This window comes from Marmota monax, unplaced genomic scaffold, assembly GCF_021218885.2.
Source record: "Marmota monax isolate L192 unplaced genomic scaffold, Marmota_monax_Labrador192_F-V1.1 WCK01_AAM20220418_F8-fsc00020, whole genome shotgun sequence".
NCBI classification, from domain to species: Eukaryota; Metazoa; Chordata; class Mammalia; order Rodentia; family Sciuridae; genus Marmota; species Marmota monax.
This window is the reverse complement of record NW_026692912.1, coordinates 12,645,341-12,933,698: the sequence shown is the minus strand read 5'-3', so window position 1 is coordinate 12,933,698 and position 288,358 is coordinate 12,645,341. Positions and strand designations below refer to the sequence as shown.

Sequence of the window (288,358 nt, the reverse complement as noted above, 5' to 3'; positions counted from 1 at the left end):
ATGTGCTTGCTACTTCTTTTAATCGTTTTTTTAGATTCCCACCATTTTTCTTTGATAAGAATCTTTCCATTTTTTTTTTCATGCAGGTAAATTCACCTCTTTCTTTCTTATTTTTATGCCATTTACATTGTTTTCCTGTTATTGCAAATAATTAGGATGTCCAGAACCATGTTGTATAGAAATGATCAGAGTGTCACTCCTGGCCTTGCCCTGGTTCTCAGGACAGCAGTGTACAATGTGACACCCCACAGATTTGCCCGTAAGCCTTCTAGATGTCCTTATTTGAACAAGTTTCTTTGTATTCCTCATTTGTTTTATCATAATTTGATGCTAAATTTTGTGTAAATCCTTTTTCTGCTTTTATACTTCATTCTGTCAATATGGTGAATTATATGCATTTTTAATTATTACTGAGATAAAATAAGCAAAGAATAAAATTAACCATTTTAAAGTGGACGATTCAGAGAGGATAAAATCAATCTTGCATTTCTGGGATAAGCCTTTCATGGTCATGACAAATTATCCCTTTTAGATAATATACTTGATTTGCTAACACTTTTTACAGTGTTTTTGTGTTGTGTGCATGAAGAAGACTGTTGTATAATTTTCTTTTCTATTTCTCGTAATATCTCTGTGAGTTTTGGCATAAGGTTTAAATTTATGTTTTTTTTTTTTTTTACCAAATTGGGGGATGTGTCTGATCATTATTTAATCAAATAGTTCTTTCTATCCATTCTTTCTCTTCCCCTTCTGGAATTACAGTGACTCCTATGCTGGATATTTTGTTATTGTTTCACAGGTCTCTGGATTTTTTTGTCATTGTTTTAATTTTGTTCTCACTTCCTCAACTTAATGGGTTATTTTCTTCTGGCTCCATATTTATTGACTCCTTCTTGTGTCATTCCTGTTTTGGGGGAGTGGGGGGATACTAGGGATTGAACTCAGGAGCACTCGATCACTGAGCCACATCCCCAGCCCTATTTTTGCATTTTATTTGGAGATGGGGTCTCACTGAGTTGCTTAGTGCCTCACTTTTGCTGAGGCTGGCTTTGAACTCGATCCTCCTGCCTCAGCCTCCGAGCTGCTGGGATTACAGGCGTGGGCCACCATGCCAGACTCTTTATCATTCTTATACTGGTTTTAAACTCATTGAGTCAGTTTTTAAAAGTATTGAATATTGTCATTTCTGGTTCTAGGTTTTTCATTTGCTTATTTATAGTTTCTTAATTTTCTTTCAATGCAAGCATATTAAGTTTTACCTCATTAAACATAGGAATTTGTTTCTTTAAAGTAGTTGTCAGCTAATTCCAACATCCGGGTCGTCGAAGGGCGGCCTCTCATTATCTTCCTCTTGAGAATGGGTGATATTTTCTGGGTTCTTTGAATGACAAATTATCTGTGTTTCCTGAACACTGTGGATATTATAGTGTGGAATTTGGAGATTCTGTTATATTCCTCTGTGCAGTGTTGATGATTATTTGAAGCAGGAAGTTACGTGGGATAGTCTCAAATTGCAAAATCTGTTAGGTAGCCACTCCCCTCTTGGCTCTGATTCCCTGCCCTTAACCTGGCCACTTGTCATCTGCACTACACGCTGGCAGTTGACAGGTCAGGAGGGATTTGGTTAGTTTTCAGGAAGAGAATTCGGGCTCTTCTCGGGGGGCTTCTCCCTCACTCTTCTGTGCCTGTAGTTGACTCCCCGTCAGTCCTGGGCATTAGGCCAGACAGAGGCCCCAGGGCTGGAAACTGCCCTCACATTGACAGCCCCCAAAGGGAAAAATTGTCCAGTGCCTGCTTCTTCCTCTACATTTTAGCTTCTCTCTAGAATCTTCCCATTTTTTTTTCATTATCCAGGGCCCCCCTGCCCTTTTGTGACAAAGAAGTATCACAACGTTAGTCTAAGACTTAATTGAAACATTAAGAAAAGGACCAGAATCATAAAGATCATTTGAAAGAGATGAAAAATGAAGGAAGCTGTGTCCTTCTAAACAGCAAGACATAATCCCATGCTAAATTAAACAATGTAGTATCTGCGCAATAAGAGAGTGCATCCAAGTGATATCAAGAAAGTATCGCAACCATATTGAAGATGCAGTGTGTTATAGAAATGACACTGGAGCGAATGTGCAGATGATGAATTGTTCAATAAACAGCATTCGTAAAAGTTTTCCATGTGAGGAGAAAAGTTAGAATCCTATTTCACAAAATGTTCAAGAGCAAGTTTCACATGTATAAAGAGCAAAATATAGGGCTAAGTTAAGTAATGGTAGAATACAATTGATAAAAATAAATCTAACTTGGGAAATCCTTTTTATTGAAGTCACAATACCCAGTAGACACAGAGAAGAAAAAATACTGATTTATTATGTGTATGTGTGTGAAACACACACAAAGATTGTGCAAACATATGTGCAACATATAGGTAAGAATATATATATATATATATATATATATATATATACACACTTTTTATTATACATATATAAAAATTTGAAGGACTTGGAAACATTTAGAGATGATAAAACAGGTAAAAGATTTATACACAAAATATACAAAAAGTTTTTACAACTTATTATCATATATACAAATTATGATACAAATTTTTATCAAATTATATCATGTTATCAAAGCAAATGACATATTTGATTAATTCATCAAAGCTTTAGGCCACTGATTGTAAAGTGGCTAATTAATATTTTTTAAAATTGTTGAACATCCTTCGTAATTAAATAAATGACAATTGAGTCAATTGAGATATTATTTTTTCATTCAGTCAAACAGGTCTTAATGCTGCATCTGTACCTGGCAGGTGATACCTAAAAAATAATATGTAAATTAACCTTCAGTTAATACTTACAGCAACTATGGGTACATCCTCTGTGACTTTTGGCAGTTCCTTGTACCTAGTAGGTAGATTGAAGGATAGCCCATGTCTCAGTAAAAAAACCAAAAACGGATAAGTATGGACCCCTGCCCCAACACATAAGTAATGAGAGTGGTTGTATTAGTCTTCTATTTCTAGAGTTAAAATTATCTCAACATCAAAAAGGCTATCTATGCTAAGTTCTAGGCCAACATCATTCTAAATGGAGAAAAATTGTAGGCATTCCTTCCAAAAACTGGAACAAGACAGGGATGCCCTCTTTCACCACTTCTATTTAACATAGTTCTTGAAACACTGGCCAGAGCAATTAGATGAAAGAAATTAAATGGATACACATAAGAAAAGAAGAATTCAAATTGGCACTATTTGCTGATGATATGATTCTATACCTAGAATACCCTAAAAGTTCCACCAGAAAACTTCTAGATCTAGTAAATGAATTCATCAAAGTATCAGGATATCAAGAAAAATATCAGGATATCAATACCCATAAATCAAAGGCATTTCTATGTATCAGTGACAAATCTTCAGAAAGGGAAATGAGGAAAACTACCCCATTCTCAATAGCCTCAAAAAAAAAAAAAAAAAAAAAAAACTTGGGAATCAACTTAATGAAAGAGGTGAAAGATCTGTATAATGAAAATTACAGAACCCTAAAGAAACAAAACAAAGAAGACCTTAGAAGATGGAAATATCTATCTTGCTCTTGGATAGGCAGAATTAATATTATCAAAATGACCATACTACCAAAAGCACTATAAAGATTTAATGCAATTCTGATCAAAATTCCAATGACATTCCTCATGAAAATAGAAAAAAAAAGTAATAATGAAATTCATCTGGAAAAATAAGAGACCCAGAATAGCTAAAGCAATCCTTAGCAGGAAGAGTGAAGCAGGTGACATTACTATATCAGACTTTAAACTATACTACAGAGCAATAGTAACAAAAAACAGCATGGTATTGACACCAAAACAGACTGGTAGACCAATGGTATGGAATAGAGGACACAGAGATTAACCCACAAAACTACAATTATCTTATATTAGACAAAGGTGCCAAAAACATGCATTGGAGAAAAAATAGCCTCTTTAACAAATGGTGCTGAGAAAACTGGAAATCCATATGCAAGAAAATGAGATTAAACCCTATCTCTCAGCATACACAAAACTCAACTCAAAATGGATCAAGGACTTAAGAATATAACCAGAGAACCTGCGTCTAATAGAAGAAAATGTAGGCCCTAATCTCTATAATGTGGGATTAGGCCCCACCTTCCTTAATAAGACTCCTGTGGTGTGAGGATTAAAATCAAGAATCAATAAATGGGATGGACTCAAACTAAAAAATTTCTTCTCGGCAAAAGAAACAATCTGTGAATACAGAGCCTGCATCTTGGGAGCAAATCTTTTCCCCTCACACATCAGATACAGCACTAATTTCTAGGGTATACAAAGAATCAAAAAGCTAAATACCAAAAAATAATAATAATAATCCAGTCAGTAAATGGGCCAAGGACATGAACAGACACTTCTCAGAAGATGATGTACAATCAATCAACAAATACATGAAAAAAATGTTCATCATCACTAGCAATTAGAGAAATACAAATCAAAACCACTCCAAGATTTCATCTCATTTCAGTCAGAATGGCAGCTATTATGCATACAAACAACAATAAGTGTTGGTGAGGATATGGGGACAAGGCACACTCATACATTGCTGGTAGGACTGCAAATTGGTGCAGCCAATATGGAAAGCAGTATGGAGATTTCTTAGAAAATTGGGAATGGAACCACCATTTGACCCAGCTATCCCTCCCTTCAGTCTATACCCAAAGGACTTAAAAACAGCATACTACAGGGAAACAGACACATCCCAATGTTTATAGCAGCACAAGTCACAATAACTAAAATGTGGAACCAACCTAGATGCCCTTCAATAGATGAATGGATAAAAAAATTGCATATATATATATACAATGGAATTTTACTCAGCAATAAAAGAGAATAAAATCATGGCATTTGCAGGTAAATGGATAGAGTTAGAGAAGATAATGCTAAGTGAAGTTAGCCAATCCCAATAAAACAAATGATGAATGTTTTCTTTGATATAAGGAGGCAGATTCATGGTGGGATAGGGAGCAGGAGCATGAGAGGAATAGACAAACTCTAAATAGGGCAGAGGGGTGGGAGGGCAAGGGAGGGGGCATGGGGTTATTAATGATGGTGGACTGTGATGATCATTATTATCCAAAGTACAGGTATGAAGACACGAATTGGTGTGAATAGACTGTGTATACAACCAGAGATATGAAAAATTATGTTCTATATGTGTAATAAGAATTGTAATGCAATCTACTGACATATATAAATAAAAATAAATTAAAAAATAAAATTATAGTGACATTTATAACACAAATTTGTTATCTTACAGTTCTGCAGTTGAGGCTTAGCTTAGATCTTTCTGGGCATTGAAGCTTTACATCCATCCTGAAGGCTCCAGGCCAGCACCCAGGACCTTGCACATTCCTTGGCTCTTGTTGTCCTGCCCCCAGCTTCAGAGTCAGCATTGCATAACTCCCCCCAAGACTTCTATACTCCCAGCTTCTTCAGATTATGTTGGAAAGGTTCTTTGTTTTATGAATTCATATGATTTGTTTGGGTTTGGGTGGATAATGCAGAATAATCTCAAGATTAGAGCCATAATCACACCAGCATTTTCCTGTACACTTTAAAAAGTGACATACTCACAGGTTGAAGAGAATAGGACATGAAGAATAGGACATGTGACCAACATTCTGTTTACCAAAATCTAGAGGGTTTTTGCATTATTTTTATTGTTGTTGTTGTTATTATTATTATTAACAGTACTGAGGATTGAACCCAGGGCACTCTAACACTAAGCTACAGTCCTTTCTTTATTTTCCTTTCAGACAAGGTCTCACCAAGTTGTCCAGGCTGATCTTAGACTTGCAATCCTCCTGCCACCTCCTATTGAGTAACTGGGGTTGTAGGTGTGTGCCACACAAAGTAGCTTCTGCAGGTTTGGTAGTATTTTTTCTGTGAAAGGTATCATCTGCAAAAGGATCCCTTTGTGCAGGCTTAAAGTTCAACAAAATATGCCCTTCCAGTAAAGAGAACACTGTAAGTCTTCCTACAATCGAGTTTTGTATTCTTCACTAATATTAAAGGAACTTGTGTCTTTCTCCTTTGTCTAGTGACATCCATTCATCATCATAGCCCTCGCAGCAACCAGACATCTCATAAAATGACCAAAAAGAAAAAAAAATCTTAAAAAGTGATGATGTGGTGTGTTGGTGAAGATTTGAAGAAATAGTACTTCTGTGTAATGTTAGTGAGTTTTTAATTTGGAGAAGTCATTTTTATTTTGAGAGGCATTATAGCAGTTATATATTAAAATCTCAGAAACTGCAAATATTTTTCAGTATAACCACTTCTTCAGAGTCTATCCCACAGGAAGCATTCTAATCTCACAAAGGCAGGCGCAGAGATGTTCTGTTCACCACTGGGTTGGTTAAGGCATATCTGGAAGAATTTCAGTGATCATTAATAGATCATTAAATATATTGAAGTAGATTCACACTTGGGCATATTATATTGTTAAGGAATAAAATAGATGTACACAGACTGAAATGGAAAGATGACCAAGACGTATAGCAAAGTAAAAGAGTAGGCTACAATATGAAAGAATATAATCGTATATGTACGTGCAGTACATGTATGTATTAAGTCATGAAAAGATCTGTGAAAATACAAGCAAAAATTTAACAATGATCTTCACTGGGAAGCACACTGAATATTGGATTGGGCATAAACGCTTAAAGGCAGTTCTTCATTGTTACTTATAATTTTAAAATTGTCTTAAATACATTTTCAAATAAAATGATTTTTTAAAAAAAATGAATACAAGAAAAACAAGATACTCTTTATTTCAAAATTTGATCAACTCATGATTCTTTATCCCTTAATCAAATGATCACTGAAAGATCTAATTCCAGTGATCTTACTCCAGAGATAAGCATTATTATCCCCTTTTCCAGGCAGACTTATAAGTTGACTCTCCAGCCACCTACAGCCACTTAGCAGCAGGACTGGAAGAGCCACCTCTCTGTTCACTCACAGCCATGTGTATGGCACAGCTGGTAAATGGTGGAAGCGAGTTTCGAGGCACTGATCTGAACCACTGTCTTTTCTTTGTGGACTCAGTTCTTCCCTCTATAGCCACCACATCCCCTCACAAAAGGTGAGTGTACTTCTCTCCCTCATGTTTCAGAGCTTGGCCATGAGATGTGCTTTGGCCAAGGTGGTGTTAGTAAATATGATATAATCAGGGAGTTGAAATGTGCCTACTCGGTGGAGCTTGTCCTCTTGGACTTCTGTCATTTCCAGCAGCATGGCTTCTACTCTGAGCTCCAGAACAAACCTGAGAGGACTAGAGTCACTTCAGGTAACCAACAGTCATGCTGTGGGTAGAAGAAAAGAATCCCTCCACTGACCTGCAGATCTATGTGCTAAATTGATTATTAATCTTTTATGTTCCTGAGTTTTGGGATGTTTTGAAAATTCATATGTGACTTTTTATTGGTAAGTATTCAACCAGAGAAGAACTGCTGGGCATATATATGCATGAACATATACACACACAGAGGCTCATTGCACCCACTCATAGGTACATACGTATAAAGCCCCTGTTATGAGGTTTTGGGCTTATGTAATTGTGAGAGCTGGCTAAGCATCTCAGCAGAGCTGTTGTCTTTGCATGCCGGAACCCAAAGCTCAACAGGCTCAGTCAGGAAGAGAGAAGGTGAAGGTCAATTGGGGAAATGAAAGACAGGTTCAACTCACAAGTATAAGCTGGAACACCATGATGCAGGACTGAAACTCCTGTTAGTTTTTGTTATCTCTGCCCTTAATAATGGATGAATTCTGTAGAAGCCATGAATATTCTTTGTCGCAGACCTAAACACTTAAACACACACACACTTGGCCCAGGGTGGGTAGAAGCTGAAAGAAGACATGGTACCTAGAATAGTTGCAGGCAGAGCTGCTGCATGAAGCCACAGGTGAGCTGGCTGATCAATAATAACTTGTGTGAGCTATTATCAATAATAACACATGGGTTCTACCCTCTGAAGTTTCCAAGGATCTCCCTTTTGGTGCGACCTAATGGAAATATTCAAGAAGGGGAATTCTGAGAATTCTGGTTCAGCCTAGACATGCAGATCTATTATAAAGTGGTCATAGGCTCTGATAGTTCCCTTTAATAGACAATGAGAGTCCCCAGCGTGTATATGGGACAGGAATCATCTCATAACTGATAATTGGTAGAATTGATATTTATATTAAGTTTTCTGATTTCTGGCCCTATTTCTTTTTCTACATACAATGGATGAATCCTTCATGTCATTTTTATCTGTGATTTTTTGTGAGCCTGGAGGAAGCCATCATGAGTGGCAGCACCTGGAGACCTTCCCAGGGAAAGTGCGAGAAAGGAGGAGCAAGAGGGAACAAGACAGGGCGAGAAAGACACCTGGTGCAGTAGAGCCCTTGGACAATCTATCTCAGGCCTGCACTTTGCCCCACTAAGGGCCTGTGCAGGGACAGTATATGATAATTAACCAAGAGTCAAAGAGATGGACAGGGCAAGAACAAGAAAGTGACTACACCCTGAACATGGGGTGCAGGTACAGATACGGAAATCCCATGGCCAAGCTGAGGAGGAGAAATAACTTGCACCAATGCCTCTGATGTGTCCAAGGGGTGAGGACAACTTCAGGGCAGACCATATGCTCTAGGAGTGTGGGGCTCTAGGTTTTCTGATCAGCGTGGCACACTGCACGGCACATGATAATCACTCAATAAGCACCTGTGAATCGGTGCATATTTATCTCAGACTTTGGTATAAAGTAGGTTCAGGTTTAAAATTGCTACTTGATCACGGAGTGCTAAAAAGCTGGGCACATTGTGTTATCTCTCTTGGTCTCAGTCTCTTTATCAGTAATTGGAGAATAACTGCATTATCCAACTTGCATGTAAAATGGCAGAAGATACATACAGTATCTGGTTCATAAAAAACAAGAGTGTCAGAAGTGTTATTGCCTGCTATGCTGACTAGAACCTCAAGTCTGAGACATGAATATAATAATATAATCAAAGAATAGTTATCAAAATTTGGGTGTCAAACAAGGATATGGGCACATTGAAAACAACCAGGGCAGAGGCAAAAAAAGAACCAGAAGGCAAGTTGAGTGGCTCATGGGGTTCCTTAGAGTTAATCAAGGACTTGTGTAAACTCCCCATCAATTCCCGCCCCCCTACAGCCTGGCCCTGGGAGTCTGGAGGGGGCTGGGGAGCAGGCAGGCCTGTGCAGGTTGAACTCAGCTGTCTGTCTCTGTGAGCCAAGGCCCAAGGGGAGGCGGGGGCAGGCTGAGCGCAGGATGATACAGTGGAGCTCCTAGCAGAGAGCAGCTAGAAGACTGCCAAGTGATTTACAGCCTTTAAATGGCTCTCCCTTTCTGCAAAACTCTTAATTTAATAGACAAACATCTTGGGATAAGGGCTCACTAGAGACAGAGCTGATGGGATAAATGTTGGAAGATTAAAGACCTACAGAGGGGAGTACATAATTCTATTATGAAAATGGGAAAGAACTCTTCCAGCAGAAAGATTCCCCACCCCCTCAACAAATGGAGAACTTGAGAAAATCCTCTAACAAGGGATGTGAGGTACTGAATGTTTCAGAAAACCAGACTCAGAATCGGCATGCTCGGAAAGGGCCTTAGTCACTAAATTGCCAAGCATCTCTTCAAACTGGGATGCAGGTGAGAAGCTGAGTGATGGGAAGGTGAGGCATCTCATCAAGGTGTCTTATTAGCTAAGTTGGTTCCCAGAGTTTGGTGTCTAGGCTCCCAGTCTAGCCTCTTTATGGCACAGTGGAGTGTAAACTCTTGCTTCTGTCTTACACCGTGTGATTAGTTAGCTAGGTTCTGTATTCCAAGTAATAACAAAGTCTAGCAAAGTGCCAGACTCATAGTAGGTCCTCTGTAAGTACTTGATGAAGTGTCTGGAGAGCCTCAGGAATATCTTCCTAGAAATTCAACCCTTTTCTTGGCAGGATGCATGAGGCTGGTGCCTGGAGTTCACTGGGTCCTTATCTCTTCAGCCTCTGCTTTCCACTCTATATCCCCCACTTCCAACCAGCTCATTTGCTAGTCTCAGTGATATTCTTCCAGATTTAGCAAGATTTCTGTAACACAGTCGTCAGTCGCTGGCCTGAACACTGCTGTAAGAGAGCCTTAGGGAGAGGCAGCTGGCTCAGGCAAGGCAGCAAGGTGGGGACGAGGCTGAAGGTGGGGAAGGGGCTGGGTTGATATTTATAGGTGGATCACTTAAGTAAACGTACATTAGATTAGAGTTGCTCCATGAACTTGATGTTGACTAAAGTTTTCAATCTAAAAATTAGTAAGTGTGTTGACTATAGATAAAAGAGTAGAATTGGCAGATATGTTAGAGAAAACAAGCCTAGGGAACTAGAAACATTAAACACCTGGAAAACCCAGGCCAGGCTCTTTGGAGAGCTGTCTGATCTAGACGTAGCCCACCCAGGGGTTCCAGTGAAGACTGATCTTTCAGGTATGGTGCTTTAAGTCTTGATGGGCAACATTTTCCTCTTGTAAGTAATTATGCCTTAACTGGAGCCAGGGCACTGAAATGTGTAAAAACTACTAGAGGATGCCTCTGTAAGTGTAGATACAAACATTTGCGAACACTGATAGCAGTGGATATGCCAAAGTTCAGGTCCTTGGTCCACTAAATTGCATGTGCATGATTTAGAATGATTTGTGTCATCTCTATAAGTTTCAGTTTTCTCTTTTGTATTATGGGTATGACCAGACAACTAATTTAGGTGGGTTTGGGGGACACTTTAATGAGACCTAGCATAATGCCAGGCCTAAGTGGGTATATGTTGTTGGGGATCAGCTCAGCTTAGCCTGTGTTTGTGTGTGTGTGTGTGTGTGTGTGCGCGCGCGCACTGAGATGTTTTACTTTTGTATACTGATTGCTCATGCCTATGAAAGTATTCTCAGATAGCCATAAATGCTAGCTATCTGCTGGTAGCTTCCTTCAGAGAAAGTGCTTTATGTAGCTTCTCAGTTTTAGAGTGCTTAACCTCATTTTTGAATACTGCTATAATTTCTGGTTTATGACATCCATTCAGAATTTAATTTATACTTATAATTGTTTTCCTCTCATGAACCATTGGATGAAAGTTTCTCATTATTTTTCTGTGTATTTTCATTCATTGTTTTAAAAAAATCAGGCTTGACAAGACATTCTTTAGTTTTATTCACTTGAATGGTACTTACTGAATACTTATTTTGTGCTAAGTGTGGCGTTCTTTTTATATTTTATAGTGCCTTATCTTCATATTCTGTAGTGATTTTGGAAGATTTTTTAAAAAAAAAAATATAAGAAAAAAAACACTAGGAATAGTTATGCTATGTATAAATTTTATTCTCAACTACAATTTCCAATGTTAACAAATAGTTACAGTGTATACAGATTTATTGATTAGACTATTTCATGGTGTGAAGTTCAGAGGAACAAGCAATATACTGAGTAATTATCAGAATTCAATAACTGCTTGGCTAGAACCCTGGGTCAAATATAAAAAGATAAAGTTGAAAATGGACCATTATCCAGTGACCACTTGGGTCCAAATCCCCAAAATCTATAAATACAGGATAAGGGAGATAACAGTTTATGAGAAGATTGATTAAAAGTTTAAGGGTGGGGCTGGGGTTGTGGCTCAGTAGCAAAGTGTTTGCCTAGCACGTGTGAGTTACTGGGTTCCACCCTTAGCCCTCCATTAAAAAAAAATAAACAAATATAATAAAGCACGCTGTCCACCTACAACTACAAAACAAAAAAAGTCTAAGGGTGCACTTCCATTTACGTGCAGCAGTGTTACAACTCAACAATGAACTTTGAGTGGAACAAAATATGCTGCTGATGCTGTTACAGGCTGAACAAAGAATGATTTCCTGCTCAAGGGAGGAGAAGTGATAACTTCCGGGTAGTTACCCAAGGTCCAACTACATCTGCAAACCTGAGTTCAATCTCAACAGAGGCTTCATGACAACAACCAGGGTGAGGCCAGAGAAGGAAGAGCAACGCAGATACATGGGATTGCTGGAGGGACTTCTGAGTCTCAGCTTGAAGAAGGAAAATGTTGGCCAAAGTGGCTCGTAGGTATTTAAAAACATTTGAACACTTGAGAAGAAAACACTGAATGTTAGAATAGCATGATAGAGGGAAATTGCAGGAAGACACAGATTATCCCAACATGAAGAATTACTTCCTAAAAATTAAAGCTGCTTCCTTAAGAAATTAGCTGCCTTGGAGATTCACTGGGCAATGGTCAGAACCATCAGGTGGCTATTGCTGTAGACAGCCCTGGAGCTGCACTGTATGAAGTCAAGGGTCACAGCTTAGACATGTATGTGCATGTTAAGTACTCGTTGAATGAAAAATTATCAGCTACCCAGAATTCTCGAATAATGAATATGATTCATAAGCAACCACACATATACACAGAAGACCCCAAGATGTTCACTACATGGAGAAAGAGATTTTAAGCTTGATTAAAATTTTAAACTGGAAAAAGGATAGCGAATAAAGGAAGTTGCTCACTAGAGTTGAAGATACAAAACATACCATGAAGTATGAAAGAAATAATACTGATTATATGCTCACATGGAGGATCTCAGCGTTTGCATATAAACACTGGGTCCCATGATTTCAGAACTAAACCTAACCAGAAGAAATGATCTAGAAGGAGCTATTACTCTCCCTGTCCCTATTTAATATATGAAGTCACTGAGCCTCAGACAAACCAATGCATTGGCCAGGATGTGGAGCGGTTTTTAATTACACAGCCTAAGTTTTATTTTTGAACTGTATAACACTAATTTGGGGTAAGTAAAGTGAATAATATAGAGGGATGGAGATAGGGTGTCTTTAAATATTTGAATTTCAAAACTTGTCTTTAATTTAAAAAATGAAAATGAAAAAGGATCATTTTAGGAAAGAAGATCTGAGAAACCATGAACAGGAAAAATGAAGGAATTTAATAAAGACATTGAAAAGGCAGCTGCTCAGGGCAGGCAGTGGAGCTGTGAGGCAGGCTGGATGCTGGCATGTTTGTTCTCTCCAACATAATGAGGTTGGAAGGAAGGGGAGGAGAGAGAGAATGATGTTTCCTTTGGGAGCTGGGCATTACTGCTTTGCCGTGGTGAACAGGTAGTTTTGCAAATTGTATGCTATAGTGGCAGGTAATTTATTTTTTTATGAATTGTAAGTCCTGAGTCAAGATGGAGAGGGGGGAAAAAAGTATCTGAAATAATTAGGAAGGTGTTCCGTGGGCTTGCCTCTATGCGGTCAGAGTGATTAGCACCAAGTATTCCCTGGAGGGAGCCATGTTGATCCTGTTCTGCTGAACCAAATGTGACCTTGGCCAAGAGCTTATCTAGAGATGATTTATGCCTGAATACCCAGATGTGGTGTGGTCCTGCCTGTTTCCTTAGCATTTTCTAATCTCATTATTGTAGGACACATCACAATGTGGTATAGTTACACCCTGCTATGGCTGGCATATGGGTTAGATATCCCATGAGGGTCCATATACTGGAGGTTTGGTTCCCAAGGAAATGGTATTGGGAGGTGATGTAGAACTTCCAGAGGAAAGGCCTAGTGAGAGGCTTGTAGGTCACTGAGGAGAGTTCCCTGAAAAGGGATTAATGTATTTTTTTGTGGGGTCCATGATAATTCTTATGAGAGGGTTGTAACAAAAAAAAAATTCTACCCCTTCTCTGTGGCTTCGTGTATCAAGATCACTTATCATGCACATGCACCTACCATTGCAGTCACCATAACATGAGATATCCAAGGGGGAGCCTTTGCCAGAGCTGCACCATGCTCTTTTGGCTTCCAAAATTGTGAACTAAACAACTTCTTTATAATTTATCACACCTCAGGTATTTTGTTATGGGGGCAAAGAGCTAACGACTGCAACTTGTCTTTGATCACTTGCTCTGCTTGAAAGAAAGAAACAGCACTCAGGATCAGTAGGCTTTGGGAACATAATGGTGATAAAGACTTACACCGTATCAAAATTCTGTTTTTTAAAAATGAATAGTAAGAAATAAATGGCCAACTTATAGAAGGAGACACTGAAGTCCAGTGGAGAGAACTGATGGTCTGAGGGAAATCAAAGGAAAACACTTTGATGTTCACTGTTTCACTGTATAATAGTGAGCAACATAGGCTCCAGCCTCTTGGATCTTACCACGTAAGACAGACATAACATCAGTAATGCAAATCACAATCCCAAAGGTACAAAGCACTGCAGAGAGAGTTTGAGGTGATGTGAGAGGGTTTCACATGGGCCTGGATGTTCAGGTAGTTCTTCCTTAGGCCACACAATCTGTTAGAGGAAAATCAAGGCTAATTTCTAAACCCACATTCAGTCATTTCTTTCATATATATATATATATATATATATATATATATATATATATATTTGCTATTATTAAATTAAATTTTTCTTTTTACTCTAAACTTTATCCACACATACTTATCTCTTCCTTCTCTCCTATTTTAAGATTTTGTGCATCTAATATTTTCCTTTTTGCTCCATGTCTTTGAACTTCTTTCTGGGTGGCCTATTGATAGTCTCACCAAAACTGTGAATTTTCTTAAACAATGTACACATGTACCCAATTTATAAAATTTAGATATAACTTGAAGAACCTGCATGGACCCTTGGGTTTTGAATTGTGGCCCTGAGCCTTTTGTTAGGTGACTGCATCTGCTCCCAGTTTTCCTTTCTCTTGGACCATGTCCATTTTGGAATCTACAGCTTGGCTCTCTCCTGGCCAGGTAGAACACTCAGAAGTTGGCTAAATAGCTCTCCAGTTGTCCCAGCAGGCTGTACCTTGATCAGGAGATGGTGAGGGCTGTGCTGGGGGTGAGGTCAGCAGCAGCAGCAGCATTGAGGGCCTCAGGAGAAGAGAGAAAACCTTTATATGTATATGAAGGTTAATAGGCAATCACAAAAATATGCCTATTGCTCAGGAGAAGGCTAAGAAGGAGATGTCAATTTTAGAAATGAGAGACTATGAACGGTGGATTAAGTACTGAGTTTGGGTGATATTGCCACCAGAGAGAGAGTTTAGAATAGAAAGAGAAGCAAGGAGAGAGAAAAGGTAGGAAAGAAAAGAAAAAAGGGGGGGGGGGCATAAGAAAAGTAAATTGAAGGAAAAAGAATATAGTAAAAGAAGATTCTCAGGTGCATTTATATCTACAAAGTCCAAAGAAAAGGAAGAATCTTTGTAGAAACCTTAGAATCCTAGAAAGAAGTTCATTTCAGGAAAGAAATAGCCAAAACCAAATTTGTACTTACGTTAAATAAGAATCTAAAAAAAAAAAAAAAAAATGTCCAAGGGGTCTTGAAATTAGGAGATCCTTAGTGACTCTGGAAAGAGGATTTTGAATGAAGTTTTGGGGAAGGAGATCCTTGGGTCAGAGGATGAATGGAAGGTAAAGGTGGTGGAAGAGTCAGGGGAGAGAAATCCTTCAAAACGCCCACCTTTCAAGGACTGAAGGAGGAAAAGTAAGGCATCTAGGCGGGGGGGGGGGGGGGGCGACGGTGGGAGACAGATGATTGTTGAAAGAAGTAAAGGAAGGAGAGGAGAGTTACAGATCTCAGATATGGAGGCCCCTCCCAAGGGAATAAAGTCTTAGAGGAGATGCAGTGAGAGGGTCCAAGCAGAAGGAAAGATATTTGGTTGCAAAAAATCTTGAAGTAGAATAGAAGGAAGGGAACAGGGCAGATGAGGTCCAGGTTGTCCGTAGGACCAGGAGGCAGTTTGTCCAGGGGTTGGGCTAAGTGCTTGGAGGCCTTCTCTCTCCCTCCCAATGTTCTCTTCACTGCAGCCGGTTTCCTCCTGAGCCTACCACTCCCTTTTGTGGTAGAAGCACTAAAAGTCACAGAGCTGGTTTTAAATAGCCCTTCAGTCTGTCTCTGAGTCACTGCCTGTCTGTGAACTCAACCTTTTTAGAATACAACCTTTAAAGAAAGTTTAAGCATTGGGTAATCAGAAAACAAGGGAAAATGTTTCTCCCTAATGCTACATGCAAATGTCATTTAAGGACTGAGGCGTCTGACTTGGAAACTGTGAATCGGGTTTCACTTTCTGTGATCTACTCCAGAGTTTGAGGAAGAATGTGCAACCTTCTAGAACCTTCTTTCAGTTCTTGGTGGAACTGAAGGAGCCGTGATTTTTGTGATGTTGTTGCTGTCACATCCTTTTCTGGGTCTTCGTGTCCTCATTTGAGCAAAGCAGTGCTGAGCATGGTGATCTGGACAGTCTCTTTCAATCCTGAGAAAGATTAAAATTACTTTGGAATCCCAAGTTTCCATTAAGTGGCACATTCAGTTATGAATCACATCTCAATGGATGAATGAAGGAAAGAGAAGGAAAGGATAGAACCCTGATCAACAAAAAAATGAGAAAAAGCAGATGTTCCAGCCTAACGTCATTTTTCCTTTGTTCAAAAGACCTCAGCATGGAGATATCCTGCTGGGTGCCCCTCACTCACAGGAGCAGCCCAAAGCTGGGCTCGCATCTCTTCCTTCCACCCACCCTGAGCAAAGAGGAAAACCAAAGGCTAATGTATAAACACCCAAGAGATTAGGCAATGATATTAGGACACGTGCAGTAGAGAAGGCCCAGAGGTAATTGTAGATAGTTTTTACAGGTGTCACCATTGGAGGGGGCTTGATTCAGGAACGCTGTACCTCGCCACCCCTCACAGAGTTGTCTGCCATGGTTCTTTCTTTCCCTACAGGAGAAATTGTGAGCCTGTTCATCAAGCTGTGAATTACTTGTCTGGGTATTTATTAGAACCCTTGTTTTCAATGTAACAAGCTGAGTGCCCCTGAGCCACGTAAATTCTTGAAATTTCCATTTTGTTCATCTGTCAAGGAGGAGGAGTATATGTTTACCTAGCAGGATGGTTTTAAAATCATCTGGTTCATGGGGAATGTGTTAGTCAACTCTCCATGGCTGTGACCAACTATCTGAGAAAATCAGCTTGAAGGAAGAAAGATTTATCTGAGCTCATGGTCTTAGAGGTTTCAGCCCATGGTCAGCTGGGTCCATTATTTCTGGGTCCACGGTGATGCAGAACATCATGGCAAGAGGCATGTGGTGGGGCGAAGCTGCTTATTTCATGGGGTTGGGGAAGCAGAGAGAGGAAGGGGCTGGGAACAAGATATATGCTTCTAGGGCACTTCTGCAGAGACTGCTTCCTCCAACCAGGCCCCAGGCTTATAGTTATCACCATCATCCTATAGTCCTTTCAATTCTGAATCTGTCAATGGAGTAATCCACTGATAGAATCAGAGCCCTTATGATCCAATCACTTCCTGAAAGTTCCACCTCTGAACAAGTTGCACACATGAGCTTCTGGGGACATTCCGGATCTAAACCCCAACAAGGAGTTTGCTGATGTTGGAGCCTAATAATAAACCTTACTTTTCCTCCTGCCACTATAAATTAATTGCTCAAATTAATTGGTTCAAATTCTTCCACATTCAGTACTCCATTCACCATGATCATTATTTCTTTCTCTTAAAAATATTTAAGTGGTAGTTGGACACAATACCTTTATTTTAATCATTTATTTTTATGTGGTGCTGAGGATTGAACCCAGGGCCTCGTGTGAGCTAGGCAAGCACTCTGCCCCTGAACCACAACCCCAGCCCGTCACCATGGCCATTATTTCATTTTATTTTTCTCCTGTGTCCATTCACACCTCCCCTGCTTCTCACTCTTTCCCAGACTTTGCTGCCTATTTCACCAGAAAATCAATGAGAGTCTCTACAAAACCATCACCACTCTGAGCCTTCTGGGATTTGGACCCATATGCCTTACTTCCCCTCCTACCACCATAAATTAATTGCTCATACCTTTATCTAGATCCACGTGTCCACTTCTGCTTCTAGATATTTTTTCCCTTTCCAGCCCAACCTCTATTCAAGGTCACTACTCTGGCAACCTAGAAATGATCTTGACTTTCTGGATTACAGTCATCTTTTTTCCACTCTGGAATATCTTTGCAATTAGCATAAAAAATAATTCAATGTCTCTCAGGTCTAAAAACGTTCCCCCAATACCAGGCCCACGGAGATGTCCTCAGTTGCAGTAAATAGCAATTCTCTTCTTCTAGTTCCTCAGACCAGAACTTTGGCTCGTTCTTGACTCTTTCTTTTTTTTTCTCTCACACCCTGCTTCCAATACATCAGAAGATCCTACTGAATCTGCTTCAAAATACACCAAGATGTGAGTACTTCTCACGACTTCTGCTGTTAACTACCACATCTCCAGGAAAACAGCAACAGCCTCCTCGCTGCTCACTCGTGCCACCACCAGCCTTTCTCCCTCAACCAAGATTTTTTTTTTTTTTAATTTAGAATATGAACTATACTTGTCCTTTCTCTACTCAAGGCTTTCTTCTGATTGACAGCTTCCAAACTGTTCAGTATTTCGAGGACTGACTTGACAAGCACTTGCTGTGCACTGTGACATCTACACCCTCTGGACCCTATCAGGTAAGGCATTCTCCCTTCCCATGCTCTGCTTTGAGCCTGATTTACTTTCTTGTATTTCTGTGATCCCACCCAGTTCACTCTCCCTAGAACCCCAGCATGTGGCATTACCTCTGCCTGAAGGTTCCTTCCCAGATGGCTTCGTGCATATGGGTCTCTCACTTGTTCCATGTCTCTGCTCAACCATGACGTTCAAAGAGGCCTTTGTTAACAATCCTATATAAAAACAGCACATTCCACACAAACACACTCTATCCTTAGACTCACTCGTTTTTCTTCGTGATATTCATCCCCTTTCATGTGATCAATTCTTCTATTTACTGATTTGATTTTGATCTATCTTTTCATATATGGATGAAAGTCCACTACTCTGCTGTATTTCCAGCCCCTAGAACAATGTCTGTCATGGTAGAAGCTTGAAAATTATTGAGTGATTGAATAAATAACCAAGTAGATTTGGGTAACTTATTTAGATTTGTTAAGTCTTGGTTTCCCCAATTTAGGAATTGAGATAATATTGTCTATTTTGTAAGATTCCATAAGGAACAGAGATACCATGCACAAAATGCATGGAAATTGTAGAAGTGTAATAAGCAGCATCTATTATGATTATTGTTGTGCAGATTGACTAGATAATTTCTACAAAGGCTCTGGCATACTTCTTGACACACAGGAGATGCTCAGGAATTTGTAGCTCTCCGTGTTCAGAGACAACACATTTTCTGACTTCACAGATTGATGAGTAGCAGCAAGATAGATAGCAACAGCCCGGTTTTTCTAGTCTCACAACAAATTTCAAATTATAATTTTACACTTGGAAAGAGATGGACTTGGCAAGTTACTTAACCTTTTCTTAGTTAAGGATTTTCATCTGTAAAACTTGAATAATACCAACCTACTTGCTCAGGCAATGAAATCTCCCCAATATATTACAGGTGCTTGATAAATAAATCCCCCATATCCCTCACTTCATGTGAGTAAGTGGAAATATAATACTATGAGGCTCAAGTAGGTTCTGCCTTTTAAAGTGTCTGGCACAGAGAGTGAAATTGATAAGACCAAGAAAATATATTCTTGTCCCACAGGTACTTGAAAGTACCAGCCACCCTTATGTCACCATGGCAGGAAAAGCAGTCCCCAGAGATGACACTATCCTTATCCTGAGGACCTGTAAGTGGCTGGATTCTATGGCAAAGAGGAACTTAAGCTGCTGTTCAAATGACCCTACAATAGAAAGATTTCCCTGGATTACTGGGCAAGGTCACTGTCACCACAAATGTCCTGAAAAGTGAAAAGGGGAGGCAAAAGGGAACTGGAGACACGAGACGAGACAAGGGCTCACCTGGAACTTTCCTGGCTTTAAAGAGACAGGAAGAGGCCATGAGCCAAGGAGTGTGGCCACCCCCCAGAAACTAGAAAGATCAAGATCCTGAGTTCTTCTCTAGAATATTTACAAAGAAATGCAGCCCTGCTGAGCCCAGTGAAGCCCATTGTGGACTTCTGACTTCTAGGACTTAAAGATAAGAATTTACATTGAACCACTGAATTTGTGGAAAATTGCTAAAAAAGCAAAATAGTAGCTAAAAGCAATGTAACGACTAATTAACCACAAAGTAGAGGTGAAAATCAGGCCTCCTCCTCACATTTGTGGGGCTCAAAGCAAGACTAGAAATACAGGTTTCTGGCCTAGAGCCCCACCCACCCACCTTCTGCCTTCCCCTTTTTACCCCAGCTCTTCCTCACATCAAGAAGGTCCTCATGTGCCTTTGTGCAGGACCCCAGTCTCACACCCACTCCTTCCATCTAAGATGTGCCCCTCTGGCACTTTTCAGACCCAGGGATGAGCACACTGGTGGGTGCGTCCACTCTCAAGGAAACAGACCTGTGGATGAGGCCCTGCAATTGACTCATAGTATTGGGTTCCTGAATCAAGATCTGGTGGTCATCTTGTGTCTTTGGCTTCTCACTTAATAGCCCTCTCCTCATTCTCAAAAACTAGCCATGGGGAGTCTATAAAGCAGCAGTCTCAGAGGCTCATTCATGGTGATATGAATGCTCTATATCTGAGCTCGCAATTGAGGCCACTGAGCACTTCCAGTGTGGCAAGTGTGACTTCAGAATAAACGTTTAATTTTATTGATTTTAATTAGTAATTAAAATTTAAATAGCCTCATGTGGCTAGTAGCTACTGTGTTAGACAGCTCAACTCTAAAGCATGGGGTCCAGAAAACGATGTCTCATTGACTGGATTTCCAGACAGTAATGATGCTACTATGCCTGAGAGGGCATATACTAATCTGTTCTGTTTTTTTTTTTTATTGCTATCATGGAATTCCCGAGGCAGACTACTTTATAAAGAAAAGAGGTTTGGCCTCATGGTTCTGGAGGCATAGTGTTGAAAGGAGGCATCTAGCAATAGCCTTCTTGCTACAGAATTGGTTTAGGGCATTACATGATGAGAGACAGGGCATGTGTAGCTGCTGGTCTACCTTCCTCTTCTTGTAAAGCCACCAGGATTCAATCACGGGAGCGCCACCCTGATGATTTCATTTAATCCTGGTCATTTCCCAAAGCCCCCCCACTAAACTCTGTAGTCAGGTTAAGTTTCCATTTTCTTAATACTTCACAATGGGGATTAAATTTCAACACCCGAAACATTAGGGGACACTCAAACCATAGCCAAACCATAGCAAGAAGGAAAAGGAAAATAGTTTTGAAAACAAATGTGAACAAGTTCTTCATTCTACAAAAAGTTTCTTGGAGGAAATTATTATCTCAGCCAAAATCGGCTGGGAATGCTGCTTTCTTTTTTCCCTTCAGATATTTCTGCACATGACATCCTCGTCTCTGGATTAACTCCCCCCGGGCCCTGCAGCACTTGGCTCTAGCTATAGTTATCAGCTAGCCTTTGCTGTGTAACAACCCATTCTTAAATGTAGCAGCTTAAAACAGCAGCCAATGATTTTGCTCATGATTCTAGCTAGCTGGCAAGTTGTGATGATTTCAGTTGGAAGGTTTTTGTCCTCTTGGCTGTGACCAGTCATGTGTCTGTGGTTTGCAGCTGGACCAGGTTAAGATGGGCTCAGATGGAACAATTCAACTCTGCCTCCTGGGGGCCCCCATTCTCCAGCACACCTGCTCACTCAACTAGTGGTCACAAACTTCCTGGCTTTAAAGGGACAGGAAGAGGCCACGAGCCAAGGAGTATGGCCACCCCCAGAAACTAGAAAGATCAAAATCCTGAGAAAGAGGAAGCTACCAAGGCCTCTAGAGACTTAGGTAAAAACAATATTCTAAACAACCTTAAAGTCACATACAAAGGTATAATATGGGATAAAGAGAGTAATAAATAATTGTGCATTTTTTTGGTAGTCTTACCATTATAGTTGGGTATACTGTGGTTTTCTATGTATCTATTTTGGGTGGTGCTGGCAGCTATAACAAAATACTATAACTGGGTGTCTTATAAATAACAGAAATTGAGTTATCAAAGTTTCAGAGGCTAGAAGCTTGAGCTAAAAGTGCCAGCCTGGTAGGACCCTCCGCTGGGTTGTATGTGGCTGTCTTTTTACATTATTATGTAGCAGGAAACAAGCTTCTTTCCTAAGGGCATGAATCACATTCACCAGGGCTCCTCCTCACAAGCCTTTAGTCCAGCACAGTCTCAAACATGGGATTTTAAATATTTGTCCTCTCACTTAATTTTTACCAAATTCATAAATAAGGCATTTTAATTAATATATCCCCAATTTAGCAATGTAGAAATCAAGGGCTGGAAACTTTCCATGTTCACACAACACAGGACAGAACCGGGGATCGAGCTTGGTAACGTTCAATGACTGCAAACCATACGTTCTCAACCTTGGCACTGGCATTTCACTAGAGCTGATTCTCTGTTGTGGACAGCTGCCTTGTGCAGTGTAGGCTGCTTAGCAGCAAAACTGGCCTCTACCAGTAACCAATCCTCTAGTCATGACAGCCCAAAATGTCTCTGGACATCGCCAAATATGCGCATGGGGAAGGGACCAAAAATCACCTCTGATTGACAACTGCTATTGCTCTATACCAGGCTTTAACTCCACGTCTCAGCTCTCTCCTATTGAGCAAGAGAGTTGAGTCTTATTCAGAGATGTTTTCCTGCTAAAGATGAGAGGAGAACTGAGACAGAGCTGGGGCAGAGGTGGGAGCTGATATCACCATTCCAGCCGACTCTTCTCCAAACTCGCTGTTTTAGCATTTAGCCTTTGTTCCCTGTAGATGCTCTCAACGTCTCATTATGGACTCAGCATCCTCAAACAGGCTGCAGTCAATGAGCGCCAGTCAGTTCTCCCAGGACGTGAAGAGATGGCCCCAGCCCAGGCTAACGAGAGAGCTCCAAGTTGGAATGGCTTTGCCATCAGTGGTGGGGAGCTAAATATTTTATCTTCATAAAATAAACATAGATTGTCTCATCATGAAATATACATGAAAATGTTTAAACATGTTAATTATTAAACCAATATTGATTCATATTGGATGAGGCATTAAGAGGAAAATTAGCTAATGTATTTAATATCTCCTCCACAGTTGACTAGTATCAGAATTCATCATATCTAACCACCAATAATCATAAAAGTGGCAGGCAATATTTATGACCAGGGGTGAGTGAGTAGCAGGCAGGAAGCGACAGGGATGGAGGAAATATGAGGATCTCAAGGAGAGAGACTTTGAGCTGTCACAGCCCATCCTCAGGATCCCAGATATAAATCACTGGATGCCGTCACATCATCAAAGTTTGATAAACCCTTCACATTGGGACAGTTATTGAATATCATGTGGACCTGGCTTCCTCCTCAAAAATGAAATGGAATGGCAGATGGAAAGTAGAGGGAGGAAAAAAATTAAAACAGAGTTCAAAATCCTGGGTTTGAAGCTCATCTCGCTCTGATTTTCATTGTCTTAGGATCTATTGACTCATCTATGAAGTGGGGTAATACAATTCACAGGTGGTATGTTCCTCTCTTTCTTTTATGATTTAATCTTTTTAAAAATTGTATGTGGTGCTGAGAATCAAACCCAGTGCCTCACACATGCTAGACAAGCACTCTACCACGGAGCCACAACCTCAGCCCCTTATGCATTAATCTTACCTCATTAAATACATTCCAAAATCCTTAAGCATAGAAATATTTTTGACCAATTCCTTTCTTTTTCCCCCATATCTTGAAAATAGACTAATTTAGTCACTGGAGACTGCTCTGGATTCAGAATAATCTGGGTTTGAATTCTGGATCTGGAACAAGTATCTTTCTTTTGATCTCCATTTCCTCCTTCTGAACATACTACCCCTGCCTCATAGATCTGTTGGACTGGGAACCAATGTGATTTTCATAAAGTGTAAGAACATAATACATAGCAAGTATTAGATATTTGGTGGCTGTTACTACTCTATTATCTTAGAACAGCAATAAAGAACTAAATGGCAGATACTGAATGAATTCTCAATACATTGTTTCTATTAGCAAATCATTAATTCTGAGCACTGTTAGTAACTCTAAATATTCACCACGGTGGGTAACTATGGATGCCACCAGCTTCTGATCCAGCCTCAGCCGCTGGGAGGAACAAATCTGCTGTAAGTGTCCTTCTACCTTCTGGCAGGTTCTAATGCTGGGAGGGAGACTTTCCTCTCCTTAATGTGAAGACATACTCAGGAAGAGCTTGTTCAAGCTGTACCTCTGTCACCAAGTCCCTTAACTTCTGAAACTCAGTTTCCTCATCTGCAAAAAAACAGCAACAACAAAACAAACAAAACCCCAAAAAGATCTATTGAAATATCATTGTGAAAATAAATGGAAATTATTTTTAAACCACATAAAAACCCAATTTTTTTGCCAATTTATGTATGTCAGATATCCTATTTTTCTCAACTTCGAGATGTCCTCTCTTTTTTTCACATTCCTGAAACAGGGACTTCTTACAACTGACACATCCATTAATGTGGTACTTCTCTCTTTTTCTCAAGGAACACTTATTAAATCAGTTTTGGGTCTTATATTCAGAAATATCTTCAAGCCAAGGGAAAATAGTATTATTACCCATCTCACCATAAGAGAATAAACTCTCCAAAGAGCTTCCTCATCCTGAAGCAGTAATTTGGGGGTTAGGTAACTGAGACTAATTGAAAAAAAAAAGGGAGACCTCTCCGTGTTTTATGTTTTCTTTTGCAGTGAGGCATATCGAATTTGTATGGGGTTATTCCTCAGCTAGGAGGTGGGGAAAAGGCAGACTCATGGATATTTCCCAAATGCGTTTTTTTATTTTTGTAGATGCAGTTTGGCATCTGGGAGAAGTTGATGAGAAATGGCTTACCATTCTATATCAAGACCCATCAAACCCCAAGACTGAAAAACCCTCCAACAGCATTTCTCAGCTACCAGATGTTACACAGCTGCATTGCAAATCGTTATCTGAGCTCCAAAGAGAAGAAAAGAGAGGGCTGTTGGAGCCATGAAGGCATATGACACAGTAAACAGTGCATTTAATTTCATCTTAATGTGAGAGATAGCATGCATTAGATAAATATAATCTGATCATTAAAAACGTATTTATGGAAGTGTAGCAACTTTGTCAGGGATGTGTGACTAATAATAAAGAGTTGTGAGGCCTCCAAAACATATTTCTCTTAATCGACTAGTGTTTTGTTTGGATTATTGACTGTTAAATCAAAATAAAAGTTTTCACTTGAGATTTTACATTCCATTTGTGATGGATTTGTCTTCATCCAGATACTCATATCAGATACCCAGTTCACCCATAAAAAAAATAAAACCCACTGTAATAGAATCACAGAATTTTCATGTTGGAAAAGTTCTTAGAAGACCATTCTCCTTCCAGCTCTGTTTTTGTGCAAATGGTATCATCTGTTTTGGATTGCAACTTTATTTTTTGAATAGATGTAGTATTACTATATTGGGGAAAATTTGGAAAAGAAAACAGAGAAAAATATCATCTGTAATCCCTTCACGCTACCATTGCTTTCCATTTCATTTTCTGTATATCTGTGTGTTTTGTATACAGTGGTAATTGTAGTATACAGGCAAGTTATTTTTAGTTCTTCTCCATTGTTGCTATATAGTTTCCATGACTGCTGTGTTTAATAACAATACTTTTCTAGAGAATGGCTGTCCTCTGATGTACTGAGCTATATTCATTGTTGAGATATTTAGATTGTGTCTGGTAGAGCCGGACAGCCTAAGTTGGAATCTTGTTTCCATGCACTGATCAACAATACAACCTTGGATAAGTATTTTGATATTACTGTATCTCCTCTTGCTTCTTGGTAAAATGTGGACAATACTATAATCACATCACAGAGTAGTTGTGAGAGATAAGTAAACTAGTCCACGTTACATGTTTGAAACTGGTACACAGTTGCCCCTCCATTAAGTTTTAGATATTATGCTGATAAGAAAGTGAACCATGGATATCATGCATGTTTTTTTTTTAATGTTGAAACATGTCCTTCAGGTGGATTCTCAATCCATTTTCACAAAATCTCACACAAATGACAACCCAGACCCTTTTTGAACATTTCCAAAGTAAAATAATCTATTATTTCCTTAGACAGATTATGTCACTTTGGGATGGCTTTAATTATTGGTTATTTCTCCTTCATGTTTGATATAAATAACTCCCCAACCCAGCAAATTCCATACAGTGATCAGGTTCTATTCCTGTTACCATGCAAGCTATTACAATATTTTTTTGAATATCAAAGCTCATTCTCTGGGACACTAGTCACTGCCAACTCCAAGTCAAGTTGTATTGATTCCACTTACAAAATGCCTCTTGAATCAATCCTCTTGTCTCTATTTTTATCACCACCACAATCATCTCCAGCCCTGGTTACAGCCATAACCTCCTGATTGTCTTCTATGCTTGCACCTATCACATGGCCACCAGACTGGTCTCATAAAATGCTAATTTGATTAATGTGTTTACACAGAGACCTTCAATAGCTTCTTATTTCTTAGACTATTTTAGATTTACTTTAATCTTCAAAGCCTCATTTGAATCTGCATCTACCTGTGTCTCCACTCTCATGTGCCTTCTTTCTCCCCCTTGTTTACCATGCTCTGGCCAAACTAGTCTTCCTTAGGTATCTCAATTTCATTGATGGTGCAGGGTAATTGTAACAGTGTCCTTTTTACTTGGAAACCTACCTCTTCCCCTTACACCAAGACTGCCGGAACCTATCCTAATCAATCACGCTTCCATTTAAATGATCCCCCCACCAAAGAGGCCTTCTTGAATCTTCTTTGTATGATATGCTTTTCTGTTTCACTGCCTCAGAACAGCCTCTCATTTTCCTCAAAGCACTAAGTAAGTTTATGATCAAAGCCTTACTTGTGTGTTTATTTGTACAATCACTCACTGACAAAATGATTTCCCAGGCCAACTGTATTTCCAAACTCATTCTTTTAGTCATCCTGGAAAACAAGCTCAAGCAATTATTGGTCATAGAAAATCTAAGATAATCTCATCTATGTGCCTAGAGCTGGAATGAAATACATCAAGGTGACATTGAACTTGTATTATGTTCCAGGACCTGTTCTAAGCATTTTGCATATTCAATCTTATTACCTCAGAAGTAAGGATGAATATTTTCCCATTTTACATCTGCAAAGAACCACAAGTGTCTAATGTCACAGTCATAGGTGACAGAGCCATCCCTGACAGAGCCATCCCTGACCAATTTCCTCACCTGTACAACTGGAGTTTAATCCTTACCTTTTCAGCATCTCATTTAAAAAAAATAATAAGAAGAAGACAACTTCCATGAGGCACCTGGTCCAGAATGTAGCATAAATGAGATGCTCAGTGCCAGAGCTGTATCTCCTCCCCACCAATCCTGGCCCCTTTCCCCGTCACTTCTGGCTTCTCTCTCCAAACAACTCAACTGAGATGATGTAATGCTTCAATTGCCTGACCCAGCCCTGCTGTGGGATCCTAGCCATGGCCTTGCTTGGTGAAAACACTGTATAAATATGTCTCTTGGAAATGCTGACATGACCCCAGTTACCATCAGGTGACATCTTGGGAGAAAAAGAGATGAATGCCCTGGTCTCAGCCTGTAACTCTAGGGAGAACTGGTGACAGGTGTAGCTTCCTTTCCTGGGCACCTCTGGCCTCTCACACCTTAGTTAAACCAAGACCCTTTGTATCACATCCACAGATAAAAGCCCTGTCTGGGTCTGCCTGTGTGTTCACCTGCGCTTCTTTCCTTCTAACCCCTCTTTGTTTGCTGGAGGTGTTTGAAGACCTGTAGAAAGAGTGGGGTTTGGAATGAAGGTACTCAAGGTCAAGTTCCTGCTTTGAAATTTGATAGCTCAGGGATCATAGGTAATTCCCCCTTTCTACTCTAGGTTTCTCTTTACTTTCCTGGAAGGGAGAATAGTTGCGTATGCCGTGGACTTCTTCAGATCAGACCCAAGCTTTGACTGGAAAGGATGTTGGTTGTTTTGTTTCCTTCCCATGTGATTTTACTGGAGAGGATGCCCAAGTTGACTCTGTGAATGGCCAGGTTCTCAGTCCTATATGGGGAGGAACTGTGAGCACTGTCCTCCAGATCTCCTACCCCCACTGTATCCCTGAACACTTTCAAAGAGAATCTGCAGAGCCTCTGAATTTAGATTCTACGTGTTTGGGCAGGTAAGGAAAACAAGGCCTCCATAAACCACAGCATCTGGTCACATGTTCTATGCTTGAGGAGGGAATTGAGCTGCTAAGACATAGAGGAAACCTGATGGTCTAAGGTACCACCTGACCAGACTCATCATGACTTGAACATGCCAGTAGTGTAGGACTAGACTGACCAGTGCCATCCATCCAGAGTATGGAACAGAGGATGCAGCAGGGGCAGAGTGCCGTGGTCGAGGGCTCTGGATGTACACTCAGGATGATGCAGTTTGACTCTTGGCTCTTTCTTGCTTCTTAGGTAGGTGACCTTGAGCAAATTGTTTCACCAATTTCTTTTCTGTTAAATGGAACTAAAAAAATGCACCTACCTTTTAACTTTAACAAGGTCACATGTTAATACACAGCAACCTTTACAACACATTCACTTAACAATATTACTTGCAATGACTAAGAGGGTGGAGCCTTCTAGATGGGAAATGAGTACAAGTTTCTAAGCTAAGTCCTTTACCTGCATTGTTGCCTTTACTCCTCATAACAATTCCTTGAAGTTGGCTATCATCAGCCCCAACTGACAGATGAAGTGAAGGGTGAGAGAGGCTGCTTTACCTACTCAAGGTCATTCAGAACCACTCCACCTTGGTCTGATTTCTAAATTTTGACCTTGAATGCCCTAAACCATGTGCAATGGGAGCTTACATTTTTATCTATGAAGTGCCAACAGTAAATACTTATTGGCATGTTATGTCCTTTTAATACATTCATTATTTTAATCTTCATAATGTCTTTTTAATGGAGGCAGCATTATCATCCCCACTTCTCATATGAAGAGAAAGGATTAGGAAAGGTAATCTTGATGGCTTCTTCTCTATCTACGATTTATTTAATTAAATTCAAGTGTGTTCAGTTGAACACGAATTTTGTAAGTTTTTCTGTAAAATAAACACTTCTCTGGTAAACATATTTTAAAAATTCTGCCCAGGAAATCCCCTTCTTGGAGAGTCATAGTGCATATTTGCATATCAAAGGGGATGAAGGATCCCCATAGACAGGAAATTTATTAAACTTTGTTTAACCCCATGTTTCCCAAATGAATCTGACAGAGACCTGCCACCCCCTTCCCTCCTGCCTCACACACCTGCACATCTGTCAACATTCTGCAAAGCCTTTTGGCAAAGTTCATTCTAATTCAACTCAAGCTACACTCATTAAAGTTCAGGTCTGTACCCTTCCCCCCATCATGGCTGGATTTAAAGGCATGCAAGAGACGTTCTGCCCCTCTGCAAGTTCATTATCTTCTTGGTAGGGGAGAAATCGTGCACAGTAAATATTTAGAGAATATTCAAAATCATTCATTTAAAATGTTGGATGTCAAACATGCCTTCTGTAGGAGAGAGGAAAGTGATGGAGAAGAATAAGAGTAGCTGGGATGGAGCAAGAATTTAAGCTGAACCATGCAGAATGAGGACCTCAGCCTGATCTGCAAAAACAAGGCAATTAGACTCTTGAGAAAACTCCTTGCAACAAAACAACATGCATTTATCAGTGGTGGGGAAGTTGTGGATTATTTCATACTCATAAAACCCGATGTTTTTGTTGCAAGACTTTCAATAATATGGATTGCTTACTGTTATTATTAGGATTGTTTTTGTTATAAAATTAGCTGACTATATGATTATAAAACAATAATAGTTCTGAGTGAAACCTGTTTGTTTGATTTCCTCCATCTTTTTCTAGTGCCACCTCAAGCTCCAGGACTTCTGCAGGTTTCCTACCCATGTGTATTGTTTTATCGCCCAGTGTGCCATAGACAAAACAAATTTTCTCAAACAAAAAAGCTGTGTGAAACATCCAATCACCACCACCTTACCATCTTCCCCATGTTCTCCTTACTCATTCCTATTGTTTCTGAATTGCTCTCACCTCAGAACCAATGGTGGTTTAGTAGAAGCCATTTTTTTTTTCTTAATTAATCCCTAAGGAAGTGGATTTTCTTTTTGAAAGCTCAGTAAGAAAAATGGCTATTTTTGTCTAGGTGACCTGGAGAGCAGAGTGCACCAAGGAGTGGAACCAAAAGAATCAAATGCTGGGAGCTGGGGAAGAGTATGTACAATGCTTGAACAGGGAGTTGGACTGAAGGGTGGGCATGGCTTGCCTAGGCTGGGACCTCCACTGGGCTTGGAGGAGCTGCTGAGTTTGTAGTGGCACTTCACACCCTTTTCCTGATTGCTTAACAATATTCCCCCTCTCTGCCAACTGGTTCCCAATGCAGTTGCTTCTCTGGATATGCTCAGCCCTCTGGGGATGCTGGTGGGTGCTGGTGTCAGAATCAGGCCTCGAAGTAGAAGTTTCTACTATGGCTTGTTTCACCTTTTCCTTGTCAAGTGTTTCAATTCAAGTACTCTCTAGAACTTTTTGGACACACTTTGGAACCAAGCTACATGGTTTAGAAGACATTATTTACTCAATGACTGTTTTGGTAGGTAGGAAGGTAACTCCTGTTTATGACATGATTCAATACCCATTATGAAAGTCATGTGAATCACATGGAATAGAACAACAGCCAAGGGAAGAATTATATCAGACTCAGTATCAACATTTATGGAGGAGGTTACATTTGATTGTAGAACAGGAGAGTGATTGGCAAGAGAACATACACAGAAAGCCCAAAGCACTTCCTAGTGTAAGGGATAGAGATTGGAGCCTAGGGATTAACAGTCTCTGGGTGAGTGGTGTTGCTCAGTGGTAGTAAAATGGGAATTTTGGAATACAGAACAAGGAGAGATATATTGATTTCAAAGAAGTACCCACAAATCACTGAAATGTAGGAAGTGTCCATGAATAGTTGCATCTCCAAGAAGTAAAGCAGGGTGCTGTGCTTGAGTGCTTTGTTTAGGTTGGTCAGGGTTTGTCTTCCTAAAGAGGTGGCATTGGAATTAGGACTCCAAAGTTGATAAAGACTAGTTACTTGAAGATCTGGACACAGAAGTTTCTAGAAAGAGACACACCACAAGTAAAGTCCTTAGGTGAGATCAATCTTTCTAACAGAAAAAGACAAGGTGGCCAAGATGGTTGAGGTGGAGAGATGGGAGGTGAGGGGTTTATGTTAAGAGATGAGAGTGGAGCTGTAGAATCAGTAGGACACGGTAAGGAAATTGACATTATATTACACAGCTAGTTGCAGAGTTGAATGAGAAATGGGATTGGAATAAGCAGAGGACCTAGTTATTTCTGAGTTTTAAAATTTAACAGACCTGAAGAATGAACACATTGTCCGTATTATTAATTAGGCTACTTTGGACCAGAAAGACTTTTTTCTTCTGTTCTCCAAAACTGTTCCCTTTCATGCATTAAAGTGAGGATATTAGTAACCAGTACTGTGAGCATAATCCTGATTTTATATCCTAGACTGGGAGAAAAATGGAAACTATTGTTGAAACATAAGCACACCCTTCTTTATTCTGGAGCTGAGAATGCTATCCTATGATGCAACTGGTTACAGTGGAGAGGACATATCTGGGGTTGGGTGACATTTCTTTTATCCATCAGTCAGGGTCCTGGCAGGCAACAAGTGTCACACTTAAAGGAGGGATTGAATGTGGTTTAACGAAAGGACTATTGAGGAAGTTGTAGGGAAGGTACTTCCTTGAGATGGTAAACCATCTTGGGGATAATGACAAAAGGAAATTGTCATCCTAAGACAGAGGAAGGGAGTGGTTGCTGGAACCTGGGAAAGCCATAGTCATAGGCAAGAACCGTCTAATAGAGCACTGTCTTCAACACAGTGACTTAGCCTCACAGGAATGCAGCACAAAAAGGAAGGAATAAAATGAATAAATATCTGGATCTCTGCTCTTCCCCTTTTGATGTCCTGCCAGTGTCCTCTTTGGCTGAGTCAGTTCGAAGCTACAAAGAAATAGAGCAAGAGTAGGCAGAATACTAGCTCCTCAAAGATGCCAATATCCTAATCACCAAAATGCATGAATATATTAGGTCATGAGGCAGAAGGACATTTTAGCATGAAACATGAAACATGGGATTAAGGTGGCTAATCAGCTGACCTTAAGATAGGGGTTCTCCCTGTCCTGTTATCTCCATGAACCCAATCCAAATGGCTCATGAAACCAACAGGGAGGCAAAGAAGAAAACTAGGAGATGATAGCCTGAGAAAACCCCACATGACTTTGCAGACTTTGAAGGGGCCCATGGACTAAGGAGAGCAGAAGGCCTGTGGAGGCTGGAAGAAGCAAGGAATCGCATTTCCCTTTGAGTCTTCAGAAAGCATGCAGTCCTTCTGACACTTTGCTTTTAGCCTAGTGATAAGCATTTCAGAATTCATGCCTCCAGAACTACAAGAGGAAACTTTTATTGTTTTAGCCACCAACGTTATGATTCTTTGCTATAGCAGCCACAGAAAACAGAGTTAGGGTGCAGAAGAGCAAAAGAAAAAATGCCTGAAGATGTAATGGAGGATATTTACCTGGGTTCAAGTTCTGGTTCTACCCTTCTTGTATGGCTTTGACCAAGCTACTTCACCTACCTGGCCTCGTTGAGTCACCTATAAAATGACTATTCAGGTATTCCTATGGGTAATGTGGGGATTAAATGGCATAGGCATAATGGAAGTAACGATGCTTTATAAACTAACCTTGCATACCTGTAAGGCATCTGCAATATGGTGATCACAGGATAAATGATTCAATGCAAAAGCCCCACTTTATACATTCCTGAATTCAAAGTCTTTCACCTCTTACCTACAGATTCTCCTCTTATCTTTTTTTTTTTTCAATGTGCAAAATTAGGGCATGCATCTAAAGCATACTTTGCTATGGTGCCTGGAGCCATCCTGGCTGGGCTGTAAATCTTTCCTTTCAATTTTAAGATTTATGGGTCTCGTTGAAGAAGATAGGTTGCAACATGCATACCCAAAATCATGTATGCAGACAAATTGTGTGTTCTGGAAACACGACTGCCTGTGAGAGCTGTAAGTAAGGAATTCATGACTCGTTCACCACCCATGCTCCTAGCAAGGGTAACACCTTTGTGTGCACACAGACACCACACGTCTTCATATTAATTTTTACATTTCTTATGAAGGGCACCCAACTAACTGAACTTTCCATCTTCCTCTTGAAGCAATGGATGATAAGACCAGAAATACACATATACTCTACACCTTGTTTTCTCTATTGAACCCACAATGAGTTTTGAGGCCAAATAAATGCTTAACCCTGGCTGAAATATGTCTCCAGTATGACAATCATGAGGAAAAGTTGAATTACTTTTCATGACTTTCAAAATGGCTTGAGGAAGACAAGTTGGTTTATGTATTAAATTTATCTGGAATTTACATTTTGATTGGCCAATGGTCTGGGCAAATTCCACAGTAACCTATCGATCTCACAGAGACATCTGACAGCTCCCAACCATTGCTGGAATGGCTTTTAAAACCTAGCTGGCCGGCGAGAGCTGGGGAGATTTTCCCGGTGAGCAGCATCATTCATCTTCTAATGGCTCTCCTGCCTCCCCCATAGGCCTTGGGGTGGCTTTCAATAAACCAATGGAGACATATTTCCAAAGATACAAAATGGAAATCCTCCTGGAGTCTCCCTCCATTTCTTCTCCTTCATTGGCTACCCCTTTGCTCCTTTTCACCCTTGATCACACCTGCACCTGTTCTTTTCCTCTTAAATCCACAGTCAGCTCAGGGCCTGCTTGCTGGAGACTGATACAGACAAGAACCATGTGTGTTCAAGCTACCAGCTGGGCATCTTTCTAAAATTTTTCCCCATCATTGTGACCCCAGATACTGAGCCAGGAATCATCTTTATATCTCTTCTCCTGTCTGACACATAATCTGTCTAAGATTTTTTTTTTTATCATTTCCAAACAGCATGGCTTCTTATATCGTGTGTCTACAAAAATAATTTCTCACTTATCATATCAGTCTTGGATTGCTATGTTTTAACTTGGTAAAAATAAGCACTTACTATGTTTGAGTATTGCTAAAAAAGATGAATTTGTAACAGACCCTCTGGGGAATTATTTTGTTAAAAACAAACAAACAAACAAACAGTGGTTTTCAAAGTGTGGTACCTAGGTCAGCAGCATTGGTATTATCTGGGAATTTGCTAGGAACATGATTCTCTAGACCTTCCCCCAAACTGCTGAATCAGAAACTCCGGGTGGGGGGGGGGGTGTGTTTTAACAAAATTCCCAGATAAGTATGATGCAAATTAAAGTTTGAGATCCTTAGTCCTAAAAGTATTTGAGACATATACATAAAAACTTTGGACTCCAGGGATTCAGAAAAGGGCTTGCTGAACTCTATGAAGCAAAGCAAGGAGAATTTGGAAGATAGCTGGAAGGCTTCAGAGACAAGAGGAACCCAAGCTGTGCTTCAAAGGGCATGGTTAGTCAAAGGACCCAGGGAGAGAAAGGAATAATGATACTGTGGTAAATGGTTAGCATTCAACTGTGCTTTTCAGTCCCAACCATGCTAGACATTACGAATGGATCATGGCACTTCTTCCTGTTGCGCATTGTTAAGGGTCTGAGGGTCTCTCAGAATATATTTCCTAGGCAGCCAATAACCAACCCATCAGAGTTGGCAGAGATCAACTTGTTTCCTGTTTTTTAGAATAGAGTCAGAAATGCTCACACACTAGGCTTTCAATTGAAGACTACTTCATGGAAAAAGCTATGACATGGACTGGATTCTATAGGGCCTTGAATGCCAAATAAGAATTTGAACTTCTTTCCACAATAGGGAAGCCCTTAAGGATATGATCCAGGGAAGTGAGGTCATCAGGGATGTTTTTGATTAGACAGTTTGTCCTCTACTCCCCTTAGAGAGTAGCTTTCAGAACTGACTGCCCATTAAAAATACCTGGGGCGTTTAAAAACTGTGGACACTCAGACCAAATAAATAAGGGTCTCTCTGGATGTGATTTGAGTCTCAGTTCTTTTTAAAAGCTCCCCTGGTAAGTACATGATCTGCTAAATTTGAAACTCAGTAGTTTATGTCATTGAGTTACTGAAGTGAGCATTCTCTGTTTTCCATCCATTTCTGTATCCTGCCTCAATCCAGGAAAAGTATCTTGCATAAGAAAGAGGGGTTGTGCTGTAGTGTGCAATTCCTAGTGAATTAAGTTAGCATCTAACTGGGCTGATGGGTTGCTTAGTTACCTTCTGCGGAAAATCACCTTCTCAATGGGGAAGTTTCATAAAAGGCACAAGCCAAACATCTTGAAATCATAGCACAGTTTCACCCTGAAGTTAGTATTTGGAAGCTCTGCTGAGAGAATCAATGATCCCAGTGTTTACCAGAATTGTATGGACTGTGAATCTCTTTTTATCCCTGTTGGAGTGGCTGGTGGAAAGTGAGAACTACAGCGGAATTGGACAAAGGGTCAGGCCAGGGGAGTGCATATTAAAATGTGGGTAAGATCACAGGATGGATAGATGGAAGGCTGCAAAGAGAGCGCTCAACTGGGAGCTTAATGTTATTTCCTCTGAGTCTTGTTTTGCTTTGTTTCTCCCATACCCCATATCTATCTCTAAATCTCATGGCTTACTGTTTAATTACTCATGTCTCCCTTGGCATAAACTAACAGAGATTTTTTTTTTCTTTTGCATGCTTTTTTTTCTCCAACCATATGATAATTTATTTCCATCTTTGCATCTATCACAGTAGAATGTAATTCTCTAAATTTGTATTGCTGTTAGAAAACTTGGCCCTGGCCTGGATATCCTTCCATCTCTTTACCCACAGAACCCACTCCTGTAAGCTTCCATCAAAAGGCTTCCTTCTTGACCCCCCAGGACAGATTTTACACCCAAAGCAGTGCCCTCTTTCAAAGCATTTATTTCATTATAGTGAGGTGATTGCTCTCATTTTTATCTCTTGCTTCAGATTATGAAAGATATATATATATACACACACATATATATGTTATGAAAAATATATGTATAAATATACATATATGGGTGTATATATACACACATATATATTCTTTACACATACATTTAAAAATATAGAAGGGTGTTTTGTGAAATATGAAGATCTTTTGTTAATTCTATCTATCAGACAAAAATCTCTGGCAGTGGTTCAGTGTTTGAGCTATTTCTGGTGCCTGTGTTAACCTAGTTGAGATCATAACTTATATCGAGCGGTTTGTGTATTTTTGAAAATATAATATTGATGCAGACATTTTTTAAATTAAAAATCTTTCAAGATCACATATTGGATAATACCATTGGTATGAAATGTCCAGAAAAGGCAACTCTATTGAGACAAGAAATAGATCAGTGGGTTTCTGGGGTTGGGAGTGCAAGCAGGATTACTGTACAAGGTAACAGGAAAATATTTTCAGTGATGAAAATGTGATTAAACAAGATTGTGTTGGTGATTATACAGCTCTGTAAATTTAGCAACATTCATTGAATTTTACATTTACAGTGAGTGGATTTCATGTTATTAAAATTATACCTCAATAAAGTTATTAAAAATTTTTAAAATCCAACTTAAACCTCATTTACAATGATGGCATCGATTTCTATCACAGGAATGTACCACAATTTTACTCTGTCTTCTCTTTTTGAGTACATTTTTTCTAAGTTTGCTATTGCTAACACATGTACACATACACACACAAATTTCTGTAACCTATATCTTTGTATATTTTTTGAGTTATAAATTATTTTCATTGATTCTTATCAGTGGGAATACTGCTTTAAAAACATGTGAATATAATTGTTTCTAGATACTATTGTTAAATTGCTTTCTCAAAAGATGTAGAAATTTATACTCCCAGTAGCAGAGTGTTTATTTCATAGATCCCAATTTACAGAAGGATTTTTTTCTACCAGTTTTGCTAATTTGAGAGGTGAGGATAATAGTTCTTTGTTTTAATTTGCATTTATTTAAATTGCTATTGAGGTCAACTTTTAAAAACATATGTTTATTTAGCATTTGTATGTTCTCTTTTCTGAATTTCATCTGAGTATGGTCTCTTTTTTGAATTTCATCTGAGTGACATTTTATAGCCAGTTATCATTTAGAATCTGACTGTTTTACATCAGTTTCCTTTGTTATAAAAGCAACTGTTATTCTGCTGTATATATTTGTTTAAATTTTTTTTCTATTCTTTTTTCCTGGTATTTAAATTTTGCCTTTGGTGCTTATGTAAATATACTTTGTATTTTTAAAATAGTAACATCTAATTTTTCTTTGTATGTGATTTCTTCTTCTTATAAATTAAAAATAACATCTTTCCTTTTATCTATTGAATTGATCAATTATCAGTATTGCTTTTAACAATTATATTTAATTATTTAACAAATATGAAGTTCATTAAAGTATACAGCATTGGGGAATGTAACCAAGACCTTTGATGCCTTGATAAAAGGGCTCATGACCTTGTATTAAAAATAATATTTCATTTACACTTTGTGATACCATTGTGTGTCAAAGCTGATTTTTTTTGTCTATTGAACGTGTTGCACCAGAAATACTCTTTTCATTTATTTTCCTGTATAATATGCAAATAAACCTTTCTAATAATTCTTACTTTCCATAAATGACTTAACTATTTTTACCGATCATTTGTGTAGATGAAGTTCAGAGTTGTCTTGTTAAGTTTTCAAAAATCCTGTCAAGATTTTATTGGAAAATATGATAAACCCACAAATTAACTTAGGAAAACTGGATCTCTTTACAATATTGAGCTTTCTTCCCCAAGAACTCTGTTTATCTTCCTATTTAGTCAAATATTTTTTTATACCACACTGTAAAGTGTTCTTATTTTCCTCATAAGCATCTTACATATTTCTTGTTAAAGCTACTCATAGGTATTTTATATTTTCTATCACTATTGTGAATAAGATTTTACAATCATATTTCCCAGCTAGTTATTGCCAGTAAGAAAAATGCTATTATTTTGGTGTATTTATCCCATAACCAGTCTCTTCAGTGAGCTTTCTTATTAATTCTAATAGTTGTTCAGTTGATGTTTTCGAGTATGTTAGGCGTAAAAATACATCCTTTGCAAATAATGATAATTTTATCTCCTCGTTTTTCAGCCATTACTGTTCCAGTAAAGCTACCTTTATGGCAGGGACTAGAAACCTAACGAAAAGTGGATGAGTCTGGTGGGAGTGGCAGAGGGGATTCTACTGGGCCATGACATGGAATCAGGAGCCTGATATAGCCTCAGAGGAAGTGGAGCCAGAGAGCTTCTGGAAACCAGAGCCATCCTCTATGTAGCTTAGATACTACATATTTTGTTTCCATCCATATCTTGAGTATCTCTCCACTTTTCTGTCCTCTTTCTTAGAAAATCTCCTCTGCTGGTGAATGGCAGCAAAAAGTGTACCTGTCCTCTTGGTGCCAACATCCAACACAGACCCACCATGCTCAGCAGACTCTCTCCAGTGGCTGGCCAGGCAAGGGACTGGCTGTCTGTTATTCAGGAACTCGTCCAGGTCTTGGTCCTTTCAGCAATGAGCACTGCCCCAGGATGGGGCAGGATCATACAGTGGTAATGGAAGCTCTAATGTCTGTTTGTCCTCCATCTATGAACACTGTTTTTGCAAGTTTTGCTAGTTTCACACCAGGAATGATAAACCACGAACTATTCAACTTCTTCCCTACTCTTATAAAGTATTAGAATTATCTGTCCTTTGAAAGTTGGAAGGAAATTACCTGGAGAAAGCAAACAGAACAACAACAATGAAAACACAACACAACTATTTGGAGGGAAGCAATTCTTTGATAATTCTTCCAATCTCTCCCATAGTTAATGCTCCAGTCAGGTCATGAGTATTTCTCTGTTTGTTTTGCTATCAGACTATGACCCTCTGGGCTGCTGGAACCATGTTTCATTTATCTGTTTGTACCCAATTTCAAGCCTGGGGCCTGGCCCTGAGCAGGCCCCTGATTTGTGTTGAGCTGGAGTGATTCAAATCACAGAGGACACATGTAATAAAAAAAATTTTTTAAAAAAGGACTGGATTTGGAGACAGAGGAGAGAGTTTAAGTATTTTCTCTGTTCTTTGTTCATTGGTGGGGGGGAGGATTGAGGTAAGCTGCTTCACTCTATCTCTTACTTCTCCAATGTGTACAGTGAGGCAGTTTGGGAGGGCATGTGTATAGAGAAAATTCTTCAAAATGTTTATTTTTCTTTAATGTTCTGGTCTAAACATAAATGTAAAAAACTGAATTTCTACCATGGAAATAAAAAAAAAATACTCTTCAGAATCTTTATTAATCCTTGCAGAACCAGGGTGGTATTAATAAATACATAAATAAAGTAAGTACACGAAATAGGCTTTATTTACCCTCTTACAGTGGGAGATCATCATTTGTTATTGAAGCCCGTAGGCATTGCCTTCTTGACAGCTTGTGAGGCACGTGTGGGAAATTCAAACATTTTTTGTGAAAAATCTGAACATAATATGATTGCATGTGCTTGCAATTTCAATGTGGGCTAACAGCCTTCGCCTAGCAATTTATTGTATTTGAAAATGTAAACTATCCCTAATTCATACCTTGGCTGAAGTTGTAGCCTTGGTGTTGGCATTTCTTGGTGTCCTTGGTTCATATCGATAGGACTATATGGGTAAACATCCCTATTACCTTCTGACTTAAATCAATTGGCAAAGAATCCCTACACACAGTTACTGATGGCTCATGTGCCCTTGTAGAGTATTTTGACTGAATAACTGTAGTCAATCTATGGGAAAGAAAAACTAGGAAAATGACCTTCACAGGATGGGTTAACTGGGTATCTTCCCTGCCTCCTGGCAATGATCAAGGACAACCCCCATCACAAACATCCAAATTCAAAGAAGTCAGCAATTGACAGAATGAAGTCTCAGGATCAGGTCACACCAAGCTCCAGCTTCTAGTGAGTTTCAAATATGAAGCACAAGCACTGATTGCAAATCTGAAGACATTTTCATTTCGCCCCAGGGCAGGATTTTTAATTTAAAAAAAATAAACCTGTCAAGGTCTGCAAGAAAGACTCTTAGATATTCTGGCCAATGGTTTATTTAAAAATCCAATAATGCAATTTCCTCAGCAGCAGGAGGCAAGAGACCTTCTCTAGGTGGAATGTCCCATAAGTGAATGGTAGTCAGATTCCCAGTCCATGAAATAGAAAAGGACTTTATAAAAGGAGTTCTACCTGTGGCTCCAGGTCAGGATATCTATCCTGAATGCCATTTCTGTGTATTGGGAGAAACAAGACCTCACAGTTGTTTCACATATGACCCATGTAAACTTTGTCATTCACAGATAATTTAAATACAACATTTAATGAGAGTGTCTTCTGTTGTCTTGAGTTTCTTGGGGTAAATTTTTATTCCTAGAAACCTACCAACTATAAGAGAATTTCATGACAAAGTATCTGAGCAGAACTTCAGTATTATTCTTATCTTAGGTGTGGTCAAGATAAACCTAAGAGATAGGCAATCTAGTTCTAGTTCCTCTATATTCTATCAAAACTGTATGGGCAATAAATATTCAACTTTCCACATTAAGACACTGGGAAAAAAAAGATATGCTAAATCCCTAAAGTGGCAGAAACAGGATAACAAGATTACAGAGGCAAATTAATTCAATTAACAGTATTTATTGGATATGTTTTATGAACCAGGATCTATGATAAAAGTTAAAAACAAAACAATGAGCCAGACATTCACACAGAGGATGTAGCTCAGTGGTCAAGCACTTGCCTTGCATGCATGAGGCCTTGGGTTCAATACCTATTACTGGAAAAAATAAAAATAAAGACAGGCAAATCATCTGACCTCATGGATCTTAAATGTTTAACAGGAAAATAAAAACCAAAACAAAAATATTAGAAAAAACCCTCATAAATGAATAAATTAACAAGTGTACTTAAAACATAAAAGCCATAATAGAATCTTGAGAACCAGGACAGTGAGAGGGAGCTCTTCTAAGAAGAGTGGTTAGTGAAGCACTGAGAAGAAGTGATATAGAAAATATGCCTCAAAAGCGAGAAGGCACTGACTCTGCAAAGAATCAGAGAACCAAGTTTCAGACAGAATTCATGTTGGTGCATTTAGGAGAAATGGACTGGGATATAATGACTATCAATTTTATGCTCATTCCTCATTCTTTCTTTGTGTGGGCAGAAACAGCACCGATTTTAAGCCAGATAGAACTACATAAAATTCCTGTATCTACTATGTAGCCTTGGGCAACTCAATTTGTTTCTCTGAACCCCAGTTTTCTCATTTGTAAAATGAGAATGAGGATGCCTGTCTTGGTTCTTATGAAGTTTAGCAATAATGTATGCAAATGTCTAACCCAGTAGCTATTTCTATGGTGACAGTTATTATCTCCAAGATTATATTCTATCAAACAATCTCGGGGCAATCAGTAACCCAGTGTTATGGTTTGGATAGGAGGTGTCCCCCTAAAGGTTCTATGTTAATCAGGAATATTCAGAGGTAAAATGATTGGATTAAGAGAAATGTAACCTAATTATTCCACACTGGTTAGAATAGTGTGGATGGTAACTGTGGGCAGATGGGGTGAGTAAAGGAAGAAGGTCCCTGGAAGCGTGTCCCGAAATGATTCATCTTCTGCTCCCCTTCCCCGCTCTCTCTCTGCCTCCTAGGTACCAAGTCCTGAGCTGCTGTCCTCTGCCATGTTCTTTCTCCATGATGCTGTGCCTCACCTGAGGCCTAGGGCAATGCGGTCAGTGACCATGGACTTAACCTATGAAACCATGAACCCAACATAACCTTTTGGACTCTAAGTTGTTGTTGGGGATTTTGGTCACAGAGACAAAAAGCTGACTAACACAAAACTTTCGACATTAAGACACTGAAAAAGAACATCCTAAATCCAAAGTGGCAAAAAAAAGTGGGGGTGGGGATGACAAACATCACGGAGGGAAAATAAATGAAATAAAGAATAAAAAAACGGGAAACGTCAATAAAAGCAAATCTTGGCTCTTTGAAAAGATCAACAGAATCCACAAACCGTTAATTTGACTAACAAAGAAAAGAGTCAACTCAAAATATTAAAATCATAAATAAAAGAAGGGCCATTATGACTGGCCTGCAATCAATAAGGATTATTATAGAATACTTTCAACAATTATATGCCACAAATTGGATAACCAAGAAAAAACACTGAACAAATTCCTAGAAAGACACAATCTATAGAAAATGACTGAACAAGAAACAGAAAATCTAAATAATGAGTAAGGAAGTAGAATTACTATTTTAAAAATTATAAAAATAAATCCCAGGGCCAGATTGACTGATGAATTTTACCCAACAATTAAAGAAACATTAACATCAATTTTTATTTTTTTACTAAGACTTCTGAAAATCCATCTGAAAGAATAACTTTATAACTTATTCTGTATGAACAGTAATTTTAATTCTGGAACCAAAGACACCAAAACAAAAGCAAATTAAACAAATATCTCTGCAAATATGGGGAAAAAATATTTTTTAAAAAGCTAGTAAACTTTATCCAGCAACATATAAAAGTCCTCATGCACAATGATCAAGTGAGAATTATCCCAGAAATGCAAATTTGATTCAATATATGAAAATGAATCAATGTAGTAACTATGTTACTTGGACAAAGAATCAAATTTATGTAATGATTTCAAAAGGTGCAGAAAAACCATTTGACAAAAATCTAACATTCCTTCATGATAAAAACCTAGAAATAATTCTTCAAATTGATAAAGAATACCAACAAAAACACCATTGGCAACATCACACGGAAAAGTTTCTAAGATCGGGAACAAGACAAGAACATCTGCTCTCATCACTGAAAGTCAATAGTGTAGTCAAGGTTCTATCCAAGGCATTCAGGCAAAAACCAATATCAAAATCATCCAGCTGGAAAGGAAGAAGTAACCTATCTATTTGCAGAAAACATGACCCTGTACATAGAAAGTCCTAAGGAACCCATGGAAAACTATCACAGCTGATAAGCAAAAAGTTTCCAAGATACAAGATCAATATATAAAAATCAATTCCTTTTCTAAACACTAGCAATGGAACAATCTGAAAATTAAATGAAGAAAACAATTTAATTTATAATAGCATCAAAAATAAAATATGAGCCCGTTCTAGTGGCTCATGCCTACAATCCCAGCAACTTGAGAGGCTGAGGCAGGAGGATTGTGAGTTTGAGACTAGCCTCAGCAAATGAAGTACAAGGTATCTGTTAGGACTTTGCAAGGCCATAAGCAACTTACCAAGACCCTTTCTCAAAATAAAAATAAAAAAAAAAAAGGTTTGTAATGTGGCTCAGGGTACAGCACCCCTTGGTTCAATCCCCAGTACCAAAATAAACAAATCAATAAGAATAATTCTAGAAAAATAAGTTCAAAAACTTTTATCCTAAAAATTATTAAACATCATCATTGAAAGAAATTAAACACAAATTAAAAGATATAACATGCGTGTGAATCAAAGACTTAATATTGTTAATATCGACAAAAAGATTCAAGGCAGTTTTATCAACATCTTATAGAATTTGATAAGCCAATTGTAAAATTCATATGGAAATGCAAAACCATCTTGGAAGGAAGAAGAAATCTTGGGAACTCAGTTCCTGATTTCAATACTTAACACAAAATGGCAGTTATTATGAGAGTGTGGTTTTAATATTGGAATAGAAATATATAAAAATATGTGAACTAGTATCAAGGGCCTTGATATAAACCCTCATGCTTTAAGTCAATTGATTTTTTTAATAAATATACCAAAACAGTTTAATAGGGGAAATTGTTTTTCAACAAATAATGATGCAATAACTGGTCATCTATACTGAAAGGAGTGAAGCTTGAACCCCTAACACTGTACACAAAAGCCAAAATGAATCATAAATGTAAAAGCTAAAACAACTCCAAAACTATTAGAAGACAACATAGGATTAAATTTTTGTGACCTTGGGTTAGGCCATAGTTTCTCAGTTCAAAACAAGTGACAAAAGAACTAATAGATATCTTGCACTTCCTCAAAACTAAAATATTTTATACATCAAATGACATGATGAATGTATAAAGACATCTTACGACATGGAATATAAACAGTTGTGAATCATCTATTTGAGAAAGGTTTCATATGTTGGATATACAAGGAACTCGTGCAACTTAATTGTAAAAAGACAACCCAATGGGTAAATTATATGAATAAACTTTTCTCCAAAGAAGATACACAAATAGCCAATAAGCACAAGAAAAGATGATCAAGATGAAATGAAGAAATAAATGCAAGTTAAAATCATAGTGAAACATTACTTCACAAACTCTAGCACGGCTATAATAAAAAAACCAGATAATAAAAAATGTTGACAAAGATGAGAAATCAAAATGCTCACAAGCTGCTGTTGCAATATAAAATGGTGTATTTGTTTTGGAAAACAGTCTGACAGTTCATTAGCAAATTGGTGGGGGATAGTGAGGTGTGACTGCTAGTAGACTGGGGGTTTCTCCTGAGGGTAAACAATATATTCTAAAATTGATTATGATAGTGTTGCACAACTCAATGAATATACTAAAACAACCCCTGAATTTTATATTAAATGAATTGTGGAATATGAAGATAATATCTCTATAAAGCTGTTAAGAACAAAATATAGGGGGTAATCTTATTTCCCCTGCAGGCTTATTAGGAAAACTGTGTAACCAGCTTTTGGTTTGAATTCATGTCATTATTGTGGATCACCCTAATTTTAGTTAAACATCAATTCAAGTGTCAGATCTTTGGGGAAGGGGGATATTCCCTATGGAATGGGGTATCCCTACACATGAAACTTCAGAATATAAATATAAGGTGGAATTTTTTTTTGTGTGTGTGTGTTTCTTTATCTACTTTGACCTATTTTTTTTTTTAACTCAGATAAGGCATTTAAGACAAGGATAATAATGATGGTGGTGGTGATGATGAAGATGAAGAACCAAGTCTATGTAAAGTGCTACACAGATTTTAGTTTTCTTAACCTTTCCCCAACAATCTTCAGTGATTTGTTTCATTTTTCCCATTTTTAGATGGTCAATGGAAACTCAGATGGGTAACGTGCCCCAAAGTCACACGATCCATGGCAAATAAGCATATTTTCTATTTAAAATTCAGGCATGTTTGATTCTAAGATCCACACTATAACTGTAATTATGTGACTTTTTAACCAGTATATATGTGTTTTTGTTTTGTTGTCTTCTTTTCACATTTTTTATTTTTAGTTTTACTTGTAGATAAATACAATACCTTTATTTTATTGATCTATTTTTATGTGGTGCTGAGGATGGAACTCAGTGCCTCACACATGCTAGGTAAGCTCTCTACCACTGAGCCACACCCCCAACCCCTTCTTTTCACATTTTTAAGTACACAGTTAATGCATATTTATGTTGAAAATCTGAAAAACAGATGGCATCATAGATGACATTTGGGGAATAACTGGGCCTTTTAAATGAGGAAATAAAATTGCTAACAAAATTATAATGTATTTATATTTAACACTGTTAAAAGATGCTTATGATATATTTTAAGTGAAATATAGCTTATAAAACAAGTTCATCATACCTCTTTACATATGTGTTATATTACTTACAAAATATATTTACGTACACTCTATATGTAAATTATACAATTGAAAATATATGAAAAGCCGGGTATAGTGGCGCACACCTGTAATCCAAACGGCTTGGGAGGCTGAGGCAGGAGGATCGTGAGTTCAAAGCCAGCCTCAGCAAAAGCAAGGCACTAAGCGATTCAGTGAGGCCCTGTCTCTAAATAAAATACAAAACAGGGCTGGGGATGTAACTCAGTGGTCTAGTGCCCCTGAGTTCAATCCCTGGTACCAAAAAAAAAAAAAATGTTGAAAGAGAATGGTTTTGTATGTATACCAAAATGCTAATTGTCTCTGAATGGATTTAGGCAAGTATCTTGCTTTGGGTTCTTCAATAATTTTTAATTGTTTGAGCATGGTCATCTCTGACTTTTGAAGGAATCCACTTCTGGATGCTTTCCATTTTCTTTGGAAATATGACTAAGGTCCACTGTAAACTGGGCCCTCCTAGTCAGTGGCCTGCTCCTGAATGCTCCTGCATGTTTCTGCTTTAACTGACTTTCCATTAGCTTGCAATTATAGACCCAATCTCATCAGATAAGAGGGACTGTATTGCAGATGGGGGCAGGAGGCGCACCCAATGTCAAACAATTAGTAAACCGACTCCAGTCTAGAGCTGAGCTGTTCTTTAGAGGGAAAAGACCTCATACATAAAGCTTCAGAATGACCATTATCTGTGATCTCAGGCACTTACTGTATTCCCACCCCCCAATTTACTGGTCTTTGAGATTCTTTTCTTTCTTTGTCATTTCTCAAATTTTTAACTGACAGTCTTTGCAGGGGAACTACAGCAACAACAACCAACTGATCAATCTCCAGTGGTTAGGTTCAATCCCTTAGCTAAAAAAAGGACTTTAGCTATGTGGAATGCAAACAGAGAACACATGGGAAATATTTGGGTATTTTCATCTCATTATTTGGAATAACTTGGGAAAAGCTAGAAAAAGCCAAGAAATTTGATGACAGATCCATCAGTCTTTTATTAATGATCACAAATTCTACTTAGAAACAACAACAGTATATGCATTCACCCTTCTCCAGGGAGTTTAGAGAAAGTCATTGCTTTTTCAAAGAATGTCTTTAGAATGAATCTTTTTGCTCAAGATACATCTCTGAATGCTAGACAAAAGTGACCTTATATACTCAGTCCAATCCCTTCATTTTATTAAATAGACAGTGAGGCCAAGATGGGAAAGTTGTTGACCTCAAAAAATACAGTCAGTTACTGGTAAAGCCAGAGAGAAAACTGAGTCTCCTGACTTCTGATTTAGGGTTCTTTCCATACTGGATCAGACAGTTAAAGTAAGCGGGTAATATTCACTAGGGTAAAAATATAGGGAATGATGTGGACAAGATATACTGAAAAGAACATGGTCTACCACTGGTCTGAAAAACACATCTACAGATTGGATTTAGCCCCTAGGTCTCAGGATGCATGTCCTATTATATCAAGTCACTCATTTGGAAACTCCAAAGCATTTATACATGGCTTATGTTATTTATATTGAACAGATAATGTTGTAGTTTTAATAATGATCATTTAATTCAGTTTCCAGTTAAAATGTCTTTTGCAACCATCAATATCATCTTGAATCCTTTCATTGTTGGGGAAACTTGCTACCTACCCTACAATTTAGCACATTTGATTTCCATTCAGCCCTAATCAGTAGAGGATTGAAAGCAGGGGTGCTTCACTACTGAGCCATACTCCCCCAGTCCTACTTTAATTTTGAGACAGGGCCTTGTTAATTTGCTGAGACTGGTCTTGAACTTGTAGTCCTGCTGCTGTAATTATAGGCATGAGCCACCATGCCTGTTTTATAATACGTTTTTCTTTTTAATTGAAAGAAAACAAACTTCCTAGTAACTTCCACCTGTTGGCCAAACTTTTACCTTTTAAGGCAAACAGGAATAAGTCTCATCCCTCTTAAAACTGACAGCTTTTGAAATACATGAATATGGCTTATCTGCCCTTCCAAATTTTCCCATCTCCCTTAACCATTCTTCATATGATATATGATACTCAACTGGATGGTGTGTTCAAAAAGGTGAGGGAAAGTCCCTCTAAACCAAAATAGCTTTTCTGATAGTCCATCATAATGCCTAAAATTAATCTAAAGTACTAAAGTATTCTAAGAAATGTCAAAAGAAGTGGAAGAAAGGTTCAGAAAGGAAACATCAGTAGGGTATTTGAAGTTGATATTAATAATAATGGCATCTAACATACATCAAAATCCTGCAGGATGTCAGGAGCTCTACCGAAATCCTTACATATATTATTACATTTGACTCTCACAATTATCCAAAAGCCAGGAATTCCATCCCCATTTTATAGATGAAGAAATCTAGCCTTAGGGAGTTGCAGTAAACAGCCACAGTCACTTACTTAGCTCCAAAGGGGCAGAGCCAGGATGTAAACCAGATCTGTCTCAATATAAAATCGGTGTTCCTGCCTGCCATCGAGGTAGAAAGTATTGGAAAGAACACTGGAATTTGAGTTAAAACACATGAGTAAAAAAACCTACCATTGCCTGTTGTGTCCTGAGCAACTTAGTTAAATTATTTGAGCTTATGCCTTCCTCTACCTAATTCATTTCTCTCTCTCTCTCTCTCTCTCTCTCTCTCTCTCTCTCTCTCTCTCTCTCCCTCCCTCCCTCCCTCCCTCCCTATTAAAAAAGCACAATTTCCACATGAGAACTGGATATTTTTCTATTAAGGATTATTAATGGTTCCCATTGGCCAAGGGATGGAGAAGGCTAATGCATGAGAGTTTCTTTGGAGCAAAGTCCTCTTCTCTAAGCTCCCACCTACCTTCCTGGACTTCCTTGTTACTTCTCCATCGAGCCTTCAACATTTGATTAACTACTTGACTTCCAGCAAAGCTGCATATTCTCTTAGCTTTGTACTTTTTTTCCCTTGCTTTCAATGACATTTTCTATCTGGCGAGATTATATCTCATTTTCAAATCAGAGCTCAAATTACCCCCATGCCTTTCACTCCCTGGCCCACCCAAATTAACCTGTCTTCCCTCTGGACCCTTGAACACTGGTTGTGTGTCTTTCTCACTATGGTCTCCTGGTTACATGCTACTTTTAGAATGTGAATGTCTTGAGAGCAAGGGGCACATTTTGTTCATTAATTTTTATCCAACAACATATTAGCATAGTGCCTGGCATGTTTAAAAATACACATGAAGTTGCACCTACTAAGTGCAAGATGTAATGTATCCTAAAACGTAGTACTGGACCCGTCCTTTGATGAATGAACAAATGTACAAAACCAGAAAGACCAGGCTTCCTTCCTCCACATCAATTAGCATTTTATTAAATGTGATGAATTCCATTTGCTGCAAAACTACAGCTCTTAAATGACTTTCATTTGGATATAAAGATGTACTTTCACGTTCAGAGAGCAGAAGATAAAATCAGGTGCCCTGTCATTATTACAACCGCTGTCATTATGGTTATGATGATGAATATGAGATTATTATTATTTTTATTATCTTTGGCAAATGAGTTTTCTTTCTTTCCTCCAGAGCTTCCAGGAATGCTTCTCATGTGTTTTTAGCCATCCCATATTGTTTTGACATCTCTGCCAGAGAACTAGATAGAGAGGGGAGAGGGAGAGGGGACCCAGAGACTGACCTTGGACTTGAGCTGGCCTGCAGCCGACTGCCCTGAGGCTGGGCTGCCGCCACCGCTTTGCCTCTTCCTCTGCTGAGCTCAAGGCCGCCATTGATCAGCTGGCTGAATGCTTTACGGCTGCAGCCTTGGACAGGCTGCTGGAGAAATTGATTGCAGTCAATTCTCAACAGATTGAGCCACATCGACTTGTCTCTTGGTCCCACCAATGAGTGCCTCTACTTCCCTTTGTAATTACCCCAGTAGTCCTTCTGCATATTGGCCAGAGTATAGGTTAGCAAGAGAGAGAGAGAGAGAATATGTAGGGACTAAAATGAAACAGCCTTCCCCAGGGTGGGGTGCTTTCTTAACTCACACCATGAAACTGGGTCACCTTTGTTCGTTATGAATTTAATATATAGATTATTAGAAATTTTGATTAGAGAATCAAGTTGAGTTTAAGACTCAACCTCGCCAACTAATTTTGTAAATTTTTCAATTTCGTCCATAGAGGTGGGATTTAGTTTCACATTTGTAAATGAGAAATTGTTAAGGAAAACTTAATAACTATAAAATATTTGCAAATATAAATCTTCACCACTACTACTAGTCTGATGAGACAAAGATATGATGTGGGCCAACATTTATTGAGTATTTTAGGCACTAAGTACCACAATAAATGCTTTACAAGGTAATTTCTCTCCTAATAATTTTCAAAATATTTGCTATAATATGATATAAAGAAATTATTTTCCTCTATTTCATATAAGTGGACAGCGAGGCTCAGGAGTTTAATTAGACTATCGTCCAAATTTATCTTAGGAATCAAATTCAAGTTTCTCTGGACCTAAGGTTGCTATGAATGTCTGAAAACTTTCAAGATGCTCACAAGCCATGTTCACATAAGTTTCTTTGGTGTTTTCACTTTTAGCCTCGATGCTCATATGTCGCTCATAGGTGACACACTTAATACAGGCACCTTGGTGTGATATTCATGGGGTTAGATAGGCCTAATTTATTTCTTTTCAGCACAAAGGGAAGCTCCTAGTATTTACATATTTAAATTTTTGCTTTTAAGAGGAACTGAAAATTTGAGTTGCTTCTATCTTGTATATCATTTTGATTAAGGAACCAAAATCATGCAGTGATTGATTCTCATGATGTGAGCAACAGATGACCTGCATCAGAGCCCCCTGGATAACTTGTTCCAAAACCATATTGTGCCCCCTCCTAGCCCTGTGCAATTGGAATTTCCAGGGCAGGGTCCCTAAGACTGAATTTTAACAAAAGCTTCTGGTGATTCCCAGGAATACTAATGTTTGAGAACCATTGTGCTGAAAGACACACGTCACCCAGAGTTCAAATTCTAGGTGGTGCTCAGCCTCCCCTTACCAGCAGGCCGAGCATGCCCTCCTCAGTCATGGTGGTGGTGGTCTGAACTCCTGTTCGTCTACCCATCAGCTGTCTTAACCCCAGACCTTTCTCCCCTCAGTAGTCAAGTTTAATTCAGAGGAATGGATTTAAACCAAAAGGATGAATCATAACTCTTCTAATTCAGTGGGCATCCCCATTCCTCTTTGCTGGTGGTTACTTAGAGGTGAGCATGTGACCTAATTCTGACTGACAGGAGGCAAAATCTTTCCAGAGGATTCCTGGGGAAATTTCTCATTTCTCATTAAAGAGAAAGGAGAGGGAAGGGAGGTCCTTTGCTCCATTTTTCCCTTAATAATTTGGAAACAGACCTGTGAGGATGTGATTCTTAAGGTCCTATACCTATCCTGGAACTATTAGGTGAAATGTGAGAAGCCAAGAAGGTAAGGATGGCATAGTAGAAAGACGTGAAGGTCCTGTGTCCTTGAAAATGGGCTCGGAGCCATTCCACCAATCCTGAGGTCAACTGATGCTGGTCTAATTGTATGAATAATAAGTGGCCTTTGGGTTAAGTCACTGTTAGTCAAGATCTATTATGGCAGCCAAAAACATCTTAACTATCTTCTTATCCAGTCTTGCCCTTAAGCATTTCTTCCCTTCAAAATCAATGCAGAAAAGTAATGTTGAAGCTTTATCAACTCAGCATGCTGCCTATCATGTGAGGGAGTCCGATGAAGAGAAATTAACATGGCCATTCGACTCTGCTGTCAAATATCAGATGTCATAACTAATCTTTGGCAGATTCTAGATTGCACTAAATTGATGGTAGTTTTCTCCAACCCGAATTAGTCCTATTGATCAGGGGTCTGAAAACCAGTGCCCACAGGACATATCTGGCCTCCTGCCTGTTTTTGTAAATTTGATTGGAACACAGCCACACACATTCGTTTACATGTTGTGTATTGTTGTTTTTATGCTACAGTGGCAGAACTGTCACACAAACCAAATGACTTCAAAAGCCTAAAATATCCTCAGTCTGGGCCCTTGGCAAAAATTCTTTTCTGATCTTGATATTGATAATACAGTTGTTGGTCAAGGAGAAAATCCTGTGTTTTAGATTCCAAGTGGGAAGGGGACCACCAAGTTTTTCAACTCAAAACATTTTCAGAATCAGGCTTTCCCCTTATCCAGACAGATGGGCAATCCACTTCACTAAGGGTGTAGACAGAGCAGATGATTGTAAATAGGATCAATATTTCTTATATAAAAGACAATGGAATCTTGGCCAGTTTTTGGAAAGGTAAAAAGGTAGGAACAAGTAAAAAGCTAGGTGCTTACTGGAGAAGGAGAAGAACTCTTGGGAGAGATGGGGACCGTCAAAAGTGAAGCTGGACCCATTACTGAAATGCAAAAGAGTATCTTTTGATTGAGGGCTGAGTGGTGTGGTTTCGGGTTCTAGGATCAGGGAAGGTGGGTGAGTTCGTCCCTAAACCTTGAGGAAGAACAGCTTGTAGATTTGGAGCTGAACTTCAACTTGGTCTTAAAGGGCTTCCTAGGCTCTTCTAGCATGCAGACTGCTTCCGAGAGGTAATAAAAAAGCTGATGGAGAACCCACATTTTTGTGTTTAATTAGAGAGGTACGTGAGCACCCCTCACCTCCCATTTATTTTCTTTAGGGCAAGTATCATGAAATAATCATATTTACGGAAGGCTTATGTAGGCAGTCAAAAAATATCTTAAGCAAAGAAGTGTGAAATAAATATCTTGTTTTAGATTTTTAAAGGACTAAATAGCATGTAATGCCTGGCTTGTAACCTTGGGCAACAACAGAAACTCTGAGCCTGTTATCTGGTCTGTAAAATGCAGCATCGGGAATATTGACAAGAATATACGAGGGTGTGCACATTGCCTTCAGAAACATGTAAAAAGTGTTCCTTAAATTATAAACTGCTCTGCAAATGTGAGGTGTCACTGTTATTATTGAATGAAACCGCATACTGATAGACCTACGGTTGAGTTGGCTGTCAAAGGTCCCCTAAAATAGCTGTCTAAATTGACCTGTTGAATGAGAATAATTCATGACTCTCTTTAAGATGTTGGAGAAAGCCTGCCAAGATGGGCTCTCTCTGCTTAGTAAAACTGACACTGAGGACATTCTTGTGGCAGTAACTAGCCACCAGATTCAACTTCTCCCAGAGACTGTTCCTTGTCAGAGATAATAGAGCAACTTCATCTGCCTGGAAGGGTGTGCCCATTTTTCTGCCTGCTGAAAGGAGAAGGCACATACAGCGTGGTTACCTAACAGCTCTAACACACAGGTCAGGTTGAATCCAGAGATACAGATGGTGTAAGACCAGAAACGCATCCCTGGGTACTAGGATGTGTTCAGAGCAGTGCCATCTGCAGAAATAGAAGCGACCCTCCTAGCCAGTGCATTTGAAGGGATAAACAAAGATTGTTGAACAGGATGTTCTTGACAGAGGCTTCTAGTTGAGGAAGCTCTTTGTAGTGTATCCAGGGAGGTCCGTTCAGATACAGGAAAACAAGCAGTGTCCAGATACTGGAGATGGGAGAGAGAAGAGGGTAGTGAGCAGGGTTGAGGATCTTTGAGTTTGGGGCAGAAACAATTAATTTAGCCCTCATTTGGGATTTATAGCTTTCTAAAGAAATTCTCTGTGATATTTAAAAATTCATAATTGTGTGTGAGTTGGTGGGCTATGAATGAGGCATAGTCTTTAACATAATACACTTACATGGTGTATCTAATTCAAACTCATAGAATCAAACAGTAGAATGATAGCTTCCAGAGACTGGAGGAGTGGGTGTAGATAATTACCAACTGGTGGTTATAAAGTATCAGGTAAGATGATTAAGTTCTAGAAATCTGCAGCAGAACACTGTGCCCATAATCAACAATGATGTATTGTAAACTTAAAAATTTGTTTAAAACATATCTCACATCAAGTATTCTTACTATAATAAACTTTTGAAAAATAATACATGAATCAGGTGTTGAATTTGGAGGTTGTTTAAACCGATCCTTCTTTCTTTTGAGCACATCTGCACCCCTCTTACATTCATGGCACCTATCCTGTCTTTGCCATTGTTAGATCTTGTGATATTTATTCAGATTCATAGACTTTGTTGAACCTTTCTATATGGCCATGTTATCCAGCATTGAGTTTGCAGGTGACTGTAATGGTTTAGATAATGAGGCGTCTCCCAAAAGCTCATGTATGAGACAATTCAAGAAAGCTTAGAGGTGAAATGACTACATTACTAGAACCTTAACCTAGTAATCGCATTAATCCACTGATATGGATAAACCGGGCTGTCACAGTAATCAGGCAGAGTGTGGCAGAAAAGAAATAGATGACTGGTAGTGTGTCTTTGGGATTCATATTTTGTTCCTGGTGAGCAGAGCTGCCACTAGGTTCTGGTTTTCATGTCCTGAGCTACTTTCCTTCTCCATGATGTTCTGCCTCACCTTGGGCCCAATACAGTGGAGCCAGCCATGTATTAACTGAGACCCCTGAAACCATGAGCCACAGTAAACATTCCCTCCTCTACGCTGTGCTTGTCAGGCATTTTGGTCACAGAGATGGTTAATCTGACTAAAACAGAGAACCAATGGGAAGTCCTCTAAAGAGTGAAACTCAATGGTCCACAGCTGAAGACAATGGTAAGGATGAGTTTCACATACCTGAATGGAACTGAAGGATGCAGGCCTAAAAGAATTCCTCATTCACTATTCCATCCATATAAAGTATAAAAATAGCAAAAATAACCCAGGTTAAAGCCCATGCTGGACATCACACTCTTGGTGACTGTCAGGCAAGCAGATGCAGAAGGGATCACACAAAGAGCTTTAGGGGTACTATTGATGTTCTGTTTCTTGATTTCAGTGCACAGATGTACTCAGTTTATAAAGTTTACAGAATTCACAAAGCCACACATTTGCGACATTTCTGGAAGTGTGTTATATTTGCATAACAAGTTTTTAAAAAGGAATCAGGTGTCAGGAATGTAAGACAAGCAAGCTAATGAGCAGCTCCGACAGGAATGTGCTGTAGCACCCTGGGCAAGTCATTTCACCTGACTGAGCCTAGAGGCCTTACTTATAGAGATTAATGATTCTTGCCTGACAGGGTCACTTGAATATCAAATTGGAAGGAAACACTGTATATAAAGTATGTAGCGCAGGGATGGGTGCACAGCAGGCTCTGATTCCTGGTGGCTATTAGGATCATGTGGTCCTTACATTGTCCAGAATGACACCGTCTCAGACAACACACTTCCTGTATGCTGGAGGGCAAGAGACTGAGCGATGAAAGCAGAGATGAACACTAATATAAGAGTAGGTAATAAAGCTCAAAAAGCTCATTGGGGAAGAGACCATGGCATTTCAAAGATGTCCAGAGGCTGGATTTTATTCGGCAGATGGAAGTCACTGAAGACTTTGCATTTGAACAGAGAAATCCATGGAACTTAGATGCAGCCACATTAATTCTCCAGAAAGGTAAAAAAGAATAAAATTAAAGACCTGGAGATGAAACTTACTTTATTGAGAATGTATCAGGGCTGCAGAAGTCAGAATTGAATGATGTTGTTCCCATCATTAGAAGCCATGACAATGACTGCAATTGTTATTATTTGATTGTGCACCTGCTGGGTACCACAGGTTTAAAGACATATCTAATACACACTCAAAGCACAATGGGGACTAACCATCATTTATTGGGTTCTTTCTAAGTGCCAGGCATTCTTCCAAGCCTTTTATACGTATAAATACAGTTAATACCCCTAACAGACCTGTGAGAAAGGCACTGTTGTTATTTCCAGCTTATAAATGAGGAAACTGTAGCAAAGAGGGATTAAATGACAAACGACTTGTGTAAGGTCAAACTGCTCCCAAGTAACAGATCTGGGATTCAAACCCTGGAAGCTGGTCACGCCATGCCCATTCTGACACTCATCGTGCTATATCAACATCTTGGGCATTATCACGCCTGCATTCATATGGATCAACAGTCGAAATCAATGTTCAACAGGCAGCAGGCAACTCCATTCTCACTGTCACAAAGAGGGATGGACCTTTGTTTCCATGATGGTAAGGACTAGGCTTTTCATCACTACTCTATCTGCCACAGGAAGTGGTTTCCAATCTGGGCTGAGGAAAAAGAAAAGATCAGAAAAATATTGAAAGATGAAAGGGAGAGCAGTAACAATAGTGCTCATTCACTGAACAGTGATATGACGGGACATGTACACGTCACACGTGTTTACGAGTGTTGTATGTGTTCATCTGTTGTTTAGTCCTTATCACGATCCTATAGGGAAGTTTCCTTTTTAATCCTTATTTCACTGATAGGGAAGCTAAGTCTCACAGAAGTCACAAAACCAGTGAGAGATTCAAAGTGAAGTCTCACACAGCCCCACGCAGAAACCAGCTCTCCTCACTCCACTCAACCACCTCTTAGCCGTAAGAAAGCTGATTTCAGGATCTGAGCTCTCCTCTCTCCAGTGTCCTCAGTGAATTCTGTACTTACTTGGTGTCCTGGGGCAGTCTGAAAAGCATTCCAAGTCTTAACCCCTGCAAGGAATTCTCCACTAACCTTTCCAATATAAGCTGCCGCAGCAAATTCCTTCCCAGGTTAGTAGAAAGCCTCAGGCCCCAGAAAAGCAGGTGCTTGCCTGACCCAAGTGTCAACTGCATCTGATATATCTCATTAGCCTTGGGGAGAAATGCAGTCTGGTCTGCCTGCCATTCTCTCAGATGCAGTCAGTTGAAGCAGGAGAAGAACCAAGGACCTATTTAAGAAGGAGCCAGTCAGTGTCTCTCCAGGATGAGGGGAAGGGCATGGCTCCCTCTATCCACATGCCTTCTTGAATGCACAGAGCTTCCTTAAGATCTATGGCAGCCACTAGCCCAGCGGTAGGGCCAGGGCCATCCCTAGACTTGGAAGAAATAAGTTTTTCCATGGCAGCCACTGAGAAGAGTTCAAAGGCTCCCTTTCCATAGTGGTCTCCACTTCCAGATCTATCTATGGGTCTGAAATCCTCTCCTGCATAATCTTTGGGTAAAGCTCCTTGTATAGTCAGGTTCAAGCAGAGAAGTAGAAACAGAGTTAGTAGAATACACAAACACACACATACAAACATGCACATAGAATGTGTATACATGTCTATCTGTGTCTATCTGATCATCTATCTATCTGGCAGACCAGCAGATTGGAAGCTCCAGAGTGGGACGTATACTCTGTTGGTGGGATTTCTTCTTCCCCATGAAAACCTCAGTGTTGTTCTTAAGGACTTCCACTGATGGTATGAGGCCCAGATTGTAGAAGATAACCTCCTTTGAAATTATCTGATTTTGTAAGTTAACCACATCTACAAAATACCTTTGTTGAAATACCTGCATTCATGTTTAATTGTGTAATTATGTGATACAGCCTAGCCACATTGGCCATAAAACTTGGCTTATAAAATGTCATAGTCCTCTTAGTATAATAGAAAGGCCACCAGGATAGCGGTCAGAGTCCTAGCTTTCTTTTTTCTTGGTATCAACATTCCTAATATTACAATAATGTGCCTTAGACTGCGTAATTTATAAACAATAGAAATTTATTGCTTACAGTTTTGGAAGCTGGGAAATCCAAATATATATATATATATATATATATATATATATATATATATATATATATATATATATATATATTCCAGCAGATTTAGTGTCTGGTAAGAGACCATTGCTCATAGATGGCACCTTGTAGAATCCTCACACACCAGGAAGGAAAAGGAAACTCATTGCAGCTTCTTTTGTAAGGACATTCATCCCACTCATGAAGATGGTGTCCTCATGACTTAATCACATCACAAAGGCCCTGCCTATTAATACTATCATATTGGGTATTTGGTTCTAATAGCACTTGGGGAAGTCTTTTCTTCTCCCTAAAACTCAATGTGACTTTCTGAAGAATGGATGAAGTAAGGAAAGTGAAAAATAATGAAGACATGACATTTTCTGCAGGGAAAGCAAGCTTGCTTTATGGACGGAAAAACCTGGGTTTGTTCGATGGGATTCCAGAAGGCAGAGCCAAGTCCATTGCACTGAAGAAATGCAAATGTAGATTTGGTTAAGGAAATATATCTCACAATGAGATTCCACTATGAGAGGGGCTGCCTTATGAGATATGCCCTCCTTGTTCCAGAAGAAGTACAACCCCTGAAGGGGAATATACCTTGGGAATAACAATATAGAATTACTTTTTGGACTAAATAAACTCAATAATTTTTTTTCAGCATAATTATTCTTCACTACTGGGAAAGCTTGTTTTCTCTCTTTTTTGCTCCCCCTGTATCCTCCACTGCCCCCAAAGTTTTGTCAACTTAATGTGCCAGGCAACATAAATATAAACAAATTCTGAAAGAAATATTACTCATTTGTACCCATCAGATGCATTTTATAGATTTATTTATGAGATTAACTGTCACCGGTGTAATCTCTTAAATCAATTTAGACACTCTCACCCAGAAAGACACTGAAAGATAAAGCACAGTAGCAGTTTTGGAGTTGGTGTGTTAGGTAAACCTCACACTGATGACTGCTGTATGGGAAACATTGCTTTGCTAAAGATCCAGCATAAGCTAGGTGTGGCTCCTGGCCTCAGGCAGAGTAGTTACAAAGAAAATACCTGGCGGCTTATGCCAGGTGTAATTTTTAATAAGTCTAATGGAATGGGACCATGCTATAGGGAGAAGAGATTAATTATGATGAGGATGAGGAACTACATTTTTATACCTGGAGTAATTTAGCAGAGGATGGTGATGAAAAGACTTGGACAGATGAAAGTTCTAGAGAAAAGCCTTATGTGTGGACAGTACAAGTTGCACTCAGGATAGCTGGAATGTCATTGAGCTAGAGACAATGAGAGAGTAAGATTTTTCAGGGGCCGTGGAAAAATAATGGTGTCATTATTATAGAATTGGAAAGTGAGACTGGGATCCAAAACCAGGGGGTGGTTGGAAAAAAAGTGACAATTTCCACTTTTAAGAAATTGCCAAGGGACAGAGTTTTTACTACAATTTCCTTTGCTATTCTTAAAAGCCTCCTTACTGAAGTTGTCACTGGGAGTTGCCGTATGTCCTAAAGACCTGTGTCCTGGTGGGAAGCAAGTTGCCACCTCTCCTAGTCTTGGTTTCCCCACCCGCAAGATGAGTGTCGGAAGATGCAGCTCATAAGCTGGAAGTGGCCATGTGCACACTTAAATACTTAGGGACAGGTTGTGTTTTCTGGCGGAGTTTATAACAGCTAGAAAGCAAGTCTCTATTCAGCTAAATCTGCCATCAAAATGGAGGTGGCAGAGTTGGCATGGAGACTAGTGACAGAGACATCCACCTTGTAGCCATCAAAGCCTTGTGCCTGTTGTCTGTGGAGCATGTCAGCTCTTTGGATTGTTCAGTGTGAAATTTAATTTGGGCTCCTGGATGAGCAGGGAGGAGGGTGTGAAAGTTACGACCCTGGTTAATTTCATGTTTTACAGGCCCGACAACCCCAAACATACATTTCTCGGAAAAAACTGAGAACCTGCAGGCCACTGTGTGGAATGAGATGCAGTCCAGGGGGATAATGAAGATAGAGGAAAAGAAAAAACATAGGGTATATCATTCCCTGAAATCAAATAAACCCGAAAACTTCCATTTCGATGGGTTAGATTGACAGGCAGAAAGAAAAAGCAAGAGGATTTCATTGAGCTCTTGCCAATACCTTTGCACATAACTGTAAAGACTCCTTCATTTGGCCTTCAAAGCCCCTGGCCTCCACCCTAAATCATCTTTCCATGGTCTCATCTCACTCTTGCTCAAAATCTTATGTGCCTCTCTGTAGGTTACAGCATAAAACCCAAACTCTTAACTGGAGCTCAGGTTCCTTTGCATGATGGGACCTGTCCCCTCTCTCCCACATTGAAGCTTTCGCTATCATCCCCAGCCAACTCCATCACTTGAGCACCATTGACTGAATAATTCCAAAATCTGTTGGCGCTGCCATATGGCTCTGCTTTTGTATGTTACGTTCCTTTACCTAAAATCCCCTCTACTTTGGATCTCTTCTGCATTTCTGATACTGGCTGCTTGATATACTGAATACTGACTTCCCAAATACCACCTGAAGACCTTAACAAGTTACCCAACTTCTATCAATTTCTACTTGCCCCCTCTGCCTGAAGCAGAGAATACTCCCTACCTCTTTGGTTATTATGAACTTAAAGGTACATCAAGTATGGAGCAAAGTGCCTGACCTAATAGAAAGTATTGAATAAATAACTTACTTTCCTTACAAATGTAGCTCAAATATTGATTCTCCATGAAGCCTCCCTAACTCTCCCTAACTCTGAGATGAGACCAGATCTAACTGTAGAATTAGGTGCAGTTTCCATTAATGACGCATTGTACCTTGACTATGTATCAGTTTCTGCTGTTGCTGTGGTGTATGCTGCACCTAACAGTCACTTATATGCCCCCTTTCCCACCATTAGAATTCAGGTGCAGGGATCAAGTTTGATCAGCTTTGTATGTCCAACACTAAGTCAAAAGTCTGACATGAAACTGTCATTTGATACATGGCTGATTTAATGAATGGGAGAATAAATGACTGTTCATGTGTGTGGGTTGTCCTTTAAGACCTAGATCAAATGGCTTAGGATGTCTTCTTTGACCCTATCAGTAGAACAAAAAGTCCCCTCTTGTACGCCATGTCTCTTTGCCAAAGCCCTCATTATATCACAGTCACACAAACTCCATACAGGAGGCTCCATGTATTATTTCTCCCTATGCAGCCATTAGCAGAGAACCTGGAATGGACCTCACTCTATGGACCTCTTCACCCCCTGGTTCTCTTCCTTCTCTTCATTATCACTCTTCCCATGGCACCCAATGTTCATGACATCATCAGGGTCAGGACGGGAGAAGGTCGTGCCAGATGCAAGGGCAGCAAGTCACACATTCAAATGCAGACTGTGGCAATATCCTCTGGAACACTGTTCATAGCTGTCTCAGAAAAATCGATGCTCAGGAGAAGCTGCAAGAAAAATCAGAAAACAAAAAAAGGCCTTTGCTCATGGGCAACAGGGTGTGTGTCAGCTTGTGAGTAATATCTTGGGCCATTTTGGTTCTGCTTAGGAAGCTATCAATTGATTGAGAGTTTGGAACAAAGCAAAGCTTTGAAACCATTCCAGATAAACAAGGAGGGAAGTAAAAATAATTACTGAAATGGTGCATGTGTATTTGAAACTATTTGTAGTGTGTATTTGTATTTGACAGAAAAATAAGCATAATACAAATTTACTGTGCATTTATTATGTGGCAGGCACCGTGGTTAACACTTTAATATGTATTGAGTCACTTAACACACACCACAACCCTATAAGGAGGGTAGTATTATTCCCACTTTTAAAATGACTAACTTGCTCAAGGTCACATTGCTAGGCAACTGACTCTAAAACTGATGTTCTTTGTGAATACAGAAGAGATCTGTGGGAATCAGGAATAACAGAGAGGTGCGTGTATGTGGTGTGATTTTTAAAAACAAACGCGACAGGTGTTTATTGAGCACTCAATATTTTTCAAAACCAAGGAAGTGAAGGCAAACAGCTGAGGACATTCCTAAAGATGGGTAGAGCAAAATGCAAAGACTTGAAATTATAGAACGAGGGTCTTCTGAGACTAGAAGGGATGAGGTCCAAGTGGAGGCAGAAGAGAGCTCATGAAGGAGCTTTGATAGCCCTGTGGAGAGATTGTCTTTTCTCAATCCCTACTGAAGGAGGACTGATTCTGAGCATGAACCAGGCAGACACATTTGGTGATGTGGCGGGAACTGAATCAGGACCAGAAACCTCACAGCAGGGGTCGTGGGAAGCTCCGTGGAACACATGCACGTTCAGGCAGAGAAGACGGACTTAATCAAAGATAAGCCCCGGTGTATTTCTTTTCAGGGGGCAGAGGTACCTGGAGATCAGCCATCCTTGGGTTCCAAACCCCACTCTGTCGCAGCCTGACAGCGCCGCTGCGGGCAGTTCTCCTTACTTCTGTTGGTTCAGAGCAAGTTGAAGAAAGGAGCTTGGAAATAGCAACAGTGAAAGGCCGTGGTGTATTTGATGTTGTCCATGATGTATCGGTTAATTTTAAGCAGGTGACATCGTGTGAGTGAGTGTGGGAAGATGGAGGGAGTCTGTGCGATTCTGTGATTGAGCCTGAGAAGTATCTGGGACCCCAGGTGTGCCTACCAGGTGGAAAAGCTCTCCACCTAAAAGCCAGATTCTCACTCTCCATAAAACTGAAATCACCTGCCCTTATGAAAAGATCTCATAGACTGACTGGGGTGGGCACTCCTGGCCCCAAGTTCTCATCAGCAGGAGCCTCAGGTGTAAGCAGGGTGCACGCCATTCCTTTAGAGATCCAGAGCCTCCCCAGAACTGGAAGGGCTCTCCGAGGGCCACTACCCAAGGCCCACATCCCCTGACTTGCTTTCTGCTGCCAGATTCTGGTGATAAGGAGCATGTCCCCCCTGGAGAGCACATCTTACTCTACAGGCCTCCTGTTCACCCCCCTACAGGGCCCTCCTTGGCTCCTGTTTGGCTTGGCTTTGGCTGATGTGCTCCTTCCTTCCTGAATCGGGGCCCTTCTTCCCTCACTGTCCTCTCTCTCTGGGACCACTGTTCCCCCCTGCTTGGCTCAGCTGAGTGTTTGTTATCTTTCACGCCCCATTTCCTGGTCCCTGCTCCTAGAGTTCTTTCCTAACAGCTCACCCCTGACAGTGTGACTACTTCAGACTAGAGGCCACTCACACAGGTCCCTGCACTTCTGCCTCACACCACAGAGTTGCTGCTTTGATTGATTTGGGATCTTTTTGTCTAGTGTCTATCTTTTCCCCTAGACCTGCAATTGTCAATGTCTAATAATTTTTTTTTTCCCAAGGAGACATTTCCAACTTATCCCTTTTGGGAGAGACACTAGGGACATTGTTAAGTGTTCTACCTTGCACCAGAAAGCCCCCCATTAATAAATAACTGTCTGACCCAAAATGTCCATAGTGCCACATCTGAGGAATCCTGCCATAGACTGCGAGCTTTATATGGGCAAAGACCTGGACTATCTTATTCATAACTTTATATCCTGATTGGCAGGTGATGCTCACAAATATCTATGGACACTCCTCTCTCACTCTCTCCCCTTATCTCCTCCCCACACACATACACAGAGACACAGACAAACACATCTTTGGACCAGTCTTTTACACAAATCCAGCTCATACATGCTGCCTCTCAATGGCCACTGCTAGTTCCCATATATGTGACCTAACATATATGTAACACTCTACTGTGATTCTTAAATAAAGTTATACTAATATATATCTCCTACCACCTAATAAGTAATTCATTCTTTGGCCCATCAAATAAGTCCTCTTAGTTTCAACATATGTCCATGCTCTTTCCATGATCCCCATTGAATATCTGCATCTGTGGGGGACCTGCCCAGAGACCTGGCATACTTACCCCACCTGTATATTGTTTCATCAAACATGTCATCTTAGTAGCAGAGGCTTTGTGTGTTATCTCAGGTAAAACAGCTTGGACTAACAGGCATGCACATGCACATGCGCACGCACACACGCATACCAGTACAGAAGGTGCGGGGGGGAGGCCCAGTGCCTAACAAAACCTCCCCGTGGCCCATCTAAGCCATGGGAGTGTGAAATGTATGCCATTAAAACTGGATCTGAAGCCAGACATCAAGCAGAGGCATCAAATACAACTCCTATTAAAACCTCTCTCCCCCATCCCTCCCCGCCCCTCACACACACACACACAACACCCCTTTACAAATTATCTTTAAAAAAAAACAGAAGTCAAATTACATAAAATAATTTTAATCAACGTCATGCTAGTGTGGGCTGAGGGTGAAATAGGATATTAATGCTTTTATCTCTGCTGGGGACATGGCTGACTTCACCATTGATTCCATTCGAAGTCGCACCCCAGGTGTGTTCCCATAGCATTTCTGCATTAAGCAGCTGCGAGACCAGGTCTAACGTCTTTTATTATCTCAGCAAAGCGGCACACACTGAGTGGTGGGGCCAAAATAGAAAGATCCAATACCCCATTAGCACAGCTAAATATTTGACTTCTAAACTCAAGTGGAAAATGAAACTCAGTGCCTGGAGCGGAGCTGGTAAGGGGTTGTGGTGTCTGCAAACTCTACGGCAGTTCTTTCTTGTGTTACCGCACTTTACAGTTTATGAAACATCTTTTCACTCCATTCTCACAACTCTAAAAAGCTACCTTTGCTTTGGTCAACGTAGCTAGAATTGCATTAAACCACAACAGATAAGAGAAAAAGTCCGGTTGGCAGTCTGTGTGTGATCACTGTCGTGTATGATTACTTATGCCGGAAAGAATGGCCGAAACCCCCCTTATCTCATTTTACACTGGGAGAAACTAAGGAAAATAAACACCAATGTCCCACAGCCAGCTGGGTGGCAGACCTAGGTTCCTGATGTCCAAACCTCCTGACTCCTAAAGCGTCCATGCTGTTCTACGACATCCCTGGGGAGAGAAACGCAGGATAGAAGAGATAAAATGGTAGGGGAAAGGTGAGGTGACAAAGAAATAATGGCCTGTAGGCACTAACCCAGCGTAGGAACTATCATTCCCACCCACAGAGGTGAAGGAACCAAATCTTGGAGAAGGGAGGTGACCAATCCAAATGACCGGTCCTTAAACCCCCATGCCTGACTCCCAGGTAGATGGGGTCCGTAAAATGCATAGCACAGTCACCTTCAATCCGTGCTGGCTCTCCTTTTCTCTCCATGCTTTAGCCCAAAATGTCAGTGTTAAACTGAGAATTGTCTAAACAGAAAATATGATTTCAGTTTGACATTGGGGCACCTACCGTCCTCCTTCCCTCCTGGTGTCCTGCCTTCCTTCTGTCTCCCCTCACCTTCCAACAAAGACATATTGAACCCTCACCACCTGTTATGTGCCAGTCCTGTACCGGGCACTTGGGATGGAGGAGTGACTCACACATACAATGTCCATGTCATCATGATCTTCCCACCCAGCAGGAAGGACAGACTGTTATATTAATATCATAACAGAAGCCAGGTGCAGTGGGGCACGCCTGCAATCCCAGCCACTCTGGAGGCTGAGGCAGGAGGATCACAAGTTCAAAGCCAGCTCACCAGTTCAAAGCGAGGCGCTAAGCAACTCAGTGAGACCATTTCTCTAAATAGAATATAAAATAGGACTGGGGATGTGGCTCAGTGGCTGAGTGCCCCTGAGTTCAATCCCCAGAACCCTGCAAAAAACATCATAACAGAAAAATAGACTGAGAAACAGAAGGGGCTAGAAGAGTAGAGGAGATGGGCAAGAAATTACCCTAAACTTGGGCATGACCCTAAAAAGTGACATCAAAGCTGGAACTTAAGTCAGACTTGGTCATGAGAAGTGGGGAGAGAGAAATCTAGATGGAGAAAACTCCTAGAAGAAAGATACAAATGCTGAGAAACGTTAAGGAGACTGCTGACTTAGTCACTGTGAGCAGTTCATTATGGTCACAGGGCAAACCCATGTGAACTGGCCAATAAGGCAGAATTTGAGGGGCAAAGGGGCTGGGTTTAAAGGATGCTGGTTAATACAAGGGAGAGGTGCCAGTGGCCCTGGGAAAGGAGGACTTTCTCAAGCTCTAATGTGTAAACAAACCACTTGGGGATCTCCTTAAGGTGCAGCTTCTAAGTCCATAGGTCTAGGGTGCAGCCTGAAATTTTGCTTTTCTAACAAGATCTCTAGTGATGCCCAAGACAAAGCCCAGGGTCCACAGTTGAGTAACAAGGCCTGAACCTGTGCTGTCTGATTTAGTAGTCACTAGCCTTGTGTGGCTACTGAGCAAATGAGATGTGACCAGTTCAAATTGCAATGTAATGATAGTTACCTGTTTCTGAAGACCTAGATAGGAAAAAAACAAATGAAAAAAAAAAAGAATTTTTATTTTTAATTTTTAAATTGTTTTCATGTTTTAATAATAATATTTTAGATATATTTCATGAAATAAAATGTCATTAAAATGAAGTTAGCCTATTTTTACTTTTTGAATGTGGCTACAACAATTTGTAAATCACATACTTTGATATATTGGTTTAAATAAATATATTACTATAATTAATTACCGCCTCTTTACTTTTTTTTTTTAAAGAGAGAGAGAGAATTCTAATATTTATTTTTTAGTTTTCGGCGGACACAACATCTTTGTTTGTAGGACCAGGGCCACACGCATGCCAGGAGAGCATGCTACCGCTTGAGCCACATCCCCGGCCCACCTCTTTACTTTTTAAGAAGTAGGTGTCATGGGAGAAGAGATATCTCCAGAATAGGGTCTGAGGATTTCCCAGAGGAGAAGAGGAACTCGACCCAGGACCGTTAGGGTTTTTGACTGTTGGGAGCAAGGCTATTAATAATTACCTGGAGGTGGATTGTCTTTAAATGCAAGCGTATGTAGAATCACACCAATCATCAAATATGAACAACTAATGCAAAAAGTGTTGGGTGTTCTGGGGCACCCCAACTAGCATTTAGTGCACACTAATTAGACACTATAAGTAAATCACACAATCCTAGGGCTACCAGGAGCCCTAAATGCCTCCTATGCCACATGACTTCTCTTAGAGGAAGAGCAGACATTGTCTTTGTCAGGTGTTTCTCTCCAGCGGATGGCTGGACATCAGGGCATAGTGGAGTCAACCCAGGGACAGGCAGCAAGGTGGCCAGTCTCACCGATGTCCTTGGAGCAAAACTCTTCCATGTGGCAGGACAAGTGGTTTAAATCCAGTTCCAAGTTGGTGATGTACGTTGCTGATTACTTACACACAGTGAGAGTCAATGTCCATTGGTTATGTCCAGTGAGATGATGTAATTGCAACTGGACATGTTCTTTGCGCATGTCCATGGCACTGTGCTCTCTATCAGTTGTAACCACTCATGGCTAAGCATGCCTATGGCTAGTGCCCCCTACAGTTCTTTATCAATTGTAAGCAGACATGACTAAGCATGCCTATGGCTGCTGTTCCTTATGGCCAGCAACTTAGTGAGTCTCAGCATATCCCAGCACGTCTATGGTAGATGCTCCTTAAATTGGCATGCATGATAGAAAAGAATTTCAGAATGAACCAGACAAAGGTATACACCGAAGTTTATTTGGAAGGTAAACTTTCAAGCGAGAATGTGGGCTATCTTCAGAGTGAGAAGCAGCCCTGACTTGTATTGGGGTCCAAATTTATCAAAGGGCTGTATCAGGGGACCAGACTGGAGGTGGATCCAGGGTGGAGTTGCACAATGTCATACCAGTGTTCCCTGCTCTTGCATATTTTCCTCATTTTACAAGGCATAGGCCAAGGGTATGGTCCAAGGGCATGACCCAAGGTTTACAACTGTGTTTTCTTCATCTCAATGATTTGAGGGGTTTTCCCTCAAGATTCTATATTTATGTCTCTTTTTCCTTCATCCCTATCTCATATGTATTAGGAACTTTAAAATTACATACATGGTTCTCATTATCTTTCTACCAGACCGCACTGCCCCGGATGTGCTCAGCCACAGTTACTTTGCTCACGGTGGCTTTAGCACTGTGCACTTCTCACCTGGCTTCCCCTCTTAGAATGACCTCCTACTACTAATATGATTTAACCAGTTCATGGGGTTCCCCCACCTTGGAATCACCAGAGGAACTGGATACTTGACCCTAATTGGGTCTGATCTAGATACTTGACCCCAGGTTGTTCTTATGTACATTCAAGTTAGAATACTTGAAAGCGGAATTTAGATTTACTCCAACTCTTATTTTGCAAATGGTCAATCCAGTGAACTGAGAATGAGATCCGTTAAGGTCAGGAAACAATCAAGTTCTCTTATTTCTTCTCTGTCTTCAGTCTTTCCTTTATAGCCTCTTGTGAATGTCATTCAGATTGACCCAACCTTTCTCCTTCTAAGGTATTTGCATCTCAATGCCTTGATTATATCTGAAAGGACACTGTAGGTTGAGTAGCTAGGTGAGGGACCCAAGCTGAGAGTTAGGGAGGGGCCTAGACCAAATACCAAGGGAGTCTTAGTGATACTTTCCATAAATATAAATAAAACTATGTATGTATTCTCTGTATATTAGTGTCCAGTGTTAAAAAAAAAAAGCATGGTGACATATTTAGTTATGTAAATACTGGCTGGCAAAGTTAATGCCTCTCTCTCTCTCTCTCTCTCTCTCACACACACACACACACATACACACACACACAATTTTATATATAACTTTTTTTGTAGACAGTGTCAGCAACCTGAGGCCTTCCATGAACATGAAGCCTCATGATGAATGGCCCACTGGGCCCTAAGATCGTCTCTTCCTGGGACTCATTAGGAGATGCTTTGCAGGTTGCCACCTGATTGCCAACCCCTTGCTTTGATTGCAGTTCATACTTGAAGTTAGTCTTTTGTAGACTGAGCAAGCATTGCCCAGGGCTTCCTTTTATGATTTCTGTGGGATTATCCTAATTATAATCCCCTAAGGAATGTCAACAGAATATCACCAAATAGTGTGGTAGCAGCATAGCAACTCCTGTCCTCACTTGAAGGATGCCTACTCTCCTCTTCTTTGTGGGTTCATATTTTAAGTTTGAACAGTGTATTTAGAGGAATCTCCATTACTCTCGTTTTCCCTAAAATGCCCTTCTGGGCAGGAGGGTGGATTTATAAAAATGTTCTCTAATGACTTTTAATAAATTAGAAAATAGTTCAAAGCTGACATTTGATGGGACAGTTTGGAGGCCCAGTTTCATTCCAGTGTCATATAATTCTAGTTCCAGGAAGGGCCCCAGAAGTCATTGTGTTTAACCCCTTACTGTACAAATGGGAGGACATTGGCCCAGAGGTAGAGTGTGACCTGGTAAAAGTCCATGAAAACAGTGAGTGGATGTTTTAGTCCACTTCTTCACCACTGATACAAAAAGACTTGACAAGAAGAATTTCAGAGGAGGAAAAATTTATTTGGCACTCTCAGGTTCAGAGATCTCAGTCCATGGAGAGCTGTGGGCCCAAGGTGAGATTAAAACATGGTGGAGGAAGGGAGTGGAGGAGAAGGCAGCTCAGGATGTGGATACCTGGAAGCATGAAAGAGCTCTGCTCACCAGGGACAGAGTATATAGCCAAAGGGCCCACCCCTAGTATCCTATCTTCTCCAGCCACATCTTACCTACTATAGTTACCAAGTGGTGAATACATTCAAGAAGATGAATGCGCTGATTACGTTAAGGCTCTCATAATCCAATCATTTCACTTCTAAACTTTCTTGTATTGTCTCACACATGAACTTTTGTTGAACATCACATAGCTAACCATAACAGTTATGGTTATGGTTAGCTATAACATCACATAGCTTTGATGGGGGCTGGGGATGTGGCTCAAGCGGTAGCGAGCTCGCCTGGCATGTGTGCGGCCCGGGTTCGATCCTCAGCACCACGTACAAAAAAGATGTTGTGCCCGCTGAAAACTAAAAAAAAAGAAAATATTAAAAAATTCTCTCTCTCTCTCTTTAAAACAAAACAAAACAAAACAAAAAAACACATAGCTTTGATGGAACATAAAACCAAGTTTCTGGACTCCTACCCCTTTCCATGACCTCAGATGAAATTGAGTTGACATGACACCCAACAAGAGGCAACCTCATAAGTCAATGTTTCTTAACTGAGCAGACATATAGGAAAGAGCAACGTATGACTTCTGCCTTCAGAAGGTTTAACTTCTGCACAGATTCATATGCATTGGGATTGTGACTCTTGGCTCTTTTTTCTCATCTGTTCACATGGGCTTCTATTTTTGAGGGAATTTTTTTTCTTTTTTTTTTTTTAGTACTTATGTCCAATAAAATTTCAGTAAAAGACACATATATAAATTCAAAATTTTCAGTATATACATTAAAAAGGTAAAAAGAAACATCCAAATAATTTTAATAATATATTTCATTTGAACAAATAATTCTAAAGTTTATCATTTCAATATGCAGTTGATAGAAAATAGCACTGAAGTTTTTTTTTTTTTTTTTTTTTGCTCCTTTTTCTCACGTGTATTTTATACTTACAGAACAATTCATTTTAAGATAGCTCCTTTTCAGTGTGCCAAAGCCACATGTGGCTACCATATTGGACCATTCAACCCAAGGCTTCCAGAGGTCAACACAACCCTGAGACATAACACATGCCCAGTGAATGTGTGATGAGAAGGTGGCCTGGCTAATTGGTAAGAGCACGGTAGAAGATCTGGGGCTCTTGCCTCCTGCCCAGGGCTCTTTATACTATACCCTGCTGTCATGAAAATTGATTTATTTCCAGGACCTGGGAGAGTGCATAACAATGGCATGAAGGACATGCTGGTGGGGTGCAGATGCTGAAGCACTGATTACTATTTAAATTTCTTTGTGAGTAGTTGTCCAGTGGGCACAGTTGGAACTCATTGTGTCCAGATCTGAATTCCCCTGCAGTCCAGATGCTGGATACCATTTACATAGCAGAAGACAGGCACCTGCTACCCAGGTTCCTTTTAAACAAACATATGCTTTGGGATGTGCCTGGGGCTCACTGGATTTCAAAACTTCCTCAAAGCCACAGGGCATCAGACCTGAGGAAGCATCCCTCTCAAGTTCTCTCTCCTTTAATCTCACATGTCTACATTCTCCAGATTCTTCAGTCCCACCAAAAGTCACCTTTGGAATGCCTTCCTAGATCTGGGCTGGACACCCAGAATAGCCTCCTTCTTCTCTGGATGGGAGAGAGCATAGTTCCCATCATTCCACCTGTACCTGTTGCTTCCTCCCTGTCTCACAGAAAGACCGATTCTAAGAAAGAATCATCTCTTAAGACTAAATAACTATAAAATATCAGCTCAAACTGACCTTGTATAAGAGTTTTCCAAACTCTGAATAGTTACATGCCACCTCAATCTTTTTTTTTCTCTAGTTATCCATGCATTCATAACAACTTCCTTTTTTTTTACATATTTCTACCTTTTAAAGTGAAATAATTTTATTTTTGAAGAGAGCAATAATATCCTAAAAACATGAAGAAGGTATGTACATTGGGTATTTTTTTTCCACATAAAATAAATATGTAGCTATTTTACTAGAGTCAGAATATATTTAATATTTATATATAGCTATATATAGCTAGCTAGTCTCTGTGTACCTCTGAAAACCAGCTGTGCTTCTGCCAGTGACATACATATCTCACTTCTACAACATTTTTCTAGGGTATCACCTTCATTAGATAGAGCCTAAAACTGAAGCAGGGAGAAGCAGGCTCTGTCTCCAGGGAGCTTTTACAGAGATTTGGTAGCAAAAGTGGCTTGATACTGAGATCTGCTGGTTCTAAAACCTGAATTCACACTCTTCTCCTGTTGCAGCAGCCAGTGGTGAGGGCTCCAAGCAGCCGTTTGATGTCATAAGAAAACAGGGGCTTTAGGTTCAAATTCAAAATAGGTTCGAATCCAAGCTGTTCAGTTGTGGGTGTAAAAGCTAATGCCAAGTTTCTGTTACTCCTCCCCAGCCTGTATCCTTTCAAGAAATGGGGGTGAGGCATTTCCTGGAGTTGAGGGAACATTTGCATCTCTAACCTGGTTAAGGAAAGGCCCTGTCATATCAATTAGCCAAGAGATTTCCAATAGAATTGCAAAGAAAGCCACATAAGTCATTTTAAATTCTATAGAAGCCATAGTAAGAAAGGGGTAAAAGAGATAAAGTTAGTTTTAATAATATATTATGTTCAACTCACTATATCTAAAATATGCCCGTTTTAAAACATAATTAATATAAAATTTATTAATGAAATAATTTCCTTCCTTTCATACTAAATTTTCAAAATCCAGAATGTATTTTGTATTTATAGCATATGTAAATTCAAACTCTAAATTTTCATTGAACAGTTTGATCTGAAGTTAGATTTCACAAAATTTATATAATTGAAAAAGTAAATTCAGATATCCAAGTTTTCCAAACATACTTACAATTGCTTCACTAATTGAATTATTGGCTTTTAATTTTAGATTCAAGTTATTGAAAGTTCAATAAAATTACAAATTCAGTTCTTCATCACATTGACTGTATTTTAAGCTCTCAAAAACCACATGTGGCTCTAATGGCTACCATATTGAACCTTATAGATTCAGCACCTACCTTTGTTTTTATATTTTTTTTTCACTGTAGAATAGTCATTATATGTATGTCAGAAGTAGGCAGCTTTAAAATTCTTGTACCTGTGTGATTCATTGGCTTATCATAACAATCTACCAGACCATCTAGCTAGATAGTAATATCCCACTGCAGTAATAATAATTTAAAAAATCAACACTCAGGAGATTAAGTGACTATTCTAGGGCCACATAGGTAGTAAATAGTAGGATGAAGTCTAGAACTCAGAGTTGCAAATTTCTTGAACAGAGCTTTGCTCAAAATCCTTAATGAAAATTCTAAGTTTACCTACTATTTAGAGAGTAGTGAGATTTGAAGACAAACTTTCCAAATGTATTCCTTTAAAATACTTGCTTTATCACATACTTGGTATTATGTTAATAGCTTGAACTCATCATTTTTTTTTCTTAAACTGAAGTGAAAGAAGATGAGGTTATTGGCAAAATGCTGAACTAATTAGCTCTACTGCAGGTTTACTTAGAAGGCTCATTTTAGCAGATGTATTATTTAAACATCAGATAACTGATTTGTTAATAACTCTTTTTCTTCCTCTAGTGAGTATAATTTTCTTCTCTGGGGTTCAAAAAGGTAAAACTTTCTCCACATAGAGGCCTGATTGTAGTGTTCAGTCTTTGATAAGGTTTATTCTTGCAAGGTTTTCTGGTTCTTTCTCTCTTTTCTTTATTTTCCCCCAGGTTGCCGGATGTGTGGGAGTGCTAATCTATATAGGATCTATTTTTTTTTCCTGCTCTGTTTGTCTTCCTTTGACTATTTTCTCATGTGAAGGCAAATACAATAATAACATCTTACTTTCTAAAGCTCTTTTCATCCTGATCGAGTTCTGAGTGCCACAGAACGCATTGCATTTCAAAACTTATGGAAATGCAGTCTTACAGGTTACAAATTTAGACAACACGAGAAGACAGACACATGGGGCCCTTGAAGCACATTAATTCACTCACAACATGCCGGGTCCTCGGAGCAGCTACAATTAATCGTCTCCTAGTGAAGCCAAGCCTTTTGCTAAAGGTAGCGCAGACCTTGTTAAGAGAAGGGAATGATGTTTATTTATGTGTCTACATTTCCATGTGATTATTGGGAGCCCACACAGATCTGCTGGGCTCAAACCAGCAACATTAGAAGAGGATTCTGTGATTTTGCTGCAGTTTTGCAGACAAACCAAGCATTTGCATCTGGAGTCTGTGTTACTTTAAACACCGTGCAGAGGTTAACTATAACACTTCAGAAGATAAAACCCAATTCCTTGTCATCTTGTATGAGGCCCTACCTAAACCATAGCCCTGCCTCATCTCAGATATCACTCACCCACGTGGCCTAACCTAACCTCTGAGCTCCCTGTGCTGTCTACCCTCAGCCGCATAGGGACTCCTGTTTGGACCAAGCTCCTTCTGACCTCCAGGCTTTCTTCTTAGGGTTTTGCATCAACACAGGCTCTGCTGGCTTTTCAAACCTCTCAAATTGCAGCTTCTTCAATGGGCCTGCTCTGCCCACCTGATGGTTTTTATTATATTTTCCCATGCTACTGTTTTTCTTGCAACACTTCAGATATGTGCCTTTTGTATGAGGTAGGGGAATTTCATTTGTTTAATTATTTCTGTTGGTGTTCCTCATCTGAGTGCAATTTTAGCCATACAATTGAGCATGCAGGGTAGCCCCAAGAATCTATTCTCCTCAAATGCATCACTTAGTTAAAACAACAAACAAACAAGCAAAAATAGTGCAGTTGAGAGTACTCACAGTGATCTTACTTAATACAAGTTTCAGTGCTTAGGAGTGACTTTTTATCCCATCACCCATATTGAAAGAAAGTAACTTAAAGAATAGCAACTTTATCCATGTCTCCCAAGCTCATGGCTGGATGCAATCATTGCTCAGCTGGTTAGATTGACAGGGGAATATGGCCAGGGGGAGTTTGAATCACTACCATTTCCATCCAACTACCTGTCATTTTATACATTGGTGTTATTTGGGGAGCAACTTATTCAACTCCCACTTTCATAGCTAATTTCTTTTAACTACACGTAATGGGAAGGAAACCCTAAAATGAAAAAGAATCAAACTAAATCTCATTATACCTCAGACCTAAATCAAGACTCGAGCTGATTTTCAATAGAAAAAATGAGCTTATTCTACACTATAGCCCCATAAACTCTGGGGGAGACAGAGATGAAAGAAAAGAGAAAAGAAACTCACCATTGTTTAATGTTAGAACGTTCAAAGACCTCTCACTTATATAGTCTCAAGTGAACTCTCAGGATGCTAGAATAGAGGTCACCATCTATATGTTTCCCATGAAGACTATTGGACAGAGGCAAGCAAAGATTTGTTTGGGCAGATTGATGCTTTGCTATATGTGCCATCAAGGATGTGTCTGTTTGTGTGCATGTGCTTCATTTGGATTTCACCTCAAGAGTTTACTCAATAGTCTATTGACAACAACTTTGGGGATAATGTTAGGAAGGAGTTTGAAATTGTGTCAGGATTTTGCCAGGAAATGTGGTGATTGATTAATAATGTCTGTTAGGGCATGGACATATAATTTAAATCTTTGATAATTCCAAGTACCAGCTATCTGTGTAATCTGGATTTTGAGTCATTGTCATACCTGGATTTTATTTCTTACTCATCCTGTAAGAGAAGTATGGTCTTCAAAAGGTCGTCTCCTTCTGAAAGGGTATTGGGAGTCTGTTAAATCAGAATATTGGAGTAGATGATTGATACGCCTTTGTTCTGCTGAGATAGTCTATGATTTTATAGGAAGTTTATAATGACTGTATTATTAGAACAGACATACTCTTAGGTAATGGCACATTCCATTCTGATACACCAGCATATTTTTTTCCTCCTCTTTTTCACTTGAACAGATTAACAAAATGGGATGTTTGCTGATATAAATAATGCAACTCTTTAAAATACCAATATTGACTCATTTGGAGTAAAATTAGAAGTCTGTTACGTGTTTTCTCTAACACATACTGGGAAGCAGTCATTTATCCCAGTGACAGCAGTTGACCTACACATTGTACTCTGTATGCTGAACATAGGCTCGTGATCATGAATGTAGAAGAGCAGGGAGTCACAGAGGCACACTTAGAAGGAAAGAAGATCTAAACACACTGTGATTCATAAATTAGAAGGGAATTTTCTTCTTCCTATGACAAAATACAACATGTGCATTACAGAAAGATTAGGGAGTGTAAAGAAAACAACCTTGAATATAAAGTCTATGGTAGCAGGACTTCTGTCTGTCTTGCTCACCCATCTGTCCCCAGTGATTTGCATTGGCTCGGAGTAGTTAACAAATAGATTCTGGACGCATAAATAAGTGAATGTATGTCAACAAGAGATTAAAAACAACCAACCAACCAACCAAACAAACAAACAAAAAACCCACTTAATTTTGAATCACAAAGACACCAGAGTTAACAAATAATATGCTTCCACCTAGACTTTTCATTAGCAAACATTCTCATATTTAAAAACCATTTTGTTGAGATACAATGTACAGAATAGTCATCAATTTAAACTGTATAGTTCAATGAATTCTGACAAATGTATAGAGGCTGGTGGCCAGCACCATAATCAAGATATTGAAAATTTTCTTCACTCCCATAAATTTCTTGTGACCCTTTTGAAGTGAATTGCCTGTTCCTCTTCCTGACTCTTTCCAACCGCTGATCTGATTTCCCTCAGGATTGTGTTGTGTTTCCTGGGTCTCATATTCATAGAATCAAACTGCATGTTGTCCTGTGTGTCTTGCTTATTTTTACGTAGTGTAAAGCTTTGGAGATTCATCCATATCTACGTTTATCAGTAGTTTGTTCCTGATCTTTTTTGTATTTGTTTTAGAATTTGTTTACCTATTCACCAGTTGATAGGTATTTAAGTCATTTCCAATTTCGGCTATTGTTATGAAGCCGTTACTGACATTCCTGTAGAAGTCTTTATGTGTACATGTATTCAGTTCTATTGAATAAATATCTAGGAATGGAAATGCAAAATTAAAGTTTAACTTCATGGGAAATTGAAAACTGTTTTCCAAAGTGATTCTATCATTTTGTATTCCTACTGGTAATGTGAGAGTTCCACTTGCTCTACATTCTTACTGTTGTCATTCTTTTTAATTTTAGTGATTCTACCTGAATGAGTAGAATATCTCATTGTGGTTTTAATTGTATTTATCTAGTGACTGATGATGTTGGGTGTCTTTTTTCTTGTGCTTATTTGTATTCTGTATATTCTCTGGTGAAGTGTCTGCTCAGATACTTTCTAAAATTTCTTCTTCCTTTTTAAAAAAATTCTAGATGTTTATCTTTCTTACTAGGGAGGTTAATAGACTAAAATATATGTAGATTATATATATTTATATATAAATTGTATATTATATAAATCTAAATTACAAGTACCTTGTTAAATGTATACTTATCATATATTTCCTGGTCTGTAATTTGCCTTTACATTTTCATTAGAATGTCTTCTAACAAGTACAGGATTTTAATGTTGATGAGGTCCTATTTGAAAATTCCTTATGATTTGTGTTTTAGGTATCCTGTAGATGAAAACTTTCCTTAACCCAGTATCACAAGGATTTTTTTCCTATTTTATCTTCTAAATATATTTCTTTATTTATTAGCCTTTATGTTTAATTCTAGAGTATGTTTTAAGTTAATTTTTAGATCTGACATGAGGTAAAAGTTCAGGTTTAATTTTACAGAAGTTCATGTTCAATTGTGATGAGAAGGCACAGTTTGCTCAAAAGGATAAAATCCTTCTGCATTGAGTTACCTTCTCTCCTTTATTAAAAATCAATTGGCCAATTATGTTTGCAGTATTTTCTAATATTCTATTTTAGGGATATATTATTATCCTTATGTTATAGTTTGAATATGAGGTATCCTCCCAAAAGCTCATGTGGTAGTACAAGAAGGTTCACAGGTGGAACGATTACATTATGAAAGTTATATATAACATTATCAGAGGATTAACACATTTGATGGATTAACAATTTGAATGGACTAACTGGGTGGTAACTAGGCAGATGGGGCATGGTTAGGTCACTAGGGGGAGTGCCCTTAGAGATATATCTTGCTCCTGGTTCTCTTCATGATCTCCCTCTCTCTGCTTTCTGACTGCCATGAGCTAAGCTGCTGTCAACCACCACACCTTTCCACATAATGCCCTGTCTCACCTCAGGCCTAGAGCAATGGAGCTGACCCACCATGAACCTCTGAAACCACAAGCCTAAATAAACTGCTTCTCATATATGTTGGTCTTGTCAAGTATTTTGGTACCAGTGACACAAAGCTGACTAATACACCTTATGCCAAAATAATGATGTCTCAAGTTCATAAATTTTTACATCTTGCAATCTGGTTGTTTAAATCCTCCCTTTTGTTCTTTTAAAAAATCGTTTTGGTTACTGTATGTTGTTTGCATTTCCAAATGTATTTTACAACCAACTTCTCAATTTATACAAAGAATTTGCTTGTAAGGATGTTGTTTGGATTTAAATTAAATCTATAGATCCATTTGGGGGAAAGTGCTTAAAAATATTCAGAAAGTCTTCTAATACCCATCCCTATTTATTCATATTTTTTTTTAAAATTTCCCTCCGCAATACTTTCTGGTTTTCAGCATACAGATACTGCCATTTTTATTAAATTTATCTCTCAAGTGCTTCATGCTTTTTAATGCCTTTCTAAATGGTATCTTTTGTATTTTGACTTCTAATTATTCATGATTGATAAATAGAAGAACTACTTTCAAACATTTATCTGGTGTCTCACATACTAGCTCTAGGAGTTTTGTAATAGATTTTTGGGGGGATATAGTGTATATAAATAATCATACTTTCTGCAAATAAAGACAGCTTTAATTTTTATTTCCTGATCTTTGTGTCATTTTTGTTTGCTTGGTTTATTTTATCTTACTGCATACTCTCAACCTCTAGCACACTAATAATGGGAGTGATGAAAACAAACATTCTTGAGTCATTTCTGGAAATGTGGAGTATAAGTCTCTTACCATGAACTAAGAAAACAGCAATAGGTTTTTTTTTTTAATGCCTTTAAAAAGATAGAAATAGAATAGAACTAAAAATAGAGAAATCTATTTTTTCAACCAGTTTTTGAATGTCTTTATCATAAGTAAGAGTTTGAATTTTTCATGTTTGTTTTGCATTGATTGCAGTAATCATATGAGATTTCTTGTTAGTCTGGTAATTGGTGGATTACATTGATAGATTTTTTAATGTTATTGTATAAGGAGTAATTTCTCAACTTTACCCCCCTGGCTCTTGGGATGGATTTTAAAGTACTTGATACATTTCATCTGAGTTTTCCAATTTTATAACACAAAATTGCTTGTGATGAGATATTCTCATTTCATGTCTACAGGGCATGAATGATATCCCCTTTTCCATTCCTGATATTGGTAATCTGTGTCTTTTCCTGTTAAATCTACTAAGCCTTTTGTCAAATTTTATTGATCATTTCCCAAAATTAGATTGTTTCTTAATTTTCTCACATGTTTGCTTGTTTTTGTTTCTTAAGTCTTCATTATTATCATTTGTCCTTTTCTTCTACTTAGATAGATTTTGTTTGCTTTTCTCTTTTCTGGGTTTTAGTCTAGAAATAAGATCACAGATTGAATTTTTTTTTCTTTTCCATTATAAATATGTGATTGCCATAAATTTCTTTCTCAGTACAGATTTTCCTCTATTGCATAATTTTTTTCATGTTTTGTTTTAATCTTCATTTGATTAAAAATATTCACATTTTTTTCTTGAACCTGTCAGTTATTTAGGAATATGGTTTTTAGTTTCAATTTTTTGAGAACCTTAAAAACTGACTTTCTATTTTCTGGTTTCTAGTTCACTTCCATGTTCATCAGAGAACATATTCTTAACCTTCAATCATTTTACCTTTATTTAGTTCTTTTATTATAGGGTGAGTTCTGTAATGTTATCTTATGTGGTAACCACTACACTTTCATGAAAATAATACATACTCTGCTATTATCCTGAGTCTTAGAAATGTCCATCGGGTCAAGTTTGTTGATGATATTGTTCAATACTTCAAAATTATTTTTCTTAATTCTTCATATACATATATAGAGAGATATATATGTTTAAAAAAACTACTGAGGAGAAACGTAAATAAATCCCAATTGAAATTTGAGTTCTTTAATTTTTATCAGTTTTGCTTCATATTCTTCAAAATTCTTTGTTAATTTTAAATCTATTGATAGGGTTTTCCAATAAATTGGTGCCTTTATGATTATAAAATGCCTCTTTTTCCTTGTTAATATTCTATTATGGAAGTGTACTTCATTTAATTATTAATTTTGATACTTTATTTTGTTTTGATTAATGTTAATATGGCATATTTTTCCATTCTTTGACTTTATCTTTGGTTTTATATTTAAGTCGTTGTAGGTAGCAGATAGCTCGGTCTTGCTGTTTCTAGTACAGTTTATTATGCCTGTTTCTTTTTAAAATTTAAACCACTTTATTAAGGTATAACCAGTATATAATAAATATACATATTTTAAATGTACAAGTTGATATGTTTTGATATAAATATATACACTTAAAAATATCTCAGTCAAGAAAATTAACAGATCCATCTTTAACCAAAATATTCCTTGAACTATGCTTTGGTAATACATCCTCTGCCTTTCCTCTTATTATACCTTTTGTTTGGAGTTTGATTATTTATATTTTATTAAACTACTGATATGGATGAATTTATAGCTACTGCTATGCTCTTTTCTATTTGTATCACTTGTTCTTTGTTTACTGTATCTTGTTACTTTCTTGATTCTTTTGTATTAATTCATCATTTTCTGTAGCTATACTTCATCAATTTATTGGCCAAATTCTCTTTAAAAAAATAGTTGGTTGATTTCTCTAAGGTTTGCAATGTTCATCTTTAACTTACCACAGTCTATCTTCAAGTAATATATGAAATTACCTATTGTATCTTAAGACTGTATAGTTCCAATTATCTTATTCTGGTCTTTATGCTATTATTTTCATATATGAAATATATTATTTCATATATTTTTACCTCTATCTGTGTTATAAACTCCATAACATTGTTAGTATGCTTTAATATAAGTAGACAATTATCTTTGAACAATATTTAAAAATTAGATAAAGATTCCTAGGTCTCAGGACAAAAAAACTAGAACAAGATATTTTGCCTCTAAACTTAGTCTCTGGGTAGTCTTTGAATAGATCCAAACTCCATTTGGTATCATGTTCCTGGAATCCTTCAGACTTCTATTGACATTTCTTATGATACATATCAGCTGGCAATAAAGCACCTATTTGCCTTGGTTTGAAAATATTTTTAGGCTTTTCACATTTATTGTCATTGGATATAGAGTTCTTGCGTGATGATAGTTTGCTTTCAGCACTTCAAAAATGTGGTTCCATTGTCTTCAGACTCTCATGGTTTTTGACAAGCAGTTTGCTGTAATTCTTACCTTTGTTTCTTTGAAAGTGTATTTTTCTCAGACTGTTTTTAATATATTCTCTTTATCATTGCTTTTCAACAATTGGATTATGGTCTTAATCCATTGCTTCTGCTTTACATTTATTGATATAAATTTTTAATTGTTTTTATAAATTTTTAATGATTTTTTCTCTAGAGAATTTGTCTCATGCTACCCATCTCACAAGATGACTTGATGATATAGTTTTTTAAATGTATAGTTTTCTACAAATTTGGAGAAAATATTGAACACTATTTTTTCAAACATTTTTTTGCACCATTGCCCTGTCCTTTGTGTTCGAATTATACACATATTTGTCTGCTTGACATGGTCACAGAGCTCACTGAAGTCTAAGTTTTTCTTCCTTATTGTTTTTGTTTTGCCCTATGCTTCATTTTGGAGAGTCCACTGATTTCATTAGGTTTTTTTTTTTTTTATCACTGTGACCAAAACACCTGACAAGAACAACTTAGAAGAGGAAAAGTTCATTTGTAGCACATGATTCCAGAGGCCTCAGTCCATAGGTGGCTGACTCCATTTCTCTGGGCCCTCGGTGCAGCAGAACATCATGGGGAAAGGACTCAGTAGAGGAAATCTTCTCAGTTTATTGGTGGGTTTAGGAAACAGAGAAAATGTGGAAGGGGACACTGGGAAGATGTGCCCTTTCAGAGCACACCCCTCAAGTGACCCACCTTCTCTAACCATGCCTGACCTACCTACTGTTACCACCCATTCCATTAAAACTAGGATGGAGTGGTTCAATTACACCTCTCACAGTCCAAACATTTTACAACAATACATTTCCCCTTTAACAGGAGCTTTAGGTGTGTAGGGGGGCTACCTCATATCCAAACCATAGCACCCCCTTTACCATGTCTCAAGTTTATTGAACTTTTCTTTGGAGTGACTAATACCATTTTTCATTTAGATATTTCATTTTTATATCTGTAATGTTCATTTTTGTTTATTTACATCTTTCATGTTTCTCCTCCCTATATTCATGTTTTTTTTTTTTTACTTTCTTGAACATACTTATGATAGTGGTTTTAACTTCCTTGCATTCAAATTCCATTATCTACATTATAGATCAGGTTCCTTAATTTACTTTTCTTCTGGTTTTTATAGATTTTTTAGCTGATTTGCATGGCTGATAATTTTTCAGTAGCTGTTAGATATTGTGAACTTTTATCATGGAATGCTAAGTATTCTCTATTACTTGTATCAGGTTTATACATATGTTCCTTTGTTCTGGCATCCATTACTGTACATGAAAAAGATTATTTTTAGGGTTGTTTTTTAAAAAAACATTTTATTACAAATGATCCGGAATAGTACTTATTCACAGAATACCTTCCTCAGAAACTGGCACACGGTTCATACATGGACAGTTAAGCTCTAGTTGGTGAAAATGGGCATTATTCCTAGTTCTCTGTGAGTTCCAGGAATGGTGCTGCTGCCCATGCAATCTCTTATTCAGTCTCATTCAATGTCATCTCAGAAATAAACAGGTCATACTCAGTTAAAAACATGAGAGGATGGCACAGAAATCTAGAGATCATTATTTGAGTAGCACCTTTCTCTCTGTATTATGCCCTGAAAATTCCATTTTTCTTGTCCTTCCTGAACTACAATCTCCATCTCTCAATTTGATAGAAGCTCCAGGCACCATTTGTTCCCCTCCTTGTTCCACAACCTATACGGTGCCTCTCCCAGCAACCAGGGCAGTCATGGTGCTGGCCTCTCAATTCTGCACTGCCCTGCCTATTGTTCACAGTCTTGTCTTTGATTATTTTAAAAAAAAATCACTTTGATTCCTAGGTATGTAAGCGAATTCTCATCACTGTCAATCCTTCATAAGTGGATGTAGAAATCCCATAAACACATTTTGAAAGGGCTCATAATATACCTCTTATAGGTTTTTTTTTTAAAATTTCTGCATGCACTATGAACCTTTTCCTAGATCATTAAAATTGTTTTTCAACAACTCAACTTTAAATGCTTTGGAATAATTAAATGGCTTCATTTAATCAATTCTTCATGATTATACATATACGTTATTTAACTACCAAAAATAACACCATTGATATTTATACACTTTAAAATTAAAAATAAACTAAATGATCACTGCCTCCATCAGAGTAGAGAATGAGTGATGAGGAGTCGTGGGATGATTTGCCATAGGCACTCGTTTTCCAGAATGAGATCCTTTAATGGGCCTGACCAAGAAATCTGGAAATAGAGATGTAACCCAGAGTTGCAAAAATGGTGATGCAATTGGAAAGCTATCCATTAGACCTCCTTGAGCCGAATAGTGGGCAGACTGCAAGAGGGAGATATGTGAAAAGTATATAAGTTAATTAAATTTATCTTCTGGGTCATGTCCTTGAATTATAATTTAGTTCAGTTTTCTTCACCTTCTTCATCTTCAACTACCATAATTTAGAAAAGCCTTAAAGGACATTTTAAAAACAGTAGTCTTAGTGGCACTTTCAATAACATTTCTCTAGCAATAAAAGTATCCTAAGTATGTACTCTCTGTATATCTATTTATTCATAGATGGCATACATTATTGCATATATAAAGTATGTTTGCTACTGCTCACATATATAGAAGTCGAATTTCAATATTTTCTTCTCAAACCTCATAATGAATTATATTTTGACTTCTAAGATGTATGTTTATCCACATTGGAGACCACTACTCTCAAATATAGAATAAGTGAAAAACAGGTGAAGTGGCTTATTGAGTTGATACACAGCAATATAAGAATTACAAGGTTATGACTCATATTTCACCTAAAAGGAAACAGAATTAGATAAGAGATACCTGTGATGGCACATGATGTAAGCAGAAGACTCCAATACAAATGCCAGTCTCCTCAGTTTGAACACAAAGAACTTTCCTTTGCACCATTGTGCACTATCTTGGGAAAATAATACTTCCTGTCTAGTTTATATGGACACCATATGCAAGTAGCCTGTCACCTCCAACCACAAAATCCTCATGATACAATGAAAACCTTAGTTTCAAAAACCAATCACATAAGATGGGCTATTAAATTCATGCAATCTAATGATGATAAAAATAGCCACAAGAGATCCTAGAGGAGATGACATTTAATCCAATGATTCTGTATCATTTGCTCTTCATTCTCTCTCTCATTTCAGTCATAGGAGGGAGTGAGGTCAGTGGGAATTAACTTTCCAATTAGTGAGGGGAGGTTTTGGAGAAAAGTAGGCCTGAAAGAATAAAATGAAAATAGGATAGAAGGAGGGAAGGAGAGCACTTGGATAATAGAGGGATCTTTGGGGGAAATTCCAATTCCCTGCTACTATCCACCACATAATCATATAGAACAGACACCAAAAGACTGGACTAGATTCAGTCACTGACCTGGAGATGAAATTCTCCATTTTCCATTATCAACTCAGCCAGAAAGCTACTCCCCCTGGAGCCATACTTAGCCAACTTGCTATCTTCCTCCACCCTGCCTGGTTCATAAACACAGATACAGACGTGGAGGGGCACAAACCCAGCACTGTCTTCCCAAAGGGCAAACTCTTTTTGTACTGCATCAAGCCGAGTGCAGGGGCCAGAAATGGTTGTAGTAAATAAAATAACAATATTAAATCCTGTTTGCAGTCCTGCCAGTGATGGGTAAAGGAGATAAGAAGAGAAGACGAAGAATCAGAACTGAAAATCTTGAGCCCACTGGCTATAGTAAAGTAAATACATTTCAGAGACTTGCACTTCGGTGTCACAGAACAAGCATGGATTCGACAGTGGAGAGACTGTGCTTATACTCCCAGTTCTAGTATTTCTTGTGCCTAGATTCATAGCACACCACCTCAGCTTGAGCGACCTTAGTTAGAAGACATTCAAATGGGAAAGAGATGATCAGTGTCATCATGGAGTTGTTTGTGACATTAAGGTAGAATAAACAGGAATGTGGTTAGTTACTGTTTAGTGGTTAGTTCTCCAGGGTCATGACCCATCCCCCTTCCCTCCCACGCTCTTCTACCTTTCAGCTAATGTGACTGATCCCTTTTCCAAAGTCCTTTGGAACAGCTAGTCATCACTTTAGCAAAGAGTAAAATGAAATGGATGAGATAATGTATAATAGCATTTAATTAAATCTCATACATCAAAAATATCATTTCAACATATACCCAACCTAAAAATTATTATAGACATTTTATATTATAATTCTGTACTGTGTCTATAATATCTGGTATATATTTCAAACAGCTCATCTAATTCAGACAAACTCTAATTCAGTTGTTCAACAGCCACCTGCTGCTCCTTCCACAGTGAGTCCAAGAGAAGACAACTTTCTTTCTGAGGACTGAATGCTTTCCTGTCCACTCTTGGGTAGCAATGATCATTAGGTGGCCTGGGGAATGCTTCATGACACCAGCAAAGTTTTGAAGGTTTGATCAATTTAACTATCTCTCCTGATATTTGAGATTCAAATAGCAGGTTGAAAATGAGATGGAACTTGAGCTCTAAGACCATTTTAGTCCTGATACAGTGTCCCATGGATATTTTAAAAGGCATCTCCTATTATTCAGATAATAAATAAATAAATAAAGCTGAGAAGAGAGTGGGCCAGAACATATTAGAGTCCCTGTGCCCTTCGTTTCCCATCCAACAACGCTCACAAGTTAAAATGCTGTTTGTGTGGCATGAATGCAGATGTGCCCAAGAGTATAAAACCCTTGCTCATTCTACCATAACCTAAATTTGGCTGGCTCACTAAGGCATGGAGGATTATACAGTTTAAATTGGATGAGAAGAGTGATGGTTGTTAAAATACCATCAACAACAACAAAAAATCAAAAACAAAAATAAAATAGAAATCCCATGGTCCATTCATGAAATAACATTTTATCCCAATCTCTCCGCTAAACCAAAGCTCTCCTAGAAGACAATCTTAAGTGACTCTGTTAAAACTGAGATTGTAGCTACTCATGTGTGGAAAGGTGCCCTTGGATTTCTAAAAGCACGGAAGCCCTGGCAAAGGTCTAGATCTATGGGCATCTAATAGACAAGGCAGTGTGGGCCCCTGGATCTTATCTAAGGTAGATGCCAACTTCCCAGGAGACAGATGTTTGTGCAATGGATTCTGGGCACAGTCAAATAAGACCACCACTTAGAGAGGTATTTGTTCACAGAAGAGAAACACAGTCATGTTCCATCAGAGAGTTAGAGAGCAGCAGAATATCAATGCAGCTCTCCAAGAGCCCATTCAGCCGAGTTTGAGCTTATGATGGACAGGTATGACGACTCCAACTCTGAAGATAACGAATGCCACAAGTGCTTGAAAATGGATGGGAAGAAACATCTCCAGCTTCTTCCCAGCACACAAGCTGTGCTTTGTGAAGACAGCCAGAGGAGCAAAGAGCCGGGTCTGAGTCTAGCTCATGGATCAAGGGACTTCACAGCCGTCTCATCTGTAGTATGTCCACGGGAAAGGATAAGTTCCTTGCGTGAGGACCCTGTCTGTCCTCAAAGAAACTTTGGAAAGCAGGCAGGACCTATGCTGGCCCACCCTGGGTGGCCTCCTGGGGTCTTGCAGATCCAGTTAGTGTTAGCCACTTGTAGGCCATTTTCCGGCTCTCAAATGTATTTCAACTTACAGGTAATTTTTTTTTTCTGAACAAAATGAATTTTTAAAAACTATCTCCTCCGTCTCATATCCTTGACCTTCTTCACTGCATGGTCTAAATATGGTAATGTGGTCCATAATATGAGAATAATTTCCATTGTTTGACTAGTTGTCATAGTCCAGGTTAATGCACCAAGAAGGAGATATATTCTGGTTTCTTGCTACGTGGCAAGAATTCCTAATATCTTGGCATGTAGAAAATAAGAGAGACAAGAAGAGGAGACTAAGTGTGGGTGAGCCTAGGTGTGTGGATTTTTTTTCATAGTCTGAATGCCTGCTCCATGCCTGCTGAGCCTTCAGGTTCTGGGTTTTAGTTCTGAATCTGCCACTCATAAACCAAGGCCAGTGCGCTTTCTTAATTTTCTTGACAATGAGGTAACAAACCATCTGATTTAATCACCTACTTCAAAGAGTATGTTAGGCACTACCCCAAGCAACAGTATTTTTAATCCTTACTCAATTAAACAACTTATATGATGATGTGTCAACTTGGCATAGGAGAAAAGTGAGACTCTTAGAAATGAATCAACCTTGGGCCAATTGAACTAGTGGCCGTGGTGGGATTTGAACCCAAGACATCTTGCTGCAATGATTATGCTTTTAACCACCGTGTGCAGACCTTATAGCAGAACTGTCACCCTAAAACGTTTTACAGTGATATACTTAATTTCATGCATTAATCTTAAGTATCTCGATGGTAGCTTAGGAGCTTCAAGACTGCTTTTACCAGCCATCTTTCAGAAGGCTAGCAATGAACTGTGAGGATAGAAAGTGGATCGCTTAGTCCTCCCTGGCCTGGTGCATGAGAGAGCAAGGTTTGAGCCGGGATTCTGTTGCCATGGAGCTGAGACCTAGACTGCACACTTGGTGCTGCTGGTGGTGGGTCAGTAGCTCCTTCGTGGATGTGATACAGCAGCTGGCTGAGCTGCAGTGAGGTCCGAGTACACGCTGCAGCTCTCGCAGTACCACCTGGCTAAGACAGAAGGTGCTTCTGAGGTTTATTCATTTGGTTCTCTTGCAAGGAAAGCCCAAAGGATAAAATAATGTTCTTAGGGTCTGTATTAGTAAGAATTTTCCAGAGATTACAGAAATAACTGGATAGATAAGATAGAGAGATAATTAAAAGGTTTTGGCTTATATGATTATGAAGATGAACATGTTCCCCCCATCCTGCAAGATCCTGCAAGTCCCCAGCTAAGATGTAAACTGACCCAAGAGAGCAGATAGTGTAGTTCCAGTTTAAGTCTCAAGGCTGAGAAGTAGGGGAGCTGATGTTTCAGTTCAAGTCCAAAGGCAGGAAATAGGCAACATCCCTTTTAGAAGACAAACCGGCAGGAAGAATTCTTTTGTATTAGGGAATTGGGGGAAAGTAGTGACAGATACGATCAACCATTCTGTTCTATTCAAAATTTCAACTGGTTGGGCAAGGCTCACCCACAAGAGAGAAGGCAATTATTCATTCTAGGATTTGAACGTCAATCTCATCCCCAATACTCTCCCTAAAAACACTCCAAATAATGTTCGACAAAATATCTGGGCATCCCACTCAGGTCGCCATGTAAAATTAATCCTTGCAGGGCACACTACCAAGTAAACAAAATAAAGTTTACAAATAAAGGGAAAAGCCACAAGAAAAACATGAGCTTCTGAATTCAATGTGTGCATTCTTTCTTTTAAAATACTAATTTCATACATTTATATCAACATATTGATTAGAAATAGCTACCCATGTGCATTAAGTAAACCACTGTATTGAAGTTACTGAGAGAGAGATCAAGGAGAGGGAAATGCCACACACAGGTTATTGGTAAGTGTTTTATTGGCATTTTTCAATGTATAGATACCTGAGTTATGTTCTGTAGTCTACTTGAAAGAAGAGGCAATTAAAATAATATTTTAGGTTCCACTACCTAATCACCTTCACTTTCTCTCATTCTTTCTAATGCTTGTGAGTTTGTGCATGCAAAGTTAAAAGAAAATAGAATCAATTTTTTACCATCCATGGTAATATTTAATGACATCATTAAAATATTTCAATATTAACTGTGACCATTGAATTGTAAAATGTGTAAGGTTCAGCACTATTTAAGAATCTTTCTGAAAATATGTTCTGAGACTCTAATACCAACCTAAGAAAGATGTTAAAAAAATACTCTCTCTATTGAAGATACTCATTCTAAGAAATTTCTGAGAGTCCCTCAACGAGTGAGGAAGTTGACTATCTAAAGGTTTACCCAGTGTCTTTTCAGGTAAAAAATTTTAAATATGTACATAAAATATTTAAAATATTTTAAAATTTAGAATTACTGGCATGTTTCCCTAGAGATGATTAATGGAAAGATTCCATTAGAGCGAGGGGCTGGTGATGTGGACATGGTTGCTTTTGTAGACCTGATCTTTACTGCATATGTTTGGTAATGATCTCCCCAGTCTTTTCAGAGAACCAGGATGGAGGTTCACCAAGGGGAACACAAGCCTTCAGAGCCAACTGGGCTGTGGGTTGGGATGGCTGGAACTAGTTAATATGGCATTTGAGCTATGTGTGGAGTGGTCCTCCTGAGAGCTAAGAGCCCACACAGAGAAAGAGGGGAGAGAGGCAGAATGGATACTGGCAACACGGTCAAAACCCAAACATGGCCAAACTCTGCAGTTTCCAGTTACAGGAGCCAAAACATTTCTCCTCCTCCTTTCTCTTGCTTTCTTCTTTCTCCTCTTCTTCTTCTCCCTCCTCTTTCATCTTCATCTTCTCTTCTTCCTCCTCCTCCATCCAGCATCTCCCCATCCTTCTCTTTTTCTTTCTCCTCTTCCTCCTCCTCCTCTTCTTCCTGTCTCTCCTCCTCCTCCTTCTTCTTCTCCCTCTCCTTCTCCTCCTCTTCCTTCTTCTTCTTCTTCCACTTCACCCCTTCTTCTTTCTCTTTGTTTCAGCTAAGTTTCATAAGTTTCCTGCCATTTGCAGGCAAAGAGTACTCATTGATATAGCGGGTTTGATAAACTACTCCGTCTCAAAATCTGTCTAAAGTTGTGTAGCCCCTGGTGTGTGTAGTGATCCTGCAAGATCATTACTGTGGAAAAGTATATGACTTGGTGGTATCATGATCTGATTATTTAACAGAGTGATTATCAGCAAGATCTAATATAAGCAAATATCTTAGCACAGAAAAACAATGGCCAAATTAACTAACTGTGACTTTGTTTATCATCTTTTTGTTAAATCAGAACTTGATTTGTTTCTAGGGATACCTGTCCCTAGTAAAGTCCGTGATGTCCATATATCAATGAAAGAGCGTTTCCTATCCACAAATATGTCTGAACTTCATAATGTTGTATTTTATACAAGTAGCACCAGGGACTCAGGCTCTGCAAGCAATTTTTTTATGCTGAAATTTGTAATAAAATACAAAGAATGATCTGAGCTATCTAGCACTGGCCCTTTAGAGTAGAAAGGAGAAGATATGCTTAATTCACAACTTGGATAATTCTTTCTATTTGATCTTGCCACTGGCTTTTATCTCTGAAATACAAGGAGGAGCTTCACCAGGGATGGAACCATACAGGTCTGCCATTTGGATTTCCCCTCCTGAGCCAGATCTCATTGATTGGCAGTCATTGCTGAAAGGTTGTGCTAAGAAGTGTTTTGGGTTTTGCAGGAGAGAGTTCCATGATCTATTAGTAATGGCTACCCCAGGTAAGAGATGGGCAAGGGGTGGTGCAGAACAGACACTAAGAGATGCTGAAAATTCAAGAATGTGTGATGGTATGCAGCAAAGATTAACCAGCTGAACTTGAGCTCATTGCAATAGAAGTTCATTATAAAGTGGCAAAAAAGATATGTTAATGTCACAAAATAACAAACCAACCAAACTTCCTGAAAATAGTAAATATGAATCTGTAAAGAAAATATATTCCAGCACGATGTCCCTTGGAACTCAAACAGATGAGACTTACAGTCACTGGTCACATAGTGTGTTTTGGAAAAGAGCAACCCAGCTGAGCACAGAGGGGCACAGCCACTGAAGAGGGCTGGGTTTCCAGCCCAGGTCAGCTCTTCTTGCCAGCTGTGGGTACATAAGCAAATCATTTTACCTCTTAGTTTCTTCATCTGCAATAAAGGGGATAATCTGACTCACTGCTTTTTTGACATTTATTTTAATTCACTTAATTTATTAAATTAAACAATATTCGTGAAGCATTTAGCATTTTCCAGAGCCTTATAAACATGAAATAAATGGCAAATAAAAGCAAAAAAAAAATTACAGAAGTTCTGGTAGTGCCACTTTGTCTACCTCTTCCTGATCAGTGTGGTGACTTGTCAGTTTGTCACATGTGGGGTGCTCATGGTATGGAGGAGGCACGTGTGACCACGTGTGGAGAAATGTTCACTCAACAAACAAACAATAAAACCTCTCTACTCTTTCATCCCATTTATTTTAAAGGCCTCTGGCCAGAGTTGGCAGGACATCAAGGTTAAGTACATGGACTTGAAAGCACAACTATATGAATTTAAATCTTAAATTCTTACTAATTCTGTTCTCATTGGGGACGATAATCATAGCCTCTGCCTCTTGGTATTTTTGTGACAATTATATGAATTAATACAGGGAAAGCACTTAGAGAAATGTTTGACCCAATGCAAGTGCTAAATAAATGTTATTAATAACTATATGATTCCTATTGGGAAGCATGAGTCTTCTCAGGACGACACCCTTTTATTGAGTCCTATGTCATGCTCCACACTAAATGCTCATCTCATTTAACTGTTATAATAACTTGTTGGGATAGGTATTACTATTAAGGAACAGACAGATGAGGATGGTGGGGAATATAAGATTAAGATAATAATTCTATAAAATGGGCCCACTGTGCTGACCCCCACATGCTTTTTTTTTTTCTTCCAAGAAGCAATTTACCTTGCAGCCCTGCCTGGCCCCAGTGGACAGGATATGTCACATTCCTCAGCAAACTACTGGCAACTGCAAGGGAAATATAGGCCCAAGATCATATGGATAGGAGGAACCCAGGAAACTCTGAAAACTAAGGATAGTTCCTCCTGACCATGAAATCTATAAGAACTTATGATCAAGAATTTAATTAAAACTGGTCAGCACAGGCCAGGGTGCCCTAGAGTTACCATGGCAATGGGTACTTGAAAGTCTGATGTCTTCTTGCTTTCAGTCACAAGTCAAGAAGTGGACCTCGGTGGGACTCTCCGGAAACTTCTCTGGTTCCCCCAATAAAACAGGAGAAGCATACTCCCTTGAGAATGTCCCCTTTCCCTTTTCCCACCTCTTCAATAAAGTCATTCCTGTTACACTGAGCGACATTTCTGAAACTTTTCTGACTTGGTCTCAAGAATGGAGGTTTGAAGGACAGGTCTTTACACTGCCTTACTTTCTCAGAAGAGCCCAGCTCTCTAACATTACTTCCTAATGAAACTGTATGTTTCAGGAGGGAGTGGTCTGTTCAGTGCTCTGGACTAAATATTTGGCTCAGAGAAGGCACTAGAAACATAATTCTGGATAAATTATTGGATCCCCATTTGACAAATGACTTTGAGGCTTGACAGGGCTACAGGTATGCATGGAAGGCTTACTATGTGACTTCCTGGGGTGTGATGATGTCAGGTCAGGGCTCCAATCTAGTTGACTCCAAAGTCCATTTCTCACATCCATTTTGCTCAGTGACTTGAAAATAATTAGTGATTATTCACATCTAAGCAAGAGTGATGTCATGAAATTGGAACACTGTTTTACTGGGAGCAAGGTTTATATCTATAAAGCAAACTCATGGCACATACCCTCACCCCAGTAGATATTCATCCAGATGGGATTAGCTTCCAAATTACATATTATCAGGGCAAGGCTTTATATAGAAAAGAAGTCACTACATGGTACAATTTTGTGAGCTAGAGTAGGGTGATAGTTTTGTCCCTCTCTGGCCTGAGAGATATTAACAGGTGGACATGAGGATAGGTTATCAGGGATGGGATATATGAGAGGAAATCTCAGATAGGTTAGTACCACCTGGCCGTGAGATGTCAGGGCTGAGAGAATGACTATAGAGATGACTTGATCCTGCTAATTTATGAGTAGATTGTATTCATTTTCTTTTGCTATGCAGCAAGTTTCTATGCATTGAGTGTCTCAAAACATACACACACACACACACACACACACACACATATATATATATATATATATATATATATTTTTTTTTTTTTTTCTCACGGGTTGTGTTGGTTTAAAGTCCAAGAATGGAGTAACTGGCTTATTATCTAAGGGGCTCATCAGACTGAAGTTAAGAGGTCAGATGGGGCTTTCAAGTTTAACATTGGTTTCTTTGTGGTTGTAGGGGTGAAGTTCCTGTCTTATTGCCGTCCTTACAACACGACCCTCCTAGGCATTTCATTACCTGGCCAACTGCTTTCTTGTAGACTAACTAGGCATGTCTCTGACTTCCTCTTCTGCAACCAGTCAGAGAAATACTGTCTTGAAAATTAACATGATTTAGCTGGCCTGCCCAGTTTTCACCATATAAAATAAAATATTCATGTTATTGTCTCATTATATGCACAGAAACCACTGTTTAAGGCCATCTTAGAATTCTGCCTTGGTGGAGAACACAAGACCCAGAAGGACAGATGGACTTGACGTGTCTGAGGCACAGAGTTGGCTGGAGGTAGAATTGGATTAATAGCTGTGCATTCCTCTTTTGGTTTACTACTGCCAGAACTACTTTTCTTCTCTCTTTCAAATACTTTCAAATTTCTATATCTAAAGCTCAGTCACTCAGATATATAATGTTCTATTAAGATGCATTTGGTATCAGGTGACAAAAACCCCACTCAAACTGGTTTAGATAGAAACCTTTGGATCCATTTCCTCCATGTTGCCTTTGTCCCAGATTCCTTCATGGTGGTGACAAAGGCAACCTCCAGGACTTGGTCATCAGATCCTACCAGCCTAAGTGTATTCATTGTTATTATTTTGCTTTTAGGAGTACTTTTAAATAAGATTCAAGCAATTCCAGCAAATGTCCTGTGGTTGATTTGTGTGGGATTAATCTATATCAATACCATGTCTAAACCAATCACAGGAACCACTGAGATAGAGCAATAAGACTTTCTGACTAGCTGGCCCTGGTCAGAGGTCCTTGAATCAGGGAGTAGTCTCAGCATCTCTTGAATCATTTGGATTGAGAATATTAGAAGGGTGGTTTCCCAAAGGAAAATAAAAGTGCTGTTAGCAGAAGAGGAAAATGGATGTCAAGGCAGGCAGAGGCTAAAAATAGCCTATGTAGGGCTCCCCCTAGTGGCCCACGAGGAGAGTAAGAGCTGGCTGGCCTGTTAGAAAAAGGGAGGGGCTAGGAGGGAATAGGGTCCAGTGAATTGATCATCAAACTACCTACAACTGTGTCTAATGAGAAATGAAGAAAGAACTGGTACACAAGCACTGATGCATTTGTGCCTGGTTCAAGTTGTGGATTCTTCATTACAAAGTATTATCCTCATGCAATTCATTCTATGGCCCTGAGCTGATGATTCCTGTATCGTGGGGCTACCTGCTGGGCCTACCTCATCTTTAAGTCATTGCAAAAAAAAGTAAGGTTGCAGAAAACAGAACAAAACAAGGGGTCAACTATGTGGGAGTTAAAGAAAAACAAACCTTACATGAACTGAATTATTAATTCCAGTAGGATATCAAGGGAGTTTGCAATAAGGAAATTTCTGGAGCCTCAGCCAACAAGATAATATTTTTCCAGACTCCTTTCCTGATACCTGTTTTAGAATCATTGGTCACCAAAGCAAAAATCTGGGCAGACTTAGGATAAGGAAGCTGGAACTTTAGCAATCTAGAAGGAGGAGGGAGGAGAGAGTGAGAAACGGGGAGTGGGGGGGGGGGGCATGCCTACCAGAACCAGTTTGCATGTGTTCTTGTCCAAACACATCCGCTCTCATAGCCCGGGATTCGAGGGGAGACCAGAGCAGGAACAACTCTTAGTCCAGGAGTCAGTGTGTGGGAGCAGGACTCCAGAATATCAGTATGTGTGTTGAAGGACCACAGCCAGTAGCCAGGAATACAAACAAGGCTGCCATATGCAAATATCCATCATTAAAGGCAGAAAGTGAGAGCCCTGCAGACCCAGAAAAGACAGAATATACTTAAGGATTGGAAGGACTGAAAAGAACTTCTGTTTACTGAATAAATATGTGCTAGGCTCCTCCTATGTAAAGTGCTAAGTATCATAGTGGCCATATATGTGGTTTCTTTAGCTGGTTGTCCTGGGTTTGGATCTTGGTTCTGGTATCTGATATGGGACCATTTATTTATCTCTGTTTTATCTGAAAACGGGGGTGATGAGCATAATAACAATAACAAAATCATAGAGGTGTTGGAAGGATCAAATGAATTAATATTTGTGAAGCACTGGGAGTAGCTACTGAGATATAGGAACTAATTAATACATGTTCATTATATCTTTATGTGCCAAGCTGTCATCATAGATATCAATTTTATGCTTTTTGAGTTTTAGTTCTGGCTGAGGAAACATACATTAAACAAAAAAAAATGTTACCAGTAATTATTTAATTACAATAAGGATACATGTTATGAAGGAGATTTTCAGGGTTGTGAAAGAGCTGACAGCCTTGTATGGGGGACAGGAAGGTGACATTTACAATGATACTTGAAGGATGAGAAGAACTTGGCTGGGCGTGGAGACCTAGCATGAGCTTAGAAGCGGAGAGGACTTGGTGAGCTCTAGCAAATGGAAAAAGACCCCGTGAAGGGCAGAGCCAGGCTTGATAGCAGAGAGAGAGTCGGGGCCGGATAGCAAGTGAGCTAAGTAGTCAAGGAGAAGTCAGAGTTCGTCATTTGGGCTCAGAGGACTGCTGGGGAGAGGAACGTAACAGGACAAGGTGAGGGCACCCGGAGAACTAAGAACTAAGAACTAGTGAGCACTGACATTTTTGCAGACGGAGAAGGTACAGGGTGATCACCAGGCACAAATAAGATTGTAAAGCATATAGGGGGCCAGAGGGTAGGGGGCAAGGAATTCTGGGCAAAACAGTTCTGACTTTGGTATGTTGTTAAATCTCCACCAGGCCTTGGATAAAGAGAAGGATGGACGAGAATTTCATTTTTCAGCCCACTGCCCCAGCGGTTTGGATGGGAAGTGAATGGGGATGTTGCGGTGGGGGGGTAGGAAGGAGGTGAAGAGAGACGTGCTGCCTGGTACTTTGACTCAATGAGGAGATGCTCGAATCCACCTCACTGAGAGACATGGAAGGCTTTGATTGCTTCTGACATACAGTGATCACTCAATAAATATTAGCTCCTATTAATTCAACTGCTTTTAAAATGGAATTAAAATAGCTCTTGATAGGTGTGATATATTATACCTTATATAGAAGCAAACTTTTTTTTCCTGTTAGCTCTTCCTAGTACTTCCTAAAGACCCTGAATATGCCAGCTACATTCTACAGTGCACCGTGATTATTTAGGCATAAGTTCAGCTCAGCAATTGACTCCAGATTTCTCCACGGCAGAAACCCAGCAACTTGCTCATCTCGGATTCTTTCATGCCCACTCACATTCAGGAGACACTTAAGAAAGGTAGGTTTCTCTCTGCAGTTGCTGAGCCTCTTCTGAACCCAAAGCACCTCGGATTAAGGGATTTTAACTCTTTTGGGATTTGGCAGGAAGAGTCAATGGAAGCTTTTGAGGCAGTAGCAGGTGGCACAGAGTCCTACACAAACAGGACAAAATCTTATCTTTATTTAAGGAGTGGGAAGTGGAGCCTCCTTTCCACCACTGAATGTTGATCTATATTTCTTATATATATTTTAGGAAATAAAGCCCATTTACCTCCTTATTTATATCCCATTTGACTTCTTCTTTTTAATTTCTTTAGCTCAAATTTAAAAGAAGCAACTTATAAAAATCTAACTTCAGGTGGGAGACCAGAAAAGTCACCTAATCTTGAGGCTTTACAGCTGGGGTTTGAGAATAGACATTCATGAATGGGGTTGGCAAAGAAGAATTCATTAAAATTCTATGCAAAATTTTGTAGGCATGTTTGTGCGCTTTTTTTTTTTGCACAACATGAAGAGTTCAGAGCAATTATGATGCTCTTAAAATGAACTGTGACTTTAAAAATATTGTCTAATTCTTCATAGTATGAATAGGGTGTTGTGAAATATCCCATTTACTTAGTTAATGCTCTTGAAAAGATTCTACACAAGAATCACCCCAAGGTCTACAGACAGGAAGTTCTTTCTTAAGTCTACCCTAATCTGTAGCAACTCCTCCCCATGCAAGCCCTTGGTAAATTCAGTGGAAATAGCAAACAGCTGCTCACCAACACCCACCCCAAAGAAAGAACAAGACATTTCTCACATATCTCAAGCTGCTTTAAATGTTCTTTCTTTGGCAAAGAGGAAAAAAAAAAGAAATATATTTTTGGCCTATAAACCTTTTCCCACCCATGTGTATTTCTGCAGAAATGTTATCCATATGGTTCTGATTGCTTTCTCCGTAAGTCATTAGGAATGCTTTGCACTAGGAACTTTTCTGATGACCAAGGAGTCTTTGGAGACATTTTTAAATGGCCCTCTTAGCCTTTCTTCATAGAAACAGGGAAGCTAAACAGCCAAATGCAAATGAACTAAGGCCTGGAAAGGTTGGAGTTTTATTCAAAACCCAGAAACCATAAGGCTCCGGTGAGTCTTAAACCTGTCCATGCAAAGTCTTCACCCCCTCCTCCAGGGGCAAGAGCTACTAAATTCTCCATTGGACAAATTATGCAATGAACCCAGCCATTTAAGTTTATATTTAGGGTTGGGTGCAGTGACTCCTGTAAATTCTAAGATCTTCTAATCATTCCAGGGCTTCTCTGTTATTTCTTAAGATACATTAAAGATTTTGAACTTGGTCATGGAGGTGGAATTTTTGACTCCATCAATGACTGACTAGTTGTGGTTCAGTATGCTACCCAAGTTTTCTGGGGTCCAATTTCCTATTATGTAAAAATGGGGTAGCATTATCTACAACATACTTCATAACTCTTTGAAAATTATAAGCAGTGATATAGGGGCCATTTCAAATGGAATATCTGGTGCATGATAAAAGTTCTCTCTAACAGTAATTGGAACTAGGATGGGATCCATGTTTCCAGAGGGAAATATTGACTATGTGGGGTGGATGAAAGAAAGGAAAATATTCCACAGTGTTATGTCTTTCCTAATAAGGCAACCAGATCATGATCCACCTTGAGAGACTGATTACTAAGGTAGAGCTGAGGAGAGAAAACAGTCTACATGTTCATCTACACGTGAACCTGCCTGCCAGGTTTTCAGAACTGCATTACCAATAATGTACTGTTGCCTACTATTGCTGAAGGAGACAGTTCTGAGATGGAGGGTGATGGAGAAACAGAAGAAAATGCAGAAAACATGCATTGAATATGTGAAGGAGAAATACCGAAAGAGGAACAGTACAGAAAGAGAGAAAGAAAGGGGAGGGAGAGAAAGGAATAGGCGATAGCAACCCTAGGCTCCGTAATGACATGGATGGAGAAGCAGGTGTATGGTGAAAGTATTTCTTCATAGACTCAAAGTCAAAGTTGCCCCTGGAACCACTGGCCAGGATCCGAATCTGCTCCAGATACCAAGGGAAGGAGAAAGTTGCCCAAGAAAAAAAATCAGACAGAAAGAGAAATCACTGGGCTGGTCAGTGACCTGAGAGCTGTCCGTGGTGCTGACTTCCTCATTTAGAATAGAGTGAATTAGAGGAACCCAGAACTGGTTGCTGCTCCCTCCCCTTCCCTCCCTCTCCTTAGTCCTGCACTCTGGGGACCCAGGGCCATCCTAGACATCTCTGTGTCTTTCCCCTTTTTTTCTTCTTCATTCTTCGTTAATTACATACATTTACTCAAGTCCCCAGAGCATCACTCAAATATTTCTCTTCATTTTATTCCAAGACTCTTCTTCCACCTTATTTCCTTAAAGGCCTTCTTAAAAGTCACATCTCTCTCCTCTCATCCTTTGGATAATAATAAAGTGATTACAATAGGAATCATAATTGCAGAAAACATGCATTGAGCATTCACTAGGTGGGAGGGATCTTTTTATATGCTTTTATATACATTGGCTCATTTAAATTCCACATCAACTCCCTTACATAGGTAGTCACATTATCCTAGTAAACATGAAAAATCGAGGCTTAAGAAGTATGTAATTTGGCCAACATCCTGTAGCTACTGGCTTTGCACCCCCTCTTGAGCCTGTACTTTTGAATCTGGGTTCCTTTAAATTCCCCAACATTTTGTCTTTATGGTTTCCTGCTTCTCCACTCTGTTAGTTTCACGGCTGCTTCCCACCCTGGCTTAATGTTTAAGGGACTAGGAATGTGCATTACTGGTGCGGTTTAAATCACAAGGGAAGCAAAGTAAGCACACGTACAGAATATGCACCGTGAGGGCATTCCGATCGCCTGAGGGCCTTCTTTTCTGCTTCAGAGAGAGGCCCAGTGTCAGCAACCCCAGCCGGCAAGCACCTCGGGCTCTATGCGGAGTCTGGCTGTCTACATTCATGTCTCAGTCCCTGTACCCTCGCCTCTTCCCTGCCTCTGGTGGTCTCCAGAGAACTTTGCGTTCCCCTCAGCTTCTCATTCCTCCATCCTGCCCACGTAGAGAAGCGCTTGCTTAATTCCTGGGGGTTACGTGGGCTCCCGCCGACACAAGGAAACACAGTCTCAAATGCAGAGAGGCACAGACACAAACGGACCCACATGGGTACCTCCCCGGAAAAAAGAAAAAAAAAAAAAACAAACACGCTCCGATGGGTTCACGCAGCCCCACGAGTACCCGCATACTCAGAAACACTCGGGTACTCGCGACGCACGCAGCTACAGACACGCTTAAGAACACCACCATTCGGGATCTGCGCACACACGCAGCATCGGTGGATGCTCAGACCCCGAGACGCACCGCCCTGTCCCCAGACCCAGGAGACTCCCGGGTGGCTCAGCCTCAGCCCACCCAGGCCGCCCCTCCCTCCGGGCGGCCTCCCTTCTCTCGGCTGCCTTCTCTTCCTCCTCCGCCTAAAGACGTACAAAACACTCCTCGGAATAAACCCGGCGCTCGGCTCCTCCCTCCCCGCCCCCCGGCAGCCGCTCCCCCATTCATTTTAGCCCGTCTCCGGCTAAGTCCCGCCCCCTGCCTGGCCCGTCCTCCGCTGCTCCCCGCCCGGAGACCGCGGCGCACTTGGACTTCCCTCTCCATTCGCCAGCCGCCTCGCTCCGGGTCCCCACGGCTGCGAACTGATCTGGCGCGGGGGGAGGAGGAGAGCGCAGGCGAGAGTGGGAGAGAGCTGGCGAGAGAGCAGGAGCCGGGAGGCACAGGGAGTAGTGACCGCCTTCCGGAGCCGGGATTCATGCCTGTCCTCGGGACCAGCGAAGGGGACTTTACGGCTGAGTATGAGCCAGGCTGCTAGGAGCCAGGTACCCCCACGCCTGCAGTCCCCGCGCCGTCCCCGGTATGCGAGCTGGACGCAGGGCTCTCCCAAGTTCCCACCGAGCAGAATAAAAAGCGTCGGCCCGCAGCTCTCCGCCAAAGACGGACATTGACTCCAGGTAAGGCGGCGCCGGTGCAGCGCCCCGGAGCCCCGCTGCCCTTGGAGAGGGCCCCGCGCCGCATTCGGGGCGCCCCGGCCGCCCCACTCCCCGCGGCACCCTCGTCCGCTCTTCCCAGGCCACAGTCCGCCGCCAAGTCCAAACAGGTTCCGGGGAGGGGGGTCCCTGTACGTGGGGCTCCGAGGGTTAAATGCGGCTTTTAGTAAAGTGGCATGTGTGCCCCCGCGCGCTCCCGACGTGTGTACCATGGTGGGAACTTGATGTGGTGCTAGTGTGTGTCTGCGTGTGCGGCGTCGTTTGCGTTTGATGCGTGTTTGTGGTGTGTGTGTGTGTGTGTGTGTGTGTGTGTGTAGGGGAGGGGGTGAAGAGAGGTCCTATAACCTACTTACGGCGCGATATGTGTGTGTGTGTATGTTTGTATGTATGTTTGTATGTGTGCGCTTGTGTGTCTTTTTAATTAGGTCTCTCCAGCTTACACGAAATGGGATCCTTACTATAGGATCACGTAGCCATCGGGAAACCCGCTGTGGACTTCCTCCCTGGGCTCCGGGCTCGGGTTTGGCGGAGATGATAGGGATATGGATGGCATCATATTTAGTCCAGTGTTGGTACCCTTGAAGGAAAATTCCTCCAAAGGATGGACCTTCTACACACTTGGACACACCGTTTAATATGAAAGAGAAATGACCAGACCCTGAGGCAAATGAGATGCTGTCACTTTAAATTCCACACTGGGCAGACTCCAGGATTCTGAAGGGAATTTGGAGGCACTGGGTAGCCTGTGATAGAGGAAGGGGAAAGTCAGCGCGGTGGGCTTCTTATCTGGGGCTGGGCAAGTCTGGGATAGAGATGTGCCCTGTCTCTTGGTTTATAATATCTCAGCATAAGGACATTTCCTGTTTCTGGTGGTTTTGGGGGAGGATCAGGGCAAGTTTATGTGGTTCTCCCTCTGGGAAGGGAGAAAACATCCTCTGGGGACTTGCTTGTCCATCACCATTGCATGGGGTCTCAGAAGAGATTTCATGTAGGGGGCAGCTCTGCAGCTCTGGGTGATAGGAAGGCGATATCTGGGGCACTTCCCTAAGACAGATTTTTCTTTCCTTCCCCATCTCAGGCAGGCTTGAGAAGCCCCCTGACCCCAGCAAATCTTCTAAAACTGTGTCCCTGCTGGAGTTAGAAGGATACAGGGAGAAGGCAGAGGGGTGTGTGTGTGTGTGTGTGTGTGTGTGTGTGTGTGTGAGAGAGAGAGAGAGAGAGAGAGAGAGAGAGAGAGAACCGGTTGGGGAGACTTACAATTTGGGAAGGGACCCTGGGTATTGAGCCCATGATAGAATGTGGCGGTAATTGACTTAAACTGCTGTCTGGTTTGTACCTCACATCTCTTGTTTAGCTCCAAAATACTGCCAAGGGCAGGGTGGGGCATGGGAGAATCTCTTTTAGGAAGACAGTTTGGGTCCAGGCCCTCTTTCCTTTTTCCTCCACCTTTTAGGAGTCTTCCTAGGTAAGTCCCTTGGCCACCTTGGCTAGGTACTCTTGGGCTTGGGCTCTGGGGCCAGCCATTGATTTGATTCCCTGCTGTCTCTAAAAGGCTTGCCCTACTCAGCAAAAATGCTGAGTTTTACTGCTGTTAGCATGGCTTCCAGACTCGGCAGCTGTTACTTTCTCAAGGTAAGAGGCAGCCGTTCTGCTACCAGGCAGCAAAGCCAGGAGAAGACAAGGCTGAGAAGGTGGAGCCCAGCTTCGTGTCTACCTCAGCTTGAAGGGACCACCAAAAAGGGTTTGAGAGAAGAAGAAAAAAAACATAGAAATACACTTGGCTTAAACATTATTTATATATGTATATATTTGTCTTCTGGGGTGAGATAAAAGCAAATGTGTGTTTGCAGGAACCTGCCCCAGTGAGTGGGTGGCTGTTCTACCTGCAGGCACTTGCAGACATACCATTCTCTGGCCAGAGGCAGCTACCTCAGGCTGAAGCCTTCACATTGCCACAGAGAATCTGCTTCAGGAAACTCCAGTTAGAGCAGAGCTGCCTGGTTCATTTTGGGTAGGGGGTGTGAAGGCAGAGGAGGAGACCCCCTGCTGGGAACCACTCTCATTTTCTCTCTTTTCCAATCCATAGATGATCGAAGCTGGAAGGAATATGAAAGAACAGACAGGCAGGACTCTGTGGCCCAAGACAGGATGAGGATCTCCTAACATTCTCTAGGGAATTGGTGGCATGCCCAGAGTTAGAACCCAGGTTGCCTGTCAGTCATATCAATGTCTTTCTCTCAATCACTCTGCCCAGGGATTGTGTATTGTTCTCCACCCTGCCTGGCCACTATGTTCCCACCCAAGGGACAGCTGCTTGTCTTTCCCTCATCAAACTTCTCATTTCAAAGACGTGTTTCAGAACTTCTCCATCTGGAAATGTGACCCTCGAGAGAAGTGACCCAATGTGTCTCAATCACTGTTCCCCATAGGCAGGCATATCCGTGCACGTATCAGACACACACACACACACACACACACAAAACATAGATTCTTTCTCCAGTGTCTTTAGATAATTATACACAAGCAGGGAACCAATACTGACTATGACTGGTAGACAGAACCCATCAAAGCATCTGTACTAAGCCTGAGCTTCTTTATTAAGGAAAACTTTGCTTTCCAGAGTGCTAAGTGTACACCCACCCATTAGTGCAAATACTTCAGGCAAATTAATCTCTTTATATTAATTAGAATCTGAGCCCCATATGTTTATTCATGTTGCAGGCATAGGAGCACAGGCAGGCACGCATGCTTACAGGCACTCACGTGCACATGTGCTCACACAGATCTAGAAACCTTTTCTGCTTGCTGCACTCCCAAAAGACATTTGCGACCTCCACACCAAATTGGGTTCCCCCTTATAAAGGCATCTCTCAAAGTAGTATTGGGACTCTTAGTTCCAGGGAAAGGGAGATACAAACCCCTGTGAGCCAGAGGCCCTTTAGAAGTCAGAGTCAGGCTCACTTACAAGTTTGCTCTCAGTCTTCTAGATGCTCTTTTTTTGGGGTGCAGGCAAGTACTGGGAAGCACAGCGTTTTAGGCCCAACTGCTATAGTCTTTTCCACGCAGGTTTATCCAGGGCTGAATGGCACTTTTGCTCCCAGAAGGGGGAGCTGTGACTCCATTTCAACCAAGGAAAAACAGCAGAGAGATTCCAAATCAGCTGTTGGGCCCCTGTTGAGTTTAGAAGGCCCAGCTCAGGCTGCAATGAGTACATTTGTAGCAGTATAGGTGGAAATGGTAAAAACACCCTTCCCTGTTCTGCTCAAGTAGGACATCGCTTTCTTAGTGTATTAAAGATTTTATGTTATTGACCCAAAAGTCCTCTTTTCTCTGAAAAGGTCTTTGTCCAAAGGTCCTTCAGTTGTATGAGGAGACATTTTATGATTGGCATCCTCTCTCTTTCCCCTCTCAGTTCCTTAGATAAAATGATCAGCATGTATCACCTAGATATCCACGAAGGTTAAACATACCTGGTCCTTCTCTTCCTGCTTCCCCTTTGCTAAAATCCAAAGTTGAACAAATCAATTACCAAACTGCAGGTGACCATACTATCAAGATGGGGTAATTTGAAAAGGACAAGTCTTCAAATGTCATTCTTCAAATAATCTCCCCCATTGTTTTCCATTTTAATCCTTTATCATTAAAAATAATGAATTTCTCTACCAATCTTTCCACCACTTCCTACCTTTAGGGTTTACTTTGTAAAACGCTATCCATATTTTAACATCCAGCTCAAATAACCCTTTCAAGAAGACTTCCCAAGACCTTATTCTGGAATTAATCTCTTTCTTCCTTCCATTGCTACATAATTTTATCTGAGACTGTTAAGCTTGTCTCCATTTTCCTGGATTGCACCGAGGGGATGGGTCTGTCTTGCCCTCGTCAGTGTTCTTCTTGGGAGCCTCTTTGTATCCCCAGGGACTGACACCAGTGGTTGCTCTGTAAACGTTTGCTTTGGCATTTCATGTCCAGGCTCAGCAGCAGCTGTCACCTCTCTTCCTCTCTCTCTCACTCACTCTCTCTGACAGTCGCTTCATATTTACTCAAAGCCATGCTGCTGTGGCTTCCAAGTAACGGCTCTTTTACTAATAATATTGTAGGGATGTTGATCATACAGACAGAAAGTTATGTCCTACTTGGAAGAGAACATTACCCCAACTGTGTTCCCAATCTTTCATTCTGTTCTCTCCTTTCATCTCCCTTCTCACCCAGTAGGGCAAACACCGACCGTGTTTCAGAAGAGAAAGTGAAGCTCATGATGGTGAGGTTCCTTTCCCAAGGTCACATAATGAGCAGAGCATGTGAACCTAAGTCCTCCTCACTAGAGCATCTCTGTGCTTCCCTCTGTGTAATTGAGTTAATGGATGGCACATGAGATGGGTTTATTCAATGGCCAGAAATAACAGATACATATTATTAACTTTTTGAAATTAATGGTATGAAGGTGTCATGGAGTCATTGGATAAAAAAAAAAAAATCTCAGTATTTTCTTTGAGAAGTTTCTCTAAAGAAACCCCTGATGGTTTTTCAATAACTGAACTTTCTTCTTATTCAGGAATCAAAAATCCTTTTGGTAACACAATCCATTTTAGTTTGAGTCCTTTTGGAGCCCATGAGTTCATTACCACACAAAGCAGTCTATGTTGTATTTGCACAGCTTTGTTGGAATATTTTCTTTTTCTTTTAGACTTTGACCCTAAATCTGCCTTCTCTCTATATGTCTCTGAAATCACACAAATACAATTCTCTTTCAGTTTTCTGTTCTTCACATAATATGCAAGCATAATCACATAACTCCCAAGTTTTCTTTTTCCGAGAAAGGCCTGTCTTCACAGTTCTGTCTCCTGTAACATCCTTTTAGGAGGCCTCTGACTATGCTGGATATTGTCCTATGAATATTCTCTTTTTTATCTTATTTTTTAAAGGATTTTGGTTGCTGTTGTTGTTGTAGATGAACACAATATCTTTATTTATTTATTTTTAATATGGTGCTAAGGGTCAAACTCAGTACCTCGTACATGGTAGGCAAACGCCCTACCACTGAGCTACAACCCCATCCCTTATCTCATTTTTAAGGTTTAGAAGGCACAAAAAGGGGGATCAACAACCTGAAATTGAGTGAGGATTAAAAGAAAGCATTAATTTATTAAGGTACTCGACACATGCTTATTGGGTCCCTGATATTTGGAAAACATTGCTCTAGACCAGCACTGTTTAATAGAACCTTCCGGAATAATTAAAATGTTCTCTGTGCTGTCCAATATGGTAGCCATTTACTGCAGGTTATTACTGAGCACTTGAAACATCTCTAGCACTATTGATAAACTGAATTTTTAATTTTATTTAATTCGTATTGATTTTTATTTTAGTTTGCATAGTTATATTTGGATAGTGGTTACTGTATTGAACAGTGCAGGTCTAGACACTAGAAACGGATCATGAACATGGCCCTGTTTTCAATGGAGCTCACACTTAGTAGGCAGAGCTAGATAATAAATGAGTAAGCAAATAGACCAGCACAATAGTGTCACAGAAAAGAATTAGGGGAAATCTGCTAGAAGAGAATGTGGGTGATTTCACCTGAGGAAGGTTAGTCAGGGAAAGCCTTTTCTGGGCAAGTGGCATTAGAGCTGAGATCGGAACGAGGAAGAACCAGCCTTGAGGTTGTATTGGGGAGGAGCATGAGAGGCAGGGAGAAAGATGACAATGTGGTACTCACCCAGAGGGAGGCTGGGGATGGACTGAACTCTACGTGGCTGAGGATTTGAATGAGAAGGAGAATCATGACGAGGCAGGCAGGCGCCAGAACCCACAGGCCTCAGAGAGGGAAAGACGCGGCGGCATCTCTCCTGTGCTATCGCCCTGGCTGGGAAGCAAGTGGTGTGAGACCTGAGGAGAGTTTGGAAGTTGACAGAGGCTCATCATCAGGTTCTCATGATGGGTTTTCATCCTGTTCAGTTTTAAACAGGTGTTTAAACAAGTTCTTCTAATCTGAGTTCCTAGGCCTGCTTTGAGTGTCATACCCTGGCAATGCCAAGTCTGAGGAAAGGGGAGGAGTAGGAGTCAATTGGGAGGGAAAAAAAGGAAGAGAATGAAGACCTGGGGAGAAGGTGATTGCAGTGAAATCTGGAGTGAGTTTCACCTGCCAAATATTAGGGATCTTGTCTGTGAAAGGCCTTGAACAAAGTGACTCAGGGGCTACATCACTGAGTCCAGCCAGGTGCTGGCCATCTAATACGAGAGGTCTGGCAATCCCTACGTAATCATCACGCATAATAGACTAATAGCACCATTTCCCAATTTCTGTGAGAGCGTGGGGAGTGGAAGCCACATCAGTAGAGAAAGTGATGATGAAGATGGTGACAGTGTCAATGATCAGAGACCGTATCCTTTCATTTTAGATCCCCGTAGTTCCAAACCTCATACAATAGGAGCACAGGGACACGGGGCTCTGGCCACTGCATATCTAGACCTCCTGGGGAGCCTGTGTTTCCCTCTGTGGGCTTGTCTTTGTAAGTTGGGAAGGACCTTATGTAGCTTGACCTCACTGAAGAGGTGTTGCCCAGTTCTACAGAAATGCTGCGTGACGCAGTTGTTGTACAACCAGAAAGACACGTGCACGGTGGCCATATGTCACTGTAAAGTCTAGATGACCTCTCAAAAATGAGCAAATCTAAAAGAAGTCATATCTCAGAGCACAGAATGGGATCCAAGACAGGGTGGCCAAGGGGGATAGATAGATGGTTATCTTGTGCTGCTGGTGAAGTTCTTAATATCTGAGTGATTCAATGTTGCCACGAAACCCAATGTCCTCCTGGAACACAGAAGGCTGCCTGGAAATCCGTAGACAATCCTTCCTACTGAGGGGGCAAAGAAGACAATTAAGAAGATAATGAGGCCGAGGAGAAGTGAAATTAGTTTTTTTTTTTTTCATGAGAGTGAAGGGGATCTTTGTCTCCCAAGACAACTAGCTTTTGGATATTGCAGGTGGCCTAAAGGAGAATAGACTGAAGAAGAATGAGTGTGAGAAAGTTAAGAGCAGTAAATGATCAGACCACCCTACCATCCACACACATGAGCAGGGAGCCCAAGGAGGAAACGCCATAGATCATTCTGCATGAATTCTGCTCTCAGCGTGCAGTGGTTTCTCATGGGGTGCAGAGCTGTGTGCAGGATGCTAGGGCCAACTTGGGAACAGCTAAGTGATGGTATGCCCCCAAGGGTGCAAGGTAGATTCATAAGGCAATTAACAAAGGCAAGATGCAGGGCTTTTTTTTTTTTGGTGTAAACTGCAAAGGTCGGAACAGCGGGACTGCAAGTAAATGACCCATCTGAATAGCTAGAACTCTTTGTAAGGGTTAATTCAATACTGGCCCCAAAGGGTTTCTGAGAGATAATTTATCTAGCCTTTTAAAGGTCCTGCAAATGAGCCAGTGGGAACCTCTCGGAGAAAGAATGGATCCTGGGGGTAAGGCGGAGGAGCCCAGTTTCAGATCACAAGTGGATACTGGATACTGACGGAGGAAGGACAGACATCCAGTATATGAGTGAACCTTAGAGGATCCGCCCTATGAAGTGATGAGTTGTCTGGTTTCCGTTCTAAAATTTAGCAGTCTGCAAAAGTAAATGAAACTCTGGTGGGCTGTGGAATTATAAGAGTATCTGGAAGCCCCAAGATCATCCTGGAAGTGCATTCTGAGAACTGTGACAGAGACAACTGGCTTTAGTAAGTCTGCTCTGTTTGCACAGTACGAGGTAAGCTAAAATGCTCATGGAAGTTGATGAGTTCTGAGTTCATTGGCACCTCGTAGGGGAAGGACCGACAAGGAGCCTGCCGCTACTATAAAAACATCTGCACCAGCACAGTAGCCATTAAAAAAAGAAAATCAGCACTTTGGTATGTTTAGGAGTGTAGGGGAAAGATTGAAAAATAGATTACCTGGCAAGGCTTGGTAATACGGTTTTGCTGCTGGGACACATTTTGGAGACACGACTCTTTTAGATGAAGTGGTCCTCGTCAAATGCCATTTCCAGAGATGGCCAAGGATGGGGAGGGCTGCGGGGGGTCATAAAGAATTTTATTCTGAGTGCATATCAACAGAACAGCATCCTTCAAAGTCCAGTGAAGCCTTACAAATGATTTCTGAAAATATTGCCAGGTCAGCCTCAGTTTTGCTTATCCTTTCTCTTTCCTGACAGTGGAAATTATGCATTTATGGAGAACTCGGGATCTTCACCTAGAGACGGCCAGAATGTGACTGTACTAAAATCATTCTTGTAGTGGGAAAGTGTCTGGGCTAAGGGTGTCACGTGTTCTTTGTTCTGTAATAGATGATTGATATAGATTTCTTGTTGAATCTTCTCAACAAGCTCATGGGTAGTATCTCCCATTTTAGAGATGAGGAAACTGAGGCACATAGAAGTGATACTACCTGTCTAAGGCCTGTCAACAGTGTGTTATTGAAGATTTGAGCCTATTTCTATAGGACTTGAAAGGAGAGAGGTTAAAAGCTTCAACATTGGTGTTTAATACCTGCTTTTCCATTTAGTAGTTATCTGATCTTGCTCTTCCATCGAGTAGCTATCTGACCTTGGCCAGATTGCCCAATACTCCCATGTCAGTTTTCTCATCTGTAAAATGAGAATAAGAATGGCAAGTTTGCATAGAGATAATGTGGGAAATTAGTTCATTTACACACTAGGTGCTTCACACAATGCCTGGCAGATCATTGGAGCTATATAAGCATTTACTGCTATTGCTTTGTGTGGTTGCCCTGATACACCCTGTTGTATAAGATTAGCATTGCCTGCACTCCTGGGGTGTGTTTTCATGCTAGAAATACCCCACGTGAAAGAGATTACTATTAGGTTCAAGGAACTGCCTTGCTGTTTTAATCAGCTTTTTTGCTGCTGTGACCAAAAGGCCTAAAAAGAACAATTTTAGAGGAGGAAAAGTTTATTTGGGGGCTTATGGTTTCAGAGGTCTCAGTCCATAGATGGCCAGCTTCATTGCTCTGGGCTAAAGGTGTGGCGGAACATCATGGTGGAAGAGTGTGGTCTACTAAAACAGCTCAGAACACAGCCACCAGGAAGCAGAATGAGCAAGTGCCCCTCATGAAAACAGCATGTATGCCCAAAGGCCTGCCCTCAATGACCCATCACCTCTAGCCACACGCTACCTGCCTACAGTTACCACCCACTTAATCCTCATTGAGGGTTTGATTCACTGATTGGGTTAAGATGCTCATAACCAAATCAGTTCACTCTAAACTTTCTTGCATTGTCTCACAATGAGCTTCTGGGGGACAGTCATATCTAAACTATAACATTGCAAAGGAACTCACTCATCATTTTTGTCAACATCCTCCCTCCCCATCCTCCAGGGTAGCATGTGACACTCAGGAGATACTGAGAAAGCAGGGAAGGCAGAGAAGTATGCAAAATTACTAAGGCAGGTTTTTTAAATTTCAGAAAACAGATACAGACATAAGGTCATCTGTCCCCAGAGCTGAAAATCATCTTCCACACTGTTCAGTTTAATTTTCACTTTTGTTTTTGTTGTTGTTTTGTTTCATTGTATACACAGACTCTTCTTTCTTAAGATCCAACAGTATCTATGTTGGTTTGAGAACCTGAACTCCCGGCAGCCCATCTCACTGTACCTTTTGCTTGGCTTTCTAATCTATTAGTGTGCTTATCAGGTGTGCATGGGAGGGTGGCTGATGGACAGGGTGCTGAATGCCCTGGTGTGATCTGGTCTCCTCTTCCTCATGAGTCAGTCCACTCTTCATCCCTGTCATCACTTACTTTACCAAGAACTCGAATGTCTTGACATGATTTTTATAATCTCATTAATCTTTATATTAACACTTTACAATTGGAACTATTCTTCCATTTTCCTGGTGAGGACATTGAGGTTCAGAAGTGAAAGGACCCACTCTAAGATATTAAACTGGTGGTGGCATCAGATCTCAGCTTGTGTGTGCTATTGGTCATTGGTAATGTTATTACATTAACGTGCCTTCCCTCCTTCCACTAGTCTAAGGCATTGTCCAGCGGTCAGCAGCTTGGTGGCTTGCCAAAATTAAGGTTGATGATTGCTACTTGGTCCCTGTTGTCTTGGGCCAGGTCAGCCATTGCAAATCTCCCCCCTTCTGTTATGCATGTGCCCGGGATTCTGATCTTATACACGCCTAAATGAGAAAGGCATCCATCTCACATGTTCTAGGAGATGTTATAAATGGCGCTGCTGGAGGGAGGCTTCTTAAATCTCCTTAACAATCTGCATTTTACTTTCTCTCCTTCTTTATCTGTCAGCATCATGAATATCTTCCACTCTTCCAGTGCTTTCTGGCTGCCAACTTCATAGCCTCTTAAAATAGTAATTTAACTTCACAATGCCTCAGCAGGAAACCTTAGCTTAGCCTGTTTATTTGTACCCATAAGTTGTAAAAGTTCAAATGCTGCTGAGACCAGGACCAGTAGTCATAGAATATGCTACTGTTTACCACTGAACCAGAGTCAGGTGCCAAGATGTTACTTTTCTTGGGGATAGAACCACCAAAGGCACTTCTGATTACAGTAGTGCTTTTAAAAGCAGTCAAAGAAAGAGGGTGGAGGTGGCAGGAATTGTGGCAGCCAGATGTTGCAAGATAATATATGTACATTTCTCTGTATGTGCATCTGTCTCTCTCTTCTCCTCTCTTACACCCACATATGTATATGTGGAAAGAAAGGAATACTGAACATGGTTGAGTGTGGGAAGGAAAGATAGAGAGAAGCAAGTCCAACGCCAGTTTCTTTTTTCTTAATAATGGGACATGAAGCCAGAGATGGTCTGGAGATCACCTACGATCAGAAGATGGTTTGGAATAGAACTTTCAAGTCACAATGGAATGGGGAACACATGTGGTCAATATATTTATTAAAAAAATATTCTGGTTCCTTAAAAATCAATAGCAGTGGGATGCCAAATACTATTACCAAAGTTTTGTTTTGTTTTGAATGTCACTTCCAATTTGGACATTCATGCAGGGAAAAGGACACTTTGGTGTAGTGTTGGCGGTAATATGTATTAAATGCAGAGTCTTTTTATGAAATGTGACTTTTTTTTTTTTTTTTTTCATTTTAAAACAAATGAAAAAGCAAACCTTGTTTACTGAGCACTTCTTCTGTGCCAGACGCTGTTCTAAGTGGCGTGACAAAACCAAGACCCCCATCCCCATCTTGGAGCTGACACTGTAATTGAGGGAGAAGATAATATATAAATAAACAAGTAAAAATATATTATGTGTCAGATGGTGGTAAGTGTAATAGAGAAAAATAGAACGTGGTTGGAGAGGGAAGATGTGGGGACAGATGGTGAGGTGGGAGAGGGCTTGTTGTTCTGCGTAGGTGGGAGAGGGAAGCTTTCATTGAAAGGCTGACGCAGGAGCAGGGCCACCAGAGGAGACCAAGAGGGCGCCAGGTGGACACAAGAAGGAAGAGCATTCTGGGTGAGGCAGTGAGAATAGAGTCCCTGAGGTGGGACGGTGCACACGAGGGAGAGGGTGTGGAAGGGGCAATGTGCCTGGGCTGAGTGAAGTAGGGGTGAAGGAGGAGCTCCATTAGCAAGAGAACAGGACTTCATCTTGATCTGGAGGACTCTCAGCTCTGTCTCTCTCTATCTTTGTCTTCATCTTTGCCTCATCTCTGAGGAATTCCCCCTTCTAGGAAGTCAGTGAATTAGATGTGCACAAATTTGTGAAGAAGGGATGTTATTAGAACTTTTGTGGAACAACGAAAAAAACAAAAGAAATTGTATAATGGAATACTGAACAGACTTTGAGAATGGTATTAGGGAAGCACATGTATACATTTGAAGGCAGCATCAAAATACAGAGGCTCATCTGTAAGGTGGGCCTTATTATATTATATCCGTAGGCACTCAGCAACGCACCTCATATGCAGTAAGAGTTTCAAAAATGGCACTTACGACATTTATTGATGTCAACCTATTTTTTAGTGAACTGTTAAGTTAAAGAATCATAAGGTCAAAACACCATGGATAGCACCATTGATTGTTTTATAAAATGCACCTATTTAAGCGTGGCTTTATTTTGGTAATGGGTTATGAGTCAATTCCATCTTTTTCTGCTTACCTCTATTTATAATATTCTGTAATGAATGTGCATTACTTGGGTAATCAACATTTTAATTAGTAGGATGTGGGGGATCAGTGAGCAATTCAAGGTAAGAAAAAGAACCAAAGCAGAGGACATGTTTTAATGCAGAGTTTTCTACATTTCTAAGTCATGCATCCTAAATCAAATTCAAATAGTCAGCATATATTTTTTTTCTGATTTGACCTTGGCCCGAGCAATGATAGTCCTAAAAATTGAAGATTTTCTAGGTGATTTATACTTTCTATTGAATATCAAAATAACTCTCACACCCTTTAAAGGAACTGCCCCCACCTCTGTATCACCTGGAATCATTTCCCGTCTGGTGGGACTTTGTGCTTCAGTTCAGTAGCAGGTAGGTGGCGGCTTCCTCTGCATCAGGAGACTTTTCCTCTCACGCTCTCTTCATTTTGAATTTTGGGTAAATCAAATCCGTTCTCTAGACCTCAGTTTCCTCCCTTGTAAATGAAGGTTTGAGATTCAAGAGAGGCTCTGAGGAATGTTCTGCAGCCCACCTCAGGAGGAAGGAGGGGTTGATCAGATGAGACTGGATCTGAGACCCTCCCCAGCTTGCCACCTGCATCAGAGCAGCTCCACTTCATCTGCTTGGCTTTATTACATTTCTGTATTTGAATAAGAGGCTTCAAGGCTTTAAAGAAAGCTCACAATCATTGCCTTAAACTTTAAATTGTCTCTCCAGTGGACTTTTGAGTGACAGAGTCTGTCCTAGATTAAACCTTTGTGCTGAACTCTTTGCAGACCACAGATGACGTAGGCGCATCCCAAGGGTTTCAAGGGAGGAGAAGACATGTGAAAGAAGGCACAGAAGGAGACTTCGTCACCCTTGTCCTCACAATGCCTGGCATATAATTGCCACCAACTGATGAAATTAATTCCAAGAAATATGTGCTCCATTTACAATAGTATCTTATAGAAGTGAAATGTTTGTACAGGAAGCCTCAGGAATACATGCATGTTAGTTCACGTTGCCCAGGGAAGTCTGGGCAGGTGGTGGCATGGGAAGTGGGCCTGGAAGGATCTGGACTCCTGGAAGTGGAGAAAGGGGGCCTTCTGGGTAGATGGAATGGTGGACCCCAAGACATGACCTAGCTGTGTTGTCTTACATCACAGAATCATAGAATGTGAGGGCTGCGCTAGAAGACATGTTAGGATTCATTATATCTGTCCCCTTCTTCTGACAGATAAAGACATTAAGGCCCTGACAAGGGGGACTGTCTTGGCAAAGGTCACATTCTTACTTCACAGGACACTAGACCTAGAACACCAGGTTCCTGCCTCCCCGTGTGCATTTGTTCCCGTGACACAGTGTTTTGACGTCATTGTTCATGGTGCTCTGGTGCTTGGAAAACTCGGAGACTGGAGAGGCTTTGTGATTTACCCTCTTGGAAATCATGATGTATATAAGTGTATTCAAGGCTTGGTCAAGTGTTGTAATAAAGGGAGCTTTCACATCTTGATGTCAACTTTCTGAAAATTGTTTGAGTTTAGAATTTTTACTTGACACACACACACATATCTATATATCTATATATATATATATATATATATATATATATATATATATATACATATACATATATTTAAATTTAATTCTTATTAGTAACCTGCATAACACACTTTGGGAAGTTCTAATACTAGACAAGTCTATCCTCTCTAGAAAAATCAGAATATTATACATGTACAATTTTTTATACAGACAATTTTGGTGATATACATTATTGTAGAAGTGATGATCATATAAGAAAATTGTCAAAGACTAGTAAGAAGCCGGGCGTGGTGGCGCATGCCTGTAATTCCAGTGGCTCAGGAGGCTGAGGCAGGAGGATCACAAGTTCAAAGCCAGCCTCAGCAAAAGCAAGGCACTAAGCAAGTCAGTGAGACCCTGTCTCTAAATAAAATACAAAATAGGGCTGGGATGTGGCTCAGCAGTCGAGTGTCCCTGAGTTCAATCCTCAGTACCAAAAAAAAAAAAAAGGACTAGTAAGAAGGAAAGTTTCCAAGGTTTAGTGTAAGCTTTCTTATGGGGAGTTGCTCCAGAAAGCATTCTAAGTCCTAATTTCAAATCAAAAGAGAGCTTTATTTACCTGGCCAGGGACTATAGAGACACAAGCTCTGTGATAGGACAGCAGCTTCCTGGTCCATCCAAAGAGAATATAAGCAGAAAACCACAACTCAGTGACTTACTTATCGTCATGTAAGCTAGCCAATCCTAGAAATTAAAACATTGATAAGTGGGACCTGTGTTGCAGAATTTTCCAGTCAGCAATCAAATGATAAACAGAAGCTAAAAAAGCATTAGCTTTGCAGTTCAGTTGACCACAGTCCTGGGTTCAAGCAGGTGCCGGATAGTCACATCCTGAATTTGGGCAGGGGTTGGCAGGTCGAGAATCTACTTCAAAGTCATGTAGACCCACAAGGGCATTTAAACCTAGGATGTAGCTCCCCACCACCATTGCTGCATCCTAAGTAGGGTATAATTTGTGGGATACAAAGTACAGAAAGACAATTTTTTTTTTAAAAAATAAGGAAACAGCTTTCATTTCAGTTTCTCAGAAACAGCTCTTGTAACAGTTTTCTTATAAAAGGCAGCAAAATGGAGTCTTAGGTCTGTCTATGACAGTTCTTGCTTTATAATTATCTTATCTCACTTATCAAAATCTTATATCTATAATCTATATCTTTTACTAATCTATAACCTATCACTTACACTCTTATTGATTGTATTTCAGTTCACACGATGACAGCTTCACCTCTTTCCTTCTTTCCCTCCTTCCTGTTTTTAGTTTATTTTATTCCTGATATCTTCTATTCTTTTCTTCAAAAAAAAATATATATATATATATGTGTGTGTGTGTGTGTGTGTGTGTATAAAATCTACTTTGTTCCAGGTTCTAGAAAATCTACCATGAATAGAGTATCTTTCTAATCAGAAGCTTCTGTCATCTCCATAAGGTGACAGATGTGCGGACTGAGATAACGCACTGGAGCTGGTGTCGTGGTTGGGGTACCACAGCTCACTAAGGCTTAGAGAGGTCAGACTGTGTGGGTGCTGAAGGCTGAGGAGCCAGCTGGAGAGGCCCGGAGGCCCTTGCAAATGAAGTGGGAGAGGAAGCAGTCAGTGAGTCTGCAGAGCATGCTAGGGGTGCGGCTCAAAAAATAATCTAGGGTAGAGCACACAAAGCCTCAGAACTCAGATTAAGTCATCTCCATTGAGAAAATTGCTGAGAACTTTTAAGACGGCGCATTGACTTGATCAGAGATGAGATGGAGAAAAATAAGTAGGTGGGAGAGGGCAGAAGGGAAGCCTGTTGCCCTTTAGTAGGTCATGGTAGTGGTCCCCGTGCCAGATACAAGCTGTCCTTCTAGACTGGCACAGTAACCGGGAAGTGGATGGACCCAGGCGACTTTGCGATGGTGGGCCAAGGGAAAGGGAGGGGTTGAGGGCGGCCCTCTCCAAGGCTGTGTCAGATCTAGGCCCGCTCGCTCTAAATAGAGCTTCCAGAAACAGCAGGGTCTCAATTATCTCACCGTGGGCTGTGGAATTCTAAAAAAAAGTTCTCAAAACAAAATTAAGTTTAATTTGCTTTAATTGAAAAATAAACACATGCCATGTACAGCACTCTCAAGAGGAGGAAAAAAAGGGCTAGAAAATGAAATGAACAGTTGGGTGTGGAAGGCCCAATTATTGGATATCCTGAAATGGAAATTGGTATTGATTGAGAAAATGAATTTAGAATTAAATTCAGTTACAGAATGTGTAGGCCTCCTCTCTAGGCTTTGATTTCCTTAATTTTTTTTTTTGGTGATATTGCTATTTTGATTGTTATTGAGGATGATATGAGGCAGCTGTGGAATTAGAAAGAAAAAGAGAGCTATGAACTTGGAGTCAGACTCTTTGACCACTTTTCTATCACTTAAGTGACTTTTGGTAAATCGTGCATTTCTTAGCCTCAGGCTTCTCATCTGTAAAATGGGAGTAATAATGCATACGTCACTGAATTCCCAAAAGGCTTAATAATTAGAATACATGGAAGTTCTACATGGTTAAGAGCTGATGGAGAAGGAGGAAGGTGTGGAGGAGGGTTAGGAGGCATTGCCCAGGATGCAGGGGTAAGAGTGCTTCAGTGAGATTAGGTGATGCATTCTTCCACAGAAGGCTTATTGAGAGGTATGCTTAGGCGGTTCCCTGGAAGTTGGGATACAAGTGGAGAAACCGCTGAGGCTGGCCTCAGGGGCGCTGTCTTCTAGCAACAATCTTTAGGCCACAGAATGGAACCCAGAGTTGGATGGGGTGGAGGGTGGTGGCTGGCAGGCCCTGAGCTTTGCTCTAAGATCTCTCCTTATTCTTTCTTATGACCCTCTGCCTTCCCATTAGACATGCGGCACTTGACCCTGACTTGGGCTCCTCCTCGTAGAGAATGGCATGGCAAACTTATTCACATTTGGGGGATAGCCACTTAGAATTCTAAGCTCTAATTGCCAGATTCTTAATAATATCAACATCTGAGGATCATAACGAGAATTTTTAGAGTCTATCAAACTTTAGAATCAGAGACTCTTTGAATAGTGAGGACTCAAAGTCAGAATCTCATAGACTCTCAGAATGGAATGTGCATGCAAAATAAAAGAATGAACCAAAATATGAACAGGCATCCCATCTGGGGGGGGTGGGGTTTGGAAAAATGGGTGTTTCTCTTTCCTTATATTTTTCTGTACCTCTTACATTTCCTGTCATGAGCCTGATTAACTTTTGCAAGCAGAAAAACAATTCTGAAAAATTAAAAAGAAAATAGTGATTTTTCTAAAAAAAAAAATTCCAAACTTAGTACCAAATCTTAAAAAAAGAATTATGGAATCAGAGTCTTTCAGAAGGGAGTGGTATTTTGTGGTTATCTGGTCGACCTTCTTTCTCAATTCTAGGAAAATACTAATAGAGCATTAAAAAGGTAAGTGATCTTGAGACTGGATATATGTGCAAAAATGTCTAGGAGGAAAACACAAAGCTTAGTAAAAGTCTGGTGAATAAACTGGCCAAACTGGGGCACTAATGGCACAAACAGGTGGAGCTTCTCAATATCGTAAGGTTGCTTGGAGGGATGATTGTTGACTTTATTGACACCTAAGACAAACACTTATCATGAGTAATGGAAAGCTTGAAGCAAAGCAGGATTGATGGCTGTGCTCACCGACCATACCTGCTATAATTCTTATGTTGGCTAAACCTATCCTTGCTGTCATTTTAGAAAATATTCCCTTAAATATCCATCTTCTTTTCTAGGACTGTAAGCTCCAGGAGGGTAAGAGTGATACATGAGTTTCTAGGACTTCTCTGGAGATTCTAGAAAAGTGCTTTGCACAGCGGGGCACTTGAGACATCTGTTCCTAAAATCTCTTCCCTCAGAGCTTCCTCTCTTAGACACATGCTGAGCTATTGTTGATCTGTGCCCTTGGTTAGGTTTGCTCTGAAGCATTGGTTTGTGTAGTGAGGGCTGCTTCTTAAAGAACCTGCATCTGTTTTGTGTGTGTTCCTTGTTTCTTTCACAGTCCACGTTCTCTCCCAGGACCTCAAATCCTAGTGCCGATTTTGACGGGTACAGGAAGAACCTGGATGGGAGGTTTGTAGTCTGAGCAAAGCTCTTTGATACCATGGAAGCTGCTTGGGTGAGTGAGTGTGTGTGTGCATGTGTGTGTGCTACTCACATAAATTGTGAATGTTGATGTTTTGTAGGGGAGTGTGTGATTTCTGTTTGCATGTATTCACAGATTCCTACGTGCGATCACGTGTGAATAAACTTGTGTGGAAATGAACGTGCAATAGGCATGTTACACATCTACCTGTTGACAAGGAGCGTACTTTGTTAATGGGTAAGATGTGAATGCATACCTTACTTCTGACAATGAAGTAGGTGCTTCCATGAATGTTAATATATCTGATTTTCCAATGATGACTTAGGTATTACAGTTTTTATTTTGAAGAGTGTCAACAAAGGCTTTTAAAATTGAAGTGACTAGGGCTGATATTTAAAGTGAAGTTCATATTTTTAAGTGTGCTGGTGTTGAGTACTGGGGTATGTGTGTGGGATATACATTCATGCTCATGTGGAACATGCAGGCATTTTTACATGTACTTCTTAATGCAAGTGTGTATTAAGTGAATATATGTGTGTGTATATCTATGTCTATCTATATGTATATATAGATTATATAGATAATTAAATTACATAATTTAATTTTATATATATATATATATATATATATATATATATATATATATATATATATATATATATATATATATAAAATCAAAACACTATCTTCCACCAAAGAAAATGTGTGTGATTGATTTGAGGATTGTGGGAGCAGGGGAAGATGAACTGAGTCATATGGGAAAAACATCTAATTGACAGAGAATGGTAATTTAGTATAATTTTTTCCACATTGCTGACCCAACTGTGTGCTTTTCAAGGATTCTGTACCATAAGTTATTAATCCCCAAGAACTGTTTTTTTTTTCAAAGCATATTCATCCAGGCTCTGCCAGGCCCATTGAATCAGGGGTTCACATTTAGGGATCGTCTCCAGTATTTTGTGAAATTCCCCTGGCAGCTCTGAAAAGCATCACTGGCTAAGAGCCTCTGGTCTGACAGCCTTCATCCAGAGCAGCAGTTCCCAAATGCTGATGTGCATCCCCAGGACTGTGGCATTGATTGACAGGCAGGATTCCAGCCTCCAAGGTCCTCAGAGGCTTGCTCAGCAAGTCTATGGTCAGGACTCAAAATCATTTGAATAGCACCCAGGTGTGTCCGTTTCAGGTTATCCTGAGACTGCAGTTTGTGAGTCACTCATCTGGATGTTAAAGTAGACTTGAAAGATGGAAGAAAGGCAGCAAAAGAAAGCAAATGCCAGAGGGTGTTCACGAAGCAGAGGCTTTAGAGGAAAAAGAGATTGGGAGAAGAGGAATATGGAGGAAGAGGAAGGTCATAGGACTCTTTGGGATGATTATTTTACCAGTCTTCCAATGATAATAGGACCTGCAGGGAGGGATCTCTGAAATAGGCCATTTTTCTGTTCACAAATGATGAAATTGAAGCTCAGGGTTGATTTTCTTGAAGACACTCAGGTTCAGGGCTGGGATCTGAATCCAGGTTTTCCTACCTTTCCATCCACTTCCCCTTCATGGTTCCCTATGCTGGGGGTTTTCTCTGGCTAAGACCTGAACCCACATAAATCTTCTGCTGTCTCACACCCAGCCAAACCACATAAACATTTTGCATCCACTACGCTGATGCTCGGAGGGGCTGAAATAGAACTTTGAAATTCTCCTTCACTTTTAATTAAAAAAAAGATTTAGGCCAACCCTGGGTTCCCGGTTCTATTTAACTGAGACTGCTTTTAACCGTTGCTGTATTTTTATCGTTGCAAATGTGACGCACAGATCCATCTTCCTTGCAATGCTTCTCGGTTTCTGCTCCATCTGTTGAAGAGAAAACATTTGCAGAAATCCTTCGGCTTCTCTCCAAGGGCTGAAACTTCAGTGCTAGCAAGGAATGCAGTGCAGGAAGTGGGGCTGAGCACTGGTGAAAACCGGAAATGGCTGAAATTGTTTTCCAGGATCTTTTTGATTTTCATTTTCCCAAACTAACAGTGTTCAGTGTATCCAGCCAGGCCCTCATGTTCCCCAGTGTGTGTGTGGAGTGCACCTACAGTGTAGCTTAGTCTAGATCCCATTGTAGGTCTGCACTCTATACGTACTCCCACCCATTCCGAGGTTTTTCCACTTTCTCTTTCAATGGATTCAATGGATTCATCGTTCTGTCTCATTTTTTTTCTGTCCCCTATTCTTGGCAAGCTCCTATGTTGGGGTTCAATAATTATGAGAACTACATTTGGTGTGGGAAAGAGCATTGGAAGACTGGGGTTCATGTCTTTGCTTTTATATATTAACTTTGCTAAGTCTCTCAAAAATCTCCAAGTCCAAATTGCCTGCAAAAGCCCCAGGAGGTGATGAGGATTAAATGGTTTATTGGAAGCACAAATGCATTGCAAATTGTGAGGTGCTACACTCACGCTCTACATATTAGCAAGTCATTCATTTGTTAGCTGATTTTGTTTGCTTGTACATTTATATATTTGTTTATTGATGGATCATTTGCTGGATGAGCACTATACTGCAGGAACAGTCTTGCTATATGAAATTGAGGAGGATCAGGAGAAGTTCATTTCCTCAAAAAGCCCACAGGTATGACACCTTGATGTGTTGATCTGGAGTTATGGAGCCTGCTGTTTCTTCTTCCTGTGGGGTCTAGGGATTCCTCAAAGAGGGAAAGGTCTTGAGTTGCATGTGAAAGAATGAAGGTTCCCACATCCAGAATATTGACAGTCTACATGCTGATGAGAATGTGGAGCATCAGGAACTCTCACTCATTGCTGGTGGAAAGCCAACATGGTACCATCATAACTACAAAAAATAAGCACCCTCTTACTGTAAGACTCAGCAGCCATGCTCCTTGATATTATCCAAAGTCAGTGAAGCCTTGCAACCACATGCAAAACATCACACAGATGTTTATAGCCACTTTATTCATAATTGCCCAAACTTGGAAGCAATCAAGATGTCCTTTAACAGGAATAGGTGAATGAATAAGCAAACTTTGGTACATCTAGATAATGGAATATTTTAAATATATATATATATATATATATATATATATATATATATATATTTAATATATCATATGTAATATTGACATATATATATTTATATGTCAATATTACATATGATAAGTGTACACACACACAAACACACATCAAGCCAGGAAAATATTGAGAAAACTTTAGTGCATATCCCCAAGTGCAAGAAGTCAATTCTAAAAGGTTACATAACACAGAATTCTAAATACATGACATTCAGGAAGAGGCAAAACTGGAGACAGTAAATCTCAGTGGTTCTCAGGGGTTAAGAGGGAAGGGAGGATGAATAGGTCAAATGCAGAGAAATTTTAGGGCTTGAAATTATTCCGTATGATGCTATGTTGTTGGGTATATGTCATTATATAGTTGTCCAAATGCATGGAATGTATGTGGAACAGAAGTGAACCTTAATGTAAAGTTCAGACTCTGGGTGACAAGAATGTGGGTTTATCAGTGCAACAAGACTACCACTTGGATGCAGGATGATGATAAGGGGAAGGTTCTGCAGATGTGCAGGGGGAGGGGACATATGGGATATCATTGTTCCTTTCTTTTAATTTTGCTGTGAATCTAAAGCAATTTTTTACAAAAGTCTTTCAACAAACAAACAAACAAAAAAGGATAAGGTTTTATTAGACTTGAGATGGGGATAAGGTAGGAAGAACATTCTAGAGAAGGAGCAGTTTGGGAAAAAAAATGGCAGAAGGGTCCAAGAGATTTGATCAGCTGAAACTAACTGCAGGGAATCTGGAAAGCAAAGGTAGAGAGGCAGGGAAGCGGGTGGAGAGTGAAATGTGGGGAATAAGGAAGTTAAGTGAAAGCAGACAATGGTTCTCATTTAGAGGTGGGAGGAAGCCATTGATGGAGGTGTCTTCAAGGAAGCAGCCGGCTGACAATGATAGCTGCCTTTTACCAAACACTGTCTATGGCAGACACTGCATTAACTTAGGTTTACATTCATTATTTCATTGTGCACTCACACATTGACCTGTGTACAAGGTACAAATGGACTGATGAGGAAACTGAGGTTAAGAGTTGTCATGACTTGTCCACATGGATAGCTGGCCCCAGGTCGGGAGCCAAAGCCTAGTGTCTGCTTGTGGACTCTGCTTTCAAGCTCCTCACCAGCACATTGGCATTTGAGGACTCTCTGCATAGCTCTGGGAGGGAGCTGGTCATGGGGGGTGATGCTGAGCCAATAAGGGATGGTGGTTAGTCCTGAGGGTAAGAAATCCCTTAGAACTGTATAGAATACATCAGTCTGGCGGTTGAATTCCAGGCATGGCTCTGAATATTTGTATGGGGACATTTTGGGGCGAGAGGAAGAGCTTTCAAGAAGTACACCTTTGTGGGCAAGCTCCTGTGGCACTGGGGGAGGAGAGAAGCTCTGCATCCTGCTGGCTAGTATCCTTCAATAGACTCAATGTGTCTTTTGGGGTTCTGCAGAGACACCTACTATTTCTAAAGAACGTCATGGAAGCTGCCTTCCTTGGACATTCACCAGAGACAGAACTCCAAAGGGAAAAGGCCATAAAAACCCCCCATAACCTTTATTTTTTCCTTCTATAATGAGATTTTTTAAAATAGCATTTTAAGTTCCTTGAAGGAAAAGCCATAGAATCACAGCCTTATGAGGTCTGAAATGTCTTTGAGATTTTGAGCCTCTGTGAATACCAGTGCCGAGATCCCTCAGTACAACCTCTATTTCTACATCCTCTGCCCGTTGGGCTTTTCTTTCATGTGCATGCCTGTCTGTGCCACCACCCTTCTTTGGCCAACATTTGTATGTTCATGGCTCTGAAATGCTGTTCTGAAGTTTGCTGTCAAAATTTGAAGAACAAACTCTCATTTTGAGATTTTTCCCTCTCTATTATTATAATATTGGTGGTTAAAATGTACACTCTCTTACAAAATGCTAATAACGGTAATTGTAATATTGTTTAGTTAAATGCCCTTTCCTGGAACAAGAAAATGTTGGTAATTTCATGTTGGTCCAAAATATTAGTTTTACAAATTGGATTTGGTCATGGAGCTGAGAAGGCTGATGTTGACACTCCAGGACATACAGTCTCTCATTCCACATCTGACTAAAACATACCCTATCTTTGCATATTCTGTTGTCTTCTATAATGTTTTGGTAATGTCTTGCCTGCAATGGATTGTCATTAAATGCATGAAAGTAAGTGAATCTTCAGGAAACCAAAAAAAAAAAATATTATATTGAGTGCCTTTTCTATGTTCTAACCTGCTTCATGTGGCATAGCTTGCACATAAAATTCAGTCTGGTATGAAGTTTATAGTCAAGGCTTTAGAACTGAATGAATTTAGTCATTAAGAATGCAAGATCTAGAACCTGCTTGCCTGAGTCAGGCTTCCCCTTTAACTAGCTGTACATCCTTGATAGGTTTCTTTATAATAAGGTAAAAAAACTTTAGTTTAGCCTGTCTGTAGTGTAACCCTGCTAGCATTCTTCTGAAGATTGCTAAGTTCATTCAGGCAAAGATCTTAGAGCAATGCCTGGCACACAATAAGTTCTCAGCAGATGTTAACTCTTGAAAGGAAGACTTGCACATCAGAGATGCTGGCGTAAGGAGCCCTGGTTGACTTGGATCAAATCTGGTGCAAGTTTCTGCTCTGCCATTTACTATTTGAGTAAATTTGGAAGATTGAGTTAACCTTCTTATATAAAATTCAGTCCAACTGCCAAAAAGACTTGAAAGCTAATACATATAGCATGGAGATGGTGGAAAGGCCTCTCTGAAGAGGGACCTTAAAGGACACATAGGGTATCCCTGTGATTAAGGCAGCAAAAGGGACAGCCAAAGAGGTGAAATCACCTATGTGGAAAAGACTTAGGGAAGACTTGTATCCTGCCGCAGTCCGGCTGCAGCAAAATAACCGGGGGGGGGGGGGTGACCAGCAACTTGTGTACATTGATACAGCAGGAGTGGAAGCCGTTTATTGTAGGACAGGAGGGGTATATATACATTCCACACAGCTTATCTTAATTAACATAAACTAGATACAGCAGTCAACCAATAAAGAATCTCGACACTTAATGGCTCACTGGCATTACTTCACAAACCACTCCCTCTGGCAAAATGCCAGGCGCCATCCTAACTTGTTTACAGACCCTAACAGTATCCACCTGCTTTCTTCTTTCAGGAAAGTTCTTTGAGGAATTAGTAAGAACATTCTTTTATTTTGGGATGAGGGACATTGGAACTATTGTAGTGGATGGGGCATTGTTTTCAGTAGAGATACCTGGAAATAGAGTTTCCCCTGTCCCCAAGAATCCACTCCCTTAATGAAGACCTTACCATAGGGGAGTTGAGGAAAAGATGAAACCAAAGTTGATAAATTGAATTAGGGGACATAATTGTTAGAATGAAGTTGTTCAGAGTCTGCCAAGTATACTTAAGCTAGGATCAATCTGGAAAGGGTTTCTGCATGACGCAAATAGAATCAGATGTGTGCGTGTGAATATTCAATAAGACAGGGGTTGCGGGTGCTTCTGGCTCTCTGGAGTTTGCTTGTTGCCAGAGATTAGGCTGCCACCTGGATCCTACCTGCATTCAAGATGTTGTGTGGATTCTTGCTGATTTTCTGAAGTTTTATTTATCATCATGCAGAGAAGAAATAAGTGCTGGAATGTTAACGTTCTGAGAGGGAGCTGATTGTGGGGTGGGGAAAGAAGTGTGAGGCTCTACTTTTTTTTTTTTTAATATGCCCAGAGAATCTTGATAAGACATTGCAGGGTTTGAGTTTAAAAATAAACCAGGTGTGAGAAGAAGACACTGAATGGATATCCTGTAGCAAAGTATGGATATTTACACAATTTCATGGTGGCTGTGGCATCTGAGGTCAAATGTGTGAAGTCAGAAGCTGAGAGAGGTGGAGGTGGGTTCTGAATCTCAGCTCTGGGTATCAGGCAAGCAATTCCACCACAGCATCTTGGAATACATCCACACTCACATGTTCATCTATTCTTGAGCATGCACGGAAAGAGTTCTCTTTTGCTAAAGGCTGTGGTTAAAATGAGAAAGTGGATGTGCCTTGGATCTGGATGATTTCAATCAGTTGATAAACATGAGTGATGCATTTTGTATGTGATTAAGTGCTGGTTATATATATGTGAACAAGATGGTATAGCCTTTCCTTTTAAGGAATTTACAGTTCAGGAGAAAGATTAAGATCAAGCAAATAGAGTCTAATGTGAGAATGCTGAAACATGTGTGTGAATACATTTGGAGAGAAAGTGGGGGGAGGGGAGATATTCTAGATAATTATATTTTGTTGAGCATTTACTATGTGCAAGACACTGTATCAAAACATGTTGCAATGCACCATCTCAAATAATTCTTCCTGCCATCCTCTTCAGCAGGAAGAATACAGTTATTATCCAAATTTTAAAATTAGAAAATCGATTCAAGTATGTTAAGTAAGTTGCTTAAGGAAACAAGAAGAATCTAGGCAGAGTGGGAATGAATTGAGGTCTTCTGACTGCACCCATGTTTCTTTTAGCTTCTCTCCCTTGTACCATCTCCCCAAGGTGCTATAGGGGCTCTGAAGGAAAAAAGCAACTCACATGGTTGCAATGTGGTAAGAGACGGAGGAGAAAGAAGGCTTCCGCTGAGCACCGCAGCTCTGTAAATGCACCAGGAGGAAAACCTGTGACCCTGAGAACAGTCTATGCCAATACACGCATGTCCAAACGATCAGGCACTGTTGAGGAAGAATATCAGCTCTGAGTAGGTGGGCTGGGAACAGCTAGGGAGCCTGGGACATCTTCATCCCTCAGTGTAGCACAGCCTCAAGCAGAGAATGGCATCTCACTTTCAGATTCCGCCGAGGTTCACTTCTCAGGGACTGAGTGAGGGAAGAGTGATTCACTGACCCGATTAGCAAACACCCTACAGACATGGAGATAAAGAATGAGGAAGCAGGTATTAAATGTAGAAAGATGGGCTTCCAGATTGAAGAACTCCTTTGGGGATCAGCGGTGGCTTTCAAACAGGGTCCCAGCTCTCTGCAGATAGAGCAAGCAAAAAAGGTTAAAGGTAAAAGCAGGGAACCTGGTCAACGTGAGCGGGTGAGTGGGGAGAGGAGCTGCCCAGTGCCAGGCGAAGGACTGGAGCAGTCGTTAAGTTCAGGGTTTATGACTTGGAGAACGTGACCCATATAGCCAGCTTTCTCTTGCTGATGTGTTTTTAATCGGATGTTCTTCTAAAATTCACCCTTCGCCGACTCCATATCTCATTCCCTGGAGGCAGCGCGGAGCAATCTGTTTGCATCTGCACTTTATACAGCTGTGAGTCCCTTTGCCGTCACACCTGGTGGGTCACATCTTGGACACAGCGCAACAGCCAGCATACCAGCGTGCTGGATGACCTGGAGGAAGCTCGCTCAGCACCCGGAGCTCACAGTAGCGGAAGCGTTCAGGGCACACTTCCTAGGCTCTGCGCACGCTGCCAACTGCTTTGCGCGTGTTAATTGATTTGATCCAGGCAACGGCCCAGTGTATTACCACGATCGCTATTTCACAGATACTTATAAACTGAGGCAAAGAAAAATAAGGCCACTTGCCAAGGCCGAGTAGTTAATGACAAATTTAGGATTTTTTGGTGCTGGGGATCCAATCCGGCCCCTCCCATGTTGGACAAGCAGAGTACTACGGAGCTACATCCTCAGTTCCCGAACTGAGATTTGAATTGGTGGCTATCACAGCTCTGGAGCCTTGTGTTTAGCTTCTCGAGTGTGTCGCTGTCTTGATGCTCTTCATGGGCTCTCTAACACAGTCGTAGGGAGTGGAAGCCTGGGCCAGGGGGTTAATAGTACTTCTATCTTAGAAGCAAAAATGCAAGTAATGTCTGGACCTCACCAATACGATTGAGTTAATTTTGTTTCTAAGTCACTGGTGTCCACAGGGGGAGTCTTATGGGTCTTGTATCCAGAGGTCTCCCAGGGGTTGGATATGTTCAGTTTGGTTTCGCTCCAGGCCATGAAGAAAATACATGTAAGTTTTCTATTTCATGGACACATAAATAGAGGCTTGGGCAGACACTGTAATAGTCCTGAGGGAACTGTAGTAGCTGCCAGATTTGGAGGTCAAACTGAGGCTGACCTGATTCCAGAGTCAAGACTTTGTGCACCTTGTGTAAGCCATTCCCTTTCTCTTTGTCTGTTTTATTCCCCTACCACCCTCCAAAACTAAGACATTGGATTATTAGGTCAGTGTTTCAGAAACACCAATCTTTCAGGCACCTCCATAACAATTTCTGCTCTTTTCATTCTGTCCACAATGCTTAATATTTTTCTTTGGATCCATCTACTTCTTATTCAAACACACGTACCTCCATAGGAAACTTCAGATCGTTACTATGAATATAAAAATAAGATAATAATTATATGGATATCCACAGTGGAAACAGAAAGCATACAATGATATTCTAGTATATATATTCTAGCTTACAGATTCTGTTCTATTCTTGTGGACCCAAATCCATGCTGAGTATATGTTTGTGTTAAAAAGTAATATTTATAAATACTGGAGAGATGCTAGATATTTAATAGAAACACAATTGGGCTTCCTCCTCAGGATTGGGAGAGAATCAAAAGGATCTCCCTCTTCATTTTGTCATTAAAGTTATAAAAAAATGGGTCTCCTTTGAGAAGCCGTGTGTCCCCAATCCAGGGTGGCAGTAGCTCTCATTTTGTGTGTTGCTGGTGTGGGGAACATTTGCATCTTCTCAGTGTTTGCATTCTATGTCTCTAAGACTCTTAGGGTCTCTGCGTACTTGGAGATCCAGTTTGGGAGTACTAGTCTTGATTGGATGAGGAGGTGCGAAGTCCGATTCTAGACTAAAGTGAAAGGAGAGCTATTGCTTTGCTCTGGCTATCTTGAAGCAGCTAGAAGGAAGGCAGGCATTGGGTTCTATAAAAGACCCAGGGCTGGAAATCTGTGCTCAGAGCCATACCATCCTATCCAGCAATTCCAGTTTTTTGCCACTTTGCCTTAGATGCCCACTGGCTACCTACCCCGTGGGCCTGTACCTAGTTCTTTCTTGCTGGTACCTCCCTTGTTCACTAGGGTGTGATACCAATTTAAAAACTGTGTCTAAGCTGGGAACAGTGGAATGTACTTGGGAGGCTGAGGCAGGACGATTTCAAGTTCAAGGCCAGCCTCAGCAATTTAGCAAGGCCCTAAGCAACTTAGCAAGACCCTGTCTGAGAATTAAATGAATAAATAAATGGCATTAAAAAGGGGTGTGTGTGTGGCGCTGGGGATGTGGCCGGTACTATGTCCAGTGAGAACGTGCCTTTTGTCCTTTCTGCAGTTCCAAGGAGGAATGAATGTGAAGCCAAGTTTCCTCTGTCCCCATCAGTGCTTGGGAAGTTGGCATGTTATCTCCCTTTGCTCAATAAATCAGTAAAATAGGCAAGGGTTAATTTCTCATTTTATACATCAGAAAATGAGGTTTGGAGAGTGTCAGTAACTCAATGAAGTCCCACAGCTTCTGAGACCCATAGAGTGGGACCCACTCCAAATCCTGGGCTTGTTTTCTGGTGTTGTGATGTGCTGAGATTTGCCTGGTTTGGGGGAATGTAGGTTCTTGGGCTGGTTTCTGGGTCCTCCCTGCACCATGGGGCTGGGACACAGTGTCACACCTCTCAGCTCAGCCTTTCTTTGTTCAGTTGTTGGAGTGTGATGCTAATGAGACCCTACTCATGGATTTTAGCCCCTTGGGGGCCAATTAACTTCTCTTTACTTCAGCTGCCAGGAACCTCAGAACTAAATCCAGATCAATTAGCTCATCCCAGGTGCCTGGTAACATCTATTCCTTCACTCGTTTTAACTATTCTTTGTTCCATTTTTATTTTTAATTGTCCTGATTTATATCTTATTTAACTTTGTAATATCACTTTAACTGTGTCTTGGGGGTAGATAAGGTATGAATTCTAAATAAATAAGTAAAACCGCTTTAGGGTCATCTCTGGAGAGGAAGAGCAGCTCCCGAGTCCTCTTTGGGGTGGAGGCTGAGGTTGCCCCTGGGTGAGCGGCTGGGGGAGGTGAATCCTTCCTGGGACACATGGGCATTGCGGGAGAGGGGCAGGGAGAGGGAGTGAGTGGGAGTAGCTGGGCAGAGAAACCATATCCACGTGGGTAGGTTAGTGAGTACAGCTTAAAAAGTGGAGCAAGACTATTCTTAAGAGCTCATGGGGGATCAGAACTCAACCAGGATTCTGGGGCCATGTGGGATGTAACCCTGGAGAAGGATATTGTCGAGCAAGGTGACACTTGCTGAAATGTGGTGGGACGGCTTTGATTGAATCTTTACCCTATCATGATGAGCTGTGTGACTGTGGGTCAGTTGCCTGACCTTTCTGACCTTGTTTCCATATCTAAAATGGGAGAAATAATTCCTGTAGAAAGTTAAAAAGACTGCACGGTTTAGAAGTAGGCATTTGATCGGTCATTCATTCATTCCAAAGATCCCCTCCCTTCCTTCCTTCCTCCCCTCTCCCTGTTTGTGAGCTGGAAGATTTCTTCTAGGCCAGTCTTCGTTTATGAAGAGGATGCCGAGCCCCAAATCCTGCAGCTGATTGCCAAGATGGGGTGACAGGGGAGTATGAAGGAGCACTCTTCTCCAGTGTCTGTCTCTGCATCCAGCACATGGTGAGGGTATGAAAAGACAAGAGGACGTAAAGACACAGGAAAGGCACTCAGTGGAGTGACTGGTGCATAATAAATGGTCCGTGCAGCTGAGCCGAATTCAGAGAGGCCTGGTGTAGTTGTGGTGGCAAAAACCAACCCCCCTGTAGTTGAACTGCCAGAATCGAGTCAGAGCCTTAGAGGTTGGTGTTTTTCAAGACTGCAGCTGGACTGTTCTGGGGAGGCTTCCCTGCACCCCAACACCCTGCCCTGCATCATGAAACCACTTTGAAAACCACTGACTCAATCCAATACCTTTAATTCAAAAGTGGTGGAAATGGGGTCTTAAAAAGAGGAGGCCACTTGCCCAAGGCCGTGCAGCCAGGTGAGGGAGCTAGGATTAGAATCCTGCATCCTAGGTTCCCCAGTACTCTTTCCACTGTAGGACTCTGTTAAGTACCCATAGGATGCCATGGATGTTTGAAAGGACAAAGAGCAATTACATCCCCTCCAAGCTGTAGGGTCTGAGGAAAAGACCCTCAGTGCAATCAGGAAAAGCTTCCTGGAAGAGGCAGGGCTTAGGTGGGACTCCAACAATGAGCTCAAGATGGGGAAAAGGCAGAGAACCTGTTGTGCATCTCTAAAGACAGCAGGGAGTCTCCCAGTGTGTTGAGATGAGAGTGACTGCAGGATCAGCTTTGTCGAAAAAGCAAAACCGGATGAGGGAAGGTAGGTCAGGTCTAGTTAAAGGAGGGGCTTGGGTTTTAATCATGCCATGAGCTTGTCAGCTTGGGGTCACCAACAGGTGTACCTATAGGCACATGATGAGTTGAATTTGACACTCAGAGCAAATGGATGTAGAAGGCTCATTTGTTAATGCTTAACAATAGAGAGATTTCATACACAAATCTGGACTACTTCCTGGCTACTCACTCCTAAGGGACCCGGTGACCTGGCAGCTTAGAGAACCTCCTTCCTTGTGGAATCTGCTGTCCTTGTGGACCTGGACGTGAATCTGCCATTTGTGGCCAGATGTCCTTTATAAGCCCCACACCTGGACACTTCTTTCCTGTTTACAGCTTGGCCATTGTGGGCTTTCAAGTTTGCATTCTGTGCAGAAGTATCGAGGCCTAAAAATTAGTGGTCATTGACATGATTAAATCAACGTTTGGGGCTGTTTATTTGTTCATCAAACATTTATTGAGCATCTGTTTCCTGCAAGGCTTTAGAAAGGGAAGGATTGGGCTTGGGAGGTGAATTGGGAGGCTGGTCAGGTCCGAGGAGAGAGGATAAAATCTGTTTAGGGACAGAGCCACCACCACTGAGATAGAGGTTATATCCTTCTCTCTTGGTCCCTTTAATTATCCTTTTAAAAGAGAAAGCTGCCTCACCCGTTCCCATAGAATCAGGTACCTGTCATTTGACATTCTTTCACCTTGTTTCTTTTATATTACAGTAAACTGCTGTTATACATTATTATATTCATCTAAGAGGGATACATCCTCTTTCCTTCTCATATTTTGTCTCCCTTTCTTTTTCTTTCTTTCTGGTTCTCTCAAGTGAACACGTCCCATCTGGCCCTCATTCCCCACAATTGCCCCCTGTGTACTGATGGACAGTTCTGAACCTCAGAGGGAGGTTGTGTGTCTTCATGGACCTGCTGAGAGCAGACCGGGAAGAGCCAGGCTGGCTCAGAGAGCTGCCTTCTCCAATCAACACAGTTGCTTTGTCTCTGTGTCTGCATTTGACGACAGCATTCTTGTTTCCATGCTCCCAGTGCAGTTTCCTCTCCCACCCCTGCAGCCTACCCTCTCCATCACTTCTCCAGTGCATTCCCCAGAGCCCCAAATGTCTCTTCATCATTCACATCTACCGTGCAGTATGATTGCTCTCAGAATAACGAGAAGCTGAATCTGGAAAGTGGATTTCACTGGAAATGGTCCTTTTGCTAAAACAAAGCAAAACAAAACCTTATAAAAAAAAATCAATGTCTCTAGGAAGAGGAGAGGATGCTTGGAGTCGTAAAAATAGTTTACAGGAGGAGACACGAAAATGCGGTCTATACTCTTGAGTTTCTGCCATTCACTAGCACTGGGACCCTGAGTAAGCATGGTTTCATTATTTTCATAAGATGAAGCAGATGTATTTGATTCTCTTCAAGGACCACTCCACCTAAAATATTTTCCTCCTTGAGCATGAGGAGGAAACCACACCCTGCCATTTCTGATGGGATTTCTTTTCAATCTATACCTATGCATAGGGGGATGCCCATAAGACATAATGGATGTGCAACCAAAAACTCTTACCCAGACGTGTCAGCTTTAGCTAAAACTATCTCTCTGGAGAGTAAGCAAGCTCAGAGAGACCTGAAGGAAGATCTTCCTGACTGCATGAGATCTGGTGGCCTAGGAAAGCCCTTTCCCTCCCTATGGATCATCAGAAAGAAGATGAACAGCAAACCATAGGGTGTTAAGATTCTGCACTTCCTAAAGATAGAAGGAAACCTGGGTTGGATGAACTTTGGCAGCTCCCCACCTTAGGAGAGTGTCGTTAACCTCATGGAAAGCAGAATTTAGGTCTAAGAAACCAGTTACCGCATCCCTAAGCACATGGCCTGGCACAGTTGTATGAGTATCTGCTGAGTAAGTTGATGTGGGCAAAGTATTCAATAAGTACTGTTGAATGAAAGTCACTGGTATTTGGTGATGGAATGTCATAGAATGCCCAAGAGAGAAGAACCTTAGAGATCATTTCTAGCCTGTTTTCTACCCAGGCAAATTGAGGTCTGTGGTTAGGACAAGACTTGATCCAATTCGCATGATGAATTAGGGCTCGAGTACCCAGGCCTCATGAATTCCAGAATAGGTGTTTTTTTGTTTTTTTTTTTTTTTTGGTGAACTCTTTTTGCCTCCAACAATGTAATTTGGCTCGAGTGGCCTTGGGTTAGGCATTTCCAGAGGCCCCTCTGGCATTTGTGTAAATCTGGAGCAGGCTCAGCTGGTGCCTTCTCTCCTACTCTTGGGCTGGCACTTTCTGTTAGTCTCAGTCAAGAGAACATTATAATCCTTCTCCCTGCTCTCCGGCAGTGCACGGCCACCCCATCACTCACTCTAACAGACCCTGCTGAGCACCCACACTATATCTGGAAGCCATTTTCTGTTTGGAAGTCAGTGGCGGTCAGCCAACATTTCAGTAATATTTGCTTTCCTAAGGCTTAGACAAATCAAATCCATTCACTTCCTCAGACTCCATCTCTCTTGTCTGGCACAATGTCCCCTCATCCAAGGCGAGCCAAGATTGAGCATAGTTTTTTTCTCTCTCTCCTTCTCTTATATAATGTACAAGTTTCTTTTTTTTTCTACCAGTATAGAATCATAGCCGATATAAGATTAAACTTGAAAGAAACATAAAAAAGAAAAAAACAAGCAACCAACCGACCAAACAAAAATACACTTAAGTCAGCCTTTCTGGATAGATGGGTGCAGACACCAAGTTCCAGAGATGTGCGGACATCAGTTGCCGTGAGTCTTGCCTCTACAGAGGTTGTAGGAACAGGGCTGAAATTCGAGTATCCTCACCTAGACACATCACCTTGCCTCTCTGAAACTCAGCTTTCTTAGCTGTGAAGTAAGGGCTCAGTTTCTCATTGTGCTGGCCACACGGTGTTGTTCAGGAGGAAAGCGGTTGAGTCAATGTGTCCCCCTGGGTTCTAAGGTGCTAGATGCACATCCGCCCCTGCCGTGGGGCATTATGAGTCTTGTTCCTTGCGCAGGAGCTTTGAGTATTTCAAAGTTGTGTTTATTCTATAATGAGCATTTGGGACATCCTGGCAAGGAAGCAGGTATGATATTTTGGGGCAAAGGATCTCTTTCAGGAGCCCTTCCATTCATCTAACTGCCTACTGTGTGGCTGTCCCAGCAGGGAAGCCGCCATGTTCTCTGATGCATTTAGAGCGGCCTCTGTCAGGGAGTGTACCGGCTGGAAATAGACCAGGCATTTCCTTTGGAGTTTCACAAAAATGGATCCTTTGGGTCAAAGGCCCCTTAATCTGCAAAACACAAGCTGTTTGCCTGACTTGAGGCCTCCACAGACTTCCTAGACTTGAAGGGGCTTTGGTATGGAAAATGGATTGTGTTTTTGAAGATTAAGGGTCCTTTCATCCATAAGATGCAATATATATATATATATATATATATATATATATATATATATATATATTTTTTTTTTTTTTTTTTTTTTTTCTTTCCATCAAGCTCCCAGTGAAACACCTTGCTCCTTTATGACTTAAAACCTGCAGGCTTCCTTTCTTATGCATAGATGGATTAGGCTGGATGACATAGTCAGAGCCTCTGAGCTGCAGAGAACCTCAGTGAATACTCAGTGCAACCCGCCCCCCCCCCCCCCTTAGCACTATTCCTTCTGCCCTCCAAACGTGGGCCAGTCATCCCCACTAATGCATTAAAATCATGTGCAAGTGATTTAAGACTCCAGATTCTGGAGCTTCATCTCCAGAATTTCTGGTGAAGTCTGGAGGAGCTGGTGCATTTCCCAAGCAGAGACTGCTGGGGCTCCACAAGCTATGTTCCCATAAAGTCCCTGAGGGCCAAAGACCTCAGTCACTAGCTGACAGCATAGTGCAAGTGGACAGTCTAGGCTTTGGATAGACCTGGCATCAGATTTCAACTCTGATTCTTAAGATTCATGGGGTTACTTTGACTAAGTTACTTAACTTTACTGCTCTCAGTTTCCATATCCCACAAAATGGGAATAATAATACTACGTAGTGTGTCTGTGAGCTACACCACAAACTTGCTGTATAGCAACCTTTCCTCCCAGCTCAGGCAAGTCAGTGCCTTTAAGAACCAGTATGCATCATAGGTCATGCATTGGTGAGTCAGCTGGGGACCACCCCATCTAACCCAGTCTCACTTATCTAGGCTTACTGCCCCTGCTCTACAGTTCAGTGTGTGTGTAGGGGGTCTGCTCTATGCTTAGCCTAAGGCATTTTAAATGAACAGTCTGCTCCACATGTCCTTCAGCCTCTTTCAGAAACACTAGACACATCCTTCTTCTGGCAAAGGCAGAAGTACAGAAGTTAAATGGAAGCCCACAGGGTCTCTGGAGGTGCAGAGCTAGCCCACCATCACTCCTGTCTCACCCTAATGACTAGAACACATAATGAGGAAACTCAAGGAAAGGGGAGTGGGCTCTGCCTGCTTAGTAGAAGAGCTATAAAATGACATGACAAAGTGCCTGATTATAAGAAGGGGTGATAATTTGAGGCATTAAATAACCTGCCACCACCATCCCACAGTGGAGATCAATTGAAGTAAAGTTTGTAAATACCTTGACTCAGCTCCTCTCATTCACTAAGTGTTCATAAATTATTTTAATCACTATCATTAGTATAGCAAGGACTCAAAAATGGTGGCAAGAACAATTAAATCCTGAGCTCCTGAATCCAGCAGCACAGATGCTCAGGGAGGTGCTCTCGTGTTCTCAGAATGACACAGATGGGATAGTTGGGCCCTTGGAAAGCAGATGGTGCAATGTTTTTTTTTTTTTTTTTTAATCTTGGATTTGAAGAGCAACAGGAAAAACCCTAGTTCTAGCTCATCACGATCTATGACATGTCACTAGGTGTGGTGGTGCATGCCTGTAATCCTAGTGACTGAGGAGGCTGAGGCAGGAGGATTGTAAGTTTGTGGTCAGCCTTTGCTACTTAGAGAGACTGTTTCTCAGAAAAATAATTAAAAGGGCTGGGGATGTAGCTCCATGATAGAGTGGAATTCAAGCCCCAGTCTTCAGTCCTGCAAAAATTAATTAATTAGTTTATATATATATATATATATATATATATATATATATATATATATATATTTATTTATTTCCAGGTGTGTGTGTGTATGTGTATGTGTATGTGAGTGTGTGCATGTGTGTTTGTGTGTGCATCTCCTTCCGGAGCTGGGATAGTGTAAAATGCATAGCATTCACCTAGAGATTTTACTAAAAGTTCAGGATTCCATTCCATTTTATTAGAAATTGTAATTCAGTCAAGTTTGGTGAAGTATCCCAAAGGATGAACATGTGTTAAGCATCCCTGGTGATCAGGACCAAGATGGTCTGTGACTTATTCTTCAAAACTTGAGTTAATACAAACAGGAAGGAAATAGTGAATTCCTACATTCTCATATTAATAGGACTGGAGACCTAGTGGAAAATGCTAGCTCTGCAATATGTAGGGGATTAGAGAGGCCCTGGAAAAGGACAGTGTCAATATAAGAAGACAGATGTGGTCATGTATCAAGGAACACTCATGGCAGCAGAAACCATAACCAAACCAGAACCATAGGAAGAGTCAATTACATAATATTAGACTGTAGCAGTAGATTTCACACATGTACCACACATGAATGCAGATATGTGTTGAGAAATTCCTATTATCTGTTGGCTTATATTAATAAACATAAACCTAAAGATGCAGGGATGAACTAGAACCCAAGCCCTGCTCTTAGGATGCTTCTTACCATCCAGTGGCAGAAACAGAAATGTCAACCATGGAATTGGTCAGAAGTATAATTAGAGGCACGGGCAAGTTTCAACCAACTCCCAGTGATGGAAGTGTCCACTCCTACTTGTATTTATTCCCATCCAGAAAGGCCTTCAAAGGAGAAGACACTGGAGATGCATTTCCAAGGGAGAGTCAGAACCTGCTCTTTATTTAGATATATGAAGGAATTTTAGGGAATTTGTGAAAACATCACAGTAAGATGTTCAGCATGCTGGAGGGAAGAGCATAAGGAGAGTGGGGCGCAAGTGGCAAGATGATTCTGGGATGTAGGCAGGGTAGAAGTGGAATTCCTGTTAAGGAGTTTGGACTCTATCCTGCAGGCAACAGAGAGGTAAAGACCAGAGTGATCAGGGAAGTGAAATAGCTCTGGTATAGCTAAAGGCAGAGAAGGAATATGGTTAACACTTCTAGTGCTTTTTCATATCCTGAGACTTATAGAAAGGGTAGGAAAAACTAGCACCTTCTTTAATATGTTTACTTCCCACACTGATGGAACCTAGCTGTGTTCCTGTGTTGGAAGTAAGTTGTTCTTCGTCAATATGCAGAATGGATGGGACAGTATGAGACTTAAATACCATCTGGGGCCTACTGTGAGAGGCTAGATCCAAATCTACTTTTCATTATGAAATATGGTCAAAGAATCATTCACTAATGATGGTAATACATGTCCAGGAACAAGACTACCTGCATTTGGATTCTGCTACTGCCTCACATTAGCTGTGAGACCATTTGTGCATTTCTAAGCCTTCCTGATTTTAGTTTCCTTGCCTATTAAACAGGACTGATGATCATCCTGCTTGAGATGCTTGTTTGGAGGGTTAAGTAAGTTGTGCATGTTTTATTAAAACAGTTTACTGAGATGTCATCTCTCTGACTTTATTTTCTCATCTCTGGAGTGAGAGTTATAAATCCCTGCCCTGTGTATGTTAAATGTGATGTTGCGATCAGATGGAAACTCAATTCTGTTGCAGTGTGAAGTTTTGCTGGAATGCAAGGATGGTGTAAGGAGTGCTAGAGGGAGTGGGAGGAGGCAGAGCACTCACAACCTCCAAATTACAAACATTAAAAAAATCTATGATTGCTGATTTAGGCATATCTAGTACCTGCTTCAGATGTGTTCCCTGACTTCTTTCTTGAATTTCATGTTTGTCATGAGCAAGAATCAGCCATAGGTGTCCTTTTAGATCATCATTTAGCAGGGATGCTATAAAAGGATGAAGCCATTGCACAAGAACTAGCAGAACCTATGGCTCTACAGGAACATTTCAGGTTATTCATTAATCACCTGCTGGAAACATCAGAGCAAGGGACAGAACTTTTTGATAGATAAATATTGAAATTATTAATAATTATTAATAAGTACAAGTTTCCAATTATTCAATTGGAAACTTGTACTTATTCCACTTAATATTAGCATTAGATTAACCACAGGGAAAAAATCAGTTGTTAACTCACAAGAGCATTCTTATTTTTTTATTGAGCAATTATTGAGCACCTATATAGAACTAGTTCCTACATTTGACATAACTTTCTGCTTTCAATCTCTTTGGTGTGCCTCTGTGGGGAAAGCACCTTTTCTGACACATCTCTGTATCCCATGAAGCCTCTCTGCCTTACTAATTTTCACATAATAGGTGGGTTCTCATGATCCCGTGCTTTTGCTCACCTTGGTCCTGTGACCTGGAATGCATTCTCTGACATGCTTTTATTAATTTTTTCAACTTGGTAAGTCCCTACTTGAACTAGTAAAGACCAAATCAAATCTCAGCTCTCCTGAGAAGTCTTAAACTCACTCTGAGTTACTTTTTTCTTTATTTTCAACACTTATTCAGGTATCCAATAAAACCCAATCAATTGTTCTGCAATTTGAACTTTACAGGTTTATCTTCCTGTGGCTCCCTATAGCCATAAACAGTTTCTTCTCTTTGCCTACCCAGTAGCTTGTCCAAAATTTGACATTCCACCACAACTCTGTGAAGACCTCACACAGCTCTTTCAATCAGTACTAATTAGCTTTCTGTCCCCATTCTTTATTTTCTTCTTTAACTCTGGGTTGGACCTGTGTGTTTAAAAATTTATTAAAGCCTCTCTATATGGAAAAAAAAATCTTCCACTGATTATTGGTTTCCCTTTCTGGTAGGGAGAAAGGAGAGGTGTTGGCTACCATTCTTGTGTGCTTTCCTTCTTAGCCAGGTGCTGGGCACTCTCTGTCTCCATTCATTCATGTCCCATTCATGCTTCAGTCTCTTCAAAGGAATCTTCAGTCCTTGTCAAGCTGCTGAAAACTGTCCACCCCTATTTTGTCAAGTGCAATAGGCATTTGAGTCTTTCTCTTGTACCACTCTGCAGCTTTTGAAACTTGAGACCCTTCTCTCCTTAAACATCGCTGTTTCTCCTCACTTTCGTAGAGTTATCTTCTCAGTCTATTCATGGGATGATTTGCCTCTTCATGCTGCCTAAATATGAGCATTGCTTATTGTTTGTTCCCATTACTCTGGACTCACCTGTGTCCTTTGAGTGATCTCATCTGCTCTGAGAAATCTAACCACTGTCCGTCCATAGTGTGCTTTACAAATCTCTGTCTCTAGTTCTGGCCTCTTTTTCATTTGACTTAAGGTTCAATCGCCTTCTGGAAATCCTGCCTTGAATATTCTGCAGACACCACAATCTCAACAGATCCAAGAGAATACTTTGTTTTTGTTCACTCTAAATCCATCTCTTTTTCTTTATTGTTTATTACCATGACTGTCATTATGAATCTAGTCACCAAACCAGAGCCAGGAGTCATAGTAGACACCTTTCTTTCCTCACCTAGCCATCAAATCCTACTAATTTTGCCCCTCTACAATTTTTTACCTTCTATCTCTCAAATATAGAATAGCTTGTAGAGACCACATTTAACCTGATCTATTAGTTGGCCCCTTTATTTTCTCCTTTTCCCTCTTTAAATCTCTTCACTCCTCCTTCCAGATGGAGTAACTCATCTATGTACAACTCTAGTGCACAACTTTTCTGTCTCAAGGTCTTCTGTGGCTCCCTATAATCCCATGGGGGTTATCCTAGCTGTTGGTTTGTAGAGTTCATTAATTGAATCAGTATAGATTCAGTATCTACCATATGATTGGTTCCAGATACTGGACATAGATAGAAGGAATCTCTTTGTTCAAGAAATATTATGTAGAGATATGATTATAAAACAAGCAACCCCATTTATCTCTTTATTTTTTGTTAGTCTCTGCTGAAAAATTTTAATTGTCATAACTCTGAAGTGTTTATAGGTCTTATATTCATAGCACCCTCCTTCATTTTTCTCTTGTGTTCCCTAGCCTGGGATTCAGGGTCCATTTTCCTTCCTTCCTTCCTTCCTTCCTTCCTTCCTTCCTTCCTTCCTTCCCCACCCCCTCTCGTTTTTTTCTTCTCAAATACTTCTTTGCCTCCTAAGACCTCACCTGAATGCAATCCCCAAGAAGTATTGCCAGAGACCCTGGTTTGAGGCTTCATGCTTCACAGATCTCTGGATGTACTGTCTTTGCCCTGCAATTACATTATATTGATATCACCTGTTTCTGTGAGAGCCAATTAAAATAGTATAAACACAAGACTGAGAGCCAATTAAAATAGTATAAACACAATAGATAATTGTTAAATTTTACTAAACTGGCCCAGAATAAACACTCCAAAATGTTTATTTCACTCTCCCTTTGAAAGATTTCCTGCAGAGACTGCTGATAATCTGGGGAGAAAACTCAAAAGGAAGAAATTTAGGTCTTCACATTTCTAAAAGTGGCTCAAATGAAATATTTATGAAGAAAAAGATGCTACATATAACTTATGCTTTTAGTGTTAATTTTAAAAGTAATACTTGAGATCATGAAATTAAGTATTCTGTATATATCCATTTTTATTCAGATTTCCATGACTTTCTCTAGATTTGATATATCCAGAAATTTCATACCTCAAGTTGACTTATTGGTCATTCTCTTCATTAGCATCTTTATAGTAGATTTGTGACACTTCATGATTGTCAAGGTAAGAAGACTACAGGCAGGGATGTGTGTTTTTGTTGCTTAGTATTTAAATTCCTGAGTCATAGAATTGGCTTGGGTTGAAGTTAAATTCTGCTAATTTTAGATACTGTGACACTGGAAAAATAACTATATTTTTAAAAAGAGCCTCAGTTTTATCATCTGCAAAAGAGAAATAATGCTATTTATCCCAAAGGATTTTTCTGTGGATTTAATAGCCTGGGGCATGAGGAGAGCCAGGTATGGTATCCAGCAAGTAGTCTATGCTCAGTGGTCTTTCACCCTCACGAAGGCATCTAAAATACAACGTGAGTCCTGACTCATCTAAGATGGGAAATGGGGGTGGACATTTCAAGGACAGGGAATGTAAGCAAATACACTGAAGCATGTTCCATCAGTGAAGTCCCAGAGAGAATCTGGAGAACTGGGTGAGTTGAGAATAGGATGTGGAAGAATGTGAGTAGGAAGTGGATGTCTCTTCTGAATATAAGACCTAGGGATAAGCAATCAGAGCGAATGATTGGGCCTGTTTAGATCGGGCAGTCCTGAAGCACATCTGTATTTAGAAAGATGACTGGCAACAGGTGCTCAGGATAGAAGAGGTAGAGAGGATGCAGGCCCATGCGAAGATGATTGTGATAGCTCAGGTGATAGTCGTTTTGCAAAATAAGGACACATGTCAAGAGAAGATGGACATGATAATTCAGATTTGTCAAAATAAGAAAACTACAGGCAGAGAAGATGTGGTTTTGTTGTTTAGTGTGTTAAAGTCCTGAGTTACAGAACTTAGAATTGGCTTAGGTTGAAGTTTAAAGAGACGTTTCCATTAGAAAAGACACATTTCTGTGGTAAAGTGTGTTTATTGGAAGGAAGGATACATGTAGGATCAGTTTGAGGTTTACAGAGAATATAGGAGAAGGAAATTATTAGCAAAGAAAAAAGATATCTATGAAAACAAAGTAAACTGACGGGTTGGGAAGATGATGATGATGTTGATAGAGCGAAGGAGGAAGTTAGGGTAAATCCCAGCTTCTCACAGGGGCCTGATGTGGGAGATCCTGTGGTTCATTTGGATGAGGAATACTGGGAGAAGACAAAGCAAGAGGGGGTGATGATGGGTTTAGTTTGGGTTATTTTGAGTTCCAGAAGCCTGTGGGATTTCCTAGAGATGTTGATGATGTGGTTAAAATTCATAATACAGAATGTACAAAGTGTAATGAACTCTCATTCCACTGGTCTTAACAATCAGTAAGTTTTTGTCTGTATATCTTTTTAAGTGTGTGTGATATAAGTTATTTACACATATTACCTTCACTAGCTAATATGGCAGTTCCTCAATGCTCAGTGTCCAGTTACAGGAAAGGTCAGCATTAGTAACAGTAAATGTAAATCTGTGTTTTCCTCAGTCGTTTTGATCATCTTGAATCATTCTGACCAACACATGGTAAATCTTATTAGATCTGACTATTTTGATTTAGCATTGCAGTGTGGCTGTCTCTCTGCTATTTTCTTGCTCATGTTGCCTTGAATTAGTATCATTATTGTCAATTCATAGCTCTGTTGGCAGAGATCTTTTTAAATTTAACTTTATTTATTTGGTACTAAAGATTTAGCCCAAGGGTATTCTACCACTGAGCTAGATCACCAGCTCTTTATATTTTGTTTGTTTATTTATTTGTTTTGTTTTGAGACAGAGCCTCACTAAATTCCTGAGGCTGACCTCCAACTTGCCATACTCCTGTCTTAGCCTCCCAGTTTGCTGGGATTACAGGCATGCAACATCATGCCCAACTGACAGGGATCTTTTAGTCACTTGCCTAGTTTGTGACAGCTAGTTTGGTTAAAATCAAATGTGTTACTAAAGTGCATGTCACTGGGCACAGGTAAACATCAAGGTGTCACAATACCCTGGAAGTGAAATAAAGATGGAACCCAGCCTCTCCTTTCTGGGGGCTCCCCTTCTGTACTCTAGTACCATTGATGAGTTGGTACTGATATTTGTGCTGAGTCTTATACCTAGCTAATAAACCAGGAATCCTAATATTTTTTCTTGCCTTATATGCCTTAAAAAGTAAATTGTAATTGAATTTAATTGGGGTTTTACACTGAGTTGTACTCTGAGTGTTTTTGTGAAATCTTTACTTTAGTTAAATAGGATTCATGGGGTAAGATTGGAAAACAAAAATAACAACAAAATCCACTTGAATCTTGTCTCCCACTACTTAAACCTCTTCTTCCAGGTTACTCCTGATATTTGGTTGAAAGTATCATTTTTAAAGAACCCTTTCAAATTATTTCTGTTCACCTCTGTTTCCCATAGAGCTGTCAATGTCCAATTGAGTACATGATGACAAATAAATCATTTGAAGTGGAAACTTCACTCTTTCTCGTGATTCTCCTTTTTCTCCTGTTATGGGGTTACCATTATCTCTTCCATCTTCCTAAATTTTGATTTCCAACTTCAGGGTTTGGCGGAAATGGAGAGGCGGGGAGGTGGGAAGGCTCTTCCTGGATAACCCTTTTTGCAGAGACATTAGTGCCTGGCAGTTCGGCAGGTGTTTAGTGCTGACCTTTTCTTACCTGCAGCATTTTTGAGTTATCTTTGAACACCACTTCTGGAAACCTCTGACTAGTGATTCCTCTGATACAGGAAAATATATCTCTTTTCAGCTGCTTACCTACTCCTCAGCCTTTAGGCCCTTGGGAAACGGCAGGACGACTCCAGTTCCTTTTACGGGGATCTGGGCAGCCTGGCCCAGCTCTCTCCTGCATGTTGCCCGTCTCTGTTCCATGGCAAGGGGAGCCACATTCTCACCCAGGAGTTAGGCAGTGTCTTCCCAAATTGCAGTCCCTTCTCTGCTTCCAGGTTGCAGCCCGTGTCTCTTCAGGTGTCTCTTCTTAGCATTCTTTGTGTGGTTTTCGAGTGTAAGTGAGGCGACCACCTGCCATGCTTTCCTAAGTTCCAGGGAACAGGACCGTGTTGTTTAAGTGGTCTCCTGGAAACGTGAGGCGGGAGACTTCGACCGCTTCCTCACATCCTGAGGAATCTAGGGGTGCTAGGGATGACTCAGCAATGCCACCAGATTCCACTCACACTCCATTTCTGGCACCAAGGCCTTACCTTTTTATGCTGTGATATGAGTGTTAAGAGTCCCCCAAAGTGCACTGAGGCTGTTTGTGTTGTAAGTCTAACATGATGGTCACATAGCTCTCCCTGCAATAGGGTTGTTTTTGTAGTTTTGGACTTCAGCGGAAACCCAGCTAGTACACCCTATGAATCCTTACCTGAACCCCACACAGTGACCGTTGTCCTGTTATTGCCCACATTTTACAGATAAGGAAACTGAGGCATGGGAGGGGGCGGTTATCCACATGCCCAAGCTCTCTTAGCTTGGAATGTCTGCATCTTGGTAAGAAGTGTTTGGGAGTAGAGGCCTCAGAGAGGCCACCTGATTGGCTCAGGTTCTCTAGGCAGGTGCTGCGGGCTGCCCTTAGGTGTAGCATTAGCTCAGTTCCTCAAGGACCCTGGGGAAGTAGAAGGAAAAGCCATTCTCTTCTACCCTCTGGCCCTGAATGGGGGCCATGGCCCAGCAATCCATGCCGAAACCTCCAGAGGATGAGCTTGGTACAGGCTGCTGGAAGGCCATTCTCTCTCATCTCTTTCTCCTGAGTGTGTGCCTCGGATGTAAATATTTTACAATGGCAACAATTAGAAATGTGCTCTGTGTGGGATGAACCGGTTTCCTCAATGACACCGCAGGCTTATATATAGCACAGTTCAGCCGAGTGCCTCACGTGTGCGCCCTGCTACAGCCTGTGACAGCGGCTCTGTGGACCAGAGCATCCAACAGCAGCGGGTTTGTGACTCACCAAAGGTCACAGGGGGTCAAGGGCAGTACTTGGAATAGAACTGGCCATGTGTTCCCGGGCTCTGAACTCGAGCGGCAGGAAATTCCCTTTGTGAATCTTTTGGAAGAACAACAGAGCCAAATGCATGGTGGAAAATATCCAGGGTTGTCTCTACAATGTGCAGGTTAGGAAATTTGGCCCTGGAATGTAAGAGTTTTTATTTATAATATATTTAGTGTTTGGTTATTGATTTCAGAAGCAGAATGCAAGTGACCAGTGTTAAAGACAAATATATATGATTTCCTTTTTTTCCCAATGTTGATAGAAATGTGGAGATAGATGAGTGACCTTCCCAAATGGGGTTGTAGAGCACAAGTGTTCATCACTGTCCTCCAATGCCCAAGATAAATGGAAGAGGAGCCGCATGAGTCATTTTAAAGTTTCTAGCAACCACATGAAAAAAGAGATGGGAATAATTCATTTAAATATCTCTTATCTAATCTGATATATCAAAACTAATATTTCAGCCTGTAATCAAAATAAGCATTAGGAAGACATTTTACTTTGTGCTAGTTCCACTAAGTCTTTGAAATTCTGTGGATGTGTATTTTGTACTTAGAGCCCATCCATTTGAACTGGCTGCAGTTAGCATCCTTGTGAACCATATGTGGCCTGTTGCTCCAAAACTCCAATTCTAGCTGCCATTTGCTATCATTGTGGCATTGAACCAGTTCCTGAACCTCAGTTTCCCCTCTCCTCCAAGTGTAAATTGGGGACAAGAATGACTTCCTCTCATGAAATTGTCATAAGGGAACATTAGCAACTGGTGTGATCCCTGTTGCATAGCAAATACTCATTTAATGCATAATTTCTTCCTTAAAATGACTTTTGTGGCACCTGAACTCCCTGTGGAAGAACGGACTGAAACCTCGCTGCTTCTGACTGTATCTGAACAGGAACCTATTCTGGTCTCTTTTTCCCTTCCTTCCACGGACATTTCTTTGTCCCTGAGGCATCTGTATCACTTATTCCTTCACCTTCTTCATATCTCTGCTCAGAAGTTCCTGTATCAGAGATGCCTTTCTTGAACACTCTGCATAGGAAACCATACTCTCTCTCCCAGCCCCTGTGATCTGCTCCAAATATGTCGAGCATACTCCTTACCACCTGTTTCCCCAGTGGAAAATCGTATCCTCCCAGAGCGCTGGGTTAAAAACAATTTCTCTGACCTCTATCCCTCTATTGGACTTTATTCCTTTCTTGTAGTATTTATGGAGAACATTTTATCTTAGAATCACTCATGAGCGTGGCTTTCCCAAGGACAAGACCTAATTTCACCTGGACATTGGGGTGGGGAATCCAATTACCATGGTACAGAAATTTAATGAGATACACACAGGTTAAAATCCTGCATCTAACACTGAGGAGTTGTGAGCTTGGGAATGTTATTCAGTGCTTATTTGTTACAAGATGGAACAGCTGTACCACCTTGTGAAACACACCTTTCTTAACATCTGCTTCTCTTTGGATTCTTAGGCTATTACTAAGAAAACACACATTTTTAAAGCCAAGCACACAATATATGCAAAACATCAGTCATGTGACTCTTATATGATCCCAAGTCTCCATGACATTTAGTGCTAACATGGTCTTGTTTATAGAACAGGGGCCACATTGCCTATCATCATATCTCATACAAAAACATTTAGGTAACAAACATACTAGTCTTTGTTCTAGTTCAACAAAATATTCCTTTTTATTAAGATGTTCTTTATAGAAAACCTCATTTTTATTTTCAGTGCTCTGTGAATCACCATGACTTTCTAAGTCAATAGAGATATTCTCGACTTCTTCCATGTAATACTCATCTATACCTAATAAAAGGTAGAGGTATCACAGACTCCCAAAATGAATCAGACACAGCCTCACACATCTACTGCACTGCCAACATTAAGTGGCAGAATGAGAGTCCTTAACGAGTAATTAGAAGACAGGTGTCCTGATTCTCCACCCAGGCCATGGTCTGTATAAAGGGACTGGATTTGATCAGAGTTCCTCAACTTTTACATGATCGACATGTTGGTTCCAGAATCCTTTGTTGCAGGGGTCTGTCCTGAGCACTGTAAGACGTCTGGCAGCATCCCTGGCTTATATTCACCAGACGTCAGCAGCATCCCCTTAATGACAATTAAAGATGTCCCCTGGGGGAAAAATGGTCCCCACTTGGAAAGCACTGGGCTGGGGCTTTTAAATCTTAGCTAATTCTAGGACTATGGGTGAAGCTTCACTCCCTTATGTACATACATGTGCGTGAACACACACACACACACACACACACACACACATGCACATCCACACCACATCCACAACCTTGTTCCTGTCCCACTTTTGATAGCTGCGGTGTTCTCCATCCTGTTTCCTCGCCATAAACACTCAGCATTCTCTCCAGGCTCCCACCCTCACCCCTCACAGCAGAAGCTATGGAGAAGGGCTGAAGGGGTGCCGTGCTGCGATTTCAGCGTACTGTAGCTCCTCACCACAGGGAACTCTGAACGGTCGCCTCCACCCCCTGTTTGCCACTCCCGTGGGCTATGGCAGACAGTCTTGGCAGCTGTGGCTGTTACAGTTCTGAGCTCAACATGGAAGCCTTTGTTTTAGGCTCTGAACGAAACTTGAGGCCACAGCTTTTTCCAGCCCACTCCTCTGCACACGTGCTTCTCTCCTCTGCCCTGACAGCTGGGGCTTGCTGCGACAAGTGGATTTTTGTGGCAACTCGTGATAAAATGGTGCATTTGTGCAATACTGGGAAATATTCAGTTGGGCAGGAAATCTCTGTCTCTCTCTTTTTGATTTTTTTTCTTTGTTTAGCTTTATTTTCCTCCCATAGTCAGCTGGAAGAGTAAATAAATAAGGTTTGCTGTTTAATCGTGTGTGGAGATGGTTCTGCAGTTGACAAAATGTTTGTGTCCTCATTATATTTTTACATGGTAGTCATAAACATCCAAGATGGAGAGAGGGGATGTGACTGTTCACAGCAACATGGCTAGTCAAGAGCAGAAACAGTTTTCAAAGGTTCTTGCTAGTTAAAATCTCACAGCCCAATGAACAAGACACAGAGACAACGAAGTATCATATGAGGTGATAAGTGCTGATGCACAGTTACAGGAAAGAGTAGAGCGAGTAGAGCTGAGTTTCAGGAATAACACTTTTAGAAGGAATTGAAAAAAAGTAACGACCACTGAAAATCTGACCTTAAGTGGTTACTAAAGGATTTGGGTCCCCAAACTATGGGACCACTGTGATCAACATTCCCTAGCAGAGAATAGATTAACATTGGGATTAGCATTCGTCATCATCGTTATCCTCCTTACCATTCATGCCATTTTTTGAGCATTTATTATATTCCAGGCTCTTGAAGGGGCACATTACATAAATTATTTCATTTGATTGTTATATTAGTCCTGTATATAGGTGTTATTGTTAGCGACATTTTACAGATGACGAAAATAAGCGAAGTTATCTTGCCTAAAACCATACCACTGATAGTTGGTGCAAGGTAGATGCAAAGCCTTTCAATATGGAGTAGGATGAGCTCTCTTAGAATCAGCAGAATGAGAGGTACCAACAGTACAGCGTTAAGCTAGTGAGGAGATGAAGCTAGTGATGGGAAGATAAAGAGTAAGGCTGGTGAATTTTCCAAAGGCGAGGCATGCCTTTGTGGTCTGTGTGATTTCCACGAGGAACCTTCCCCTAAGCTTTCTGTTGGACTCAAGCATTTCTCCAATGCATTCCCACACTTTGCTCCCATACCACCCAGTAAGACTACTGGTGTGCAAGACCCCACCTAACCCCTCCTCCTTTAGTTTCCCCTCCAAATGCCCTCTGAATGCTGGGAACACTGAGGCTTACAGGCACCATGAGTTCTTTGATTCCAAGTTTCCTTGGAGTCTGGGAGACACTACACTGAGCTGTATAGAAGCTACCCCAACAAGCTCCAGAAACTCATCTCCAAGGTATCCAGCCCAGATAGGCATGAGGATAACCCACCATGAGACTTGGTGCATACATCTGATCATGCAAAAGCAAAGCACTCATCTGTGTGTATACGTCTGTGTGAGAGGAGAGGAGAAAGGAACTCTTGTTTATTGAGTCTCCGTGATAGGCACAGCAGGTTGTGAAGATGGAGGTTGAGACAGAAGCTCAGGTTCTGTGTCTGTGTCTCTTATCGGGAGTAGGAGACTTTGTTCCTGCATTAATTCCTTTCACTCACTCTTTCAGCACATCCTCAGTGTGACACATGAGGACAGTGCATTCCTAAGCGACTAAGGGGTTTACAACATGTGAACGGCCAAACAAAGCAGGGTTGGGAGCCCAGATCTCCATAGAGTGTATGGCTTTAGGCACAAACCATACTGACCTGCGTAAACTTTAATGCATTCTGCTAATGGAAGGGATCATCGTGAAGATGTGTTAACTTTTTTCTTCTCTCTTGTCTTCCCCCGCCTTTCCTCTCCTCCTCCTCCGCTTCTTCCCTCCTTTCTCTCCTTTTGATTTTGTTCTCTACAGGACTCCAGAGAATGGAGCAAGAATGAGAGGAAAAAGGCCGGCAGAAAAGCATGAACTGGAGGTTTGTTGAGCTCCTCTACTTCCTGTTTGTATGGGGCCGTATCTCAGTGCAGCCCTCCCACCAGGAACCAGCTGGGACAGACCAACATGTCTCCAAGGAATTTGATTGGCTTATTTCAGACAGGGGGCCTTTCCACCACTCCAGGAGCTACCTATCCTTTGTGGAAAGACACCGACAAGGATTTACAACCAGATATAAAATATACAGGTATGATGGAGGCTAAAGAGCCTTCGCCTTTCCTTTCTGTTGGGCTTTGTGGGGTCAGGCCCTGCCACACCCTTGCTGCTGGATAAGTGTTCGAGTCAAGAGATCGTGTCCCTTTTACAGGCTGTTTTTCATTTTGAAAAGTAAAAAAGAAAAAAAAAATTGACAATGACAAGGAGACGATCAAAATATCAGATACCTAATATTTATCCAGTACTTGTGTGCTGGGCATGGTGCTTAATGCTTCCTATTTATTATTTCATTTACAATTTCTAATAATTATCTAATACAGATTTTGGTAGTTTTCTCCACTTTTCATCTTCTGTAACTGAACCTCACCAAGGTTAAATAATGTGTCTAAAGTCACAGAGTCAATAGGTGGTAGGACTGGGATTCAAATCCTAGTTCTGTCTGCATCCATAGTTATGGTGATTCTCAACCACAGGAGGCATAGGTAGCCTTATTTTACAAATGCTGCTAGGGAATCTAAGAGCCTACTCTAATATATCCATGAATTTGAGGAAAAAAGTGGACATTCAGTGAACAAACCTTTCCTTCAGCAGGTATGAACTGGATCTTGGCTTATTGGAATCCTACTCAAAGACTTAGCTCTCTACAAGAGAGAGAAATTTTTCTCTACCCTTTGAAGGTTCAGTATGTGAGGAAGCTACATCACCAATTGACAGTAGATAGATTAGGAGGAGGAAATGCGTTTACATTAAGGGCATGCATACCTGGGAGCCCTACAAAATAAGAGCCACAAAGAAGGGCCACATGATTGACATCTGTTTAGCATCCTGAGCTGCAGAAAGAAGTAGGGGACTGGGGTTTCTGAGGGGTGGTAGCAAAGAAAGTTATGAGAGGGTGAGGGGAAGAAATGATGGAGAACATCATTGTCTGGTTGTACAGATAAAGTCTCTCTGGTAATAAAAGTCATCTCTCAGAGCAGCTCATTAGAACAAGAAGCGATAGCTTGTGATAAAATCTGTCTGGGCCTGTGTCTCCTGTCCTATGAGTTCATCTCCCTGGTTGATGAGATTCCTGGGGAAGGGATTCATGAACATTGAATTCTTTGAGGGGAGAATGTATCTGTAGGAGCTTAAGGGAATTCCAGTGAAAGCCCCACCTTGTACTTTGGGGGGAAAAAGAGAGACCAGAACCAGGAGGGCAGGGGAAGAACATAGAGACCTTGGCTCTCAGTCAGTTCGGAACATTCAGCATGAATAACGCCATGCTTTGAGGTACTGTTTCTGAGCCCCGACAGCTAATAGCCCAAAGTCCTTTCTTCTTTGAAACTCTCAGGTTTTCCACATTCTACTTACTCATGGTCTTCTTGATCTATTCACCGCTCTCTCTGCTTACTCCCATTTAACTATATCACCATTTGCAATTAGAGTGCATTCTTGTATTACAAACTATTTGGAATCTCCATGTATTCTTTCATTTTTCACCTAACTGGAAACTTTTTGAAACAAATGTGTGTGTGTGTGTGTGTGTGTGTGTGTAGAATTCATTCACTTCTGTGTCCCCAGGGTGATTTTTACTCTGCCACTGTTATTATAAGCACACAATAAATAGTGTGGACTGGAATTAGTGCAAAAATTCTCTGGAGCTTAGAGTTAATGTCAAGGAAGAAAGGGCAAACCCTCACATTTCTGGGCCTGTTAGAATACAGGAGCGGGAAAGCATGGTGCAAGAGAGAACACTGGCCTACAGCTAACAAGGCCTGGATTGAGGTCTACAGGCTTCTCAGTTGGTATGAAGAGTAGGCCTGTCTTCCTGGCTCATTTTGTGGTATTATGCACTGGGAGTGAGGGATTCATGAAATCTCTACCAGCTGCATATGATACTATGCTGAATATTCAAATCCTCCTCTGACAATGGGCCCACAAGTGACTGGGGTCTCACAATGGTCCTGTTTATGTGAGAGTTCACATGAGCTTTCTGTGTGCCTTCTTGAAGAGTGGTCAGTATAATCAGAGAGTTATGTGGGAGAGAGACTTATCTCTCTGGGCATTATGAAATGGAGGAACAGACAGGAGAATGAATGTTGGACAAGAAAAGGGGGAAAATGTGCAAGGGTGAAAAATAGAGGGGCATTTCTTTCCTCAACAGAGAAGAATGTCACAATTTTAAATATATAATGATGATTCAGTTTCCCTTGGGATAACTCTCCCCAAATCACCCAAGAACAGTAGTCATCTACTTAATTTCCATTTTGGATCCTTAAATAGTCTCTGGCAGAGTGTGGATACTACTGTTTGTGATTAGGCATAAACCAAATATGGGTGCCCATTGCTCAAGAGGACACATCAATCTCAGAAATTCCTGATACTGGAGAGAAGGACGTGGGTTTGAGATGTTGGATTTGGGAGGACCAATGAAGCAGAGATCCCGATATTTCACTCTTTGTGTTTTGTCAAGAAATAACATCTTCTTGGTTTTATGGATGTCCTTCTTCTCTGTTTGAGCCTCTCCAGGACATTTTCAGGTTCAGTTGACTAGAGTTCATATTAGCACTTTAAAGATGATTTGATGAGTGACTTTAGGAAAGTCATGTAGTCAAGAGAAGTTACGGTCTGGGCTGGAAACAGAGAATAAGTCAGTCACTACACTAGTGACCAGACCAGAACTGCTGGGATCCATTTCTTATTTACTAAAGTTTCTGAGAAAATGTGGTCTTCTTGTCCCTTTGCCAGACACTGAGGGTATGAGCGGGTCTGAGGATGCGTAGGCATGATATGACATCGTATTGGTTATAGTGCAGTATAATAAGGACAGATATTGCCTCTGTTAGATGATCAATATAAATTGTTGTTGCTGTTGGACTAACACATTCTTAAATATGTACCTTAAGTGTTGCCATGCACAGAGGCTTGATAGCATCCTTTTATTGATCACTTATAAGGTCCTCACAACATCCTCTACCAGGTGGATAGCGCCTTGTCTTCCTGTCTTCTTCTTTTATTTCTTTTTTTTTTTCTTTTGTGATACTGGGAATTGAACCTGGGCATACTGTACCAGTGAGCTTCAGCCCTAGCTCTTTTTATTTTTTAGTTTTGGGACAGGGTCTTGCTAAGCTACCCAGGCTGACCTCAAACTTCTGTTCCCCTTGCCTCAGCCTTCTGAGTCACTGGGATTATAGTGTGCGCCACCACATGCTGGCATGCCTTATCATTTTATGGATGGAAAGCCAGGACTTGGGGAGGTTGGGTGTATTGCTATATTCATCCATCCAGTAAAGAGTGGAGCTTGGCTATAAATACTTGTCTACCTGACTCCAAAGTCCTTTAAACGCTCTGCTGGATGTTCACTCCCCTCCCAAACACATCTGTATGGCTTCCACATGCAGAGCGTGTCCGAGCTCTGAAAGGGTGACTCCAAATATCCTTTATTACAATGGCTTTGTCAACATTTTGAAGGTAGTTTTGGAGATGTTGAGAGATGAAAGGTGGCTAATGAGGTTGGGAGTCGAGACCTCTGAATGCTAATGCCAGGTCTCCGTGCACTGGTCTTGTGACATTAGGCAAGGCCCTTCCTTTCCTGAATCCTACTTTCCTCATTTATCCAATGACACAGTTGATGTAGATCAGTGCTTTTCAACCTGTGCTATTTGGAATGCTGAGGATTGAATAAAGAAGCCATAGAAACTGCTGCAGTGTGGGGACAGGGGCAAAGGGGCCCTTCAGGCAGAATTGCCAGCTTTTATCTTCCTTTATAAAGAAAAGATTGGCATCTGCTTTTGCTTTTAATTTTTACAAATGCTTTATGTTGGATTCCATGGTTTAAACTAAATTTGCAATCATCCAATGAGCTGGTTTCTAAGATCCTTTTTGGCTCTGAAATTAAGTACAAGATTTAATGAAGGTCACGTGGGTAATTAAATGATGGAGTTCGACCCAGAAGTCAGATCTTTGGTCATCTAGTTATTCTTTCCTTCCTTAATTTAATCCTCAAATAATTATGAAGCACCAGTTCTAGGCCCAGCACTGTATTTAGAGCAGATGATCCAATGATGAGTAAAATAAACATGGCCCCTTCTCTCATAGAAGAGACTGACATTAATCAAGCATGTGTGTGCACGTGCACTCACACATTTACGTACACAGTAAGTGCTATGAAGGAAAATGTGCAAGAAACTGGGAAATCATGAATGCCACAACAAAGATTTGGGCCTTATGATGTTATAGGATTAGGTGGGGCTCTTGTCATATCTGCACAGGGAAACATGCAAATGAGTACCCAGAGACCAATGCCCACCCAGGCGCAGGCCAGAGCAACCCCCAACTAAGATGTGCTCATGGGGACAGTTGTCGAATGATACTTTTTCCTCCCTGGTTGCCGCTTTGTTGAAACACCAAAGCATTCTCCAATGCATCTGTCTTTCTGTATGCTGACATGGATGCAAACATTAGAAAGTTGGCATTGCTTCATTAAAGAAAGGTCTTCTTATCAGGCTGCCATACTGCCAGGTGCCAGAGCCAGCTCTCCCGAGATGCCCTGGACCTCAAGTTTGAGTCAGATCCCTCTGCCCCAGAAGCCAGTCTGGAGCCCAGAGTGGCTTGAAAGCAGGGAAGGATGACTCACTAACGTAGGTGAAGTTCACCCTTTTCCTTCTGGGTGCTCTCTCTGGTTTTAGTTCAGAGTGCTGGTGACCGTGGTGATGAGGGAGCCTTTCCAACTGAATCCCAGCAAAAGCTTCCTCTAACATTGTCTCACAAGCTAGGCAACACCATGAGCACATGCAGTGGATTGGGTACATGGGGTATACACACTGTCACTTGATTATTTTCTCATTTTAGCTTGAGCTAAGAAAGGCTTGAGCTAACAGAGGCTAAGGACAGCATGAGCTGAGAAATGCTCAGGGACGCTAAGAGAGTTGCCCCCCCCCCCCATGAATCTGCCATGGTGCAGTGTCCACACCCTTTGCCCTGAAGTCAGGGAGCCTGGTCACTAGTCCAGCTCACCTGCCTCCTTTCTGCATGATTTTGAAGTAACAGGACTTCTTTGAGCCTGTGTGTCTTCATTGGCAAAGTGGAAGATCTAACTGAGGTAGTCTCCAAGGTCTTTCACATCCCTGAAACTCCATGATTCTGTGAAATGTTGTCATTTTAAAATCGGGCACATCCCAGCAGAATGGGCTGTGGGTTTGGAGTCTGGAGAACCAGGCTTTGTTTGATTTGAAGTTTCCTTTTAGCTTTACCTTTCTGGTCAGTTCATTCAAGCAGCATTAATTTAGTTACACATTCATCACTTTAGAATTTAAGACCAATTGTACGACACTAACTGTGCTATGATTTGGTGATACAGACATGACCCAAAGTAGACAGTAAAGTATACACAGCCACACACACAACACATACCCACTCACACAGCCCATACCCCCTCCTCTACTGAGCTCAGAGTTGGGAGTGAAGGACGGGGAGGGTGGACAAGCAAAGACGTGTCACTCCATCTATAGGAAAGATCCCTCAGATACAGTTTTCCCCTCTGTGGATAGGAATAACAATGTCTGTCATACCTGCCAGGACAGGGGACATACAGTTTGTGTGACAACACTGTAAAATTTACATTTCTTTTTGCTTGGAAAATATTTTCATTTGAGTTCAGCCATTCTGTTAGGAAAATACGATTATTTTCTCATTTTATGAATGAGATTACTAAGGCACTAAGGGACGAAGTACTTTGCTCACCTCACACGGTTGGGAAGTGCCAAAGCTGGATTCAGAAGTAAGCCTTTAGGATGGTTCCCCTCGAGCTTTTATCATTTTCTCATGGCTTTCTGTAATTTTAGTTACTTCATTTATTATCAAATATTTACTTTGACTATGGGCAAGTTGCCTCCTCTCTGAGACTCATTTTTCTCATCTTTAAATTGGTGATGATAATAAATTCTCAGTGAAGATTTGGTGAGAAATAACATATTGAGTATATAAGGCTTGGGATTTTGTAAATGCTTCATACAGATGAGTTCCCACCTCCATTCCAGGAGCAGAGTGCATTTGTAGAAATTGTTTCTCTTTGTATCTTGATAATTTAAAAGTTAGTTTGGTCTGAAAGTGTTTCCTATATTCCTACTGCCCTTTTTTTTTTTTTTTTTTGGTACCAGGGATTGAACTCAGGAGTACACGAGCCACATCCCCAGCCCTATTTTGTATTTTTAAAAATTGTTTTAGAGACAGGGTCTCACTGAGTTGCTTAGCATCTCGCTTTTGCTGAGGCTGGCTTTGAACTTGCGATCCTCCTGCCTCAGCCTCCTGAGCTGCTGGGATTACAGGCGTGTGCCACCACACCTGGCCCCTACTGTCTTTTGTTTGTTTGTTTGATTTTTTGTTAGTGTTTTCCTGGCTTTGAGATCATCAGTAATTGCTGTAAATGTAGTAGCTACTTCAAAGGTAGCTTTAATAGAAGGGCTATGGTTCCATTTGTAGGCTTTGGATTTGGAGAGTCAGGGCAGCGGGGAGACAATGGGGAGACAATGGTAAAGATGGTCAGTTCGCCACAAGAAGTGGTTTCACATTGAGTGGTTTTCTCTGCAGGTTGCAGCACAAGGGATTTGTGGCTTATGTTGCAATCACTTTGAGCTCAAAATATGTATCTGAAAGTCAAGTATAAATCGAATCTTGGTAGACCAAGTCTAATTGCCCAGCTGTCTTGCATATTTATTTCAGAGTTGTGTGAATCACCATTCTAATGTGCTATCTTGATATTCCTTCGTGTATTTAACAAGAACATCTATTGTAGGTTTTGCATTAACACTGTTTGGATAAATGAATGGGCCTGGATGTGTAGAAGGTTCTATTAAGTTAAATGAGATGTGGTTCTCTCAAGATTATACGTGGGACACCTTGCTCTGCCAGATGCTGTTCACTGGGGAGTCCATAACATATTAAACAGGGACAAACCTGCCTTCAAGGAACTCAGAGAGCAGTGGGCTGAGAGAGAAGCCTACTGTTACCCCACTGTGGAGACTTGTGGTTGAACTTGACAGAGATCTCCAGCCTCTTGGTTCCAGATCAAATCTTAACATCATATTGTAGAAAGGCTATATTTCTACCTGTGTGTCTAAAATTAATGTAGATCAGCATTTCATAACATATATTACATGGATATCCAGTTCAAAGTGATATTAAAAGTGTTTTTCTGAAAGTAAAAGGGACCCTCATAGTCAAATAAGTAACAATAATAATAATAATTGATCACATGGAATCTTAAGTGCCTAGCATTGCACTATACCAGGTATAGACATTATTCCAACTGATATTGACAATAATCCTGTGCAGTAGATTTTGCTTTTATCTCCATGGACGTAACTTGTACAAGGTAAAAGGATTAATTCGAGGTACAGGACACCCTCCCAGGCAAGTTTGAATCCAGAGCCTGTATCCTCCACCATTCCCTGCTGCCTTTGAAATGATGTAAAGATACATATGGGAAATGGAAACAATGTTACAGGGGCATCCTTACCACAGGGCTTTTATTCCGGTTAAATTATGTAGCAGCATTTAACCAAACCTCTTTGACCATGCAACCTTCTGCTCAGCAGACCTGAGGGATGGCTGGCCTTGCCAGCTTTGACAGCTTGAGTGTCACCTCTTTGGATTCCAGCCCATGTCAAAGCACTCTGAAAGGGAAGCTCCTTCAGTTTGGGTACCTGGCACCTAGCAGAGGAAACCAATAATCCTGTGGAGCTTTTGTTTGGAGGACTTTGGTTTAAATCTACCTTCTGGTTTATGATTGAAAAACATGGAATCAGTAGCTTCAGTTTTGCTATCACAAATTATATATATATATATAAATTTCCTGCTTTCATTTATATTAATAAATTTGGATTCCACCCTGTGATATAAATATGGAAACTTCAACAGAGGACAGGGTCACAGCTGAGGAGTTAGATAACCCTAGCATGTATGAGGCCCTAGGTTCGATTCTCAGCACCACATAAAGATAAATAAATAAAGGTAAAAAAAAAATAAAAAAAGACATGGTTTTCACCAGCAAACCAGTGGTTGGACATTATAATCATGTGCAGAACTAAAAAAATACCAATGCAGAAATCTTTCCACAGTATTTAGACTGAATTGGTCTAGGAGAGACATGAGCTGGAACAATGATTGTTATCTGAGGCCACACACACACACACACACACACACACATACACACACTTGGCAATGGCTGAGGACATTTTTGGTGTCTAGCTGGTAATAGTGGTCGGTGATGCTACTGGTACCTACGGGTAGTTGCTAGGAATCAGGGGTGTTGTTAAAGATGCTATGGTGAACAGAACAGCTCTCTGCCGCAATGTATTGTAGATATGGGCTCAGATATGGTTGCAGTTGAAATGTCTGAACTCTTATGGAAATTCTGATGGGTTTCTACTCTGATTACACTCTCTTTAGGAAGTAAAACATTGAGGCTGTATCATCAGTTCTTATGTCACTAAAAAACAGCTTAGACCAAGTATATTAACAGACACTTTCTTTCCTTTTAGAGTGTGTCCAGTTGGCTCAAAAGAAGACGAAAATGGGACAATGTTCCATGTTCATATTTGTCAATTTCAACCACTTAGAGGTTGGCAGCAGGCTCCCCTACCTCCACCCCCACCCCATCTCTCACTTAATCCAAATTCCTGATCAAAGGCTCCCTGAATAGATTAGACAAGGATAACAGGCGAACTTCTCCTAGGCCACTTTCAAAGATAATCTTCAGTGTTGACTGCTTAAAACTGATCTTCCAATTCCAGGAATGATAGTTTTATTGCTGCCAAATCAGTATCGTTGCAGAATTTTACCTCTTTGTCCTTTGCCACTGTTCACCTGGCTTCTGAGAGTGGCAAACCATCATTTGCTGCAATCTCCGCACAGCAATTGTCCAGCTATAGTCAGGGGCAGTGTCTAAAAAATGTACCTGCTTGCCCACCCTCTGGCAATGACACACGGTGTCTTTAACCTGACACCAAAGATGGCCACTGCTGTGACTGGGGAGATTCAGAGGAGAGATGGAGACACGCCCCTACGGTTTTAGACTCCAGGCTCCAAACCTTAGGTTAGAAAGAAAGAGGGGATGGAGCCTCCTCTGTACCACCTGCCACTTCCCTCATTTATATTTGAAAAATCTTTGCTGATCTCTAAACTCCTACTGGTCAGGTTCTGCACTGTCTCCTGGGCATGAGGGAGGAGAGCTTTGACTTCTGCCCTCAGGGAGCTCATGGGATGGGGGCTGGGGGACTGATTGACACATATTGGCACCACAGTGCCATATGCTGAGTTCCCTGGTTGAAAGGTGCCAGGGGATGCTATGTTCCTGTAGAGAAGGGGAGCTTCCCTTGCATTGCGGTGGCAAAGTGGGGTGGGGGGGAGGCTAAGTGGGAAAGAGCACTCTGGGAAAGCATCTACAGAAAGAGGTGCTGAATGCAGTCTTCAAGGAGGAGTAGGGTTCCATATGGGAACATCATCTCATGCAGAGGAAGATGCACCTGCCCAGGCAGGAGTGAGGCTGGTTCTGTAGGTCCTCATGCATCATGTGTTTTTTTTTTTTTTTTTTTTTGAGTGGTATTGAGTGATACTGAAGGTAGGACATGAGGAGGAAGAGCAACTTGAAGCTAACAAGGAAATGAATTTGAGATGGCAAGTTGATTTCAAACTCTAGATAATTAGCAGGGTATTGCTAGAGAGTTATTTATAGCAGTGTTTTGTTGCTGTTGTTGCATTTCCTGACCTTAACCCATACAAAGAAATACAGTTTACTTCCAATAAACGTGGCCAGAGAGGTAGATAAAAACATATGATTGAAATGAAAATTTACAGAAACTGAACCTTACCGCAAGTGATGCGTTGTAAATATTTTCTCTTCTGTTCCACACAGATGTAATCTATTCCTTTCTGATACATTTATTTTGAAAATGCTGGTGCCTACCAACGAAATAGATGTCATCCTCTATAATGGGGCTCTGCAGTTTGAAAAGCACAGACACTGTGGCCGTCACATTTTGGCTCAGAGGAACATTGTGCTGCATTTGATGAACAACGTTTGCTCTGAACTTAGAGTAAGCAGGTTGGAACCTGCGCCTTGCTGTGGGTATCCAGAAAACAGTGAAGGGCTTGAAGCAGAAGGCCAATGCGGACTGATGTACTCTTGCTCTGGCTGCAAGTGAGCAGCTGGTGAAAGGGAGGAAGAGAGAAGGGTTAGGAAGACACAGTTAATTCAGAGAGAGAGAGAGAGAGAGAGAGAGAGAGAGAGAGAGAGAGAGAGCTGGAGCAGGCAGGTAGATCAGGGCAATGGAGGAGTTCATTAACTACCAAGGACCACTCAGTGCCACCAAGGCAGGCTATAGACCCACCACGCAGACAGCTCCCTCTTTCTGTGCTGCATGTGCACTTACCTGCCCCAATTCCACACTGGGCACCCTGGGCAGAATGCCTTCTTTTATGTAGAGTTCTTTAGCTGCTGGATACCTTTGTGTCTCCAATGAAAGGAACCCGAATGCCCAAGCTTCTTCCTCCAGGCAATTTCTTTCTCTCTCAAGATCATCCTTTTGGGCAGAAGAATTACTGTGTCTCATTAGTAGATTCTCAGACTCTTGGAGAAATGTTTTGAATTCCACCCTTTATGTCTGCCTTAACTCATCCCTGCTCACCTGAATGGAGACAGGCAGTTACAAGTCTGGATCTTAAGCTTAGGTCAACCCGAGATGCTCACTACAGCTTAACCAACATTTAGATGGAGACCAGCCTTGATTTGAATCCTAGATCTTCCACTTCCCATCCATGAAATCTTAAGCACATGGTTTAAATTCGTTGAGTCTCACTTTTTTCAACAGCAAAATGGGAATACATGCCAAGGTTATTCCAAGGTTAAGAAAAGAATTTATGATAGTATTCCTCACAGAACCAGGGCTTGAGAACTGGTAGATACAATACAATATCTAAAGTATCAACCCCTGGAAATTCAGGAATGGGGAGTCTGAGGAGTCTTGCTGGGACCTTCAAATGGGGGATGGTTGGCCTGTATTTTGTGTAGGACAGGTACCTATGGAATCAGCATTCGCTTCCTTCTTAGACCAAAGGTTACTTCATACCAGGAAGATAGATAAAGAGGACCAGGGAGAGGAAGGGTTCTGATGCCTTGAGGCACATGTGGCAGGAATCCAGAGGCCAGTATTCCAGCAAGCTGTCTTTAAGATAGTGGTATGCATTGATTTATGCATACACTACACGTCCCAGAATTTTCAAGCCTCTAATTTATTAATCAGCCCAGGTGATGGGAGCAGTCTGCGACATCTCATCTTCCAATTCCTGCCACACGGTGTTCACCAGGTTGTCTTTGATGTGCAGTGCTCAGGGGACATTGGTCCCCCAGGGATGGTTTCTCACCCAAGCACCTTCACAGCAATCAGCAGCATTTCAGGGTGGGGTGTGTGCATAAGTGTGTGTGTGTGTGTGTGTGTGTGTGTGTTTTGTAACTTTGCTTTTCTGCAAATTGCAGGTTTGTGATTCAGAGAAGGCCAGCAAGGTGTAGCCTCCATCCCTGAAAGCTTGTGACAGCCTCTCTGTGACTCTAGTGTGACAAACGTTTTATTTCACATTGATGGAGGGGGTGGGTTCTAAGAAGCGAATACAAATGATATCAAAGCCTCTGTGCAGCAGGTTAATTTGGGATTGTCTGACTTTATGGAAAGAAAGATCATCCTTTTGGGCAGAAGAATTACTGTGTCTCATTAGTAGATTCTCAGACTCTAATTATTGTGTCCCTACTATGTGCAGGCTCCTTGTTAGTCTTGGATGACACCAAAGCATTAGTGATCTTTGCCCTACATGAATATAGTGGTGTAGATGAGAAAAGATCAAAAACAGTCCAGTTGACCTTTAGTATGTAACATGCTGGGAAAAAACAAAAGTATAAAATGGAGCTTAATGCAAAGAAGGTATCTAAAGTTGGTCTTGAAAGATTAAAAAAGGATTTCAAGAAGAGATTTTTAAGCAGGAGTGTCTGCATGTGCTTGTGCATAAGCGTGCACATATATGTTTTGATAGACTGTCCAGAGAGGAAAAGACACATTCTAGGACCTGTAAATAATTTAGCATAGGTGACAGAAAAAAACAAATGTTAGCACACAGGCCAGAAAAGTCAGTCGGAGAGTCAGGTCATGAAGCCCTGTGCACATTGTACAAAAGACTTCGAACCTCATCTTAGGGAAGCAGCTCCCACACATATTTATTTCAAGATGTTTTTATTGTTTCAGTGTTTTTATTTTTATGGTTCCTCTAGGCCAAAGAAATACTAATAACTCTCTTTATTAAGTAGTTAGGTCCAACAAATCAGTGAAATGTTTATGTCCTAACAAGCTCACTGACCATTTTAAAAAACAATACATGCAAATTCAAAGAAACATGTTATTTTTATTTTATTCTTAACCTCAGTTACCTGCTACTTCTTCTATTTGGAGTCTGATGTCACCACCCTCATTCCTTGTTCCTTGTTAACTCCAAGTACCACTTGACCTTAGCCAAACCTCTCTTGTATTTCCTACCATCCCCAAACCCTGGCAACCACTATTTGTTCTCCATCTCTATGATTTTTTTTTTCATTTCAACAATGTTATATAAATGAAATCATAACCTGAGACAGAGGGAGAGTGTGACAGTATTTATTAGTGTTTGAAGATGAAAGTTAAGAGAGAAAACTCAAGAAGCCAGGGAAATGGTTTCAGTGGTGCATCGCTGGATCTATGTTAAGTAGGAAAGAGAGAAGGCAAACATGTCAGATGTGGTCAGCTGAGTGGGTCGTGGTGTTCTTTCATCAAGGAAGAGCGTTTTGGAAGGCAGTGGGACTTTTTGAAGTTGAAGATGATAAGTCCACTTTGAAAATGCTGAATGTATATTATATGAACCACCCAAATAGCAGCTTGGTAGGCAGTTGTCTAAATGGTTCTGCCCCTTAAAAAAAAATGGGATAAGAAAGTATGATATTCAGAGTCATCAGGTGGCCAATGTTAGCCCTTGGGGCTGTGCTCCCCTGTTCAGTAAAGGCAGTAAAAAAAAAACAAAAAACAAAGAATTGGAGCAGTGGCCGTTGTTATGGGTGAAGATTCCTGGCTGTTTAGCATCATGAAGGCTACAATGCATGAATGTTCGAGAAGGAAGGTGGAGGTAAGCCAGGATCGTGGTTTCCGACACAGCACACCTGGTAAGAACTGTGAATAGACTTTTATACTTAAAATTTTGATCTTGGCAAGAGTTGTTTAAATAGAAAAGAACCCGAGTGACATTGTAATGGACAAACAAGTGAGAAGAAAGGGAATAGACATTTAATGAACTAATTTATTTATTTAATTTTTTTTAATTGTAAATGGACAAAATAGTTTTATCTTATTTATTAATTTTCATGTGGTGCTGAGGATCTGACCCAGTATCTCACACATGCCAGGAAAGAGCTCTACCACTGAGCCACAACCCCAGCCTCTATTTACTTATTTATTTATTTAAAGCAGCACAGCTATGAAAGGGGACAGAGATATGAAACAAAGAGTTTATTTATTGTCGTCATTGGTGGGTGAGTTTTTAAGAGGAAGGGGGCCATTGAGGGCAGGAGACACTCATGCTGGGGTTCAGGGTGGGGTTATTTTTATGAAGCTGTTCCTGAAGAGGCAGGAAGGGAAAGAGTAAGAGGGAAGGTGGACGTAAAAGGAGAGGTGTCTTTTCCTTAAAAAAAATGAGAAAAAGGGACAAAAAAGAGATGTGGGTGTAGATAAGTCTACAGATGTCACTTGTGAGGATTTAAAGGGACTTCTGGTGGCCTCTGTTCTCTTTGTGAAGTAGAATGTCACCATGGAAGAGCGTGCAGGGGTTGCCCAAAACATTGGTGGTGTTTGGAGATACTTGGAAATGATTTATCTGCAGGATGGTAGGAGGTTCTGATTAAGAAAATATAAAAGGGTTACTGGGAAGCAGGGCTTTGATAAGGTAGGGCCAGCAATTCATAATGGCTATAGTCTGTGCACCTGGGATATTATTCTAAAAAAATGACTGAGGAGTTTGGATAGCAGCACTGAAGACAGAAGAGTTAGGGTCAGCAAGTTGGGGTTTGCCAAGTGGATGGAATGAAGACAATTGTGCAAGAGAGTTAAATTGGCAAAATTAAAAAAAAAAAGAACTCCCATATGATCCAGAAACCCCACTACTAAATTTGCCTGCATATCCCAATGTCATGAAATTAGTATAGCAAAGAAATATCGCATTCCCATATTCATTGCAGTCTATAATAGCCGGCATATGGAATCAACACGTGTCCATCAACAGATAAATGGTTAAAAAATGTGGTTTATACACACAATGGAATACCATTTGACCTTTCAAAAGAAGGATATGTTGTCATTTGTGACAATATTGATGAACCCGGAGGGCATTCTATGAAGCGAAATAAGCCGGACACAGAGAGAGAAAGAATGCACAGTCTCACATATATGCAGAATCTAAAAAAGTCAAAATCTTGGAAGCAGAGAGTAGGATGGTAACTCCCAGAGGTGAGCAGATGGGGCAGTTAGGGAGATGCTGGGCAATATAAAATTTTAGTTATACAGGAAGAATAAATCCAGAGGTCTATGATTCAACATGGTGACTATAGTTATCAACAACATATTATATACTTGAAAATCACTGAGTGGATTTAAAGCATACTCACCACAAAAAAATAAGTATATTAGGAACTCTATTAATTAGTTTGATTTGACCATTCCACAGGGCAAACATATGTCAAAACATTAGACTGTGTACCACAAATATATAAAAATTTTATATATTTTGTCAGTTAAAATTAATAGACTGGCCAAAAAATATTCATCAAAAGTAAGAATATGGATAGGTCATTGAATCTAAGTTGTTTATAAGAAGAAGTGAAGACAGTGGACAGTAGGTAAAGAAAGGGAGTACATCATTGACTTGGAGGTGTTGAAAAGGTGGGAGAAAAGGTTTTAGGATAGGTAAGTTAGAGACTGGAATGTTTTAACGTAATGCTTCAGAGTTAGAAAGGCTTTGGTAGATATACATTCTAAAGTAACTAAGGGAAGAAGTAGGGGGTGAACAATATTTACTGGGAGTAGACGAAGGGGTCGAGATGCTGGGGTAAGTGATGTAAAGCACATGGATCGAAGCAGGACTTAGGATGAAGAAAGTCTGAAAGTCGTTCCTTAAGTGCTCGATTAATTAGAGAATACTCTGAAAGGTGGTTATTGTATTAGTCTGTTTTTTTGTTGCTATCATAAAATACTTGGTGCTGGGTACTTTATATAGAAAAGAGATCTATTTAGCTCAGAGTTGGGGAGGTCCAAGAGCATGGTGCCAGCATCTTTTTTGGCTCTAGTGGGGATTTCTGGGTACACCACAACGTGGTGCATGACATCATGGTGGGAGCATATGCATACAGGGAGAGATTGATTTCACATGGGAAACAGTAAGAGCCAAGAGAGCCAAACTTGCTTTGTAATGCTCTGCACTTTTGATAACTAATCCCCTCCTCCAGACCAGCATTAATGCCTTCAGAGGGCAGACTCCCCATAACCTAATCTTACTTCCCCTGGACCTCTAAAGATTCCACCTTTTCACCACCACTGCATTGGGGACCAAGCCTCCTGCACATGAACCTTTTGGGGGACAAACCATATAAAAACAGTAGCAATGATTGCATACAACAAAAAAGATGTGGAGGAAGAAGATGGGCTAGGGGAATGTTCAATCTGGAAAAGATTAGTATTCGAGTCCTGTTCTATTCTCCTTTAGGTTTTTGAGTAGTGATTTATCCTCTCTAAGCCTTAATTTCCTCCTCTTAGAGAGGAATGAATAATCCTTACCTCCCCTACAGAGCTGTAGTGTGATGCTCAAAAGAGAAAGTGAAAGTGAATGTGCTTAGCAAACCCTGCTCCATCGTGCCCATGTGGGCTGGATTGTTCTGTGCACTGGCGCTGGGGGACAGGCTTTGGATTCTTTCCACTGCTCTGATGGAAGATAGTGCTTTGGTACCTAATAATTGCATTCAAATGGCCTGATTTCAGAATGCCATTTTAGAATAACAAAATGAACGGCAGCTGTATCATCAGAGATGGGCCGTTAGATGTCCTATCTTTTAGATGTCCAGAAAAAATGTGCACGAACAGTTGACCCAGACAAATTGACCGATGAAAGGGTAACTTGTGCTTCCACATAATGAGTTCAATATTCTTTTGATTTACCAAAAGGCACTGGGGCTCCCAGGACTGGGAGACTCGTCAGAAAAGGGAGATGCACGGAGTCCTTCCTCTAATAGCTTCAGCTCAACCAGCTTTTTAATTTTTGTTGCTATTGTTGTTTTTGTTATCGTGGTTATTACTGTTATTATTATAAAGAAGGGCAAGAAAGGGACCACTAAAAGCCAGGGATTTCCCAAGGGAGAGTTTCCAAGAATTGTAATCTCCTTACGTCTCCCACCATTGATGTTGCCAGTGGAACAGAAATTAACAGAGCCATGGGGACAACCCCACAACAGAATCCAGTTGAAATTCATTAACCAAGAACAGAGTTAAAAAAAATAAATAAAACTGATCACAAAAAGATTGTGTCTAAAAAGCCATTTTTATATCAAATATATTAATAGTGAAAGCTTCTATAACCCTTTGAGCCATTTGATGTTCACATCAATGTTTTGTGACAGCTATTGCCTGTAACTCAGTTTTACACATGGGGAAATTGAGGCCCAGAGAAGTAATATGCCCAAAGGTGTACAGTTAGGAGGTGATATGACTGTGATTCTGATCCAGGCAATCTGCTTCCAGAGTCTGAGGGGAGTGTTGGAGAGAAAGCTGGGAATCCAGCAGCCAGGGTCCTGCTCCAACTTTGACATGGCCTCCCTTTGTGGCCTCAGCACATCAATATCCTGAATCTCAGGTCCCTTTTCTGTAGCTCTAGAGATTTAGAAAAAAATGCTTAAGACACTTTCCATTTCTTTTTGCTTGTTTGTTTGTTTTACCACTGTATTGAGGGCTAATTGACAAATTGGAATTGTATATATTTAAGATGTACATCTCCATCTTTTGATGTATGTGCAAATTTTGAAACCATCACCACAATCAAGCTAATCAACATATCCATCATTTCACAAATAACTCCACGCTCCCCTTCCTCTCTCCCCTCCCCTTCTCCCCCCTTCCCAATCTCTCTTAAGGTTCATACTCTTAAATTTCAAGTAGACTGTGCGGTATTGTTAACTGCAGTCACCAGGCTGTGTCTTAGGTCTCCAGAATGTATTCATCTTGGATGGCAGAAAGTTTGTGCCTTTAACCGACATCTCTTCATTTCTACCTCTTCACTCCATATCCGGCAACGTCCATTCTATTCTCTGCCTCGCTGAATTTGAACTTCTATATTCCACATGTGAGACCACACAGCTCTTTGTTTTTTTTTTTTTGTTTCTAGTTTATTTCATTCAACATACTATCCTCCAAGTTCATCCATGTTGCCCCAAGTGTCAGATTTTCCTTCTTTATAAGGCTGAATAATATTTTCTTTGTGTGTATGCATGTGTGTGTGTGTGAGACATTGTTTTTGCTTTCATGGGTTGATAGACATATGCACGTTTAGATTTTTTTCATATGTAGTGTGTAATCCTCAGTGAACATAGGAGTGCAAATAATATTTTCACCATTCTGATTTCATTTCCTTTGGAAATATACCCAGAATTGGGATTGCTGGGTCATATGGTAATTCTAATTTCAATTTGGGGGGAGCCTCCATATTGTTTTCCAAAATGGCTTTATAAATACACATTCCCATGGACACTGCACAAAGATTCCATTTTGTCCACATTTGTTGTCTTTTATCTGTTTTTAATAGCCATTCTAATAAGTGTGTGGTGATGGCTCATTGTGGTTTTCATATGCATTTTTCTGATGATTTGCGTGTGACATTAAACACCTTTTTATGGGGACTTGTTGGCCTTTTGTCTGTCTTCAGGGGGAGGAGTTGGGGGAGGGGAGGGGGCGTGTCTAATCCAGTTTATAGCCCACTTTCTAACAGCTTTTTATTCTTTCTTTTGCTATGGAGGTTCGAATTTCGTAAATATCTTGGATATTAATCCCTTATCAGATGCATGGTTTGTAAATATTTTTCTCCTGTCCCATGAGTTGCCTTTTCACTCTGTTGATTATTTTCTTTGTTGTGAAGATATTTTTTAGTTTGGTGTAATCCCAGTTGTCCATTTTTGCTTTTGTTTCCTACACTTTTAGGAAAAGAGTATTAAAAAAAAATTATTGTCCAGGTCAAAGCAGATAGTATTTTCTCCTGTTTTCTTCTAGTAATAATAGGATTGCAGGTATTATTACTGTATAGAAATGCTAGTGATTTTTGCATCTTTACTTTGTATTCCACCAATTTTACTATATTCAAAGTTATAATAAGCTTTTTTTTTTGGTGGTGGTGATTAGGATTTTCTACATGTGTGATCATATCATCTGTAAACACAGATAATTTGACTTCTCTTCGAATTTAGACACCTTCTGAAAGTTTTCTTGCCTAATTGTTATGGCTATGACTTCCAATACCATGTGACTGGAAATGACAGAAATTGCCTTGGACTGAGTTGGAGAAAAGATTTCATTTTCCATTTCTAATTCTCCACAATTCTTATTTCTGCTCCTTCCCTATTTTCCTCCTTTATTTTTTCTTTTCTCATTCTTATTTCTCTTATTCAAATATACCATATTTTAAAATTTTATGTACCAATTTTTAACTTTATAAGCACCAACTTTAAAGTTTTATGTACAGATGGTATATTTGAGGTGGTCAGTAGCAACTCATTTTACAGATGAGGTAGCTCAGGCTTGGAGCAGCTGCCTGGGTGGCCTAGTATAATCTATCTGGTAAGAGACAGAGCATTGACTTCTCTCCAAGTCTCCAGTCATGGCTTTCAATACTCAGTTTAACTGTTCCACAGGGGCCCTTTTTATTTTTCTTTACCATTGGTACTCAGTTTATATAGATTTTTGTTGCTTCTTGCAATACTTTTCAAAGCAGAACCTTGGAAAAGACTTTTGCAAGCATGCATCAGGGAAAATGAGTCATATTTAGCTTTTGGGAAAAAAAAAAGAAACCTGGAAAATTTTCTCTTTCCTTGCTTCTTGGAGCAGAACATAATCCCAAGAAGATTTATATTTTAGCTCTCTTTTTCCCTGGAGTATTCTTATAACCTGTCACACTCCAGGGGGAAATTTATTTTCAATTTTCTGGTTATTCATACCATAGAGCGAGAACTTTAATAGAAATCCCCATCACGTTTTAGGAAAATTCAATCCAGAATGTAAGCTCAAGCAGGTCATGGATTTCTGTCTGCTTTAATCATTGATATTATCTCCTCAGAGCCAAAAAGTGTGTCTGGTATATGGGGCCATTCAACAGGTCTTCATGGACTCAACAAATAAATCAGTAAATGGTTTCAGTCTCCTTAGAGAAAGTCTTGTTAGCAACCTGGGTTCTGAGCTCCCATTCCTGTGTTCTTGACCTCAGCTAAATTCTGATCTTTCATTTAGTCACTCTCATGAAAGACAAATGCAACAAAAGACAACTCCCTCCACAAACCCCCTCATCATTGAGGGGATCCCCAATTTACAGACCTGTGGTCATAAAACTTCTATTTGCCTCTGATATAGATTAGGACATCTCTTATCAGATGAAGGATACCAGTTCACATGATTTCAAGCTGGAAATTGGATTTTTTGCATGGGCAGAATCTATGAGAGGCTGAACTTGAGTGAGCCATGGACTAAGAACAGTATCATAATTCCTTGTGTTTATCGTCATTTCTATCATTCAAATGTTCTTTCACGATGTCCATATTCAAGCCTTATTTTGTGGCAAGCATTCTGCTGGTTACTATGGATATGGATAATGACATGACCTCCTAGATGAAGGAACAGTGGCAGAAGGTCAATGACAAGTAAGTAAACAGTCATAAAATAATGTTTAAAGCTAGACTAAGAGCATATACAGCTTTGTTTATTTATTTATTTTTCCGGTTCTGACTGTGTCCCTGATGTTTTTCTACTCCACATCTAAGCAGTCATCTGGAGCAGTGGTAGAGGGTTGTAATCCTAGATTTCTGTCTAGTCTTTGTCCAATCCAGGGCCCTTTTCAGTTTTTACCTGTAGGGTCCAATGGGTCACCTCCTGTCTAAAAGTTTTCCGAAAATCAAACTTTCATTGACTGTCGTCCTCTGACTTTGGGAATAAATGCTTTCTTCCCCCTAAGATTCTTGTATTAAAATTAGCAGAGTGATGTTGTATCATTAAGAAGAGCCAACTCACTGTGTTTCAGGGAAGAGATCCTTTTGTCTCCGGCTGATGGAGGATGGTAGAGAGAAGGTCAGGGCTGCGCCTATTATGCCGTTCTATTTCAGCCCACTGTTTTATTCTTTCCTTTTTTTGGATCCCATTGTTTTGCCACCCACCTACTCCTGGGAGTCAAGGCCAGGTGAAAGACATCCTCAGACGTCTCAGCTGCTACCTCATCCACCAGTTACCGGATGCTGGGCTGTCTGCAGTAACGGGGGAGCGTGTTTTTGAAAGATAACTGGAGAAAGTAGCCATTGACATCATCCGGGTATCTGTTATGTGCAGGAAGTTTGTAAATGTAATGTATGAAACCCTGAACTGAGGAACAGGGAGTTCCTAATGGGCTAGCTCCAGGGAGAGGATTGGTCTTTAGTGGCCAGAATATGAGAGTGAACACCTTGATATAACCAAGAGAACAATCACTGTCCTGTCACCAAAGGGATTCTAATTTGCATAGTGTGACCAGAAGAGAACACAAGTACAGGTGGGAAATTGGCTTCAATGGCCCTTGATAGCCTCAACAACCCAAAGATGGATTTTCTGGTATATACCGTTGCATAGTTTGTGAATCTCAAGAGGACTGATGGAGGCTACTTAACTATGCCTGAAAGGGGCACATTGTTGCCATGTATCTATCTAGATGAGCAGCCTTTTCTAATCTCCCTGTGGCCTCTCTTGTATGAATGGAGGCCCTGATGGCCTGATTGGCACTCTGTTTATCAGTGTTTCATCTAAGTCTTCTGTATGAGTCTCTTCTTTCAGATGCCAACCTACTTCTATTCTTTCCTCCAGTCTTCCTGGGCAATCCCTCTCTCCTTTGGGCTTCCAGTATATCTGACATTCCATCAATTCCTCAATTTTCATCTGCAGCTTTCTTCTTTCCTCCAGATTCTAAAATTCTGGTACCAATTACCAGAATTTCCACAGCTTTTCCATGAAATCTCAGAACCCCCATTTCCCTTCCTCACCAATCTGCCTCCTGAATTCTCTGTTTCTAATAAGGGCACCAGTATTGGCAGAGATCCAAGCCAGAAAGTTAGTGACTATTCTCAAGTAGTTCCTCTTCCTCAAATAACAACAATAATAATAGACTTTATAGGAAGCACTAATATTCATTGAGGGCTTGCCCTTCTTGGCCTTGGTTCTCTTCTCCTCTGGAAGGGTGTATATTTTCACCACTGTTTATTTCTTGGGGTTGGGGAACATCTTCAGACCAGAAAGACATAGACATGAAATTTTTACTTTTTCCAGCGGTAATTTTCAAGAGTAAATTGTCCTATGCTTTCTGTCTACTTTCAGAAGCAATCAACAGTTTTTAAATAGTTGTTATTTTTGAAAATAAATCCAGTTTTTAGAATTGTTTTCTGTAAGAGGTATAGCTTGACCACGTCACTCTTGTTTTTACCAGAACTTCTTGATTTACTTAGGTGTGAATCAACCAGAAGGGAGAATCAGAAGGTAAATGGAGACCAATAAAGAGGCTATCAAAATTGCCCAAGCAAGACATAATAATGGCTTCAACAAGGGGTTATAATGGGTCCTGTGAAAAATTATCTAATTCATAGGTTTAAGGTCACATGGATGAACAGAATGGAAAAATGGTAGTCTTCCAACTGGTGTCAGTAGGTTATTGTTCAATGATGGGTTCTTCTATATTTCTCAGTTGATGGAAGCTCAGAACGAGTGAAGGCTGAGACACTCAGTGGTCTTAAGATTTTATCTATTGAATGTGGGGTTCTGTGTTCTTAAGTGATCTATAAGGAAATTTCTAAGACACAACTAATATAAGCATGTTCTCTTTGTCCATTTATCAAACAAGTCATCAAACTATTGTTTCTGACTTCCCCTTTCTACCCTCTTCTTTTAATTTCCTAGCAACATTCATGCCATCAGCTTCTCTTATTCCCATAATGGCCATAGTATCCCAAGCAAATCTTCCTTTACATGAACTATTTGGAGTTAACTGATCTCCTTGAAATAAAGATCAGGTCACACTTTGTTTCTTCTTTACTATTTTCAACAACTTCTAGGGCTTGAAGGTACAAAATCCAACTTATCTAGCTTATTATTCCAGTCATTTGCTTACTGTTTCATTTCTTTCCATAGGCAAGATCACATCCAATCCCTGCCTGTGTGCCTTTTCTCATCTTGTGCTTTAGCTTTAGAAATCTTTTTCCTTATCCTCCGTTCTCTGCCTTTCCAAAGTGTATTCAGACTTTAACAATTGGCTTAAATGACATCTCTGTTTGGGGACATTCACCTCTTTGCATAGGCTTTAGATACGTTTATTAAACACCTAAAATGTGTCAGGCCCTGAGGTATATCCTAAGACCATGACTTTGAGTGGGAAACATTTCTTCCCCCTCATTTAAAAATATCAGTGCTAATCTGGAGATGTGGCTCAGTGGTTAATCACCCTTTGTTCAATCCCCAGGACCTGTTCTTTCTGCAAAGCATCCAGCATTATATTTTGCACATGTTACATCATAAATTTATGTATAAACTGAGGAGAAAGTTTTTTTTTTTTTTTAAAGGGAAAAGAGTACTGGGTGGCAATTGTTGACTTTTATATATTTGGCCTCCAAGAGTCACATAATGACATGACATCATCATTTAGAAAAAAATATTTTCAGAAAGCTGCTGTGAGGTCAGGGTTTTTTTGTCCCCCTAAAAGGAACCTCTTCAGGTGAGGTGAGAAGAAAGGATGATGAGAAGGGGCCCTTGCATGCAAAAGAACAGACATCTAACAGTTCCCATCCGTCGGTTGTCATTCTACAATATAATTTCTAAACCTTGCCTCAAAGACATGTTTTTGCTTGACCCATATGAGTTCTTTTTTTTTTTAAAAGAAAGAGCCTTCAGATGTTGGTAATACTCAGGTTTCATCACTAAGATGGTGTTATTGGTATATTTGAGCATTAATTCAGTGGCCTTGGAAACCCTTCAGATTTTTATTTCCTGGGATCTTTATTTTGCATTATTCATCTGTTTCTTTTCTCTGTTCATCAAAAAAGAGGTCTGGTATAGCAGGCTCAGTGTTCTGATATATCTCACCAATTGAATTATCAACTCTACCACCGAGATGTGATTATTCCATTTCTACCAATAAGATACTTGCAGCTCTGAGAAGCTAATGAACTTGTCCCAGGTAACGAGATGATGTGCAGTGTGAAGATCAAACCTAGAGCTCTCTATTCCCAGAAGAGTATGTGGAATTAAAGTAAAAAATGTGAACGTCTCTGAGCAAGGATAATGAGGAAATTTTATCCTGCAGTGATATATTTAGGATGTTATTCTAGAACTGTTCTTTGGAACCTGGTCTCTCATATGATGGAACACGTTTGAAAAGCAGAGCTTAAAGTATCATGTAAATTATTTAAAACGGAAGTGCATTAGAATGTAAACTGAGCATTTGGAATAACCTAGGATTGGGTCCCTAGAGAGGCAAGATAAGTCAGATGAAATTTGCCAAGTGTTTTATTTTACTCTTCTCCTATCATAAATTTCTCTCTTATTTGGATTCATTCAGGTGAAATCAATCATACTGGTCATTTAGGGGGGAAAAGTAGGCAACCACATGTCTATGTGATTCAAGGGTTCTGAGAATCTTTAGTTCTGGAGAGAGGGTTTCAGTCCTGTCTAGCACTTGCTTCTCCTCTTCCTACTCAGTAACTGAAACCAGAGTGGTTAGATGGCTTGATCAAAATCTTGGATGCATTAGTGACAGACAGAAGGCTAGAATTCTCTATGCAGTGAATCCCCTCTGTGTGTGCTCTGGTGCTTAGTCTGGGACTGTCTCTGAACTTTCAGAATACCCAATGGCATTCTTTCAGCATTTAAATCGGAGTCTTGTGTTGTCAACTATTTTGTCTACCAGAAACATTGAAATTTCACACATATGTGAAGCCTGTACCCTCTACCCCTCATATTTCCATTTCATAGTAGGCATATATTAAATTTTTTAGACTTTAAAAAATATTGATGGTGATAATAGTCTTGATACCCTTAGTGATGTGCAGGAAACATCAGTCTATTGACAATGTCATAACATTGATGCTGACAATGATAAAAAATCAGTGATGACATTTTGGTGGTAATAATGGCAATAATATCTTCAACTGGTGCCAATGCTTATGCTCATATGAATGATGATGGTGATGGTGATTTTGATGGTGTTGATAACTGGAGGAGAATGACTCTGTTTCCACATACTCAGCCTTTTGCCCAGACATCTTTGTGCTTCTACTTCAGCACATCTGGTACTGGTTCTCCTCCCTAGAACTAGCTAGATCTCAGTTCTCCTAAGAAAATAATGAGTTAGCAGGGAACCATCAATGGAATTAGACAAAGCCTCTCTGGAGCCTCTTTTCTACTTGTTCCTACATTCCAAGACACTACTGTTGAGGTCCCAGAAATCTATTGTATATATAAGATTTTTTTTTTTTTTGGACAGTCACAGGAGGAGGAGGAGGATAAAAAGAAAGAGGAAGAGGAGGGGAGTGTGAATGGGTAAATAGGATGAAAGAATGGGGAGGGTAAAGAAACTTAGGGTCTAAAAGCCTAAACTTGAAGTTCCTTTGTGTTTTTAATCCCAAATTTTCACCACCAGAAGAGTAATTAGATTGAGGGCTACAGGGATGGGGCCTATACTAAGAAATATCTAAATTGAAAGGTCACTTATTATATGTGGACCTTCACTAAGTCAGTCAGCTCCTCTTACCTTCAGTGCTTGTCTATTAAATGGGGACGTTCATATCTAATTTTCCCTTCGGTGAGGTTGAATGTGTGTGAAGATTGAGCTTAGATTCCTCAGCACTTTTGGACATTCAGATCTGTTCTGACCAGAACCACAACAACCGTTCTCACTGGTTTGTTCCACCTCAGATTTCAGTGATTCTGTGATTCTCTAGAACTTTTTTTTTCCCCCATGCCTGTAAGAACTTGATTAGTATGCGAAGGAGTGGCCAGTCCAAACTACACTGCAGCAGGAGCCCAGAGGCAAACAGAAGGCCTTGGGAACCTTGTGCAGTATATTTCTCAATGGTAGGAAAATGAACCCGGGACAAGCTAAGCTTTGCTTGTTTCAAAAACTCCATCATAAATTTACGTAAAGATGTTCTTCTTCCTCACCAGCCAGAGGACGGACGCATTTCAGTAGGCAATTAATCTTGGCTGATCTATATTAAATATTTATCTGCTGAAATGAGCCCAGTATTGTAGTGGTATTTTTCATTATAGGACTTTATCATTTCCAAAGAGATTTCCATGTGCTGGCTCCCTTGTATATATTAAACCCAAATTTCCTGTGGAATGACACATCTTTCTTGGCGGCGACCTTTTCTCTCTGTAACAAGCTACTGATATGTTGGGATTTACAGGGTAATAAACATATTTATTGAAAAGGAGGGAGTAGAGTGATCCAGTATTTGCTTCCCTAATAAAAACCCCCGAGACAGACCAGGAAATGTAGAAATTGGTACCCATTTTTCAGCACAAGCAGGAAGGGGGCAAGTGGTTGAGATCAGCTCTGGAAAAAGCCCCGAGGGTAAGATGAGCAAGAGTGGTTTGGATAATAGCCATTATAATTCTTTGCATTTCAATCAGGGCTTTAACATTTATTTCTACTATCTAATTCAAGACCCACAACCATCCAAGGAAGAAAAAAAACTAAGATTTACATTTTAGAAAATAGGCTCTGAAAATTCCGATGTCTTTGTCAAATACAATGATGGGGCAGCATTAGTCCTGGGACTCTGATCTCATGGTGGCTAAATTCAGGCCTCTGGCCTGTACCACACTGCCTCCCACAGGGAGAAGGGAGAAATGCAGCTCCATTGGCTTCTGGCTCTATGAAATCTGATACTCAAGTCTTTGGCAGAGTGTGCAGCTTATTGAATCTGAGTTAGTCTAGGTTTAAGCCATGCCTGTAGGAAACATGAGCATTTCCAAGGATAAGTAAAAGAAAAAGAATGTGATGCAATACGTGACAATAGGAATCAAGAAAGGAATAGGAGAGGTATGATAGGCAGCACAACCTTCTTTAAAGTGTATGAGAATCGGGTCAGGATCTGATGAAAGATGTAGATTATGATTTGCTCAGTCTCAGGTGATACCTGGGCTTTGAGTTTCTCCAAATGTTTCAAAAGCTCACCAGTGGATGCCCATGTGGCCTGCTGAAGGACTGGGATTTAAGCAGTAAGATGGTAAGGAACAGCTTAGAGAGGAAACCGGAGGAAGGACATCGTCAGGTGCTCATGTAACCCTTGGCCTTGGAGAGCTGAGACTTGAAAGTGTTGCTTAACATTGTGTTATTTCACTCTCCCCCACTCCAGCCTTTTTAAATCTCTGGGCAAACCCATGGTTATGTATAGTGGCAAGTGATTTAGTGATCTTTTGATTCAGTGTTTCTCATCCTGCCTCCTAATCACCCAGAGGGCTTGCTGGGACAGATTGCTGAGCCCTCCCGCAGAGCGTCTGAGTCACTGAGTTTGAGGCAGGGCCAGAGATGTTGCATTTCTAGCAAGTTACGAGGTGATGCTGATGCTATTGACGCTGCTCTTCCGGGGTCTTTAAGGACTCCTTCATTAGAAAGAAATACACAAGGAAGCCCACAGAGGGAAAGTGATTGCATTTTCAGCTATAGAACCAGCGTGGAATAGAATTACACTTCAAACTAATTTGAACTCCCAGCCTGGTTTTCTTTCGACCTAGCCATAGCTCTGTATCCTTGCTCAAGTCCTGTTATCAATTTTTGTTCCAAAAATATTTAAGAGAAATCTAAGGAGCAGTGGTCACTGATGATTTTGGCAGCTGTGATTAATATTGCAGTGAAGAGCAAGAGCCCACCTCCCTCCCAGGAGCGTGGAGCCTTGTGTTTGCGGTGTGCACAGAAACACACACCTGCCAGAGGTAATCTATCACCACACTCCTCCCCAATGACCAGCCATTCCTCTCCCTTTGGTTTCGCTCAACATGAAAAAGCATTATTTCTGGGCAAAATTAAATTTGGGGTTTTTGAAAACAAAAGAACAACATTCTCGTTCCCTAGCCCCTTTTCAGAATCCCTTTCTCTTTCTTCCAAAGGTTATAGCTCCTGGCACTGCTGCACATTGAATTTTTAAAAGGCTTTTCTGGAACAATAACTGTGGAGGTGGGCTTATTTTTCATTGCTTCCTCTATTTGATTTCCTCCTTTTTCTTTTGTTCTCTATTTAGCCTCTTCCTCCCCTTTACTTCACTCTGTTATATCCTTACCTTTCTGCCTCTATCCTTCCTCTTCTTCACTCCTCCTTTCATGAGTTTGCTACACCTGAGCCCAAAGAAACCTTCATTCATCAAATTAAATTTCTGGGCTTCTCAGAAGGGACATAACCAGGGTCTTGGCAGTATTCAGTCGTGTGGGGGTGGAGTGGGTGGGGGGTGTAACACAAGTACTTTGGCTCCATCCTCTCATGGATCTCATCTGCTCTCCATCTAAGCACCATCTCAACTTCAGCCCACTCCCCAGCACTGACATCTCTTCTTCGCAGGAAAATTCTCAGACTGGGGACAGGAGTGAGTATGAAACTAGGGGATGAAGATTGTCTCCAAATTATCCAAATAATGGAGGATGTGGAGAAACCAATATTTTCAGACTTTGTTGATGGAAGCATAAATCTGTGCTTTTGAAAATTCAAGATATCTATGAGCTATGACTCTGTAATTCTACTTTAGAAATCATCTCCAATAAATCCTGTGTGTACAAGGGTGCACTTAGCAATAATATTTATTGCAATACTGTACTAAGCCAAGAACAACAACAACAACAACAATAAGATGGAAACAAACTGGATATGTGTCACTAAAAGACTGCTCAAAAAAAATTATGGTGCATCCTTATAATACCATAAAGCAAATGAAAAAGAATAAACTAACCTATATATTCATACTTGGGAAAGATATACATACACACACACCCATTTAGTCAAGGAAGTTGCACACATGCATGCATATATGTGTGTGTATGTGTGTTTATGTATATATGTATTTATATGTATGTATTCATATTTAAAACCTGATCTGGTTTTTACTTAAAAAACTTTATGTGTCTGTATACATAAATGCTAGGTGTATATGGGCATAAGTGAATATATGGAATGTATTATAAGCCAGTGGAATGGTGAACACTTTTCAATACTTTAAAAAAGAGAACACCTTCTCAAGTCTTCATGTTCTCTGACAATTCTGGTTTATTTTCCCTTGCCCTTAGAGAACCTGTATTGCTCTGAAGTACCCGCTGTCTCTCCTTTTGCTCTGTCTCTCTTGTCCTCTCTTCCTTCCTCCTAAGTGACTTTTGAATGCTTACATCAATGCAGAAGGACCCACAGAGGAAGAGAACTAGTTTCCTGGTAGTTCTTCCGCAAAGGCTGGCTGATTGATTGCAGATTGCAACCAGGTCCAACTTTCTGTCCCAAATGACAAATGAAGAGCTCTTAAAAACAGAAGAAAATATTCCATATGCAGAGAAGTATCTCTGCCAGGCCAGGCATGACAGGCAGTGAGCAATGGGAATTGTGTGTAATTCCTGACCCATCCGTAGCCTGTCTCGTTTCTGTACTCGAGGGACCAATGTTAGCAGTGTGGGCTTGGCTGGGCTCCTTGTTCAGCCCTCAGGTTCCCTCCACCAACCATGCCCCAACCACACACATTCCCATCATCTTCCTTTCCTGGCATATCTGCTGGTGTCTCTGAGTGCGCCTGCAGTTCCTAAGTATCTGGGACTCTCCCAAACCTCTGTGGCTTCACTCTCCTTTTCCCTACATCTTTTAAAATCCTGAGCAGTCTTCAAGGCCTGGGTGATGGCCTCCTTCTCTACATAGTCTTCTTTCCTGCTTCCCTGCTCTTTGAGAATTAAACAGGTCTCACATGCTCTATTACTAGAACAATTATGTCATGGTGCATTGAACTGAACCGAGTTGGTGCTGGTTCCTGACATCAGGCTGCTCTTGAGAACAAGGATCATGCCTTTTTCTTTGCATACTACATAGAAGATGTTCAATGAATGAAATGAAGGATGAATAAGGAAACAAAATGGTTAGATGATCAATGGAGTAGTGAGCTTCCTGATTTAGGGAGGCCTACTACATAATTACTACTCAATCTCAAATGGGCTTAATTCAACAGCATTTAAAAATACTAGACATTCTGCCCATGATCTCACTATCTGAAACTGCTGAAGTCTTTCTCTCTTTTTAAAAATTAATTAATTAATCTGTTCTAATTAGTTATCTATGACAGTAGAATGCATTTTGATCCATTGTACACAATTACAGCACAACTTTTCATTTCTCTGGTTTTACGTGATGTAGTATCGCACCATATGTGCAGTCATACATGTACCTAGGGTAATGGTGTCCATCTCATGCCACCATCTTTGCAGCCCCCATTCCCCCTTCCCGATCCTCCTTCCCCTTTGCCCAATCAAAGTTCTTCCATTTTTCCCACCTCTCACCCCATTATGGATCAGCATCCAATTATCAGAAAGAACTTTGGTCTTTGTTTTTTTGGGATTAACTTAGCATGGTATTCTTCACCTCCATCCATTTACCTGAAAATGCCATTCACCTATAGCTCGAGCATTAACAAACTGCATTTTGTTTTGGTGAAACTTACATTTATTAAACACCTGTGTCTGCAAAAGTCCCTTCTGAGATTGTCTACCATTTTTCTAGTTTGGACATTTTACCGTAATGCTACCTTTTCAAAATTATAACCAAGGCTGCTGTGATCTTCTTTGTGCACATAACACTTTTCTTCTTTTGAATTATTTCCTCAGGATAGATTCCCAGCAGAAGGATTATTAGGTCAAAGCATATGAACATTCTTATAAGCCTCATTAATTTTGACCCCGCCAATTCAGAATTTGTGCTGATTTGGGCATGTAGTGAGCTTTCTTTTGCTCTCTCTTCGAAAAGAAAATTGCTAAATAATAAATTGGCGTGAACACAATTTCCAGGGTGCCATTGACAGTACTTCATGTGAACATTTTAAGGGTTTTTGGTAGACTCCCTTTTCTTGCATACAGAATTGATACACTAATTATAATTTATTCTCATCAGTTCATTAGTGCAGACCTTCAATGATCAACACTTGTTTAACTAATTTCCACCTTTTCAAACACAATGGATGTGAATGGGTCTTTGGCTCCCTCTGAAGGGTTTCCTGCTGGTTTCATTTGAGACCCATGTGTTAAGCACCTGTAATTTGCTGGGCGTTATTTTAGGGGCTGAAGATACTGAGGTGCATAAGTCCTGGCCTTTTCTCTCAAGGAGCTCAGTTCTATTGGCAGAGCCTGGTAGGCAAACAGATGCAGCCTGAGGGATCAGGGAAGTGGATGAATGGGCAGGAGAATCTGGCAGCACCTCAGAGGAGAACTGTGCATCGGCAGGCACCAGGGCAGAACCCCCACGGTCAATCACAGAGCTGAGTTGAGTTCCCCAGGAGAGGGAATTAACCAACTAAAGATTTGAGAGGAGAGCACATTTTTCAGTTACTACCTACACTAGATGATATTTGTTTGTTTTCAAACATTAAATTGCTAAGCCCTTCCATTAATTCAGCCTCAACTTCCACCAGATAGGCCGACAGCATATTGCTTTATTTCTCTTCTCTGCAAAGGAACTGGACTGTATTCGAGGAGGTTGGGGTTCTCTGCCTGGCTCTGTTACACTGGCAAATCAGTGTGTATCTCTGAACCTCAGTTTTCTCATCCATAAAATGGACAAAAATATTCTCTCTGCTCCCTAATTTGGAGTGTTATGAGTATTAAAAAACCAATTGACAGAAAAATGCTTTAAATTACACAAAAATAAAATGCAGGGTACATGAATTTGTCTTGTTTACTTAGAGCCTCCTTTAGTTTCTCTCTCATCCATCTCTCCGTTTGAAGTTCCCCATTGGTGCTGTGTCACAAATATAATCTATGGAACATGAAAATGGTTTCCTAATAAGCTCTATATGAGGCCAGGAAAAAAAGTGCCAAACAAAATCAGCAAACAATCAGTCAGGAAGGCAGCAGCACCCCTGACTGTGTGGGGAACGGTTCACTGCTCAGAAAGATTAAGGCTCTAAAAGCAGACAGCGCCCTGGTGCAGCTGGGGCTGCAGAAGACGCAGGAAGGCGGAGAGGGGATCTGTGGGAGGGCTGGGACTCAGGGCAGTCAGGGGTTCTGCAAGGGACCTGAGAGATCATCCAGAACAAATCCTGAATTGTAAATACAGAAGAGTCCCAGAGAAGCGGACAAACGAGGACTAGATTTATGTACCTTCCCTGAGCACTGGGGAGAAGAGCGGTAGACAACAACATGGGGTGCAGTTTGATTCCACATAGATGAGGGCCAGTCCTAGGAGCTAGGAAGATGCTAACCACTGGGAAGCTCTTTAAGCAGAGTTAAAGTGGCCTGTTTTTAAAATGCATGAGATATTAGAGGAGTAAGTGGGAGGGGGACTCTGCTCACCCATCCTCAATGCTTCCCCATAGACGCCATCCTTCCTGCCTGGGGAAATGCCTAGATTGGCAAAAATCTCACTCAGGGAATCCTTCCTCTTCTCTGAAATGCTATGGTGATTTGTCTTAGTTCAAGATGTGAGGTACCTATTTCTGTACCAGACACTCCTTCCCCTTACATTTCCCTGTGTCCTTCTGTACTGCTCAATCAAGACCTTATCATAAAGGACTCTGAGGTCTATCTCTAGTTCTGTCATGATAGGCTCTACTCTTAAGACCAATGCTGGTATAAGTTTAACAACTGACTTCTACCACATCTCCTCCAGAAGCTCTGGTTATTAGTGTTTGCCAATGTCCTTGGTGTAAATATTCCCACCATCAAGGAACCGGTGTGACGCCCCTAAATGTGGAGCTGAGAAGAGAAGGCTGCACTAGGCTTTCATGAAGGAGTAAGAGCAGACTTCTGCACCCATGTGGGCACTGTGTTTTCTGCTTCCCTTGTGGGGGCTTCTTCTCACCCAGCAGAAGGTGATGTACTGGAAGACAGGGGAGAAGAAAAGAAGGTAAATATATGCATAGAAGGAGAAAAAAAGACAGGGGAAAGAAGAGTGGACTGTGATTCTTTGTACCACAGACTACTGAGGAGACCTGAACGACCCACAAACATGGCGCTAGGGTGGATCTCAGAAGGACTGTGCCCAGTTAAAGAAGCCAGAATCAACAGAATGCAGACTCAATGATTCCATTTATATGCCCTTCTGGAAAAGGAAAATCTCTGGGGAGGGAAAGCAGAGAGGAGCACTGAGGGATGGGAGGGAGCTGTAATGTGGTGGTGGTTAATAACACTATACACCTGTTAAAGCTGGCAGAACTATGTGTGAAAACTTCAGTTTTCCTCTATGTGGATTTAAATAATAATAAAACAAAAGTGATGATAGAAAAATCAAAGAAAATAAAGAAGTCAAAAAAGACTGTACATTTGTATAGTTGCTTTGGAGGGAAGTCAGGAGGCATCTTCATCTTTAAATGAGGCAGATCCCCTGACCCAGCAGTACTGTCTCCTTGGAGAAGACACACAGCTGTGTCCTGGGAGGCATGGATAAAGTTACTGGTTGATCTGTTAAATAACAGTGAGACTATCTACCAATAGGTTAATGCACAAGGTCATTGTGGTTTATTTCTGGTGTGGAGCACTCTTCAGTAATTACAAAAAATAAAATACAACTATTCATCTTGCCATAAAGACTGCTATTGAAGATTTTGTTCAAACAAATGACACACACACACACACCCTCACAGATTTTACCCAACAGCTCATAGAGTAGCATTTCTCATACGTATTAAGTCAATGTGCACACACACCAATATTGTACATTTTCCAAGAGTGTATTTAAACATAAAAGAAAAAGTCAGGAAAGTTTCACCATGATAATGGCGATTATCTATAATTAAAACTTCTTTTCAAAAGAAACCATACTCACGTATCGCTTGGATAATTAAACATAAATGAACTCTCATTAGGAAATATCATGATGGAAAGTTATGGACCTTATTTTGGATGTATTTAGGAAAGAACTCAATTAAGATGACTGTTAGAGATATTTCAGGAATAGGAATTCCTTGAGTAAAGATGTTTTGTCTGACTGCCATGAGGGGGAAACATGAAAGAGAAGGAAAGAGGAAGGGAGTAAGAGGAAAAGATAAATGATAAGGACATAAAGGAGACAAGGAAAAAATAAATTGTAACAGGAATCAAAGAAACTGGAGGGGAGAGGCAGGGATGAGGGAGAAAGGAGACAAAGGGCAGAGATGGGTGAATGGTCAGATGGGAGGACAGCGGGGAAGACGTGGCCCTGCTCTGCGATGAGGGCATTCTCTTTGCAGGGAGCCAGGGTTACATGTCTCCCTCTTCTGGTCAATGGGCTTGCTTTTCGAATGCCTTGTTATGGCTTAGATATGCCATGTCCTTTAAAAGCTAATGTGAGAGACAATGCAAGAAAATCTAGAGGTGAAGTGATTGGATCATGAGAGTCTTAACCCAATCAGTGGATTAATCCACTTGAATGGATTAACTGGGTGATAACTGTAGGCAGTTAGTATGTGGATGGAGGAGGTGGGTCTTTGGAGCCATGCCTTTGGGATATGTATTTTGTTCCTGGTGAGTGGAGACTCTCTCTGCTTCCTTATTGTTATATCGTAAGCGGCATTCCTCTGCCTCTCCTTTCTGCCATGATGTTTTGCCCCAGATTGGATCAAGTACAATGGAGCCGGCCATCTATGGACTGAGACCTCAGAAACCATGAGTCCCTCATAAATATTTCCTCCTCTAAAATTGTTCTTGTCATGTCTTTTGGTCACAGCAACTCAAAGCTGACTAAAATATTCTTTAAGTGTCTGTACCATAGAGAATAAACCATTGGTAGAGTATGCTCCCTCAGGATAATTGACGTCCAGAAACGCAGAGCTCATGGCTTGGAATAATATATCCAGTAAAAAGAAGTGAAAGTAGAACTTCAGATATGCCTGGGTCTTACTCCTTATGAAGTTGCAGGAGATTTCATGGTATAGATGGACTTGGTTTCCAAACATCTAGTATATTGCATTAGGCCTACAGAATGGCATGTCCATTTCAGGATTAGTCTTGGAAGGTCCATCATATTAAGACTGCAAGAAACCACTTTACCTCTGTTAGCACCTTAAGATCATTGAAGGTAATCAATCAGAGTGGAAGACTTAAATGGCCCTAATGGTCTCAGCATATATTTCATGAAATTACATGAGTGTGATAGTCAGCTTTTCTTCACTATAATGAAATACCTGGCACAGGCTGCTTATGAGATGGGAAGGATTATTTAGCTCATAGTTTTGGAGTTTCAGCATCCAGGATCAGGAAGCCCCATTGTTTTGGCCTCTAGTGAGGGGATAGGTGGCAGCACATCATGGTGGACCATGTGTAGGAGCACATGGTCAGATCTTGGACAAGAGCAAAGAGAAAGGGGACAGACAAGGCCAATCTTGCTTCTTTGATAATAGCCCTTTCATGAAAACTACCAAAGGGGGTCACAAAGAAATTCCTCATGCCTCCAGTGACTTAAGGACCTTTCAGTAGGCCCCACTTCCTAGAAGTTTTGCCACCTCCCAACAGTGACAACCTGGGGATAAAATCTTTAGTCACAGTGGACCCTGGAAGGGCACAATCTCAAGCCTTAGCAGTCAGCAATTGCATGGCGTAGATACATAAATCAAGAAAAGACAAAATAGCAACACACTTAGAGATGTGTCAAAGTTAACAAGCTACTGTTTCCTCATTGTTTAGGAGAGGTCCTATTCATTTTAAGATGGATTTTTATGAACCTTTTAAAGTATTTATTAAAAGAAAAAAAATTAACTTTCTTTTCTGATATGAATTATAAACTTTAATCATCTATTATCAGGAATCAAGCAATGCAATAGTTCAGGTACTAAAGTTTAGAGTTAGATGAAACCAAGTTCAAATCCTGGCTCAGGATTTATTTATGGATGACCTTGGGCAAGTAACTCTCCTGTATAAACTTCAATTGCAGAATTAATTCATGGAGATATGATATATGCCAAAAGAATATTAGGTTATAAGCATCAAATAACATAATTATATAAAGCATATAGTACAGTGTATATATGCTCTTCCACACACACTATAGTATACTCGTCTATAGCATGTATACAATGTACATATATTTATTATGGTATATATAGTATACATGTGTCTATGCATGTATTTTGTTTGTGTCTTTGTTACCAGATCCTCCAAGTAAAAAGCTGTGTTTGCTCTGTGATTTGGAGCTGCTTCTTGATATTTTGTGATTCTGACTAAAATCACTTACATCTCTGAGCCTTAGTTTCCTAATTTTTAGGATGGGTATGCCATTAATTCTGTGCATTTCTTTTTTCATTTTTAGTCCCTGGGGATAACCTGTAAGATAGGCATCTCTGGTATAATCCTTTCCACCCTACAGAGAAGGACACTGGGGATTGCAAGTTGGAGAGACTTTTCCAGGGTTGCCCAGGGGGCCGGGGGGAATTGTGTTCCTCTCGCTCTGTTCATGGTCTCTCTCAGGGCCAGCTGGGGTTCAGCCCAGTGAAATGGAGCCAGATCCATTGGCAGAAGCACACAGGCCCTCAATTTCTTCGTAAATCCCAACCAAATCCACCTCTTGCCCCTCCGGTTTAGCTGTTCACCTCTGCTCACTCTTCAGTTTGCTTTTCCTACTAGATTTTGTTTTGCCCTCATGTGTCCTCCCATCCCAGGGTCCTATTCTCCAGGGCTGGATCACTCAAGACCAGCAGAGGGAAGCTGACTTTGCCCTCTGTCCAAATTCCCTGTGATACACCCTCATTTTTCTGAGCTGAGAAGCGCATGCCTTTTAGAGAACACAGCTGGTGGGTGGGAAGAGAGACAGAAGTCAGAGGTCTTCTTTCCTGGGCAACCTGGAGAATGAGTCAGGATAAACAAAATAGGTTTGGCTCAGTGGGGTTGGGATGCTAATTGCATTCACTCTGCTTTTTAGCTTCCTAGCCGGCTACAGTGTGAAACTCAGTCTAGGCATGCACTATTGTTTTATTTGGGTTTATATTTTTATTATCAGCTTTAGCTCTGTGCCAGGTGCTGCGAATACAAAGTTGTGATGACTTGCTCTAGGGAAGTTCATCATCCAGTAGGAAAAAAAAAAAAAAAAAGAAGCCATAGATAAAACAATGAAATTGTTGCAAAACCCTTTGTTACCCACCAGACACCCTTGGGCATATAATGCAACCTCTCTGAGCCTGATACTTTTGCATCTTTGCCTTGACTTTAGTAATACTATCCTCTTTTAGTTTGAACAGTTGAGTGAGATGCTCTTTAAAACACATGGCTCATTATGGGGGTGCTCCACAATTCATTTCTTCAAATGAGTACTAGTGAGATCATCCTATAGTACCAGTTCAGGATGAAGAGGGGGTTTGAATGTTGGAAACCTGTGGACTTCCTGGAGGAAGCTCTGTGCTGGGCTTTATAGTTTGAGCCTCATCCTTTCATGACATTTTTCTTCCTTCCCATCCATCTGGCCTTGCCCCCACTGCTCCCTACCCCACTGCTCCCCACTTCCTTTATTCTTTTGTTTGGTCACTTAAATCCTCACCAGCCCCAAAGCTCTGCAAAATCCTGCCCTTCCCTCTGAATCTGGGCTCATTTTGGATTCAGATTGAGAGTCATCCATGGTCCACACTCACTTGTTCCGTTGTTTCAAAGGATCCTAGAATGTACTGCAGGAGACTCCAGAGAAAAATTCTTCAAACCTTTGCTTTTATGGACGGGGAAAGAGGCCCAGAGAGAAGACACAGCTTGCCCAGGTCACCAAACACCTCGGCAACAGCCCAGAAGAAGGCCCTGGGTCCACTCTGTTTCCCAGGGTTGTGTTGGTTGGATTTGCCTTCCTGGCTGTCCTCCTCTTTTTCTCCCAGGCAGTGAGTGCTCACAGCCTGCAGAGCTGTGCTCAGGAGCCTCAGGGCCCTGAAGCTCTTGCTGCTGGCACAAGCTCAGCTCTGGCTTGTTAAAGGTGATCAGGAATTTTGTGTGTTTTCCTCTCAGATCCACATGAACTCCCTCGAAGGACAGGGGACCCCATAACAAGACCTACCTCAAATCGCTTCCACTTTTACTTTCACAAATGAGCAAATATTATGTAAATTCAGATTAGCCCGGGTTATGGAACAATAGGAGAGGTAGCTGGCGCAGCAGCAACCTCCTGAGGTAGGTTTGGACATGGGGAAGCTGTTGGCTGTTTTATTATTTTTATCTATCTATGTATCTATCTATCTATCTATTTTACTTATTTCGTGCTAGAACAGGAAGTAGGTGGAAAGAAAATGCCTGGGAGTTGCTGGCTTCAGACACTCAGGGCCTGTCGCCTCTTTCTGAGGTCCCCAAGAGTCAGGTGGTATCTGGTTAGCTGCCATTCCCTCTCCTGGGAGCCAGCTTGTCAGGACTTGCAGGTGGTGGCCCTGAGGCACTCTGGTAGCCTAGGACAGTTTCATCTGCGCCTATGAGTTCAGCTTTGGTCTTTCTCAGACTCACTGCAGTACAGATGCCAGTGGAACTCTCTCAACAAGGTGTTGCTCTGATCAACTATATCATATCTATGCAATCCTCTTCAGAAAGGGATTGCCCCAATTTTCTATTCTAAAAAACATTTTTTAAATATTTCAAAAATTTCAACTTAAAAATTGAAAAGAGAAAGAAAAAGAAAATTAACAGTATACACTATCTACATATTAGTGTTTTTTTGTTCGAGCTCTGTCTCTTTTCCTGAAAAAAGAAAAAAAGTGGAAAATAAGTTGCAGACACCATGGCGTATGTATGCCCCCTATAATATTTTGCCATACTTCTTCTAGGATTGAGGGAATGTTTAAACAATAAATAAATGGATTTAGGAAAATTAATAATGTAACAGCATATTAATAATAATTAAACTTGATAATAAGTCAATAATCATGCTATTAAAATGCATAAGAAAATAAACAATAATTTTATATTCCGATAATCAGTATATGTTTATTCAAATATTCTCAATGTTCTCTGAGACTATTTTATTGCTGCTTTTCCTTTGCTGGGTCCAACCCAAGGTCACAAATTGTATTTTAAAAATTTTTTCTAGGGCTGGGGTTGTGGATCAGTGGTAGAGTGTTTGCCTCACATGGGTCAGGTACTGGGTTCGATTCTCAGCACTGCATATAAATAAATGAATAAAGTAAGGTTTATCAACAACTAAAAATATATTTAAAAAAAAATCTTTCTTGTCTCTTCTGCCCTGTGCCCATCTCTCCAGTGTCATCTCCCACCATTTCTGCACAGCTCTCCACCCTGTCCCCACCTGGATGGCTTCTCAAGTTTTCTTATTCCTTCTTATATATCATGTTCTGTCTCGCCACCCTCCACCCCACCCTCCGGCAATTCCTTTTGGCTGAAATACTCTCTTCCTTCTGTGCTCCTGGCAAACTGCTTTATCTGATATTGTCCTAAATCTTAACTTCCTCCAGGAGGCTTTTAATAAAACCCCTGGATTAGATCAGATGCTGCAGTTATATGCTACCATTACCTACTATACTTCTACCACCCCAAAGGCCTGATCATATTGCAATTTATTTTTATAGTAATTTGCTTCTTATAATTCCTGTTGAGATAGAGTATAAACCCTCTGAGGCAGGAACTGTGTCTATTTTCTTCTCTCTGCCATACCAACACTAGTCTCTAGCAGAGTTCCTGCTGAGTAGTCATCGTAATTAATGTTGGTTGGGTGCATAAATCTTCACTTAGATTAATTTTTGAAAATGAATAGAGGTATCAATAATTTTTCTCCCCGAAAGCAGATTTGTAAGCCCAACTGCCCATTGAACACCTGCATGAGAGAACTGGTAGACTTCTCAAATATATCATGTCTAGACCTGTTCTTGTGACTGTCCCTCCCACCTCCTGTCAAATCTATCCTACTGACAGTCTTTATCATCTCAGATAATGGAAGGTGCACATTGCAGGTTGCTCAAGCCAAAAATCTTTTACTCTTCCTCGATTCCCTGTGTTCTCCCAGACCCACATTTGATCCATTAGGATATTCTAATTTTACTACCGTGAAAATACAAATCCAGAGACGCAGTAACTCATACTCCCTCTCCCATTTCTCCCTTGTTAATCCACCACCTTTTCTCTCCTGAGCTATAGCCACAGCCTCTTGTATGGCCTCTTGTATAACCTTATTCCTCTCCATACCATTCTCAACACTGAGTGATCTTTGTAAAACAAGCTTGGTTGTGTTAATTATTTAGTTCTATGCCCTGATATGGCTCCTCCTTTATTTCAGAGTAAAAACCCCTCTTTTCAGTGGTCAACAATGGTCAGACCCTGGTTTCTCTCTCCTTGCTCTTCAGTCGCCAGGATCCAGGTACCAAGTATCCTGGGGTCTCCTCTGTCTAGAAAACTCACATAGCTCTCACCCACCTCTAGGTGTCCGCTCATATGTCTCCTTCTTAATGAGAGCAACCCTGACTGTCCCACTGAAAGTTGGGTCCCCCTCTGCCAGCACGTCTAATGAGCCTTACCCTATCCCACCTTTCCTATTTACCATAGGACTTATCCCTCTGTTAATTACCTACTTAAACACCTATTGTTTGTTTTAGAAAAGAAATTTCACAAGGAAAGGTCTATAAATGTTGTGTACATTAATGTATCTCAAGTGCTTAGAATAGTATCTAATGCTTAATACATATTTGCTGAATGCATGCATTCGTGAATGAATTAATGAAAGATTAAATGAATGAATGAATGAATGAATGGTGTTGTGGCAAAGGGGAGAGAATAAGGACTTCAAAATTCACGTTTACCTTGACTCTCCTCTTGGTCACTGCTTTCTTCCTTTGTGACCTTGTGTAAGCTATATCGTGGACAGAGCTTCAATTGCTACATTTTAAAGATGGAGTAAATAAACGTCCTTACCACATAGGGCAGCCTTAAGGATTAAACCGAGGCATTTGAGATGTGCTTTGTAAACTGGAAGAAACGGTATAAATGGTAGCTTCAAAAGTGGGTGAAGGAGAACAAAAGGAGAGAAAGAAACCATGCTGAAAGAGTGACCAGCCGGGATTACACAGGCGAACTCCTGCAATTCCAGTGTAAGCCATGGAGGGGGTCAGACAGGAGTAAAAATGATGGAGTCTAGAGATTCAGCTAAAAATGCTTCATGCTCCTGTAAAACATGGATTGAGTGTGAGACATTACCAACACGTGTTCACAAGGAGTCTAGGAATTGCAAGTCACCAGACTCAAACAGAGCGGAACTAGTATAGATAATTCAGAGTGATTGACGGGGGGGGGAAAACTCTCCTTGTAATCCTGGGTCTGTCACAAGAAGCAGCTTTGGGAGTACGGAGGAAGGAGAGATAATGTTTATGCAGTGGTGCTCACCCCTTGAACCCCTCCCTGTGGCCAGGCCTGGGTGTGTCTTTGCTGGATTCTTCTCTTTTCAGTCTCCAGATTTTGGAAAAACTGAGATTTCGGTCTTGGGTCTCTTCTCTGCCTGTGCCTGTGTTTTGCTTATTCATTCTGTTGTCATTTGTTCTCATGGTCTTATAGAATCTGTCCTCATGATTCACATTTATATCCCCAGCTTAGACCCATCCTCTGAACTTCAGATTCCTAAACCCAACAATTTAATAATCTCCTTAGATGTGTCATGTCAAATTCTGGATTCTTGGTTTCTTCCTTCAAATGTGTTCCTCTACCAGTGTTTCCATTTCAATTTAGTGACATCATCATTGACCCAGTTAGTTGAACCCCAAGTCAGGAAGCATCTCAGATTCTTCCTTTCACACGCACATCAGCAAATCCTATGACTTCTACTTAGAAGCCATCTCTAGTGTATCCACTCATCAGCCTCATGTGGGCCGCAGCTAACTGTTGTCTGCCCAGGGCAGGGCCTGTCTGGTGGCATCCCTCCTTCCAGTTTCGTCTCTGCCTCCTTTAGCCCATCTCTGCACAACAGCCAGAGTGATACTTCTCCGGTCCTGTGACCTTTCTCCGACCTCTCCAGTGGCTTTCATCTCATGTAGTACAAAATCTGAAGTCCTCATCCTGATCCACCAGGGCCTGCTCCTTGTAGCTCCTTACCTCTTGGAACTGGCCTTCTTCTCTTTTTCACTCTGGGCTCACTTACAGCATTGGGAATTTCACATTTGATTTTCCTTTGCCCAGTACAGAACAGTTGCCTCTAAGTCTTCCTTCTCTCATAAGAGAAGCTTTTACTGCCCCAGTCTAAAATAAGCCCCCTCTACTCGGACACTTGCTATCTCCTTAGCTTGCTTTATATTTTGCATTTTTTTTTTATAAAAACAGACTCTCACATATATCAATGTTGAGCTTACAAATTAGTGAAGAAAAGATGCGATACTCAATTATTATAGCTGAGACAACAGGTTGTAAATAGATTCCCACTTCATATCAAATATAAAAATCAATTTCAAATGGATTAAACATTGAAACATGAAAGACAAAATTCCTTGATCCAGATACAAAAACACACAAACTATTTTTTATATGATAAATTCTACTATGTTAAGATTTTTAACACTTCTTTTTTTTATAATCTCTTTTTTTTAAAAATTTTTTATTGTTGGCTGTTCAAAACATTACATAGTTCTTGATATATCATATTTCACACTTTGATTCAAGTGGGTTATGAGCTCCCATTTTTACCCCGTATACAGATTGCAGAATCACATCAGTTACACATCCATTGATTTACATATTGCCATACTAGTGTCTGTTGTGTTCTGCTGCCTTTCCTATCCTCTACTATCCCCCCTCCCCTCCACTCCCCTCCCCTCTTCTCTCTCTGTCCCCTCTACTGACATTCATTTGTCCCCCTTGTATTATTTTTCCCTTTCCCCTCACTTCCTCTTGTATGTATTTTTGTATAACTCTGAGGGTCTCCTTCCATTTCCATGCAATTTCTCTTCTCTCTCCCTTTCCCTCCCACCTCTCATCCCTGTTTAATGTTAATCTTCTTCTCATGCTCTTCGACCCTACTCTGTTCTTAGTTACTCTCCTTATACCAAAGAAGACATTTGGCATTTGTTTTTTAGGGATTGGCTAGCTTCACTTAGCATAATCTGCTCTAATGCCATCCATTTCCCTGTAAATTCTATGATTTTGTCATTTTTTAATGCAGAGTAATACTCCATTGTGTATAAATGCCACATTTTTTTTATCCATTCATCTATTGAAGGGCATCTAGGTTGGTTCCACAGTCTTGCTATTGTGAATTGTGCTGCTATGAACATCGATGTAGCAGTGTCCCTGCAGCATGCTCTTTTTAGGTCTTTAGGGAATAGACTGAGAAGGGGAATAGCTGGGTCAAATGGTGGCTCCATTCCCAGCTTTCCAAGAAATCTCCATACTGCTTTCCAAATTGGCTGCACCAATTTGCAGTCCCACCAGCAATGTACAAGTGTACCCTTTTCCCCACATCCTCGCCAGCACTTGTTGTTGTTTGACTTCATAATGGCTACCAATCTAACCGGAGTGAGATGGTATCTTAGGGTGGTTTTGATTTGCATTTCTCTGACTGCTAGAGATGGTGAGCATTTTTTCATGTACTTGTTGATTGATTGTATGTCCTCCTCTGAGAAGTGTCTGTTCAGGTCCTTGGCCCATTTGTTGATTGGGTTGTTTGTTCTCTTATTGTCTAATTTTTTGAGTTCTTTGTATACTCTGGATATTAGGGCTCTATCTGAAGTGTGAGGAGTAAAGATTTGTTCCCAGGATGTAGGCTCTCTATTTACCTCTCTTATTGTTTCTTTTGCTGAGAAAAAAACTTTTTAGTTTGAGTAAGTCCCATTTGTTGATTCTAGTTATTAACTTTTGTGCTATGGGTGTCCTATTGAGGAATTTGGAGCCCGACCCCACAGTATGTAGATCGTAGCCAACTTTTTCTTCTATCAGACGGCGTGTCTCTGATTTGATATCAAGCTCCTTGATCCATTTTGAATTAACTTTTGTGCATGGCGAGAGAAAGGGATTCAGTTTCATTTTGTTGCATATGGATTTCCAGTTTTCCCAGCACCATTTGTTGAAGATGCTATCCTTCCTCCATTGCATGCTTTTAGCCCCTTTATCAAATATAAGGTAGTTGTAGTTTTGTGGATTGGTTTCTGTGTCCTCTATTCTGTACCATTGGTCCACCCGCCTGTTTTGGTACCAGTACCATGCTGTTTTTGTTACTATTGCTCTGTAGTATAGTTTGAAGTCTGGTATCGCTATACTGCCTGATTCACACTTCCTGCTTAGAGTTGTTTTTGCTATTCTGGGTCGTTTATTTTTCCATATGAATTTCATGATTGCTTTCTCTATTTCTACAAGAAATGCCCTTGGGATTTTGATTGGCATTGCATTAAACCTACAGAGAACTTTTGGTAATATATTTTGCATTTTTTAAAAAAAATTTTTGCAATGTCTGATATTTTGCTGCATATGCATTGGTGTTTCTTGTTTGGTTCCCCGGCTGGCAGGTGAGCTCCCAAAGGGTGATAGTTTGCCTGTCTTTCCCACTGACTGTTTATCTCCTGCATTTATAGAACCCTGGAATACAATAGGTGCTCAAAACCACTGGTTGAATGCACATACAGGTTGGGAATCATGGAATCAGTTGAGCATGAGAGAGACATGGTCATTATTTCAATTTAGAGAACTTACTATATGTCAGGTCCTGAGATAGGTGCTAAGCATATTTTGAGCAGGCTACCTGTCCCTTTCCCAGTCTCATGCAGAATGCATCATGTAGCAGGGACAGAAGGAAAGTAAAGGGGCCATTTCACGCAGGATGTAGGGGTGATACAATCTTTGAGCATGTACAGGGTGCTGTTGGTTAGCAATCATAATGGAGCAAAAGAGTTTTTCCAGGGAGGAAAGCTGCATGTGGGTAGGAAAAGCTGGAGATTACAGTGGATTTATGAACTTGATGAAGCTTTAGAGCAAAACTAAACCAAATACCATGTAACTGCAAAGGGAAGAGAAGATCAGGAATCAAAAACAAGGTAGAGAAGCAAGTAGGCAGGGAAAGGCACAGAAGATGCTTCTTCAGTGTTCAGATGCCTGGGCTACATTGTAAGTAATGGCTCGTCTCTGAAAGTTGATGCAAATGTAAGGAAAAATCAAATGTTGGTGATATCATTTATGATAGGTCCATAGAGCAGCAGTTCAGTTTGAGCAGAATGAGGACAAAGTAGTGCAGGAAGGAACTGGGATCTTGTAGTATATCCCTGAAAAAAATGTTAACTGTAAATTGAAGAAATTTTGTATTGCTTTGTGAGACAGTAGGACTCATATCTACTTCCCAATAAGCTGGAAGTTGGCTTGAGCCAACCCACACTTGGAGAAGGTTATTTTGGCTGTAATATTTAGGAAGCATTGTAAGGTTGTCAAGGTGGAAGCAAAGAGTCCAGGGGGGCAGCATTTTGTGCTTCCATGTGTCTTGGCTAAGAACCTTGCTTTACTTAATCTCATAAAACATCTCTTCTCCAGTCTGTGGACTTATTAGACTTGCCACTGATTGAAAAGAGGAAAAATGAAAGCACAAAGGTGTTAAGGGTTAATTCCAAAATTCCCCACTTCTGAGGATTTAATTGCCACCTCTGCCTACGCGTGGAACAGGGTGCAGTAATAAATAGAAACAGGAAGCCACTGAAGACTCGGGCCATTTGGAATCAGAGTCTTAAGGTAACTTGCCAGACTCCAGGGGCTCAGTGTTGGCAGATAAACACTCTGATGGTGGGGAGTGCCTGAGAACACAAGTTACTTCATGCTGGAGAAGAGAGAGGAGCCATTCATAAACCTTTTGGCGTTGCTTTCATCATTCGAGGATTATTTTTTGGGTAACTTATAAATTCCAGGCAATGTACTAAGGCAATGTACTAAGAGCTAAGAAAAAAATTCTGCGCAGTCCTGACCCCTAGAAGGAGCTGTGTCATGGAGAGGAGTGGCAATAAAATCACTACATGGTAGATCATCACAGCTGTGTTCAGTGGTCTAGGGTGGCCGTTGGAGTTGGGGAAAGTACCCTCTAGGAGTGACCTCTAGGACCAGAGCCAGAAAGTTGAGAAGCAGACTGCAAGGTGGAAACGGGGGAGATGTTTCCTCCAAAGCAGAGGAGAGCTCAGCAGTGCTTCAGTCCTGATTCTTCTGTAGAAGAGTCACCTGGGAGGTTGTTAGACAGGCAGAGGCAGCGATGTTGAGTTGCTCAAGTTTCGAGCGAGCTCCTGCCTCTATATTTTAATGTGGATTCCCACCAAATTGTGATGTGGGTGGCTGATGGACCTCACTTCAAATACCACAGATGGAATCAGAGTCTGACTCTTCTCAAATTGTGCTCCTTCACCCAAAGTGCAGGATGGTGGGAGGACAGACCAGGTTCTGGAAGTATCCCATCCACCAAGGATTGTCTACTTATATCTCATTTGCCTATTCTGCAAAATATTTATTGAAATATTATCTTTTGAATTTTTCCGAGCAAAATAAATGCTCTTTCTTTGGGTATACTCTTTATACCTGTAGCCCTAGCATCTCACATAGAAATAGAATTATAGTTGATGCCACTTACCCAATTATTTGAAACAAAATATATATAAATGGTTCAAATATTCCAGGTCTAAACAAAAGTTGAAGGTCATTAGTCTAGTGTATCTATCCATTTTACAGATGGGAACAGTGAAACCAGGAGAGGAGTTACTTGTTTATGCTAGTCCAGAGTATTTAGATTAAAGTAGATGGCAGATTCATAACACTTTTGTCCACAGCCCAGTTCTGGTTCCTCTAGATCCAATTTCAGCTTTAGTAGAAGCCAAAATATCAGGAGCAACTTGCAGAACATGCAACAGGCAAGCAGGAAATATGAAGTAGCTGAAGAACAGTCTGTATGATCTCAGGACTTGAGGTTACTAATGGGTCATCAGCTTGCTAGACAGAATCTTGGATTGAAAATGATCCTGAATCAGATCTAGAGTGTGCATAGCATAATAGAGTTAACCCTGGGTTGGGATCTTTGAGTCTGAGATTCTTCTGTAAACTGAGGATCATCATAAGTAGCTCCCAGTGTACTTGTATTCATGTGAATGTCAGTGATATCAGTTCTAATGGGCAAACCCATATCAAGATCTGGAAAAGCAAGCATGTTCAACATTGGAAAATAAAGATCTGCACTGGAGAGAGAGAGGGAAGGGAGGGAGGAGTGGGAGAAATAGCATAGTACTTTCTTCTGGAAAATTCACTGTGAGCTTGCAGAAGCATGGCTGCTAGGAAGTTGCTTTTGTGGAATGTGACCATCATCATATCTTTACACTCAAGAAGAGTAACATTTAATAGTCATGTATGGCAACATGAAGAAAGATGAACTAGTTGAAAGACCATTTTTTGGAGAAAACCATTGTGGGTTCTGTGCAAAAAAAAAAAATGGAATTAAAATTCAGACTGTGGGGGTTGTTTTATCCTATAACTGGAAACTGACATCTCTCAGTGTGTTTTGAGGTATTGTTCTACTAACTCAGAGCTGAAAAAGAACTAAGTAGGTAATCCTTTCTGTAACTGCTGTCCATCTTGTTGGTGCTATGTGAGTCTGATGCTCCTGTCAGTGGCCATAACAATTAATAGTTACTGATTGAAACATTTCCAATTCTCTTGGGCATTCCGAAGACAGTTCCTAATTTTCCATGTATATTTTCCATTTCTGAGACTCACATCATCTCCTAGTCAGTAAGGACAGCAACAGTAACACTTTCCAATCACCTTTTAGATTCTGAATTCCTCCCCAAAGTATATCTGTCAATCAGTTATGCAAATTCAGCTTCACTATCTTCAAAGACAGGGACCTCCCTGTTTCCCAGGGCAGCCCGTTCTTGTCTTCTCATTCTGACAGAAAGAGCTTGCTTTATTGAGCAGGGCTTTACCTTGCTGTCAATTATTTCTGGTCATTCTGCTTCTAGCACTTGGAGCCATATTTCCATGACAGTACAACTCCTTAGATTCCCCCACCTGGGAAGCCTGTTGGTATCTCCCATCTTCTTGTGCTCTTTGGACAGTCAAAAAGGAATGTGTTAGATGCCCACCCATGGTGTTTTCATCCCGTGTCTATGAAATCAGTTGTCTTATTTAGTCATCAAATCATAAAATTTCAGAAGAAACATGTTTGTTCTTAACTCCAGTGTGATCTGGATATTTTTAATCAGTTTATTCTGGTGTGTATTTAAATAGTGACTTTGTTATTTGGTTTAAAGTTGTTCCAAGAAGACTGTGTGGGAAAATATTCTTGTTTTATAATTTGCTTTAGTCCAGACATTTTGAATTTTTTTTAAATGGGCAATGTCTCTTTTTTGTAAAAATCAAAACAAAACAAAATAAAGAAAAATCACACAGAATATACTGACCTCTCACACACGCTCTCCTACCTTGTTCAATCTATAAGTCTTAAATCTGGCATTCTCGATTGTTTCCTTAAAATACAACATTTAACTGGGAAGGTTAATGTATTAAATCTGGATGGGCATTTTTTTTTCCTATACAGGGTCAGAATAAATACTTTCAATTTCATGGGCCTCTTGGGTCTATACCTCACTCTCTATTGCAGGTCAAATGCATCCATAGACCACACCCCCCTACTCAAAGCAGAAAGACTATTTTCCAACAAATTATTATTTACAAAACAAGCACTAGAATTTATTTGGTCTGTGGGCCATAGTTGACAACTTAGGAATTAAATAATTTTTAAATACTTTGGTACACTCAGTTTAAATAAAGGATGGTTTTAGATCCCTAGTTCCTGATATTGGCCAGAACTTTAGCACATGTGTGGAGAATGAATTGAATAAAAATATATTTCTTAACTAATTTAAAGCAGGAACAGGGAAGTTTTTTTTTTTTAAGGAAATGAAAGAGGGGTCTAGCTGAGAATATGGATGAGGTGGGAATCTGAGATGGCAGAGTGCTTTCTAATCCTAAAACATTTTACTGAGAAAGAGATATGGTAATTAAATGAGCATTACTTGCTGAGGGAAAAGGTATTCACTTTTCTCCGTAAGAGATGTAGGATAGGAGAGGGAAATGAGCGAAGACCCGGATGTACAAGACCTGGATTGCAAAATCAGCTCTGCTGCTTACAGCTATGTGTCTCTGGGAAAATTCTCTCCCTTCTCAGAGTCTTCATGTTTCTGTTTGAAGATTGAAGACACAGATGAAGACATTCTCTGTGGTCCCTTGGAGCTCTCAAATTTTGCGATCTAAAAGGGAAAATTCATATAATTGCAATGTTTAATGGGATTTATGATAATTGGAAAGTAATTGCTGCTCCAAACTTTTATTAATCCATGTTTAGTTATGAGTCATGCTTTCACAATAGATGCTTTGGAAATAAGCAGAGAGGCAAATCGAGTAAACAGAATTTTAAATATTTTATTTATATGCAGTTCATGTAATCCCTGAAGCCCATAGGCATATTAAGATCATTTAAAATATCCATTAAAAGTTATGTGCTGTACAACAAACTCCCCTTTTAGAATGCCTAGCCAAAGGATAAATAGCTAACATTTATTGAGTAGCTACTACTGCCAGATTAATTGAATTCATTATGGTTAATCCTTCCAGCAACCCTGCAAGGAAGGTACTAAGATTTCTATTGCATTGATGAAGAAGCTCAGAGACACTGAGGAATCTGCAAACATTCACTCAGCTAATGAGTGGCTTTTTGGCTGGGATTCAGAGCCAGCCTGTCCGGCTGGAAAGTTTGTGTTCATTCTCTGGTGCCACAGTGTCTTCAGGAAAGAACTTATTTTCATCCTCTTTTCAGATGCTTAGTGGAATAAACATTTGCTTGTTTTTTTGTTTCTTTTTTTGTCTTCTATTTCTTAGCTGAGCTTTTCAGAGACTTCAAGGCAGTTTGGGAGACTGTTTGCATAATGACACCAGAGTAAGCAGGGGAGAGGAGACTAGGAAGATGCAGGGAAAGACTAGACAGAGAACCATAGGATGGGAATTGCAATCTCAGTTCTGGCATGGATTTACCAAAATGGACTTTTTCATCCCGATCCCCAATTTTCTCTGCTTGTGATTGGGTGGGAACTGTTCCCATCTTTCAGGTTGAAGGGAGGAGAGATTTGTAAAAGACTAAGTGCAGGGCTTGGGATATAGCTCAGTTGGTAGAGTGCTTGCCTTGCATGCACAAATCCCTGGGTTCAATCCCTAGCACCACACACACACACACACACACACACACACACACACACAAATAAAATAAAATAAAATAAATATAACAAGATTAAGTGCACTATAACCCCCCTCCAAAAAAAATTGTAATAATGGAATGGAACAGTGGATAAGAGTGGAAAACAATAAAACTGAGGTCAGAAATCCAGGTTCTGTCCCCTCTAGCCACCAATGATATTGTGACCTTGAGAAAGACCACCTCCCTCTCCAGGTCTCAGTTTCCTCATTTGTGAAATGACAGTGACAGCTTTAGGTGATCTCTTCTGAGGCCAGTTGAGATTCTATATGGCAAAGCAGGAAGCAAGCAGCATGCTCAGAGTGAAATAAAACAGGTACATTCCAACCGGCCTTCCATAGGTAAGTCCCATAACCTCCCTCGGTAACAGTGCCCCAGGAAGAATCCCACTTGCTTTTTGGAAATGGTCCATTTATAGGAATGTTGTACCATTCTGTGTGTGTTTCTGTGTTTCTGTTTTCTTACCAAGTTTCTACTCTGTGGGAAGCACAAAGTTCCATTCCAACACTTTTTACCCTAGAGTAGGTGCTGCCATTTCTCTGAACTTCATTCCTTTACTATGAACCTTCAGAACTTTAATGGGGTTGTTCTTAAAAATAAAAAAAATATCATTACTTAAATGAACAAACTTAGAAAAATAGATTTATGTGCAAATTCTAAGCAAGGATTATTTTATTCTCTAAAGTCAATGTCTTTGATTATAATTAAAAATAATAACATTCATAATCATGTTTTCAGAAATAGTTCTTTTTTTTGTTTTAAACATTTTCTTCTTTTGCTGCATTTACCCTCCTGGGCTGAAATGATTCGATAGATCCACTTGGATGCTGCCGCTCCCACCTGCCCTCTCACTGATATTCCGGGGCTGGGAGGCGGGCAGGGGATTTGGCACCGGCACCCTCTCTCGTTAAAACGCATCATTTCTACTTCACGTGTGCCCTTGGGTTCACCTTTCCCTGATCTGACTGGGGATCCTGCAGGGAGACCAGGAACAGAAGGCAAGAGATATGCCCAGGCTCCTTCTCTCAGCTCAATGATTTCATCTCCTTACTCTCCTCTGTGATTCCCCTTGTTCCTCTCTGGGAATAATTTGCTGCTAACAATAATGGAAGCAGCCCCAGAATGCTTCTCCATCACCCTCATACTCAGAGGCTTCTTCTTATTCCATTTCCAAATGATTGCTTAATGCAACCAAAGGGATAAAGCCACCCAGGAATAAACAAATGCAAACATCCCATAACTGCAATCAATCATGCTCTCAACAAACATTTATTAGGACTATAGTGTCCATAAAATGTTCTAAAACGTACGCTTGGATAAAGTCAGTCTACCAGACAAGTATGATCTAGCTTAGAACACTTTTGACCCTTGCGGAATTGCTTCGCTGATGGGCGCGTTCGAATTTGCATTTGGCTACCTTGAACCAGTCAAACTGGGTGGATACATTGTTGAGGCCATCGCTCACCAACACCGACTCCTTCCTTGTCCGTGAGAAACCACTGGGGAGGTTTCTGTCTTATTAGGGTAGCCTGGAAATCTGTATTTCTGCAACCGTGTTGTATGTCAGCTACTCTGCTACCTTCTGGACTGCATAGTACTTTGGGCTCTGATTTTTCTTTGTCCTCTGAATGCAGAGAAGCCTGGAGACATTTGCAGTTCATGTCCATTGAGTTTTCAGAATTCATTTTTCATGTGATTTTAGCCCCAAGCTTCCTTTTTTTGTATTAATCCCTTTATCTTTTTTTCTGTTTTTCCTATATTTTAAAGCCTCAATTACCTAGGAAGCAAAGGAAGAAACTCAAGGTCATCCAGTGCTTCCTGGGGACCCAGGAGTGCTGAGGAGGACTCTATACAATATTTCAAGCAATAGAAACATCATACTCATGTCTTTCCTATGCAAATAATAAAATAATGTCATACCAAGAGCAACTCACTGCTTTTCATACCCTGGTGCAACTTTCAAAGAAGTCTTCCAACCATTATTTCATTAAACTCTTAGAACAGGACAATTTGTAGGATATAGGGTGAAATAGACCAGGAGAGAATTTCTAAACTGAGTCTGTATCTTAAATCCAGTCTCACTGCTTTTACTATGTTTCACAAGAATCAAAACCCTCCTTTCCCCAAAGGTCTATCTATTGGTACCTGTAAGAAGAGCACAGCGGCTTCCTCTCCCTTCCCTCCCCACCATCCACCCCCTGTCACCCAACTTCCCACTGGAGCTGCTCATGTAATCATAACAGCAGTAATAATATTGAAAATAGCTTTGCACTAATATTTTATTGAAGGCTGGTAATGTTCTAGGCACTATGCTTCCTGATTTAATATAATCCAAAACCCATCCCTCTAAGGCAGATGCCATTTACATTTTATGGAGTGTAAGCAATGGGTGGAAGAGTCTGGTTGTAACCCAGGCTTTCCACCTCCAGACCTAGGCTGGCGGAGACAGGGCTGAAGGTGAACTAATTCAATCAGCGTATTTCACAGGTGGAGGCACTGATGTCCTGGAGAGGCAGCACCTTCTGAAGGGTACAGAGACAGTTCTCCTTTCTGTCTCATTGTCTTTTCTCTCTCTTCAGTGCAACTTGTACTCAATGTGTCTTTGAGTGAGTGTGTGTGTTTGGAGGGGAGCGTGCATGAGTGTGCATGCGTGTGCATGTGTGTGTACAGAATCGCAGAGGGCTGATAAAGAGGGGGAAGGAGGATTCTTGAAAGGTAATGAATGCTTAGTTCTAAAAGGAACACGTTGGCCTTGCAATTTTCTCTCCAGCCTCATCTCAAACCCTGCAACCCTAGCTCTAGTCATCTTGCGTCTGCTGGCCCTGTCATCACCCACTCTCCAGCTTCAGCTCCCCAAGTGGAGTGGGCCTTGCTGCAGACTCCCCATGCCTTCCATCCAGGATCCTTTTTTAATCTCAGTCTAATTGGTTCACCCACCCTGCTGGGATGCTTAATTGGGCATAAGCATATTCTGCACATCTTCTGCCATCATGAGTTCTGCCTTCTCCTCCAAGGGGAATTTGCCTGCTCTGTGAGCTCAGAAGGAAACATATATTTTATGTTGTGCTCAATTCACTGAGAACTTACATGAAATTGTTCCTGGGCCAGCAGAGCAGTTAGACAATATGGCAAGCAAAGCGTGCTTTCTTTTCTTTTCATACTTTTTTTTTAAGGTCGTATGTTCCATGGAAAGAGTTCTGTGATTGGAGTCATGAGCTCCAGCCCTGCTAGTCTTTTGATGTCTAGTCTTATGCAAATAACTTAATGTCTTTGACATTTATTTTTCTCATCTGTGAACTAGGTGAGTTAGATTTGATGACTTTTATGAAGAAAGTATCAGTAAAACTTTTAGAATAGAGGTTATATGACTGTTGAACCAAATCTGGCCTTCCAGTTGCTTTTGTAAGTAAAGTCTTATTAGAACAAATAAGTTTACTTAAACTTACAGGCTTATATAATGAGAATGGCTGCTTGCTTCATATCATAAGGACAGAATGGAGTGTGTGGCTGAAAAGCATGAAATATTTACTCTTACTCTCTGGAAATCACATTTACAGAATGAATTTGCCTATCCTTTTTTTTATTCCCAAAATCAGTTTATGTTAGCTCATAATCTTCTTTTGACTTTTAATGTTACTTAAAATTTAAAATTCCTCAAAAGATCTCTGCCTGTCCCACTCCATATTTCAATCTTAGTTTTTTTTTCCTCTCATCTTCTTTTTCATTCAGCTCACCCATTCTACTTATCTGAACCTGCCTTCTCATGGTTCCTCACACCAACCACATCCCTACCTGAGGACATTTGCAATTACTATTCTTTCCTTCTAGAACATTCTTCCTCCACAAGATGGCCCCATGGTTCCTCCCTTTTTGCCTTTAAGTACCTCCTCAAATATCACCAAATCAGAAAGTATTTTTTTTTCCTGACCACATATAAAACTAGACCTTAAGTTACCCCTGGGCATACTGTTTTCTCTCCTTTTTTATTTGTGTGAATAACATTTATCTCCCTGTTACATACTACGCATTGGTTTCATCTGTCCACTCTTGCCAGAATATAAGCTCCTTCAGAGCAAGACTTTCATCACTTTTGTTTGTATCCTCAGGGTCAGAAAAATATTAGGTGCTAAAATTATGAATAGATAAGTCAGCCTTTTCAGCCCACATAGTTAAATCTTCCTCAGGATAGATCTAGGTGCTTTGGAGGTCTTTTGCTAAAGTGTATTTTGGTGGAGTCGAAAGCTGTGATTATTTCAGTCTTTGCTCCAACATCCCTATACTGGTTACAGAAACATTCCTCAGAATGTTTTGGTCTGGATTGTTGGCCAATAAGAACAGGGTCTACACACTCAGATTTAATAACAGTGTCTGACCCATAGTCCTTTAGCCTGTAGTCCCTGAAAATTTGTTGTTCTTGTTAGCATTTTTATGACACACGTGCTGGGTATTAACAATACCCTTATGTATCACCTGAAAGTGGACCCTTCCCAACACAGCCGTGGGTGACTGCAACCTGGCGAGAGACCCCAGGGACAAGGCACTCGGATGCCCAACCCACACAAACTGCCCCTAGCTTTGTCTTGTCAAATCCTATGTTTCCTTCAAAATTCAATTTATACAGGAGAATTCTAAGACAGCATGCTTCCCACCCACCCCTTTTTTTCCAGACCTGGTCAAGAATATTCCTCCTTGATCCCTCCATGATTAGAATTACCATTGCAACTGCAGAGCATAGTATGGAAACCCAGGGGAACAGCCATTTGCTTCCTTTGGCGTCAGGAACTCTGTCCAAGGTGCTGAGCTGGCAGTGCCTGGCTTGGAGCTGAAGCTTTACAATTGCAGTCCCTGTTCCTGGGCTCTCCCAGGGCCTGGCTCCATGCTCAGCGGGTCACGCGCTTCTCTCACTCTGGCTTCCCATCCCCTCCGGGAGGTAGGTGCTGGGTACCCAGCACTGGCTTCTTTCCTGTTTTTTTCCAGAAACTACACAGATGGCAAGCCCTGGGCCTGTAGCCGGTGAGCTTCACAAAGACTGTGAAGGCTGTTAAAAGAAAAAAAAAAGAAAAGAAAAAAAAGAAGAGAGAAAAAGAAGGAATTGAGTCATGGCCTTGTAATTTAGTGGGGATGGCATTATCCCTGTGTGTCCAAATTGGTTTTACTATTTTTTATACCTTCTCTCTACATATTTACCTTAAATGTGATTTAAGGGACAGGATATTTATGATACCATTCAATTCCTAGCTCTATCATTAACTAGCTGGGTGACCTTTAGCAAGTTACTTAAATTCTCTGTGTATTAATACTAAATAAATATTAATTCTGAGGAACATAGTCATATTCATATGAAAAAGGACAAACCAAAAGTTCAATTTATACAATACTTATAATACACATAACTATATAAATGTAGATATTTTTATGTATGCTGATATATGTGTGTATATATATGTATACACACACATAAAACTTTTCATTTTATGTTATATAATTTTATAAATTTCAGGAATAAGCTGTTAAGGAAAGATTCTTTTTCTCAGATTTATTTGGTGATTCTCACTGCCTCCCATTGGCCCTCAATGGCTGACTAACAATTTACTCCATTACTTGGTGTCTTAAAACAACATTATCTTACAGTTTCTGAGGACCGGGAACCCGGGTGCCTTGTCCCTGGATCTCTTGCTATGCTGCAGTCACCATGGCTGGCTGCTTTCTGTTCAAGCATAGCTTTCATGAAGACTCAGCTCCACATGAGGTCCCAGGTCCTCAGAAGAAGCTGATTGGAAGCTTCCCTGGGAGACCCGCTCTGCAGATCTCTCCAGAGTATCTTAGAACATGTCATGAACGAGGGAGAGAGAGCCATGTTGAAGTGGTAGTGTTTTGTAACCTAATCATGAAAGCTACATTTCATCCTTTTCATCTTCTGTTTATAGGAAGCCAGTTTCTGGGTCCTAGGATCATTGGGTCTTATGTCACCAGCCACCTGCCCCACCTATAAAATTCTCAACTGGCTGTCAAAGGCTCTCCCGACAGTTGGTCAGCCAACTTGTTAGATCCTGTCCCTTTTGGACCCCCTTCTCCATATTCCTCCTCTTCTTCCGTGCTCTTCCCATGACACATTCCGTGTTCCCTCCTCTCATTGGGCTCCTACTCTTTCTTTCAGGTGTTTAGGATTTGCATAAATGCTCTGCAGACTTTGAACTTGGAGTTTACACATGACCTTCTCTCTGAAGTTTTCCCTAGAGGCCATAGTGGTCCATGCTCTAACTCATCCTGCAGTCCTTGATTTACAATAAAATAAAAATGTTTTGTCTTCCCTGACAGACTGTGAGCTGAGGGCCATCTCCACCCCATAGGTGCCCCTCAGGGTTTCTCTAAGTGCAGTAGACTAAGTACCTAAGATATGCAGGTACTGCGTCGCCTTATCATTTGAACTACATTAAGAATTATGGACAAAGATTTCTTATGCAGACAGCCCATGAGCTCTGTGGTTTGGAAATGTATTCTAACATTAAAGCTTCTTTCAGACTCATCTCCTGTGAGTCAGGGGTCAGACTCTACCACTGAATTACCAGGGCATATTCCGGCCCGATTCCCACCCTGTTCTACTTTTTCTTGCCCCGTGGCCCTTTCTTCATCTGTCTCTCCCATGCTGTGGCAGAGAAGAGAGACCTTTTCATTAAACTCTGGTTCTGTCATTTATCTAGGCTGGCCTTATGGCCCTTTTGACTAGTCTGCATTTCTCAAGGGACAGAGAGTCTGTAACTCAGGCAGCCCTGTGAAGCCAGTTGCTCTGGGGGAGCTGCGTCTTTGCTTTAAATAACAGCCAACTGTTATTTAAGCAGAAGCAACCTGAACCAAGTCCCATTAAATTTGTGCTTGTCCTCAGTTTGTGGGATCTGTGTTCACCGTCTGTGCACATTTAATGATTTACATGTACCTACCTGGGAATTTGTGAGGAAATAAAGTTATAAAACAATAGTTTACATTGGATTAGCGCCTTGTAGTTTCCAAAGGTATTTTCATACCCTATCTTTCATGCAATTCTGCTCCAGTGGGAGAAAATAGATACTACTAATTCATATTTATAGAAGAAGAAACGTAGGGATGGAGAAGGGGCGTGATTTGCACAATATTGCGAGACATAATTTGCAAGGAGCAGAAGAAGACTTGGATTCCCAAGTTCGGTGCTTCTCCATCTTGATCTCTATAATTAGTGAAGGAAAAACCAAAATTTCTCCACAAGAACACAGCTTCATTTCCTCCAAGAAGTAGGTGTTCAGGGAATTCATGTTACAATTTAGTATTCAAGTGAGCTCTGGGCTCAATGTTTGATTTTGGAACTATCTCACAAAAGATCTCAGGCTGCTTTGTGTCTTAGATTCTGCCCATCCTTATGCGATCCACCTGTCCCCCTATCTCCTTCCCATCTTTTCGTCCCTCCGTTTACTAATTTATTCATCCACTATGAATTCTGCCATGACACAGGCAGAAATCCATCTAGATGGAATCCTAGAAGATTCCATCTCTGTAATGTCATTCACAGTCTAGTGAGAGAGACAGACAAGCAACTAGACAGCAGTGGGAAAGTAGTTCTTGTGAGATGAACTAGAAATGGATAATAGTCCCCTTTCACGGGGCTACTGTGATAATTAGATATGAAATGAGACCTGCCATCCTGGTGAACTGTAAAGTACCATGAAAATCATTATCACAATCATTATTATCAGATGATGCTGATGAGCCAGGCGCAGTGGCACAAGCCTATAATCCCAGCGGTTCAGGAAGCTGAGGCAGGAGGATCATGAGTTCAATGCCAGCCTCAGCAATGGTGAGGGGTTAAGCAATTTAGTGAGACCCTGTCTCTAAGTAAGATATAAAATAGGGCCGGGGATATGGCTCAGTGATCAAGTGCCCCTGACTTCAATCCACAGTACCAAAAAAAAAATGCTGATGATAATGATTAATGTTGGTTTCTCTTTTTTCCCCCCTTCAGTTTTCCACCCATAAGGTAGTAAAAGTGACTCCTGACTTTGTTTCCTTGATGCTCTGTGAGCAACTTGAAGGCGTGACTGTCTATCTGGTTCAGTATCCCGATGCTGAGAGTAGAACTTGTTAAATATTTGCTGACTAAATAGGACTCAAAATTCTAGATCAAAGAGTCATTTGAGAAATGTTAAAATTATAGACAGTCTCACCTAAAGAGAGGCCTGGAAGGGTTGGTTGGGTGGGCTTTGGCTAGAGGGTAGAAATGGTAAATTGAGTGTTGCTCCTCTCTCCTGCGCAGGGAGTTTGCCCGTTGGAAGGTGAGGAACACAGCCATTGAGAGGAGAGATCTGGTTCGTCATCCAGTACCCCTCATGCCAGAGTTTCAAAGGAGCATCCGTCTGCTTGGCAGGAGACCCACCACTCAGCAGTTCATCGACACCATCATCAAAAAGTACGGCACTCACCTCCTCATCTCTGCCACGTTGGGAGGTAGGTCAGCATTGGGCCTTGATCCTGTCATGCCTTTGGGTTTGGGTTGGACATGAGAGTGGAGTGCCCTGGGGGGAAAGCCTTCTTAGCTCTGTGCTGCTGTGCATCCCTGAAAGGCATGTATGGCAGAGACACCAAACTGTCTTGTTTGTTGTGGTTATACATCAGCAGATAATTCCCTTCTATGGGAGTCTAGTCTGGGTTTACTAACTTTTGTAAAAATATTGTTTAACCTTGGAATTGTCTCAGTTTGTCAGGAATGCTTTTTTTACTGATAATTATCTTCAGTCCTCTGAAATGGGGTCTGATCCAGGGAAGAAATTAAATTTCAGATGTTGTTTAGGGAATTGCTTTTGTTTATGTAAGTCCACTTTAGGGACTCATAACTGGAAGTTATCATTTTAAAAATGGGCTATCATTTGTGTCTCGTATGGGCTTGGAATGGGTTAATAGGAAAGTAGGCTAATTGCTTTACCCAGTTCAGTCTTCCCCATCCCTGCCCATCAGGTCCAATCCATCTTTGAGGGAATGAGGAAACAGAGCTGTATAAAAGGAAGGAAATTGATGCAAAAAACATGGGAAATGGTACAGACGAGACCATTTAGATACTGACTGGCCTCGCCTGCACACATCAGTTGATATTATGAGTTACAATCCCTCAGGCATCTGTTTCTATCCATGGTGAATGGGTCCACTGAACTTTCACAAAAACCACCTTGATGGTACAACTCTATGCTACCTGCTCACAGAGATGATATGATACATTTAGTCATAGCCCTTGCCAGGTAAAGAGATGGGTGTATTAACAGAGGAGGGGTGGACACTGTTGTAACGTGGATCTTCTCTTTAAAGGTGGGTGGAGCACTATGAACTCGAGCCATCAGTCCAAACTTCATGGCGGAAAGTGGTGGTTTAGTTGAACAGGAGCTTGTTAGGTAAAGGCAGGTGGACGCACTTTCTAGGCTGAGCATACAGCACCCGTTTTGAGGAAGGCAAGATCAGTCATTTGATAATGTGGGTAGAAATGTTGATTGGGCAAATTCATTCATTCTTGCTGCACAATAGACACTGTATACCGTCTGTGTTTCTCTAAACTTCAATTTAGTCATAACATTTTCATTTTATAAGTAAGGAAACCCAGGAAGAGGTGTAGCAAAAAAAGTGGGAAAAGCTAAGTTTTTAACTTAGGGTTTTCCAGTCTCTAAGCTTACAGTATTTTTATCCACCTAATACCACTTATCTCTTTTACTAATTCGCTTACCCTCCAACCTACCCACCCACTTCAACAATGACCCAATCAGCAGATATTTGTTGTCTGTTTTCAGACATTAAATTAAGTAGGACTTTGTAAAATAATTCATAAATATTCTACTTTAACATAAAGTGACAATGAGTTAATTTCTATGCTGAGTGTGACATCAGTCTGTACCCTTTCCTTTGAATATCTTCCACCTCCCCTTTCACTTGGAAAAAAAAATCATCATTGCAACTAATTCAGTTCTTCCATTAAAAGCTGTGCTCTGGTCCTAGTGCCTGGAAATCCCATGTAGCAAAGACTTTTCTTTCTCAGTGAAATATATTTTTAATTTCTCCAAGGCGAGGTGGTAAATTATTCACAGAGCCTTGTTCCGCTACTGTTTTTACAACACAACATTTTAAAATATGCAAAGCTTCGGATTGAAATCTGGTGTCGGACAGCAGGCCCTAAACGTTCCCTCGGCCCTTGCCATGGAAGAGTGGAGGGAAGGAAAAGGGTTTACTGTTGAATGAATACTGTGTGCCAAAAATCCTGTGAGGTCCTTCTCATATCATCATTTAATTCATTTATGCATGGAAAATTACTTCTTAAGGACCTCCTTATGCAGAGGGACAGAAGGGGTGTGGGAAGTTGTAGTGAGTGAAGGGGCCAGGATTTTAATCTCCTGGGTTCCAGTTCTGGCTCTTGCTTTCACCAGCTTGGTGTTGCCTCTACCAATAACTCAGTTCTCTGAGGCTCCTTTTTTATAAGTAGTCATAAAAATATTACTTGATGTAAATTTCAAGGATTAAATATAATGATGCATTAAATGTGGTTAGCATTCTTACTATGATTGTCTTATCTGGACTTAGGAACTTGCAGATCCAGGATTAAAGCCCAGTCTTGGCACTCACTAAGTGAGTGGGAAGCATTCAGAAATTCATTTTCTTGTCTGAATATCAGTTTCCCCATCTACATACGAGGAAGTGCAGAAATGTTATTTAATTATAGTTTTTTTTTCCCCAAGAACACCATAATCATTTAGCATAAATGCCGTGATGAACTCTTTGAGGTGTCAAGTCAGTTCCTAAGGGCATCATCAAACAACGGAAGATGACTCTTAGACTGTCACATACATGACAAGTAAATGTGTGTGTTTGGCTTTTTAGAGAAATGAAGGAAAGAGGAAAGGGGGTGGGAATCAGGAAGCGGAGCTGGTGGTGGGGTCCAACAGCTTGGACATTTTCTTGAGATCTCCAAATTTTTGGTGCCCTCTGTTAAATTCATAAAAATACTGGGTACGAATGACTTGGTGGAAGATGGTAAAGAGACAAATTCCACACCTGGAACAACAAACAGGGATAGTAATTTTCCTTTGTTCCTCTGAATATGGAACTTGGGGTCAAAGGAAACATATTGAAGATGTTTGACTGTGTGTGTGTGTGTGTGTGTGTGTGTGTGACATATGTGACTAAGCTTACCAGCATGCATGGAAGTACACACCTATGTGCCTAGAAAGATGTTCTGAAATGCTGTCTATGCTTGGGTGTAAGCTCATTTATATGTGCATGCACACATTGCACACATATACATGGGGATGAAATGTGTGTGTTTTTACATGTACATGAATCATGTGTATTGCATGAATGTCATTTTTTATAGGAAGCCTCATGATTCTTATCCATTTGTGAATGTTAGTGTGTGTGCGTTCATTATTTCCCACACTGTGTTTTGGGACATCTTCCCTTGGCTAATCAGAAGGCTGAGAATAAAATCACAGGGGCTAAAGAAGGAACGGAAGAGGGATATCCTAGAAGACTGAAATCCAGACAGCCTTGTTCCCCATCTGAGAACAACACCTTCTATTGACACAGAGGTAAACGGATCAAATCCCACTTCTTCTCCCATCTTGTGTATCTGATCCTACTTTGCTCTCTTCTGTAAGAAGGTGCTACAGAGTGAGGCAAAGCTCCCTGGAGGACAGGAAGGCTGAGCAAAGGCCTTTGTGGGGTGAAGAGGCAATTTACAGGAATGCCCAAGTGGCAGAGTAACTCCAAACAGAACATTCTCTTAATAAACAAGAAATTAAGTCTTAATAATGCAGCAAGAAGTCCATTAACCCCTCTTGATCTAAGGATTGCTTCTGCCAGTTCTCAGTCCAGAGGGAACTGGGCTTGTTTCACCTTCTGCTTTGTGGGCCCCTAAGAGAGCCTGAACTGGCAATTGGAATATTTATTTCCTCTGCCTTGTGACTCTGATTCCCAACATATTACTTAACCATTTACTTCTCCAGGCATCTATCTATGCGTGTATCTATTCAATCATCTATCCATCCATCTGTCCATCCATCCATCCATCCATCAGTTTATCCATCAAATGATAATTGAATATCTGCTTTTTGTCAGAACCTAGGAGAAGATTGAGAAACATTAAAAAGATGAAATGGATACTACACGTTACCCCACTTCACCACCCATCATTCCTGGAACTGAAAGTATAATTGGATGTAAAGTCATTTTTTAAGTCAAATCTATTAGGCTCCTTTGGTGTTCAAAGAACAGAACATTATGCCCTCATGTATAACAGAAGTCCACGTGAACTGGAGTGTCTTCCTTTGAATTCAAGTCAAGTCTAGGCATGTGGAGCCTAGAGATGAACTTGGATGATCATGAGTCTTCCTGTTGGGAGGTGTCAGTCTAGTTGTTGAGGCAGATTTGTTAGTCAATTAACATGGTACAAGTAGGTCCACTTCTGTGTCCATTTATTCATCTGTTGGCTTCCAATCATTTCTTAAGCACATAATGCATGCCCATATTGTGCTAGGTAATGCCATGGGGATGGGAAAAGACTCTAGCCTGCTCCCTGACCTCAAAGTGTTTCTGCTTTAGTAGGGGAGACCAGAAATCTCCAGGAGGTATGATAGGTAACATATTGGAGAAATACAGGGAATCATGAGGACATGCCTTATAAGAGTTACTCAGTTCAAGAAAAGAGTAGAAGATAGTTAGAGGGATCCCCAGAAGTAGTGCTGTGTTAGGTAACATAGGGATGTGTAGAAATTAGCCAGTAGAAGAACAGAAAGGCAGAGTCCCAACAATGACAGAAAATGGGGCACATTTGTACGGGAGAGAGCATACCCAGAAAGCAGTGAGGATACAGCTAGAGAGACCAGCTCATCAGAGCCTGGTGACCCACGTGATTTACAGAGATGTGGGCCACCCTTCTCTGGTCTTCATTCTACTATCTGCCTCCCCCTTCCCTGGCTCTTCACCTGCTGTATTGAAATGATCGCCTTCTGCCTCTGTCTCCTTCCTCCACCACCGGCCAATAGCAGCAGAATGCAGTCCTCAAGTGAGAGCTGCATATGCCACTGTAATTTTTTTTTTTTTTTTTTTGCATTTTTAGAAAGAAAAAGGAAAAAAAAGAAGAAATCAATTTAATAATATATTTAACATAACATATCCAAAATATTACCATTTCAACGTGCAATCGCGAGAACAAATTGCTAAGGGAAGATTTTACTTTTTTTCGTACTCAATCTTGGTTTGCAGTTACACTTGCAGCACATGCCAGTGTCTTATTCATTTGTCACCCCAAGGCCTGCCAAAATGCTCAGTGCAGGCACACAAAGCCTAACCAAAGGCCATGCTGAACAATGACGAAAAGAAGGTGACTCCTTCCCTCTGGATTCAGGGTGTGGCTGGGGATGCTAGTCCTCTTTGAACAGGTAGAGAGGAGTGGAAATGAACGTGCCAGGGAAGGAGGGGTGAGCAAGAGCAAGTGACAGTGGAATGGGCCAGAAATCGGGATACGATTTCAGAAGTCAGACAGGATAGAATTCCCTCTGCAAGCTGATGGCTTTTTTTTCTCTTCAGCTTGAAAAGTAATCAGCATTCTACAGATGCTGCAGTTGTCATAGACACCAGGTTTTGTTTCTGACAAAGTACTGACAGGTTTTGTTCTCTAAATATTTTATTTTTATGAATGAATTACATGTATGTATAAATATCATACAACTGTCAGCTTGCGGTTATCAAATCACAGTAGCTAACACTGCCACAGTGCTTACTATTTGCCAGGAAGGGTTAGAGTACTTTACCTAACTAACTAACCTAATCCTGGAGTCAACACTATGAGGTAAGTATGGTCAGTATTACAACTTTACACATGAAGGAATGGAAGCAGAGATGTTAGCTCAACTAGTTCAGGTCAAGGATGACTAGCTCTGTGATTGTAAATACTACTAATAATCAATTTTCTTTCTTTGTCTCTCCTTCCTTCCATCTGTCCTTCCTTCCTTCCTTCCTTTTTTCTTCTCTCCTTTCTTTTCTTCACACCTTTTCTTTCTTCCTTCCTATTTTGTGTGCTGGAGATTGCACCCAGGGCCTTGTGCATGCTAATCCCATGTTCTACCACTGAGCTACACTCCCAGTCCCATACCAATTGATTTTCAAATACTACAATGAATTGGACATTTTTCTAAACACTTATTAACTAATTTATTCTTTTTAGTAATCCTGTGGGAGTGGGTGCTCTTTTCACCCAATATTGCTAGTGAATAAACTGAGAAACAGAGAAGAGAAAAAATGTGCCCACGCTGGCAATGTTATCAGAAAGTGGAAGTAGTGGTATGCAGAAGTCCATTTGGTGGAAATCTGTAGAACTTCCTTCCTAATGTGTTACCAAGAGATCTCATTATCCAAAAGAAAAGTCACCATAGCTTAGCAGTGTTACTAATGCATGCATGCATTTCCAAGGAAAACTTTATGGAGAAAAATCTATAAATTTGTGTATTCATGTTATATCTGTCTTCCATCCATTCATTCTTCTGTCCATCCACCTTCTCTTAGATCTAAGTATCTATTTTCCTTCCTTTCTGTATCAAACTTTCTGATCATCCCTCACCCCAACCCCCAATGTGACCCGTTTCTCTTTTGTACTCTCAGAAGTACAGTGCCTGGCATATGGTAGGTACTTAAAATATTGAGTGAATGAAAGAAAAAGATGAACTAACTATTGATGTCTACTTTCCACTACTATGTGGAAAGCACTGTGCTGTGTGTCAGGATAAAGCCACTGCTGATACCTTCACAGAGTTGGAAGTTCAGTTTTCCCTCTCTCTATGGGGACACAGTTGACCCTATTTCTAGTTCTAGCTCTGTGTCTATCTCTAGCTACCTCTGAATTTCTATGTCTTATCTACTTATATGTGTGTCTATCTCTCCATCCATACACTTGTTTATCTAGAATGCTATGGGGCAGGAGAATTTAAGAAGAGAGAGAGAGAGAGGAAGGGTTGAAGGAAGGGAGGAGGGAAGACGAGGAAAGGAGGAACGGAAAGACAGTGAAGAAACAAAGAAGGGGAGGAAAGGGAAAGGAAGGTCTATGCCAAATCCACCATTTTACAAAAGAAACTGAGCTTTCTTGGAAGAGGGGGAGTGGAGATGTTGTGAGATGAGGCTGGTGAGAAGTACAGAGTGGATTCAGTGGGGATTGGATTCAGTGGCTGAGGGTGTTTCAGTGACCCTTGTCCTGATGGAGCTTGCTGCATGCTGTCACCTTGGGACTGCTGATTTTTCATCATTCCCCTGATTTTTAGAGAAAGAAGACATAATGAGGTAGAAACGCCCAGCACTTGTCAGCACCCAGGTCCTGGTTCCTCTCCTCCCACGCTGGGTCTCCATTGGCTCCCTTGTCTTGTTTCCCTTCCCATGCAGGAGAGGAGGCTTTGACCATGTACATGGACAAAAGTCGCCTCGACAGGAAGTCAGGGAATGCCACTCAAAGCGTCGAAGCTCTGCACCAGCTGGCGTCGTCCTACTTTGTTGACCGTGATGGCACCATGAGGAGACTCCATGAGATCCAGATATCAACTGGAGCAATCAAGGTATGGCTGGACAGTGGACTTGGGTGGCAGGCCCTCAAGGCAGCAGCACTTAGAGGAAGACATTCTGAGAGCAGCTGGACAGATCCAGTTCCTGACTTCATGCCCATGTACCCATGGCGCCCATGTACCCATGGCACCCATGCCAACTTCTCTGATTGAGGTGGTCACATGCTCTGTAGCTTCATGGGCACTGTGGTTAGGGTAACATGTGCACTGATGTAGGGGAGCACTCTGGCTATGGCCATGACATCATCAATAGTCCTCTGATTCAAAGAATTGGATGATCTCCACATCCCATTTCTAGATGAAGAAACTAAGCTATGATGGGGTAAATGATTTTCTCAAGATCACATAGATAGTAAAAGTCAGATTTGTGATATCTAGATCAACAATCTTTTAAAACGTTTGTGTTCTTTACAGATGGTAAAACTGGGGTCCATAGTTTGAGGCCTTTTGATCAGGGTTATACAGACAGAGAATACCTTAACGTGATTAGAACTCTGTAGACCAGAGGTCAGCAAACATATTCTGTAAAATGACAGATGATTAATATTTAGGCTTTGTGGGCCCCATGATCTCTGCTGCCCTTGCTCAACTCTGCTGTTATATCATAAAAGCAGCTGTAGACTGTATGTTCATAAAAGGGCTTAGCTGTGTTCCAATAAAACTTTATTCACAAAAGCAGGCACAGGACACACTGTGGTTTGTGGGACCACCTTCTTCCACAAGGCATTGTTCAATATAGAACCTTCTAAGATGATAGACATGCCTAAATTTGTATTGACTTGAGATAGTAACCATTAGTCACACAGGTTTATTGAATTCTTGACATGTGGCTACTGATGAAGTAAATTTGTAAGTTTATTTACTGTTACTAATTCAAAGTTATATAGGCATACTGGATAGAATAGCCCTGAACTTTCAAATCAGTGCCTTAGAGCATGGGGACTTTAAAAAAAATTATTTAAAATAAGATACATTCAGACACTCTTCTATAAAGAGAGGTGGGAGGACGTTTGTGATATAAAGAATTAGTTCTGGGGTTTCAATGCAGATTTTTCCATCTCAGAATTTCTTAAATTGTATTATGCCTGCATTTTGCTTCTCTGTCTTCACTCTGACTTCTGAATAAAATGCAGTCCTAACCTTATATTAAGACTTCTCAAGATATCTCTTGGGGACAAAAGGTGCAGAGGGAAGGTCAAGGGGAAATGACAGATGAGTCAGAATTTGACCACAGGAAGGGAAATGTGGGTGGGAGAGAGTTATGGAGGAGGGAAGTAGTAAGGAGAGAAATAAATCAGATCCACAAACAAAGGGCTAGCTTATCTGAGGAGAATCACTTATATTGGGGGGATTATGTTGTTAGGAAACTCGGCACTGAGAGAGGGATCTTTATGAAGCCATCAGAGTCAGGGAGCTGCAAAGACCTGGTTTTCATTATCACCAAATAGTTCTCTGCCCCCTGGATGGGATGAGGAATTGAGATATTGAAGCTCTGTCAGAAGATAATCCTCTTTTGTGCATCCAGGAAGTGCAGTCTTCCTCCTTAGGAGGAATTTCTCAGACAAATTGCACAGAGTTCTCTCAAGAAACCATTCTGACACGAACACTGCCTTCCGCACTCAATTTGGACTTGGATTTTTCTAGCCATTTCTTGCTACTCTCCTAAGACCCAGTGGACTAGAATTGTCTCGTTACCAGATTCCTTCAAGGCCAGCCCCTGAGCCAGGTCAGGGGAGTTTCGCCTAGTTCTTTTCCTTCCCACCATGGATATCTTTAATTAAAAAATTGGTTGTTTTAACTATCACTTGATAATAACCATGTTATTATTCTGTTCAAAAATGAATCAGTCATTTGTAAAACAAAATAAAATCTGATTATCTTCCATTTATTTTTTTGCATCTTAAAATGCTAAACATGTCAAAAATATGATCTCATTACCTGTTTAGGTGATAAAAGCAGGGGTAACATCTAATAGCAGGGGAATGAGGCTTAGAAGGGGAAAGTTACTGATCAATGTTTCACAACTGGAAAAGGGCAAAGGAGGTACCTGTGACTGTTCCCCAAGTTGCCACTCTACAATGGAGGCTGTCTTTATGGTTGAGTGCATCAAAACATATAATGGAAAGTAAAGAGATGAAGAGGCCTCTTTTCAGACTAAACAGTTCTTATTTTAAGGTTAGTTTTTGAATAACTGTTCTTCAATTGCCCATCACCTCACATCATTGAAGACAGTGTCTTGGAGATGCACAACCTTAGGATCGGAATGCTTTTCTCTTGCAGTGGCATTGATTGTTTGTTGCTCAAGCTTGTTTTGCAAAGTATGAATAATTTATTGTTCTTACCTGGTAATAATGTTTTATAGATTCCTTACAACGTATAGAGGTATATTGTAATTAAATTCTCATTTTGAGCATTTGACACTCCTGGCACTTACCACTCATCACGTCTGTCTTACAGCTTCCCTAGAAAGCATTTGCTAAGTTCGAGTTTGCAGAAGCTTAGAGAAGTTAAATGACTTCCTTATGTCACACAGCAAATAAATGACCCAACTGGGATTTAACACTGATTTTACTGATTCCAAAGCCTGGGATTCTGTAATGTATATATAATGCTTCAACTTATTAGATAGACTACAGTATACTCACAGCGACCTTAGTTAGGGAGTGAGGGCCAGGGATAGAAACCAGGCCCTATGGCTCCAGGCTGTGTGCTTCAGCATCCTGCAACCCTGTCTGCTCTTTGACAGGAGAGATGTTGAGGAGACAGCTGTGACCTGAGGTCACAAGACCTATCTGTAGGCTGTGCTCCGCTGGGGAATGACTCTTCAGGGTCTGCCCTAGCGAAAGACGTCTGTCTCACACTTGTCTATTTGACATCCACTCTAGGTCACAGAGACACGCACTGGGCCTCTGGGCTGTAACAGCTATGACAATCTGGACTCTGTGAGTTCCGTCCTTCTGCAAAGCACGGAGAGCAAACTGCACCTTCAAGGTAGGAAGCTAATGGGGAAGGTGGGGCCAGAGGCAGGGAGGGGACACAGCAGGGGTGTATTGTAGGGGAGGAGAGAGTCCAGTCCAGTCCAAGGGAGAATGAAGAAGAGAGGAACAGAACCAATGGAACAGGAAACCAATGGAAGCTACAGATATGGAAATCGGTTATGATATGATACAATCTTTTAGAATTTTAACATATACAGGGCTTTAAATTTATGGATATTAATTAGTTTTCAGATAGAACACATGGGGATATGAGCTTTATCTGGTTATTTTGATGAAAATGTCTAAACAGTATTATTTATAGATGCCCCAGATCTAATATATATTAAAATTGCATATCATATCATCTGAATTTCCTACATTATTGTTCTTGATTTTCAGTGTGTTTTGGCAGGTGTTATTTGAATCTCAAGACGTATAAGACATTTTATAGAATTTCTGATTCTCCATAATTTTTCATTCCCCTTATTTGTTAATAATTTGTATTCTTAAATAAACACACACACACACACACACACACACAGATACTTTTAGCAGCTTAGAGAGTAAAAATATTCCCAGACTTGATAGTAAAGAATGCAAACATTGCAGGGATTGGTTTGTTGATGTTTGTAAATGTTTGTACTTATTCAATTGTGTGTTATATATCAGGCTCATGTCAGATGCTCCATGTGTGTTTATTATCTAAAGAAAATATACCCTTTACAATAGTAAGTTAACTTTTTAATCCACATTTTAAAGAGGAGAGATGATTGCAAGGGAATAAAAATGAGTAGGATCAAAGTACAGATGGTGCTGTTTTAAGAAGCATATTTTATGATATTTAAAAGAAACAATGTATACATCTCAATTTTCTACATGAGAAGACTAAACAAATTGTGTTGCATCCATAAACATAATTTTAGGCAGGTACTGAAATGTTATTTATTAAGATTTCTTTTCCTGAATATGTGAAAGTGATTTGATATTAATTAACAAATGGAAGATTTATGATTGAATGTATGGTATCATCTGAACAGTATAAAAAAAAAAAGAAAATTGATACTGTAAGAAAGTATCCCAAAGTGTTAGAAGAGGTTACTGATGGTTGGTAAGGATATAGACAATTTATTTTAGGCTTCTAGTTTCTTTTCTAATTTTCCTACAATGATCATGTATTAACTTTATAGTCAGAAAAAAAATGACATGCTTTAACTTGAAGCAGACTAAAAATGTGACCTTCCATAAAGGTATATGATAAAGGTGATTCTGAATGTCAGTGGGAGGAAGCTGGGTTGAGATTGACAGGTAGTGCTAAGCAGAGCCTAATATGACTTTTATATTCTGGTTCCTTGGCAACTCTTTGATTCATGCTCCTGTTATAGAAGATGGCTGGAAAAAGTTTCAGGGAGGGCTGGGGAGTGTCACCTGGGAGCCCCCAGTGAAACCCTCTCAGGGAAACTCAGCCATTGATAACTGTATAGTGTTAAAACATAACACAGTAGAACTTAACATATAGGAGTTGGGGGAACCTAACCCCATTAATAAAGAAAAGAGTAAACAGCATGGTGAGAATGGTTTGCTAATACCTGTTAAGAAAGTGGATGAGAAAGACAGATCTGCCCCGGATGTGGCAGGTTTTCAACATGGTGGTTTGCATGATATCCACAACAACTTTGTGAAGTGAGATCCAGGATTTGATTCCAGGTTTTTTTTTTTTTTGGACTCCAATGTGTGTTTCCAGCATATTAATAATGGAGACATCTAAAAGTTACAACTGGAATAAAGTTAATAGGAAATTAGCAAGATGTTACTACCAAGGAACTTCCTGACATCTTAGGGACAGTTAGAAAAGGCTGATCTACCTTGATGGCAATGAAGTTTAATGTTCAGGGAGTTCTTACAATTTCTCATTCTAAGTTTGTATTGAGTTTTGTATTTAATCTTGACTTTTTTTCTTCCAAAAGCAACTATTGTATAAGAGTCTGTCCTTCAAAATGTGGATCTGCTCTTGGTTTCATTACTGCAAGTATTCTAGCCACTGTAAAGAAGGTGACAGCCTTTTCCTACTCTGTACTGGTCAGAGCACACCTGGAGAACTGGATCTGGGTTCAAGCATCCAGCTTTAAGGGGGATGTTGAGAAACTGCAGTGTGTCTGGAGGAGGTATCTTATGACAAGGACTGGTCTACTGATACTTGTCTTGCAGAAAAGACAGTTGGCTTCATTATTATGAATAAAATGTGCAAGACAACCTGGTGGGGGAACCAGAAGGATCCCAGCTTTCAACTCAGTATAAAATAGATCTACCTTTCTTCTTTTTTTCTTATGCTGGAGATTGAACCCAGAAGCTTGTAAGCACTGGGTAATTGCTACATCCTAGCCCTAAAATAACTAAAATAGACCATCTAATGCAGTTTCATGTCCGAAACCTGAGATGATCTGCTGTGTGACACAGTGACTCCCTCCTATCTGGGAGTTACAAGTAGCTGATATTTGGTGAGAATCTTACAGAGTTTATTTAGGCAATGTTTAATTTGGGTTGTTGAATTAATGCAGATTCTAGGATTTTATGATAATGATGATTCATCAAATCTTTACTGAGACTATGGGCCAAATCCAATACTAGAACCTAGACATATGGTCACAGATCAGTTTAATTCAACAAATTATATATATATATATATATATACACACACACACACATATACATATATAACTAAATAAAATAAATTGTATGTTATAAATTTATAAATAATTATATATATGTGTGTGTGTGTGTATATATATATATATATATATATATATATATATATATATTTTTTTTTTAAGAATCCATCTTAGCTAATGAAGTAGGCAAAATGATAGTTGTGAACCAGATAGACATTATTTCTGCCTCAAAGAAATATAAACTGTATCAGAAAAGACAGACTTCAAACAATCGATAAATGTAATGAATTTTAATAGAAAAGAAAATCAGTGTTATTGGTGGTACCAAATTTTATGAGGATATATAGATATAGATATAGATATAGATATTATTAAGGAGTCAAAAAAGTTTCCTATGTAAAAATACATAGAATGAGATTTGAGTGTTGAATGGGGGTTAGGGCATGGATACAGAGGCAGATAGAAGCATATTTATCAAGGGTCATTTGAGAAAACTGAGGATCTTATGAGATTATAACAAAGGAATCAGTGGTGAGAAAGTCAAGGTTAACTTTTAAGTTCACGGAGGCCTCTGCAGCACATTAATGAGCTGAATGTTAATTTGGGATCTGTGGACATTAAGAAAGAGGAAGTAGCATGAATAGAATAGTATTTTGGAAGATTACTCTTGCTTCTGTGTGGGCAATCATTTAGAGAGGGGTGTTAGAGATTAGTGACAGCCTAGGAGGTTACTGAGTTCTCAAGATGCAATGACACAAGTTTCCACCATGAAGTTAGCAGTTGGGGTAGAAAGAGAGAGACCAGTTCTAGAGATATTAAGGCCATTACATCAGGTTTCAATAAAAAGATCATGAAAAATGTAGATAATTGAGCGAATGGGATTTAATGCTGATAGTGAAGGTGGACAGGTAGAGATCTATGATTCAAGGTAATGCATAATATAATAGGAAAAATGAAAGTAATACATAGAATTATGGGAATTGAGAAAAGGGAGTAATTTATTCTCTCTGTCTAGGTGGAGGAGTTATAGAAAAATAGATGTCTAAGGAAGAATAATACTCTCCTAGTTGAAGGTAAAATGAAGAAACTTTTTCTTAAGTACAAGACAGGAGAATATCTCATGGCTTTTGAGTACGCTGATATTTATTTAGTAGGATCCAAAAAATTAAGTATAAAGGAAATGAAAAAAGCTGGGCTATATTAAAAAGAAAAATGCTTGTCATCAAAATATAGAATGAAACTTACAGAATGAATGCAATAGAATGAAAATGCAAATCATACAACAGAACAAAATATTTATCATCCATATATCTGACTAGGAACACTTCAGCAGAATATATAAAGAACCCCTAAAATCAATTCAAAAAAGCCATCAGAAAAGAAAATGGACAAAAGACATGAGCAGGTACTTCACAAAGAAGAATATGAAATGGGCAAGTAAATATTTGAAAAGGCACTCAACTTTCCTAGTCTCCAGAAAAATCTAAAGTGACATTGAAGAAAACAAAATCATGGCATTTGCAGGTAAATGGATGAAGTTGGAGAATATAATGCTAAGTGAAGGGAGCCAATCCCCAAAATACAAAAGGCTGAATGTTTTCTTTGATATGTGGATGCTGACTCATAATGGTGATTGGGAGGGGAAGGGAGCATGGGAGGAATGGAGGGACTTTAGATAGGGCAAAGGGGAGGGAGGGGAAGGGAGGCGGGAAGAAATGATGGTTGAATGAGTTAGACCTCATTACCCTAACTACATGTAGAAGACACCACTGGTGTGAAAATACTTTGTGTACAGTCAGTAACTTGAAAAATTATGCTTTCTATGTGTAATATGAGATGAATTGCATTCTGCCATCATGTATAACAAATTAAAATACATAAAAAATCTAAAGTAATAGTACAATCTAATATCAATCATAGCACAGTAATCAGTGTGGCAAATGAAAACGACTGACAATATCAAAGAGGGGCCGTGAAGCAGAGGGAACATACACACATTGCCTATGAGAGCATGAGTTAGTTATAACCATTATTGAAAATTCTTGGCATTATGTACTAAAAACTACATATTTCCTTGCCCTATAGGCAAAGAAAATCAAATAATTGTTTTAGAAGTCCATACAGAAAGAGTTAATGTTTGGCCTGGGGTTGTGGCTCAGTGGTAGAGGTAGAGCACTTGCCTAGCATGTGTGAGGCACTGGGCTCAATTCTCAGCACCACATATAAATAAATTTAAAAATTAAGGTCCACTGATAACTAAAAAATATTTTTAAAAATCAGTTAATATTTGGGGAGAGAAATGGGGCAGTTACTTGAGGGGGATGTGCTAGTCACCTTGTCATTGCTGTATAAAATACTTGTGAAAATCAACTTAGAGGACGGAAGATTTGTTTGGGCTCAGTTTCAGGTGTTTCAGTCCATGTCCAGTTGGCTCCATTGCTGTGGGTTTGTGGTGAATCAGAGTGTATCATGGTCAAGAGGGTGTGGTGAAGAGCTGCTCACCTTGTAGGAAAGAAGAGAGACAGCCAGAGAGACACAGAGAGAAAGGAGCAGGGTGCACAGTATGGTTGCCAAGGACACACCCCCAAGAACTCATTCCTTTCAACTAGTTCCCACCTGTGACAGTTTCAAACACCTCCCAGTAGTGCCACTAGATTATGCTTTGGGGGATGTTGCATCTCCAAACAATAACAGGGGAAGAGAGGTTACTGGGCTTATTGGTAATGTTCTGTTTCTTAATCTGGGTAGAAGCACATGGGTACCTTTGCTTTGTGAGATTTCATAGAGCTACGTACACACATCGTTTATGTATATAGAAATGCATTTCTGTATATGCAGTGTGCATCTAAACATGGATTGAATCATGTGTCCCATCTTGACATCCTCTGCAAATAGAAAACATGGATCCAACAGAGAGGCATTAAAGAAGAAGTGGTAGTCTAGCTCAGGAGTGGACAGGCCACATGGACTGAGAGCAGGGAAGACAGAAGTAACAATGAATAGTTATTTAATCAGTGCTTTAATATGTACCAGTGACTGCAGAAATTTATTTTTATTTGGTTTATGTTTTCCTATTCCTATTTAATTTATTCCTTTTTAGCAAATTTATTTTATTAGATTGTTAATTTATTACAATTTCTTGGTGGAGGGGAATACCTGCGATTGAACTCAGGTGCGCTTGATCCCTGAGCCACAGCCCCATCCCTATTTAGTATTTTATTTAGAGGCAGGGTCTCACTAAGTTGCTTAGAAACTTGCTTTTGCAGAAGTTGGCTTTGAACTTGCAATCCTCCTGCCTCAGCCTTCTGAGCCTCTGGGATGATAGTCATGTGCCACTGTACCTGGCTAATCTATTACAATTTTAGTGATCACATGATTCCTATGAGCAAATCGTATATAACATCCCTATTTTGCAGTTGAGTAAACTGGGGCTCAGAGAGGCTACTCAATGAGCGATTGAGCTGGAATTTTAACTCAGCCATCCTGACTTCAAAGCTCCTCCTTCTTGAAATGGTGTTGCCATCTATTTCTCTATTCCTTTCCCATTCCTTTGAATGAGACTGGCAGGAGAGATTCTGCCAAGATTTGTTATGTGAGATTGAGGAGGATATGAAGGGCACACTAATGACCTCCAGCTTGTGGTGTTTCATACAGTGTTCATTAAAATAGAGCAACAGTAGAGTGAAATGGCAAAAAAAGATAGAAGAGTCCTGGAGAAGATTAGAAATTAGAAAGGACCATGGAAATGAGCAGAGGCTATTAGTAGTCATAGCAGCAACAACCGAACTAGTAGTAATAACACTAATGGCATAATGATAACTTCTTATTTTTATACTTCTCTCTCCAAGAAGCCCATTGTGTGTTTTACTGACATTGTCATGTAATTTAATCTAGTATCCATCTGGTGGAGTACACAGAGCTCTGCCTCAGTAGCTCATTGATGTGAAAGAGATGCAGAGAGAATATTTTGCTGAAATCTATGGATGGTATAGAGATTTATTCTCTCATATGGTTGCTCATTTATTTAACAATCTTTTAATGGGCATCAACTATACATCAAATATGGCTTTAAGAAGAGGAGAAGCAGAAGAGAATAAGCTAACTCAGTCATTTTGGAGCTTATATTTAGTGTGGGTATCGGGGGAGCTGATAATAAACAAGTAAGCAAAGAAATATATTTTCTTTACAGTCAGAGAGAGAGAGTTTGGGAGCAGATCATGTAGAAATTTGTAGACCATGGAAACAAATTTAGATTAGGTTTTACTCTAGATGAAATGAGAAGCCTTTGAAAATTTGAGCAGAGGAGTAACTTGACCTGACTTACATTTTAAGTGGATCACTATGGCTATTGAGTAAAAAGGACCATTAGGGACAGAAACATGACGAGGACCCCAGTTAGGGAGCTATTGTGTTTATCAAGGTAAGAGGAAATGAAGGTGGTGTGAAGTACTGGAATTTATGGATATATTTTTAAGACATGCTAACATTATTTGCCAATGGACCAGAAAATGCTTATAAGAGAAGGAGAGAAGTCAAGGGCAATTTTGAGGTCTGCCTAAGCAATGGTACTGATGACATTGCCGCTCATTCATGTGACAAGACTGTGGGAATGGCCATTTTTGATGACCTCTGAGAAATTGGGTTAGAACCTCAAGTTGAGAAGTCTGTGAAATATCCAAAATGTAGATGTGGAGTGGGAAAATTCGGAAAGTCAGAGGAGAGGTCTAGAAATATCAATTTTAGCATAGAAATACCACTTAATGATATGTGCTTGGACAAGAATACCTTGGGGGAGGATGTAGATAGAAGAATTAAAGAATAAATTTATGGAGTCACAAAGAATTAAATATAGCAAGGTTGGGACAATGGTATAGTGAAGAACAAGAAGTTCAGAAGTGCCTGGGAGAGGGTAGAGTGCCAAGAGAGTATGGTGTTCTGGACATCAATTAAGGAATATTTTCCAAAACAGATAGTGAGTTAAGGATGTTGCTTTGTGGCAGAGAACTTGTCTAGCATGAGCTAGGCCCTGTGTTTCACCCCTAATACTTCAGAACAAATATAAGCAAGCAGAAAAAGGAAAGAAAAAACAGAGATAGTGATCAGCTATATCAAATGTTACTAATAGGATAATTAAGATGGGTACTGGGAAAGGAGTAATGGATTGAGCAACATGGAAGTCATTGGTGACCTCCACAAGAAGTGTTTCAGTCCAATTACAAGGGTGAGATTCTAAGTAGAGTGAGTTCAAGAGCAAATTCTACAGAGGAGTATTATAGTTAATGGCACAATAGCACAAGGTGATGTGGTGTCAAGTGATTTTTTTCCCTTCTTTTTAAACCTAGAAACAATAAAACTTTTGTGTAACTATGGGAATTATTTTGTTGAGAGGAAAATATTGTTGCTGTGAGCAAGAGGTGCTGATTTTAGCATCAAAGGTGAGCACACAGAGTGAATAGGGTCTTGTGTGAAACATTCATTCATCTTATGTAGGAGCTCCCAGCCATTGTGAAGAGTAGGAGTGGAGGAAAGACGGCATCAGGGTGGGTGCACCTCACAGACCTGGTAAATGGAGGCATTCTGTTGAACTTTTTGATTACTTGTCATCAGTTTTAAGTTGCATGATTCTTTAGATTTAATATCTCTGAAATTAGAATGCTTCTTACAATCGACGGTGTGTCGTAGTTTAATTGGCAAGGTGTTATTTTCCTAGTGTATATAAGGCAACAGTATGCTTTACCATGAATGGCAACTTAGATTCCACGGCATATGCTATTTTTTTCTCAGTGTAGAAGGAATGAGGTTGTTAGCTCATTTTATTTCTGAAAGAGAAAGATGGATGGGAGGAGGGTGGAGATTGTTAGAAGATGGGGGGACTAAGCCAGTGAGAGGAGAAGGAATCAAGGATTGCTAACTTGAGGCAACACTTCCCATTTGCCTAAACCTCCAGATGAGGTCATCTGAGACTACTGTGTTCTGAGAGCCTCTCTCTCATTTTCCCATTCAAATGGTCCATTTTATGTCTTGGTCTCAAGTCATCTCTCCTTCTCCTCTTTCTTACCCCTTCCCTCCAAATTCTCCCCTTTGACCCTCACTTTTCAATGTCCTGTTTCTCTTCTTGAAATGGAAGTTTCTTCCAGACTTGGCTCCATCTCTGACTGCTTATGCATCCAGATGTTCTTCATGCCTTAAACGTCATTGCTCTTCTCTTCTTTCGAGTTTGATGCATCTTTCAATGATCAACACAAATGTCCCTTCATTGGAATCATCCTTCTTTATCCGGCCTTAGTTCAGCCCTTCATGTCCTCATTTGTCCCCATCCTGGACCATCGCATGGGTTACTAAACGAGCCTCTTAGATTCTCCTCTACTCCTGCTGACCCACACCATCACAGCACCCAGTACAGTCTTCTTAGAGCCAAATCAAATACTGTCACTTCCCTCCATAACATGTCACAGCCTCTGTGGAGACTTTTTGCTGTATAATTTAGACATAAACTAGCACCAGACTCTTCAGCATCTAATTTTTCCCTCTCTTCTTGGGTTTTCTTACTCTGCTATCCAACAGATGCCCACATCTGCACTCTAGGCCTATGGAATTTCTTACAGACATTGTTTATAACTTTCAATTTTGTGTCACTCTGTACCTTTTTCATGCTCTCTCTCCAATTCCTAACTTCCCACCTCTCCCAGGAAGTTTTCTTCATCTCCCCTCCCCAGGCTATTAGACACCCTGCCCTTCTTCTTCCCTAGGATTAACACAATAGTATACACATCCTGTTACTAATCTGACTTCCCCATTGGAGCACAAATCGCTAGGGAGTAAGCCCCATCTCTTTTTCTAGCAGAATACATAGAGAGCCTAGTTTACAGACACTACTCAGAAATATTTGCTAAATGAATTAAGAAATGAAAGGATGAATGAATGAATGAGAAAACCAGAGTCCATAATGAGCTCTGTTTTCTCTAACCTTTTTCCACTTCGTATCCACATTGCACCGAATCCAGTTCAACCTGATGACCATTTCCTGAGGATCTGTGTCTTGCTGAACACCGTGCTTCTTTGTGAGGATCACATTCTTAAAAGGGCTGTGCTTTTTCTGCTGCACTGGATGCTACATCATCCAGGCAAGGGTCATGCAATTGATTCCTCCAAATGCCATTTCTTCAGAGAAGCCATTTGGCTTCTCTTGCCTTCTATATTATGACCTTCATCATTTTCTTCATTATAAAAGAGTTCCAATGTAGAAGAGTGGTTTCAATAAAAAGCCTTGGACTGAGAAAGACTTCTAGCCAAGTACTAGATCTGACCTTTGCACACTAATTGATCTCAGACAAGTCAATGCAGCTTTTGAGACTGTATTCCTAACCTACATCATAGGGTTATTGTGAGTATGATGCTTAAAACAATATGCAACAATACCTGGCTCAGATTAGGCATTAAAATATGTTAGGCATCCTTTGTACCATCTTGATCAACATGGTATTTGCAAAACATTTACTTTATCTTTACATCCTCCATGGCCTATGTGCTTTGCTGGTATCAAATTCTCTTTAAATATTTGCTAAATGAACAAGTGCAGTGTTCCTTACCTAAGTAGGAACTTGATAAATCAATCCACAAGACCTTACAATTATTTATGATGCACCAAATGCTGAGAACAATCACTGTACTAGTTAAAGTGGAAAATCATAGACCAGAAGATTAAACCAAATACATATTCATAGATTGCATACTTGGCCCCTTAAAAGATAAACCTGAGTTTGATTATTCTCTTTATGGCTCAAGCAAGTGATCAAAAGTTTTCTTGATGGGTTGATATTCAGTGTACATTAGTTCACACTTTTGGATTAATTTTTCTAAAGCATGAGTAATTAGGATTGACCCTTGCCCAAAAACTTTCAATGGCTCCCCCAGGTCCCTAAAATATTTAAGAGTCGCTTTTTTTTTTTTTGTATAAGGAAGCTTAGCATCTAAGACCCTTCATGACGATGGAATTCCAATCTCCCTTTCCAGGCCAGAGTTAGGCAATGACTCCTGGTCAGGATCTGCTTGTCTAATTAGCAGTGACCTAAGAGACACTGGTAAGAATCCAGTGTGTCTACCTTCTTGTGGCCCTAAGAAGCTTGCTCAATAAAAAAGCTATGTCTTTATTGACAAATGAGATCTCTGATTTCCACCCAGCTGGCTCCATCCAAATGTTGGTTTTCTTTTTTACGTGCCAAGAAGCACCCTGTTTTGTGCTGTGTCTGAGGAGAAGAAGGGTTGTTCAAGAAGGGGACTGAAGATGTCAATCAAAGACTCAATCAAAAAGAAAATCGAATGGAGAGGACCAGTAGAGAAGAGTTGACAGTGCTAAATCTTTGGACAAGTTAATTAAATCTCTGAACTTCCCTAGATGTTTCAGTCTGCAAAATGGGAAGAACACCTTCATCTCCCAGGGTTTTGTTCAGCATTTAACTGGAAAACATATATCTCAAGACCAAGGGGACTGACATAGCTATTATAGGTAATTACCATGCACGGGATGGAGGGCTCATTTCTTTAGATCCACATCTCATGTGAACCTCAACGCAGCCAAATTTTCCATATGTTTAAGATGGAGGCTTATAGAAGTTAAAGAATTGTCTTGAAGGTGGCAGAGCAAGAATTTGAACACAGTGCCCCTGAAACATTTTTTTCATGCTGATTCTCAATCTGGGGTATGCAGATAATAACTGTGGTTTTTATTAGAGCAAGTGTTTTTTATATCTCTTTCTATGTAAGAGCACCGTAAACCCTATTTACTGTAGAGAGTCTGTAATCTTTTTTTTTAAGCTACTTGCCTATTGTGTATGTGTAGATGGGACTGATTTCCATTTCTCATTTTCTTAAAAGGACCCATAGCCAGAAAAGTCTGAATACCCCTAGAATAGATGATCACTCAGCCTTAGAATAGTTCATGAGGAGAAGACTCTAAAAATGCTGCCTCTGACCTGGAGAAACCTGGGGTCTAGAATAAGCTCCACACTCAGACTTGAGCAGGAAGGAGGTAGAAATTCAGAGCCAGGGATTACAGTTGGGTGTGAGCTGATGTGGAGACAAGACTCCTCAGGAGTTAACATCGGCATGGTTATGTGTGGCTGTCCCTTACTAATAAACTCAAGGCCAAGTTTGCAGGGTGGAAATCCTGACAGATTAATGATCGATGTGGTCATTCGTTGTTCTACTTAAAAATCATGTCCCTTTGGATTCCTTGTCGATAGCATTGATTGTGCAGAAATCAGGCTTCAGGTAGCCAAAACCTGAATAAGTCACCCAAGATAATGAGTTTATTGACTGCTTATAGATATGGTACCTGTTTGTTTTAAAAAACGATTGAGTCAGTCCTTATTGTTTCCCTCATAGTTCTCCTTAGAATTTAACTTTACTTTTGCACTGCAAATGCATCACTTTTGATGTGCCTTTTATTATATTCTAATAATTCCGTCAGGTCTCATGGGCAGAAGTGTACTTAACTGCACCTAAATTGTAACTGAGAACCCTGAGAGTAGAAGCCACATGCTTTACAATGTGCTCATTGTTCGCTTCTCTCTTGTATAGTGTTTAGCTCAGAGTAGATGTTCAATAAATGTTCGCTGATTTGAATTAGTTTCAGCTGTCCAGTCAATTTGCTTCGAATTTAAATTTTTATGGTGCTAAAATATATACAATGTAAAATTTAACATTTTAACCATTTTAAGATGTACAGCTCAGTGGCATTAAGTACGTTCATGAAGTTGTGCAACTATCATCACTATTTCCGGAACTTTTCATCATACAAGCATAAATTCTGTAGCCATTAAGCCTTTCTTCCTTACCACCCCCTCTCTCCAACCTCTGGCCATGGCTTTGTTCTCTGTGAATTTTCTTATTCTGGATATTTTAAATATATAGAATTATGTAGCACATGATTTTGTGTGTGTGTGTGTGTGAGTGTGTGTGTGTGTGTGCCTGGCTTCTTTCACTTAAGTAGCATGCACTAGTAGTATTCTATTCTTTTCATGGCTAAATTGGTATTCTGTTGTATAGATACACCACATTTCATTTATCCACCATCAGCTCATGACATTGAGGTTATCCTCTAATCCTATAATTTTTAGGATTAGAGCTGATACAAACACTCATGTACACGTTTTTGTTTTAATACCTATGTACAATTCTTTTGGATATCTTCCTAGGAGTTAAACTGCTGGATCATTTGGCAATTAAGTTATGAAAAACGTTTGCTGTATTTTGCAGTAGATTTCATGATTGCATTATTTGCTGGCTCCTCTGAGAGATTCTACGGGCTCTGGTGTGCTGCCACGTGATTGGCAGTGCTGTGCTGCGGGAGGATTGTGCTGCCTATTCAGTCAATACTGGTTGTGGCCATGTGATCTGCTTGAGCCAATGTAATGGGAGAGGACATGGTACTTCACCTCGGAGCAGGTACTTCAGGAGACATTGCCTAGCTTGTCTTCTGCTCCCTTTCATGTACCATGAGAACAGCATATTCCTGAGTGGTCTACTCTTTCAGCCTAAATCCTAAATAAATAAATGCATCAGGAGCAGAGCCAGAGCCTAGTCAACATTAAACATGAGCAAGAAATAAACCTTTGTGGTCATAAGCCACTGGGATTTTGAGGTTACTTATTACCACAGATTAATTTAGAGAAAGCTCCGTAATATTGAAACACTAGATTAAATAACATAAACCACATTTATTTACTGCAGGACTTCTCAGTGCCTTCACTGTGCTAATGGATATTATGAGTCTCAAGAGGGGAATTAAGTGACCAGAGTTTTCCGAATGTGTTTGAGCCTGGGGATATTTGCAGATCTTTGATTCCAAGGCATACAACTTGGAAAATGCTGTATTATACATTACCTCTCAGGTTCAATCCCATCCAAAATAACTTTTCTGATATCTTCTCTTACAGAAATGGGGGCTTTTTTTTTTCAGTTCTACTGGAACTTGTGCTGGATTATATTTACATGTTATTATCATTGTACACTAATGAGTCTTCTTATGTCATACAACTCAAGCTTCTTGAGGTCAGACACCATGACTTCAGCATCCAGTGTAACACTTAACTAAACCCAGAGTGGATGGAAGGAGTTATTAATAGATGCTGAAGAAAGTACTTTCATTTTTGCATACCTACAATGATCTAGTGTTGTGCTTTGTATTTTGGAAAGCCATATATTACAGTTATCTTCAAGAATCATATCTTATAATAACCGATCCAAAAAAAAAAAAAAAAAACTGGGCTGAAATTAGTGGTCAAGTCTTTTTCTGCCATTGATCTCTCAAACTTTTTCAGGAAATGTGTATTTTTTACTCAGATCTTTCTGAGTACTTGTCTGTGACTTCTGAGATGAAGTCAGAATAGCTTCAGGTCTCAGGCTATGATATTGGGAATGAAGATCCAGGTTCTGCTTAAGAAGAGAGGCCTAGATAGGCGGGGCATCTAAGCCTAGACTGAACAGCGGGCATCTCTGAAACACTTCCCTCTAAATTCACCTTCCTTCCAACACATTGCTGGGCACCTACTAATATGCTAGATGACAGGAAAATGGATGAGGAAAGCCTCCTGCACTCAAGGAGCTGTCAGATGGGGGGAATGTGAGCATCAGCACACATAATCAGATGAGAATCTGAGATATGCTCAAGGTGTCTTTGTTGCCAGCAGATGAGCTACCTGAGGCTGCCCATGGCTTCTTTTTTTTTTCTTTTTTCTTTTTTTTTAATTTTTTTATTGTTGGCTGTTCAAAACATTACATAGTTCTTGATATATCATATTTCACACTTTGCTTCAAGTGGGTTATGAACTCCCATTTTTAAAGGAAGCCGTGGAAAGTCAGGCAAGAACAGGAATTGGCATCAGTTTAACACGTATCCTGCAACTTCATGTGTGTTATTGATTTGATTTTTATATTTAGGTTCATTGATGCATAATTGACAGGTAGACAAAATTACTCTTTTGGGTTGGATCTTTATATAAATTTCTGTGAAAGAAAAACTGAGGAACAAAGAAGTTAGGCCCCTGAGCTTCTCCAAGGTCAAGTTGTTGGTCAGAGCTGGAGGCACAATCTGAATGGGGAAGAACTTGGCATGTTCAGGGGCACAGCAGGAGGTAGAAGAGGGGGGCCTGGGTGGGTAGGATTTGGAGACATCAGTTCAGCCAGGAGTCAGATAGCACCTGTTCTTACAGGAATCAAGTTTGGTATTTATCATGAATACTGTGAAGCAACTTATATTTAAATTGAATCAAGCTCTTCTTAAAGTTTCAAGAGTATCTTCATGATGAAATTGAATAAAAATGATGTTGGCTTCCTTATCTCTTATCTTTTTTAGAGTTAAAATTGTCATTTAGAAGTCGGTCTGCTCCCAATCCCTTTTGTTAATATCAACCGTTGTCTGTTTTTATTTATTAATTGCTGTCTTTCTTTCTTACGGTAAGATCCATGAGAGCAAGGACAGTGTTTCTAGTATCTTGCCCTTTCTTCAGAGCCTAGAACAGTACCTGGGACGTATCGCATGCCGAATCAATCTTTGCTTAATAAAAGAAGGAACAACCACTCAGAGTAAAATCATGGAAAAATAAAAGTTGGAATAAATCTTAATGGTCATCTAGTACAGAGGTTGACAAACTTTTTCTTTAAAGAGCAAGATGGTAACTATTTTAGGCTTTGTGGGCCACATGGTCTCTATTGCAACTATTCAACTTTTCCATGTGCATGACTTTTTTTTATTTACAAAAATAGGCTGCAGATCAGTTTGGCCTATTGGCCACAGTTTGCCAATTCCTGTGTCTGTCAGTACAGGGTCAATTACATTCCACTGATAGACAATTCCTGAGCCTCTGGGGTGCAAAGGTAAATGCTTCTTTCTTGCTTAGGCTGCATGGTGGTCATGGTCTGTGATGATTCTGCTCCTCGGTGGTCTCTACCTGGAGCATTGTGGTCTCAGGCAAAGGAGAAACTGACAAAGTTGTACACTGAGTTTCATTTTGTAAGTGAGGTATCACATGCACTTACAGTTCCTCGGCTGGAGTGTGTTGTATAATATGTCTGAGTTCAGAGGTTGTTATGATCTTAAAAAGGTGTCACTTTGTGTGAGTGTGGGGGGTGTCACTCAACATGGATTAATGATAATCCAGTCCACCGATGCCATTTGATCTTGGCATTAGATGAAGCCTTCCTTCATGTCATCTTTGAAACTCTGCTTGTCCATTTTCAATGGCAAGGAGTTCCCCACCTACCAACGCAGCCCATGTTGTTCTTCAGAACTTTAGCTATCTGAAAAGGCTTTCACCTTATTGTCCTGAGTTCCATCTACCTATACTTTTCACCTAAGGATTCCAAGTCTACTCTCAAGATCCTGCAGGACAGATGATGATAGTTGCAAATACAACCTATTACCCTCCCCAGGAGGGGGCATTTCCTAATCCTACATGGAGGGAGCCAGGACTCACCCTTGGCTCCCCCAGGTAGCTGCCTTTCTTCATTTCCCAGAGTGTAAATGACCCATCGCAGAGACAGGGCTGAACTTCTGAATGAGATCATAGCCTTTTCGCCCTTTCTGCACAGTTTCACCGGGTGAATTATTGTCTTATTTTCATTCCACTCCAATGAGCTGTCAGCGATGGATACTGTAATTCACAGCAATAGAAACACAAACAGATGGGTAATTGACCTGCATGCCTTCATTACACTGGAATTCAGCTTGGCTGTGTGAGCCATAAAGTCCTTTAGCTGCTAGTCTGAAATCCCAGAGCTTTCACAAGGAAGGGGATCAGGACCACCTTTTGCAAAAGGGGCAGTCCTTGTTGTTCTCTCACCTTGTGCTTTTCAGAAATGGAAAGGATTTGACAGGCAGAACTTAGCAGGTACACGACAACAGCTGGGATGCCTAGAAGGCTCGGAAATATCTACAGGGGTCCACGTTCAGAGGCAAGACCAGGGGGGAAATGCTTACACTCAGCCAGAAGAGAACCTGTATTCTCTCCCTCTTCCTTTTGGTAATGTAAGAGATCATGAACTTAATATCTAATGAAATAGGTCCCCAAAGAGAAAATCCACTGGATCAGGTGATTAGGATTTAGGATAAAACAAAACAAAGCTGGTCAGAAGCCATCCATGATGGTCTCTGGCTGGAATAGGACCTCCATCAATCCAAAGTGTTCGCACCCGGACCTGTGTGTGTTCAAGGTGTGCCCTCTGCTGTGGCACCTAGGGCTGCCCTCCTTTATCTATTTGGATTGTGCTCATGTTTCAAAACTCAACCTAAATCCCAGCATGATGTTTCCCATAGTGGTTTATCTTCAAGCTTATTTTCTTTCATCTTCATAATAAATCACTGACTTTCTCAATATAGGAAATATATTTATCAAACACCTACTATGTGCCCAGCACAATGCTATCTTGATATTTTAATCACCAGTCAAGGCCTTTTTCTCTTGTTTTTGAACTTTGTGCTTTGATCTTGAATCTTCAAATCACTCCTCTGTTCAATCAGAAGAGAAAAAGCATGTGTGACATGTATTAAACCTCCTCTCCATCTCCTCCAATTCACAAATGCACTATTTTGAAGGAAGGAGGGGGCAGCTAAGAGATCCTATCAGCAAGAGGAGGATCCATCTCCAAGATGGCAACCAGACTGGGATCCTATGTGTGCGGTGCACCTGCAGCTGCCATTGATGAAGGCTTCCTTTGCAGATGTTGCATGGCCCCCGACCTCACACAGCATGGTCAGCAATCCAGCTGCCTGCTTTAGACAGCAATATGGGTGGTGTCAGGACGGTCTCCAGGATCCAATGCATGAGCCCCCTGAAAGTTCTTCTGCTCCTTGAATGTCCTTCAGTGGTTGAGACTCAACATGCAGTGAGCCCCAATTCTTTTCCTGAGTGTCAGAGTCCCTACCTGTAATGGGCAAGGATCCTTAACCTTTTATGTGATAAGAAATGCTTTTATTCTAATGAGCTCCCCAATCTCTATTCTGTGCCATTCTTTTCCTTCAGAGTTTTCATGTCCTTTAAGACTCAAGAACCATTTTTTCTCTAGGTAACTTTGAAGTAAATAAACACATAAAAGGGGTTGAATTTTTTGTTTGTTTGTCTTTGCTATTAGGTATTAAAAATAGGGGCACTTAACCACTGAGCCACATCTGCAGCCCTTTTTATTTATTTTTATTTTTAAATTTCAAGACATGGTCTTACTATATTACTTAAGGCCTCACTAAGATGCTGAGGCTGGCTTGGGACTTGCGATCCTCCTGCCTCAGCCTCCAGGGCCACTGGGATTACAGATGTGCGCCACTGTGCCTGGCAGGGGTGAATCTTAATCAGAAAAGAAGGTGATAACCAGATTGATTCTCAACTGGAAGGAGTTCTGTTGTTGAGACCTTTACCATGCTTTGTGCACTTTCTAGATTGTTCTTCAGAGGATCATTTATCCCCTAAAACCCATTTATCCATTAAGAAAGATTTCCCAGGAAAAGCATGAATCTGGTTCTGGGAATGGATCCTGATCAGATGTGGGGTTAAAGGGAGAAACATAACATTCATTGCACATTTAATTCCATCTTGGCATGCATGCTTAGGCTGGTATAACAAACACTTCAGCTCACACAAAAGACACGGTTCTGGGGGACAGGGAGTGGGATGTCACCGGGACGGCAGAGATGGTGACTGGTGAGGCTCAGCTTCGTGGCTTACAGGCAGTGCCCTTGGCACTGTGGGCTCACATGGCCTTTGCTTGAAAGACAAGGGATAAGCTCCAGAGTCTTTTCTTGTAAGAGACCTAATCCCCTGGGGGAGGCACCTCCTTTGTGATCTCATCTTCCCCTAATTGCCTTTCAGAGGCCTTGCTTCCTAATCGCACCTTGTTGGAGGTCTCGATTTCCACATATGGATTGTTTGGGGGTCACAGACTTCCAGTCCATAGCAGGCAGATTGTGGTTTAAGTGTTGTTTTTGCGTTTTTCTCCCCTCATTAGTAAGTCAGGGGGTTGGTATTTCAATTTATAGGTAAAGAAATTCTGAGTTTCAGAGACCTAAGACATTGCCAGTTGCTCTATGCTAGAGATATCTAGGGATATTGAGCCAGGAGTTCATCTTAGAGCCTGTTATCTCCCCCGGAGAGGTGGAGGACCTTGATTGTTTCAGAACTCAGGAGGCTGAAACAGGAGGATCTCAAGTTCAAAGCCAGTCTCAGCAACTTAGTGAGACTCTGTCTCAAGTAAAAAATAAAGACGGCTGGGAGTATATTCCAGAGGCTGAGTACCTCTGGCTTTAATCCCTAGTATAAAAAAAATTAGTCTGAGTTTCTGAATTCAAGTCTTCATTCTGTTTTCCTTTGTTCCTTTAGTTACGGGGTTTTGGATAGGTCACCTAACATTTCAGTTTTCCCAGTCCCAAAATCTAATGGGAGCTTTGCCTCATTTTAGAGTCTGGGATCTGTAGTGAACAGACAGTTCCCTTCCTCCCCAAACTCATTTTTTAATGGAAGATATGGAAAAAAAAAATAACAAACTTATAGCCTAGCATAAGCCCGTATTTAATTCTTTTGAAGAAAACAGAAAGACATTTCAACTTGAGTACTCTGGGAAAGTCTGCGCTTTAGAAAAAGGGCACAAGCAGACGTGTGAGAAAGAATATTCTGGGTACTGGGAAGGGCAAGAGCAAAACTGTAAGAGGAACAATTCAGACCCATTGGAATGACCCCCAAAATGGCAGAGTGCCTAGTGTGTTGTGACACAAAGGAGGCAGGCAAGGACAGAGAAGTGGCCCATCGTGTGACAGATAGAGAGAGAGAAATAAGATCCAAGCACGAGAGAACTGCCTACCAAACACAAAACACAAAGCATGTTGTGAGATGCACGTATTGAAGGTGGGATAAGGAGAAGGACCAACGGGGATGCAGCGCGAGTCAGGAAAAGGAGGGAAGATGGCTCAGGTGGAATAGTGATGCATTCAGCTTTAAACTATCACAAGATCTTTAAAAAAGTTAACAAGATTGGAGGGAGAATATCCCATATGTTCTGTGGGGGTGCGTCGGTGTTCAAATGCAACTCTCAACCATCGCTTTCCTGGGTTTTGTGAGGCCAATTTATATGCTAGGCAATAATGGCGGCCTTTTTCTCTCCAATTTTCTCAGTTTTCCTTTCCCTGGGTATGTGTGTGTCTTTGGGAACCATGGGGACAGAATATTCCACCCCAGCCGGCAGCTGTATATCTTTCAAACAGTGGTTCCCCAGGCCAAATCCCCCTCCAAATTATTTATGACTCCCATTGAAGCCGGCAGGATTCGGGCACCAATCTAGGAGGTCAGCAATGGGCCTCTTTGTTGGACACAGGTCATCGGGAGACGACTCTGGCTGTGACTGCTGTGTGAACCTCCGCTGCCGTAGAAATGGTTATGTAACTTTAAACAGTAATGACATTTTGCAGAAAAGTGCTTTTTAATTGCTATGTCTTCATTATTCTCTTTTGAAATTGCCCAGGAGATTCTGCCTCTGAGACAGCTCGGCATGTTCTGAGTTTCCATTTTTAAAGAGCAGCCAGTTTTGTGTTTCAGCTGCTCCCAGAAAACCCCCCAACCCCAAACTTCATCTGTTTTCAGTTGCATTAAACGGGGTAGGTAATACTGCCTTTTGTATCCTTGCCAAATGGAGAAATGATTTGACGCAATTTTCTAAAAATGCTCTCCCCAAATTCCTTTTGGGCTGGGACCAAGAATAGAATATTTTATCCCCTACAAAAGGGAGAAAGAAAATGATGAGCAAGCTAGAAAAATGGCACTGAGAATATAGTCTGTAGAGTTCCTCTAAGCAACAGAAACTTAACCCCAATCCATAGACCCAGTTGCCTATGGGGGATTGGAATCAGCTAAAAATAAATTGTGCTTTGGAAGAGAAAATGGTGATACAGATAAAATGACTCAATAATGCATACTCTGAAAGAATTGTGTAGACTCGGTTTAGAAGGGACTTTACAATTCGATTGGTTTTGCCTGACCTTCTGACATGGGTATCATACCCCTGTGCAGTAGTTTTCCAAGCAGTCAGTTTCATATGGACCCCTTCCTCATGGGTATGGAGGTTACCCAGCTTTGCAGGTGACCATTGTCCAGCTGCCTAGTTCTGTTAGAAACCTTTCATGTAGATGGAATATGGACCTTCCTGAACAGCCCTTTGGTTCAACAGGCACAGAGTTCTGAACCCTCTTCCCTGTGAGAGTTCTCCCAACAACAAAAGACAAATTCCTGAAAATGCTCCTCTTCCGACTAAATACCTGCACCTGTTGTTCCTCCATTTATCCTAACGGTTCTGTTGAACCCTCAAAAATTTCATCATAGGTGTGACATCATCATCACTATCATCTTCTTCTTCATCACATCAACAGTAGGAATAGATAATAAGTTGTTTGCTTGCTGTGTGCCCAGGAATGTTCCAGAGAGTTTGCAGGGATCTTTCTTTTAGTCTTCCTAACAGTTCTCTGATGTTGGTATTAAAATGTTCTTTATCTGAACACAAGAGGAAGTGGGGCCTCAGAGGCCAAATAATTTGTCTGAGAAGATTTATGTAGTTAGAGAGGCACAACAGGTGTGATGACCAGCTCTTACCTACTACTGTGGCTTCTTACCACGAGGCAGGCTCTTTCCCACGGTGTCCCTCTGAAATGGTCACTTTACCTGCCATACAAGGACTGGCTCAAGTATGGGGGTTTATAATTTATATATATTTTCATCATATATAAACACACACACACATACACACAATTTGAAGGAACAAGAGGGAAAGACAGACTCTAGAAACACAACTGTGAATTAGCAAGCCACAGTGTGTGTTAAGTATATTCGGCAAGTCCCTGATGAGTAGGATTAGGGGGTGTCTCTGAAGCATGAATGATAATAAAGAGCAATCCAAATAAGAATACAATTCTCTCCTACACGCTGGGTAATGAAACTGTTACCCCCAATGTATCTGAGCCTAAAGCTGTTAGCAGCTTCAAATGAGCTGGAGAGAGCCGTCCCAGGTTGAAAGTGCCTTAATGAGTTGAGCTGCTCCAGCGTCGTCCTTCTGTTGGGGCTATACAGGCAATCAATGCACTGTGCTGACATTTCAAGGTACCAGAGTTCTGCCCGTGTCCAGATAAATCCTTCTCCATCACTGGCTCTCAGGAGTAAGACTTTGATTATTCAAATAAAGCGAAAAGATCATGCCATGCGGTTTAGAGTACTCATCCTAAAACCATGGACTAGCTATAAAGGTCCTCAGTATGTTTAGTTTTAGAGCAAAGAAGAGACAACTAGTTATCTCTGATGTCCTTCTAACTGGTATTTTAGATTTTATGATACATAGTGGTATTAAATTTCATTGTTCTAATTATATCCCTCTTTCTCTTGAAGTCTACCAGCACGTACCCGTGACCCACCAGATGAACCCCAAATTCCTCGGTCTATACTAAAGCCCTTTGCAATCTAGCCTCTTTACAACCTGTTTTCCTACAGCACTGTACCCCCTTCCATCCAAGCTCATTTGTTTATCCAGATCTCCCAGACTCATTTGTTAATGTTTTGCTCTTTCTCTTCCACTTTTTACAATGTTTTTCCTGTTCTTATAACGTGATGATCTCTTCCTTATTTTCAGTTCTGTCCCCTGTACAGGTTGCCTTGCTATCTAGGCCACGTTATTTGCAGTCTTCTGCTGTCCAGTGCCTCCCATGGCCATCTCCGCTCTGTGCCTACAAAGCTGTTAGGATGATGTGTGTCCACTGTCTATCCTGCTGATTATATTGGAAACTCCTCTAGGGCAAAGATTGTGTTCTTTTTTTTTTATTTTTTAATCTGTAGATGGTGCCCAGCTCAGGACTTGTTTTTCATAAATAGGGTTCATAAATATTTTAAGAAAGGGACAGAAAATAAATGAAGGAAATAAAGAAAGATAAACAATAGTATTCTGCTTTCAATAAAGATTTTCTCCACGAATGGAAAAGGTACATATCAGATCTGCCCTAGACTCAGTACTAATATCACGGAATGGAGTGTGCATTTCAGAGATGGCCAAGGTCATGACCTGAGAAGTCCAAATAGAAGTGAAGGAACTGCAGGCCTGGCTGGTTATGCCCTGTCTGGACCCACAGAGGCCCAGAAATAGTCTGGTTTTAATACACAAGGAGAAATCTAGCGGCTTTGGATTCCTGTGTATCACCTTTGGAAACTGTTAATGAAACACCTTTTTTTAACCTTTCTGTTTCCCCCTCTTGCTGTTCTCACACAGGTCTTCAGATAATCTTCCCTCAGTATCTGCAAGAGAAGTTTGTCCAGTCGGCCTTGAGCTACATCATGTGCAATGGCGAGGGCGAGTACGTGTGCCAGAGCAGCCAGTGCCGATGCCAGTGTGCCGAGGAGTTCCCGCAGTGCAACTGCCCCGTCACCGACATCCAGATCCTGGAGTACACGCTGGCCAACATGGCCAAGTCATGGGCTGAAGCATACAAGGACCTGGAGAATTCAGGTAGAGAGCCTCAGATAGTCTACGGTACGAGGGGGACTTTGCAAAGCCCAGAGGAGGGCCTCATCTAATTGCAATTAGGTCTACCGTGAGGGGAAAACTCAGTGACCCAGACTCTGTCAGTTTAGAGGGTCCAGAGCCAGGCATAGCAGCTGACATGGAGTGGGAACTCAGTACATCTCCATTGGATGAAATAATGAATAGCATAATCCAGTTTGTGGTCACATGATATATGGTCTCTGTTGTCCTCAGAAGACAAAGTAAGAGCACTTATCAAACCTCGAGAGAGTGGAGAGTCAAAGGCATATTGATTATTAGTCTGTGTGTGTGTGTGTGTGTGTGTGTGTAAATAAACACACATACATATGTATGTAAGTATATGTATATGCATGTGTATCGATATGTGCATATATATGTGTGAATATATATATATATATATATATATATATATATATATATATATATATATTCAAAGCACTCACAAATTGTCAAGACTGTCAATCACTTCTCTTTTACAGTAATTTAGCTATTTCCTGATTTTCGTGGTTCAGAAAAATGAGTCACAGTGGAGGAACATCAGTTACCCAAGGTCATAAAGTGGGTTAAAATCTAAAGCTGGCTCTGCCTTTGTGGAGCTTTGAGTTTTGTGAGAAAGTCAGGCGTTAATGACACAACCATACAAATGGTCGTGACATTTCAAGTGTCCATGCTTAAAGAAGGAGGAGCTGCTGTGAGCAAATGATGTTGAGTGGGGAGTCCATGTGATCAATGAAGTTAGGAAAGGCCATGTTGAGGAAGAGCAGAAGTCTAAGTATCCGACTGTGGTGCAGAGATCTGAGGGAGCGTGCAGGTAGATCAGGGGGATGTAAGATGTGACCTATACTTTGGAGGAGGAGATGGTACCAGAAATAAGACAGGAAATGTGCAGAGATTCTCAGATAGTTAGAAGGGGCAATGAGCAGGGTTTGATGTTGTATTGGATATTATAGTTGAAGAGAAGAGGTACTGAGATGATGTTCAGGAGCGTTGTTTAAATATGCACATGTTAGTTAAGTTGATGGATGTTGGTACCCCTCACTGAGCTAGAACACCTTGGGAGGTTTGGAAAGAAGACAGCAAGATCAGTTTTAGACACGATAAGCTTGAGAATCCTTGACATTTCCAGGAAGATATGCCAAGTAGGTAGTGAGCACATAATAGTGCTCAAACATTTGGTGAGTGAATGGGCTGTGTATAGGGTGTTAATGCTTCTAACATCACAAACTTTAAATCTGTTAAAAACAGCTGTGTTAAAGCCAGCAGTGGTATTTCCATCTTATAGAGCAGGGAGGACATGAAGACTCAAATCTTCCCCAAGGTTACACAGTTAGTAACTGACAGCCTTGGTAATGGAATCCCTGATTCCAAATCCAGTGCTCACAGCAGCTTTTGCAACTTATTAATTCTGCTTTACCCCCCAGGCCTTAGTTCCCTCATCTGATAAATGAGAGGACATGTTTGTATTTTTAATATTTGAATTTATGTAAGTCTTTAGCCAAAAAAAAAAAAAATCCCTTTGATCAAACAAAATCTTACCTTGGAGCCACTGTGTACCACAGATAAAAAGCAGAGCTTTACGGAGCAGAGTTTGAAAATGACTGGTTTCTGTGAACCCCGAGCCCCCATCCAGCACTGGGAGCACAGGAGGCACCAGGGATTCTGCTTTCACAGGGTCATGCAGCTCGAAAGGAGCTGTGGAGGCCTATGAACCTGCACCCATTAGTCTATTTAAAATCCGGGGAATCCATAAAAGAGGCTCATGATGAAAATGTATTATGATGATTATTTGGACTGAAATGAAAAAAGCATTTGATAAAATGCTTTTGCAAAGAAATTTTACTGATTGCTAAAAAGCAGTCGGGAACTTTAATTCCCAAGGAACAGAAACCACTTCGAGTGGGTTAGAACCAGAGTTGAGATGCTGCAGGCTAAGAAGATGATTCATGTTACACATTCCCACCAGATACCCCCTCCTTTATCCATGGGACATGGATTTGCCCATAAAGATAGATCCATCCCTTCTTACTTGCGTCTGTGATTTGTGCTGGGATGTATTCCTTTTGCTCATTTTCAGCCTTTACCCTAATGCCTCAGCCTCCAATAACTTGGAGGGTAGTCAACAAGACCTATTTTCTATAAAGTGAGGTCTGTACTTCCTTCCTTTGGAGAGTCTTGTCTCCTTTTAGTCAAGAAATTTTAAATACAAAACTTTTAAATTCTATTTTATTATCAAATTTGAATTTGAGTTCATTGAAAGGGCTGTTACCCCGTTAACAAAACTCTCTCTAAGATGAGCTATATGTCGTTCACAGGAGTCAGGCTGACCAAGAGAGCATAGGTCATTAGGGGCAGTCTCCTGTCTTCAGTCAGCTCACTAAATAAATCAATCAGTGCAGAGCTCTAAGTTATCGTGTTAGGTTAGTCAGCTTTCCAATTATTGTGACAGTATACCTGAGATAATCAACTTAAAGGAGAAAAGGTTTATATTTGACTCACGAATTTAGAGGCTTCTTTCCATCTTTACTTGACCCTGTTGGTTTGAGACCAAGTACATCCTGGTGGGAATGTGTGGCAGAAGAGTTGACTCTTCATCTCATGGTGGTGGAAAGCAAAAATAAAGAAAGATCCCCAATCACCTAACTTCCTCCCAATAAGCCCCACCTCCTTATGGTTCCAACACCTCCCAATAACACCAAGCTGAGGACCAAGCCTCTAACACAAACCGGGCTCTCATCAATCTTATACTGCCCTTCATTGAGGTATTATGGTATATCTGTAATTATTTAGGCAGATATGATCCTATGTCACTCTATCAGATTTGAATTAGATACCATTGTACCCATTTGACAGATGGGGAAATAGGGCTTGAGAGAATAACTGTTCATAGTTAAAACATGATTTGAACTCGTGCATATCAACTCTCTGTAACAGGGTGTTAGAGGTTTTCTGGGGATCATATACTTTGGTTTTCAGCACTTATTATTAATTTTTTCTCTTAGTATACTGAGCCTCAGGACTGCCCTCTTTGAGTGTGGAGAGTAAGTGCAATATACAAAGTCCAAAACTATGATTTGGAGCCTCGCTAGGGTTTGGATTCTACAGTCTATTCACAACTGGTCCTTGAGCAAATTAGCCAACTTCATTGTGCCCTAATCCTACAAAATAGGGGCACCAAACTACCTACTTCAAGGTCTGATATAAAAATCAGTTCTGTTAGGTGCTCAGGATTGTGTCTGTTGCTTATTGAAAGCAATGCGAGCATTTTTTAAAAATAAAATGAGTGCCTAAGATGCCTGGAGTTTTCTTGTATGTTTTTAAAATATGAAGTAAAAGTTTTAGATTGTAGATAGATATGCTTTTAATCCAAACATTGTCCTTTTCTCCTGAAAAATGATCACTCCTTCAATTCTTTAATTTTCCCAGTAGTTGAAGATGGATGGTGGGGCTGGTGCAGCAAGGAAATTTTAGACTGGAAAGCAAGATTTTGGGGTTTGGACCTGGCTCTTGTAGCTAATCAGCTGGGTTATCTTCAGAAAAGCATTTCCTCTCCATGAGCTTCAGTTTCCCAATCCTAGATGGAGAGCAAGAAAAACAAACTGCATCATTTCTAATACCATGTCAAGCTGTAGCCAATAATGATGTTTTTGAAACTCATCGTCACAAATTGAGATGGAAACTTTCACCAAGAAGACTCAAGAGTGTGGCACCATGTCCTCTCTCTCTCTCTTTCTCTCTCTCTCTCTCTTGTTGTTATTGAAACTAGGATTTAATCCCAGGGCGCTTAACCACCAAACCATATCCCCATCCTGTTTTATTTTTTATTTTGAGTCAGTGTCTTGTTAAGTTGCTGAGGCTGGTTTTGAACTTGCAATCCTCCTGCCTCAGTCTATGGAGCACCAGGATTACAGGCGTGGGCCACCACCACCAGTTGTCACCATCTCTTAAACTGGGGTTTCCCAAGTTCCCAAAGCCAAAGCCAGAGATGATCAGTACAACTGCACATAACACTTGGGTGCCTGAATGGGGAGGATCATCCATTTCAGGTCTCTGTCAAACCTTCAGATTACATCAAAGAGAAAGTTTCTGTTTGGTGCTAATATGCCTTTAACACCTTTCTAACACGTGCTAATTTTCTATGTTTCAAAGTGAAAAAAGGCATGAGGGTTTGATCACTTAGCAGGCAACAGTGTCTGACTAGAGTTTATTCATACTGTTTTCTTCAAATTTATTTTTATAGCTACCATTCTGCTGTAGGCATGCAATAGTGATTTTCAACGAAGAATCGCATTAAGAAAGTGTTGCTTCAATTTTTAATTTTTAAGTTAAATTTTAATTTTTAAATTTTTAACTATGGTGATTTGATTCAAAGAAAAGGCTGCATATAAGTGCAAATGAGATGTGAACATTTTCCTAAAGTTGGCATTCCAATGCAGAAGTCTGGGAAACCCTGTCTTAAACAAGGATGCTGTGTGAGGATGCATGTCATTAAAAAAGCACAGCGGCTTTTGCCTGCCTCACAGGAGAGCAGGGTTGTGCAATGCTCCATGAGCCTTGGACAAGTTGGTTTTATTTGCAAGCCTTCTGCGTTAAGAGGCAGGGCTAAGTGTGAGAGCTTCTGATGGGTGCTGTCATGCTTAGCCTTTCTCTCTTGACCTTTGTCTCCTGCTAGATGAATTTAAGTCATTTATGAAGCGTCTCCCCAGCAACCACTTCCTGACCATCGGTAGTATCCACCAGCACTGGGGCAACGACTGGGACCTGCAGAACCGCTACAAGCTCCTCCAGAGTGCCACGGAGGCTCAGAGGCAAAAGATCCAGCGCACTGCCCGCAAGCTCTTCGGTCTCAGTGTACGCTGCCGCCACAACCCCAACCACCAGCTGCCTAGAGAGAGGTATGTGCTACCACCACCTCGGCTCTGCAGGCACCAGTCGGTCACCTGGTGTTTCTTAGATCATATCCACTTATTACAGAAGGAAATGCAATGGAGATGGTGCATCTGGGGTGGTAAGCAAGGCCCCATGCTGTTCAGATCAGCAATGCCTTGTGACTGCCTCTGGCTTCTCACCTACTGGCTCTGGCCACATTGGATTTCACCTGGGTTCCTGAACATTCAGTGGACTCTCCATATCAACAGGTTCTGCATCCACAAATTCTACTAAACCTGAATTGAAAATATTTTGGAGGGGGGGAATTGCATCTGTACCACTGAGCATGTTAAGACTTCTGCTCTTGTCATTAGTCCCTAAACAATACAGTACCACGGCGATTTACATACCATTTACATTGTATTATGGATTACAAGTAATCCAGAGATGATTGAAAGTATGCAGGAAGATATGCATAGGTTATATGCAAACATCACTCCCTTTTATATGGGCATTTGAGCATCCACAGATTTTGCTATCCATGGCAGTCCTAGAATCAGTCCCCCGGAGCTGCCAAAGGAAATTGCACCATGAGCTTTCAGCCTTGGGTTTCTTTCTGATCTGTCTGACTGAGGAAGAGAAGTAACACTAGCCCTAACAGCTATGTGGCCTTCTTCTGGTGGCTTAAAATGTAGTATCTACTTAACTTTAAAATTACTTGGCAAAGTAGACTTTAACATCCCCATCTTAAAGGTAAATGTGTTGGGTTAGCTGATGAGTCAGTCTACTCAACTTTTGAGGGCTTTTGACCAGAGCCTGGAGTGAAATGAGATAGATGGGGCACTTATAGCCAATCATTTAAGAAGGCCCTCACTGGCCAGGTCCCTGAGTGGGCCCTCACCTGACAGCATGTGCCTCCTTAAGAGTCTCACTGCCCTACTTGACTCTCAGAAGCCCAGCCTGCCCTGAATGGACCTGATTTTTCTGATGGATGGTGGGAAATAGAGACGGACAGGGTGCATGCCTTTCCCAGAGTCAGGGCTTCCTGTCCTCCCAGGCACAAACAGGAAAGGAACCAGGATGAAAATCTGGGTACTTCAGACCATTCTTCCAGGGAATTTTGGGCTTGCTGCTGGGAATTGTTTGTAGTGGTGCCTCCAGGGTTTCTATGAGGACATTGCAGGACAGCAAGTGGTTAGGGTTGGTGGTTTACCACCCTAATTCATCTGGAACAGCTCTGCTTCTATTCATTTCAGAGCTGAGAGTTTTGCTTTCAATTTATTTTAAAAAGAAATCCACTGGTTAAAAGAAATGAGCCAAGTCAAACTCACTTTTCAGGCTCTGGCAGCCATAATTGTCTGTGTGTGTGTGTGTGTGTTTGTGTGTGTGTGTGTGTGTGTTATATAAATTTGATGCCCTCTTGTACAATCCAGGAAACTGAAGTTCAAAACTAGAAGAGAACAAATAATCGTTTCAAAGCTACAGTGTAAATTGGTGGTTCTCAAATAAGAATGATTTTGTCCCCTGGGGACTTTTGGACATGCCTGAAGACATGCTTGATTTCTATAACAGGGAGTGGGTGCAGTTGTACAGGGAGTTCTCCAAAACAAAGAAGTAGGTAGCTTCAAAGGACAGTGATGATGAGTTTTGTAAACCTCATGTGAAGGGAAGAGACAGGATGCCACCTACATCTTATCCCCTCAACACCTGCTCTGCTGGCACTCAGGATTTAACCCCTTCTGGGTTCTTTTAGGTAGACCCTCCAACCTAACCATCCTGTCCGTGCACCTAGTTTCTTTCATCCCCCATGAAATCTTTTACAGTTGCATCAGACCATACAGAAGGCTTCTTCTTCTAAGCTCCCATTTATGTAAAACCACTTTTCTTGGTGCATTTTCCTCTCTTTTTTTCCATTATGAAATGGACTCTCTATGCCCTTGAATGTACTCATTTCTGATTTCTTCAATCCCTCCAACTCTGAGCCCATTGGCTTTGTACCTCCTTTGCAGTAATTATTTTGTGAATCAAGTAGATTTTGTCTGCCAGTCTCTTACTTGTTAGAGTGTTGCTGGACCTGGAACCTGGGACTAACACTTGCAAAATGGCTTCCTTGTCACATGCAGTAGATGCCGCCACTGCCATCATGAATATGTTTCTGAAGCAGTCTTCTCTTAGATCCATCAGTCATCTGCCACATGACCAGCATAAGGCACTGTGGGGACCCAGAAATGAACACGGTGGGGTGTGTGAAGGGTTCTGTTGGTCATCAGGAGAACGTCCCTCTCTATGTTTCAGTCCATAAGAGCTGACATAACTATACAGCACAGACTGGGTGGCTTAAAGAGCAGAAGTTTATCTTGTCACAATTTTGATAGCCAGAAGTCTGAGAGCAAGGTATCGGCAAGTTGATTTCTTCTGAGGCCTTTCTCTTTGGCTTGCGGATGTCAGTCTTATTCCTGGGTTGTCATGGTCTTCCCGCTGAGTACATCTGGGTCCTAATCTCCCTAAAAGGACACTAGTCATGTTGGATTAGGACTCAACCCTTTTACTTCATTTACTACTTTAAAAACTCTGTCTCCAAATGCGGTCATGTTTTGAATTACCGGGAGTTCAACATTGGAACTGGGGAGGGCTGGTAATTTAGTCCATAACACCCTAAAGGGTAGATTGGGGTTGAATCCTTAGGTCAAGAAACTGTGCATCCTAAGGACTGATCATGCTGAATGCAAATCTTGTAGAGGAGAGACACATTGAGCTATTACAGGCTTCAAACAGGTGCATCTATCTTTTGTTAATTGTCCCCTCAGAGAAGGGAATGCAGGTCTAAGTCCAAAGGCACTGAGCAGGCACTTACGTTAATAAAAAAGAAGAATCTCCAGAGCTTGGCATCACTGAGCATGCCAGCTATGGAGAAGACTCAGGAAAACTCCTGAAGGAGAGTACCTGGACAGGCATTAGAAGGGACAGAATGGGGTACCAGGAAAAACACCCAGGCAGAGTCATGGAGCCCCATTTTGAGATTATGCTCTACCATTAGTAAGCTGTGTGACCCTTGACTCTTCTGAGCTCAGGTGCCCACTTTTGTGAATAAGTCTCTGCTCCTCCTGTGCAAGTTGTCAGGTGTGGATAGCAAGAAATGTGCTGTGACCTCTGGGAACTTTAAAGAAAGAACTCTCAGTGATGCCCTTATTTTCCTGAGAGGAGAAAGCTTGCCCCAGTCTTCACATCCTCCCTGCATTCACCTGGAAAGCAGGCCTAGAATGCCACCACAGGAAAGTCACTCAATTATATTCATTTAAAGAGCATTGACTGTTGCTGCTACGGGAGTGGGGACACACGGAAACTGGGCTCTGAAGGCTTCCCAGGACAGCTGAACTTCCTTGGCCTGGCTGTGGGCTGCTTCCTGACATCTGAATCTGAGGCTCTAATGAGCATTTCTCACACAACAGGGCACCTGTCTGCCATGGAGCAGTGTCAGACAGAGGTGCTAACACTGGGAACCTTGGACCACCTCTAGCTGAGCGAGTTTGTATTTGCAAATGAACTGATTGCTCAGCTCCAATTTGTCTGCTTGTTGAACTCTGTAGGAGACAGAGTGCTCTGAGCGGGTGCCATTACTGCAACAGGTGCCAAGGAGATTTTTACTTGTCTCACAGAGAGGTGGCATTTGCAGCAGGATGGGAGAAGGAAGGAGTAGAGGGCATTAGCTGCACATTGATGGGTAGAAATCCTGCCTGCATCCTGTCACTTACCAGCCATAGGGCTTTATGTAAGTGCCTGTACCTCATTTGCTAAACCGGATAATGACTTGCCTTCAGGTTTAGTATGAGGATTAAGATTTTAAAAATTAAAGATCCTAGTAAAGTACCTGACACAGTGAAAAGGGAAGAAGAAAGAGAGAAAGGAAGAGGGAAAGGTGAATTTTAGTATATATGTTCTAAATGCCAAGCATTTTACATGAATTAAACAAGTCCTTTCTCTTACTGTAGACTATAGCCTTATTAATGAGGTGCTTTTGCTATTTTTCCACCATATATGGTTGGCCAAAAGCCTAGCCCAGGTGGAATATTTGAATTCTGGGAGATGTAATTCAATGCAGGGGCTGGGGCTGGGGAGTTCTTTTTTTTCCTTTTTCTTTTCTTTTTTGAGATTAAATACTACAGGAGAAACTGAGTACATTGGATATGGAGATGACTATACCAGATAGAGGGCAACTAAGATAAATAATACTATCACAAACCAATGCCAACAGCAACTGTTTTTACAGGTAATTGAGCTGGCTGTGTGTAAAGATTTTGGAGTTGGACTGCCAGATTTCATAGCCCAGCTCTGTCACCTTACATTGTTATTCTGGGAGAAGTCACTAACATCCTTGAGTCCCCATTTCCTCATCTGTAAATTGGGGCTGATAATAGTGCCCATGTCATAGGGTTGTATTGAGGATTAAATATCTACACCAACATCAAGTGCTCCCAATAGTGGCTGGCACGTGGAAACACTCAGTACATGATAGCTACTTCTCACTGTTTTTTATCCACACACTGATATTTGCATATAAATTTCTGATCACAGGGACTGACTGTTAAGGATGATGGCATATATGTTTTTTTCATCTGATCCTCACACTATCACCATGAACTAGATGCTCTTGAACCCATTTTATAGAAGAAGGAACTGATAGGCAGAGATGTAATTAGCTTACCCAGGGTCACACAGGATCAGACTGATCTTGCTGATTTTGCCGGTGGGCTTCTTGTCAAGATCCCTGTGCAGAGAAGCAAGAGCTCCTGCTTTCTAAACAGTGTGCAGCTGCAGAGAGAGGTTCTGTGCTGTGATTGGGGCCTCTGGTGTGGCCAAAGGCAGGGTGAGCTCACCAAGGCTGGGCAGGTGTAGACTAGGATTGAAGGAGGGTGATGTGCTGAGATTCAGGAAACAGGTCTGGGGTGAGCCTGACTCACCTGCAATTGCGAAGCCTTGAATCACGTTCAATCCAAGCAGATTCCCAAGTGGACACATTTCCTGGAGGCCACAAGAACAGGCCTGGCTCATTGCAGGCCAACTGAACACACAATTCCTGAGCATTTACTATGGGCTAGGCTTTAGATGCACTCTGATAAGTGAGACCTCTCCCACCACAAGGCCCAGTGTTTGCTGAGATGAAAGTAATAAAACTAATTCCAGACTAACCCGCTGATGGGGGATTAAACACTCAACCAAATTTTTATGAGGTTCCCATCTTGTGTGAGATTTCACTTGAGGCTCTGGAGACACTATGATGGACTTCTGTTATCTTACAGGGGAGGTGGCCCTCATGTCAGGGCATACTACTGTTGTTGGACATGTCAAGGGAAGATGAGGACTCACAAGGAAATTTCTGTGTATTGTCTCACCACCAGGAAATCCTTGAGTTGTGCAGAGTTAAAAAGAGAGAAAGAGAAGAGATAGACTTTGGGTTTTCTAACTGTCATTACTGGACATTGAGACTTTGTAAACCTTGTTTTTCTCAGTTGTATAATAGACATAGTCATTTCTGCCTACTGCCTCAGAGGGCCACTTTTGGGCTAATCATAGATGTGAGTAGCCTTGTGAAGTGTAAGTGCTGTAGAGAAGACTATGCAAGCAAGATGAACTTGAAACCACACCCATAGGGAGAAGAATGAGGATAAATTCAGGTCCAAGAGAACATTTAATAATTAACATTTCCAAAGCATTCACCGTGCACCAGGCACTATCCTGAGTTTCACTTCATCTAACCATTGGAACAATTCTGTGAGGTAGCACTGATTCATCCCACTTTATGAATGAGGAAATTAAAGCGCAGAGATTTAAATGACTTGCTAAAGATTATGCATCAGGCAGGAGGTAGGAGTCAAACTTAGAAAGGATGAGTTCCTGTTCCTTCTACCCTATTCTACCTGTCCTGGGGTTCGATGATCCAAGGTGTTCAGGTGTCAAGTACCAAGACTGAAAATTGCAAACTAATCTTATAAATCACCTCTTATTACAAAAGGGAGAGGAAGGGAAGGAGGAAGGATGGAAGGATGGAGTGAAGAGGGGAAGAAGAAAAGAGGGAGGGAGAAAAAGTAGAAAAGAAAGAAGGTACAAAGGGAGAAAGAAAAGAGGCACAAAATAATGTTGGGAAATGCTGAATTCCACTGGCTTTGGTGCAATACCACAAATGTCTACTGACCACCTGGTCTCCCAGCCCTGAGCCAGTTGCTCAAAGGCATTTAAAGATACAAGCCAACAGTGATTTTGTCCTCAGAACATCATTGTCTAGCCTCTGGATGTGTTGAAAAGGACATTGTTTGGGAAGCAAGGGACCTGAATTCAAGTCACCCCTGCAAGGGTGGCGTATAGTTGATGGTGAACCATTGTTGCTCTCTTTTAAATAGAACAGCTCTTCAGCTGTTTTCTCTATGGGAATTCTGAATTAAAACTCATTTGGGAAAATAAAGTGATTTTTTTTTCCTAAAACAATTTGAAGACAATGGAGCTTAATTATCTCAGAGGTCCTTTCCAACGCTAGGAGAAATAACACTCACAGAGAAGGAGAGAATAATAGTTCAATTGAGAAATATTGGGAGAAGGTCAGTAATTGAAACTTTGAGCAGTGTTGCTTTCAGAAGATGCTAATTAGTCAATTTTAATGAGTTGCTTAGAGTTCAAACTAAGATTTTCTTTTGCCTGAAATTACAACAGCCTCTTAAGTAAGTCTCCCAGAATCTACTCTGATCACTTCCCAATTTATGTTCCAAGAGGGTCTCAGAATTATTACTTAACAAGCAAATTCAATCTTGTCCCGTCCTTGCTTTAAACTTTCTGGTGACTGCTCATTTGCTTTTAGTAGAAAAATGCAGAATTTTAAGGTGACCTACAAATCTGCCATTACCTGCCTACCTGCACCTCTTACATCATGTTTCACACCTGTTTCTTGTCTGGTCAGCTAGAGACCCACACTGGGCTTTCTCTTCACCAAATGTATGCCGCCCGCACCCACCCCAAGGCCACTATGCAGGCTGCTCCTTTTACTGGTATATGTCTTCCTCCTTCCATTACTTTCTCTTTCCCTTGAAGTAGTAGCTTCTACCCTTCCTTTAGATCTCACCACCAATGTTCCTTTCTCAGTAACAGTTTCACTCCATTGAAGGGCTTTCTCAGGACTCGTTCATATGCTTTCTTGGCATTCCAACTTCCCAGCTACATTGCAAATCTCAGTTTACCATTATACCTTTGTTTATCAGTGTCTGTCTCTCCCATGAGACATACCTCATAACTTCCCAGCGCGGTACCCAGCACACAGTAGGGTATTCAGAAAACTTTGTGTAAGGGATAGAGAAATAGATTATTTTGTACTGAGATTGTGTTCCCCAAGTCATGTTGAAAATTGAGTCTATAAGCATATAAATAATAAGCATATAAATAATAAACATATAAATAATAAGCATATAAATAATCTGGGGATTTTTTTTTACATATGTTGAATATGTTTAAATTGTCTTCTTCATTCACCAATGGAAAAAACTAAGAACAAGGGAGTGAAATGACTTGTCCAAGTTCACTGGGGAATTTTTGAGGAGACTATGACTGAAATTCAGGGCATCAGACTAACAGTTCAGGCACTTGGTAAAATGGAAACCATAAATGGAGATTTCAGCTGATCCAGGTCCAAATCCCACTAGTATCTCTTATGAATCCTATTATGTTGGGAAATGTTCCTCATTGGGGAAAAGAAAATTTTAAAACAGGATCAAAACAAACACTTCTTAGAGCTCATTCATTTCAGTAAATTGAAGCAAAATTCATACTAGGTTTGTTTAATGTCGATGTGATTTGAAGCTTCTTTCTTGAATTCTACTGATTTTTTAAGAGATTATAGTATGGCGAGGCAAAGCAGATTCATGGAAGATTAACTCAATGGCAGTCAGTATAATTATTTGCCTTTTCCAATGACTCTTGGTCTTTGGTTTATTTTTACTTCTCAAATTCACACGGCCTTGACCTGGTGGTCCAGGCTGCAGCCAAGCACAATGTAATTATGTATTGTCAGGATGGAAATTTCTTGGAGGCATCAACTTCAGGCTCCAATCTTGGGGCCATAACTTCTGAACCCATGTCAGCTGTTAACATATTCCCCCAACCATCCAGTGTTTAATTGGTTTCTATACAAAGATTCTGGCTACCAGGATAATCATTATCACTAATCAGATGACCCTCAATCTCCACAGTGGTTTCCATTCTTCTTTCTGACCTGTATACAGGTTGCCTCCGGATTGAATCTTCATATTTTCTTGTAGCAGGACAAAATGATGTGGCTTCTTACACTTTACTGCACCCAAGTCAGTTTCGACTTATCAGACTGACTGTTCTGGCCTTGCCACTTATTAGGTGTGTAACTTCCACAAGCCTTTAAACCTACCAGAGCACTCTGTTTCCTCATCTTCATGGGCAGGATAAGAACAGCGACCCTATGGAGTTGGTGGTCATAATCCAGCACAGAAGTAGGCTCTGGGGATTTGATGATGATACTGTTTCTGCTTCAAAAAAAAAAAAGTAGATGTTTTTGTTGTATGAGACAATGCACAATCTTACCAAAATTAAACCATATAGTAGAACTTCAGTAGAACTTTGATTTTTACAACTCTTAAGTCTGACAGGGCAGGTGTGTGACTACCAATTCCATGTCCATGTCAACGAGGCCCAGTATGAAGATATCCAAACTTCAGTTTCCTGGTTGGTATGACGGAGTTGATGGGAGTACCTAACCTAGGAGAGTCAGTAATAGTACTTATATCACATATGCCTCCACATATGCTGCCTTTAGCACATAGTCAAAATTCAAAGAACAAGTCTTCTTCTCAGACAAACTTGGAGACCCAAAGTTTGTCAGTGAATAGAAAAAATTAAATTGAAGGAGGGATATATATATATATATATATATATATATATATATATATATATATATCAGCCATACGTGCTACACATAAATAAACCATTTTGTTTTAACTTACATTGTATAAGTGTGAATTCCTTAGCGATATTTTAAAAGTAGAACTAAAAACTCTTTTTGAAGTGTTGGTGTATTGTGATTGCATTCTACCGACTTTCTTGTATAAACTTACACTCATAGTCATATAATATTTCCCACTTTAGCTTATACAAAGTAAAGCAACAGTTTAGACTCTTTAGAAACAATTTCAATATTTCTAGATTTTTATAATCTCTCCCCATCTTTCTCAGTTACTTCTCTTTTATTTAAATTGATGACCATTTTTGTTAGTAACTGATCTTTATAGAATTTTCCAACAGAATTCAAATAAGTTTTCACCTAGAAGAGCAGCTCACACATCACTGATTTATTCTACTCTTAATTTCATGATATACTTATAGCAGATACTGTTACCGGGAAGTGAAGTTCCACTTATCACTTCCACTAAAATCACCAGACAGAGCTTGGTAAAGAAAATAGGTTATTGAAAACCAGCCTTGAGGAAGACAGAGGAGACCTCTTCTGTCTCACCTCTTCATCTGCAGGGGACTCAGGAGCATGAATGTCCTTTATAAGAGGAGACAGGGTATAGTGGGACAAAAGACAGGAAATATATATATATATATACACAGATTCAGCTGGACTGAGCTCCTCAGAAACACATCAAGGCCTCTGTTTCTCTGGGGTCTTCCTGAGGCAGGGGGCAGCCCTACCCTCCATTCTCATAAGAGGAAACTCTAGACACCAAAAAATAGTTCTCAGATAGTTTTAAAATATAAATTTTAAAGGGACTCTGTTCCAATACAACTGGCATAAACAGGTTCAGGAACAAAGAAAAATTTAGTAAGTTTGTCTGTAATTGGTGGGAACGGAAATGTGTGGGATCTAAAGAGCACACCAGCCAAGAGCACACAGTGTGTCATGGGCATTGATGTCATATTTATCTGATGGAAGGGGGATTGTCAGTTTCCTGGCAATCACTCACATAAAGGTCAGTTATAAGGGCTTGTCCTGCTGAAGACTGAAGCTCTTATTCTTGGTAACCTGCCCCTGTGAGTGAAGCAAATTGTTCCAGGTCATGCAGCAAGAAAAAAGATAAAAATTGTGGACACATATTGACCATTTATTATGCACCAGATACAGTGTTAAATGCCTTACATGAATTAACTCATTTAATCCCTACAATAATCCTATAAAATAGGTACTATTATGCTTCCCATATTATAGGGTTTGAGTAACAATAAAGATAAATCCTACGAGAGAAGGAAACACATTCTAGTTATGGAGATTGGAGAATCTGCTCCCTCTTTGCCAGGATTACACAATTTATTCATCCTTTGAATTTCAGATTATCCCCTGGTATCTGAGGAATGCTTGGGCTGATATCATGAAGCAGATGCTAATGCCCTACTGTGTGTGTTTACTGTATCTTGCATGTCATTTTTTTCACCCTAACACTTTGCCAAATTTGCAATGATATGTTCCATCCCAGACTTCTTTTACTTAGCCACAAATTCTATAAGGGTGGAGACTCTGGTATTTGTTTTGAGCTGACCAGTGAGTGCATCCTGGTGACAGGCAACAGATCTGGCACATAAGGATGCAGCGTGTGCTGAACTGAAGTGAGGGAGCATTTGAGATGGGCGTTGAGCAATGGTGATGCTTTGACCTTGCAGGGAAGAGGATGGTTTTCTATTTAAGAAAACAATATATACTTATGAAGAATTGAACATGGGATTAATTCATTCAGAAATGGGAAACTAGAAGTCAGGGAGACTATCTGCATCACGATTAATTAAGTGCATGGGCTCTGGAACCGGTATGGTGTTAGATCCTGATGAGTAGTGTGATTAGTGTCATCATCTCTAAAATGAGGATAATGACCTTAAAATGAGAATAATGACAGTATCTTCTCCACACATTCCTGGTGAAGATTTCCCAAGATATATATCTGATGTACCCCAGCATAACGTAAATGGTTAATAAACATTAGTGCTTTATGTCATTTGTTCTTACCATTATAAGTAAATCCAGACTGGGGATGTTGGGATGAAATTACAGAGAGATTTAATACCTGGATGTCTTAATCTTAATGTTATCCCTTACAGAGGGATTGAGCATCTAGATGACTTAATCGTATCATCTAGATGAAAGGAAGCCATTGGAAAGGAGAAATAGAAGGGATGTTTTGGTTTCCTAAGCATTCTCTGGAAGCCATTTGAAAGATGAACTAGAGAATTGGTGGACTTTTCCCCCTGAATATAAGGGGTTCAGTGTTCCTCCCCTGTGTTGACATGAGCATCATCACTGATCAAGCTGCAGTGGAACCCCAATGACTGCCAAATGGCTGGTCCCCATGCTGAAAGCTTCTGACTCAGTGGGTGGGGGTGGGTCTTATGTCCAGGTGATACTGATGTTGCTCATGTTGGGACCACACAAGCATTAGATGTGCGCTCCCCTCACTACACAAATGTACTCTTACCTTAATGTATGTTTGGTAGAAACCAAATAAAACTGAATTCCCCTAAGTGAATCCTACAAGATGAGGGGAAGAGGAGAAACCAAGTGATGCCTGTTGTTGAATAAGTTAAAATATGTTTTCAAATAGTTTTCATTGTAGATGGACGCACAATACCTTTTATTTAATTTATTCCTATGTGGTGCCGAGGATCAAACCCAGTGCCTCACACGTGCTAGGCACATGCTCTACCACTGAGCCACAACCCCAGCCCAAAGTTAAAATGTTTTATTAAAAAATAAATAAATAAACTAGAGAAGGGGTCAAGTTTGCACATTTCCAAACTTACTTGGCCAAGAGTTCTTAAAATTTTCAAGGGATAATGTTTCTCAGAATACAGGCTTGTAAGAAAGTGATTGACACCAAGGGAAGAGGCAAGGACCCAGACTGTGTGGTGTCATGCACAACTGGCAATTTCCCTTCCTGTTGATAAAGATCCCCGGTCCTCCAGACAGTCTTCTTCCAGTGGAGCTTCCAACACCTTCTGCCTAAGCAGCTGTTAATGGCTTTGTGTCCCTGCAGGTAGCTTCCCTATTGAGAAGTGGCTTGACTGCTAACCAGCAGTTGCCAAAGTAGCAGCAGGAAGGTGCTCCATTTTCTGGCATAATTGGGAAATAAATTTACCCTATTTGGCTTAGGGACATTCCTAATCTTGAAAAGTAAACGATTCCCAAGACAAATACCTTAAATGTAGGTTATTTTCAAGTTCTACCCTGCAGATCTTATCTGATCCTTGTTACAAACCATGGAGAGCAAGAACAGAGTTTGGTTTCCCTATTTACAGATGAGAAAACTGACTCACATAAATTAATAATATGCTTGAGGTTATAAAATAATATTCCGTTTTTTGATGACTTCCTACATAGACATAGTCCTCTTGTCAGAATATTTATAATACTATTTGTACTGAATCTTCACTCGTTAATTCCTTCCTACATTCAGTAGATAATGTAGTGACTACCTACTAAGTTTCAGACATTATAGGCTTTATACAAGGGGTAGTGTTAGGGTAGAGAACAAAACAAGAGAGCTTGAAATCTAGCCGACATAATAAAACTCACTGAGGACTGCTCCTCACTCACACTTTACAATAGCAATCAGTTTTGGAAGGCGAGATGACCAAACACTATGAAATTGTGTATCATACATGGAAGGGAACCTTAAAGATCATCTTCTCAATTACCATCATGTTATTAAAACAGAGAGGAGAAATGTACTGCCCGGAGTAACTGTATTAGTTTTATATTGTTGTGTAATAAACCACCACACTTTTAAAGTTCAAAACAACAGAGGTTGATTATCCAAGTTCCCATGGGTAGGAGTCTGGCTCTGTTATAGCCAGACCTTCTGCTTATGGCTCACAGGCTGAAATCAAGTTGTTGGCCAGGCTAGGCTGTTCCCTGTATGCTGTAGAGAATAATGAGTGTCAAGCTTCTGCTGGTATTTAGTAGAATTTAGCTTTGAAGTTGTAGGACTGGCTTAATTTCCTTGCTGTTGGTTGACCAAAATTCATTCTGTGCTGCTAGAGGTCATTCTCCAGTCATTGCATATGGCCCCTCCATCTTCAAAGGAATAAAGAAATAGCCTGCCCTTCTCATGCTTCAGACATTTCTGAGTACTTCTGTCAACAACCAGAGATTATTCTCAGCTTCTTAAAGACTCATCTGATTAGATCAGGTTCACCCTAATCTCCATTCTCTCATTAGATCAATGGCACTGTATAAAATTACACGACCACTGGAGTGGTATCTTGTCATAATGTCATGCTCTGGGGATTAGATCCTAGGATCCTGGGAAGGGAGAAGGCATTTTAAAATCCTCCCTAGAATCAGAGCATGGCTTGGTAATTATAAAGCAGGAAAGAGAAATCCTGAGTTCTTTTGGGGATGCAAGGTGCATAGTGTTCTGAATATCTATTGGTCTATAACAGATTGATCTACATTGAGGGGCTTAAAACACCAATTGCTATACATGTTATGATCTATGAGTCAGAAGGTCATGCTGGGATTGGCTGGGCAATTCTTTTCCACATGTAGTGGACTGGAGTTACTCACCGGTGTTCAGCTAGCAGCTGGGCTAGGTTGGAGGCTCCAGGGAGGTTTTATTGACATGTCAGTGCCTTACAGACGTGGTCAGAAGGCTGGATGCCACTGAAGGCTCTTCATCTCTGGGTCTCCACTTGGTCCTCCAACATGGTGGCCATATTGTTAGAAGGAGTCTCCGGAGCTCCAAGAGGGAGTTTTCCAAGAGACAGGCTGTAGAAGCTGCTGCTCCCTTCAGGTCTCTGTCCATAAACTGTTGGGTTTCTGCTGACTTATTGTATTGGATAAAGCAATGACAGAATTTGTCCAGATTCAAGGAGAAGGTACGTAGATTTCCTGTCTCTGTGGGAGAAATATCAAAGCATCTGACACATATAAGCAGGTTTTAATTTGTTTATTTTTCCAGGGTGGCACATTTTAGTACAGAGAAGAACACACTTTTCAGAGATCTTGTAAAGAAATGTTTTGTAATGCAAAGCTGCCCTTTAGAAACTTTGTCAACCAAGATTTTTTTTTTTTTTTTAGTGGATTTATTTTAAAGTTTAAACCCATTGCTGGATGCTGCTCCTCAGGTGCATGTTTTGTTGTTTGCGTCATTGTATTGTTGTTGGCTGTTTTTCTTGGAATATGGTTATAGGGGGACCATTTCCCATAAGTTACTATCATTTTATTATTTGGCAGGTATATGTATAGTATAGGTAGTGGAAGAGGAAAGGAAGATATACTTTCAATTGCTAAGTATTTCAATTTTGGAATAATCCCAAATGTACATTCTAAAACTGGGGCAGGGTACCACAGGAAAAAAAAACCCACTGTGCCTGCCATGAGATGAGCCTGAGCTAAAACTCCATTGATCAGTGACCACCACTCTTATTCTGACCAGTAGACCACAGTGACATTTTGCATCTTCTGAAACTAGTGTCAGTTCAGAGTCAGCATGCAGTAACCTTCTGAAAGTGAACTATTTCCTTTCCCCAATGCACAGTCCCCCGGGTAAAATTTTTAGGTCCCTTTGGAGAAGGCTGAGAGGAGGATTAGAAGTGTCATTCTTGGAAAGGTTCAGGAGCCACACTTAAGGCTAAGATTTTGGTGCCTGGTTTGTGGGTACAACTCCTGTGACCATCATGGTGGTCACTTAATGTCTCAAGACTCAACTTCCAAACTGTGGCACAGACCACGCCTTGCCTAAGCATCATTCAGCTTTAGGATTCTGATATTCTATTACTATAAACCACCCTAAGGCTACTTCCCCCAGAGGTTACTTTGCTAGACCCTGACTGGTGTGTGTGTGTGTGTGTGTGAGAGAGAGAGAGGGGGGGGGGAGATTTGGAGGGGGCAGTAGTGGCACAGATCCACGAATAAAGCCAGGCTATCCCAGGACAGCTGTCAGTCACCAGAGCCAACAAATATCTCCCCGATCAAGTGACAGTGAAACTTTAAAGCTAAAAATATCTTCAGCATTTCTTTTCTCTTTATAGTGTAAAAAAGAAAACCGTGAAGCCCAACACCATGGTATCCCAAAGGGGTGGAGTGTGGATGAGAGGCAGGGAGCTGAGGGCTGGTGGCGGAGCACTACATGAGGTCTGTTTAAGCCAGCACTGGTGGGGATGAATCCATTCCATCCGTGTCTGTCATTCTGCGTTTGTAGCAAGTAGTTGACTCACTTTGACAACCTAAGGCAAGAAAATAAGCATCTCCAATTCCTTTTATTGTTTTTTAGTATTTTTTTAAATTTTCCTTAGGCTTGGAAGTAGCTTTCTATTTGGAAGAGAATCTGGCGGCTCAGGGGATTGTATCAGAAATAGAACTAAGTTCTTAAAATTTTTGTGGGGAGCTCTTTTTTTATCCTACTTCAGAGGCACCTCCTGACTCTTTCTCCCACCTCCCTCCGTCCTCTCAATTCATCCAACAATCTCACACTTGTACAAGTTATAGTCTGCTGACATGACAAGTCACTGGTGACCATCAGGACCACACTTCTCCTGTCTGAGCCTCAGTTTTTCATATGACAATGTGATTCATGATATCCTTTTAACCCAACCCAAGACACAGAAGATCATTGGAGCTAGACAACAAACAAAAGGACTTTAGAAACTTTGAAAGTGGTATTAAAAAATCATGTGTTGTTGCCTTAACATTGTTGTTTTAAAGGATTTATGTAGTTAAGTGTCTCATGGAAGTATTGCATATTTAGAGAAACAGTGCATATAGCAAGGTGAATTTGTACAAACTGAATCCACATGTGCAAACAGCACCTGGATCAAGGAACAGGGCCTTCTACCAATAGAAAGGAAAGAAGGAAGAAAGGGACATTGAGAGCGATGGAGGGAAGAAGGAAGGAAGGAGCAGTCACTGCACTGAAGCTCTCTGTGTCCTCTTAGCCTAGGGCGTAGTCACCTTCTCTCTGCGGGAGTGGCTCTGCTCACGGCTGCATCCACACTAGGTCAATTTTGCCTTTTAAAAATGCAGCATGGACACTTTGTGTTTGGCTCTTTCTCCTTTTCATTCCTCAGTGCTGTTCCTCCATGTTGTCTCAAGGAGCTGTGGCCCACTCCTCCTCCAGTGTGTAGACCCTATTCCGCTGATGGCCATTTCCCTAGTCTCCAGCTTGGAGACTCTCACAGTACTGCTTCAGTTGAACTCATGTCTCTTGGCAGCCTTAGGTACACATTGTGCTGGGTACTACTATAGGAGGAATTGCTGAGATGTAGAGTATCTACATACTCAACTTCCTTGATGCCTCAGTAGATACTTGCAGTTTTCCAAAATTGCTGAACCAAGTAGCATAATCGAGTTTTGTTTGCTCCACATCTTTGCCAATATTTGGCATTTTCCATCATTTTTATTTTATCTTTTAATTTTATTTTAGCCATCCTGATGCAACGATATCTCATTGCACTTCTATTATGCATTGTCCTGATGATGAATGAAGTTGGGTTTCATGTGCTTATTGGCCTGTTGAATATCCATTTTTATGATGATGTGACTGCTCCTACCATTTGCTTATGTTCCCTTTATGCTAATGACTTCCTTACTGATTTGTAGTGCTTTATGTAATGTCTTATTCTGTTTAAATGGCTAAAACCAAAGGCTTTAGGCTGTCTTATAAGCAACAGATTTTTTCTTTTCTTGCTGTTCTGGAAGCTCAGAAGTCCAAGAATGAGGCATTGACAAATTTGGTGCTTGGCAAAGGATTTTGGATTCTCTATGTAGCCAAATCCTATGATCTAATGATCCCCCAAAAGGCAACACATCCTAACACCATCACCCTGGGGATTAGGATTTCAACCTCTGAATTTGGGGACTACAATCTGACCACAGCATATATTATGGATCCAATCTTTCATTGGCTAGAGATATTGCAAATATACTCTCTCATTGAAAATTAGCTTCTTCCTCTATTTAAGTGACTTAAAGAACTCTTTCCCTACTCTGACATCATGCATAGATTTCCCCTGTGCTTTCTTCTGAGTTCTTTGGTGGTTGTTATTGTTTCACATATATCTGCAATCCATCTGTTTTGATTCTGGTGTACAGAAGAGGTTAAGTATAAAAATTCTTTTTGTTTAACATTGATATTCAACTGATCTAGTGGCATTTGTTGAGTTCTCCCTCCCTTGTATTTTTACACCTATAATTGCTGATTTCAAGGGGACCATTTGCCCTTTGAGCTCCAGAGGAGCACAGTAGATTGTTTTCATGAGAGACAGTATGCACCTACTGTATGTCAGAAGCTCTATATGTCATATCTTACCCGAGCCTGGAATATCCTTGAATGGGGTGAGTTATCATTCAATTCTGTAGTTGAGACAACAGAAGCTTGGAAAAGACAAGCAATTAGTTCAAGGTTAAATAATAAGTAACAGAGCTCAGATTCAAGACATTTTTGTTTTTCCCCCTGACTCCAAAGCCTATATCTAGCACTTTCTTGTGCAAGCATCACGGAGACAGCATTCATTAGAACTATGGAGAGTGAACAGCCAGGGAGACTAGGATGTTATGCTATAATCAACTTGGCTGTTCTAGTTACCAACAGGAATATTTTTACCTGAGTCATTGATAAAACATGGCTGCTCCTTGCCTTCGGTAATGATGATGGCTAATGGTCAGTCAGAGCTTCCTTGCACTGGAAACCTCCCAGGAGTTTTGCAGATTCAATTCTGCTTCTTAAGACAAGGTGCAAAGTAGGTTATTACCTTCCTCATTTGACGGATGAGAGAAATCAGTCAAAGAGGACAGGGGAGTTATTCAAGGTCAGATAGCAAGGTCAAATAGCCAAGGTTAAACAGTGCTAGAGCAGGGCCCTGCACTTACAGTACTCCCACATCCTAGAAGCCCCTCCTTTCTTTGGGATCCTTTTGTTTGGAATCTTTCCTGGTCCAGCCAGTAGCCCTGGAAGGATGAACAAGCTCTCCACCTGCGAGCACCCGGCTGCTTCCAGTACTGCCCTCATCCCGGCTGCTTCTGCTCCTTCCCTCACTTGTCCTCAGGGCGACCATGCCCCAAAGCAAAGCACTGCATTTGAATATGCAGCTGATGTCGCCTGTCACCTCCTTCCAGACACAGAACTGTGTAATTGCAAAAATCGTTTCATAATCCTCCCCAATTAAGCTCCTGACAACCTAATTTTAAAGACCCCACTGGATTTTCACGTGGCTGCTCTCCTCCTTCCTCCTTCTTTCTTCACCCCTGCCCTCCACAAGGAAGACCTCTTGCCTTCTCTCTATAGCTCCAAACTAGAAAATATCCTCAGCGGGGCAAGAGCCCAGGATACCTCACTTTGGTCTTTTCTTCCTAGTGGTTCTGAGCCACTTGATGTGGCTCCAATAGCATGTGAAGAACTGGGGGAAGTAGGGGACGTGGGTTATTAAGGCAATGATAGAAATTCAGATAGGCGAATGACTAAAAGCTAGCTGTTTATCAGGGAAAGTGATGAACAGACTGGCTCTGATGGCCAGTTATAATTCATACTAGCACATCCATAAACCACCTTCCAGCTAAGCCCCAAGCACCACGGCACCATTGACATAATCATCTTGTAGGAGCACCATTCCTTACACACACACACACACACACACACACCCCACCCTCAGCTCAACAAAAGAACAAAGCAGCCTCAGAAACCTAAACCTAAACACAACGATTCGTCTCCCCAGTTTCGTCTCTGGTCTCCATAGTGGATCCACACAGAATCACTCAGACCCCATTACAATGTCAGAGAAACGCCAAAGAGGGAGTGCAGGGCTTAAATAAAAGAATAATTCAGAACTCCAATTTCATTTTTTTTTCATTTCCTCTCCTCTTTTAAAAAAACACACTCCTGTGAGGCAAATAAGACTTATGGATTAGAGTTTTCTATTTTAGCCTAGAACCGGCTCCCCCTTCCTTGGCACACCATTTGTATGATCTTCCCTAAAATGCCAGAGGCCAGGCACTGCCTTCCCATCTTAGGCAAAACCTCCAATTAAAATCAGCAGGGAGGTTGCTTGAATTAGGAATCCCAGCCAGGGCTCCCCAGCCCGATGGTTCTGAAAGGGAGATGTGAGCCTTTGAAAGCACTGATGGGAAGCCCTGGGAGGCAGAGCCTCTGTCCTCCAAATGACGAGCTACCTCATGGGGAGACCTGTCGTGTTGCCAGAAAACCCTGGCTGAGGTAAAGACAGAGCCAGCAGGGGAGTAGCAGAGGTGTCTCCGTGGCCCCAAGCCTAGTTGATCTTCCAGTCTAGGGTTTTGAGAATCAGGAACAAATTGCAGGGTAACTGAAAGAGAATTGGTTGGATTTGGATCCAGAAATGCTCAACTCTGGTCTGCCGTGTCTATGCTGTGTGACCATGGGTGAATCACAATCCCTCTCTGACCTTCAATCCCTTCATCAGTGGAATGGAAGTCTCATGGGGTGATGTAAAGAGGTGACAGCCATGAGGTAGAAAGCCCTTGAGAAACACTGTTCTCCCATCTCACAGTCAGAACATGAAGGAGATGGGCCGAGCGTTTGCAAGCCTTCTTGAAAGTTCTCTGCTTCTGTGATCCAAGCTGCTCCATTTGGAGCCACCACGGGTGCTTATCAATCAAGCGTCGGGGGTTTCCAGTTTAGAAATGAAAAACGCAGCTTCCTGCCCTACCCCCTTCCCCCAGACCACTCTTCTCTCTGCTGGCCCCTCACCAGAATGAACTGAAATCCCATCCAACCGAGAGATGCTGATTGGGATGTACTGGAGTTCAGCTCTGGATGCAAATGGAAAATACTGGGGATCCCTAGGGACCAAGAAAAGCATTTTAAACCTGGTCCTTGTTGCCTCGCACTGACTGTCAGTTTTGTAAGACCCTCCCCTCCGGAGCTGGCCTATTAAGCCGCTTCTCTGTTGCCAGGGTTGAGGCAGACTGTCACCAGCTAACCTGGGAAATGATATTTATAGATCACAGTCCCTCCTACCCCGGGTCCCCAGCCTCTCCCTGTGCACTTGTCCATGAGCCCCAATTATCTGTGAATGGAGGAGAGGGACCCTGGCAGGTCCAGAGGAAGCAAGGAATGTGATAATAGGCCCTTCACAAGCTCAAACTTTCTGTGTTTTTCCATTATCTCAATTCATCTCTCTTTGGGTGGCTTGCTTCCCCCTTGTCTGACTTATTGTAATAATTTCACCTTGTGGTTCACAGCAGAAAGTGCACCCATGCCAGAGGTAGGGTCTGGGGCTTGAATGTGGAGTGACTGCGTGATCATAGACAGGTTATCTCATGTCCCGAGAACTCTTTTATCTTTATCTGTAACACTGAGACAGGTACACATGTTGCTCAGGGGACGTGGGCACAAAGAGCCTCTAGCACTCTGCCTGTTGTACAGTGAGTGCTCAATAGCTGTAAGCCACAGACTCCCCCAGCTGGATCAGGGTGCCACCTGCAGTTGAGCCTTGCAGAGTTGTGACTTATTGGTTATCATTCAGAGCACTGCCTGGAGATGGAGAAGGTATAGGGGATTGTTCACATTGATGCCAGTTTCACATTACTGGAGTTTTCTTGTGTTAAAAACAAATACACCAAAAAAAATGATATGAGCTTTTTATTTTCTGGGTATAATCTCAAGATGAAATATTGAAAAGCAAAGAAGTGCTCACTGACCTTGGGAGTCAGGGCTTCCTGGTAACCTCGGTCCCTCTCTGATCCGGGACAGGGATGAACCACTAGCCCACTCCCAGGCGGTCCATCCAATGTCCACACTCACTGAGTCTGTGAGTTCTGACCAGCAAATCTCAGCAGAGTGTTTCTGTTTCTGGAACTGCCTACTCTTATTGAATCCCTTCACCTTCTGCCCTTCCAGTGGCTCTGGGTAGCCCCTTCTGCTCATCGGCTCCACCTGCTCCCTGTCACTCTGTCCCCAAGTACTTTCCCCTTCTCTTACCACCCATCCCCAGGCCCCACCTTTTTCCTTCGTCTTCCCTGCAGCCTTGCGCTCCGGGCTCCCCCTGAACACCACCTCCTTTCCAAGCCCTCGAGCTGTATCATTAATGCCTTCTTTGATGCAGCCCACGACCTCATGATTATTCTGAGGTCAGGAGATGCAGGTGCTGCGCAGCTCCCTGAGGCCTCTCAGAGGGCCTCTGTCCGCCACCCCTCCTGCTCGACAGGGCTAGAATCCTAATGGGCCACTGGCCCCACTGCTCCCTGCAGCATCACCAGGAACTTTCATCTTCCTATGTCCCCCCTCCCGAGGATTCTGAGAGCGTAGCCACAATGAAGCATTGATTCAAGGAGTGGGGGCTGCGGCCCCGACAAAGGGTCCCAATGATGAGACACGGGAAAGGGGGCGCTCTACGGGGTTATAGAATGCCTTGCAGATGGGGACAGAGGAGCTCTAAATGGGGTACTGTCCTGTCACTTGGAGAGGGAGTGACAGGAGCAAGTGTGGGCCATTTGAAAGAGGCATTTTGAAATGACGCTCTTGTCAGATGGAATCACGCAATCAGAGCCGCGTGGAGGGCCCCTGCAGCTCACAAAAATATCAGATGACTCATACCCCAATATTCAGTCAATGTTCTGGTTTGGGAGGTGAGAGCCACACAGCTCATTATTATTCCAGCTCCGTGTTCCTGAAGGCTGGGCCTGCTGCTGTTCTCCAGGCTGTAATGGGATTGGTCTCACGAAGCAGAGACCAGGGAGGCCTGGAGCGGTGTGGGCGGATGGTATGAAAAACTGATCCTGCAGTCCTGGGTGGGGGGGGAGACAGGGAAGTTTGTTTTTCTTTTTCTTTCTTTAATTTTTAAGTGAAAAATATTAATAAGCTTTGTTCATTCATTCAGCAAAATTCATTTGTTCAGCAAAGGTTTATAGAGCTGGGCTCTGGGCTGGGTGCTGGGGAAGGAGAGGCCCCTCCTCTGAAGCCTAAGAGCCTGAAGGGAAACTGAGGAGAAAGGGTGGGGTCCCAAGGCCACTGTCTGGGGTGCTGTAGGGTGGTCTTGTTGCCAAGGGCAGGAAGGGTTCTATGAATTTAAAAGGCAGAGTGTTTCCAAAAGCTAATTATTCCTCCATTTTCTCTCAGCTGATAAGCCACTTATTTGAAGCAAAGCATGCCAGGAAGCCATTTCAACAGTATCCATTTTCAAATGGATATTACAAAATGGCTTCCCTCAAACCCGGGAGAGATAGCGGCATCCTTGAGAGTGTCTCAGTGCCTTCAAAGGAAACGCTTATTCTCTGGGATAAGAGTACTTTTTATTACTACCTTTTCCATAATTGCTCAATACCAGGCTTTTCTAAGCTCTTTAAATATATTATCTCACTGTATCCTCTCACCAGCCACATGAGATGGGCTTTATTATCCCTGCTGTAGATATGGATACTGAGGCCTAAAGAGATGAAGTGACTTGCCCCCAGCGCCATAGCTGAGCTTAAACTCAGTTCTGCTTGGGTCCATAGCCATGCTTTTTGGGCACCGGGCTCCACTGGCTCCTGGTACTCATGCTTTGGTCATTGTGGATCATCAGTGCAGGGATAGCACATGTGGTCTGCTAACACTTCCCCCCAAGGGTCCAATGAGGTAAATCGGCTCCTGTGTCCAGCTTCCTAAAATGAAGATCCTGAACCACAGACACCACCACTGTCACCATCCACATCACCACCATGCGTGGGACCTTAAGAAAAGTCTTCTTGACCCTTGATTGACTGGTCCTGCCAAAAGCAACAACGAGGAGCCGAGAGCTGCCTGTACTCATCACATGAGTTGGAATCCATCACTTTCCGTCTGAGTTTCTGTTGCCATGTCTATAAAACAAACCTGACAGTCCCTTTGCAGGAATAATAAGAGCTAAATTTTATCGGGCTCTTAATACCTACCAAGTTTGAAGCTAAGCCTTCGTATAAAAATTTATGTAATCCTTACCACAGCCCCATGCTGTGACTGGAGGGCGAGGGGCACTGCCCAGCATTCCTCAGCTGATTGTGGAAGAGTCAGGGTTTTAGGAAATCTCTCAATGGCCTCCAGCCTTAGGCTGTTTTGGGGGTGTTGTTGTGAGACTCAAATAAGAAGATCGAAGTGACTGCATCCCGTGCAGGGTAAAAAGTGCTAGACACATGTAAGGAATTATTTGTGGCATGGAAGGCAGCCAAGAGGTGACTTGCACAAAAATGAGGAAAGATGAGAGGCCTCCAGGCTGACTGTCTTGTGTATTTGTACCCGTTCTCCTGTTGCTTCTTATCTGAGCATATATCCATCTTCATTGGAATCGGGGTATAGATTCTGGTATCATTTATAGTGCTGAGGGGCAGAGGGGCCTAGAGATGCATGTGACATTGGAATGCCACTGAACTGAGAATTTGGAGCTCTGGGGAAATGGCTGAAATAACAGCTTTCTTGCATGTTTTGAGAAAATCACTGTGAGAATCATGCAAGGTCATCAGGATGGGGGCACCACATGATTTCAAGAATATGACAAAGTATAATTTGGTTTTTGTTGAAGTTGTTGAATGTTATATAACCCTATTGGATCACTGTGTGGAAGGGGTTGAATCATCTGATATGGATTAAAAGAAATAACCCCAAAGGTCCTTTCCATGACTCTTATTTATTTATTTATTATTATTATTATTATTATTATTATTATTATTTTTACAATTTCTTGTCATCCATTTAGAGTACTTGTGTTTAGATACTTTTATTTCCTAAATAATACTTCTTTGGGGCTATTGGATTGGAATCATAGAGCTGAGGGGAATTCCCCCAAATTTACTCCACCTCCTGTTTACAGATGAAGACATTGCATATTATGAGAACAGTAAGGTGTGATGTCATAGAGCTGGTTTGTGGCACTGGAGCCACAATTTAGTCATTGCAACTTACATTCAATGTTTTTCCAGTTATAACTTCTCCCCCCAGTCTAGTCACTCTTTGGGTGGCTCCAATTTCTATTATCATTTGTACAGAGCAACTCAGACCCCCACCAAGTGGTTAATGTACTCCATTTTTCCTCTATTCCCCAGGACAATTCAGCAGTGGCTTGCAAGGGTCCAGTCTCTTCTCTACTGCAACGAGAACGGGTTTTGGGGAACCTTCCTGGAGAGCCAGAGGAGTTGTGTGTGCCACGGTAGCACCACACTTTGCCAGCGCCCCATCCCCTGCATCATAGGAGGGAACAACAGCTGCGCCATGTGCAGCCTGGCCAACATCTCCCTCTGTGGCTCCTGCAACAAAGGCTACAAGCTGTACCGAGGCCGCTGCGAACCACAGAACGTGGACTCTGAGCGGAGCGAGCAGTTCATCAGCTTCGAGACCGACCTGGACTTCCAGGACCTGGAGCTGAAGTACCTGCTGCAGAAGATGGACTCGCGCCTCTACGTCCATACCACCTTCATCAGCAACGAGATCCGCCTGGACACATTCTTCGACCCTCGGTGGCGCAAGCGCATGTCCCTCACTCTCAAGAGCAACAAGAACCGAATGGACTTCATACACATGGTGATCGGCATGTCCATGCGCATCTGCCAGATGCGCAACAGCAGCCTGGACCCCATGTTCTTTGTCTATGTCAATCCCTTCAGCGGGAGCCACTCCGAGGGCTGGAACATGCCCTTTGGGGAATTCGGCTACCCTCGTTGGGAGAAGATCCGTCTCCAAAACAGCCAATGCTACAACTGGACTCTCTTGCTGGGCAATCGGTGGAAAACGTTTTTTGAGACGGTCCACATCTACCTACGTAGTCGGACTCGGCTACCTACCCTGCTGCGGAATGAGACTGGCCAGGGCCCCGTGGACCTGTCTGATCCCTCCAAGAGGCAGTTCTACATCAAGATCTCGGATGTGCAGGTGTTTGGGTACAGCCTGAGGTTCAACGCCGACCTCCTGCGCAGCGCAGTGCAGCAGGTTAATCAGTCCTACACACAGGGCGGCCAGTTCTACTCCTCTTCGTCGGTGATGCTCCTCTTGTTGGATATTCGGGACCGAATTAATCGCCTGGCCCCTCCGGTGGCCCCGGGGAAACCCCAGCTGGACCTGTTCTCGTGTATGCTGAAACACCGCCTGAAACTGACCAACAGCGAGATCATCAGGGTGAACCACGCACTGGACCTCTACAACACCGAGATCCTGAAACAGTCGGACCAGATGACAGCCAAACTCTGCTAACGCGGGACCCCGGGCCATGGACTGTCCCTTTTGTTGTACAAACACAACAGAACAAAGCAAAGCTAAACAAAACACAAAAATTTGTAAAATGTAATTAATGTTCAAAGAAAAGGAGGAAAAATCTTCATTTGTTGGAAACTAAAACGTTCTAGCAACTGTATAAAAACCGTTGGGCATGTTTGTTACTTCTATACTCTGTCATGAAGAAGGGTCTCAGCCTTCGGTGGAGCTTTGAGGGAGTGGCTCGGTAGGCCTCAGGTGCTGTCTGGAGCGGGGAGAGGGAGAGCTTATGCAATGAATTGTAAAGATCTCTGCTGTGCAGGTGCTAAGATTAAACACTAAAGAGAGAGAGAGATATGTAATGTACAACTGACACTGCCATTTTTCCTTGTGGGAGGAAATGGACATAGATAAAGAAGATATTTCTTCGGTTAAGATTTCTTCCCTCTTTATGCTTATTTCCTTGTGGTTTTTTTTCTTTGACTCATTCTCAAACAGGGGTGGGGGGATGCAATGACACTACTTTCTTACTCATATGGCTTCTTTTCTTCTCAATAAATGGAAACTGATGCAAGTTGGCCAGCAGGTGAGCTTGGGAGGAGACACATTCACATAAACACAGGGCGAAAAGTAACCTCAGATATTAGTGCAGGAAACTCTTTAGTTTGGAAAATAGGTACCAGGGGGCATGGCATACCCATTTTAACACCCACAATAACTGCCTGAATTGAGTTTGAATCCTGCTTTCTGATGCCCTTAAATGTGCAACTTCTTACAAAACACACTGGCCACTTTTGTGTTTTCCCCTTCAGCAAAGCTTCCAAGGGATGAAATGTTCTGTTTGATAGTCATTCTGTGCATGTGAAGAGGTTCCTCCTGCTACTTTCACCAAAAAGAAATAGGGTAGTGTCAGATTTCCTACAAATGCATTCCATATTAAAGTCTTAGTTTGAATAAAATCAAGGGCCATAATTTAAAAAAAAAAATAATGTAAGTTTTAACATTGCTTTGTTTACCATTGTTCGGCCACACAAGCTTCCTCAAGTATCTAAAATAATTTCATTTCATTAACACTTAATACACATGGGTATGTACCCACACTCACCTGGCCATCTACACAACAGCATAAACACTGCCACTTCTCTGGCATCTGTGAAAAGTGAGAAGCCATGTGAAGGATTTGAGGTTGAACAGAAATGACTAAAGGAAGAAAGCTGATCTCAAAGCACTTTTGTAGAGGATTTGGGTAGAGACTGCTTCTTAGACTCTAGGGTTCGCCATTCATCCTTTTGCTAGAGGTTGCTCATAAGAGGTGCATCCCAACCATCTGGATCCTTATTTCTGCATTGGCAGCAAACTCCAGAATCACAAAAATTTAGAGTTGGAAGAGAAAATAGGATTACTTTGGTTTAAGCTTCTGCCCAGCGCAAATTTCTTCTTCATTGCTGTTGGGAAGTCACCACTGTTCCCTGATTGGACCATTGAGGGGACAGGAAGCTAATTAGTCCTCTTTTCCATTTTCCTTAAATTCTTCTTTTGCAGAAGGGAAGCAGTAACTCTCATTCCAGCTTACATTATAAAACAAAGCTAGCAATTAGAATTTCTTTCCATACATTGACCATCTTGCATACCTCCAGTTATGGAGGGTATATTTCTCTCCCACATTAATGCTATACTAGATAAAATTCAGAGACTTGTCTTTGAAGTCTCTTGAGTTTGTGATAGTATAATGGAAAGAGAACACCATCCCTCATGTACTTTATATTAAAGTGAAAATGGAGGACTTCAGTGCATAAGAGGTAAAGTATTATCCAATTCAAGTAGGGGTAGTTTTTTTTTCCCCAGAATGCTAAATCCCAACTTTAATGTTCTCATTTTTAGTATGAATTAGCATACATTTTATGACATCTTTAACAATTAGTGTGCACTTCACACCTACATAAATTTTGGGCTTTGGCTTTTAAGAGGGTTCAGTGTTCATTTAGTGTGGAAATCCTTTGCCAGAGATCACATCACAGTTTATCTATCAAGCACAAGATTTTGCGAATGGCTAGTAAATCATCAAATCTTTCTTAAGCACCTAATAGTGGCAGGATAATACCAAAGGTATAAATATTTGTAAGTAAATGGTACATGCCTTGTGCTACTTAAAAATAATGAAACACACACGCACCCATACGCACACACACACAGAGACACACACACACACACACACAAACCTATTACAAAGAACAATACTGAGACAATACTCCAAGACTAGCTATCATGGAGCCAGGCACAGAGAGAGGCATGAGTTTGGAAAATAGCTTTACAGAAGGGATATGTTTCTGAGAGTTGAGAAATGATCAGGAGTTGGACCAAAAGACAGGAACGGAATGACCAAAGAAACCATGAATACAAAATCACAAATGTATTAATAGGCCACTTAAGGGCATGGGTCCTAATATTACTTTTTTAAAGTATCATTTTAAGTAGTAAACCTACCAAGTGGAATGAGGATTGTGATCTGATAAAAGGATATAAGACCATCATCCATAACCATTATGACCTGAAGAATGAATTTCAGACAGTTCTGCAGTTGCCCCCCCCCAACTTTTCTCCTTCATCTCCACCTACCATGCACATCCCTGGATTCCTAATGTAACAACTCTTGTATTTGCTCAATACTTTACAGATAGACACACAATCTCTAACTGCACTTACTTCCTAAGCCTCATCACAATTTAATTAGGACTTTCAATCTGAGTTCTTCACCAGATTCCACCAACTGAATGTTTGGGAAAAGCCTTTGCTCTTCACCTTGAAAGCATTAACTCAATCCTTTCACGTGAGAGAATACAGCCATGTCTAGTGATTGGAAAGGTCATAAACATAGAGAGAATTTCAAGGAGAAACATTCAGACATCAGAAATTTATTCTTGGGTAAGAGAAAAATACTTTGCTATGAAGGGCCACAAAGTTCTGTGGATTTCCAAATGCTTCTTTTTGGCCCTGTGAACTAACAGGGTTCCTCTCTACCTGGGAGGAAGAGAAACCTGGAGGCTTCAAGTGAGATTTTAATTCAATTAGTGTCTTACCAATTGGATGCAGCACCAAGGACCTGCAGTCTCTGATTAATATGCTGATGCTAAGACACAAGAGTGAACAGAATGCCCATTTGGATAAGGCCTGGCAGCAAAGCATGCCATTGCCATGGAAACCACAGAAAGCCATTAATTAGCTATCAAGTAAAATCATTGGAAAATTCTGGACCCTGATATATCTGCCCCTATTAAAGAGAAGGGCAAGAAGAGGGTCACACTAACAGTAAGGCTCCTTTTGGCGGTTAAAATCATAGTCACAAGAGACTACATCTTGCTAAGTGGAGAAAAGATTGGCATATAAAACAAATGGACACAATAAAAATGAAGATTTGGGATTATTCAAGTCCAAGAATATAATTTGGAATGTGCGATGCTTGTTGGGGTGTCTATATTGATAAAATTATCTCCATGGAAAACATTTTTATCCTATTATCTGTTCTTTGGAATGTAAGTGATAATAATAAGAATCCACTAGATGGTGATAAATGATCAGGGGAAGAGATCATACCACCAAAGGGCGAGGAGTGATTAACCCCTAATATAATAGATGCAGATCGCATAACTTTCAAGTTAATAGAGGAAAAATTAAAAATGGAGAAGAAAGCAGAAAAGAAAAAATTAAAATAACTGAACATATATAAACAGACACAATAACAAAGCTTGCTACATAGAAAAATCACAATAAATGTAACTGGATAAAACTGATCAGTAAAAAAAGCAGGTTGTCAGATAGGAAATCGCAAATTATAAAACAGGTTGAAAATAAAACATGCCAGACATAATAAATAGAAAGAAAGCCAATTTAACACGGTTAATGACAGTTAACATAGATTTTAAGGCCACATACATGATTAAGGTTAAAAATGGTCCATTTATCAGGAGGAATGAACAGAAAATCAAATACATAGAATTGAAGATTCTTAGGGCTAAAGGGGTCTATAAAGATGTTTAAAACGTCAGCTTTCAGAAATTAAGGACGTATATTCAAAGTTATTCTACAAGCTTTGTACACTGACTATAAAGTTTAGCTCCCTTTCACCATTTCAGAATGAAAGGTTGTGTAGCTCCATCGCCATAGCAACACAAGAATCAGCCCCTGACTTTTCACCTAATGTGTTATCCAACTTACGTGCACAAAACATAATTCTGTCTCTCTGTTTCTCCCTCTCTGTCTTTTCCTCTCTCCATTTCTTTTTCTTGAAATCAAAATCATATACACGGGCATTTTTCCATTAAGGATCAGTCAAATCCTTAGATGGATAATGACCTCAGGTAAAGTGAAGGTCACAATCCTCCTGGAACCTGCATACTATCAGTAGCTCTGGTCTTGCCAATCCAAAATTCCTAGAAGGCAGAGATTGCCTGAGTGAAGTTTTCAATCTCTATTCTTTCTCTTTCCAAACTATGCTAAGAGCCTATAGTTACAAGCATAAGGTCATTCTTTGCTTTTCAGCATCTCATCTGTCAACATTGAGTCAAGGCATATGGTGCATTCTCTGACCATCTTGGCTTGAAATTCTCCTTTCCTTCCAACCAACTCAGAAATCAAGAATGATGCAAGGGATGGAATGGAATAGATCTGAATCATGGACCAGGAAGTGCCTCATGTTTATTACATGAATTTATATAATTTTGGGGAGGAATTACAGGTCTCTTTAATTTTACTTAATTTGCAGGGAGTTACATATCTCTTCAAGAAATGTAAAAACTCTGGGATTTTTCCTAGTAAAAATGTGCCCTGGCATACATTTTGAGCACTATTTCACAGACCCCTTAATATTATATCTTGAACATTCTGAAATGCTACACACCTTGGGTCGGCATCTCCAATCCAGTCTCAACCATACATATAGTTCCCTTTTAACCATCTCAAGTAGAATTGTCCTAGGATCACAAATCAAGTTCATGTAGCCATTCGTACAGCACCATCCTGTCCTCAAGCAGTCTTAAGGTAAAGATAAATCTCTTGATAGGAATATGGTGCTCACTTTAATAAATCTCACTCAACATATGCTAGATCTAAATTTGTTGAGAAGGTATTTTTTTTTATAAGTATCAACTAACAGATGCTTCAAAATTAAAACATAACAAGCTAGTTTAGAGGATGAAGAGCAATGCACGGGTAAGTGTTGCTTCTTGAATAGACAAGAGAGTCTAGGTCATCAACCCTGGTACAAGGGTGGACATGCAGTTTGAAACAGAGTCTGCTAAATCTGTAAAAGAAAAACCTCCGTTAAGCAGCTTGGATTAAGCAAGTGGATTTCATGAATCAAAAGTCGAGTTAAAACACAGAAAATTCCTTGTTGGTAGGTCTCTACTGAAGCTGCCTTGGTTTCATCCCAGGAACAGTCCTTCCCACAGACAATACAAAAAGACTCTGATACTGTTATGACTGCACAGTCCTGATGGAACTTCTAAATGGAATCATTTATCCCAAGAAGAGAACAGCTCTCGTATACATTTTGAATAGAAGCTTAATGGCTTATGATAAGGAGAAAGAAGGGGTACCCACGCTGCAATTCTAAATTTGAGTGTTGACATCATAGAAGATGACTACCCATGCCCCACGTGCACCACATCAACTAATGATTCCTGCCAGCTTTATCCAGGGATGGGAGACTGGTCTGACATTGCCACAGGTCTGAATAAGGAAGGAAATCATAATGCTCTCATAAATTAGGGAATGATTATAAACAATGCTGAGAGTTTGTTCATTATATGATGTTATTTTTGATACATGATTAGAAATTAATGTAATGTCACCTGTTACTCCTCTAGTGCCCCAAAGGGTTTTGAGCTAAAAGGCTTGGCCCAAGCACTGGAGTTTCCTCGATTATCAGGCCACCAAAGAACAGAATTAGAACTCGAATTTTCTAATTCCCAGGTTAGTGATTTAACCATTATACTTAACAATATTCCTGAATGAGAAACAAAAGGCTAAGAGCTCTGGTTTAGAGATCGGAAGCAGGCCTCAGAGCTTGGCTATTGACTAGCTATGCAACTTGACTGAGAGGTATAGCCTGTCTCGGATTCAGTTTCTTCTTCTGTAAAAGGAAAGGAGGTTTTTCCATAGGTCCTCCCTAATATGGTTGTGAATAGAAGAGAGTATTTTTAAAGAGCCTAGCACAGTGCCCAACACAAGAAGCCTATTTATTTGTTAAATAGGTAACACAGTTAAAAAAAAATGAAATAATAATAGCTGAAATCAATTGAGCTCATTTTTAGACCAAGTAGTATAGTGAGGATTTGATGTGCGCTATCTGTGTCGTAGTCCGTTTAGGCTGCTATAACAAAATACTGAGGCTGAGTAATTTGCAAACAACAGAAATGTACTTCTCACAGTTCTTGATGCTGGGGAGTTCAAGATCAGGGAATCAGCAGATTTGGTGTCTGGTGAAGACCTGTTCCTCATGGAAGATGTCTTCTTGCTGTGTCCTTACATGGTGGAAGGGATGAGGGAGCTCCCTGTAGTCTCTTTTATAAGAGCACTAACCCTATTCTTGATGGTGGAGCCCTCGTGATATAATCACTACCCAAAGTCCCCACCTCTGAATACTATCACAATGGGTATCAATTGAAAACCTGAATGTGAGTGGGCCCCAGCATATAGACCATAGTATCATATTTAACTTCACGGTGACCCAAGGAGGTGAGTCTAATTTCCACTTCAGTGCACACATGGAGAAAATGAGACTGATATAGTTAATGTAACTTGTCTGTGGCTACCCAAGTAGTAATGGACTATGAATTAGCCTCCTCACTGCACCACAGGCTATTTCCTCAGTAAGTACAACATAAGCACTCTAACACATCTGTCTATAAGAATAGCCAAACTGTAAATATCACAGGGTGCCACTCCTTTAATATAGAGCTGTTAAATTCCTCCACCAAGCAGACTCAGGGTAAGGGGATAGTGTTATACATAATGATACCTGAATCCCAGAGCTTCATCAGGGACCCAGGAGAAAACAGGCTGCCTGCGGCCAATTTTCTATCTGGAAGAATGGTGTCTGGCTCAGAGCCCAGATGCATTTCTTGCTCAGCCATGAGCTCATGAGCCTGCCTCTTTGGCAAAGGACTATTGACTTGCATGCCTGGTTCCTCTCTGAAAAAGTTACTGTGCGAGTGAAATGGGCAGGTGGTGTTTGGTGGCATGGGTAATTGAGGTCAGAATAAAGGTTATCATCTCTTCTCCAAAGCTATAGTACAAAGAGGAGACCTCTGGTCAGCAAGGCTGATACCCACATTACAACATAATGGGTGGAGTTGGACCAGGCTGGTCCAAGGCTACTGAGAACTCATCTCAAGAGCCATCCACTATTGGCCTCCATGACTAGCAGGGATCTTTAGAACAGAGGGGAGGGATGGAGAATGACTTCTAAAGACAGTACACGGTGCTGGGTGAAGACACTATCCTTGTTGAGCTTCCTGCTCTCACCATACTTATTTATATTATTTGTGTCTTCCTGATCTCCTAAGTTGCAGAATTGTCATCCTTGGCCATAACATACAACCCATGTTTTTTTTTTCTTCTCTGGTTGATGGAAAGATAAAAATGAAGAAACTATATCATGAGGAGGGATTTTAATTGCTTCCAAAAGCATAATAATGGTCTTTGAAAAAAAGGGAATTGAAATGCTACCCTTGAACCCAGTAGGTTCTACATCAGCCAAGTCGTAGGAAATGGACTCAGCACATATTGACCAAAGAGGAAAAGAAGGCACACATTATTCCCTGAACCCACTGAAACCTAAATAAGTCTTCAAACCTGAAACCTAAATAAGTTTTGCAATTACTTATTTAGCATAGGTATTAAGTGTTCAAGATGAGTTGGAAAGGTTTGAAGCATTGGGTCTGAGGCCCCAGGGGTTCAATTCTTGGTGTGGTCCTTTACAAACTGTGTGATCCCGCAGTCACTGAACCTCCGTGCACCTCTTTTTCTTCTGTTGTGTGAAGAGAATACTCCTACTGCATTGGGTTGCCATGACACATTTCTTTGGTTCACATTCCCATGACTTACATGAGTTAGTGTAGTTAAGGCCTGCCTAGGTCTCCCTGGTACCTAGCAAGCATCCAATAGAAGTTAGCTTTCATTATTCCTTTGATCCAGGCATGGCCCACAACCAAGGTATGAAACATTGTTCCATTATGCCCCTTGGCTTTCCTTGTTGTGTGTGTGTGTGTGTGTGTGTGTGTGTGTGTGTGTGTCTTCTGGCATCATCTCCAGCATAGGAACGGAGAAGAGTTAACTTCTAGAAGTTAACAGTTGACAAATGGCAACACTTACCTTTAAAATCCCAAATAAGGCAAGGGCGCAATCCAAAGAAATAATGGAGTTTTTAAACAAAGAGAATGGCATCTAGAAACAGAAGCCAAAAATGACTGAATCTGTAAGAGAAGGAGCTCTGAGTAACTGTACCCAGTGTCCTCTTCCCTGACAAGCTTGGTACAAGCCTCACCCCATTTCCAGGCAAGCAGGGATGTTGCTTAGCAACCCAGCCAGGAACAGCAGAGAGAGCTCCGTGCTGGTGCATTCAGAGCTGCAACTGTAGCAGTGAAAGGGACCAAACCTTCACTTGAAACACCACCTCAAGGGAAAGGGACCCCATCAAATTGGAAGCACCTGGGAGGAGAGTCCTCTGAGGAGTCAGGTTGAGTAGCAGGCAAGCAAAGGGGGAAATACTCAATCTAAATTAGTGAGAAAATACAGTGTTTCCTTTTCTTTATCTTCTTCAAACACTGCAGAAACTTAATGTGCAAAGAGAATTGCCAACCCAAGGACTTGGTGAGTCTGCCTTATTGAATTTTGACAATTGAGGCCAGCAGGACCTACCCAGTTTCCAGCTCATGTAGGCAGGCCATCTCTCCTTCAACTGCAGGCACTTGATTACCTCCTACAGGTTCAATCTCAAGTACGATCTGCAGAAAATATTGTCCTTAGTGGAGATCAAAGGTGTTGGAGTTCAACTCTGTATTCATTCTTTCACTCAAAAAAAAAAAAATATATATATATATATATATATATATATATATATATATATATATTTGAAGCTGGCAGTTTAGAAAGGAAGCCAGACAGTAGATTTAAAATTCCTGTTAAGGAGAGGGAAGTATAAGATGGTATCCGATCATATAACATGGAACCTAACCTGGAATGGACAGGGATTGGAAGGTCATGAAAAGCACCAGAGTCTTGGATGATAAGTCAACTTGAGTAAAGAGAGTAAGGAAATCTTATTCCATGCAGAGTAAACAGTTTATGCTCTTGTCCAGTTCAGCTGGAGAGGAGAGACAGGGAGAGAGAGAGGAGAGAAAACTGGGGATATGCACAGGAGTAGTAGCTAAAGATAGAGTATTACATAGTCATGGAGGGAAATGTAATGCAATTCATAGAAGCATTCTCGGTTTTATTCTAAGAGAAATGGGCAGCCATTGAAAAATCTCAAGCATATTGACATATGATCAAAAATATTCGGCATCTTCTCTATATTTGTCTTCCAGCATTTGGGTCCTTGCTGTACTACATGGAACTGCTAGCTGGATATTCTAATAGATTTCCTTGTATTTGGAGAAAGAAGACCTGGCAATGTCTTTGGTCATGTCTCCACCCCTTCCCTATGTGCTACTTGCTATCATTTTCTCCATTTTCCCAACATAGGTAAAAATCTCCTGAATAGTCTTTGTCCCACAGTCTATAGCAGCTGGGTCTGTATCAACTATTTGACCAGGAACTAATAAAAGGGATTGTCTCAAATTCTAATGAGCCCACTGATGGTGTAAGAAATCCATCTGTCCCACTCATCCCTTTCAAACAATGGCTGAGAGCACAACTCTGAAGTCAGCACCCCTGAGGCCTTTAAGACTTAGCTGTGTGACCTTTTGCAAGTTACTTCATCTCTCTGAGCCTGAGTTTGTCATCTTTACATCAATATATCACTCACCTCATGGGGTTATTATGAAGACTAAAAGAGACTGTAGAAAGAAAATACCTATAATAGCATCTTGCACATAATGGAACACAATTCAATCTTTTTTTTTTTTTTTTTTTTTAATTTTTTATTGTGGGTTGTTCAAAACATTACAAATTTCTTGACATATCATATTCCCCACTTTGATTCTAGTGGGTTATGAACTCCCACCTTCACCCCATACACAGATTGCAGATTCACATCAGTTACACATCCATTGATTTACAAATTGCCATACTAGTGTCTGTTGTGCTCCGCTGCCTTTCCCATCATCCACCCTCCCCCCTCCCCACCTCTCCCCTCCCCTCCCCTCCTCTCTCTCTACCCCCTCCACTGTATAACCCTGAGGGTCTCCTTCCATTACCGTGCAATTTACCTTCTCTCTCCCTTTCCCTCCCACCTCTCATCCCTGTTAAATGTTAATCTTCTTCTCCTGTTCTTCGTCCCTACTCTGTTCTTAGTTACTTTCCTTATATCAAAGAAGACATTTGGCATTTGTTTTTTAGGGATTGGCTAGCTTCACTTAGCATAATCTGCTCTAATGCCATCCATTTCCCTGTAAATTCTATGATTTTGTCATTTTTTAATGCAGAGTAATACTCCATTGTGTATAAATGCCACATTTTTTTTATCCATTCGTCTATTGAAGGGCATCTAGGTTGGTTCCACAGTCTTGCTATTGTGAACTGTGCTGCTATGAACATCGATGTAGCAGTGTCCCTGTAGCATGCTCTTTTTAGGTCTTTAGGGAATAGACCAAGAAGGGGAATAGCTGGGTCAAATGGTGGCTCCATTCCCAGCTTTCCAAGAAATCTCCATACTGCTTTCCAAATTGGCTGCACCAATCTGCAGTCCCACCAGCAATGTACAAGTGTACCCTTTTCCCCACATCCTCGCCAGCACTTGTTGTTGTTTGACTTCCTAATGGCTGCCAATCTTACTGGAGTGAGATGGTATCTTAGGGTGGTTTTGATTTGCATTTCTCTGACAGCTAGAGATGTTGAGCATTTTTTCATGTACTTGTTGATTGACTGTATGTCCTCCTCTGTGAAGTGTCTGTTCAGGTCCTTGGTCCATTTGTTGATTGGGTTGTTTGTTCTCTTATTGTCTAATTTTTTGAGTTCTTTGTATACTCTGGATATTAGGGCTCTATCTGAAGTGTGAGGAGTAAAGATTTGTTCCCAGGATGTAGGCTCCCTATTTACCTCTCTTATTGTTTCTTTTGCTGAGAAAAAACTTCTTAGTTTGAGTAAGTCCCATTTGTTGATTCTAGTTATTAACTTTTGTGCTATGGGTGTCCTATTGAGGAATTTGGAGCCCGACCCCACCGACTGTAGATCGTAGCCAACTTTTTCTTCTATCAGACGGCGCGTCTCTGATTTGATATCAAGTTCCTTGATCCATTTTGAATTCACTTTTGTGCATGGCGAGAGAAAGGGATTCAGTTTCATTTTGTTGCATATGGATTTCCAGTTTTCCCAGCACCATTTGTTGAAGATGCTATCCTTCCTCCATTGCATGCTTTTAGCCCCTTTATCAAATATAAGATAGTTGTAGTTTTGTGGATTGGTTTCTGTGTCCTCTATTCTGTACCATTGGTCCACACGCCTGTTTTGGTACCAGTACCATGCTGTTTTTGTTACTATTGCTCTGTAGTATAGTTTGAAGTCTGGTATCGCTATACCACCTGATTCACACTTCTTGCTTAGCATTGTTTTTGCTATTCTGGGTCTTTTATTTTTCCATATGAATTTCATGATTGCTTTCTCTATTTCTACAAGAAATGCCATTGGGATTTTGATTGGCATTGCATTAAACCTATAGAGAACTTTTGGTAATATCGCCATTTTGATGATGTTAGTTCTGCCTATCCATGAACAGGGTATATTTTTCCATCTTCTAAGATCTTCTTCTATTTCTCTCTTTAGGGTTCTGTAGTTTTCATTGTATAAGTCTTTCACCTCTTTTGTTAGGTTGATTCCCAAGTATTTTATTTTTTTTGAAGATATTTTGAATGGAGTGGTTGTCCTCATTTCCATTTCAGAGGATTTGTCGCTGATATACAGGAATGCCTTTGATTTATGCGTGTTGATTTTAAATCCTGCCACTTTGCTGAATTCATTTATTAGCTCTAATAGTTTCTTTGTAGAGCCTTTTGGGTCTGCTAGATATAGAATCATATCATCTGCAAATAGTGATAATTTAATTTCTTCTTTTCCTATTTTTATGCCTTTAATTTCTTTCGTCTGTCTAATTGCTCTGGCCAGTGTTTCGAGAACTATGTTGAAGAGAAGTGGAGAGAGAGGGCATCCCTGTCTTGTTCCAGATTTTAGAGGGAATGCCTTCAGTTTTTCTCCATTCAGAATAATGCTAGCCTGAGGCTTAGCATAGATTGCTTTTACAATATTGAGGTATGTTCCTGTTATCCCTAGTTTTTCTAGAGTTTTGAACATAAAGGGATGCTGTACTTTGTCAAATGCTTTTTCCGCATCTATCGAGATGATCATATGGTTCTTATTTTTAAGTCTATTGATGTGGTGAATAACATTTATTGATTTCCGTATATTGAACCAGCCTTGCATCCCAGGGATGAATCCTACTTGATCATAGTGTACAATTTTTTTTATATGTTTTTGTATCCGATTCGCCAGAATTTTATTGAGGATTTTTGCATCTAGGTTCATTAGAGATATTGGTCTGTAGTTTTCTTTCTTTGAAGTGTCTTTGTCTGGTTTAGGTATCAGGGTGATGTTGGCCTCATAGAATGAATTTGGAAGTTCTCCCTCCTTTTCTATTTCCTGAAGTAGCTTGAAAAGTATTGGTATTAGTTCTTCTTTAAAGGTTTTGTAAAATTCTGCTGTATACCCATCGGGACCTGGGCTTTTCTTAGTTGGTAGTCTTTTGATGGTTTCTTCTATCTCCTCAATTGATATTGGTCTGTTTAGGTTTTCTATATCCTCCTGACTCAATCTGGGCAGATCATATGACTTAAGAAATTTATCTATGCCTTCACTATCTTCTAATTTATTGGAGTATAAGGATTCAAAATAGTTTTTGATTATCTTCTGTATTTCTGAAGTGTCTGTTGTGATATTGCCTTTTTCATCCCGTATGCTAGTAATTTGAGTTCTCTCTCTTCTTCTCTTCACTAGCATCGCTAAGGGTCTGTCGATTTTGTTTATTTTTTCAAAGAACCAACTTTTAGTTTTGTCAATTTTTTCAATTGTTTCTTTTGTTTCGATTTCATTAATTTCAGCTCTGATTTTAATTATTTCTTGCCTTCTACTTCTTTTGCTGTTGTTTTGCTCTTCTTTTTCAAGGATTTTGAGATGAAGTATGAGATCATTTATTTGTTGGTTTTTTCTTTTTTTAAGGAATGAACTCCAAGCAATGAATTTTCCTCTTAGAACTGCTTTCAATGTGTCCCATAGATTCCGATATGTTGTGTCTGTGTTTTCATTTATCTCTAAGAATTTTTTAATTTCCTCCTTGATGTCTTCTATAACCCATTGATCATTCAGTAACCTATTGTTCATTCTCCAATTGATGTATGCTTTTTCCTTCCTTCTTTTATCGTTGATTTTCAGTTTCATTCCATTATGATCAGATAAGATGCATGGTAATATCTCTACTCCTTTATATTGTCTAAGAGTTGCCCTGTGACATAATATATGATCTATTTTTGAGAAGGATCCATGTGCTGCTGAGAAAAAAGTGTAACTGCTTGATGTTGGGTGGTATACTCTATATATGTCAATTAGGTCTAGGTTATTAATAGTGTTATTGAGTTCTATAGTTTCCTTATTCAACTTTTGTTTGGAAGATCTGTCCAGTGGCGAGAGAGGTGTGTTGAAGTCTCCCATGATTATGGTGTGGTGGTCTATTAGACTCTTGAACTTGAGAAGAGTTTGTTTGACGAACATAGCTGCACCATTGTTTGGGGCATAAATATTTATGATTGTTATGTCTTGTTGGTGTATGGTTCCCTTAAGCAGTATGTAGTGTCCCTCTTTATCTCTTTTGATTAACTTTGGCTTGAAATCTATTTTATTTGATATGAGTATGGACACGCCTGCTTGTTTCCGAAGTCCATATGAGTGATATGATTTTTCCCAACCTTTCACCTTCAGCCTATGTATGTCTTTTCCTATCAAATGCGTCTCCTGTAGGCAGCATATTGTTGGGTCTTGTTTTGTGATCCATTCTACTAGCCTGTGTCTCTTAATTGGTGAGTTTAAGCCATTAACATTTAGGGTTATTATTGAGATATGGGTTGTTCTTCCAGCCATATTTGTTTATTTCTGTTACTAAACATTGTTTGTTTTCCTCTTTGATTGTTTCCCCCCCCCTTTACTGTCCTACCTCCCACTGTTGGTTTTCATTGTTATTTTCCATTTCCTCTTCCTGTAATACTTTGGCTAGGATGTTTTGAAGAGATGGTTTTCTAGCTGCGAATTCTTTAAACTTTTGTTTATCGTGGAAGGTTTTAATTTCATTCTCCATCCTGAAGCTTAATTTCGCTGGATACACAATTCTTGGTTGGAACCCATTATCTTTCAGTGTTTGAAATATGTTATTCCAGGATCTTCTAGCTTTCAGAGTCTGTGTTGAAAGATCAGCTGTTATCCTGATTGGCTTGCCCCTAAATGTAATCTGCTTCCTTTCTCTTGTAGCTTTTAAAATTCTCTCCTTATTCTGTATGTTGGGCATCTTCATTATAATGTGTCTAGGTGTGGATCTCTTATGATTTTGCACATTCGGCGTCCTGTAGGCTTCTAGGATTTGGGATTCTGTCTCATTCTTCAAGTCTGGAAAGTTTTCTTGTATTATTTCATGGAATAGACTGCTCATTCCTTTGGTTTGGAGCTCTGTACCTTCCTGTATCCCAATGACTCTTAAGTTTGGTCTCTTAATGTTATCCCATATTTCTTGGATGTTCTGCTCATGGTTTCTTAACAGTCTTGCTGAGCTGTCTATGTTCTTTTCCAGTTGAAATACTTTGTCTTCATTGTCTGATGTTCTATCTTCTACGTGTTCTACTCTGTTGGTAGTATTCTCCATTGAGTTTTTAAGTTGGTTTATTGCTTCCTGCATTTCTAGGATTTCTGATTGCTTGTTTTTTATAACCTCTATCTCCCTGTATAGTTGATCCTTTGCTTCCTGGATTTGTTTGCGTAATTCGTTGTCGAAGTGATCTTTCATTGTCTGATTTTGCTGTTTAATGTCTTCCTTGATACTCCAGATCATCTGAAGCATGTATATCCTGAATTCTTTATCTGACATTCCATCTGCTGCAGCTGTTACCTCTTCTAAAGTTGCGTTGACCTGCATTGCTTGTGGTCCTTTCTTTCCTTGTCTTTTCATACTGCTTGCGTATCTTTCCTGCAGGTGCGGGCGGCGGCTCTGCTCTCTCCTTATTCCAATTGGGGTGTCGTGGCTACCACGCCGGCAGGTCACTGGGCCTGTTCTGGGAGCTGGTGGCGGCTCTGTTCTGCCCCTACTCCAATTGGGGTGTCGTGTCTGTCGTACCAGCAGGCCACTGGGCCTGTCCTGCTGGTCGGTCGCAGATCTGCCCACCTTTCGGGCACGAGTGGAGGCTCTGCTTTGCCCCTACTCCAATTGGGGTGTCGTGACTACCCCGCCTGCAGGATGCTGGGTCTGTTCCTGGCAAGGGAGGCGACTCTGCTCTGTCCCTACTCCAATTAGGGTGGTGTTTGTACCCCGCCGGCAGGCTCCTGGGCCTGATCCGCCGGTCTGTTGTAGGTCTGCCTACCTTGAAGGCGCTGGCGGCGGATCTGCCCTGCCCCTCCTACCACGCCTGCGGACCCCTGGGCCTGATCTGCAGGTTGATCACTGGTCTGCTCACCCTGCGGGCACGGGTGGCGGTTCCGCTCCACCCCCACTCCAATTGGGGTCACGTGACCACCACACCGGCAGGGCCTGATCCGGGCGTGGGATAAGGATCTGCTCTGCCCCTACTCGAGTTGGGGTGACGTGTGTACCACACTGGCAGGCCACTGGGCCTGACCCGCCAGGCTGTCACAGGTCTGTTTACCTTGCAAGCGCGAAGGGCGGCTCTGCCCTGCCCCTCCTACCACGCCCATGTACTACTGGGTCGTGGGTCTGCCCACCTGGCGGGTGTGGGTGGCGGCTCCGCTCCGCCCCCTCTCCAATTGGGGTCACGCGGTCACCACGCTGGCGAGCCGCTGGGCCTGCTCCGGGGGCTGGCGGCGGCCCGGCTCCTTCCCTCCGGCTCGAGGACAAATTGAGGAGACTCGGGTGACTGAGCCTCACCCCCCTTACCAGAAGACCAACTGCTTATGTCACCGCTGGTATTGATGAAGATCTCTCCTCCACCGCTTTCTGCTGACATCAGATCTCTGCCATGTTGGTATCCTATGCGAATGGCAGCATTTCGTTCCCCTTGCCAGGCAACCCAAGCAATGGGTGAGTCCTGACCTGCCCTCAGCAGGACCCGGACCGAGACACAGTTTCCGCGGGCTCCTAGCCCCGGTACAGGGAAGTTCCGGGAGCCGGAACTCGGCCGCTCCGTGCTCGGTGTAAGCTCCTATAAGTGTAGGCTCCAAGAAGCAGCCCCCGCGGGCTCAGTTCCGGGAGCCGGAATCCACAATTCAATCTTATTTTCTTTCCACCCTCCCATGAAACTATGTTTTTTTGCACACATTTCTGATTTTGATTCTTACAGTGACTTCCTGAGATTAGAGAATTAAAGGAGATTATGCATAGAAAGCACCAGGTACATAGTAAAAACAAGATAAATAGAGCTATTAATAGCAATTATTATCATTAATGAAGCAGCATACCCCAATGGAGGGATTAACTATGTCTTATTTTCTTGAATATAGGTTCATCATAAATGAACAAGAGGCAGCCATCCATTTTGATGGCTCCTTTCTGTGTTTGCACAAGTTCCACCAGCAGAATTCAACATTTATTCTCTGAGAGCTCTTCCCAATCTTTGAGAAGAAACAGCAGCCTTTGAGACCTTCATCTTTGTTTCAGAGACCATCCTATAAAAACCACCATCTGGGAGATTATCACAATGGCTGCATCATATAGCCTCGGGGGTACATTCTCATTATAGAAGAACGGCTGTCTGTGGGACAATTGAGAATGGTCATGGTTGCTATGGGTCTAACTGTGTCTCCTCACCCCAAATTCCTATGTGCAAAGTCCTAGCCCTTAATACTTTAGAACATGACTGTGTTAGGACATGGGTATTTAAACAGGTGATTGAGATTAAATGAAGTTGTTAGGGTGGGCTCTCTCTTTTTTTTTTTTTTTTTTTTTTTTTTTTTGAGAGAGAGAGAGAATTTTTTTTTTTTTTTTAATATTATTTTTTAGTTTTCGGTGGACACAACATCTTTGTTTGTATGTGGTTCTGAGGATCGAACCCGGGCCCCACGCATGCCAGGCGAGTGCGCTACTGCTTGAGCCACATCCCCAGCTGTAGGGTGGGCTCTTAAACAGTCTAAGTCGTATCCATATAAGAAGAGGCCACCTGGATTCGAAAAGAGGTCTCAGAGATGTGTGCCCCATAGAGGAATGTACTTGTGGGGACGTAGTAAGAAAACAGTCATCAGCAGGCCAAAGAGAGAGGCTTCAGAAGAAACCAAACATGCCACACTTTGGTTCCTGAAAATATAATTCTGCTTTTGAAGTCTTCCAGTCTGTAGTAGGTCAAGGTAGAGGTCAGCAGTGACTGAGAACCAATGTTCTGCCTCATCTTTCTGGAACCCATGTGTTTAGGATAAATGTCATATCCAAGAGAGGGGTCAAGAGAACTTCATCTTGCTAATCAGGTCAGTAAAAACACAGAATCAGATATAATATGATGTAATATATATATTCTAACATCCATATGTTGCTCAATAAGCCAATATCCATTACATATAAGTAGGTGGAGCAACAATAGTGTCATAGTATTAAAATAAGGGAAATGCTTATCTAAGTTTCCGTCCATTGTGTCCCTGGTACCAGAATAGCACT

General features: G+C 40.8%; 1 protein-coding gene across 1 annotated transcript; it reads left to right on the top strand.

Moving 5' to 3' along the window:
• The first annotated feature begins 99,627 nt into the window (after window positions 1-99,627).
• Window positions 99,628-271,272, top strand: Brinp1 (BMP/retinoic acid inducible neural specific 1). The gene is made up of 8 exons (XM_058581649.1): window positions 99,628-99,974; window positions 148,547-148,814; window positions 206,754-206,944; window positions 213,899-214,068; window positions 216,960-217,065; window positions 239,999-240,235; window positions 244,941-245,163; window positions 269,157-271,272. The coding sequence occupies exons 2-8, from the start codon at window positions 148,597-148,599 to the stop codon at window positions 270,295-270,297; spliced, it is 2,286 nt and encodes a 761-aa protein (XP_058437632.1). The 5' UTR covers window positions 99,628-99,974; window positions 148,547-148,596; the 3' UTR covers window positions 270,298-271,272.
• The last annotated feature ends 17,086 nt before the right edge of the window (window positions 271,273-288,358 follow it).

What these genes read in the sequence shown, in the direction of transcription:
- Brinp1 (XM_058581649.1), top strand. Translation starts at nt 148,597, where the DNA reads ATGAACTGGAGGTTTGTTGAGCTCCTCTACTTCCTGTTTGTATGGGGC. An exon ending in CATCTCTGCCACGTTGGGAG is followed by an intron (nt 206,945 to 213,898) that starts GTAGGTCAGCAT and finishes CTTCCCATGCAG; the next exon opens with GAGAGGAGGCTTTGACCATG. An exon ending in TATCAACTGGAGCAATCAAG is followed by an intron (nt 214,069 to 216,959) that starts GTATGGCTGGAC and finishes CATCCACTCTAG; the next exon opens with GTCACAGAGACACGCACTGG.